General features: G+C 36.4%; 3 protein-coding genes and 1 long non-coding RNA gene across 4 annotated transcripts; 2 read left to right on the top strand and 2 right to left on the bottom strand.

Annotated features, from left to right (window-relative positions):
• The first annotated feature begins 727 nt into the window (after nt 1–727).
• LOC121740584 (cadherin-99C) lies at nt 728–191,200 on the top strand. Its single transcript, XM_042133320.1, has 31 exons — nt 728–1,004; nt 80,957–80,994; nt 110,787–110,845; nt 152,124–152,209; nt 158,757–158,822; nt 159,118–159,296; nt 160,624–160,746; nt 163,518–163,757; nt 164,485–164,634; nt 165,295–165,513; nt 166,630–166,824; nt 167,114–167,251; nt 168,548–168,697; nt 169,322–169,436; nt 170,006–170,208; nt 171,231–171,371; nt 171,762–171,885; nt 172,223–172,383; nt 172,706–172,879; nt 173,170–173,379; nt 173,721–173,969; nt 174,399–174,494; nt 174,953–175,106; nt 175,300–175,592; nt 175,942–176,166; nt 176,419–176,687; nt 185,779–185,958; nt 186,227–186,356; nt 187,454–187,556; nt 190,069–190,396; nt 191,038–191,200. The coding sequence occupies exons 4-31, from the start codon at nt 152,128–152,130 to the stop codon at nt 191,129–191,131; spliced, it is 4,791 nt and encodes a 1,596-aa protein (XP_041989254.1). The 5' UTR covers nt 728–1,004; nt 80,957–80,994; nt 110,787–110,845; nt 152,124–152,127; the 3' UTR covers nt 191,132–191,200.
• On the bottom strand, nt 147,201–150,284 carry LOC121740588. The gene is made up of 3 exons (XR_006037651.1): nt 150,272–150,284; nt 149,200–149,205; nt 147,201–147,245 (listed from the first exon to the last, which is right to left on the bottom strand). It is a non-coding gene; the product is annotated as an uncharacterized LOC121740588 (long non-coding RNA).
• A 4,754-nt stretch (nt 191,201–195,954) lies between the features above and the next one.
• On the bottom strand, nt 195,955–198,086 carry LOC121740582 (venom serine protease inhibitor-like). Its single transcript, XM_042133318.1, has 3 exons — nt 197,930–198,086; nt 196,583–196,768; nt 195,955–196,053 (listed from the first exon to the last, which is right to left on the bottom strand). Coding segments are annotated over exons 1-3 (270 nt in total). The 5' UTR covers nt 198,012–198,086; the 3' UTR covers nt 195,955–196,051.
• A 3,956-nt stretch (nt 198,087–202,042) lies between these two features.
• On the top strand, nt 202,043–203,480 carry LOC121740583 (venom peptide BmKAPI-like). The gene is made up of 3 exons (XM_042133319.1): nt 202,043–202,162; nt 202,408–202,590; nt 203,392–203,480. Coding segments are annotated over exons 1-3 (267 nt in total). The 5' UTR covers nt 202,043–202,080; the 3' UTR covers nt 203,394–203,480.
• The last annotated feature ends 38,200 nt before the right edge of the window (nt 203,481–241,680 follow it).

Below are 241,680 nucleotides of genomic sequence, written 5' to 3'. Positions count from 1 at the left end.
GATAATTGATTGATTTAATTTAATTGATTTAATAATTAAAACAATAAATCGAATATTTACAATAATTATGTACTTTCACCTTATTGCCAATATTTACCTATTTAGGTAAGTACTTGTAACTTGACAAAATTATAAAATATTAAATTTAATATTAATTAAAACAATAAATCGAATATTTACAATAATTATGTACTTTCACCTTATTGCCAATATTTACCTATTTAGGTAAGTACTTGTAACTTGACAAAATTATAAAATATTATAATCATAATATGGGCCCATTAATGTACCTACTCTTGCACCGCCACTGGCTGATAACTTTTTATTGCAAGTCAATGTTGCAACTTGCAAGATGTAAGTACTTACTGATTTTTGCATTTTTTTGAGAGAACCCTTGAACGCAGATGAGAATGCAGTACTTATATAATATTCTAATATTTACATTAAAACATAATTAAATATAAAGCTACAAATAATAAAAGAGAATTCCAAAGTTATAAAGATATTTTTTATGAATAATATTATGTCGGCCTTCCGTTTTTGATGCAACTGCACAAAAATATCGCTACCTCTTTTCCTCATACTACGAAATGCAGGTTGTACTCGCGAAGCACACACAGGATTACCGGAACAGGTGTGATAGCGTTGTAGAGCGCTGTCTCGCTCGCACACTCTCCATTTCACTCCGCCGCGAGTCTAGCGCGTGACGTCAGTCCGGTTTCGGTCGCCGTTCACTTTGGAGCGCGCGTGGATTTATTTTGTTTCGTGCCGCGAACTTTTTGATAAGTGAATTAACTTTTATTTGCTTTGTTTTGATAATAAATAGAGTGTTAGCTTAGTTGCAAGTACCGGTGGTGTGTTAGTACTGTGTTGTGATATATCAGGTGTAACATTCCAGTTTGAACACCGTTGAAGCCTCCATAAAGTGTGCCCTATCGTAGGTACTTCGCTTCGTACTTACTAGGTTCATTCATCAGGAGCTGCTTATTTTCTTCTCTGATAACGTAAGTACACTTTGAAAACTGGGAATTAAAATAATAATAAAGCTATGTACAAAGTTAGGTGTGGCCAGGTAAAAAGTTTTCTAAAGCTTGTAAGTACCTACTAGTCGTCGATAGAAGTCGCAATGCCTTGTTGCAACTTCTTATCAGAATGAAAGTGCGTTTTACTCGTTTCCTGTTACAATAATATAATCTTAGAGGTTCATTCTATTCGAAAGCATCAAAAAATTATTGTTCAAGTGCAATTCGTGAGGCTACTTTTGAATGTCACAAAAAGTTCTGGGAAGAGTGTGGAAAGATTTGAATTTAGAATAAAAATTGGCGCCATTTAACACGTTCGTTCCCACTACGACTTTCATGATGTCTTCTCGGATGCCGCCTACATTGTACGGCGGACTCACTAGGTGAGTCGCCGGCACTGCAATATAAATTGAATCGACTCACAATGTGAGTTCACTACGTAAGGGTAAATTCAATTTTTTGTTATTTCTGTGTAACTAAGGTGTTTAACGCAATTAAAAAGTGTTAGGTGTTGTTGTAGGACAATTATTCAGCTTGTAAAAATGGCAAAAAACTCTGGATAAAAAGTAAAAAGTACTTAAGTTTGTTTCGTAATTTACGCAGTGGTTGTCAATCTTTTAAAATTTGGTTATTGTTACTCTCTAAACTCTAGTTAGTTTTTATTGTGTCCGAGATGGCGTTTGAAAAGAAATCCAAGAAATAGGAAATATGACATGAGTGACAACTAAAAAATACATGAAAAATCAAAAAACTAATACTTGAAAATAATAATATCATGTTCGTTTCCTTTGATTCTATTTATTTTTATTTTTATTATCCTATGCCCGACGAAGAAAAATCGGAAAACATGCTTCAGTTATAATTAGTATAACACGACTTTCTTTTTAAATATATATAGATTCTAATGAAACTAGTATGTTGTATATAAGTTCCATATCACAAGTATCTAGGTAGTCCATGCTATTATGTTGACGTCGTTTTCTAACATGTACATATATATTTACAATTTGAGGATCTATGTCCGGGAACTCACCTGGGTAGTTCAAGGCATTGCAGAATCGTTTTTGGTAAATATTCCGTATCGCGCCACCAGCGATTTTGAGGCCGTAAGAAAGTCGACGGAGCCCCGCGCAGCGGGGCTCCTATTTCTGGGTGTTGTGGTCTACGTTCCTACCTAACCTACTTTTAGACTTTCCGGATTGTGTATGTTTGGTTTTAGCGGGGGGCTGAGCCGCCCGAGCCCCCTTTATGGGGGCCTGCGCCCCCCGTCCCACCGCTTCGGTATCCGTGACTGAATAAAAAGGGGGTTGTATTTCTGGGTGTTGTGGTCTACGTTCCTACCTAACCTACTTTTAGACTTTCCGGATTGTGTATGTTTGGTTTTAGCGGGGGGGCTGAGCCGCCCGAGCCCCCTGTATGGGGGCCTGCGCCCCCCGTCCCACCGCTTCGGTATCCGTGACTGAATAAAAAGGGGGTTGTATTTGGGACCGAGGGGGGGGGGGGGGGGGCAGCCCCCCTAAGTAAAGCCCGCCAAAACAAAAACTAACACAATCCAGAAAGTCCAAAAGTAGGTTAGGTTGGAACGTAGAACACAACACCCAGAAATAGGAGCCCCGCGTAGCGGGGCTCCGTCGACTAACTTTGAAAATTGATTTTTTTTAGCCAGAAATAGTCATGCGCCATCATAACAATACTAGTTCTGATGTTTACAGATTATAACGCGACTGTAAAAAAAAAAACGGCCTCAAAATCGCTAGTGGCGCGATACGGAATATTTACCTCGTTTTTTTTCCTTTCAAAAATAAACGGGATTTCCATGCCCGGTCCACCGCATAAATCTTTAGTTTAGCATATATTTAGTCCAAACTATAATTTTGAGCAGAAAATACATTTTGCATTTTGGAAATATTAGTGAAAAACACTGAACTCACCAGGTGAGTCATTGGCACTGGAATCAAATTTACGTGAACTATACAGGGTATTCGGTGGCACTGAACGTGTTAAATAGAGTTATGTGCTTTCTTACCTTCTGTTCTCAGCTTAAAGTATTAAATGACAAACACTAAGCAGTAACATTTTATAACGAAATCACTCCAAACATTTTCTAGAATCTGGATTCTAGCAGCAGTCAAAAGCAACCTATAAAGCCTATTTTAACGAAACTTTCTCAGTTCTTAGATCAATTTATGGCAGTGTAATTTTGTACCAAATTGAAGTAAAATCCGTAGTCGTGACCACGTTATTTTACAAAACTCGTTTTATGTGGTCAAAAATGACCCAGATTATTTTCAAAACGTGTTCGGACTCCACGGTGAAGCCTTTATCGGTTTTCACTACTGGTTTTCGGTTCCATATTGGGCTTTTTACCATATTTTTTTTTAATAACCACGGCAAAATCAGGTTTACTGTTTGTCTGTCCGTAGCATCGATAAAGTAAAGATCCATATTATTATTTATTATATTTGAAAAATGGACCTATTAGAATATCTAATCCAAAAAAATATTTTTGGGGCCATGTTTGAGCTAGTTAGCTACGTTATTAGGTATCATCATATGAAAATTAATGAATAACATAAAGGACCAAGATAATGCCAGTTTCAAAAGAACACTTGGCTTTCAGAAAAACCGGCGTGAAACAACTGGTAATAATTTGTCTTGTATTTTGTCTAACAAGTGATAATATGTTTGTTTTGCTTATTGGTTTACTTAAAAAGTCTACATTTGAGGAAAAATAATTTCGCAATTAAAAATTAATTTCCCTTTCGAAATACAATCCGATTTCCGCTATAAATCTGGTGGTAACTAAAGAAACCTGCCGCTAAAATCATAAACCACAAATATGAGGCTTCTATGCTAATTGGATGATGAGAACAGGTCACAACTCACAGCAGGTTTTATGTTCTTTATTTAAAACTATGTATGAGGTTTATTATCATGAATTAACGAGTTTTTGATACGAATATATTCTGGGGTAATAATAAACTGACGATTCGAATCTCGCAAGTTTTGTTTATTATTGTTCTTGATATTAGGCACAGATGTGACATCGCTGATGCCATGCCATGCTGATTCTGTCAAGTTCCACAGACGTAAAACTTCTTACTCCAGAATTTTTATGAAATTCCAGTTACCACTTACCTATCAGTTACCGGCAAATGATCTGTTAGGTGTAAATAACTATAATTAGACTAAAATATTATTACCAATGTTGTTGTTAAAATTATAAAAATAATGTAGACTTAGCTAAGGTCGATGCTATTGTAGCTATTCTGTAAATAAAATTTTGTTGCCAGTTGCCACTTTGCCAGCCTTAAGTCCTCTTGCGGTCAATCGAATTAAAGTTAATCCTGTGTTAAAATATCGTAGCTTTTCTTTGATATAATATATGCGGAATGGGAGATATAATATTATATTTAATCCAGCTTAGTAGTCAAATTGAATGACTATATGACTATAATATTATGTATAACATAGTATGTCCCAACTCCCAACCATCCACATTAAAATATTGCCTTGTCTTAGTTCTTAGTTTGCAACAACCAACAGCCTAAATATTTGCGTTGCTAATAATTGAACAATAACTCAGTGTTTGTTAAACTCAGGTGACTATATAATTAACAATCGAGAGCAGAGACCTGTTAGCAGTTAGCACCTACGTGTATTATTTGGAGCAAGGACGTTATCGATACGAGACTGTTGATGTGAATGTGATACGCGAAGGAGACACTAAAGGTCGTCGCGTGCCACTTGCGATATTCAAATCCTTAAATTCAGAATAAGGACTCCGACAGCCACACTCAGGCCGGTATAAAAAGTCAGTAATCAAGATGCATCTCGGTCTCAAGACACGGTTCAGGCTCTGTGATTGGTTAGCTGTTAAAATTTTGGACCTCTCACAGAGCCGAACCGCGTCTTGAGACCGGGTCGCCTCTTAAGTACTGACTATTTTAAATACCGGCCTCAGAGACAAGTATTTATTACTTAAATGCTATTAAATGTAATTAAATGAAAATTTTGACTTATGAGTTAAGCCCTACGTCCACCTCTCAAACAGCTCAAACTCTTAATTTAATTATAGTTTTACTATAATTTATTAATTATTATATTCGTCTCTGAGTGAGGCAATGCGGTTATAAAAACATAAATAACTGCCTGTTTAGTTGTTTGATTTAAACGCAGTGGTCCAGTTGTTTGGAACTTTGCTTTACGTTTAGTGATTGTAGGTTCGATTTTCGAAAAATGTTTACGCCGCTACATTTGGTTATTTATGCAACCAGCAAGAGGTACCTGACAAGAGAGATGATTTATGGGTGGAAAAGCCGGAATCATAAAGATACAGAGAATATAGAAAATTAAGACATAACATTATATGTTGTAGCTCTAAAAATGTGTGTTGAGCTGCAGAAAATGTGTGAAGCATCTGCACACATAAATTCACTTCTATGAATATGCATTATATTGACTCTACATTGTATTGAAAAGATTATCTTAGTACGGTCACAGCATTACAATATTTAGTACGGTTGTATTGACGGAACCGCCATTTAGAAGACTTCCCAGTGTACTGAAAAAATTTACAAACATGGCCGGTTTTTGTCAATATTATGGACGTGTAGGTACACGTTTTTGGAGTTTAGAAATTAGACTTAAGATTAACACCTCCATTGTGGGTATACAGACACACTACGCAGACACAATAGATTTTCAATTGTTATGTGGCAGCTGGCTGCCGATTGGGGATTGATATCTATCAATACACCTTAAAGAGTGACTACCCTACAATAACTTAAAAATGTTTTAAAGTACGACGAAGGACGACGGTGCGTTTTGAAGTGGACCGCATATTTTGAATACACTTTTCATGAGCTAAAATATCGCGTAAGTATAGAAAATACACCCTGCTCCTGGACATAATGTGCGCGTATCTCTAGGGAGCAGAATTCAGAAGGTATACCGCTAAGCCCGAGTCGGAGTGACAACGCCTTTCTTGCGTCATACCAAAGGATTAATATTGCCAAGTATGGGTGATTTAATAAAACCTTTCAGCACTAAGTGTATTTGGTAAAATCAAATTATGTTGGACCACGATTTTAGTTCGCATTGTCATAATCTGAGTCAGAAATGTGGGTTTGTACCCCTATTCTACTTTTATGCAACAGCATTCCTTGTGCGATCCAGTTCGTCTCTTACGCAACATCAAAATAGCATTTAAATGGCCATAAAGAGTTCACAAAAATTGAGAGCGCTGGTCACATTTTTGACGTAAAATACGAATGGAAGGAATGGAATGAAAAAGACGTATGGAAGTAAGCCATTTCATGTTAAAATTTCGGTGACCTGCAGGACAGGCTCAGCCTAGTGCAGGCGCCAATGCAACACAATACCTTAAAAATCTGTTACTTTTAAATGAAAATCCACACAATTTGTGCTGTACTTGTCGTATTTTGTAACATATTATGTAAAGTTGTTAATAAACTATTTTTCTTCTTTTCTTTTTTTTCTTCAATTCTGTATTGAATATTTTTAGTTCCACTTTAAATAATTTCTATTTTCTACACTTCTTGGCCATTTAGAAGTTCGATAGGAAACAAACTGAGTCGGACAATTAACGAAGCTGCATTGATATGTCATTGAAATAGTAGAATTGAGGTACTGGTATCTTATTTAATTAAATTGGGTGGGTTAGAGGTCGTTTAGCCAAAACTCAAAATGTGTTTGGTTTGATTGAAAGTTGACACGGTCGAAATTGTTGCAAATATTTGTGGTCGCGAAGGATTATTTCTTTTAATTATTGCTCGGTCTCTGAGATGTTTTTGACAAAGTAAGGTTTTGACGTAAGTTAAGACAAAAGTGCTAGTCAAAAGGTAAAATTTAATAAAAAATCGGCCAAGTGCGAGTCGGGCTTGGTTCCGTACCGTTATAGAGCAAAAATAGGCAAATAAATTGTGTTTTTTGTATGGGATTTTTATTTTAATATTGTTATTTTTAATTATTAAAGTACGGATTAATAAAAAGGCATTTTTGGAAATTTCAACTGCTTACCTGTTTCCATTAATTATTAATAATGAACAAAAAAGGCAAAAAAAACACGTTTGTTGTATGGGAGCCCCCCTTCAATATTAATTTTATTTTGTTTTTAGTATCTTATATCTTTTAACGAGCAATTCTTGTATATATATACAAGAAACAGCTAGTTTATTGTTATAGCGGCAACAGATATTATACACAACCTGTGAAAATTTCAGAAGTCTAGCTTTAGCGGTTCTTGATACGGCCTGGAGACACAGAGTGGACGGACGGACGGATGGACAGATGGACAGACAACGAAGTCTTAGTAATAGGGTCCCGTTTTTACCCTTTGGGTATGGAACCCTAAAAAACGGGGCATTAATCATGCAGTAAGTTACATATATTGCAAAACTGTGATAAGCGCCAGCCATTAAGGCAAGTTGTTCGATATTAATATTACGCTACATTAACAAAAGCCTTCATAATTTATGAGATGTTATCAAAAAGCAGCGACTCCACAAATCTCCATTTGCGTCTGTAGTCTGTACCCTAAGCTGAGATACCATCAAAATGCCTAGCTTAGCAAAAAGGCCCTTTTTACTCGAGGCTAAAAAGAGAAAGCTTTCGCTCTTCTAAAAAACATCTAACGACTCAGATAATAAGGTCCTAATCTCGCTGTGTCAGGTTTTTTTCTTTTTCTTTATGAACCGATGCATACTGTTGGATGTTTCAGCCATATCATTTTATTAAATAATGTGTTATTAGTGTCTGGCTTAATAAAATATTTTGATGTGTTGTTTAAAAGAATGCTGACTTGTTGTTGAACAATATAAATATTTTAGTCGACATGCAAACACGAAACAATCAATTGTAGCAATTGATTATTCAGTACGATTGTTTTAAATTCTACACATGTATCTATACTAATAATATTATAATTCTGCAGAGTTTGTTAGTTAGTTAGTTTGTTTGTTTGTTTGTTTGAACGCGCTAATCTCAGGAACTACTGATTTGAAAAATTCTTTCAGTGTTAGATAGCCTATTTATCGAGGAAGGCTAAAGGCTATATTTTATCACGCTAAGACTAATAGAAGCGAAGAAATAGAGGAAAATGTAGAAAAAACGGGGGGAAATTATTTGAACGCGCTAATCTCAGGAACTACTGGTCTGATTTGAAAAATTCTTTCAGTGTTAGCCCATTGATCGAGGAGGGCTATAGGCTATATTTTATCATGCTAAGACTAATAAGAGCGAAGAAATAGAGGAAAATGTGTAAAAAACGGAGGAACTTCTATAAAAGGGCTTATTTGAACGCGCTAATCTCAGGAACTACTGGTCCGATTTAAAAAAATCTTTCAGTGTTAGATAGCCCATTTTTTGAGAAAGGTTATAGGCTATATTTTATCACGCTAAAACTAATAATAGCGAAGAAATAGAGGAAAGTGTGGAAAAAAAGGGGGGGAAATTATTTTAAAGGGCTTATTTGAACGCGCTAATCTCAGGAACTACTGGTCCGATTTAAAAATTATTTCAGTGTTTGATAGCCTATTTATCGAGGAAGGCTATAAGCTATATTTTATTATTCTAAGACTTATATTTTTGTTATTTGGCAAACATGAAGAAAGACCACGTTAAGGGACATAGGCTATTTTTTTGCGAAAAAATGTATGGTCGCGTGAAATTCCTAAATTACGCAAGCGAAGCTGCGCGGAACATCTATATATTATAATAAAATCGTAGGAAAGTCAATTCTGTACATTGAATATTTTTGTACAATAAATAATACTTGGGACGTGATCTACTATACTAACGCAGACGAAGTCGCGGGCAACAGCTAGTGATACTATATGCAAGGAATACGCAAGGAATATAATAATAATAATTTAGACGTGGAAGAGCCATGCTTTGTCACGAATGGGCCGGCTTGACCGGAGAAATACCACGTTCTCACAGAAAACCGGCGTGAAACAGCGCTTGCGCTGTGTTTCGCCGAGTGAGTGAGTTTACCGGAGGTCCAATCCCCTACCCTATTCCCTTCCCTACCCTCCCCTATTCCCTTTCCTATCCTCCCCTATTCCCTTCCCTACCCTCCCATATTACCCTATTCCCTCTTAAAAGGCCGGCAACGCACCTTCAGCTCTTCTGATGCTGCGAGTGTCCACGGGCGACGGAAATTGCTTTCCATCACCCGTTTGCTCGTTTTCCCCCCTATGTCATGAAAAAAAAAGAATATGTACTTGTTAAAATATTGCAATCCATACTAATTTTGTATATTTGCGACATTATCTATCAGTTAGGTACCTTTTACACAAGCCGCTGTTTTGATGGAATTTGTTATGAAGATGCTTTGAGCTTCTGGAAAGGACATAAACGAATTTTGGCCCAACGGATTTGCGGGCGTCATCTAGTAATTTATAAATTTGTCATAAAGGAACTTGCGGATACAAAATGGTTTGTTAATAAATCCCTAGGAATTTATTAACAATAAATACTAAAAATACTGGGCCTAGGCCCAGGAAAGTCTAATAAGTACTTCATGATTAATTTACATTATAATAATGCACTGCCAGACTTGGATGAATGATGAAGACGCTAAGAACTATTTGCGTAATATGTTGTATAGGCAGTTTATTATAAACATTCATTATGTTAGCCAATGGGCTAAGCAAACACAATGGTGCTTACTCAGGTAAGTTCCTCATTATAGCCCCGTGAAAGACATTTTGGGGTTTCACATTTCAGTATGTATTGCAGAAAGTGAGGATATAGATATAGTTATAAATTTTAATTAAATGTAATGGATAGGCCTACAGGCCTATGTACAGAACAAAGGCTAGGCTTGTTTTCCGAGGGCTTTCTGTTTCATGAAAAAAGCAACTTAATAAAGAAACTCTTTATTTTCAAGTACTTTCTCTAATTTCTGGTAAATAGCATAATAGCTATTATGACAAGCGACAATGGCTTTGTATAACAAAAATATTGGACACTATTAAAAAGATATTGTAAAAGAGATAGGGGTGTCGCCATAAAAATAAATATAAAGTTATTCACAAAATTGTAAAGGAGATTGGGAGTTACTGCAAGAACATCCAAATTCAAAATATTAACATTTCAACAGGCAGGCCTCATTCAAAGGACCGTATTCCAAATTCATAATTTATCTAATCTAATTAGATTTCAACGTGTTCAAAGGACATTAAGGGCTTTATGAGAAAGGCTCTGCGGTTTGAGCACGTCAGGATGACAAATTAGGCAATTAGTCGCAATCACGACGTTGCCTAATGAACTGGTTTACGAATGACGATTCTTTGTCAGGTTTAGAATTCGAGGGAATCTCTCTGGTATTGACTCATAATGAATACATGCTATTAAAGACTAATATTGTAACATAGAGACGTAGACATCTTGAGTTAAAGTAGTTCTCAATCTTTAAGAGCACTTTCAAGTAAAGCATTTTATTGCCGTCCTATTTGTAATAAATAACAACAATCAAAGTAACTAAGATAATGTGTACACTGCACAACATTTAACACTCCTGTAAAGTCTTTTTATAAGCTCATATTATATTTGTATGCTTTGATATGTTTTGTGATTTCTCTGCACCACTCAGTGCTTCCTTCGCTGCCCTAGTTTGGGGACCTCTTAGAGTTAAATCTGACAAACTAGCAGAAAAAGCCTTAAGTGGCCGTATCGTGTAACGATAAAACGGCTTTCAGTTAAGTTGCACTGTTTTACGTGCGAATAGAGAGTTCAAGGTTCTTAAGATTTCCCTCGGTATTACCATAATCTCATATCAAGGATGGTGAATGTAGTTGATTAATAGGAGATGGACGACCTACATTTGGTCGGGTTATGTCAATTCAATGCTATATTCTACTTATACAGATATGTTACGTCCATACTATTTTCCGGATTAAATCTCTTCCGAACAATTTTCAAATTCAAAATTGCAAACATTGACAAATTTGACAGATAAGTGAAACAAAAGATACGAAAAACCATTTACATAAAAGAGACAGTTCTATTTTTTAACGTCGTATTTTATCGCTGTCTCTTTCTTCGCCTGAGCTATGACGAAAATTAATTTTTTTCCAGATTGTTCGAAAAAATTATTGAAAATATAAATAATCGAGGTATTTATTGCAATCAAGACATGTGGTAAGAGATTCCATGTGTTTTGTTTACTGTCGAGTCATAATTGGCACATTTTCGAAACACGCACGACGTCATTTTCAATTTATTTAGGTGGGACAAGACGCGGCACGTTCGTGACTGCGCTCGATGCAGACTAAATAACAGACGGCCCAATTGGGCCGTATTTGAATCTTCACAACGCGCGCGGTAGTAACATATCTTTTAGTTTTTCATCATTGATTCAATGTGTCAATTATTCAAACCGCAACGTGACGCGTAGATATATATGCATTTCTAAATTTATATGGGTTTGACAGATTTGCGAGCCGTCTCACGCAATTGAAATCTGTCAATTCGGTACTTTGGAAATTTGGGATAAAAAGTACCCCATGACCGTTCCCGGGACCCAAAGTACCTCAGTAAAATCGGTTTAGCTGTTTAGGTAGCAGAGAGACAGAAACACGCTTTTGCATTTATAATATTAGTATGAATGGCGAACCTACAATATTTGGTGCGGTTTTATCAATTCAATTTGTGTCAATAGTGATGTCGTCTGAGTTTGACATTTATAAGGCGACTAAAGGTCTGCCATCCTCCTATGAATCAACTTCTCTTTCCAATAAGCAATTATTTAATCCCAAGTCCCTTAAATTCAATACATAATACGGGCAAATTGTCTAACCTTTAATTCAGGGCGTGCAAACTGCCTCTTATTACATAGGTGAGATGGAATGCGCGGCGATAGTTGTCGGCCTTATAGAGGCATCTGATAGGACACTCACTTCATCCTTTTTGTTTCGGTTATTGACTCAGTTGATTTAATGCGGGTACCGAAAGATAAGGTTGCTTTTTTAAACCGATTTATCGTGGTTTCAATGAGGTTTCTATATTGTGTATTTTTATTTAAGTAGGTAGGTAGGTGCTGACTAAACATTAAAACGCAATTTAAGTATTGTGTTCATTTTTTTTTTAATTCAATAATGTGATTTTTTTCCTAGTTAATTTGCTTGTAGTCAAATAGCTAAAATTTCTAGAAAATTAAGGAAAGCAATTCAATTTAAAAATTAATGTCTCAAGCTTTCTTCCATTCTCTACATTTTTTTTCAATAACTGCCGCACCCAGGGACATTTAACGATGATTAAACTTCAATTTTATGAAGAGTTTGAGTTTTGACAGATAATGTATCGGGATATATTTGACAGACAATGTAGAGTTAAGTAATATTTGTCTCTGAGTGCGCCAGTGTCATAATTCAATTTAACAGTATTAATTCATCGCATTTTAACGAAACTAATGATATTCAAATACATTCACATTTTAGTTTACTAACAGACAGACAGCAATCCGCCTCAGTCGTGAGTGTCCTGTCCTTGTCCGCTGGTGATGGCTTGACAAATGAATTGACTATTTAACAGTCACTCCAACTGTTCTGCTTCCTGAAATGAAATGGAGGTAAGGAGGAACTGTACGTTTATTTCACGTACAATGTACGTGAAATAAACGTACAGTCAAATATGACTGAACGTAAAAACGTTAAGCTAAAAAATAGGTACCTAGATGCTTACTTACTAGCTGCTCAGGTTATTTTAGAGTATGTACTTTATTATTATTATTGTTATTAAATAATGTTACATGTTTGTCATCGACATTGACTTCTTCTATTACAAAATATCCTTGACGATGCCAATTTCCTGATTGTCTATCAAATATCTTAAATTTGCATCGGCCCTTCGTCTCGTTTCAGTGTAATCTGACCCTTAGTTGAAGTTTTAAATAAAATATGTATTATATTATATATATATGTCATATAACATTTATTTTCTAACCAACAATTACTTTTATTAGGTGTTGGTGAAATTGGCACTTAGATAGTTTTAAAGCCTATCTACAGTCAGGTTGAATTAAAATTATCTGTTTTCATTAGATCTTGTAGTCGTGTCTAACTCAGCCTGTGTCGTTAAACCTAAGACGCTGTTCGACCATAAAAGGTAAAAAGATGTTAAATTAAATTAAAACTTTAAACCAGACATTTTACGTATCCGGCTCAAGCGTTATTCGAGAATGTGCTTAAATCTTTACTTTTAAGTACCAAATAAAATGTAAGTTCTATGTTGGTGGTAATTTTGTATAACGCAATTACTGAAATAAAAAGCTCGTGCGCACCGTTCTCGTGCCTACCTGCCGTTGAAATTTTGATTTGGAAATAACTATACTAGTTACTTCAGAGACTTTACTTATCTACAGTGATTTTTGTAACTGTATTCCTATCGGCTTTACTTAGGTACTCCTTACATTTTGAAGTTAGGCAACTAAATCTTTACTAGTTTTATCTAGGCTAGAGCTTTCATCTGAGAACGAACTACTAAAAATTATTGTTTTATTTCTGAATTTTGAAACAAATATTTTCAGAACGTCCTACGTGTTGCCTACCACCGGTTCGGGAACTAGGTAGGAAACGTAAGAAACTCGCTTTCTTACGCCGGGTTAGTTTTTCTTTTTACCAAACGCCTTTTACCGAAAAGTGGGAAAAGTTCACATTTTTGAAAATGAAATTCAATAGGGATGTTGACAAGGTCAAAGATTAGCGAATTTTGTTAATAAAATAAAGAAATCACGGTAAAAAATAAGTGTTCCCAAAATTTCAGCTTGATAGCATTTGTATTTTTTTGTTATGCGCCTTCAAAGTTGGATATTCAAGTTGAATTTTTTTTCAATTAAATTTCTTAATATTTGTATACACTTCGATAACTTATGCAATTAAAAGCAACTATTGTTATGAAACCGCTTTCATAAACGCAATATTTAATATACCTGTCGAACAAAGTTGTCTCCCGATGCGTACAAACTACGAAAGACTGACGTCATACTTTCGTAGCACTTTGTATGGAGCTTTTCGGGAAGGTCTTTTTTATGAGATATTTGAATTGTCATATCTTGGTGAATTTTTAAGCTATCAGAGTCATTCTTTCAACGATGATTCTATTTTTTAAGTGTCTTTCAATTACCGATAAGAAAAAAAATAGTCATCATGCCTATTACTCTTTGCCACTACTACTTAGTTCCTAGTTCATAATTTCCTTAGTTAAATTATGCAATTGAAATAGCCATTATTACAGTAGTCTACAGTTTTTGCGAATGCGTGAGTCCCAAGATAAGATCACTCACAGATTCTAAGAACGGCTCGTGAATCATAAGACGTGACTATTGTATGACTTTGGTTCACCTTAACTTTTTTTTCTATTTATAGACCTCGATATCTCATACTTAAGTTTTATTGTGGTAAATTATAAAAATGCAACTAACTTTTAAGTTTTTTTCTGCTTTAAAACATATTATAAATTATAATTTATTGGTGCAGCTAAGACAGAATCGCCTTGGAACATTTTCGATTAAAAAAAGTTGACTGAGGTTACCTACTACTACTATCAACTACTTTTTAGTCTCCTGCCCTGTTGGTTTTTAATGCTATTTCCTCATATTTTTAAACAAAATGTACTTATTTAAAAAATCAAACAACAACATACTCGTAGATTGCTTGTATAAATAATTTCTAAGTAACAAATTCCCATCAAAAACACATTCCTCGTTACAATTCAAAAATCCCACCATGTCACAGGGGTGTAACTCGCTGGGAACCGACAGAAAAAAGTATGGTAACAAAAACCCTCGCTGCGAGCGTGTGTACGGGCCCTAATTATCTCTATAATGTCCTACGGCATTCTTTGTTCTGTTCTCGTCCGCAATATAATGATGTATCTCTGCTATCTGCGATGATTATTATATGATTTTGAAATACTCTTTTAACCGACTGCGATAATGTGCAGCTAAAAAGAAAGGAAATAAGTAATGCTTTATTTTTTTCGTTACATAGGTAGGTACCTACTACCTAAATACTTCAGAAATTATTTAATGAGGACGAACTAGTTACTTAATTAAGCAAATTGTAATATGTAGATGTATCATCATCAGTCAGTCAAGGTGTGAAGACGCGAGTCCTCACAAAGCTCGGCTTTTAGCTAGTAATATCGTGATGTCTTAGAAGAATATTATGAAGAGTTCATACGAGAAGAAAATAATCATGTTTTAAATGATAAAAATGCTACAATCTTGGTAAGCCGTACTCAAGGTGTTTATCAGTTAAAGTTTCATCCGAATCGGTCAAATCATTTCGTCGATTAACCGTAACAGACAGACTAAATCGTGTTAGAGATAATCGCGTAACATTGAGACTTGCGCCCGTTGATGTCTAATGTATGACCGCCCGAAACTCGTTTCTACCGTGTCATCGGATTAAAGTTCAAAAGACAGACAGTTTCATTAAAAGTTAGCTAGGTTTTTACTGTTCATAATCTTTATTTAAATATAATTTTAGTGTACGTATGTCACTGAACTCTTAAACGGCTGGACCGATTTGAATGATTTGCGTGTCGCTTCATATGGTTTAGATTCACAAATCAGCCAGATTTGGAAATATCTTGCAGGACAACATCTGCCGGATTTGCTAGTAGAATTATGAATATCGCATCCCGGACCAGTTTCGGTGATATAGAGTTAGAGAGCCGCAGCTGATAGCGTAGACCAGCGGAGCTAAAATGGTCACATTTATCAATTCCTCTCAATCAATTCAGCAAATGAATTGTCAAAACTGTCAAACCATGACGAATGTCAAATTTATATGAATTGCTAGACATGAATTGCAAGCAGAGTGACCATATTGCAATTAAAAAATGAATCATATTATGATTCATAATAATAATTATGATTCTAGAAAGCGACCATTTTAGCCCCGCAGGTACGTTAGGACATTGGCTGCTTTTTACCCCTGGATGAAAATGCACGGTTCCTGCATGATTTTATAATGAAATGCCGTCGGTGACTCATAAGTGCGCTAGTAAGTAATTAGTTTATAACCTCATATGACCAATACATGATCAAAGCTTTTGCCGTCCATCTTTTCAAACGCATTGCATAATTCGTCATCGTCGGGCATTTGTATAAGAAACGTTACGTAACGTAAACGATTTCCGCGTTACGTGTCGGGACAATTCGCTAAGTCTTGCGGTCGTCATGTCGCTTGTAACCCTAACAACTATAATAAGATCTAAAAGTTTAGGGTCACATTGCAAAATCGAGGTGTTGCATTTTGAACAGAGCTATTCCATCTTTGAAAAGGCAGCGTGTCTATTGAAAATGTCACGAATTACTACTTAACTTACCTACTTTACTTTACACAAAATAGGAACCGTACATTAAACATTTTAATATTGCCTATTTTTTTTTCCACTTGTCTCGCTCCAGCGCCACCGTTGGCCAGCCGTGGTACCAGCTGGTACGCCTCCAGCTCATCGCGCCATCTTTTCCTAATTTTTTTCATCTTGCTCTCTTTAATTGCCTATATCAATTATTATATCGATCGATGTTTTAAATTTCGTTACAATCGTTTCATTAGTTTCTGAGATTATTCAATGCGAAACCTTCCTTTCAGAAAATCTGTATAATATGTTAAGTACCTACATGTATTATGTTAAAACTAAAAAAAAAACAACAATACATAAAAGACACATCATATTCAAGAATAATTTAATGAAGTCATTGAATTCAAAATTGAGTCATCGTTAAAGACCTTTTGATGATTTATTAACGATCTCACGATTTACAAAAGTTTACGAGTAATTTACTCAAATTATGTTGGGAATCGTTAACAATAACCTCAAAGAAAAAATAACGCTCATAAATAGTATAATATTGTTGTCTGTCTGTTATTTGATGACGCTGAAATAGAAATGGTTTGGATGAAATTTGCTTTGAGTCCCCACACTTGAAGGTAGTAACTTTGTATAATAATGTATTTCTTGACTGGAAATTGTATGACAAGCCTCGACCATACTTGTAACAGGTAGAACTGATCTTCATTCTCAACACAAAGAAGACGCAATTATGTTGAACTATTGAAGCATGAAAAGTGAACGTGCATACGCAACGCCCAACTTAATTAAACGACTGATTTATATAATTAAACATTTTACAATACTTTCTATTCAATGTTCCGTCCAGAGGCGGTTCGACGGAGATGTTGCCTGAAGGCTTTTCAAAAATGTCACTAAATCTTAACATTAAAATCGGATTGCTACTGCGATGTTACAAAAGATCATACTAATAAAATATTTTATACAGCGCGTTTATATTGGTAAGAAATATAATATGGCTACCTGTACTTTAAGTAACTACTATTTAATAATTCTTTGTGTACTTTGAGTAGGTACTTTAAATTCTCTCCTCTTTTTGGAAATATAAAAAGGCCTACAGCCATTTTTATATTTCCGAAATTGGTAATAAAAATTTCCGTCTTTTAAAGCCGCCCTAGGGCCATTCAACTTGCTGCTAAATCCGCCACTGGTTGTGATCCATTGCTCAATAATATAATTAATTGTCACCGATTTAGTTCATTGAGCATTCAGCGTTCGGAAAATTGGTGGAAGTTGGAAGTGGGACAAAAATATTGTTCATAACAAGCCCTTATGTAATGTCGCGGTTTACTGCATCAGATTTATGACCAGTTTCTGATTTTTGATAAAATAAAATAAAACAAAATATTATTTTGCCTAGCATCCAAGATTATATTGAACTTACCTTCGTTTTGAAGGTAAGTCACGAGGGTGGTACTATTTTACACATGACACAAAGTTTTTATTTAACTTACTTTTTTAATAATTCACTCATAATTTTGATTTGACGAGACAGGAGTCTAATATTAATTATTATTAATCATAATTTCCAGCTATTCCACACAAGAAACTGCCAGCAAAAGGTAGCCAAGAATAAAACAAACATCGATTAAAAAGCGTTGCATGACCATCCCAGGTGTAAAAACGTGTTCCGATAATCAGGGTAGTTCCGTCGCGATGGTATCTCGGTGCCTTTGAGCGCGCCGTAACTTTGCCCCTCTTTGTCCTCCCCGTTTGTCCCCTGCCCCCACATTATAATACAGTAGATCATCTCTACTTGGTCGCCTGAATCAGGGGCGTAGGGGTACGCCCCTGATTCTGATTCTTCTAAAGAATAATACACTTTCGCGTTTAAAATTGTCTCTGTATGGATGGAGTAGAACTTGACCATCTCAATCAAGTGATTTGCGAGATTTCTAAAAAATCTCAAGTAACAAAATAATGGAGGACTAGGAACTCGTCGTAGAAAATCTGCGTTAAACAAAGATTTCTTTTACACGTCTGAGTTACTCTGCTGTGTGATATTTATATTTTGCATTCCCTCTCGCATCCCCTCTTATGGCTGGTTTACACGTATTAGGTAAGTTGATAAGTAGTTAAATAAATTTTAACTTATTTTAAGTTATTAATTGCATGTAAACACAAAATTTAGTAGCAAGTAGCAAGTTCAATATTATCTACTTAATACGTGTTAACCAGCCATAAGAGAGGATGCGAGAGGGAATGCCAAACCAGCCATTAGGGACTATCCCTAATTTTACTTAAAGCAGAACAATAACTGTATTGTTTTCTTTGAGCTATAACGCACACAAAACTTTTCTCTATATTGAGCTACTATTTTATAACACGGCTGTTACTCTACTGTATGATATTTACATTATGCTTCCCCTCTCGGAACCACAGGTCCACGGCCGATCTTTTGTTTGTAGAACGCACTAGCTCACGTTCACGGAATAAGGTTTTTTCATTACCTTTTAAAGGGATTATAGTGTAAGGTCAGCGTATGTTCGGTAGAGTTTTTTTAGCAGGTAACTTTGTACAAGGCAGACTTTGTATGTAATTGTAGGTATTTATTATACAGGGTGTAACAAAAATAAGTGATATTACTTTAGGGTGTGTACGTGTTCCTTATAGAGAGTTCACTGTGAAAGTAGCAGCGTTGAAAGACCAAATTTTTTTTTCACTTTTGTATGGGGAAACTCGTGAAGCTCGGGCCCTTGCCCATACAACAAAAAAAAATGTTGGCCTTTCAGCGCTGCTACTTTCACAGTGAACTCTTTACAAGGAACACGTACACACCCTAAAGTATTATCACTTATTTTTGTTACACACTGTATACTAAAGACGCCATCAACTCCGTTGCGCCTTTGTTTATCGCGCGGGAACGGTACATTTTTTCGGAATACAAAGTATCCTATCCTTTTCCGGGACTCAAAGGATCTCCATACCAAACATCACAATCGGTTCAGCGGTTTGGGCAAAAAGAGCTATCAGACAGACACACAATTTCGTATTTATAATATTTAAAGTAATAAGTATGAATAAAATGGTGTGGTAAAATTAAAAATAACTGCGCTGGATACTTAGCGAATGATGATTTAGTGCTTTATTGTACTTAAAGTTAGACTATAGAGGCTTAGTTGAAAAAATATTGTCATACAAGGACTCATAGGTGTATAGTGTACCTATACATTCATAATAATATATGGTCAATAGAGGTATTAAAATGTTATCTTCGCAATCATTTCTATTTAATGGATTTTTTTAGAATGACCATTAATTTTCTGCCTAAAAGTCTACTTAAGCTGTAGAATTATATATTAGCTATGTTAAATCATATTCGATTTCATTCATAATTAAGGTTGTATGAGATCATCTTCATGTTTTTATCAAAGCGAATTATAGCGGCAAACTTGAATGTTGAATAATATTAATCATTTGAATATGACGTTAGCAACAAATGAATTTAATGTTACTAGATTGTCTATAGACTAGTGACTTTTAGCGCTTAAAATAACCAGTTTAAAATAACATGTTTGTGCAAAATTTGAGACTAAGAAAATTCACAATATGCACAGTATACAGAATATAATTACTACCAGTTTAGAGTTTTAATTTAGCTAAATCTTGCTATGTATTCGAAATAACAAGCTCTGTTTTATTAGAGGTTTTTTACAGGTCAAATGGTTCAAAACATGAGGCCTATTAGTTATTAATAAAATTTTGACATTTTATTAATTACCCATATTTTAAAGTTTTTTTGGCTTGTATCTTGGGCGAGGCTATAGGAGATGCAATATTAATATGCTCCATGTATTCTTAGTACCATGAAAGAAATGAATTCATAGGCAGATTACGTAATTTGTTCGAGTCATGTCAAACCCAATCGATAGATCAACACTAACTATTTCATGCTTTTTAATCCCGTTAAACTTCTACCTTCGTTCAGGATGTGTGCCGTAGCTACCTAATAAGGTAAAGGGTACAAGATTGTGTGTTTTACTGCGTGTGTGTGTGTGTAAGACAGGTATTGTGTTGATACAGTTGTTCTCCGTTTTCGGCGTGAATAGCTTAAGAGGATAATAGATTCATGCATGCATATTTAAACATGCCTTATGCTTTAGTACCTCCATTATGGATGGCTGGAATACTTAACATTGTTAGAACTAGAATAACTTGCGGGCTAAGCGGTGTTTTCCTAGTTAAGCATTTTTGAATTGAAAATATTCATAAAACATTTAAATGTAAATCGTTATAGCGCTATACAAATGCAAGAATGTGCTTCGGAAATTAAGGTTAATTTAGGAGAATTAATATGCTAATAAGCAACTTAATCTTCCGAAAAAGATGTTTCTCAAAATAAACGTTTGACCCAAAAGCGTTCAGCCCTAAGCCTGACCAGTTTTGGGCCAAACTTCTCGAATTTCGATTTGTTTATTGCGCTAGACCTTATTCGCTTCCCTACCTTAACAAAATGTTAGTTAAAATATTTTTCATCCAACCTTACCATTGATAGATAATCGCGTAGTAGTCCTTTTGTCCAGTAAATAAAAGAACCTATAATCCTCTGGTTAAAACTATGGTCCTCTGGTCATGAAGAAGTGGGCGTTGAGATATATGGATTTGTAAATTATTGCTCCGATCCCTATCATTACCTGACGTATGGCTGCCGGCCAGTTTCTTTCAATATTTTGATTGTTTTATTACCAGTGCGTGAGAAAGTACACGCAGTAATTTTTAACTAAAAAAAAAAGGAAGGTTATATTATTCACTGTAGATTAAAAATAAAAGTAGATGGCTAAAGCTGAAAACTTTATTTGATTTGTGTTTTTAGCTTTGTAAGTTTTCCTTCTAAACGAAACTTAATGATGCGAGATTCAAAATAATTGAAGTTTTGTATTAGCCTAGTAGTTGAAAGATTTAGCATGATTATCACCTAAATCATACAGGCTACGTTATTCACATACAACGCATTGCGCAACACAATATTGCCGTGAAGGAAATAAATTAGGGGCCCATCTTTCATAAAAAAAGAATTAACTGTGCCAAAAGCTAAGTTTTAAAGGAGATGAATGATGAAAATAGTATGAAAATGGATTCTCGCTTTACCTTCATGTTCAGGGCCCGAATTACAAAACTGACTGTACCAGAAGTTTTAAAGAGACCTTTAGATGTAACGCTTCTCGATCGTCCCTGACTTTCTCGTGTAGTGAACCGCAGCTGGCATACGAGCCTCCGGATGTGGCGATGGTATCGAGTGGCGGACCTGTTCACACACCTGCCTGCGACAATTGTGAATATATTTTGTGTACTGACGTTATATCTCATCTCCTGCGGGTCAGCATTGCCAAAGAAGAAATGAGAGAGAATTGAAACGCTGACAGTTTTGCAGACGAACAGATTGCCTGTTAATCCATCACTTTGTCTACGTTACCGTAAGAATAAACCTTTCTTTTGTGGCCATGCTGAGCCTTCTGGACGTTGCTCGCAATTTTGTTTGTCGAGAGCGGTTTACCCCGCTTTTTCGTACTTAATCTAATGTCCTTTGCTGGTTTCGAAGTATCACGATACCATACTTCATCTAAAGCAAATCATAGTTGCATTCATCTATCATGTTTCAACGTGATAAGATTCCCTAAAAACGTATCTAGAAAATGTAAAGTGCCTTAAGTTTAAATTTTTTGTCGTTTGCTATAAAAACTGAACCCTCTCAAGAGTCAAGCCCTTCGCGAACCCACAAAAAATACTAAAAGTAAAAACAGATACACGTTAAAATTACGGTTTGAAGCTAACGGTAAATGTCACTACGCATTTCTTATAACTACTTTAACCACTTGATTCCGTTTAACTACAAAACAAACAGGCCCGTTTGAATTTGCAACGCAAAGTGATGGCAAAATGCTTTGTTCTGTTGAAGTGGGAGCTGTCTCGTGGGAGAGGGAATGTGGAGCATGTGAACGATATTGTTTGTAATAAAGCATCGAGCCGTGCTAATAAATGAGCTATTACGATGTGTCTGTCAGTAACTTTTGATTAAAGAGAAGAAGGGTTTACTCGAGAGACTAGAAACGGGACGTAGGCAACGAAATCTCAGTATTGTAAAATATGTGACTTTTGACTGAAATTTTGCTGCCCCCAAACGTAAAATAATGGCAACAGAAGTAATGAAACGAATAAACTAAATATATTTCAAGACATCATTACATCAAAAAGACTAAATTAACGCCTCCGTGGTCTAGTGGCATAGAGCGCGGCTCTTGACTCGGAGGTCGTGGGTTCGATTCCCGCGTTGGAAACATGTTATTTCCAAGTTTGGTTAGGACAATACAGGCTGATCACCTGATTGTCTGACAAGTAAGATGATCCATGCGTCAGATGGGCATGTAAAAAGTCGGTCCTGCGCCTGATCTCTCGCCGGTCGGTGTCGGTCTTCCGTCCCACTGGGATCATATGAGAGTAATGGAATAGAGAGTGCTCTTGTGTACTGCGCACACACTTGGGCACTATAAAATTACTCCTGCGTAACTGGCCTAGTTTCAATGAAACCGGCCACCGTCACCGAAACCGGTGTGGGAGCTATTATTATTATTATATACATAAAAAAGAAACGTTGAATGTAATTATCAATATATTATGATCATTGATTTAGACCCTGGGCCCGTACCACGAAACGGTTTTGAGACTCAAACAAACGGACGAGAATGCCACGTCCTGCTCTAACAACGTCATTTCACGTTTGTTAGAGTAGGACGCAACATTCTCGTACGATTGTTTGAGTCTCAAAACCGTTTCACGAAACGGTACGGGCCCTGTGTCGGGAATCCAAGAGATATAGTATGGCTAAAATGTCATCTTTTTAAGCTATATCAAATATGAATTCTGTGGCTATAACAGAAAATTCTCACAAGGAGCTTTCCTTCAGTAGAATCGCCTTAAGTATAGCTAAGACACCACTTACTTACCATCTTATTTAAGTCGTTTTTATAGACGCCTCAAAGGCTTCAAATAAATTACACGTCACACATGTAGGTCTGTAAAACTATCAATCTTCTATGAATAGGTAATCATATGCGTTGACCAGTCACCGCTAACGGTCCGCGTTAATGAACGTGCAAAAACGTACCTAAAATCCGCTGGGGTTATCGCGTAATTCAATCTGACATTCCTTTGAACGTTAAGAGGGTAGATTTTATATTTTTTTTTAAAAATCGTGCCTTTATAAAATGAAGATTTCATGAAAGCTTAAATTAAATTATTATTTTGTATACAAAACATACAAAGGCATTCAATACAACTATGTAGTAAGATTTATAAGGCTGCGCATCGCGTATCTCAGAATTTAATTATTGTAAGTTCTATATATTTTGGACGGCAGGCTATGCAATATGCATTTAGATACGTCCTAAATTACCCTAGTTTTCAAGTAACATGATATGTACAGCAGGGTTCTAACTTATATCCCCCGTTTTACTTGTTATATAGAATAGGCTTTCGCAATGCCTTTTGCATACCAACGAGTATTATAACGGTGCTAATGTCACGATCGTGTGAAGCCATTACGACATCGATTATCGTTTTTATCAATAACACCTTACATTCCCAGGCATTACGTTCGGCGACGGATAACACTAACCTGCTATTCCAAAGAGGTTTCGTAGAGTTTTGAATAGATGCAACTTTATTACAGTAGTTAATGGAATAAGGCGTTACTTTGCGGAAATCCATAGCTTAAAATTTAGTTTGTTATTATTTTTAGCAATATTCCGCGAAATAATAAAAAAAAGAGTGTACGCATGGGCATGCGTATCTACAGCACCTCCCATTTTTGTATATTTCGCGGAATATTGCTAACAATAATAACAAACAAATTTTTTTTATTACAGTATTGTACAATTGGAATTTAATTTACTATTTATTGCAATTCTATTTTTAGTTATTTCATTAATATTTAAAATAATCGGTTAAATTATATTTACTTTCTTTTTCTTTCTGCCTCGTGGACGTTCAACACGAACAGCGAAATATTAGAAGAGCCTACTTTACATGGCCAGTCAGCGCACGTATTATGTTTCTTGCTAGACGATACGCCTGTATTGTTTAAGCCGACTTAAAAATAGCGCTCCATCTTGCTATGGTGATATACTTTAATGTTAGACTAAAAAGAGTGATTATAGGCTTCTACGAACTAAACTATTTAAAGTCGTGTGCGGTCAAAACTACGCTCGCCGTGTGTAACTAACTATCATCACGCATACACGCATACGTAAACGAAACTACGCCTTGCTGTTGTGGTGTGTGATATTTAAATGTGGTGCGTTACACACGCTCTACATAATCATGGCCTTAGTCTTTCTTTGACAAAGCTGAATCTTCACTTTTTTGTTGGTATGAGGTTAAAAGTTGATGGTGTGTGGAGATTTGAAACTAAACAATGCCGTGTAAAATAATTAATGATTCCAACTATGACGGTTGCTATTAAAACAATGTAAGTAGTAAGAGTAAAAGCCTCCATTTTTGTTTTATTTTCACGCGGTCAAAGTTGTGATTTATCTTACTTTCACTCAAAGTACTTTCACCTTTGCCTTTTATCATTTTTAAGTAAACGCAATTTATGTCCTTTTTATCAGTTAACAAGCTATCGAAAACTTTCTACAACGGCAACATAATTTGGTACAAGCAAAGATATATCTTTCTGTTTTTCGATATCTGCTGTTTCTCAAATTAAGCAAAGTCTTAGAAAATGTGCATAATATCTTCACTAGGGTAATAGGAATGTAAGATAGTGACTATAAGTGCAATATAATTTTATTCTGTTTAAGGTTAATGACCATGGATGGATCCACGTAGTGATTATATTCTCTTTGGATGGATCTATGAATAGTTTTTATTTTTTGCGTAAGGATGAAGCCAAACGAGCATATTTTGTGAGTTGTGAGTCGCAGAATTTCGACTGGCAGAAATTTTGCTGCATTGGCTTTACCCTAAAAGCAAGCGTTAATTTAGGTACGCTATTAAAGCTTTTGAATCTTAGCTTGGCAACTTTTATCCCGAAAACAGCTTAAGTCAACAAACAGCTTACGTGGAAGAGCCATGCTTCGGCACGAATGGGCCGGCTTGACCGGAGAACTACCACGTTCTCACAGAAAACCGGTGTGAAACAGCGCTTGCGCTGTGTTTCGCCGAGTAAGTGAGTTTACCGGAGGCCCAATCCCCTACCCTATTCCCTTCCCTTCCCATCCCTACCCTCCCCTATTACCCTATTCCCTCTTAAAAGGCCGGCAACGCACCTGCAGCTCTTCTGATGCTGCGAGTGTCCATGGGCGACGGAAGTTGCTTTCCATCAGGTGACCCGTTATGCTCGTTTGCCCCCATAATTCATAAAAAAAGTCAGTATGTGAATATTGCCAACAAATACCATAAACTTAACAAGTATTAGGTATGTACTGTTAAAAATGGTTCAATCAAGATTTAAGCTAACCCTATTCTGATTTCCGCGTCGGGCGCCATTAGATCTGTTACCTCCGGCTAAACCTAGTTTACTGTTACTTGCTCCAGCTACTGGAAAATTACTTTATTTGTATATTTAATTGCATAAGTTTGTACTAAAATATACTAAGTTTTACCTTGTTAATGTGAAGTATTTAAGTTATCCTGTAAAACCTATTACATTCCATTAAACCTTAATAAATAATATATTTAAGTTAATTGATAACCTTAGATACAAAATATAAGGTCGTCGGCTCTGTTTGATCCGCTGGAAACATCACTTGCCACACAAAAATCTCAAAGTCTGCAAAAATATATCTTCTATATAAAACTTTATTAGTAAAGAAACTTGCTAGTTTAGGCCAACTCCTTTAGTTTTTACCAAAGAAGCCTATTCTAAATGTGTATAAATATACTAATGTTTTTATTTTATTTTTCAGGTATGTACTACGGAGTATTAGTGGTAACATAGACTTTACCTAATTTAAATCTTGCAAGACAAGACGAATATTTAAATATTTTGTTGCAAACACCCTATGTGAGTAAGATTATGTAATTATTATGTGACAAATCTCTGTATTTAATCAGTTATTGTAGTCGGCTCACTGACATGTTATTTCTCCCAGGGTGCAGCTATTTATTAGCTTGTCGTGTTATTAATCCAGTGCCAAGGCAAACGCCTGCTTTCTGCTAAAAGGTCATACTAATAAACCCCGATACTGGAGGTGGAATATAATTCCCTTCATCATCAGGTTATAGTTTATTTTGACTTATGCAAATAATAGGCAAAAGTTGATATCAGCTCCAAAACAGTTTTTTTTTATTTCTTATAACCTTCGAGTTAGCTCGTACTCTCTGCTGAAGATGGGAGAACTAGTTAAGACGAGCTCCAAAAAAATTAAGAAAAACAATCACTACGGTCTATTTGATATTTTAAGAACAACAATTTTTATTTGGCAATTAATTTTTACGACTTCTTTGGTTTCTTTAAGTTTTTGTTTAAAAAAAAAACATAAGTCTCAGGTCTCTGCGCAGCTTACTGCATGATGTGGGCTTAAAAAAAAACTCTGATATAATAAAGTTTACATTGGCGTACTTTCGTGGGTGTAAAATGTGCCGGTGCGACAATCAAAAGTTCACAGTCGACATGCCCACAAATTCCAACTAAATGTCTACATTTACCTGATTTCGTATTGAATTGATAACTAAATCTAGTTTATTAAGGTAATTATCGTTCGCGTTCTAGTTACCGTCAATATTTATTCAATACTCCATCGATATAAAAATAAAGATATTTAATAAAAAAATGTTATTGATTTCGGAAATAGGTACATAGCTGTCGCATTGACGTATTTATTTGCATCCGCTTTCGTTTCTTTAATTGTTTAATTAATCATATAATTGACACTATTTTATTAATTGGCACCATTAAAATTAGTTTCAATTTCTCTATTTCCATCGTCTTTCTAAAATATTTTATTTATATAATTCGACGGTCTGTATATTTTTATTGATTTTTAAACAAGCTACCAATTTGACCATTTGTAGTTGTAAAGCTTTAGGTGGGTAATTTTAAAGGCAAAATAAGTTCGTAAGTACTTACAATAATAGTACATGTTTCGATACTCCTTTATTTGTTAAGTTTTCTTCTATTTTGCATGCCGCGAAGTATCAATGTCACAATAAATAACGTTGATGCGTATCCTGCGGCTCGGGCGAGCGGACGAGTAAAAAACCCGCGCCATTCATATGTCAATGGCACGCTGTGCGAAACGCTTTATCTAGATATTATTTTACATCCATACATATTGCATATAGGGCTTATTTAAAATGAACTGAGGAATGCTCGGTTTTGTATAAAGGTATTATTCCAAACTCCTGAAGGTTCTAATAGATGAAGTAGCAAAGAATGCGTAACAAAAAAAAGTTCTAATTACAATTTTATTTTTATCACCAAAATATGCTGAGCTAGCTACTTACAGAAATTTGCTTCATTTTCATGTAAAAAATATTCCTTAATTAATACATAATATGTATTAAGGAATATTTTTTACATGAAAATGAAGCAAATTTCTGGTTATTGTTTAACACAAATTACATGAAAATCGAATCAGCAATTAAGGCATGTAATATAATTTCGCATTTATACTCAGAATTATGCGGTTTTCGATATTGTTATTAAAATAAACCGATATTGCTGTGTCGCGTTAATCAAACTGTAACTCGAGTCGATTTACATTCGATTGCGAAATCGGGAAGCCAGAATGCATTTACTGCTTTTGGAGAGCGTAGGACTCGTAATTACCCAACCTCCTTTACAAATAAAAATATTTAAACCGTTGATCATTCAGTGTCCTCATTATTTTCTGTCTATAGAATTTCATGAGCTCTCATTTCATCCAAAAAGGCAGCTACTCTTTACGTATCAAACCAATAAAACATTATTAGCTTATGTCGTTTAAATATTTTTATTTGTAAAAGGGTATTGTGTGACGTTTTTGAGTATTATTAACTCCTAAAGTCCAAATGACGAATCGAGACACAAAGTTTCATATAAAATCTTAAAATTTGCATAAACTGTGCCTTGTTATTTTGATTTACTGCAGTCTAGTCAAGCTTCAAATTCACGCAAAAGCTATCTTATGAATACTCCTGAAATATGTAACAGTGTTTCCGTAGGATGCTCTATATCACGTGGGTAAAACGGCAAGTAAAACCGTGGCACATTATTAATATTATGTCTACACTCAACTTTAAACAGAATTAGTTTCTTATGGCAATATCCAGTAATTTTCTAGAAGCTCTGCATCAATTTCTATGATTAGACACCATAATCGTTATAAGAGAATTACATAGACTTATAGGGAAGCTGCTTTAAAAAGTTCAAAGGCTTCGGGAAAATACAATTTGTAGTGTTCGACCGAGGCCGAAGCCGACACCGATTAATAGGTTACCACCATAACCGTCTCAGCGAAAAGTTTTGAATCTAAGCAATTTTAAGCCATTTGATTTGATAATATAATATTTTTTTAATAATATTTATGAACGCTTCACACCACGTCAGTCTGGCCCCGTGCTAAGTACCTAAAGGACTTGTGTAACAGGTACCAGACAACGGAAATATATTTAATACTTTTATACTATACATATATTTAAGATTTTTATTATATCATACACATATTTAATACACATCCAGACCCGGGAACAAATTTTTTATTGTTCCGTTGGCGGGATTCGAACCCGCGACCCCCGGCTTGAGCTACCAACGCGCTCACCACTGAGCCACAGAGGTCGTCGAATAATGTATCATCGTGCTCAACGGTAGGGACGGATTCCATACAAAAATTCCCCTTGTTCTTTTTCAATCGAGGTGATTCGATAAATAACAATAAATAATAAAAACCTATAACAAAAATTATTTTTTAATTTTGTTACTCTCGCTAGAACTCGAACGTCCGAACCGATTTGGTCCATTTTAGTCTTTAAATATTCCTAGAAGTACAGATAAGGTTTCCATTAGGAGGAAGTGATGGTCATCTAGTTTAAATGCTAAATATTTCTTTTATTTGATTACGATTTTGAATTTGACCAAAGATGACCGAAGCTGGCCGAAGTTAAAGCCGAAGCGTCGCGCGTCGGTCGGACACTAGGTTTATTACACCTGTAGTGCTAGCACGGCGACCAGCGGAAATGCGAAAGTATGGACAAACTGTGGAAATAAACCTAAGGTGCCGTTCCGATCTTTTTTCGTTCCGAAAAATTCAATTAAAAAGCCACTTTCTGACAGACTATAGTCACAAACTGTGGAGATGAACTTAAGGTGCCGTTCCGATCTTTTTTAGTTCCGAATAATTCAATTAAAAAGCCACTTTATGACAGACTATAGTTCCAAAAATTCAAATAATATCCTACATTATGACATATACTATAGTGTGTCATAAAGTGGCATTTTAATTGAATTTTTCGGAACGAAAAAAGATCGGAACGGCACCTTAGGTTTATTTCCACAGTTTGTCCATACTTTCGCATTTCCGCTGGTCGCCGTGCTAACGCTACAGGAAACACGTAGAATATGCACAACCAATAGGCAATTTATCGAAGACGTGTCTGAACCTTTAACGTCGGACTTGAAGCAAACAGGAGTTATAAATCTATTCCTATGATTGCCTTAGATGAGCATTATCCATACGTATTAATAATGAAGACATGAGTGGAAGAAGCAGGTAAGTAACAGTTAAAAATTGACGTTTATCCATTTAAACGTGGACTTTAGGGCCGGGAAAATTATTTGAAATAAAAAAATGTGGATTTTATGTGTAGCCAGATATATAAGTATTAGCTACATGATAAAGTAGGTAAGTTACAAGGTTTGTTTCAATTTTAAGGTAAAAAATAAGCAGGTACTTATTATCCTTATGTTATAAAATTTTAGTTATCTGGTTCTACTCACGTCTTTAATTATAAGACCTTTGTTGCTTCTTTATGCTAAAAGGCTGAACCCAGATAGGATGTCTTTAACCGTCTATTAGATGAGTGCAGACATCATAATATTTTCCTACCTACTTTGAGTCTCGGATGGGGTAGTTTTGTATGGAATATCATATATAATTTTCATTTCAAATTTCCACAGTGAAATTGATGAAGGCATCTTGTCTATGGGCCTTGTCAATATAACAGTCCAAGTTGCCTTAGAGAAGCAGCTTTAGTATTGTTCGAACAACCGACCTAGACAACATATTCAGTATTCACGTCACGTGTATTGTGAATTGTGATGCATACCGCATGCTAGTGACAGTTTTATCACTTTCGATACAGCTATTTATAGTTATGATTTATTGTAACGGACGAGTGGAGAATATTAATAAAATGTTATGTGAACTTACCGTTCTTGATAGGTGCCAATAAGTAATAGAAGTTGCACGTAACTTATGGTCCTTTCCAAAGACTCAAAAAATCCCCATACCAAATTTCAAGAAAATCGGTTCTATGTACGTTCTATGTATGTCGTTCTATTTAAGCGTGAATAAGTGACAGACAGACAAACACAAAAAATCCTAACTACATTGATTAACATTTTCTTCAGTCTATGCAAACTAAGTTTGAAGTCAATAATTGTAGAAAATCACATAATTAGTAGGCATTAACTTTCTTTGGTTTGTTTTTATATAATGTATTGTGTTTAACTAATAACTAACAGGACCGACATGTATTGCTATAAAGGTCCTATAAATAAAATAGAATAAAAAAATAATAATTGTAGAAACTTCGCTTGTTTTATCGTACTTACGATTTGACGATTTTTTTTTAAATCTTCAAGTTTTGTTAATTTCGTGTTCAAGTATGATCGTAAATCAAAATTATAGCAAGCTGGTGAAGTTTCGACTCCCTACTGCCAACGCCATGGTCTAATGCACACCCTATGCTCGTTAAAAAGAAATTAAATATAGAATGTTGTCAAGTGTTAACAATAAAACTTCGTACGGAAGTTAATTAGAGAGCATAAAGAATAAATAGTGATTTTTAGTAATTGAAGAATATCCTAGATGACGCCCGCAACTCCGTTGTGCCAATATTCGAATATCGTGCGGGAACCGTACATTTTTCTGGGATAAAAAGTATCCTAAAGTATGTCCTTTCCCGGGACTCAAAGTATCTCCATTCTCCATACCAAATTTCAGCAAAATCGGTTCAGCGGTTTGGCCGTGAAGAGGTAACAGAGAAAAATAGACTGACAGACTGACAGACTGACAGACTGACAGACTGACAGACTGACAGACTGATAGACTGATAGACTGATAGACTGACAGACAGACAGACAGACAGACACACTTTCGCATTTATAATATTAAGTACCTATATGGATTCAGTGAAATTGTTGTTAACTCTATACTCGTTGCTGTCTTTTTACCATTTTTTGTTCTCAAACTTTTTCGGAATATGTTCTTTCCTAAAGATTTTGCAAAGGACTTGGTCAAAGTATAAAAAAATATAGGAATGTAGATTAGGTTATTTTTTCTTCAATGTTTACTTAGGTAGTCATTGAGTTAGAATATGAATGGCCTGTTTCACCACTTTCTGATAAAGTGCCAAATAGGCTATTCACAACTTTTTTGACAGATTCTCCATACTTCATCTGTCAAGTTAAGTGGTGAATAGCCTATCAGGAAGTGGTGAAAAAGGCCCTTAAAATAATAAATCATCAGAATGCATTCCTAACGCTTACTTTGGTAATAATGATGAATAATGAAACTATTATGTTAATATTAATTTTACATTAGTTATTTAATCTTTATTAATGATATTGGTCTTAAGCATCTTTATTACATGATTTCTTATGTGGGATTTTCATCATATTTATTTTAAAATATGATTTATTAAAGCTTTGATGCTATTATTTAGTAATCTGTATTTATTATTTGACTATAATTGGTTATATGCAGACGTTTCGACCATCCACCTTTATTTACAAACATAAGTAAAGAACATTATGCTTGCGATTTTTACTCTCATAGCAATAAAGCCTATAAATAAAGTAATTTTGATTCTAAAGTACCTGCCACATTTAAGAAAAGCTTGCTTAATCTTATCAAAGCTTGTGCAACATAATAGTTGGGGAGGGGAAGAGGGGATTTCGGGACAAGCTCGAGCGTGTCAGATTAAGCTTGCATAGGCTTCCGACATGTGTCTAGTTATCATGGTATATACTCGTAAACAGGACCCGATCTAGCCATTTAGCCGCTCCAGGCAAAGATCATTTTCGTCGCCGCCGCCCCTTAACATATACAGGAAACATATTTGTTGGGGGAAAATGGGAGAAATATTTATGTAAAATACTCAAATATTTCCACTAGCAAACTTAAGCTAGGTTAGCTGGTAAAATTCTCAAAGTTAAGTGGTGGATGGCTAGGTTGGAAGATAGGAATAAGTCAATATCGCCGCCCCTCATTTTTACCGCTCTGGGCAAATGCCCGGCTCGCCCTCCCTTAGATCGGGCCCTCTATATAAGGGTCGATCAACTTTTATTGGTCCGACGGTACACGCATCATGTCCCTGAACGATAATTAATAAATATTAAATCATAAAGAGTTAAATTGGTTTTAATTATATTCCTTTTAATATTTTCTAGCATTATTGTGAACAATATTTTACTTGTTTTATTAATTTGTGCGTAGTTTAATGGTTGTCCGACAGACTATATGCAATTTTCCAGTACTATCACATTTGTCCCCAAGCCACAATGCATTAACAAACTTCGCATCACGAAAAACATACTATCACGACCATAAATACCAAATACATTTCTTGTTTCAGTTCATAATTGTTGACATCAAAACATACAAACATTTTTTTTTTATTGGATATAATAAAATTTTCAGGCATTTTACTTTTGTCCCCATAAATCACCAACATGGCACAGGTCTCACGGACAACCGTAATTTAGTTATGGAACCAAAACACAGGTGGCGCGGTAGACTCCTAAACAACAAGCCAAACACAATAGTTAACTGTCGGGCTCAAACGCCATTTTGATTTGTATAAAATCACGGCGACAATCGTCCGAGCGACGTGGGTGAGTGTGGGTGGCTTTTTTGTCAGTCCGTCGGACAACTGTGATTAAAACGTAAGTACTTGATGCATTGTTATCAATTATACTACACGAGATGCGCTTTCGTCTATATTTTAGTATGAGCTGAGATTAATATATAAAATAACAATAGTATTTGCTTGGCGGCTCAAAATTTTAAAAATGTCCCGCGGACAACCAGTCACTTGGACAACTAAAGTGGTTGTCCCGTGGACAATTTGGTTGTACCTAGGACAATAATTATTTAAAACTTACTTTAACAGTTAAATAGTTGATGTTTTGTTTATTACTCAGCTGTTTCGGGAATACATTTTTATTACGCGATTTTATGTCTAGTTTAATTGTGATTTTTAATTTTTTTAGATAAGACAATGGGATTGTCGGAGAAAGAAAAGTCAAGACACTACAGAGAAAGGCTTAAAGCAGACCCAGATAAATTGGCTGAACGGAAAAGAAAAAAAAGGGAAAGTTATCACATAAATAAAAAGTTAGTTGCGAATATGGAGCCGGAGGAAAAAATAACTGCAGAATAATTTGGAAATCGTTTGGACAAACAAATAATGTCCCATGGACAACCAAATATGTCTTCTGGACAACTAAGATGTCCCCATATGAAAATCACATTATACTTCATTCATTCAGTTTTATCGAGAATCAGTTCATTTCAATTTAGTAAAATCTATAATACAATACGTAACAACCTCGCCTTAATAGTTTTTTGTTAAAAAAATATCACTATTTCCGCTTTACTTATTTTTTTATATTAGAAACATAATTTGGTTGTCCAAAAGACATCATTCGTTTCAATTTTAATAAAAATATTTCGTATTTTGGGTGTACATAGAACAAATATTAAAATATTATTTATTATTTAATATTAGAAGAATTTGTTTTAATTCTTAAGGGCATTTAACATTTAAAAAAGTACTACTGTGTAAGTTGTCCAAAGGACATTATTTCCCGTGAAAAGATCGGTTAGTGAAGTTAAATCCACAAATGTGTTTAATCAACATAACTGCTGCTTATATAATCTTAATCTACGAAGAATCCTCTTCTAAATGAAATAATAAAATGCTGAAAAAGAAGCACAAAAAAAAAATAGCAGAAAATTAAGATCGGGACCTTTAAAAATTGATTGACCCACAAATCAGATTTCTCACATGGTGGGTTAATTTTTTTTTTATATTGAAATGTCATCGGATCTGTCAGATTAAAATAGGGGATGTTTAGTATAAATACCCCAAAGAAGCTTCCATATAAAGCGCTGACGATTCAAAGGTGAGGTAAGCCTGTAGAGACATTTTAAAATAAAAAAAATACAGCTTCAGATTTTCCTAATTAAGCTTCGCAGATATTTTATTTTGCACTAAATTAAATGATTTAGTCCTTGTTGTCTAAAATATATTTATAATTAAACTAAATAAGCAATTTTCTGGATATATTTTCTTTCTCAAAACTTTAAAATGGCTGCAGTTTCTGAACCCACCGCTAAAATAAAAAACGCTCTTATTATTTTTTATCAGTTTTACCTAATCTAAAAAGCCTACTAGGTCTCCATGACGCTCGAGTGACTACAAAATTAGCACCTTCCGGAGGGGAAGATAAGAGCCTACCATAAAGCTTCATGATTAAATAAGCCATTCAAAACTAGAGGTAAAGCTAATTAACTATATTATATAAAAAGATACACATTGTAAGACTTGACGCTCGACGCTCGGCATGCTTGTTCCAATTTTAAAATGCATCTCATCGACGCGTCACTTTGCGAACTGACTTTAATAACTCCGTTTGCACCTATGACCTAGCATAAACGCGAACAAACTAATAATATTTAGCACGGTCGTAACTCTCCCAGGTCAGCCAGTCGATAACAATTCGTTCCATTTCTCACGCAGAGGTCAGGATGGCGTAACGCTCTCAAAAATTACCCGTGAGTAATTGTATTTTTTTTAATGAAAAAAAGGGGCAAACGAGCAAACGGGTCACCTGATGGAACTCGCAGCATCATAAGAGCTGCATGTGCGTTGCCGGCCTTTTAAGAGGGAACAGGGTAATAGAGGAGGGTAGGGATGGGAAAGGAAGGGAAGGGAGTAGGGGAGGATAGGAAAGGGGATTGGGCCTCCGGTAAACTCACTCACTCGGCGAAACACAGCGCAAGCGCTGTTTCACGCCGGTTTTCTGTGAGAACGTGGTATTTCTCCGGTCGAGCCGGCCCATTCGTGCCGAAGCATGGCTCTCCCACGTAGAATGTGTATGTGAGTGAATAGGGCTACTTTTGAGTTTTGTGTAGGTGTTGTCCGCTACTTCGTGTGGCAGGAATCACGCGGAACCATTAAATATTATGTTGATCTTAAAAAGCCCTTTGATTTTTCCCGTGGTCTAACTATATCTGTTACTCTATCTAGACAGATATTTGCCAATTGCTTATTAAAATGGACCAACATTTTTAAAATCTATTCAAAAAAATTAATAAATTTTTTCAATATGAGTTTAAGTAGAAATATCAGACTAAAATTGAAACTAAAATTGGAGCCTATTTAAAATTAACAAAGAACAAGTCTTACTAGTCACTTCTCAATATGCTGTATAATAGAATAACAACAGCAAGAAGCAACCAGAAGGTGTGAAAATGATTTAAGGATACTAGAGATCGCCCAATGGTCGAAATTCGACCTTACTTGCAACGACTTTTATTTGTTGAAAATATATATGATAAAAGCATAATTTTAAAATAATATTAGCTCGATGTACTCCTTCACCATATGAACTATAACTGTGCGAAATTTCATGCACCTACGTTTCCCCATTTTTCGTAAAAGGGTTACAAAGTTTTTCTCTCACGTATTAATATATAGATGACTTAACTATATCTTTTTTTTATGTTATTGGGTATATATTATTATATTATGCGCTAGCTGCTGAATGCGACTTCGTTCGCGTCATAGTAGTATAATAACAAAGATGGGATAGTCCGCTAACAAATATGAAAAAAGTAAAATATAACCTCCTCTTTTTTGGAAGTCGGTTAAAAAGTAGCCTAAGTTACAACTTACTACATCAGCTATCTACCAAAAAAAAGTCCCGGCAAAATAGCTCCAGCCGTTTCAGAGATTAGCCGGAACAAACAGACAGACAGACAGATGTACAGACAAAAATTGTAAAAAAAATTGTTTTGGTGTATGTAGCGTATATAGATTCATATGCATGTAGAAAAAAACTGTTCTTTCAATATTACAAACAGACACTTCAATTTTATTTATATGTAGGTATAGATTTAAGACGAACCGTACAAGATAAAACACTGACCGAATCCAGCTATAGGTATGTACTTCCATTAACTTAATTTTTTCTCTCTCTCCAATAGATGACAACAGTAGTACAGTAATTAATACGCATACCGCGTTCGGGTCAGTGCCCGTGAACTGAACTTCCTCTACATGGTTATTATTTGGGGCGTGACAGGCCTAAATCTAACCTGCAAAGGGTCCTAAACCCTACTGGCCTTGTGGTAAATGAGGCTTAGCAGAATTCGCAAAAAGGGATGTCTTTATTAACCTTGTACAAAAGTTATTTAATGGAACGATGTAGACTCCAATTCCATGTTTAAATATCGCCACATTTCATCACAAAGGAAAAAAATCATAAAACCTTAGTATAAAATGAATAAAAAGATGTTAAACTATTTTCAGAAGTCTTGTTAGTTATACCTAAAGTAGGCACATGGTACTACAATTCACTTCTAATTTCATATTAGGAAAAACGCAACTTAAAAACTACTTATATAACGCACTTACTCTGGAAATAGAACTTGGACAAAACACGTTATTCGCTTTAAATTTTAAATTTTTTTTTTAAATATTATTAAAAAAAAAGCTAAACACATAGGTATTTATTGTATGAGCTATAAATATAAATACTGTGGTGCGAACGCTCCTAATCACCAGCTCTTTATCTTAACAATCAACGGCACTTTAAATCAAATAGAAAGTGTATTTCACAGTGAAACATATCAAGCGAAGACTTTATCTCCACCCTGTCTTGTTCATCTTAATGAGTATTTATCGCGGACTTAATATACAATTATAATTTATTGTTGCGTAGGTAATTTGAGATGTAAGATAATCCAAAAATATGAATTGCAAAAGGATAATGGCAAATAATGTATGTGTTGTGGACATCAAACAACAAACATTGAATAATTGCAGGCTATTTACCGCGGTAAATGTAAGTTCTTTAATTAATAAATTATTCCGTTAGCCTAAATAGTTATAGATTATAGGTTAAAGTAATTAAAAACAAATTATAATACTTCCTTTTCAAATTAATAACGTATACCCAAATGTGATGGAGGCCACATAAAACTGGAATATTAATAAAACCTCTCAATTAAAGGTTTTAACTTGAATTACTACAAGAGTTAATTAACTCAATCATAATCATTATTCATTAGTAACTTGTCACAAGAATCTACTACATCACTAATCATACAATGCATCTAATGAATTGACCTTTAGTAACAAATGAGGGTAATTTGTAAATTTTGAACAATACTTGGCCGCCGGAAAGTAAAAGCGTTTGACAGGTCGCCATCTTGGTCTTCCATTTTGAATGTCAGAGGTCAGTTTCACCCGATGATTCGCACGCGATCGTTAGATACCCCGTATACGTAATGAGAGATGTTCAATTGAGAAATACACTACCATACAAACGTCTACCAAATTGACATTTTCCATTTTACGCAAGTTTTCCTTTGATTTAAGCTATCATTGTGCTATGGGAGTAAGTATATTGTTTAGTATTGCAGGGATTTTTATGGGTAGAGCGTCTATCTTGGCTTTGGGACGCTCTCGGGAAGAACCAGCCATCGCTGCTAGTACTGATGGGGTAAGTGGGCATTCCTAACCTACCTTCCTACGTTTTAACTGGTACATGATTATAATATTACAATCATAATAACTTTATTTCCCGAAAGTAACAAAACTGTTAAGTAATTTATTGAAGCTTAAAAGTTAAAACATTTCAACCGTTTAAATGGAATGCTAATGTTCAAAATTAAATTAAGCATAACATTCGTTCGTTTAGGTTTACAATTCAATAAAATTAACTCCGGAAGCGAATTGTTACAAAAACATCGGAATTCGACGGAAGTATATTTGGATCATTAGTCAGCGGAAATCAGTGTAACGTGAAAAATCCGATTAATAGGAAACATTCGAAGTATGTAATAGATGACACGCATGAAAACTAAATAAATGTTAGGTGTGTAACCTAGAAACCCGTAAAATGTGTTACAGCAAAGTTGGTCACTCTTACTGTTATTCCGAGGTATGGTGGTATTCCATATATGGAGGTATTCCATAACATGGTCGGTATTTTGTTTCTAAAATTCATCAATTGAATATTTATATTGTAGCTTCATACAATGCGTACATTTTATGCATAAGTTATTTTTTGTAAAACATGATTTACACTCGCGCTCGAGCCGCGAGCCGAGCCGCGAGACGCGCCACGAGCCGAGCGCGAGCGAACGAGATGCGAGTATAAATCTATTATTATCTATACTTCTATAGTAGTTTCTATATACTAATAATATTATAATACTAATAATACTCATCTCGTATAATTGGGAAGAGTTTGTTTGTTTGTTTGAATGCGCTAATCTCAGGAACTACTGGTCCGATTTGAAAAATTATTTCAGTGTTAGATAGCCTACTTGTCGAGAAAGGCTATAGGCTATATTTTATCGCGCTAAGACTAATAGGAGCGAAGAAATGGAGGAAAGGATGGAAAAAACGGGAGAAATTATTTGAAATGGCTTATTTGAACGCGCTAATCTCAGGAACTACTGGTCCGATTTGAAAAATTCTTTCAGTGTTAGATAGCCTACTTATCGAGAAAGGCTATAGGCTATATTTTATCACGCTAAGACTAATAGGAGCGAAGAAATAGAGGAAAGTGTGGAAAAAACAAGGGAAATTATTTGAAAGGGCTTATTTGAACGTACTGGAGCAATTTTTATGTTATTTGGCACATGTGAAGAATAGACCACGGGAAAGGACATATAGGTTTCTTTTTTTACGTAAAAATGTATGGTTTCCGTGACATTCCTAAATTACGCGGGCGAAGCCGCGCGGAACATCTCTAAAGGATATAATTATAGAGACTTACTTGAGTAAGGTATGAAAAAACTGAGTTTCATCTGCTCTGGGCAGAACTTAGATTTTACAGCATCGCATCCTTACAAGAAAGTTTAAAATTATTAGTGTTTGCGTAAAGACATTGCAAATATACAAACTTGCCTTTATGATATTAGTAATCATAAGGCTTCTTTAGAAATCCACAACCAAAGTGCAAGAGACATTTTAAAATAAACAGTCTCTACTTTGACACAGCTATTTCGTGGGCTTAAGTGTAACGTCATAGACAGGCGAGATTACAACTTATGGGATGCATTTTGAATAACCGACCCATTTCAACACTCACAACGGCAGTATCTTTGTCTTTCATTCACAGATACCGTCGGAGTAGAATTACAAATGGCCCAGATTGTGGGGCAGATAGCGTAAATGAAAATATTATACCATGGTGTCGATAGCTGCCGAAATATATCAAGCCTTTGGCAGGTTTTGAAACACGATGTATTTGTACTCAGGAAATGGTATCATTTATGGTAAAATAATTCTAAGCGTTCTTGTTTGACTGCATCAAATTATGTATCAGTAAATTGTTTTGCTAATCCTTATAAGACTTAAGAGGATGCCGCGATTTTTGTATATGATGATATTCTTTAAAATCATTCATCTTAGTCATTTCCGTTTCATTATTTAGAAAAAGAAATTATTCAGAATATGACGCAGCTTTTGTATCTTTAGAATTAAAAAATCCATTTGCACCAGTGATTTGCAATATTGTATTCAAATGTGAAAAGCGTTATTACTCATCGAAAAAATCTATTCAGTCGTATAAAGGCATAAATTGAGTTAAAATGTTCATACAATATGCATGTAAGTATTGTTATTGCAACTGCGATTCATCACTCGCATTGGCTCCGATTCAAATATTTAACTTGGTTCATTGACTTTAGATCGGCAAGATATGCTTGAAATAAGACCGGTAGATAAACAATCGCAAGTCCACTTCCTATTAATAGTAGGTATATGATACACTAGCTGTTGCCCGCGACATCGTCCGCGTCAGCAAAATGTGATAACAAAGATAAAAAAAAATATAAAAAATCCCCTTTTTAAGGTTTCTTTATAAAAAAAGTAAAATATATCCTCCGCCTTTTCGGAAGTTAGCTAAAAAGTAGCCTAAGTTATTCCTTACTACATCAGCTATGTGCCTAAAAAATCCCGTCAAAATCGCTCCAGCCATTTCAAAGATAGCCGGAACAAACAGACAGTCAGACATACAGACAAAAATTGTAAGAAATGTTGTTTTTGTGTCTGTACCCTATAAACATGCATATGCATTTTGTAAAAAACGGTTCTTTCAATATTACAAACAGACACTCCAATCTTATTTATATGTAAAGATGTATATTAGTATAATGCTAAGTACTCACATACGGTTTTACTCGATAGTTTTACTCCAAATCGACTAAAAACCACAGTGTGGACCGCAAAACTCACAGCTCGAAGGCTCGCATCGAGCCGGCTCGATGGAATTAAATATATCTAATTTCCTTCGATTTGGAGTAAAACTATCGAGCAATGCTGAATGTGTGGACGAAAGCCCGAGCCGTGGTTTACTCTACGTGATTGCTCGATCGAGCAAAACCGTATGTGAGTAACCGGATGCTCTCCACTTAAGCCCGGCCGCACATTATCCGAAATTTCTGATCAGAAAAATTCGGACGCCCGCCGGAACGCACTCTGTTCATACATTTTATTGTAGACCCCGAACACTATCAGAATTTCTTACGTGTCAAAATGTATGAGCGGGGCGCGGGCGGGGCGTCCCAATATTTCTGATCAGAAATTCGGAAAATGTGCGGCCGGGCTTAGCCGAACGATCTTTAAATTTTGCGCAGCCTATGTTGTCGATGTTATAAATGGGTATTGCATCATAAAACAGCCGGGATTAGCGTGATAGATTCCCAAGTCATCCAATTCACAATACATAATTATAATACTAACTGTTGCCCGCGACTTCGTCCGCGTGGACTTCAGTTTATAGCGCGCGGTGTCGCGCAAAATTGGTGTCAAAAGCTTTTTAAAACCCTGGTACCCCTTAAATCAAAATACCCAAAACAGCCGTGTAGTGTGCACATAATATGATTTTTTTTAATTAAACTTTTTTATATCAATTTTTAAAGCTTATTTAGCGTTACACAACTTAGCTGCATAATGCATTACACAACTTTAGCTTTGCCCAATGCCTATTTAGTATTTATTATTGGGAGACTTGTTTCTGATATCTATGTTGGTAGGTGAGTTATTTAATAACATGTATAACAATCGAAAGAATCGAAAATATTAACTCAACATGGTACTACCTCTTATAGGAATACATATGAGCAAGCGATAGCGCGATCTAGGCGACTCTTGGCGCCATCTGTTCCAGTTTTTGGAACTTAATTTGAACAAATTTACGCATAAACACCCCCTTACAACCCCTTTTTCCAGTAAGAAGTAACCTATGTCCTTTCTCAGGCTTTAGACTATCTATGTACAAAATTTAATTACAATCGGTTCAGTAGTTTTGGCTTGGCGCTGTTGTTTTTGAATTTGATATCTAAGGTGGTCGGCGAGTTATTAGTTAATAACGTGTATAACAATCGAAAGAATCGAAGAACCTATTTCAACAAGGTACCACCTCTTATAGAAATACATATTATGAGCAAGCGATAGCGCGATCTAGGCGACTCTTGGCGCCATCTGTTCCAGTTTTTGGAACTTAATTTGAACAAATTTACGCATAAACACCCCCTTACAACCCCTTTTTCCAGATAAAAAGTAGCCTATGTCCTATATGGCTTTATGGCTTTAGACTATCTGTGTACAAAATTTCATTACAATCGGTTCAGTAGTTTTGGCGTGAAAGCGAGACAGACAGACAGACAGACAGATACTTTCGCATTTATAATATTAGTATAGATTAGGTACTGCCCGTACTCCTAATTTTCAAGGTTTTAGGGGTTAAATAAAATGCGATCTCAAGAATTTTTGAATCGGATATGAAATGGAGCGTTAGGAGTTGTTTCATCATTGCCGGCTTCATTATTGATTTTTCTTCCACTTTATTTTAAGTTTTAACCCCTTGACCCGTTTTTGGTAACCACGTTTTGTGACACAAGGGCAGGAAATCTTTGGGTTCAAAATCTGACTACCTAGTGCGTATAAATAATAATTTACGCCATTATGCCTTACTCATTTTTTTTTAAATGGTTTAAATAACGTTATCTTAATTAATGATTGCTTAAGTAACCTGTAGCATGATGGCTAAATATCCAAATCATTTGTCATTGAGTTCACCCACATTCCGGCTGCTGCTTGGACGTAGATGGAGAGATAAACGTTCCGCTCAGAGTTATAGAACCTTTATGTCTATGACTTAAGATTCAGTTTTATATTATTCAAAGGTAAATTAATTCTGAATGAGCACTTGAGTTGCCTAATAGGATCATGAGAACTTTTAGACCATTGTTTGTTAACGTGACGTTGATTAAGGAATTTTAGATTTGTTAAGACAATCTAATATTGTAATTCCTTTTCGAGACGTATAATGAATGCACTTCTGAATCAAAGAAACTTTCAATGGCAGCCAGCATCTTTTCTACTTGAAATAAAGATGCCACGCTGCTCCATACATCAAGTATTTGAAAAATGTGTCTTCTAATGGAGGGATGGCGGCTGCTCAAGAATGCCCAATGCTCGGTTTGTGCTATTTGGGAGAACTATCAGCATAAATTGGCTGATGATGATGGTCCCAGGTTGTGTTTAACCGTCGTGTAATTTCGATCAGGCAGAATCTATCGGCCATTATCTTGGCAACGGTGAAGATGAACGCGGCACGATGAGTTATACGAGGCCGGATGCTGGGGATAAATCATCACCATCTTAGATCTTAAATATCAAGGGGTCTGGAAAGTTTCAGAGTAGGTATCTGTTGTTATATAAGGCTCATGTACCTGCTATCGGAGGATGGTGGATCTTAGTAATTCGATCTGGTCGAGGAGATGCCTACGCCCATTTATCAATCAAAGTCGAATGATTTAAATTTTGTAAGAAAATATGTAGTTATTTTTTTTTCATTAACTGAAGTTTTCAGAAGTAAAAATGATAGCAACATTCCGGAACATAATTATTATATTTCGAGGTTTTCGAAGTAAAAATTCGCCGAGCGCTGGGTTTAAACGTGATTATTTCAGCCAAGGGTATACCAAGCAAAAACTTCGGACTCTATATATACCTATACAAGTAAAAATAGAATCATTGATTGTAATATGCAACACTATATCCCTGAATATAATATATATTCTATTCAGACTTTTTTATAACTACCTCGCAAACGCTTCATATGGCGCCGCTATCGAATATCGGTATGAAAAAACCTCACTTCCATAGTGGCGGGATTGACGCAGAATAGGCGTCATATTGACAGCGCAAAACAAGCGGATGATCAATGTTGATTATTTTTGTTCTGGCTGCGTTTTTACAGTATCCGATACGATATCGGTTTCAGTAGCCACTCACCAATATCGGGTCAAGTGATCACCAACACCGGAGTGTCTGAAAGCATAAGCTAAGGATAGATTCGTTGTAATTTATTATATCACACCGTAAAGAACATAGTTTTCAATAAGATCTACTTGTCACCATACGATTCTATATTACAGTTGCATATACGTCGGTATCAGTGGCAAAGTCTGGTTTCCATATTAGTATGCCCCAGGTCATGTTAATAGGTGGGTATTTGCCATTTGGTGAGGTGTGCCAAATGTAAAGGAATATAAAACCGATAATATGAATAAAGTTATATGAATCCCACGCCAGTGGTTGGGACAGCAATATCGTATCGGATGTTATGAAAAGTTTTAAACGCTCTTATGGTGTGGCCGGGAAATTATTCATACATTAATGCGTGCGCGCAGACATAAATATTTATTAACAGTTTAAGATAGAGCATCCCGAGTCCTTACCGTGTAGTAGAATGTTTATTAGAATACCACATTTGAATAATACATAACCTAGGTGAGCGTAAAATTTTTGATTATGCTTTCTAGATTAGTATCTGGGGGCACGGAACCGATAAGATGAGCCAATCTTTAGTTATAAGAGAAAACTAAGGTGGGAAATAAAAAAGGGAGCAGACAAAGTTCTGATCTGAACAATACATCAATACGAGCTGCCACTTTTTTCTTCTCGAAAATCTTGGCTTTTAATCACCCCAGAGCTCTAAAGCACAACAGCTAACACAAAAATGTAGGTAGGTACTGAAAATTCTTTCCCATCTGGTCCTTCGAGACTTTCGCAATTACTCAAGAGCTACAAGCTAAGACATGGTTACTCGTACCATGCGAAGTCTCCCACAAACCACGACCTTGCTATAGTGGGTTTAAGGTTTAAAATGTACTGGTATTTTCTGTATGTTAGCTGTCAGGAACAACAGTAGGTACATGCCAGTTCACGCGTAGCCTAAGAAGGCTTTGTTGTGGATATTAATGAGAAAGGCTCAAAAGGCCAACATGCATTTCCTTTATACGCAAGATAAATACTCAAGATATTGCTAATATGTCTGTGACTGTACCTAGTGATGTCATTGACCTGTTGCCACATAATTAACTTTTGAACTAATTATTATTTTAAGTAAATGATTTGCGAAATGCAAATAATAATAAAAATGCGAACGTGTCTTTCTAACCTCTTCGCTTAAACCGCTGAAGCGAAGACAGGAACGATAAAGTCCTAAGCCACATGGCGGGTAGATTCGACACAGAACGATATCTCTTTAACACCCTAAAAACTCCAGCCAGCTTGAGTGACCCTTCTCCACCAAGCCAATGTCACAACATCTAAAGGCAAAGGGTGGAGCAGCATAAAATCTAAGGAAATCGGAAAATGTCGGATCTACTTTAACTTTACCCACGTCTCTGGTGCAACCCAGTCTAATATTAATTCAATTATCCTTGGTGCGAAAAATGTAAATAATAAAATAACAAAAAAAGGATATGGACGAACAGTCCATAGCCGGCCCCAATTTTATAAAAAAAACAAAAAAAAAAAAAAAGCCGCTGAAGGAATTTTAATGAAATTTAGTATTGATATTCATATTCGAACGGTAGCCGTACATTATTCCAAGACAAAATTATCCTATATATTTCCCGGGATTCAAAGTATACATACCAAATTATAAGTAAGAGTAATTTAAAAAAAAAAAATCCCTTTGAGCCAATCAGAACTTTTCTACGAGGTGTATGGAAAGTAGCAACGAATTTTACAACCTTTTGCTATATTTTAATACCCAATGCCCACACTTACGGATTTTGTCGCGGAGCACTTTTATTAATCCCGACGTTTCGGCTACTTTACAGCGGCCGTGGTCACGGGTGGACTGAAGTCAGTCAGTCCACCCGTGACAAAATCCGTGTGTTTGAACCTTGTATAATATAATGAGTGATACTCGCGTACACCTAAGAAATCATTATGCCCATGTATTGACATCTTATAGGCCATTAGAAAGACAATTATACGTAATATGACACAAAAAGTTATAGAGGAAATAATCATTATGTCTTTAGTACTAATGACTACATTAGAAAATAGAGTATTGTGTATTTAAACAACTCTAAAGAGAACTTATGAGATTCTCACGTAAGAACATACTAAGACATGTTTTAAATGAACTCGTTTCATAATACTAGGTAAATATTTATGTTGTCTGTCCCTTTGTGTACATTATAGTTTACGCATATCATTTTGAAAGAAATTTGGAAATTGGTTTTACGTGACCAGTCATACGTTATTCAACACAATAGGCAATATTAAACTGTTCTTTACAGTCGTGACCTGTTTCGGTGTTAAGCAACGATAGCACTATGACTGCTAAGGAAAATGTTTCTGAGATTGAATTCTTAAGTTAATCCCAATCTCCATTGGATACACCTCATAAATTGTTATTTTTTTCATCACTTTCTTGGATCTTTTTGTTTAATGTATGTATTAGCGCTATTTATTCGATATCGCGCCAAAAAGAGCGTTAATGAGCGGTACTCGGTGGTACCGAATAGCGTTAAAGTTTTTTTTTTCACGGAAAGTAACATCGGCCAGGCTATGCGGATCTCCCCAGTAGGAGTGGAGCTGCATGGGGTTTCAGTGGGTATTAAAACCTAAACCTACAGCTCTAAAACCCAATGGTATTCAACTCCCCGTTTAAGGCAGAGTTGAGGCAACCCCAACTTTGCCTTAAACGGGGAGGACTGCCCAGTCTTAACTCTTAGGGCCTGTTTCACTACTTTCTGATAAAGTGCCGAATAGGCTATTCACAGCTTTTTTGACAGATTCTCTATATCTACTACTTCATCTGTCAAGTTAAGTCGTGGATAGCCTATTCGACACTTATCAGGAAGTGGTGAAACAGGCTCTTAGTCTCTAAGGGTGAAGCCAAACGAGCGTAATTTGTGAGTTGTGAGTCGCAGAATTTCGGTCGCGTAAATATCTTTTCATAATAATCATGACTCACAAAATTACGTTCGTGTGAATCAAACAGAACTTTTGTATGAAACTAAATGCAGCAGAATTTCTGCCAGCTGAAATTCTGCGACTCACAACTCACAAATTACGCTCGTTTGACTTCACCCGTAGCCTTAAAGCCAGCAACAACTGGCTAAAGGCAAAGAGTTAAGACTAATTTATTTTCCAAAACTGAAACTACGAAATAAAACATTAAAGAATAGAACAAGAACTAGGTTTCTACTTAAAACTAAACAATTATTTAAAAAATCTTACATAAGCTGCAACAATAAATGCAAAAATCTAATCTTAAAAGACCTTGTCTTGGGAAGAAATAATTTCTCACAGCAAAATTACATGTGAAAGACCTGTACCTTGATTCTACTATTGAAAGAAACATATTTTATGCAGCTTTACTTTGTTCGATCAGTTAAACAATTTAGACAAATCGAAGTTCATTTCATTCTCATGAATGGTTTGTCATTTTAGCGGGCCCTTAAACGATCAATTTTATTGTGCAATATCACGTATTGTGCAATATTATTGACCGTCTAAGGTTGATATTGAACGCGCCCGCCTTTAGTATTCAACAACTTATTGTCAAATAAATTGTTCAATACTATTGTTCAATGTTATAGAACAATAAAAATGATCATCTTGGGACCCACTAAGAGATGAACGTTTGAAACGTTTTGACGTGCAAGTCCTTTAAGTTATATCGCCAAGTTTTTATTTTAATTCGTTATGTAACGTCGATTTTTAGTAGCGCTGCTGTCGCACTACAAGCGTCTTCATGTGAAGGCACCCTATAAGAAAATTTTTTTTGCTGTTTGATAGGTAAGTATTAGTTTACGCTAACTGGATCGAATAAAATACAAAGCTGCATAAAAAAGTAGAATTGAGGTACTGATTCCAACAAAACAGGAGCCGAGATTATGGAGATAAGTTCAAGTAAGACATTACCTTAAAATGTTAGCATTAGTTTTTATATTATCCGTTGTAAAATCTTACTTTTCTTGGAATTTTATGTTAAGCTCTTAGCTTTAAAATCTGTGAATGTTTCTTAAGCGCCAATCCCATTGCAGTTTCGCGAAAAGGTTTAAAATTGTATTTATTTCAATAAACTTAAGTGAACAGTTACAATATTATAGAAGGATTTAAAAAAATCTATAGGTAACGAACATATTTTTGACACGATATTAAATTGATCTACTTTTTAAAACATACCCAGAATAAACTTTTAAGCTTATTAAAATATTTGAGAAATCTGAAATCAAATTATATTCTTTATAATTATTGTTCTTAATAAACTTCTCTTGGGCCGAATAAACTTCTATTATAAAGTTGTAAGAGTCATGTAAAATGCGCAAAATATCTGTAATTGATGGTACTAAGGCTTTAAATAAGAGTATTGATATAGGTCGAAACGTACGTGCCACAGATATTTTAAATGCTATATTTTAACTTATATTTTTTTTTATGAAATAAGGGGGCAAACGAGCAAACGGGTCACCTGATGGAAAGCAACTTCCGTCGCCCATGGACACTCGCAGCATCAGAAGAGCTGCAGGTGCGTTGCCGGCCTTTTAAGAGGGAATAAAATAGGGGAGGGTAGGGATGGGAAGGGAAGCGAATAGGGGAGGGTAGGGAAGGGAATAGGCTAGGGGATTGGGCCTCCGGTAAACTCACTCACCCGGCGAAACACAGCGCAAGCGCTGTTTCACGCCGGTTTTCTGTGAGAACGTGGTATTTCTCCGGTCGAGCCGGCCCATTCGTGCCGAAGCATGGCTCTCCCACGTATATATCACAATATTATTATAATGCTCTATTTTATAGAGCAGCAGTGTTTTTCCTATTTGTACATTTTTTAATAGCAACTTCTCAGAATCAATATCAAGCAGCAAGAACAAAATTGCAATATTGTTTCTTTTTCGCCTTCACTTTCAAGATCATTTTACTTTCGAATTTATTAAGCGGTTCTTTGTTATGGGTTTACATTAAAAGTGTATGTGTTTACAATTTTACATTATATAATATAATTACAATGAATTGCCAATCGGCCTTATTTATTTCTGAGACTTTTATGTAAGAACTTTATAAATGTGTCAAATTTTCGCCTTACAATTTGTATGTTTATAATTATATAAGTATTTTATAACCTGAAAAGCTTAATTGTTATTTAATATTTAATTTTGTTACAGGTAAGTTTTGCTCATGGCAGGATTTTCTTGAAGTCATGTTGTAAGTAAATTGTGTTCCTGTTTTTTAAAGGTAAGTTTTTACGAATATCCAAACTATAGGAAAAAGTATCTCGTAATAAAATCAATACAAAGTATAATAATTTTATGTAGTTGTTGTCCATATCCGGATTTTTGAGTATCCGTATGCCAAACAACAATCAGTACGGTTAACCGAGTTCCTACTGTGTTATGCTTCATATTATTTCAATCATATTAGCATGCACCTTTGTTTATGTACGTGACTCTACTATACCGTTCATTCAGCAATGCTCCTATTGCTATAACGTGCCAGTAATAATAAAAATATTTATGTAAATTCGCCTCTCCGTACCAGCCTGAGGCAAATTTTTCGCCATTCCCAAGCCATTTTATAACATTAAACCATTATTACAGCCGCATCAACATAAAGTACCGCGGGATATTCGACATTTTATTTAAGTAATTTATAATGACAAGTATATCTGTTTGACAAGCTACGTTCAAGCGTGGCAACTGTGTAAAAGGGTATAACTAATAATGGTGCTGTTGGAATTGAATTTTAATAAGTTAGGAATAGAGATGGGTTTGTAATCTGTGGGTGTGGAGATGGGTCGTTCTGCGGCGCCGCGCGGTCCCGTTATGCGATCACCTGCGCCCGCGCTTCTCTAGTTATGCTAATAGTTGAACCCTACAGAGATCCACATTCACTGGATGGTTATGGGATCCATTTTGATTTATTCATAGGAGTTTGTAATAAAATACAATTATTAAACTATTGCCAAAGTTTACTTCTATTTAACTCTAAGTTTAGATGTTATGTGTGAGTCTGCCTTACATCTTCGATTTAGATAACATTTGGCATGGAGATACGCTAACAGATAAAATAGGGCATATGGTATCTTTTTTATGTAATAAGGGGGCAAACGAGCAAGCGGGTCACCTGATGGAAAGCAGCTTCCGTCGCCCATGGACACTCGCAGCATCAGAAGAGCTGCAGGTGCGTTACCGGCCTTTTAAGAGGGGATAAGGTAATAGGGGAGGGGAGGGTAGGGAAGGGAAAAGAGTAGGGGTTTGGGCCTCCGGTAAACTCACTCAATCGGCGAAACAAAGCGCAAGCGCTGTTTCTCGTCGGTTTTCTGTGAGCCCGTGGTATTTCTCCGGTCGAGCCGGCTCATTCGTGCCGAAGCATGGCTCTCCCACGTTATCGAATTTAGTCACGACGCGATCGCGGGAATCATCATAAATATGCTGTCAAAGGTTTTGTACCAATTCATTTCTTCTATTGAACCTTTTTATTTACCACCTAAAAGCTTTTCTAGTAGTTTATTACTTAACTCTTAAAATGTTCCAGCGTAGAAGCCATCCTCGGCGCGATAGACCCGTGGGTGGATTTATAGGGAAATACGACGAATTCTCCGGGGTTAAGGGTTTCGAGATTAAGATGTCTGACAACCGAGACTGAATTAAACATGTTAATTACCACGTTTACCTTAAACCCAGAGTTAAATTCTCGTAATTTAAACTGTTCGATTTGCAATACTATGTAGAATGTAATGATCGGTTTCTCAGGTTATTTGAAATTAAGGTTTATTATATTTAAGTACATTAATGGCCTGTTTCATCACTTCTTTATAAGTGCCGGATAGGCTATCCACCACTTAACTTTACAGATAGAGTATGGAGAATCTATCAAAAAAGTTATGGATAGCCTATCCGGCACTTTATCAGGAAGTGGTGAAACAGGCCCTAAACATGAACCGATTAACGATAATTTTGAATAGCTAAGTCGTAAGCTCCTGTCAAAAACCACAAAAGTTGGTTGTTGGTGAAAATGTTGAAATTCTACTACTTGTACCACCGTACTTAAGTTCTGCAATAGAAGCTATTTAAAAGGTAAGAGTATAGTACAAACAGAGATCATTATAGAAACTAAGCATAGAGAAGTCATCGGTGAAGATGTTTAAATATGTCGCTTGTTACCCCTATAAATCACAAATAGAAGCCATTTTCGTATTAAAGTATTAGAAGTAGTATAAATAGAGTAGGCAACAAATCGTGCGTGTGTGAGTGCTTTAATTACGAAATGTGGCTAATAGAAAACTTGAGAAATTAATCACAATAAAGTGGACTTTCAAAGTAAAAAGTGTGGGACCTATGAAGTCCATTATCACGTCATAACTCATAGCCGACGTATGATAAGATAGTAAGTGCTTCTGTCAATCTGACAGCTCTTATCAGAAACATTAATATGAATCAATTTACGGCCCATCGCCTTCGAATGGTGCAAGTGGTTTTTGTCAAAGAATCTTTGTAGTTTTGTGTTATAGCTTTGGTGATGGTAATTCTTTTTTGGGTTTAATCTTATATTTGACACTTCGTCATTGAAAACGTAACATTAAGGACGCTATCACAAAAATTATAACAAAAATTAGCAGGCCAGTACGAATATCGACGTTAAGGACATTAAAATAACATTCAATATCAGCGCGCCTTGTACAGTGGCGGTTACGACGCCGCGCTCGCCGCGTTATTGATAGGGCGAAAATGTATGAAGAAATTTGAGAGCGTTTCTTATTTTTCTTATAAATGGAAATGTTATTTATTTTTATATAAAATGTTTAGCTATTCGTACAGGGAACTAATTAAGCAACAATTTTTTTGTATATTTATTTTCTTTAGTTCAGTGTATTTAGCTATAATGGTACCTAATCAAACCCCATTTTTTTAAATCTTTTGCGAGTATTTATGTGAAAATTTTGTATGCGGCTATAACATTTTTATAGTATAGACGTGGAGATGAATATATTTTCTTTCATTTGAAACCAAAATATCCTCGCAGTTTGACTCCTAATTCTTTAAAATGGTACCTAAAAATCGCTGACATTTGTGAAAAAATGTGATAGCGTCCTTAAGTAAATAATAAATTATTTTGGCTTTTGGCCGAACCCAAGTAACTATGCTGCGAAGCCAAGTTTGGGAATCACTGCTTTAGAGCTTAGATTTTTCGACTGGGCGTGAAAATTGATAACAATTAATAATTTATAAAGCCATTTTAAAACTTTAATACAACAAGGCAATAATTACCAGTCTCCCAGGTCTGGGAGACTGGTAATTATTGCCTTGTTTCCCTTAAATGTACGATTGTCTCCTTGTAAGTATAAATACTTACATAATTGTACTTTCAAGGAGACAGATATAATATAAATACTTATTTAGGTAATTCCATGTCCCGGTTTCCAGGTACCATCATGTCGTGAAGCGTGCTAGATTTCATTATTACGGAACCGCGTTACAAATTCGTTCCGTTCTGGTCACATATTGTCTTAAGTAACAATATTGACTTACATTCTCTTTACATTATGGGTTGCATGGTTATTTTATAAGCGTTGACAACAATTCTGACTACATGAGGTGAGAGGAACAAACGATCTCTTCTCTCGAAAAATATATATTGAAATTATAATTATCTTAAAAATAATATTATGTGTCAGTTGTTAAGACGCTCCCCCTATGGAGATGCCGTAATTTAGAGCCTTATTATCTCACAATTTGAAAGCTACAAAATTGTAATAAAAATACAGCAATAATCTTCAGTATATGAACGTTCCTTTTATAGTTATTACTTATTAATTTCCTATTTTTGTTTTCATACTCATGATATCAGCTTCCAAAGTAATACCAATTTATTTAAATCGAAGCATACATTCAGTATCTCCCTAGTATTTACAAATTACGGTTATTTGAAACACACGTCAATAGATCGACAATTTCACTACATACTGGACTTTTGATTTTTTTAGGTCAATTTTGAACTAAGATAAGTAAATAAATATAGGATTTTGGCGCGATCTCGGCAACGCGGCAAATGTATGGTCAAGGTCGTTTGCTCGGGGGATGGCCTTAAGGCTCAATTATAATTTGTAATGAAACTTGCACTTTTTTATAACATACAAAGTAAATATTAGCATTATCTAAGTAAATAATTCACGCTTGGCCGACATAGTTAACATCCATGAAATTATACATATTTTATTAAAATCTAATGTAATGCAGACAACTTATTAATTGATGCAAAATAATTCATATCTCACAGTATTACATGTTATTCATTACCATTGTTAATAAAATTCTCATAATAGTAAAATGTCGAGTATTATCTTTGCTTCGTTTTCAAAATAAATGTTTTGAAATTTTATTTGTTACATGGCCATGACCTTAATAAACACTGAATATTAAGTTTTAAATTATGTGGTAGCCCTTAAGGCGCAGTGGTTGTTGCAACTACGTAAAATGAGTTTTTTAAATCATGTTTTTCGTAAAGAAAAGTCATTAATTAAGTATAAAAAACGTACCGTTTTAAAATTGAGAAAATTTCCTATACGCAAAGGTATATCAGTACACAATTTGAAAAATTTTGCTCGATAGAAAAAAATCTCAAATATGACTGTTATAACGCTGTTTTTCATAATTAATTTTATGGCTAAATTACACACTTTCTAGTAAAAACAAAAAATGTAGTACAGTTGTTGTAACCTAACCTAAACGATTTGATATATTTGAATTGTGTAATACTAAAAACAAAAGGTTTTTTCTCCTATTTCCTATTATCAAGGCACGCGGCGAGGGCGTAACAGCCACTGTACAAGGCGCGCTGATATGAATGTTATTTTAATGTCCTTTACGTCGATATTCGTACTGACAGACATCGACCTGCTTATTTTAGGGACTACTGGGCCTTAAGTCAGGGACCAACACAGAGGCGCGGTTTACAAATACGATTGTCGACAAAAAAATAAACTACTTACTAGAAAAATTACTAATAACGAATAAGAAGCTTCACGCCAAAAAATATCATATTTAAATGGTACTTATAATAAATAGTTACATTAAAACCGTTGTCCTAATTCGATAACCTAAGTATCATAATTGGACCCCCATTCTTAAACGATACTTTCAAAGCTAAAACTGTACTTTAAAGTTTATAATTTGATTGGTGGTCGTGTCTCCTGGGTTCCGCTAGCCGATGGCTGATTGCTCGAACATGCAACTGGCCAGCCAATAAGGGTTCTAGGGTGTACTAATTTAACGGCCGTGCTTGCTCTGGATATAAACGGTTTAGTGTTCAACGGAAAAGGAAAGGATCAGAGTATAAATACTACATGTTGCCTAACCAGAAAAGTTGGATAAGTCAGTTTTATAAGAATAAGCAAAGAGACCATAGACCAGGGGTCACCAATTAGTTTCGCTCGGGGTCCGTTTTAAGACATGAAACGACCTTCGCGGTCCACACAATGTAAGTAATTACGAAAATTACAAAGGTGTTTTAAGATATCAATGAGAAAAGTTACCATTTTTTGTAGCTAATTATCACTCTGAACTCTGAAGTTTGGAGTGAAATATTGGTGCTAGAATATAGATATTGACATTAATTTCTGGAGATGTTCAAGTCCTAAGATGAACGATGATCATCTTCGAACATGCTTAGTCTGCACACAATAGGTCGGCGGTCCGGATGCGGACCGCGGTCCGCCATTTGGTGACCCCTGCCATAGACTATTTATCTACCCTAACAAGTTTCTTCCATCTTATCTTCAATCTTCATCCATCACCTTATTTGGATTTTAAATGTGTGGATCATTTTCCATTTTCCTTTTCATTCGTCTTCTTTCACTCTATGACCTATGTGACGAGTGATGACTGATGTACTATTAGAGAAGTTGATTCCTAGGCAGATGGCGGACCTAAGTAATTTGGTCGAGTTAAGTCAAAACTCCTTATCCGACCGATCACAGCTAACGTTGAATTGACATACGCCGACCAAATGACGTAGGTCCGTCAACTGCCTAGGAATCAATTTCCTCGATGGTACCTACATTAGATGTAGCATTCATTGAAAACAATCAATTGGATGAGCCATCTTCTTTACGTGGGAGAGCCATGCTTCGGCACGAATGGGCCGGCTCGACCGGAGAAATACCACGGGCACACAGAAAAGCGTCTTTAAACAACGCCTGTGTTACGCTGAGTGAAAGGACGGCAACGCGCCTGCAGCTCTTCTGATGCTGCGAGTGTCCATGGACGACGGAAGTTGATTTCCATTAGGTGACCCGTTTGCTCGTTTGCAGGGGGCAAACTTATATTTCATTAAAAAAATAGGTTTATAGATTTAACGTTGCATCCCAGTTAACGGCAATTTACGTATGTACAAATTACATTAAGTTAATGGCATGGAAAAGATAAAATTTATGATTCGCTAATTGCAATTAAAATTTTAATTTAACTGTCATAATTAAAAGCAAACACTTGTCAGTTATATCGCAATGGAGCTGTATTTCACGAGCTATTGCAGCTATAGTAATCCAATTAAGCTGTAACAAATACCGAGAACTCAATTTTTTACGATGTACGTTTATGTGTTGTCTTTCTTAACAAAAATCCTATCCTAGACTCTACAATTTTTAGGGTTCCGTAGCCAAATGGCGAAAAACGGAACCCTTATAGATTCGTTATGTCTGTCTGTCTGTCCGTCCGCATGTCATATCCACTTCTCTCCGAAACCATAAGAGCTATACTATTGAAACTTGGTAAGTAGATGTAGTCTGTGAACCGCTTTAAGATTTTGATACAAAAATGGAAAAATTATAAAAAATTTTAGGGGTCCCCATAGATACAACTGAAATAGAAAAAAAATTTTTTTCATCTAACCTATGCGTATGGGGTATCTATGGATAGGTCTTCAAAAATCATATTGAGGTTTCTAAAATCATTTTTTTAACCTGAATAGTTTCCGAGAGACACTCTTCCAAAGTGGTAAAATATACATTTTACCCTCTAACATTTAAAATAGTAACATGATAAGTCTAAAAAAATATATTATGATGTACATTACTACAAAAACTACCAACGAAAATTGGTTCGAATGACATCTAGCCTGTAGTTTTTTTTATACGTCATAAATGGTAAATCTTAATTTAACTTTTATTAAATCAACTGAAATATGGAAATAAATCAAAAATCTCTTAATTTCATAAAAAATAAACCTTATTGCTGCTGCAAAAAGGGTTCCTCATGGGCGAGTCCAACTCGCACTTGGCCGGTTTTGCAAAGTATCCACGCAACGCTACGCATATCCTGCGTTTCCGTCGGATATCCTCACAATAACAGACTTAACATGTTATAAAACCAAAAATAGCAGTTAAATGTTACCCATTATTATAATGTTACCGTTTCTGACGCATAATAACTGTCAAAAATAGTAATCGCGTTACGGTCTTTGACGTTGTGCCCGCTACGTCAAATGACGTTCGTGACTAGATGTAGATGTCGTGAGCTCGGCCCACCCATTGGATTATTGGGCCTTGAAATATCTAGATATGTCACTGCCAAGTTATTGTCATTATGACACCATTTTGATGTAATTATGACGATATCCATAATTTGCCCTGCCTCAAGTAGTAGGTACGTGGCGACTTAACTTCAAGTTTTTTTATAGAGCCTACTATAAATCATCTACTCTTGATGCACTTATGTCACATTTGGCATAAATGTCCCATCCTATATAATATGTAGACTGTAGAGAATATGTTAGTGAAATAAGCGACATATCTTGTAGTTTTTCAGTCTATGGTCATTAGGGTGTCCCAAGCTATAAGGGCGAAATTTTTTTTTGTGAATTTGGGTACGCATACCCGCTATATTTTTTCGATTTGACCCTTAAGGCTTAAATATGAAATATTATTGCAATCGGATGATGATAACCCGTGCCGACTTAGCACCAAAGTTTGAACCTGAAAGTTAGTATGGAGAAATATAGGAGAATTTAATAACTTAATTTTAATTCAGTTAATAAAACAAATTTTTATCAGTAACTTGTATTATTCTCATAATAAACATAAACAGGGCTTTATTTTTCATATTTTCTTTTCAATGTTTGCTTTTTACAGTCCGGATACATTAATTGCCTGTGTTCTTGTACGCAACGTAGTAGAAATTGCTTTTGTTCCTCTTCGACAGTGACCAAGCCATGAAAGTCTTGCATTAACTTGACTGCTCTTTCGGCGGTATCGTTTACTGCTCTTAAGGTCTGTACTTTCATTTTAGCCTGTTGAAACGAAGAGTTATTTGACCACAAAGAGGGAGACTCGTTAAGAAAGCTGTCATCAAGTTTTAGGCGAATAAACAAAGATTTGCTCTTGACAGAAATAAAGTCTTCGAGGCTTTTCTCGTAAAGTGGGCCACAGAGTTCTTGTTTTGATGGCATGTAGCGCTTACCATGAGCTGATGGAATTGTGTTGGATAAGTTAGCAACCATTTTAGTTTTAGTTTCTTGGTCTACATCATCATCAAAAAGAGACAAAATAGTCACCTCATCGGTCAAATACCACAGGTGCTGACAGAACTTCTGTAAAGCTGCCTTTGAGATGCTTTTGTCAACTGCTTCGTAGGCCTTCATGGCTTTTAAAAAGCAGAGGTCTTGGTAAGGCGCTTTCACTGCCAAAATACATTGCAACCAAGGTTTGACATAAGATGTGACGATGAATAGACAGACGTCGAGGAGGGCTTCTTTTTCCTTTTTTGCTATTCTGCATTGCGAGCTTAGAAATGATATTTTGAGAGAGTAAATAGCTCTTGCTATCCACCTAGCTTGGTGCATAGCGCCTGGAGGCCGGATTTTAAATTTATTTTCTGTATCACCGTCAAGAAATTTTATTGAAAGCTCTATTAATTCGCGATAGTCATCTCTAACAATATCTTTAGTTAATTCTCTCCGGTAAAACTCTAACAGTTCCTTAATCTTTGCATCACTCAGGCATGATAGCTTTTCTTTGTGACTCTCTATTCTCTCAGAATTTATGTTTTTCCAGTTTTCTCGGAATTTTTTGAACAATGGGATGTCAGGGCTCGTCGTAACTTGGTTGATTTTAGCTTCAAATACGCCTTTCAATACTAATTCATAAACATGATGCCGACAAGCAAATATGAGTATTTCTCTGTTTAATTTCTGTTCCAGGAGCACACAGGCGCCATTAATTCGACCTGTGTTTGAAGCAGTAGTATCACAACAGAGCATCTGCACTTTGTCCTCAAGATTCCAGTCCAACAGAGCATTCCAAACCGCTTCTGCTTGTTCACGACCTGAAGAGTTGTCCAATTTAGGCACAGCAAGAAGTTGTTCTTTATCATCATATGAAATAAGTATTGGAAGTCGTTCTTCTTTACATTTTCGTGAATCTAAAGCGGGTAAAAGCTTTCCGTCCCAATGAACAGTTACAGTATCTGGTACTTTGTTCTGGAAATCAGCTTTAATTGCTTCTGCGCGCTCCGTTCGCTTTTCCGTGCGAATTCTTTGAATGGTCGACTTACTAATTGGAAATTCGTCAATGTTATGCCCAAGAGCTTCAATAGTTGCTTCTATAATGTAAACAGAATTCCTCATACTTATCTGACACCGATCTAATGCAGCAACCAGTTTTGGAGTTATGAAACTTTTCCTTACAGAAATATTAGACTCGGATCGTGAGCTCAAGGGTGCATGAAAAATTTCTTGTGAACTGTTTTTTTCAGAATCAGATGATGAATCTTCTTGAGGAATATAAGATGAAGTTGAAGGCGCCAGAATTGAATAGTGTTTAGCACGCCGTTTTTGCTCTTCGATGCTTCTAACGCGCGCCTTTTCTTCTTTTTCAGCCAGTTTTTTGTCTACTCCAGCTAAGTGACCAGGCCGACCTGGTTCTCTCTGTCGTTGTAAGAAGATCCTATCTTCGTCAATCTTAATTAATTGCAGCGCATCGGCATGTGCAATATCAAATAAGTTGTCTAAATTTGTAACAAACTCCTGTCTACGCTGCTGAAATACATTTTGCGTCTTATTAGCATTCTTTTGCAAATCCCTCCAAACTTGGTACAAATTCACTAGTTTCTTAACGCAGTTAGGAAAAGATTTAGTTGGAATTCGTGCCTTTTCCCAATAAATAATGCACTCGCGAATAGCCAGATTCGCACTTTCACTTACACTTAAATTCACTTCACGAATATTGTAGAATAGAACTGCGAGTATTTGTCCATTTGAGGGAAGTTTTGAACCAGTAATTTGGTGTTTTACGTTCCCTATTAAAAAAATATCCTTTTTTGAACTGCGTAACTCGACCGACATCTTGATTGTACAAAAATAATGCGTTCACTGATTAAACAAACAAGTAATAACATGAATATCGGTACGATCGCTGCCGCGCGCCTAGTAAACAAGTACCCACATGTTTCGATGTAAGTCGGCACGGGTTGCCGTGTTTCAAATGACATGAAATTTTATATACGGTAGTTTTGACATTATTCGAACAAAATAAGAGGGTATGCGTTATAAAAAAACAACTTTATTTTTTTTGGGACACCCTAATGGTCATAACAGTATTAGATTCCATCCCTCGGAACAAGTACTAGACGCCGTTAGCACACGTGCCAATTATTTCTCGAAATGTTCGTAATAACATCGATCTATTGAAATATGGAATCAATATGACAGATGAGGATTTTTTTCGTTCGCGCCTGTCATGGCTCATAAATCAAGTGGCTACCTGTCATCACTATTGATGATGTGGTCAATAGGCGTACTTTAAAAATGACAAGTCATTCGCAAGCTATTTATAATGTTGGATGTTGGATGATGATGATGGCGATGATGATGATGATGGTGTTGATGGCGTTGTGACGATGATGTGTGTGATGACAAAGGCTACGATGGTGTTGTTGTTGATGATGACGATGGTGATGATTTTGGTGTTGATGAATTTAATCCTGCTGGTGATGATGATGCTGCAGTCGATGATGAAAGTAACCGTAAAGACGAAAAGGTTTGTAGGTCAGGAACTTAACAATTTGCTAAAAGTACGGCTATCGCATTATCATTTGACCTTGTGTAGAGATGCGGCCGATGACCGATGTCGATAAAATTCATTCATGATTTTTCATTTTTTGTATGAATGGAATATTCCTTTTACCTCACTGTGCCGAAAGTGGGTAATGTTTTTCGACAGTTTGTATACAGTATGAATGATTGTTTGATACGCTCTGCAGCCTAAACAGTTTGACGGATTTGAGCGGTGTCGTTAGACTCGTGTTCACTGATAGTAATTAGCAACATTGGGTATAATATGTCAATGCAGTCCGGTTTTTTAGTTTTTTTTTTTATATCTGCTCTTAGTAGAATTAGTTGTCAACAGTTATCAACGCGATAATCTTAAAAGATGGCTATCTTATTCTGAAACTTCGTTAGTTAAAACTCGGTTTATAGTGTGTGAATCATAAATTATTTATTCGATTATAAATATTAAACAGCCTAGGCCTACTAAAACGGGAGCTGGACAGGACTGAATTTGTAATAAGTCTTTAGACTGGTACAGCGTTTCCTATACCGTGTTTACAGATTACTACTTGTTCTAAGATTTCATTTGCATAAGCAAGGGCTGGCTTATTAAAAGCGACTATAAGTTTAATGATTCATCCAACGTGTGGTCCTATATTGCTTTGCATTCATTAGTAGGTAGTTACTTTCTAACAGTTATTTTATTAGTGATTTAATTACGAAGAAAATGTCTAATGGCCTATTATATTCTGCCACCTTAGTTTAATGTTGAATGCTACGAATAATAATAGTTTTTATTATTCGCAGGTTGAATGTCTTGACAATACCTTTAAAACTACTATTCGCTGCAGTACTGCTTTGAATGTAACATTAAGAAGCTCCCCCTACGAAGATGCCGTTATTTACCGTTTTTAGAGTCTTATTAACTCATAATTTGAAAGCTACAAAATTATAATAAAAATACAGCATTAATCTTCAGCATATAAATATTGAACATTCCTTTCTCTGTTATCAATTTCATATTTTTGTTTATTACACTCATGATATCAGCTTCCAAAGAAATACCAATTTATTTAAATTCAAGCAAACATTCAGTATCTCCCTAGTACTTACAAATTACGTTTATTTGAAACATACGCCAATAGATCGACAATTTAATTAACTACATATTATTAGCTGTTTGAATTTTTTAAAGTCAATTTTGAACTAAGATAAGTAAAAAAATTGGATTTTGGTGCGATCTCGGAAACGCGGCAAATCTATGGTCAAGGTTGTTTGCTCAGGGGATGGCCTTAAATAAAGGAAATAAATATGATGATTTTTAAAATGGTGACATTAAGTGAATCATGCAATATTTTGGAAGAACTTGCTCCACAATTACTTACCATTAACCTAATTTGAAATTTTAGCAGCCCATCTTATATAAAACAATAAAAATTATTGAAATAAGTGTGTTGTAACATTTGAGATAAAATAAAAGATTGAACGAAACTACTACTTGAGACCAGCTGCTCTTTAAAAAACCTATCTACAAAACCAACAATAGTGTTGTAAGTAACGTGACGAATCTCCCGGGAAATCGGTTATGGTGTTTCTGCCCCACGTCCATAGAAATGGTGCCGGCGAACCGGTCCCAACGAGAACAACAGAAGATCCGTAACTGACAGGACATTCTTCGATGCATAAAGCTAATAAGAAATAGCTCTGCGATCTGTATCACATAGTAAAAAAACACTTCCATTATTTGTAATCATCTGTCCCATTCGTTTTGGCACATTTAGAACGAAACATCATTAGTTTTATTGCTTTGGGCAAAAAACTGTGCCTGAACGGTGTCTTAAATTATAAATACTCAACTACCTTTTTGACAAACTCATCCATCAAGCAAAAACTAAATCAAAAGTAAATTTAGCTGTTATCGATATCGAATCGATGACACCGATAATAAGCTTATAATTCGCATCACTAATTCGAAATTTAAAATATTGCTAATTTTGCTATTGAGACATAACTTCGAGCAAGAACAGTAAATTCAAAACACAATTAGCTTAGGGTATAAGGGTCAATTCATACTAGGTTAGAGACGCAGCGCAGCTAAATAAATCCACTAGTATTTTAAACCCTAAACTAGTAGTATTGTAAATCCAAAACTCTCATTCGATTTTGATAAAATTTAGATATTTTATATATAAACATATTTTATATAATTTATATAAAGAACGAAACATGATAATAATATTATGTTACTTTTCATTCCGGAAAAATGTTCTTTAGCAACGCGATAAACGATTTTCGCCGTATAGGAAAACTAAATGTTGAGCACATAATATTGTAGTAGTTCAATAAAACAAATTGGCCCTTATGTTTTACAATGATGAGTAGTGCCTAGTGCCTACATTATTATTTAAGTTTGAAACTTGAGGAATAGCGAAATCGTTTACATTCACGTGTTTTTTTAAACTTACCCTTACCTTAGAATGCTCTTAAATCATGTTGTGCGTTGCCTCAAAGATGATTTTGCTTAAGAGGGCGACTAACCCCAAAAATCAAACATCGTCCTTCTCTCTTCACACTCACGCCCGTCTTTCATATGCCAGGTGAAAAAGAACGACGCGGATTCATCGTCAAATTAGTTTTTCTCAATAACTCGATAAATATACAACATTTTAAAAATCCGCTAGGTCGATCTCTCAATGATAGAATTTTATACAATGTATTAAAATATTAACTTAGTTCAATGCACGGTTATGGTAATAAATGAAAAATTCGTGAAAATTAGATTAGATGCATTAGATTAGAATTAGATGCATCTTTGTGATTTTTTTCTATCGAGAAAATTTTAAGATATCGTGTTTTTGCTCAGATCGAATTCTCGGAAATATAATGTAGTATCTAATTTTTGAAAATGAAACAATTCGGGGCTTATTTTCAAGTATGAAAATGAATTATAAAATAGACACTTTAGGGTTAGTCGCCTCCTTAAGACCATCCCCTGAGCAAACGACCTTGACCATACATTTGCCGCGTTGCCGAGATCACGCCAAAATTCTAGTTTTTTACATATTATCTTAGTTCAAAATTGACCTAAAAAATTCAAACGTTCAGTATGTAGTTAATGAAATTGTTGATCTATTGGCGTGTGTTTCAAATAAAAAATCACCGTAATTTGTAAATACTAGAGAGATGCTGAATGTATGCTCGAATTTAAATAAATTGGTTTTCCTTTGGAAGCTGATATCATGAGTAAGTATAATAAACAAAAATAGGAAATTAATAACTATAAAAGGAACGTTCAAATTATACTGAAGATTATTGCTGTATTTTTATTATAATTTTGTAGCTTTCAAATTATGAGTTAATAAGGCTCTAAAAATCGGCCAAGTGCGAGTTGGACTCGCGCATGAAGGGTTCCGTACCACAATAGAGCAAAAATAGGCTGAAAATTGTGTTTTTTGTATGGGAGCACCCCTTAATATTTTAATTTACTTAATTTTTATTATTAATTATAAAAGTACAAATACAAATGTGTATTTCGTCAATATTTCTTCCTATGTATTGCCGTTATTGATATCGAGCAAAAATAGCAAAAATTGTTAGTATTGGCTATTATAGCGGTAACAGATATACACAATCTGTGAAAATTTCAGAAGTCCAGCTAAAGCGATTCTTGAGTTACAGCCTGGAGACACACAGACATACAGACGGACAAACGGACAGGTATCTAAGTCTTAGTAATAGGGACCCGTTTTTACCCTTTGGGTACGGAACCCTAAAAACGGTAAATTACGGCATCTCCGTAGGGGGAGCGCCTTAATTACTATTTCAAAATCACGCTTCGTCGCGCTTCGCGTTAGTATGAATTGAACCTAAGCAGCTAGAATCGAGATGTGCCATTGACCCACAACAACTTTTTGTGCATATAACGGGACGGCACTGGTGATTTCTTATTGACACTGCTTAATGGTCGTCGAGTATGGTTTCCTATTGGCACATGGACATGCTAAGTTACTTTTTAAATGATTCCCGAGAGAGAGAGAGAGAAATATATTTTTTAGATCATAACGGACAAATCGATTTGAGATGAGAGATGACACATCAATTGAAATTGTATTTCGATAATTTTACTAACCGACTTCCAAAAAACGAGGAGGTTATATTATGTTCGGCTGTGGATATTATTATTTTTTATTTGTTACAATAACATACAGTACAGTACGCCCAAATTAATAATGCGCATGGAAATCTTCGTCGTAATCACGAAAACGCCCGAATCTATGAAACTTGAATTTTGCACCTTGTTCAAAGGAAATAGAAGTAAATATCATATAGCCGGTGGCTATCCGCTGTCGCTAACTCACCGCGAAGTCATCGCGGCATTACCATGGTAACGTCCAAGCAACGTCAAGCGCCTCTACGTCGCTGCAAAGCGCTGTTTTTCTTAAAGTTAAGTTTAAAACAGCGCTTGCAGCGATGTCTTCCGACGCTCGGGAAATACGATCGTTGCCGAAAAATTACGACTATGCGCATTATCACTTTGGGAGCACTGTATTTTGTACCAACATCAAGTGAGTAGTAAGGGCATGAAAACCCGGACCCAATTTTCAAAGCTAATTGAAACAAATATACGATTATCAGCTGTACGTGGTCGTAATCGTATGGTCCAACTTTGCTACGTGGAACAGCCGCAAAAAACAGATAATATATCGAGTTACCTTATGCCTTGACTACACCAACCGAGTAGAGTGGTGACACCGAGCACCGAGTGCTCTGCCGAGGGCACTGTCTCGCCAGTTGCCACTCTACTCGGTAGGTGTAATCAGGCCCTTAAGTTTTACTCGTGTTCAGTCAGAATAAGGTGTCATCTTACAGTTTTTGCAGTTCTGGTCATTACCCCTGAGCAATGTCGTTGACCTAACTATTGAATTAGCTGACTTGTCGGTTCCGTGGGATAATTACTTATCGGTTGACTGATTTTTAATTAAAGCTAAACAGACTATCAAACTGATTGGATGCTGCAAATTGGCTTACGTTTAATAATGTTGGAATTTATTAATAGTAAAACTTTATCGTTACTATTTCTGAGGCCTTTCCTCAATACAAGGAGGAAGTTATTTGTATGGACCTAGGCCTTTTCTCGGTGGGGCTGACCCCTAGATGGACAGTCAAGCCACGACGGTCTTCTTCCGATTCTGAAGCGATCTGTGCTCTTCTAGAGCCCACGGTAAATGTGCTCTATCATAGAGCATCTGTCCATGTCGCACACTTTGGCAATTCTATTACCATCTGGAAAAAGATCTTTAGTAGTAGTTATTGAATATAAAAAATCATTTTTTCTCTCCAGCCATTTCATATATTTTTATTCATGCCATTTAATGATCACAAAGTTTCCACAAAAACACATATAGGTTTAAATAAGTCTCGTTTCATTTTTAGACAAGTTTTTTGCGCAAGCGGAACACCTGGCAGATTTGATAAACGACTTCGGAGCCTCTGACGTAATCCCAAAAAGTCAACAAATCGATACTTTCTAATTGATTTTACTAAATTTATGGCCATACACACGATCTTCGACGGCCAAGCCCCATCAGTCATTTTATAAAACGGCGATATCAAACGTGTTTTAAATTTAGTTTTGTGGATTTCCCTTTTAATAAACTGTCAATTTTCGACGATTAGGATTAGTTATGCTCGTCGTATAATTAGTCTGTCAGCCGTTATGTTCAAATTATGTCTATTATCAAAATATCGGTTTCTTTGTTTTTATCACTTTCTTAATTTTCTTTTTTCTTTGGATGGGTGCTATTTGGTCTTCGTTTATTTAGCTATGGTATTTACTTAGAACATTGTATGGTTCTATCTTTTATAGTTTAGGCAGCGTACGCAAAATAAGTAAATTTTCTGGTTGTTTCCGATAAACTGAAATATCTTACGGAACCCTATATTTTCCAAAATAAAAAAAAAATGGTGAAAGATTTTTTAAAATCGGTCCAGTAGTTTTTGAGCCTATGCATTACAAACAAACAGTTTAGTTTTGGAGTAGGTACTCGCCGACAAAATGACCCTTATTAAAACTAGCTTCTATGAGCAAACATCATTCACTGATTACATATATGCAAAAGTTTGTCTGTCTGTTGGCTTTTGATATATAGATCTTAGTGTCTTAGAAAAGAATTTGGCATAGTTTTAATTAGGGAAAAATGTAGCGTTCTCGCACGATAATTTCTTTTTCTACTGCTCTTTCACGTTTTGTGTACTATATTTGTCTCTCTCTAGCCACCTAAGCATATTAAAATATGATTGTTTCACCACAGCCTCATAAACATTCCGCCCGGTATCTGATACGTCGGTATAAATTTTACTCCAAAGCCTGATCGCTGATAATTTCGCTTTTCATCGGCTGCAATTGTTATACAATTAATTTAATAGTGCCGTTTTGTTCTTATCAACTGTTTCCGTCAAATATAAATTTTTGCACTACCCAGTAAACAATTAATGGAATCAGCTATTAATTACATCACTATCAATTTGCCTTAAACTTGTTAAAGTAATTATTTGTAGATAATTTTGCGCTATATTAACTAAATCGCTATCAGCATTTAGCTTATAATATCTAGAATCATTTAATGGGAAGTCTAGACTAACTTTAAGGCCTACCTACACTATCTGTAGTTAACCTGGGTTAAATATTATAATGTTATCTGTCTCATTCTTCGTGTTTCTGAAGGCCTAATACATATATAATTTAACCCACATTTTTTGTTTCGATCAAAACTAGAACTGGGCTTTATTATTTCTTTCATTCATGACGTATAAAACCCTGGATTAAATATAAGTAGGTACTTACTACCTATAAGTTAAGCTTGGGTTAAATAAGTAACTACTTTATATAATATGTAACCTAAAGTTAATTTTAACCCAGGCCAGTGAAATAATATGCAACGATTCGCGAAATAATAAACCTGAGTTCCTTGTATATTGCACAAGGTGTCATCTTTGGTGTATGTAAGCGAAATTGTTACGATCGACTTCTCGAGAAGGCTCGGAGTTGTATTTCTTTGGACGCAAGACTGCAATAAACTTTAGACTTGGCATTCTAGAGAATTTAAGGAACGTACGGCAATAAAGTCATTATTCCAACGTCGTACAATTGGACTCCAAGTACTAACTTGACTTTGGATTTGATGGCGGCTAGAAACACCAGTCAGTCAGATTTTACACTAAAAACTGTCTGCATAATATGATACCACTATGTATAGTGGTGTCATATTATTATGTTGAAGAGCTTAAAACTTTTACAGAGAACTCCACATAAGGGACACATACATTCAAACCTAATACTTACCGTATCGAATTTAAAAAAATCGGTTCATCGGTTCGGTGGTTTGGGCGTGAAGATGTAACGGACAGACAGACACACATTCGCTTAATTATAATATTGTTAATATGGATGATCATTCCTTTGACTTGAGCTACTAAATGTATCGTTTTCACTGTTTTAGCTACAAGCGAAACCTTTACAAGCAGCCTTTCTCGCATCTGATATTTGTAAGTTCTCAGGCTTTTAGTTGTAAGTTAGTATCGTGAAACAGTAAGCTGAGATAAGCGATAGGGCGTGGATCCCGGTCACCTCAGATTCGCGCTATCTATGTACTAGTGTGTAATTAGCCTTATCTTACATGTGCCTGTAAAAATTTAAAGCTTGGAGATACGCGGTTTTGTATGTAAAGTAGAGAATCATTATTTGTCATCATTAGTGCAACGTTTTGCCATGGATTTTGTTCTAGGTAAAGAGGATTACCTCTTACATTTCTTATGTAGAATGAAACTTCCAATAGTTTTGAAAGTAGAATCTAAAGTTAAACACACCATGCCGAAGTTCCGCCGCGGAAATTTGCATGATTACGTCAGCAATGTCAAACGCATACAATATAACGCGACGGAATTTCGGCATGGTGTTATCGATAAATTAAAATACATTGCAGGCGGAATCAAGCCGAACTTCCGCCGCGGAAATTCGGCATAGTGTGTTTAGACACTTTATAATCATGTAGCTCTATAATTTATTTTCAAAAGTAATAAGTAATATCTTTATTTAAATCTTTTAGCATCTGTTACATAAGGTTATCAATATGGTATTTCAAAACTTTTTCATTTTTTTTAATTCGGTGGCTTAACATGAGCTAGTGATTACCGAAATTGTTCTTCGCTTGCAGTCTTGGTCTTGCTTGGTCTTGGAAAAAAAGCAAAGAATAGAAAAGTGATCGATTTTAGGGACGAATCGATTTCCTTTGTGAATCTGTCTCTAAGTATATTTTCGCAAAAATAAACTCTTTTTACGGTAGCCGTGCGAAGAGTTAAAAAATTGCAATTCCCAGGAAACTATATCTTTCAAACTTATCTAAAAATGTTATCTGCGTTCGTTAGTGTAATGCAAAATAGGTGCACGAAGTATGTTTGAATTTTCCAGATTCCATCTCACATTAGAGAATATACGACCAGAGATACTTTTTACAACCTCCGGCTGTATCGAAGGAAATCTACTTGCATAGCTTAATTGCTAGAAGTTAAAAAGTTACGCTATATAACTTACTATGTGCAGTGACAAGCAGGACAGACGGGGTTTATTTTTAATATATATTCTATATTCAATTTAATGAAGAATGTAGATTGTAGAGGTTTCTAAATCCTACGTATTTATAACTCGTCCTTATAGGGATCATCTAGATTCAAGATGTTGAAAGAAAGAACTTTATTTGGTAGAAATAATTGTACATTAAAAGAGGAAATAAAACATTTGAATACCGTATCTACCAAATTGGTGCTTACTCAGCATGTGTTGCGATCATAGTCGCAACGCTGATTTTCAGTAAGCGCCTTGTACTTTTAAATAAGTAATAATATAAAATAAATGTTGGGCACCATACTGAGAAATATGATTGCAAAAAAAAAGTATGTCTATCAGTCACCTTCCTCACGCTTAGCGTTATGTACCTAATATAGTAGTATTATAGTATATAGTATATACGTGGGAGAGCCATGCTTCGGCACGAATGGGCCGGCTCGACCGGATAAATACCACGTTCTCATAGAAAACCGGCGTGAAACAGCGCTTGCGCTGTGTTTCGCCGAGTGAGTGAGTTTACCGGAGGCCCAATCCCCTTACCCCTACCCTATTCCCTTCCTTACCCTCAACAATTCCCTTCCCTTCCCTTCCCTACCCTCCCCTATTACCCTATTCCCTCTTAAAAGGCCGGCAACACACTTGCAGCACTTCTGATGCTGCGAGTGTCCATGGGCGACGGAAGTTGCTTTCCATCAGGTGACCCGTTTGCTCGTTTGCCCCCTTATTTCATAAAAAAAAAGTAGGTATGGAGATATCTTGAGATTGCCAGAAAATTGGCACGAATTTCGGCGCTAATAAAATTGGGGGCAACTTAAGTTTCATAAAATATTATAATATTATCTTCTACATAATAATATCGTATCTCCACCTATAGTTGGGCCTGTTTCACCACTTCCTGATAAAGTGCCGGTTAGGCTATCCACAACTTATCTTGACAGATAGAGTATGGAGAATCTGTCAAAAAAGTTGTGGATAGCCTATCCGGCACTTATCAGGAAGTGATGAAACAGGCCCTAAGTCTCTCTTTACAGAAGCCAGATCTTATGTAAATACACCGTAACAAAGCACTACTGTGGTCCTTTATGAATTGAATCTGATAGAGCTCGCGTGTGCGCGGGCCCTAACCGAGTTCGTGCTTTACAACTATTTAGAAAAGCGATAAAATTAACGATTAACATAATAAGTCGGTTGCCTCAGCGCTTAGCTTTATCTGCGTTGCGAAAATCCTAATGGTTTATGAGATGGTAATTTTGGTGCGATTTTCGTGTTGCTCGGATACGTTTTGTGCTATTGTGGTATCTTTTGTATTCATTTCGTGACAGGCTCCTGTAATAATTGCAAGATTTCTGATACATTTAGAAGTATCTACTTGGTAAGCCGAGCATTGGCGAAGATTAAAAAATCGGCCAAGAGCTAGTTGGATTGGCGCACATTCAGAGAAATTTGGCAAAAATTATATTTTTTGTATATTTAATTTATTTTGTGTTATATATATGTATGTATATATATATATATATATATATATATATATATATATATATATATATATATATATATATATATATATATATACATATTTTGTTGTTATACCGGCAACAGAAATACAGGATATCTGTGAAAATTTCAGATGTCTAGCTATAGTGGTTCTTGAGATACAGTCTAGAGACAGACAGACAGACAGACAGACTACGAGGTCTTAGTAATAGAGTCCCGATTTTACCCTTTGGGTAGGTACGGAACCCTAAAACTGTTTTTCTTCTTAATAACGAGATCACGTGCCTTGATGTTTTTTAAATGTTTTTATCCACAAAAAAGCTCGCAAGGCTGCGCCGGTAAAGGGAAACCTTTAAATGACTTGTATAATGTATTTGGTTTCCGTTGGGAGATCTATTGAGCCTGTGTGGTCGGAAATGTATTAGCACATCGGACAGTGTTTACTTCGTGTTATTGAACCGACTTTGCTGTTTTGAATTTACATATTATACAGTGTGTATTCTAATTTTTAACTATATAATTAGGTAAATATTTATTCTAAAACATATTATATTACAAGTTTTTATTGTTCTACTTGACAAGATATAAAGTAACATATTTGCCATAAAATAACAATAATGTAGATATTTTATGTATTACTGAACATTGGTTCAAGAAAAATGAAATAATGTTAAATTATAGTATGCACCAGCTGGCAAGTTCTTTCTGCAGAGAAAAAGCCATAAGAGGTGGTTCACTCATACTAATTAACAAGAATTTAAAATATAAAGAACGTAAGGACTTAGTGAGCCTCTCTACAGAACGAACAACTGAAATAGCCTGCGTAGAGGTGGGAAACTTTATTATTATATGTGTATACAGGCCTCCACTAGGATTATATGATATATTTGAAAAGGACATGGAGATTTTATTAACAAAAATAAGTGCATCTAACAAACACATTTTACTTTGTGGTGATTTTAATATAAATATTTTAGACAATAATTCAACCACTGTTAGATTCACTTCTTTGTTAAGATCATATAATTTGACAAATTTGTTTTATGAACCCACAAGGATCAGTGGCAACTCTGCTACATGCATTGATAATATTTTTACCAATATAGACTCCTTTAAGAAGGAAGTCTTAAACATACTAAGCTCTGATCACTGTGGACAACGAGCTATTTTCCCCATGAACAAGAATTTCAAAAAAGTATGTAAAAACAAAAGTACTTGTATTCCAATTAATGATAAACGTATTGAGAAGTTTAGGGGTGAAATTATATCTAAGATTGGAAATTTAGAATATCATAGTAGTCCAGATATGACATTTGGTAATCTTTTCAAATTAATTAAAAACCATTTTGATACTACCTTCACCTCTAAGACAGTTGGAAAAAACAATAAGAGTAAATTTAGTGAATGGGCTACACCAGGTATTATGAAAAGCAGATTAAAACTGTATGACCTTTATAATGAAAGAACTATAAATCAAAGTGAACACTTTATAAACTATGTAAGATTATATTCAAAAATATTTAAACAAGTCTGCAGGGCTGCCAAATCTATTCACATTAGAAATAAAATTAAGAATTCAAAAAATAAAGTAAAGACAACGTGGCAAATAATAGCAAGTGAAACTGGAAGAGTCGCCAGTCACAACTCAGATTTTAAATTAAATATAGATAACAAAAATATAACTTCCGACAATGATGTTGCGACTGCTTTTGAGAAATTTTTCGCTGACATTCCAGTTTCAATTACAAGTAACCTAAAGGACTCTCCTGATGATGCTATATTGTTACTTAAAGAAAATGTAAATGAATGTGATATCGACTTTAGATTTAAAGAAGTAGGTCCTGAAGACATTTTAAAAACTTTCAATTTACTAAATATTAAGAACACTACTGATTTGTGGGGCCTATCAATGAAAGTTATTAAATCTATAATCGATGTTATCGCGCCCTACTTAGCGACTATATTTAATGATTGTATAAAAAGTGGCGTATTTCCTGATCTAATGAAACACAGTAAAGTTTTACCTCTTTTTAAATCTGGTAGTAAGTTGGACCCGTCTAATTTCCGACCTATATCTATTTTACCGACATTGAGTAAAATTTATGAAAAGATAATACTGAATCAATTACTAACGCACTTTAATATAAATAATATTTTACATAATAAACAATTTGGATTTACAAAGGGACGGTCTACTACAGACGCAGGCGTTGAATTGATCAGTAGTATTTTTAATGCCTGGGAGACGTCGCAGGATGCTCTAGGAGTTTTTTGCGATCTCTCAAAGGCCTTTGATTGCGTGCAACACAAAACATTGGTCAGGAAACTCTGTCACTATGGCATAAAAGGCACAGCACTCGCCCTCCTAAAATCGTACTTGTCAAATAGAACTCAGAGGGTTGAGATAAATGGTAAAAAATCTGCTGGTGCAAAAATTGAAATGGGGGTCCCACAGGGGTCTATATTAGGACCCTTCCTGTTTCTTATTTATATAAATGACCTGCCATTCTTAATTAAAGATAAACATGGGATAGTATTATTTGCTGATGATACATCTCTTACATTCAATGTCAAACGGCTTAATGCGTGTTATGACGAAGTAAATAATGCTCTCTCAAAGATTGTACATTGGTTTAGTGTTAATAATCTTTTACTTAATAGTAAAAAAACAAAATGTATTAAATTCAAATTGCCCAATGTAAGGCAAACGGAAACCAATGTGCTTTTAAATGGTGATGTTATGGAGCTAGTGGATACAGCTGTATTTTTAGGTATTACACTAGACTCCAAGCTTCAGTGGGGCCCTCATATTGCTGGGTTGGCCGACAGACTCAGTTCAGCAGCATATGCAGTAAGTAAGATTAGACAATTTTCAGATGAAACAACAGCACGTCTAGTGTATTTTAGTTACTTTCATAGTATTATGTCCTACGGCATTTTGCTGTGGGGCAATGCTGCAGATATAAATACAATTTTTGTGCTGCAGAAGCGAGCTGTGCGGGCAATCTACAAGTTGGCCCGTAATACTTCACTTAGAGAAAAATTTAAGGAAACTGGAATCTTAACTGTTGCTTCTCAATATGTCCTATCAAATGTATTATATGTTAAAAAGAATATATATCAATTCACGAAAAAATGTGATACCCATGGGAGAAATACTCGTAATAAACATAAGCTTGAAATTCCGGTGACTAGACTTACTAAAGTCAAAAATTCTTTTAAAGGTCAATGTATACGCCTTTATAATAGGATCCCAGAAAGCGTTCAAAATCTCTCAATTAATAGATTTAAAAAAGTTGTTAAAGAACGTTTGTGTACCAAAGCGTACTATAAAGTTACTGATTTCATGAATGATAGTACGCCATGGGAATAAGGTCGCCCCCTGCAGAGCTGTTTCATTATAATATGTATAATAATTGTACATTCGTTGTATTTTATTTAGTCATAATGACACTGTTATTTTATAATATATTTTTTGTAATTTTCCATCTTTTTAGAAAAAGATGGCCCCGTGCGAGTTTCTTACGCCGGTTCTTCTCGCCGGGTTAGTTCCCGAACCGGTGGTAGGCATCTGTGTAGCCCCGACGTTCAGAGAATATTTGAAAAAATTTATTCTGAATAAAAAATTTTGAGTTTGAGTTTGAGTTTGAGTTTGAATCCTTTACTATCTGTATATGATTTGACTTGGGTTTATTCTAAGAATAGTCATGATGAAGTGGCTTCAGCTTTCTTTACGCGACTATTTGTTTTAAATTCGTTCGTGAAACGTAATGTTTCTATGGATAACATAACTATTCTATATCGTACATTCGTACCCGTGCGCGTAGGCGTATATCCATACGCCTAATTTCAACAAAATTGCTACCACCGTGCACCGGTCATAAAGACATTTTTCGTAATTTATAATTTCAGGACGGGTTACAACGAATTATAACTATACTTTAATATATCTTGAACATTCTAATAACATAATCAGTCACTTATCAATACTTAATTACCGTTTCCTTATTGTTCTGGGCTATATTAATTTTGTTTTAACATAATTCATCATGCATCCCATCAGCATAATAGTACGTCTTGATTGATTTGATTTATAGTCGTGAGCTTGTATGAGAATATCGATTTTCGATACGACGGTACATCACTAAATATGAAGGCATGTGAACGAGTTTTTGCTTAGGTTATTAAAAATCTTTAAGAAGTATGCATCAAATATCTCGTTGTGTGTATAATAATCAATAAGTAAGTGTCAAGATTTCTGTATATCAGTAGTATAGGTAGAGACTAGAGATTAATTGTAAAGTGATCGAAACTAATTATTTCATTAATGCAATTAAAAATATAATTTAATAGAGTAGTAGGTACATTTTAAAATACGTAAATTAACAAAAATAACTAACATATTATACTTTTTAAAAGTTTGCGTAAGAGTCTTGTAAATATACGTCTTGTATACCTGTTTGTTATTGAATATCACTAATGGCTTAGGTTTAGTGAAAGTAAACCTAAAAACAATTATAATAGGCAGATTAAATGAGGCAAGTACCGTTGTCTATTCAATATCATTATAATTATAACGCGAAATTCAGTAGTCAACTTGTTCCCTAATGAACCGAGACACAAATAGATGTTGTAGATAAGGCTGCTTTGGAAATTCCGACTTGCTTTTTAATAAGCTAACGGCTAACCGTTTACCTGATAGTATTTACCCTATCTTAGCTTAAAATGTAGTAATGATCCTGGATAGTTTTTTTACTCATTTTAAAACAATTTTATAATTAGGTGCTTAAGCGTCTCTACTTTTTTGCTTTACTTGAGTTTTTTCGAGTCTTTCAAAGACTCCACGTAAGGCCTTAACCATGATTGCCATCAGGATTGCAAGGCAAAGAATGAACAATTATATTATTATATAATATATACGAATTAAAGTAATTATACTACTTTTTCATAGAATATATACGAATATTATACTGCTTTTTCATCCAGGTTCAACATAGAGAGCCTATAAAGTACGCATTAAAGTAGCATATTGGTCATGTCTACACAGTGACACTACCAAGAAGGACCTACATCACCTTGAAAAAAGATTTCAGAGAATGACAAAAACAATAAAATCCTACGTTAGAAAGGGACAGAAACCCGGATTTGTGTGGTCAGCTAATCATACCTGCATTTGAATTCAGCATTATAACGAGTTGCATTTTTCCTTGTATTAACAAGCGCGGGAATGTAGCAACAACTCTATTAGCATTTGTCATTCACAACCAGTCACCGCAGGTAGGTGCAGGTGGATGGTGAGACATTGAAGTTATCGCTTTTAGTAGCTTGTTATCCTTAAGGAATACAAAATCTGATTAACAGTTTATTTTTTTATTTTTTTTAGAGTGAAGAGTCTATGACTGTATGTCGTACAATACGTTTCCGTAGATATCCAAATGCTTACGATACGTAAGCATTTGGATTTCTACGGAAATGCTTTGCAGAGGAAAGTTCACTCTAAAAAACGAAAGATTAAAAAAAGGGAAAAATTTTATTTAACTGTTCGAGGACCAATTTCCACAATATGAAAAATTATTCTGAATAATGAAAGTGAAGATTTGTCTTCAAAGACTTGAGAGGATTGAGCCCACGTCTCTTTACGTTGATCGCAACCATCGATCGATAAAGAGGATCGCGACCATGAATCTGGAACGAACTGTCACCAGCAGTATTTCTGGACCAATACGACCTGCAAACCTTCAAGAATTAGGAAGAGTATTCCCTCTTAAAGGCCGGCAACGCACCTGCTGCTCTTCTAATGTTGCGAGTGTCCATGGGCGACGGTACTTGCTTTCCGTCAGTCGACCCGTTTGCTCGTTTTCCCTTATTTTATAAAAAAAATAAAAACTGTTTTACAGATGTCATCATTTTTTCTGCACTGTCGAAATCGATCATAGGCAATATTAGATGAATATTCTACACGTTCAAAATCGTCTGTGTTTGTTCATCCTGCGCCGACGTAGAGAGGCCGAGACGTGTTTGTTCAGTAAACATTTCGATCTCGAAATCCCGTTTTAATCTCGCCACACGCTTTCTCTCGACTTATGGTATAATTTTCTTAACAAATGTCGCGCACAACAGGAAGAAAATTGAGTTAGCTGACGAATGTGCCGCGTGAGGCAACTAAATGCTCGCCTGCGTGATATTGTTATTATAATAGTGGGACAGACCGCCCGTGCTTGGGTTTACACCGTTATAGCCTTTATGAGACTTTTCATACCTTCTGGTTACCGGCACCTGCTACCCGGCGGCATTATGATGGTCATGTACTATCAGATAAAATGATGAGAAGATGGCAGATGGCGTCGACCTACATTATTTGGTCGCCGCCCGCCGGTCGGGTCATGTTAAGTTCAGCCAAGAGTACAGCGGGGCTAAAATGGTCGCTTTGAAGAATCATAATAATATGATTCATTTTTCTATAATCGCAAAATGCAACTCTGCTTGCAATTCATTTCTGTATTTTTGTACTGTTTTGTCATTTGTCAGTTTGATAGTTTTGACAATTCATTTGCTGAATTGACTGAGAGGAATTGCTAAATGTGACCATTTTAGCCCCGCAGATCACAACTGGACGCTGTTGAGCATTCGTGTACTAACCCACAACAGATTTACGTATTGCTATGAATTATAGATCATTTAGAACAAGACTGCATTCAAAATTCAACAAATGTTTTTTTGTGGGTTAGAACACAAATGCAGCGACCAACTAACATTGACTTGACGTAAATTAACCAAACACCGTCGGTACGAAAACTGTCCTTAGAAGAGTAAAACAGATGTCTCTCGGGTAACAGTTTTGAATATGATGGCGCGGTAATTCTTCTAGCCATCCGCTGGCTGAGCCTTGTCACAGTATAGCAATATGACATATCCCTAGGGACTAATATTGCTATACTGTGGGCCTTGTAGAGTTATTTGACAAGAAGAACAAGAATACAGTGTGAAGACATACAAAAAATAAAGCCTCAAAATATGCTCACAAGAAGTCGTCAGAACTTATCATTAATCGTCCATCGCTTGTAAGTGTGTAAGTAAAATCCGGAATTAAACACTTTATCGCATTATGCTGCGGCCGCCGCTAATGCCTTTTTATCGATAGAGGCGTCATAACATTAGTTACTGATACCGATGACAGATGAATATTATCGTACTTTGGCTACTCAATGTTTTAACCGACGTTGCGTTGATGTTTCATGTTTTGTGCAACTTATAAGTAAAATAAATTGAGGAATTCTGATTCTTTAAGCACCATCGGTGGCTTCATCATGGCTCCGAAAACTGTTTATTAGAATTTTCCGACATTCCAGCTGCTACCATGCGGTTTTTTTCGGGTTTTTGTGTCAAGTTACTCGCATATGTCACAAACTAAAAACCTCATTGGTGGTAATTCTCCTGACATAATATCCGTCTGGCGTTCACGTACCTCACTTATACGGATATTCGCCAACAGATCCGCTGTTTTGAACCTTATGGCCTTGTAATAACGGGGTACGGAGCTCTGGACATTTGATGGGTTTCAGTGCACCATATTTCAAGGGCTACCCGCTGACGCCTTCGCCTGATGCGAAGCTCTAAGTATACACTATACACTCAACACATATGAGGGTATATTAGATATCATTTCAAATATACGTGGAAGAGCCATGCTTCGACACGAATGGGCTGGCTCGACCGGAGAAATACCACGTTCTCACAGAAAACCGGCGTGAAACAGCGCTTAGGCTGTGTTTCGCCGAGTGAGTGAGTTTACCGGAGGCCCAATCCCCTACCGTATTCCCTTCCTTACCCTCTCCTATTCCCTTCCCTTCCCATCCCTACCCTCCCCTTCCCATCCCTACCCTCCCCTATTACCCTATTCCCTCTTAAAAGGCCGGCAACGCACCTGTGGCTCTTATGATGCTGCGAGTGTCTTTCCATCAGGGGACTCGTTTGCTCGTTTGCCCTCTTATTTCATAAAAAAAATATACAGGGTGTAACAAAAACAAGTGATAATACTTTAGGGTGTGTATGTGTTCCTTATAGAGAGTTCACTGTGAAAGTAGCAGCGCTGAAAGACCAAAATTTTTTTTCACTTTTGTATAGGCAAGCGCCCGAACGTCACGAGTTTCCCCATACAAAAGTGAAAAAGAAATTTGGTCTTTCAGCGCTGCTACTTTCACAGTGAACTCTCTACAAGGAACACGTACACACCCTAAAGTATTATCACTTATTTTTATTACACCCTGTATATTACCGAATAACCAATCTAATTATAACTACCTTTTACTAATTACGATCATCTTACTTCGTATTGAACGTAATATTGAAATCGCGTTGAAATTGTATATTTTGTAGATCTTTTGTCGTGTGTCAATTATACAAGGTGTAACAAAAATAAGTGATATAGGGTGGGTATGTGTTCCTTATAGAGAGTTCACTGTGAAAGTAGCAGCGCTGAAAGACCAATTTTTTTTTTTTCACTTTTGTATGGGGAAACTCGTGACGTTCGGGAGCTTGCGCATACAAAAGTGAAAAAAAAATTTGGTCCTTCAGCGCTGCTACTTTCACAGTGAACTCTCTATAAGAAACACATACACACCCTAAAGTATTATCACTTATTTTTGTTACACCCTGTAGAGTTATATAACCTTAGTCACATATTAAAGAACTAACAAATCAGCTGATACCAACCGATATCCATCACACGTAATACCTCCCAGTTTAGCCATACGATTGTTTACATTAAGTTGCGTTAGGCACGTACGTGCGCTCACGAAGGCACGATCAAGATCTAAGTTTTGCAAATGGCCGCGCCCGGCTGATAAGTTATCTCTACCGTTTTTAGTTCTGAATAGATATCCGAACAGCTGTGTTTCATAGCTTTTGCATTAAACATTGGTGTCGTCTGTTTATTCTGCATAATTTGTAATATGAAATGCTGTTGGTGGTGAATTGCTAACAGGCCAATACGTTACCAGTCCTGTGAGTATATCCAATTTTCTCGTACGTGTATTTTCCTATTTAAATTATTTACTCTTCTTTAATTAGACATTACTAATAGTAGGTCAAAATATTCTACTAAAGTATTTCACGTCTAATGCTTTAGTTGGAAGACTCATAAATATTCTGTGTCTTTTGACATGATCGTGATGAATGATTACGTTATATTACGTGCAGTTATTGTATAAAATGTCTGTAAAAATTCTGGGTGAGGTCAATTAAAATATTCTCAACGTGACGTGCACGAGTTTACTTAACAGTCATTTAAAGTTAAATCATACGTTAAATAATAATTATTACTATACGTTACGTATTAAACTACGTCGTTAAAGTGCCATAGTAGTGTGTAGTGTCAAAATTATTGGATTGATTTTGATAAAAATTCTGTTATTGTAAGTAGCATTTTACATTTAAAATATGTACCATAACAACTTCGGTTTTCGTATAATTTAAGACCTTTTATATCTTTTCATTTTAGCACTGTCATAATTATGTATACATTGTAATTTTATTCCATGCAGTATTCTATAATGATTTCACTTTCATCTTGTAATAATTCGATGCAACCAATAAACGTATGATACGCGCCTACGCACGTATTCGATTTTGCAGTTTCATTAGAATCTCGGATTCTTATCTAAATTAGGGCTGAGATTGTATCAAGATATCGATATCCGAGATATTGATATCCGAGACATCAATGTCGATAAGTGACAGCTCTCGATGTCGATTTTTTTTGTGTTTGGCTCTAGAATAGTCGGGGAAAAGATGTAAGTTGAATTTTCATTTTTTTTTCGTTTTGTGTGGGGTATTCAGCTGTATCTCCCGTTAGCATAAGGATTCAAGTGTGAAGGGGTAACAAACAGACCAACTCATAATTTATAATATTGGTACGTAATTATTAGTATGTATGAAATACATTCATGTTATCATACGATAAAGCCTATAATAGATCTATAGTAGAGAATTCGCCATTCAATACGCATCTTATTGTATCTCTCGAAATATCGACTTTCTTTGCCCATCCCTATAAATTGCGCGATTTATCGATATCAAGCTATAAATTGAGGTGCATCAGGTACGATTTGAATAGTACAATTACTTACGTGAAGGAATTTAGCAGATTGTAGATTGCTCTTAGTAGCATGTGAATGACATTTCTGAGTGAATCATCTTGAGGTTATGGCTTGAAAACCATAAGTTGGATCAGATAAATGTGATCCTTTGGTACATCACAACTTCCTTAGATGTGGCAGTATTTAATAAATATTATATGCAGGCTAGACGATGTATTGGTGCGTGGATGATATTGTCATGGCCGTGTGAAATACAACAAAATTATTTGATGACTAACAAAATGGGTTTGAAACAGCTGTCTTTCAAGGAGAGTTAGTTTTAATTTTAGCATAAAGATCCCAGTAGATTTATTACTGGAACAAGTTGGTTGATCAAAAAATTGACAGTTTTAAGCAACACGTAGAAATGTATTTTATGCCCAAAAATATTAATTTTAAACTTATTGTATTTTCAGGAGGTTAATAATCTATTATCTATGTTTTTAGTGACTATTACGTAAGGATCTAATCTTATTGTGTTTTGTCCACAGATTTCAAAATGCGGTTATGAAGAAAAGTGAACATTTAGGTGAGTAGAAAATTAGCATAAGCTTATTAAAGCTCTATTTTATGGCTTATCTTCGATCTATACAAAGGATCGTTAGAGAAAGGTGTGGCTTGTAGGCTATGGAAGTGGCAAGATATGGCAGATCTAGATCAAGTCTGCAAGTAATTTAGGTACTAATTTTGTATATTTAGTTTCTCATTAGTCATTCTGGGAGCGTCTACTTGAGTTTGTGTACAGTCGAATGCGGTTTAACATCTCAGCCACGGGCGTAGCCAGGGGGAGGGTTTTGGGGGTTCAAACCCCACCCCAAAAAGTTAAGATATTAACATTCTTAACACGTTAACTGCGTAGACCCAAATCCTTAACCTAAATTTAAGTGCGTTACGGGGATGAGCACGCCCCTTTATGAAATTAATTATTATGCGTTACGGGTGCAAAAGTGCCCCGTACACCCGACTTCATTTAAACCCCTCTAAAATTGTCAAAAATAGTATTATCATTGTTTTTCTTATACCATTTCAAAGAGTATTAACTGAACTACACTCTCCTTACTCCGCATGTAGGTACAATAAAAACAAAAATATATATAATGAAAAATAAAGTACGGGGTGCTTCTATCCCTGTAACGCAATTAAAAACAAAAAATACGGGATTCCAAAAACCCCTTAACGCACAGAATACATTTTTATTGATAAAATGTTAGTGATGGGAGTAAAAAAATTAAAACTATCGATATTTTAAATAGATGATACTCGTATTTATTTATTCATAATAATTATAAGAATGACTTTAGGAAACATTCCAAACAAACATATTTTTATATAAAAAATAAATTGTCTTAGAATTACTTAACACTTCGTTAATGCGAATAACCGATAGTATAGAAAAAAACTTAGGTTTCGCTGAAGGACCTTGCGGAATAATGGTGATGATGGTGGTCGTCGGGATAATCGTGAAGATGTTGATACATCATGCTCATCGGCTTCTTCATTATTTTTACCATGAGATAATTCCAACATACGCCGCGAACGCTTCATTTTGAAAAATAGTCGATAAACACTTTGCTTCTTAGGACACGCCTACGCAATGAGCTCATCACCCCGTACGGGGTAAGCAATAATCTGTACGGGGTGATATAGACCCCGTAGACGCACTTAATTACAATTTTTACTCGCTGGTCGCAACGGGGCTCAAGAAACCCCGTAGATTATTATACCGATTCTTGATTCAATTTCAAGCCAGGAACATAAATATCTATTCATCTCATTCATACAACAAAAATCCTCAAAAATACAATCCCCGCAAGAACGAGTAGACACTACTTTTTCAGCACCGCACTGACTGATGTCAACGTACGGGGCGCGAAAGTACCCGTAACGCAGTGAACGTGTTAAAAGTAAAATAAGGACAGGCGTGCGGCATATCTCATTTATTACTAACTATTGCACTAAAAAAAACATTTTACATCTTTAATATTTTTCTTATGAATATAAGGGTTATTTCATGTACTTACTTTTATTCCTTATATTTTCTTGAACCCCCCCCCCCCCCCCCCCCCCCCCCCCTTTGTAAATGAAGCCTTACATCCGCGCCAAAAAATTGTAATGATTACTTTAAGCAAATAGCTATAATATTTTGTAAAAACCTTCACTAAGTAACTGCTTAAGTAATCATTATAATGTCTTTAAGAACGCATTTACTTAGTTCAATATTATGATCCGTGGCTCGTGGTACTTCTATTGGACTCCTTGGTCTGCAACTCTTTGCCGCGGCTGGTCAGCCTACGCATAGGTAATAGAATTATTATGTGAATATTTTGAATTTGATTTATGTTATCCTCTAACGTATAAGGAAATGATGGTCACACTTACCAGCTAGATTTTTACAATGGATTATCTAAATCTGTATTATGGGGAGAGAATGTATGACTTTGTAACCACTGGTCTTACTCTTAAATAAACAGATGTAATGATGTTATGGGTGTGCTTTTACTATGGAATAGTAAAAGCCTCAGAACATCATGAGATAATCGTCTACGAGAACAGAGGGGATGACCTAAGCTTCCTCAAAAAGAATCGTGATGATCAGCCAGCAACGTCCCAACCCAGCAATAAGGCGAACTCATCCTCCGCAAGTGAACGACTCCAAGCATCACGGGAGACCAAAAAAGAGGATGAGAAAGAGAGAAATAAAAATGAAATTAAGAAGTCTCTAAACTCAACGGCCAAATTAAAAGCGTTTGTGGGCTCCATCAAAAAAGTACTTCATCGTGAAAGAATGATCGAGGATAAAAACACCCTTTCTCGGATCAAGGCTTCGTCACAAACAAATCGGCAGGCTTTAGCAATGGAGGCTTTTTTGAGGGAACCATCTACACAAACACCGGCAAATAAAAACAAAAGATATAGGGCCGATCTCGGGCAAGTGCTCCCGCCAAAACTCAGACTGGCCCAGAGCCCCGAAGATCATATAATAAATGCCTTCCTCGAGTTCCAGGCGATAATAAGAGCAAATAAGACCATAAAGCTCTTGACCTGCAATAAGATCATGCAGGCCTATCAGCGGAAAAATCAAAAGCTGTTAGAAGTGAGACTCGAGGATGCAAAAGCTGCCATATACGACAATGTCACCTCCACAATAATTGCCGGGGCGATGACAGGGCAGTATATGGCGGCGTTAAGTGCCGACTGCGGATTCGTGGTTCTGGACGAGGATGAGACAAAACGCACGGGAACTCTCAAATTTATCACAAAATCTGAGGATCCAATAGTGGTAATAGCGGAATGTACCAGAATAATGCTGGAAGACAGGATACTAGAAATGGCAGAAGTCCTATCTGGGGACCCCGAATCCAGCATGGACTGGGATATATTCGCGAAACCTATCAACTACTCGTGGGTCAATGGGGTTCCTGGATGTGGGAAGACAACTTGGATCATTAATAACTTCAATGAGGAAACAGACGTTATAATAACAACGACAATCGAAGCAGCCGAGGATCTAAAGCAAAGGCTATCGCTACGAACTGGCAACAAAGTTAAAGATAAAGTTCGTACCATGGCCTCTTTGCTGGTAAATGGGACAAAAGAAACCTACAAAAGGTTGATAGTTGACGAGGCCCTCATGAACCATTTCGGCTCAATCGTCATGGCGAATCAGTTAACAGGCGCCAACGATGTTATCCTCATTGGAGATATTAACCAACTCCCGTTTATAGAGCGTGAAAACCTCTTTAAACTTAATTACACTCGTCCAAACCTGGTAACCAGCATCACCCAGGAGTTGTCTTGCACACACAGGAGCCCTATGGATGTGGCATACGCCTTAAGCATGGTCTATAATAACATCTATTCATCGAAGGAAATAGTGCGGTCCCTAAAGCTAATGAAGTATTCAGGAGCGAGAATACCTAAAACCAATCTAAATACCCTGTATCTTGTCCACACACAAGAGGAGAAAGCAGCCCTCACTAATACAGGCTATGGATCGGGAACGGACTCTCGCGTCCTCACAATCCATGAAGCTCAGGGATTAACGAGTCCCTCGGTGATCATCATACAGACCAAGTCCCGAAAGCTGGCAATCCATGACAGCGTTCCTCATGCAGTTGTAGCCATATCCCGGCACACTAACACCTGTGTCTATTACACTGACGGAGACGCTGTGGCAAGCTTCATAAAAAGAGCCACGGAGGTGTCAACCGAACACATAAGAGATTATAATATAAAAATGGCTATAAAAGACAGGAACGATAAAGTCCTAAGCCACATGGCGGGTAGATTCGACACAGAACGATGTCTTTTTAACAACCTAGAAACTCCACCCAGCTTGAGTGACCCCTCTCCACCAAGCCAATGTCACAACATCTAAAGGCAAAGGGTGGAGCAGCATAAAATCTAAGGAAATCGGAAAATGTCGGATCTACTGGCCGCCACACCGACTGGGACCTCACCGTTCAAAACATTAATATTATTATTATGCAATTTATAAAACAATAAATGTATATATTTATTTATTATATGTATAACATATTATACTCTATTCTATTAAATATACATATACACATATATATATATAAAAAAAAAAAAAAAAAAAAAAAAAAAAAAAAAAAAAAAAAAAGTGTCCATGGCGTGATGGACCACAATTAATTAAAATTCATAATATTATTTCAATTATCCTTGGTGCGAAAAATCTAAATAATAAAATAACAAAAAAAGGATATGGACGAACAGTCTATAGACGGCCCCAATTTTATAATAAAAAAAAAAAAAAAAAAAAATGATGTTATGGGACGATTGCCATCTATGGGGTAGCTTACCCTATAACGCCTTAGTTCTTTAAAATGCTGACTCAAACCTATTACAACCCTCTATCTCCATATGCAATTGCATCGAGTTTAAAAACATAACAATAAGTGGGATACGATAATGCATGCAAATGAACGTGACCGACTTGAATGCTCATGCAACAGGTAGAGTCATCTCACATGACCTTTATAACGACAGCATAAGGATCAAATTCGTGAACCCCGAGGTAAAGTAAGTTTAAACGTTGAGTTGTTTGCGTCACATAACTCACTATTCCACGCCAACAAATTTCACATCACGTATTGATCACGAAATTGTTGGGAAAATAACGTTTTCTCAATAAATCCACATAATGTGTTGTGTCGTTAACGTTTTCTAGGTGAATGTGATGTATCTTTTGTACACACTTTTTAATGAAATGGATCGAAACGAGCAGACGTATCGTAAGATAGGTAGGCAGTCGTCTAGCATCGTGCAATCCCTCTGCTGGTGGTAATCACCACCTATAGAACTGTTTGTAACTCTGAAGTCTTCTTTATAGCTAGCTGCACACAGTGAGCTTAGTTTTTCTTACTTAGCCCATCCTGTTCTTCTGATAGGTAAATGCCTCCAAAAGGTCTTCAATTTAATTAGGTCCTGTACCATTTTTACCTACCTAGTCTGTCTGTCTATCTTGGTATTTGCGCCATCTTCCTAAAGCGGCCTTTGCCCTGCAGTCGAGATGCATAGTGCATACAGCATGATAGATGCGGCTTATGCGATAACTCCAATCCCATTTCGTTGTTTTGTCATCATTTCATTCCTTTCGCATTTACGCTTAAAAAGTTTCTTAGTTTATATTGAAATCAAAATGATTCAATAAACCGTTTTATTAGTTTTATTGCTTGACCTCCGACCGTATTTCGACATACACACTTAAGCAAATAGAAAAGTGGGCTGAGATGCGCAAATAATTAGCAATGGAATGTAGGTTGCGGTGACATTTCAAAGGTTGTAGCAATGTTTGAGGATGTGCTTCTAGGTTAATTAATAAATACGCAGTTTAATCTGAGCAATTTTCATCCTACATAAACTGGTTGCTATAAAATTATCGCTTACCTAACTGCTGCACTCAAAGAAATATTTTAATGATAACTTTAGTGAACTAGATGCGTTTGATAAAGAGTGGCCAACAACTTCACAGGATCGTGAACTTTGGAAAGAGAGAGGGGAGGCCTTTGCCCAGCAGTGGGACACTGTAGGCTGATAATAATAATAATAATAATAATAACTTTAGTGAAGAGTTTAAAAAAGAAAATGTGTAGAGGTGATGTCAAAATCTTCATTAAATTAAATTAGGCATGAAATCTCTTAAAATTCAAACGTATCAGCACTAGTTTTACTTCCAGGCTTTACTTCTATCCCACTTTTAAAAAGAAAAGGATAAAGAGATTTCGTTTGGCTTTAACTTGGCCTTCTCCTTTTAGATCGATCTAAGTTTTATTCGTGACTCTATATATCTGAATCTTTATAAAAACCTTATTCACATTCAAATATACGGTATTGAAATCGGTCCATTGACTACCAAATGTCGACCACACATTGTAAATCTCACAGGACATGGGTCTCGCCGCTAATAAGGTCTTTAACACTTGGATACGCAGCTCACGTACTTTATTAAGATGGTATTTACATATTCTTTTGTGGCTTGTGTGTTGAAATGAAGATGGAATCGGGGTTGCTTTATTTTTGAGGCTTTTTATTGGCTTAGTATCCGATACTTATTGGAGCTTTCAATCAAAGTAGCGAGCCGGCGCTATTCAGTTTTTTTGCATGTTGCAGTTTTGAATTGAGTTTTTTTTATAAAATAAGGGGGCAAACGAGCAAACGGGTCACCTGATGGAAAGCAACTTCCGTCGCCCATGGACACTCGCAACACGCATCGCATGCAGGTGCGTTGCCGGCCTTTTAAGAGGGAATAGGGGAGGGTAAGGTAGGGGATTAGGCCTTCGGTAAACTCACTCAGTCGGCGAAACACAGCGCAAGCGCTGTTTCACGCCGGCTTAGTGCAGTTTTTGCTCGTCATTTCCTATAACCTAGGCTTCTGCTGTAAAGCGGTTTTGATTTCCCAATACCCATATCAAAGACTTATCACAGCCCAATATACCTCTAGGTAAGCAATAAGTTTAGACCATTGAGCAAAACCTGTACCTACGTTACGCCTGGGCGGCAGATAAAACTAACATGACGGGCCTCGACGCTATAAATAATACGCTTAATTTGATTAAAATTGGTTAAAATCACAACGTAGGTACCATCTCAAGTTATATACCAGTCATAACTTCCTGAACATAGCTCGTGCGCCGTGTACTTAACGGTACGCCGACCCAGTTCAATGTGATAATGCCTGCGCAAACGTTTGATTAGATGCTTCATTAGATGAGGTCGTATAAAATCGTACTGCCTTTTGTCAGGGTATAAATTTGGTGTGGTATACTTGGAGTTTACTGTAACTCCATAAAGGATAAGTACTACTAAAATGTTTGGAGACCTATTTTGATAGAGAAAACACACGCCTACAGCTCTTTTGCCGTGATTTCTTCACTAAGTTCCAAATACCTTTTGGCCGTGCGAGATATAATCCGACGCTTATCAGGGACGTCCATCAAACAAATGAGTGCCCTGATTATTATTTTAAAATTAAAACTTTATGCAGCCTTATGTCCCACTAGGATTGTGTTAATTATAATTCATAACTTAACTTCAATTATATTTTAAACTCCATACATTTTCTGAGAAACTCATTGTAACTCATCAACTCATACACTAAAGAAATCAAATTTAAAGTTACATAATTATTATATATCTCTGAGTGTGGCATTTCGATTCGAACTGTCCAAAACCTTAACGTTAGTACAGTGAATTGAAATTCTCGAATTAGGGTTTTATATTCGATAGAGAACACGTTTGCCAATCCTGACATAACTGTATCACCCATCTCATGTAAGGTTTACTTGTGGGCGTCCATATTACCGACAATAAATGGTTATTGGTTACGGTGTACATGTGTGGTGTGTCATAGTGTCATGTAACAGGTATGTCGTGTAATAAGAAAGTGTAGTGGATGTTTCTATTAGCTTCGCTGTATTAAATAGAGAAGTTATGACGTTGAACTTGTTTAAGGATTTGTCACTGCTTTTATATTGTGTTATAGGAGAATCATTTTACAGTAGTATAATTTATTAAATCTTCTAGTTTTGTTTGTAGAAAATTAAAAAAGTAGTTTAAAAATATAGCAAAATAATACTACGTACTTACCTTAATAATGATTATGTAGTCTTTACTTGTTAAAAATCTGATGATGAAAAAAAATAACGTTAGTGATGTACTAGCGCGTTATCGATAATCATATTATCGATATCAACACTTTTTTTATATAATTAGGTATTATCATAAAAATACATAATTATTTATTAAACACACATTTTTCCGGAGGTTTGTTTGTTACGGCTTTAACTTATTCTTGTTTTTCATTACTTTTTTTAAAAGCCAATGAAATGTCATTTGGCAGTAAACTTTAAACAATCTTCAGTGACACTAAATGCCTCAATTAGTGGTGATAGCGGTATCGCGCTGAATCGTGGTGATTTCAGATAACTTTACCGTTGGCCTAAGTTATGGCTCACGTTTCGCTACTGGCGCCATTTTTGTTACGGTACACCTTGACAACTGACGTTAATGACTTTTGCTGAAAGGTGGTAAATTGCTGTAAATGATAAACCTATTTTCTTATCTGTTATAACAATAGGGTGTCTTCTACGATCTAAACTATAGATCAAATGTATGATTTTGATCTACTTTGCCAATAAAAACTTCTAAAAGTATTATAATTAATTTTGGTAAAAATAAGGCAATAATGAAAATGATAACAATGGGTGTTTTATCGACTGAACAAAATATAATTCTAAAATCAAAAGATTTTTTTATATCAGAACAACAAGGGCTTTAATCTTACAAAGTTAACACCAAAAATAGCCGTCTTTCAAATATTCAATCGATAGGTTGAGTCCTTAGTAAAATATCGATGAAAACATAACGGCGCCAAACCAGCAACTAGGATCTGAGTCCGACCATTAGACGTTATGAAACCCATAGTGTTGTGATTATCGATATTCCAGGGGTGCTCGTTAATGTTGTGCCAACACCGTTACAGCGCCGCATTGTATTTGTCGATACTTGTAATAAATCTGAAGTAATAACACCATTATTCTATTGTTGGTCGGTGCTGGCTGACGTTAATTTCGTGCAATGAAATATCGTGTAGAACATTGCTAGTGATGGGCTATACGACAACTCCTTTATTGCTGACACTATTGACTTTAAGAGCCGAATAGACAGAAATGGTCTTGCCATAATTCACAAATTATTGTGAAGCTACAGATGACACAAAAACAAAATTGTATTCCATATTTGTTTACTTTCCTCTATTAATGTCATACTAGCTATTTTAAAGCTACTTTTTTGCTTTTAGCTACTTTAAAGATATAAGATACATTATATCTTTCTATCTTTCTCGTTCTTCGGTTATCTTGTACAATAGAAGATTTTTATGCCCTTACAAATTACGTAATCGATAGTCTATTAAAGCGATTATGAAAATTTCCTTAATTTTTTTCTACAAAATCGTCAAAGACAGCTTAAGCCATTCATCACTTTTTTTACTTTAAAATGTAATATACCTTAACAAAATTATTCCCTCATAAAACACCATTTTAAGCTAGATTCCTGTCATTGCGCAATCAAGATAGACTAGAAAATAACGAATCCAATAATGTATAGCTAAAAACCTCGTTTGCTACATTGAAATGGTAATCGCGTGGTGTCGGCGCTTTATTATTTATTTATTACGACATCCAAGCCTAGCTGAGATCTAGACGCATTGCGTAAAGCATAGTATTTAACTTGACGACGATTTTACAAGAATTTCTAATTTAGAAACACTTATTTCAGTACTATTTGCTAATCTTTCTAAAAAATGCTGTGAAGTGCAATTAAAATGTTTGATGATAAGCGCAAACTTTTTCGCTAAAAAGAATAATTCTAGCGAGACAGAAGATAGGCAGTAAAAAAAGACCTATAAAAGATCTTGAATTAAAATATGCCAGAAAAGATATTCTTTGCCATGATTGTAAAGCATTTGACTAGATCTTAAAGTGTAATTTATACTAAATATGAATATTATAATGCCTTAAGTGGGCAATTTCCATGGGACAGAATAAACAGACAGCAAAATAGACAGTTTGGGTAGACATAAATTCATTAATTAAATGATGTGGTAATTTATCGATGCTTGTTCTCATACAACTGTCATAGCTATAAACAGTGGCTAACAAGACCTACGATATATGGTTAAGATAAATAGAATTAGGCATTTGAAAGTTAAGATAAACTAAGAGTATGCAGCAGTGTATAACTTCTAAAACCAAATTTTTGGAGATTTGAAATGAAATGGAATAAATTGGTTTTGAATGGCCAATCGCCGATTCGAAGACTAATCCGGCGAGAAGAACCAGCGTGAGGAACACGCACGGGCCACCTTTTAGCAAAAAGATGGCATCTGTTAAAAATACTCAACTTGACTAAAGGGTCTGAACGATAATAATGCATCTTCGACACATCTATTCCAAAACAAAATGCATGATTTGACATGAGGCATCGCAAACTCTATGCTTCTCTTCAGACAAATGACGCTTGTCGACACATGTCGTCGACAAAAGCCTCCCTACTTTTCATTCCTCGCGCTTTAAGATCCGACGCAAATCCCATAGGTTGTTCTTACTCCTCTATTAAAATCATCACTTGCATCAAGACCCAGTCGCATGCATTCGACCCATGCAAACTGCAAGATCCAGTCCCATGCATTCGAGCCATTCAAACTGCATGACGTCATTGACCAACTAGCGTCAAAGGTGGTATACGGTTATGCGGTTTGCGTGTATATGGTAATTCCCTGATATCGTGTACCGCTTACCGTATCTCAATATCGGTTCCTGGTGGCCCTATTAGGTAATTACTATTAATGTTCTACAGATGTTTTCGATTTGATCTGGATTGATCGATTACGGTTTAGGGTCTAGAGTCAGGTTCTATTTGGGTTATTTTCTAGTATAGTTGGTATTTAAATGCTAAATGCAGTAATTCTTAAAGTTTGCTCCTGGGCTCGGAAAATGCCTTGTATGGGCTAAGCAAGTGATACACAAATTGTTTTCAGAAATGTTATCTGACACCAGCATGGAGACAATTCATTCAAAGACAAAAGCAATTTTTTGGGGTCCGTCAAAAATTTCACTTCTCAAAAGGGTTCCGCCACCAACAAAGTTTGAAGAACCGTTGATCTAGACTATTTAGAGTCAGGTTCTATTTGGTATTTTATCTACCTCTGGTAAGAATAGTTGGTATATTATAGTGATTAAAAAGGAAAAAACTAATATGGCTTATCTTATACCTTTAAGCGAGCAATTCTTGTATATATAATTTATATATATATATATTTATAATTGGAATCTCGGAATCGGCTCCAACGATTTTCATGAAATTTAGTATATAGGGGGTTTCGGGGGCGATAAATCGATCTAGCTAGGAATCATTTTTAGAAAATGCCTTTTTATTCATGTTTTATCGATAATCGATAAACTGAAAAATATGACTCTTCCTGACATCTATTGGCGAATAATAATACTATTTTGTGAGCAACTAATTGCTTTAACGACACAACAACAGCTAAAGCTATTCCAGCAGATGGCGTTGTTAAGTAACACGAAGTCAATGAGTGTTTGCTATACCATATACACGCTTTACGTCACTCCAAAGATCAGGCGTTACTCGATTTTGCGGAATAAATTTTAAATTAAGTGTCTGCCAAAAGGGATAGACTGTTATCAGTTGAGTTTAGATGAGGGCTGCTACAAAGTAAGCGACCCAAAACAGACATTTCGGCAAATATTTCCTGACTTTTTATTAGATCAGGCACATAAATATCTACTAAAATGCTGCTCTACTAAAATGGAGCTATTAAGCCTACCAGATAATTTACAAGTTAAACCCAGAACATCAATTCACTCGACGTTTGAAACACAAATAAATTTGAATTGAACAAACATGACTTTCTATGAGTTCATTTGTATAACCAGTAGTCCATTGTGTTTGGACGACACCTTCGAATTTGTACAATCGAACAGGTTCCTATAGAAACCTAAATGAGTTGAAATCAGCTTTTCATTCCAGCTAACTGTTCCATAGTCCGTGCTCGGGATGCTCATCAAATGAGCTTTTCATCCTAGTTAACTATTCCATAGTTCGAATTTTGAGCTTGTTGTAATAATGTGTTTGTTCCGTTTCATACCTAGTCATGCCTGTTAATATTAGGTATAAGAAAAATATAGATATCGTTAAGTGTTAACTGTAAAAATTGATAAGAAAATCATGGAGGAGAATCTCTTAAAAAAGAAAAAAAAGCTTGAAAAAAAAAACTTGAGAGGTGTCAACTGTCAAGGGACACCCGAATGGAACGAAGTTATTTCTTATGTTCTAAAAACCTGTATACATACATTATGCATACACTAAAAAAAATATGAAAAAAACGCCACCTAGTTGACGCACAGGAATACTATCAATGTCCTCTGCCCCTACCATGCAGGTACTAATAAAAAAGTGTCGATGTCAAATATATCGTTCTGTCTATCCGTTACGTCGAACGCGCGATAAGGAACTTCGTCCCCAAAAAAAGAAGTGTTTATAGGGCGCAATCCAATGTAAATAAATATTGAATGTTATTGTCACTGTTTAGCAGAATGACTAGAATATCAGCTAGTCGCTACTTGAGCACCACTTAATTAAATTATCGATTTAGCATAAGACCGTTTAACTATAAGAACGGTTTCAACAGTTTTAATTCCCTTAAATCTGATTACCGTCTTACATAAATGACGCCAAAACTGCGACAGCGTTATAATTATTGAACGTTCAGTGTGATATAAGTTTACAAAAAATCTACTCGACAAAAGCAGCTAGCCTATTATTATTTGATACTATAAGACATGATGCAGGCTTAAACTCAAGCTAGGAAAGTGTATTGACGCGTTCCAATGAACCGTTGTGAAGACCCGCCAGGAAGATACTTGAGCTACAAAGCACCGCCTACGTTAACTCGCCTATATAAATTGCGATTCGCTATGCAGAGCGACGGGCAGGCAGGTGGCCTGGTTAAGTGCCGTGCTCACTAAGGTCGCGGCGCAACAGGATAATATACGTTGTGTGTTGGGAAACTTAAGGTTTTTTCTCAGTTGGGAAGCAGAGGGCTGATCAATGGATTTCCCCCAATAGGAATAGGTACAAGGTTTAGGAGTAGTGTAGTAGATATAATATGGTTACCTGTAGCTGGTTTGCCACTTTTTTGCAAGATTATTTATATTAGGGACACGCCCGTTCTTGGATAAGGAAGTAGGGTGGAAGTACGTAAACTTGTACAGAATCAACACGCTTTTTGATGAAATGATGTTTCGTTTTGCACCGTAGCGCTCTCATGCAAGAACGTTAATACCGCAAGTCGCAACATACGGTAGCGTAACAAAACGCTGCGACATTCGTGCGTCGCTTCATCTAATGCACAGCCCTCTTTAAGCTCTCTGTAGTGGAATCCGCTTGTTGGTTTTTACACCATGTCTAGAGCGAAGGAATTTATTGAATGTTGGTGATAAAAAGTGAACGTGTCAATGGGCCCGTTGACATTTTTATGCAATTTTAAACGGATCCGTTAGTAGGTCGTGTGTTTTATGACCGTCTAAAGCAGAAAAAAAATCTAGTAGCAGTGATTGGGGTTCCTGCAACTCCATTCCTAACGTCTTCTCTTTGCTCTAGTGATGAGCAAAATTGGTATTGGTCTTCAAAAAAGCAAGATCAAGACTAAATTTGTCTGTCACTACTTTGTTCTTGTATGGTTAAGATCTAAATCTATATTATCTATTATACAGACTGGGCCTTCCCGCTTAAAAAAAGAACTAAAAGGATAAACATTTTTTTATAATCAGTACCCGGCCTATATTATTGAAAATGAGCAAACAGAAAAGATCCTCTAGAAACTCCAGGTCTCTTTAAAAAACAGAGTTCTGTTATTGAGTGCTCTTGAGACGTAACAATGTATCGAAGGTTCAGTAACTTTATTTGAAGTCATAATAAAAAGTGCAACGCAACAGATGAACTGCGTAGAGTTTGATGCAAGTCCAAAACCACAAAAGAACAGTTTTATGCAATTTTCAAGAAAACCACAGTGGATCCGTTTCTTCAACTTAATTTGAATTTGCTCATCGCACTTCAACCGTGTAATGAGCTGTTATAAAATGACCAGGTCGTTTTAGGTGCTAAAACCAAAATGTTTATTTTTATTTTTCTATGAAACAGCATCAGTATGACCGCCATAAAAAGGTTCAATTTTTCGGAAGAATAGACAAAGTGACACAAACAAAAATCATTATTTGTCCCTTAAACCTGTTACTCCTTCAATCTTTTACATTTCTACTATAGTCATACATAAAAAAAACAGTAGATTAAAAATGTTCAATGAAGCCAGCAGTTTCCATTAGCACAATTTTATCTCCAGGATTCCAACCAATAAATCAAGTTGAATACTCATTCATCAGGATCTGATTACTCTGTACTCTAAGGATTAATAAGCAGGTGACGAAAGATATGATCCATCTTTATTACAGCAATAAAATATGGTGGCTATCGCGGTTTCATAACATGCTGTAAGAATGTCGACCAAAAAAGCCCCAACTGACACTTCAATGCGAACTCTAGACAAAAACTGCGCGTTGTCAGATCTATACCACCATTCAGAGATATTTCACCTTACTTTAGAGTTTAGACCGTATGTCATCGGCGTAAGAGTCCGATAGAGGTAAAATAAAATTGAATGTACTCGAATGAAATAATATGACGCTGGTTTATTTATTGGACTGTTAGCGGAATGGTACCAGTCGGATTCAATGTACAATCGGATATAAATATTATATTTCTCGTGTAGGTGTATTCACACGCTGGTGTCATTTACTATCGTCAGAAGTTGATTTCTACGCCTTTCTACCTGATATGTAGTTGATGTTTGAATCGTAAATATTTATGTTTCTCGTTTATTTTGTTTACTAGATTCCAGTAGCGAAGGCACATTCCTTTGCTCCGTAGCGGCTAGCCTGGACGATTACAAAGTTCAACATAGGCATAGCATTTTTATGCGTTAATCTTATTAGATCTACAATCAAAGATTAAAACAAATCCAGCCCCGAAGAAACAGGATTATCTGGCAAAGCAAAAATGGATTTTGGATGACCATCTCCAAAATATAAGAGGTCAAAAGCTGAGTTACTCTACGCCACTACTAGCTACACTTTGCGAAACGTTTTTAACGCGAGTGTGGTTTTTGCGACATTTTTAGAGGCGTACCAATCGTGATTTTCCGCTATTTAATTACGGTCCACTTTTATGTAAAACTGACAAAACTAAGTTGAAAAGTCATGGTCACTTGAAATTATGCCTTGTATTTTTAAGACCAGCGCAGCGGCAGTCGTATAGAAAAGTTTAATGTTTTATCTTATATCTTTAAACGAGCAGTTCTTGTATATAATATATGTATATATAATCAATTGTAATCTCGGAATCGGCTCCAACGATTTTAATGAGTATATAGGAGGTTTCGGGGGCGATAAATCGATCTACCTAGCTAAGAATCAATTATAGAAAATGTCATTTTATTCGTGTTTTATCGAATATCGAGCAAAGCTCGGTCAAATAGCTGGTGTAGAGTTGGTGCGCAAATGCGTCATTATTAAAATATCTTTTTCTGATAGCGCAAAAAAGCCTTATGTTTACCGTAGGTAGGTACATTATAATTATATTCCGAAGGTTCTAATGTACGCTGTTCCGATGGTCAAACAGCTGGTCTTGGTAGTAAGAATGACCATGCAGGGCACATCGCAAACATCGCAGAGTTTATTGGTGTAAAACATGCGCTTCCGCGCGTAACAAGCCTGAAATTAAAGCGCCTTATTCACAAGACTCACAAGCTTCCATGTTACTAACATTCGAAAATGTATCCTTTATCGAATTGATTGGCTTATCGATTGTATATCGGACATGATCGTGTTCGTTCGTTAGCGAATTGCGCAATGCTCTGTTCAGGGTAATTTATATTAATTATACTTTTAACAGCTATAAACTCAATTACGACTGGTTCGGATATGTCATATAACATATTGTATAGGCTCTAGAAATCTCATAAATCGTTGTTGACATAGTGATTGAAATACATGACTATTTCCTACATAGCTATTAGTTGCAGGTAAACCATGTATCTAAACAACCTATTAAATCTTCGTCTACCCACAGGTTATGTAATAATGAAACTACAATTTACATGTTTAATAGTTTATTTCAATGAATTTCTCCTAGTTAATAAGTTTAACAGACGATTAAAATCTTCATATTTAATTTAACTCTGGAACAAACTGTCACCGGCAGTATTTCCGGACCTATACGACCTGCAAATCTTCAAGAAATGAGCGTATGCCCTCTTAAAAGGCCGGCAACGCACCAGCAGCTCTTCTGATGTTGCGAGTGTCTGTGGGCGACGGTAGTTGCTTTCCATCAGGAGACCCGTTTGCTCGTTTTTTTCATAAAAAAATATATTCCGCCATAAGTGGGAAACGAGAACACTTGCATTCGATGTTGTCGAAGTGGCATAGCTTTTTAGACAGGAAAGTACAGAAATGAAAATCGTACTTATAATGGGACATAAGGCATCGGCCTTATGTCCCATTATACGTTTTTCATTTCTGTACTTTCCTGTCGAAATGATATGATCTGAAATTGCATTCGCAAAAGGTATCGTTTTCGGTCTCGTTTCATCCAAAAAACGGGCCTAAACGGGCGAGGTCAGATGACGAAAGTCACGACCGACACACTAAAGAAAAATATTCAAATCGCCGATCAACTGTGACGAAATCATAATCGTTGCGTTAGAAATCGAGTTTTTAGTCTAGACTTGATGAAATACTTTTTGTGATTAGCACTAGCATCTAGCCCTAGAGAAAAAACTATTTGTGAAATGGATTAACGAAAAGAGTTCAGGAAAATCTTTTGCCAGGTCACTAAGTCAAAAGATTGCCTTGGCAATCACATCATAATACATACATATGACATACATTTTTGTGATGTGTTTGCTAATAATTTTTAGGGTTCCGTACCCAAAGGGTAAAAACGGGACCCTATTACTGAGACTTCGATGTCTGTCCGTCCGTCTGTCTGTCTGTCTCCAGGCTGTAACTCAAGAACGGTATTAGCTAGAGAGTTGAAATTTTCACAGATTTGCTTTAATATTTAATGATAAAATTTTAATTAAATAAATAATTAAGGGGGCTCCCATACAAAAAAACACCATTTTTTCCCTACTTTCGCTCTATTCGAACGCGAACCTTTCGTGCGCGAGTCCTACTCGCACTTGGCCGATTTTATTATTACTTATCAGTACATCCAAGTTCCAAGTCGTGTTGAAAGAAAGCACTTTAGATTAGTTTAGAGGTTTTGGTTACCTACAACAAAATATTGTAAGTGCCTACGATGTTATCTACATTTGAATAAAGAGCGCCAAAATATGCTTATTTATACAAGCCTTCACACTTCTTTAAGTATGTAGAGACTACTTTTGCTATAGCTAATATTTAAGAGAGCTTCTGTTTACTATGCCTTAATTTTAGATACAATTATTCGCAACTTAACCTTAGCGAAAGTTCGAATTTCCATTGAGATTTTAATAATTTTCACGATAACCCCAAAACATATGGCGTATTTTTAGGGTTCCTTACCCAAAGGGTAAAAACGGGACCCTATTACTGAGACTTCGATGTCTGTCCGTCTGTCCGTCTATCTGTCTGTCTCTCTGTCTATCTGTCTCTCTGTCTGTCTGTCTGTCTGTCTCCAGACTGTATCTGAAGAACCGCTATAGCTAGACTTCTGAAATAATGAAAATAGAAAGTAGGTTTGGTAATATATTTTTACCTCAGAAGAGATGAGAGTGTTTATTATCGACCAAAAATCCTGAATGAACTATATCTGTCGCAGCCGACTGGTTTAAATAGCCGTTCAATCAAACAGCTAGCCCTTTGACTGAACAACGCCATTCAATCACACGGCTATACGTCGTTTAGCCGACTTGTTGACTACAACGTTCAACACTACAGCTAGACGACGCTTAGCCTACTGGTTTAATGGCAAATTAACTAGGGCGACCTTTAGCTTAATATGTAATTTGGGAGAATAGGAAAACTTTTTGTATTTTATTGAAAGATTATTCTCGGATTAAGTTTAAGGGGTGACCAAAAGTTTAATGCAATAAGTAAAAATAAAAAAATCTGAGGCGTGTTTTGTGACACGCAATCACAGTTCTAACCGGACCTAACCTACTTTTGGACTTTCTGGATTGTTTTTGTTTTTGTTTTGGCTTTTATTGAGCCCCCCTTTTATTTGACGACGGTCGCCGGCTGCTGCCGCAGCACGCTCGCTGCGCTCGCTCGGCTCCCTATGTGTTGTGGTGTAAGTTCTAACCTAACCTAACCAACTTTTGGACTTTCTGGATTGTGTTTTTGTTTTGACGGGGGGCCGTCCATCAATTTCATAATCCCGTAATTTCTCCTCGAATATTTGTTGAAATTTTGATTCACTCGTATGTGCCTCCACAATTAGTTGTAACTTTTATTAACTACTTTCTTTCCGAAAAACAACCACAAACACCTGCTAGTTGACGCCATATTGTAAATAAAACGCACCTAGCGCCGCAGCGGTGCGCGCTGAACTACTTCAATTATACGGCGGCTTTTGAATCAGCTGTAGTGTTGAACGTTTTGAGCGACTAAAATATTCAATCTAAAAGCTAGACGTGTGATTGAATGGCGTTGTTCAGTCAAAGGGTTTTGTTTGATTGAACGGCTATTTAAACCAGTCGGCTGCGACATATCCACATCAAAACACATAGCCTGAGAGTAACCAATGTGATTTCAGATACCTTAAATAAAACTTGTCTGTCTTGATTTCACGGATACCGCTGACTCTACTTTAAGGTACACTGTGGTATGTCCGTTACAATATTTTCCGTTCGTGACGTCACGATCCGGTGACCTTGAGCTGAACCCGTGACTCGGACCTATAGATTACTTTCCCTGATGTCGAGATAGCCGCACCAAATTGCTATAAAACTATTGGTTTTGCTGTGAGGTCACAGTACTCACGATACTTAGTAAAGGAGAAACTATCTAATAAGAGTGATCGCTAGTCTTGTTGTATGGAAATGGCAGATTTGACCAGAGGCCTTCCGAAACTGGAGATCTACTCCGAAGTGCTCAATATTTCGGCCGAATGATCGGGCCCTTTCCTACTCCGAAATACTTTAGTTTGAAAGTTCGGGACTCAGGCCGACCGAAGTCTGTCACGTGCCTCCGAAGCCCACGTGACATTTTTCACGAATACGATAGACGATGTAACTTCAGAGAATAGAATAATAGAATAGAATTTTGGAGCCGTTTTGGAGTAATAGTAACACAATAAAGAACAGAAGGCCTATAACTGTATCTAGAATTTCTAGATACAATTTCGATTTACGAGCCCGAGTCCGAGTCGAGTCATAAACCTATAAACATACATAATTCTATTGTTTATCCGGAAAAAACTGAACTCAATGAAGCATGCAGTCGGTATCTTTGAGGAGTTTCCCCACTTGTTTGAGCATCATTAAGCAAAGTATGTGATAATCGCAGTAAGAACGAATTATTATACGATCTAGACTCTAGTTCCTGAAACTTACACAACAAATATCTCCTGCTTCTCATTTTTTTTATATTTTCTGTCGAACTGAAGAACAAGACAAATCTGTCTTCAAATATTTTGTCTTGTCCTTCGGTCAACTCTGAGAGCTTATCAAAATTCAAGGGGTTTTTATAGTTGGTTACCTATGTTGATCCTAGCGAGGAGTTGCAGTGGTGGCCAAATATATAAAAAGTATGGAATATGTTATGTCCAAATTGCCTGCTAAAAATCAAGTTCTTCACTTAGTTGCTGACTAGATGACGCCCGCAACTACATTGCGCCAAAATTCTTTTATCGGACGGGAACCGCCCTTTTTCCGGAATGAAAAGTATCCTATGTCCTTGCAGTATCTCCATAGCTTTTGTCAGAATCGGTTCAGCGGTTTGGGCATGAAGAGATAACAGATAGACAGACACTTTCGGATTGATAATATTAGTATGGATTTCTAGAATTATTAAAGCGATTACGAAAGTCATATTGCGGAAAATACTGAAGAAATACTGACAACTTAGCCTTTGATTCGATTGATATTTCTATTGTAAATTGAAACAGCCATTAAAATTTAATAGGACAGTTTTGAACTGTACTCGTATCGATTTGAAAAGTGGACAAGAGACAAGAGTGCGTGGCGTCACATAAGTTTAGTTCCGTATAGTTCTTCACTTGCTTAGAAGTCTTTCTTCTCAAAGGAAGAAAAGACAAAATATTTTTAGTCTGCCTCGTTAGCTTGAAGACATTTCTAAATTATATTGCATATCTAAAAATATATGTACCTAATGATATAATAATAATGATAACAGAAATAACATCATAGAAATAAAGTTTTTGATCCACTATTCAATTCAACGTTTGGCAAAGTTAATGGATTCCTACTTCACCTTAGCTAAACCTCCCACGGAACCCAAAGGCACATTGCTTGATGGAAACATTTTGTACCGGAGATTTATTGCTTGTTACATTGTTAAATGCTTTATAAATGTTTATGATATGAAAATACATCCAAGTAGGGATAGATTTATTGAACGCATTCGAAGATGGCTCGCCGAAGAAATGTCAGTGGGTCTCGACTCGACCCGGGGTTATCAGGCGACATTTACTATGGGATTGGAAAAACAATGGAAATATTGCCAACATTTTTCAGACTACGTGGGAATTTAGCGCACTCCTGTTTGCTTCTGTGTCCCTGGTATTTAATATGGACAATTATTTTGTAAGTCTCATGACTCATGTATGGGGGTAGGAAAACAATGGAAATATTGGCAACATTTTTCAGACGACCTGGGAATTTAGCGCAGGTAGCGTGTCCAGCCAAGTTCCATAATGTCTTCGTACATATTTCATTAAAGTCGTTGAAATCTTTTGTATGCCGTTTTTAGCTTGGCATATAGACGGAGCGATATCTAAATTAGACTTGGTTATGAGGTTTCTTGACAGGTTCATATTTTCACTAGCGTTGTTGATTGATTAACTTTTTGACGTTAACCAATGAAAAGCGCGCGATATTGAATAAAGTCCTGACAAAAATTACTTAGTTGGGAAAACTGGGAATTAGTCAAGTGTACAATTAAAAACCTCACTTTTATAGCCATTCAAAAATGACAAAGTGTCGACTGTAAATCACTATCCATTTAGTACTTTTATCAAACTTTTATGCCCGAGTAGACACTTAAAAGTTATCAAGTCGGTATTCGTAATTATATTTAATTGCCGTCGGTAAAGCCGCTTTAACTGACAGCAAAAACTAAAAGTGAACGTAGCCTCAAGCTCACGATTAATTACATAATTTGATTTTTAATTTAATGGTATTAACTAATTAAAAAGTTTGGTTAAATTAATAGGTGTGTTCGTATTTGGATTCAGAGAGTAAGAATTGCTTAGTCGTTTGTTCGGTCTAATGCAGTTTATTGGTTATTCTGTAATTTATTGACTTAATAGGTAGTAGGCGTAATTTTATCGAAAGCTATAATTGTTTAATTTGTAATTATTAGCTTACACTGTAATAGACTTGCTTAATCATAATTATTGTAGGATTGTAAAATTGTTACCTTTTTAGCCTCAGGTTTAATCAGCCTAGGTTGAATAAATCAGCCTATATTCGTTCAGCAGTGGACGAATATAGGCTGATTGAACCCCTTTTACCACTGAGCCGTCCGTTGAAACTAAATATTATGTACTGTACATAATATAACTTCACATGTAAAAAGGTCCAAGTTATTTTCAACGCCATACAAAATAGACGTTTTAGCCGTGTTTTATACGCTTTTGGACTACGAACACGCCATATTTCCTAAATACGATGAATCAGAGAGGTTACATGACATTTTATTCGCCACTCACTATAACCTATTCTTTATAGAGTCTTAACTATGGAAAGGGGATTATAAGTCCTTATAAAAACCGATGATGTTCAATAACGCGAGAACGCGTGAACCGCGATCATCCGTGAAGTCGCCGTCGACACCTTGCACGATCGGTGTCACCTCCTGACATTAATCCTATGTTCTAAATTGTTCTATGTCGGTTATGCATTTATGATATTATCTAAAGAGGGTTTTACACGGGTGACTAAAGCCGCCCAACTTTGGCCGCACGGCGCAAATCGACGGTCTAGATGGCAAAAGATTGCTTTCTGTTCGTTGAAGTTTGTATTGGTCAAGTAAAAACGAAACTCAATTTCTGTACTTAAGAGCCTATCCCTATCCCAGTGATCCCACTGCTGGGCAAAGGCCTTCTATCTTTTCTTCTCAAGGTCTACTATCTCCTTTTGTAGTTATTTACTATACATATTTTTCCTCGTAAGGTGGATATTGTATAGATTTCCCTTAGCACCTTGCTAAGTAATAAAGCCAATGTCCTAATGAATCTAACACAACTATCGCTTGTGTTTATGACCCGCTAACTCCGCATCCGGGATCGAACGCTATCGTAAAATTAAACTACTCGGGACCCACTGGGGTGAAGATTGAAAACTAATTTTCTTACCTTTTTCAAGATATCACAGTATTGTTTATGGAGTTATAATGACATCGATGTTTAATTTATCACTCAGCTTGTCTTTAGCAATTGAGTAGATACTACAAATAAGTGTAAGTATAGATCGCGCAATACGTTAAGACTTTAGATTGCTCGATGGAGCCTGAGGATAGCAATCTGCGCACGTATGCGTCTATCGTCATAATGTCACTCTTTCTGATCGTATTCTGCCGTTAACGACCCATCCAATCACCGATCTACCTACCAAAAGCTTTCTAAAAAGGAAGAGACTAAAATCTATCTCCCTTTCTGTCGAACGATTTTCGAGATGTGGTGCCTTAAAACCGAAAGACACAGTCTCGCTTTTGGCACCGCCCGCGCCGTCACCAATATAAAATTTATTGCATACATACATTAAAACTAAATGTCACAATAAAGACCCTTTAGGATTACCTCACAGGTTTCCAGCGCGCCATATTGTCTGCTTGCACAAGCCATTCTGCCAACCTGTTCTTTTGGGTGTCGCCCACCGCCCACGCGGCGAAAGTGGACTAATGTGTCATGTTTATTTAGAATTAGCATTACAATATTAATCAATAGTCCCGTTAACTGGGTCTTAGAAGAAGTTACTAAATATAGCTAAGCCTTAAAGAACCTTAAGTAGTCAGAAGTCTTAAGAGGATACAACAGCGGCTAGAGAAATGAAAAAAAAGTACGTGTAATATCTATAGTTGTCTCCCTTACCTCAAGCCTATACCGCAGAACGCGATAGAGACAACTGCAGAAAATCCAGAAAATCAACGATTCGTTGTCCCCTGATTCCTTCTCCAAAACTTAACCGATTTAAGTACTTTTTTCATTAAAGATTAAAAAAAGGCTTGAGCTGTGTTCCTATGTTTTGCTTTTTTTGTATAATCTAGCCAAATCTGTTTTCTGGACGTTTGAACACAGTGGAAAATCTGGCCATTTTTTTGGGTTTTTGAACGTTCATATCTTATTTAATAATTAAATTATGAAAAAAAAAGAAAACATAGGGACATTGTATTAGTGGCCGTAGATATTCAGGAAAAAAATTATAAATCTACTAGCATTATCCAGGGAGGAAACAGGGGACAACGTTTGTATGGAAAAAAGGGCGGTGTGGAATCCTCTTAAGCTAGGAAATATTGTAAGGTTTCCTAGCGCAGAAAAGAGCAGTTGTTATATCTATATATTAATACGTGAGAGAAAAACTTTGTAACCCTTTTTACGAAAAATGGGGAAACGTAGGTGCATGAAATTTCGCACAGTTATAGTTTATATGGTAAAGGAGTGCATCGAGCTAATATTATTCTAAAATTATGCTTTTATCATATATATTTTTAACAAATAAAACGTTACACACACTACGACGCTACTACTAGGAAAAATGACAGATTTTTGAGTGACAAGCCTATACATACGAATTATACTCTTTTATTTATGGTTGAAGTCTGTTGACAACAAGGTGACAAATTGAAAATGGATTATAGTTTTTTTTATTGAATCTCAGATACTATTAGACAATGCTTACACGGCCAGTCTGAGATCAGCGGAGTCCCAGAGACAAGTGTTGAAAAAAATATGAGAAAGCCAATATATTTTTTTACAAAATATAGGTACTTAGTAGTCCTAATGTCGTTGAAACTAAGGTCGAATTTCGACCATTGGGCGATCTCTAGTATACTGAATTCTAAATGGGTCAACTCAGGTCGAGAGACTGAGACTGCATCCGAAATCGAGATCCCACTCTTACAGGAGGTTCCGAGGACGACTTCCGAACACGTCGCGCCCCACGTCGCAGACGATACGTGTTTAGTGTTAGTTTAAGTATAAATGTATGTATGTTAGTCTATAAGGTATTTATAATATAGGCCAAGATGCCTGATATAATAAATAAATAAATTACCCCTATTAGTATCAATATTTATTAGACGCGAACGTTAATCTTAGGCACTACTATTACGGTCACATAAATAAGCATAAGACATGACATGAAGTAATTAATGTTAACAATATGCTCCGTAAGGCATTACCTATTTCCTGCAAGTTATTTCTAATAATGTTAGAAAACTTTAGCCCATCCTAATGTGGCTTTAATTCATCGCAAATTTCACCATGCATATGGTTCCGTATATGCATGATGAAATTCTATATATAATCACATAAAAATTGTATCGTCTAGAAGCATGTCCATGTGCATTATTATTCTACTAACCTCCTTACTATATGCTACGCGAAATTGGTCCTGCAAAACTATGTTGCAGGCGGGCGCCTCAAGTCATTGATCGAACATTACTCAATTCATTCATGTTCCGATAAGTACCGCTTGCTCTAGTATTGTTCTACGTTAATGTCACTTGTAAGATAAAACGCTTCCTTGTTAATCCATAAAAGTGTAGTTTATGACCTGCCAGACTCGACGATTACGGATATTTGTCAATTTGTTACATTACTTCAGAGATATTTAGAAGGGGACTGAGTTATCTATCTTATTACCCAAGGAGGGTAAAATTTTCGAATATTTCCTTATGGTTGGTTGATTGATTTCAGCTTGAGACTCTAAAGTTCAGAGAAATCATAATATTCCTCTTGGTTATCAGAGTGACTCGTATTAAAATTGTAGGCAATCGGGCTTTCCAACAAATATATTAACTTACCATCATTAAAGTGTAACTTGCTGATATTCAGTCTATTCTCTATTATTATATTCGCCCTTGTTACCCTTGTATTACCTTGTATAGTAATAATAATAATAATAATAAAAATTTTATTCAAACATAAATACAATACACTGCACACACTAAAGCAAAAAAAAAAAAAGCAAAAAATAAACCAAAAGAAAAAATAAAACAAACAACAAACTACAAAAAAAAAATATGGCATCATTAGGCAGTGCATTGTATAATGCCGAAAAGGATACCCACTAAGGCCATTTAGCCGAAACTTTTTCGTTTTCGCTTCGTAATAGAATCGCCGATCAAAATGTATGGAATTGACATAAGACGCGTCGAACGTCAACGTCATATTAACGAACGCTTATGTCAATTCCATACATTTTCATCGGCGATTCTATAACGAAGCGAAAACGAAAAGATTTTGGCACACCCCCCAGGTGTATTACCACGGCGCAGAACACTGCACCGCGGTACCTGATCTTCCGTGGTTCCTATACATATTACGCCTGACGCACGACAGATTCAACATAAATAATAATAATAATATATAATAATACTGTACATAATATAATAATACAATAAAATAATAAAACATCATTTAGCATACTTAAATAAGAGTACGGTAGCTGCTATTTACGATACGGCACGGCATAACACCCGCACCTGTGACGCAACGACATTCCAGAATCCAGCTTCAGGAGATAAGTGCCTATTTCCCGCGCTTCAGTGCCTGAAACGAAGTTGTACGGGGAGCACGCGCAGGTGTGCGCTCGCGCCGACCTCCTGTGACCTACATAATTATAGCTCGAAGGACCATAGATGTAAACGTATAAAGGACATAATATTTTCTACAATAACTATTCAGACACCAGTTAATATAATCTGTCGGTAACTCGGTACCATTACCTGATCTGCGATAAATTAAACCAGAACTAATAAATACTCCTACATTGACTTTACTGGAGGTATTTATTGCTCTAGTTTGTATGTTGATTTTTATCTTGGTGATTAGCAAATGCGAATATTGCTGAATTTGGTAAACCGTCCCATTCATATTAATGATGTGGTGTTTTATGAGTTGTTGGCATGTAAAATCGATCTTCATCATCATCATTATTGGCTTCACACGATAGCCTAGCAAATTGTCAAGCGCGGGTACTGTTGCACAATGGCATTAAGCAGAAAAGAGATAGTATCATGGTGTGCTAAGCGAAAGATTGTTCTACCGAATATCCTCAAGTTTCTTCTTAATTCTCCAAAGTATCAAATAGGTTGAGCATCTTAAGGCCATCCCCCGAGCAAACGACCTTGACCATACATTTGACGCGTTACCGAGATCGCACCAAAATCCTATTTTTTTTACTTATCTTAGTACAAAATTGATTAAAAAAAAATTCTAACGGGGAATATGTAGTTAATGAAATTGTCTATTGTCCTGTGTTTCAAATAAACGTAATTTGTAAGTACTAGTGAAATACTGAAAGTATGCTTCAATTTTAATAAATTGGTATTACTTTGGAAGCTAATATCATGAGTATAATAAACAAAAATAGGAAATTAATAAGGGGAAAGGAATGTTGATATACTAAAAATTATTGCCGTATTTTTATTATAACTTTGTAGCTTTCAAATTATGAGTTTATAAGGCTCTAAATACGGTAAATTACGGCATCTCCGTAGGGGGAGCGCCTTAAGCGTGACGACGAAACAGTTAACGAACACACACCTACGCATTTACTATAACATATCAAGAAATTATTTTATTTGTTAATTGTTGAGGTCAGCTCCACAAATACACCTCTACTGACCTTTTGTAAGAAAAAAAGTCACGTTATGTAAATAATTTAATTAAGTAACCGGAACTGTGCTGACCAGCATGGGTGTGACTCACAGAACCAGTCGCTTCACCCACACACTTTCATAAGTTATCGGCTATTCTGTTTGGATGCTGCTTAATTGATAGTGAATAGATTATTTGAAACTGCTGGAAAATCTTGGTATTGTGTGAGATTTTGTTAAATATATGTTAGTTCTATTAAAATAATCTTTATGTTTAAACATCTATAATGTTATAAACATTTCTCCGACTTAAAAATTAAGAGGTTCAACACTTGGATTTTTTTGAATGTTCATTGATTTTTCCATCGTCTGTAAACTGATTGTTTAAATTCTGTTGTTCTCGTATAAGACTAATTTCAAAGTTTCTTTTGATATTTTGGTGTAGAGTAGGTATAGACCTAAGGATGAAGAGGGATGTTGCCTGATACAGGCTAAACCTACTAGGTAGCTTCCATCACTGTACTTTTACTGTAACTTTTGTACTTAAATGAAATAAAAATTATTTATTTATTATTTATTTATTTAATGATGATCTTTGCGGAATCGAGAGAACTTCTCTTAAATAATGGTCATAGTAAACCATCAATTCTTCTTGTTTCTAGATTTCAAGATGCTCAAATAAAAACCTACGTAAATAATACATAACACGTAGAAAGTAACAATATAATATTATGTTATATATCACATGGGTTTTTATGCTCGGCTAATCCGATACTAATGACACCTCATGCATCAAAATCTGTCAAGTCGTTTAGTGAGTGCGCCTTTCACGTAATTAAAAGTATCAACATACTGACAATTAAGAAATACTAACCAAATTTTGTAACGTTGTTTGCTATAATAAATTACTATTCGTTATAATTGAACATAACTTGTTTGGTTAATGTTAATTATATTGTTGTCGGTAATAATATGTCTTGATATGTTAACAATTGATTTTAATGATTTCATGTCCGAACCGGAAACGTAATGATTGAGATATGAAATATAACTTATTTATTTTCATAAAAATTGATGGCCAAGAAATTGTATTTCTTATACTTTAATTTCTCTCACAAAGTTTATCTTTTGTTGATTTGTTTACTGTTTGCCGTTGGTCAATGAAGTACCCTGGTAGCAAGACAAGCTCATGTTCAAAAACCCAGAAATCGGGCATGAAGATGAACTACGAGTAATTTTAGGTACCGACTTTTTTTTAATCTAACCGCCGTACTCAGAGACATTAACGGCCATTCCCAATATTTGATCTATCTCTGGTTTTGCCCTACTAGAGATAGGAATAGCTCACAATTGACATAAAATATATGTCTCTAATGTCAGCTATTCCTATCTCTAGTAGGGCAAAACCAGAGATAGATCAAATATTGGGAACGGCCGTTAGTTATGATTAACCTTCAATTAAATGAAGAGTTTGACAGATAATGTATGGAGCTTATGTCAAAATTTTGAATGGGAAATAATAAAACGAGCGAATAAAAAATTACTTTGCGACTGATGTAATTGTAACTAAAAAAAAGTGATGATGATTTTAATAACATGAGCGGTATTAATTGGACTAAGCGAAAAATAAACTAAAGTAACGACTAATATTGATTTATAATAAAATCTAGAACGAGCTTACAAAACGTGGATTGCAATTAATCTATTTCAGATATTAAAATTCTATCCGAGCGACTATATTACTAAGTGAGCGACTGGAAATACATAGCGGGCAACCATGTCACCATGGCAACGTCCATCCGTCCCGTCGCACAAACAATGGTCGCCGTCAGTCTCGAGTTGTAATAATTTACTATTATTTATTCAAAAAATGCACTTATCAATATAAAAAGTACCCAGTAGCCGATTCTCAGACCCACTGAATATGCATATAAAATTTGGTTAAAATCAGTAAAGCCGTTTCGGAGGAGTACGCGGCCTAACATTGTGATACGAGAATTTTATATATAAGAAGATGATCACACCTTCCGAGCAGAGTGCTCGGCCAAGAGCACTGTCTCGCCACTATTATTACTCGGTAGGTGCAATCAGGCCCTTGTTAAATCCCTTATATTAATACCCTAGTGGGATTTGATACCATAACATAGGCTTCCAGGCATGTAAAAACTGGTTGTACCCTCCATCATCATATGCTTTCTCCAGTGTTTATCGTGCAAGATTCTAGCACACCACAAAACATAATTACTACAATAATTACAAGACGCACTTAATTGCTATTCCCGGAGGTTCACGGACAATGCACAAAGATAGCATTCCGATGTTTAGAATTTCATACGTTTATTTGTTAGCTAATCAATAGGAAACAATAAGAGGGGTGAATATGTGCTAATTGTGCATTGTTCGCCATTGTGGGAGACAATGTTGGGAGCTGTGCTGACCTCAGATAAGATGCAATGCTTTTTGTACCGCAACTTTTGTTGGCTAACTTGTTGCCACGATATAAACATACGGTAGAGTAAATCTGTTTTAACGTTAAAATCGGATTATTGACGTTACTGAAGAACTATCCTATATTTTGGTCACATAATTTGCTGATAACAAGACAGAAAAGTTGGTTGTGATGTGAAATTTTTTAAGGGAAATCACAGTTCAATCACCTACTACTACTAAGCTCCTGTTATGACTTAATTACGACTTTCACTAGACTAACAATAACAGCTGCCCTTTAAGACGCAGAAGAACAAGGCGTCTAGTTACCATAATAATTATTATTATGATGGGAGTATGGGACTACAAGCATAGTACAGCGTGACTGGTGAGGCATGATCAATACTTAGGGAGAGTACTCGGTACTCGATTCTCATTATAATTATGTAATAAAATTAGGTACTTAATTTCTGACCAAATTCCCTTTAAATAAATGAACCATGGACACTTAGTAAATTACTATGCGGCTGGCGCCCCGCGCCGCGCGCTACCCCTACGTCCTCGAGTATTGAACATGTCTCACTCATGCTGTATAAGTCTTATTTTGAAGTCCTTTTTGTTTCATTAAAATACTTCCAGACACAAACAAAACATGGAATTTTATTAGCATATCTTACATTATATTGTAATTTGAATTATCATGTTTTTATGTCAAGGTCTACATAATCTTATGTAATTGTTACAGATGGAGTCTAGAGACAGGTGATATGAGGAATGCGAAAACATCGGAGTAAGAACTGCTGCGTGAGTACTTTTATTTATATTACCTTTACTGGATGTACTCGGCCAAGGGCACTGTACAAAACATACAGAGTGCTCGGCCGAGAGCACTGTCTCGCCACTCTACTCTGAGGCTGGTATAAATAGTCAGCACTCAAGATGCGTCTCGGTCTCAAGACACGGTTCAGGCTCTGTGATTGGTTGGCTGCCAACATTTGGACCAATCATAGAGCCGAACCGCGTCTTGAGACCGAGATGCATCTTGAGTACTGACTATTTATACCGGCCTAAAGGTGTAATCAATGCATAATTCTAACACCTCTGCAGCCATTTTATTTACTACCTTGCCTCTATGTGACTATTTAGATTGTAGAACAATTAAATTATATCAAATAATGACACTTAAAATTCTATTCTGCTATTTAATTTCCATTTAAGGTTAAAGTATTCAGTTATTCACAAACCAAAATATGCATTTATTCAAAAAACGTGTCAACTAGTTAACAAGATTATTTATAGTTATTAAAATAAAATTAAGATAATTTAAATTAAGCGGTTTTGATATCTAAGGGAGTCTAGTAAGATGTCTCCTGTTTGTGTATATGTTTTAATCATTAAAAATAACATAAATTAAATTTAATGTCTTCATTGCTTGTAATTGATAAGAATTTATTACTTACATCTTCTACATGGGTTATTTATTACTGTGGTCTCTTGTGTAATCAATTTCCTGTAACACAAGTATAAAGCTAGAGATAAACAGTTATAGTAATGGAAAAGCTGAAAACTAGAAAATTCATTCGTGGGAGAGCCATGCTTCGGCACGAATGGGCCGGCTCGACCGAATAAATACCACGTTCTCACAGAAAACCGGCGTGAAACAGCGCTTGCACTGTGTTTCGCCGAGTGAGTGAGTTTACCGGAAGCCCAATCCCCTAACCCCTACCCTATTCCCTTCCCTACCCTCAACTTTTCCCTTCCCTTCCCTACCCTCCCCTATTACCCTATTCCCTCTTAAAAGGCCGGCAACGCACTTGCAGCTCTTCTGATGCTGCGAGTGTCCATGGGCGACGGAAGTTGCTTTCCATCAGGTGACCCGTTTGCTCGTTTGCCCCCTTATTTCATAAAAAAAAGACTCAAGTTGCGAATTTAAATGTTACCCAAGAGGCCAATTATATTGATGACTTAAAATTTAGACTCTCATTAAAATCGGATTTGCCGCTGTTGTTGAAACAAACTAACATACCCCTGTCTTAAAGGCTTTTCCTCGTATATAAAATATAGAAATATTAATTTTACTTCAAAGTGTATATTATACATGTAATGAAGCCGGTGGAAATAACGCTGTGTTAATGTCGCAGCCAACTGGTTTAAATAGCCGTTCAATCAAATAGCTAGCCCTTTGACTGAACAACACCATTTAATCACACGTCTAGCTTTTTAATTGAATATTTTAGTCGCTCAAAACGTTCAACACTACAGCTGATTCAAAAGCCGTTTGATTGAATTAGTTTAGCGCTCACCACTGCAGCGCTAGGTGCGTTTTGTTTACAATATGGCGTCAGCTAACCGGTGTTTTGTGGTTGTATTAAGATATTTTTCGTAAATATAGTGTTCAAAATGAGTTAGAATACAATGAATCTGCTTGTTATCATTACGCTTGTGTAATAATAGAACTAAACGAATGGTCACCTTAGTTAATTTACCATTTAACCAGTTGGCTAAGCGTCATCTTGCTGTAGTGTTGAACGTTGCAGTCAACATGTCGGCTAAACGACGTATAGCCGTGTGATTGAATGACGTTGTTCAGTTAAAGGGCTAGCTGTTTGATGGAATGGCTTTTTTAACCAGTCGACTGCGACATAAACACCACTGACGGGCGCACTCAAACACATAAATTAAAGATTTCCTACTTAACTTTAATTTACTGAAGATTTTTAGATGATAAGTATTATATAGCTTATTAATTTAAAATCTTCATTAAATTAAAGCTAAGTATTCTAAGTAATCATTAAAGGTGTGAAAGGGTGGCAATGATTTTCATATTTAAAAAAAATATACTTCCTTTTTGCATCAAGTCAGATAAAAATCTGTCCACATCTTGTTTCACAACATTTCCCACAGTCTCCCATTCCAGTAATTCCATACTGTGTGACTGTTATGTAAAAGACCGCAGACCATGAGAATCCTCCATTGTTCCAAGCCGCAGCTTTACAAACCGCACTTGAAGCTGTTTGGTTAGCATTTATCATCATGAACTTAGTTATAATTACTTTTGAAGCTTAAGCATGATGACCATAGAAATGCGAAAGATTAAAAAAAACTATTAGAAGGTTTTATTTTTTATTTTGTCAATCTGGGACTATTTCTATTCTTAAAAAATCTTTCTGTAGTAACCATGCTAGTAGTATTGAACCTTGGAGGAAAAGAGAGTCTAGTAAAGGGTAAAGCTTTTCTTAAAGCACTGAACCCAAGTTACGAAGGCTCAAGGATAGTTTCCTAAACTATCCTTGAGCCTTCGTAACTTGGGTTCGGTTGCTAGGATCATTTTTTCATACATTATTTACAATAAGCTAAAAACTCATTTTTTTATTGAGATGTTAAACTAAAAACGATTATCAGAATATAGTGTTCTTACCATTTTTGACTCTTTTAAAACGTTTCCACCTCTGTATGAATTCTATAAAAGGGATGCATAAACTGTATACAATATTATGTTAACAATAAAATACACAAACGAGATTATTAAACAGAACTGCGTACAGAGAAAAAATATCAACACGGCAAATGGTTTGTGAGTTCTGGATGTGGTTTTAAAAGGCTTTAAGAGTGTTTCACACTATCTGCTAACTTTCAGCCCATTCTTTTACTTTAATATATTAAAAAAATTGAAATGCCCAAACTTTAAACCCGACATTTATCACAAAAGTCGTACGAAAAAGTGTTGAAATATTATTTTTTGTAGAGTACAACTTTGTCTAACTTACTTTTACGATAAAGGGGTATAAAGATTTTTCTATGGAGCTTGTCCGCCATTGTGGTTTTCCACGTTCGCGAATATTTTTTTCAAAAATGTTCAGCTAACATCAATACAAACAAAAAATAATCTTGGACGAAACCGCGTAAAGTAAACAACTTTGGCAGCTCAAATCTTTGAAATGTGACACTTTACGCGGATTCGTCCAAGATTATTTTTTGTTCGTATTGATGTTAGCTATCCATTTTTGAAAAAAATATTCGTGAACGTGAAAAAATACAATTCCGGACGGTAGGTTGGCCAAAATTTTCATACCCCTTTGTCGTCTTCGAGGAAAACGGGAAAAGCATCAATTTCGTACATTTGACCTTAAATAAATTTTTTTGCTCGAGGATTTTTAAGGATTAACGTCTCTGGCCTCTGCCAATATTCAGCTCTATGCGATTTTTTCCTAGGCTACGACTTATTTGTGGCTAATAAGTCTGGGCTCATTGCTTACTAATGTATAAGCAACCTTAACAATGTAAACCTCATGCGGCCTACAAATCGCTTATTCAACAAAATGGCGAACTTATGTTCATCGAAACAAAGTCTTATCGACCGGTTACAAAATGACACCACTCCACTAAGTGGGCTTATAACCAGTTTATTGTTGAGTATTACTTATTTAATAGGGAAAGGCTTTCAATCGAAAGTTTACGGATTATCGAAGTAATGATCGTATTATTGGCTATTGACCATTGTATATTATAAGATTAAACCAACGGCAGTACGGGCAGTTATCGTCGCATAATAATAGTAATAGATTTAGATGTGAATTGATAGAATAGAAGAGCTGCTGAGTCTTATTAGAGAGCCAATGATTACTATAAGTAACGTTAGTTTTCATAGTTGAGTTCTCTACCCTTTTTCTTACATCCGTGGGTAGATCTTTGACTTTAATCATTCGGGACTCGTGTTTCTGGACTATGCATAAAAGTTACACCCATAGAAATATAAAAATTACTTTAATATTTTTGTGAAAATGTTCATTACAGTTAAGTCATAATTAAATGTCTCTGAGCGGGATCGTTAGATTTTTATTGTCTTCAAAGTACTATGGCATTGTATGCTATTCCCATAGTCTTCTAGTCAGTTGCGACTTGCGATATATGCGTTAATGATAGCAAACATAACTGCCCTCCTTCGTTTTATGTAAAATCGATTATAAATCCCAATGTGACCAGTAAAACGGAATGTCATAATATTACATAATCGATAATCTATTTTATCGTTACTAACTAGTAACACAAGTAGAAATACTTGAGTTATCAAATTACCCACCAAAACCCGGGTTAAAATATTCATATTGCGTTACGCATATCTTAATATCCAATAACCGTATTTTATATTGTTTAGTACTACCTACATTCGATATATCAAACAGCGAGAGTCGAGACCACAGACTTATAAAGGGTTGACATGCCTCTTAGGGCAGGAGTTCCCAATCTTTTTCAGCCTACGGCACAATCACATCACACGTCACAATATTTTGTCACGGCGCCCTACTCTGCCTAGCTATTACAAAAATATACACAAAAAAAAAATACGCCTGCCAAGTCCGGCGGCGCAAGCCCGAAATTCTAGAGTCTAGTGGCTTGAGAATTTAATTCGATTTTTTTTTCGGACATTTCATTATTATTAAAAAAGACGTTTCATTATTACAATGAGTGCTATTTCATATTGTAACATATTTTTGTCAATACCATGTACCGGTGGTAGGCAACGTAGTTTCTTCGTTCGACTTTCAAAAAGTGTATCATGATACCCATTTTGAATAAAAAGATATTTTATTTTATTTATCATGTTTTTGCAAATAAACGTTCTTCTTATGACCTTCACTTCAAATTCAAATTGGTAGCATTTTTGCTTTGATGCATTCATTGTATACTAGTTTTTCCATATCGAAAATAATTTACTTAACTATAATATCAGAAAGATCTATCGTCATTTTGTGCCACGAACACACATACCGAAGAGCATTCTTATAAATAATATAATCTAACGGTATGTCTTCTCTTTACTACCCTATTGGTTGCACTCAAAGGTTGCACCTTACTTTCGGCCATTGATGTGCAATAAAATAGAGCATCATAAATTGGAGTGTTTTTGTAAATCATTGTAACTTTTAGGTAACTCATAACAGTAACAGCAGTTCGAAGCGTTTAAGGTTCTGTTAATGTAACGAAAAATGTTATGAATATGTATTGATGTTTTAAAATTCTTCGTCTACATCTCACTGATAACTTTTTTTATAGAGTAATTACAACAAAACATGTCGATTCTACGTATATTCTTAAACCATGTTCAAACGCAGACTATAATTATTTAAGCAGACAATCTGACAAGCTATGCCAAGAAATACGCGAAATCCAATCTGCCATAATATTTAGCTATTTGGAATTCCCCTCTTCTCTGTCTTTAGACAAATAATAACTGCTATCCGTCTTTGTATCCGTTTCTGGGCAGAGCATAACTCATAAAGTTATGCAACTAAAGTAAAAAGTAAACACCTGTTCGGTAGGTGGGCTCGACGGGTGGCGCAGTGGAAATAGTTTTATTATATTACTGCTTATTATACAGTTAATATCCAGATATTATTTATCGATGGTCATTTAGAAATTAATTGTATTGAATTAAGTTTGTATTAGGTATGCAATTATTCATCATTTTAGATCTAGTTACTGACACTTTTAGACTGGACTCTACTGTAGAGTTTTGTGCTATGTAATATAATTTATTTAAATTCGAAGTTGGATGTCTAGACAGTACATGTACTATCAGAAAAGTTGATTCCTAGGCAGATGGGGCCTGGGGGCCTACCTAGTTTGGTCGCTTTACGTCAAACCCAGGCGACAGATCACAATTAACATTGAATTGACATGATCCGACCAAATGACGTTGGTCTGTTAACTGCCTAGGAATCTATTTACTCGATGGTACATTGTACACCTTATACAGTTGCTTAGTGGTTACCTAAACAAAAAAGCTAAAATAAAAATAAAATTGAAACTAAAGCTAAAATAAAAAATAAAAAAAATTAAGATTTCAGCGTAAACTTAAAGTTATGTGTCTCGATCGTGCTAGTTTAATCCGACATCAATACAGCTTTGATCCACTCCGGACTTCATCGAAAAGCAAAAGCGTATTCAGAAACGTCAAATAAAAGAGACAGCATAGATTTATGGAGTTTCGACAAAAGAACGTTTTATATTAATAGTATCTATACTGCCTCTAAAGTCTAAACAGTGTTAAAATTAATGTGACTTTAAATTATCTAAATCAGGGAATAGTTCTCAGAAGAATTCGAACCAATACAACCTAACCTGATACATTCGTCTTGTAACTGACAAAATTTCTTGCGAGGTATTTAAATGTAATTCCTGTGTCGTTCACACCCACCAAAATGTATTGTTTCTATGGTCAATATTACCTAAACAATATAACAGAAACAGAGGTCATTTGTCACAGTGTAACATTTGATTACTAGTGAAAATACATGTATCAGTTAGTATAATTTGACCAAACAACATGCTACATAGGACATTCCAGAAAGGGCCGTTTCGACATAGCCACATTCCAGCTCAAGGTAGTTTAGATTACCTTTAGTGTTTAAAGTGAACTCTATGTTTAAAGCATAAAGGTCTAGTCCTGGGTAAAATATTTATGAACTGACCGAGGTGCCGGAAGAGTGAATTACACGCTGCGAAATTGTGAAGAGGTAACGTCTTCCTTAAACTGACCAGAGCCGTCCGTTAAGTTAACGGAGTTCCTATATTAAATTGACGATATTATAAATTAAAAATAATGTTTTTACATTGCAAAGACGTCATTTGGTATGATGAACTGTTTCTTTTTTTCTTGGCTAGCCTTCTATATACAGCTATTGATAATTTTGTGTTTGTTATTTTGTGTAACCTTCGCACCCATTTCATAATAATTCATAAAAGTATCAAAACGTTAACAGCGGATTTTTTTATTGCAACTTTGAATAAGATAAAGTGCATTTACAAGCCATTCCAATAAATTAAACTAAAAGACTTTAGAGTAACAGTAATAATTATTGCAGTCAAGACAAGCACGCTATGTAACCGGTAGTTATTATTAAATTCAATCTACTATCATGTAAAGAAATTAATTTAACTTTTCATTTAAAATCTACCGTGTACCGCCTACAGGTGTGTTTTAATCGCGCTATCTTTAGAACGAAGCCAACAGTGGGAACTTGTGTTTAAAACATAAGAAAGGACTTATATACGTGGAAGAGCCATGCTTCGGCACGAATGGGCCGGCTCGACCGGAGAAATACCACGTTCTCACAGAAAACCGGCGTGAAACAGCGCTTGCGCTGTTTCGCCGAGTGAGTGAGTTTACCGGAGGCCCAATCCCCTACCCTATTCCCTTCCCTTCCCTTCCTTACCCTCCCCTATTACCCTATTCCCTCTTAAAAGGCCGGCAACGCATCTGCAGCTCTTCTGATGCTGCGCGTGTCCATGGGCGACGGAAGTTGCTTTCCATCAAGTGACCCGTTTGCTGGTTTGCCCCCTTATTTCATAAAAAAAAAAATTGCTCATGTAAATTCGCTGCGCCGAAATCCGCACGGGAACCGTACATTTTCAGGAATAAGAGCTTACCTGTGTCCTTTTCCTGGACTTAAAGTATCTTAATATCAAAATTTCACCAAAATTGACTGTACGTACGGCTTAACCGTGAAGAGGTAACAAATATACTTTTTCGAATTCATACTTCCATTATTGTAAATGCGAAAGTGTGTCTGTCTATCTGTCTGTCTGTTTCCTCTTAACGCCCAAACCGCTAAACAGATTTTTCTGAAATTTAGTATGGAGATACTTTGAGTCCCGGGAAAGAACATAGGATACTTTTTATCCCGGAAAAGTTTACGGTTTTCGCGTGAAAAACGAAATGGCGCAACGAAGTTGCGGTCGTTATATAGTTAAAAATATTTATATTTGTATTTTTATCCAATTACTAAAGTAGTAAATTAAATACTAATAGGTAACGAACGGCCTCCGCAATTCAAATCACATTTATAATGACTGCAATAACTATTACTGAAAACAAAAGTATAATGGAGTCCATTATACGGAGTGGCCCAGTCATCTGGGCCACTCGATCTAGTTGGTCAGATTACGGGCACGGGTAGCACGTTTGACCCAGACGAGACCTTGATGGGTTTTAATCAAACCCTTATTACCATCTTGATTGGTTATCCAAATTGGACTCATGACATAGCGAACCAGACTTTACAACCTTTCATCAAGTTAATACAAAAATATGAAGACATTCGTATTAATAAGGCCTATTCTTTGCTAACCCACCCTTTCAATGTTTTTTTTTTAATGGAAAAGTTTCCGGTTAAAAAAATATAAAATTCGCGCCTGGACACTCGTCATACTAGGTCTTTTTAGTCGTGTAACTAACACGACTAGCTAAGACTCTACTCATTTATTTCACAAAGTCTTTTGTCTCATTTTATAATGTGTTTTGAGTATATTATTATGGCGGAATATACCGAAATTTTCATTAAAACTGTCACTCATAACGTTCTTTTTCCATTATTCAATCCAGATCTTTCTCAATCTTTTCAGCGATTCTAGACGTTAACATATACAAATTACAGGCTGTTCGGGTGATCACCGTTATCCTTAAAACCATTAATGAGCCCGTCAAAATGAACAACTTTTTCTATGAGAAACCAACCCATACAAATTGCTGATCCGGGCAATTTGTATGGGTATGAAGGCATTTTTTTTGAGTTCCCAGCATTGTTCATAGAATATTTGTCATAGAAAAAGTTGTTCATTTTGACGGGCTCATTTGATGGTTTTAAGGATAACGGTGTTCACCCGAACAACCTGTATACGTACTAGTTACTACACATTTATAACATTTCTATAGTATAGCAAATAAGTTTCTGTATAAACTTTATTAAAATTATCTTCTGAGTTCTAACCCCACGGTACTCGCAGGGTATACTTATCCCGATTAGATAACGGGATAGGAACAAAGTTGCAGGGTATCGCTGCAGATAAAATTACACACTCGGTTTCCTTTACGTTTTCATTATGTCTTTTAACTTATATTTAAATTATTTACAATTTTCTAGCAGGAACCCCTTACTGTAGTTTTCAATTATTATTTAATTTATGTGGAGAAAAGGATTGGTTAATAACTAGCACTGAATAGTGAATAATTTCGTATGCCACGCGTACATTTACAGTTATCAATTTTCTTGTTTAATACAAAAAAATATTGTTTGCACATAATAAATATCTTCATCTTATAAACTAAACACTAATGGTCTTACTACAAAATATTTAAACAACTGTTGAACAGTTGATTAGAAAAAAATCAGTGCAAAATAAATCAGTACAAAATGGTCCCAAACAACTGTTCAATAGATTAAACACCTTTTGTGGTAAGACCGTATATTATTTTACTGTTAAGTGTGAAAGTCAAGACTGGAGAAGGTGTCAAAATAACAATCAATGCACACATTAGTTATGATAATCCGTGTTGATGATAATAATTAAGCTGTTCGCTTGTTTTTCTTTCAGTAATAGTTACTGAAAGAACTATTACTGAAAGAAAAACTAAAATTTTACAGGAATTGGGCGCACGCATCAGCGTGATTTGAGAAAACTTAAGAAAGCAGAACAACGCAGTTTAACGCTTTTAAAACTTGTGTCGCGCAAACCTCTTTGAGTTGCAATTAAAATTGTTACGCTACTATATTTATTTGTATTGTGGCAACTGCTATCACGCATCAGTTAATTATTTTAAACGGTGCAGTTAAACATTTCTCAAGTCCCACGTTATGCTACTGGCATATTTTGCTTTTCTCACGGAAGGAGGACTTTTTGTTTAAATTATAAGTTTTTTAGTTTAAATTGACAAGGCTGTGTAGAGCTTGTCCGGATTAAAATAAAGCGCCCCTCTTTTGTATTTATATTATAAAAATATCCAAAGACGAACTCTCCTTTTAAAAAATTACATTCATGCCAGCTATTCAAGTACCTAATGGCTGCCATACACGCTACGGTTTACCGGAGAGGTCCACCTGTGCAGGTATGCCTGCGCAGGCAGACCGGATTTTGTGTGGGAATAGACCTACAGTGCAGTTTTTAGGCCTGCGCAGTCGACCGGCGCAAAATCGAAAATCAATTCTTTCGAGTGACTCTTGCTCAGGCACCTGCACAGGTGGACCTCTCCGGTAGACCGTAGCGTGGATGGCAGCCATTACTTGAATAGCTGGCATAAATGTAATTTTTTAAAAAAAGAGTTCATCTTTGGATATTTTTATAATATAAATACAAGAGAGGGGCGCTTTATTTTAATCTGGACAAGCTCTACACAGCCTTGTCAATTAAAACTAAAAAACTTATAATTTAAACAAAAAGTCCTCCTTCCGTGAGAAAAGCAAAATATGCCAGTAGCATAACGTGGGACTTGAGAAATGTTTAACTGCACTTTTCTACTACTCTACTACTGATATGTTGATTTTGTGATCAAACTAAGTTCGGTGAAAATGTTTTCTTAGATTTACGCGAATATTTTGAGCGAAGTAGTGCTCAAACTATAAACAAAATTCGTATAAACTACCTAAATTCTAAGTATACTACAAGCAACTGATAGTTATAGTCACTGACAATTTAAGCTATGCTATGCAGTGAGAGTTATAGTCTTCGTTAGGTATAGTAGGTAAGGATGGCGCCAGCAACTTTCGCATTTTTAATATAAGTTTGGACGCCTCCGTGGTCTAGTGGTATAGAGCGCGGCTCTTGACTCGGATGTCGTGGGTTCGATTCATGTTATTCATTTTCACATTCATGAAACATGTTATTTCCAAGTTTGGTTAGGACAATGCAGGCTGATCACCTGATTGTCTGACAAGTAAGATGATCCATGCGTCGGATGGGCATGTAAAAAGTCGGTCCTGCGCCTGATCTCTCGCCAGTCGTGTCGGTCGTCCGTCCCATTGGGTTATGAGAGTAGAGGAATATACACACACACTTGGGCACTATAAAATTACTTCTGCGTAGCTGGCCTGGTTTCAATGAAACCGGCCACCGTCACCGAAACCGGTGTGGGAGCTATTATTATTATTATTATAAGTTTGGATATAACTTTATTATAAACAGTATAAAGTAGAACTCATTCTACAAAATATGCAATAATTCTTAATAATCTGCATATTGATATGTAATTAAAATATTAGTGGGTGGCTTATCTCCAAATCTGCATACTTTATGGTTGAGATGAATCTTCCTAGAAGAATCGCGTATATCGAGGTTATCACCACGCCTATAGAAAGTTCAAACATCCGCGTGTTTTGTTTGCTGTTTCAATTGTTACTAGACAGTAGACTCCTAGTGGCTAGTCATAAGGTATGTGTCATAAAGTTATTTATTGGATAAACCTTGCTTTAGATCTCATATTGAAAGTAGTTTCAGACTGAAATTATATTCATTGAAAAAAAAAGAGCCTTCCAATTATTTACAGCAGTTAAAATTTTTAACTTCACTAAATAAGGGCAACATTGTATTTCTTTTATATCGTGGTAATTACATCGGTAGCGTTATATCCATCTGTATATAGCAGGGGCTTCCAAACTGTGCGCCGCGGCGCCCTGGTGCGCCGTGGAAAGGCAAAAGGCCGTGAGTCGATCCTCCATCATTATCCGAAACCACAAATATTATAAAATAAAATTATAAAATGAATTAGACAAAGCAGGCAGATGATTAAATATTTGTTTATTATTATTTACCTGCTTTACCTTACTAATTACTACAATCATTAAATGTGTTTATTTATGTATCTTTTTCTAATAGATACCTAGCTAGTAGGGCGCCGTAACAAAATATTGAGACGTGTAACTGCGCCGCCGGCTGAAAAAGATTGGGAATCCCTGGTATATAGCTTTAATTATAATATAGACTATAGATAGAGTATACAACTATACAGGCTGATACGGAAAGGCCGATCGTGCAAGTCGGACTGCTCGCGGCTTGTTTTGTGCACGGCACATATAACGTACAATTCCGGCCAGGTTGGCCTGTCTGCGTATGAAGCCTTTACAGAATCATGAGAAAAGAAACAGTGACATAAGAATCCCTAAATTTGAGTATGCTTCTATGCCATATCTCATCAACAATACAAATCATTATGTAAGACTGTTTATAGGAAGCCACATCATTACTTTATATGTTCACAATAAATCTGAACCGGCAGTATGTTGTAATATTTTCCTTTATAACTCCATACAAATGTCTCGTATTACATAAATAAATACCTTTTAACATATAAATCAAATGCCTTTCACTTGGAAATGTAGCTAGCTCATCTTTTGTTTTACTACCTATTAAATCTAACTGTAGTATCGGTTACTGTTTTAGCTCTCGGTGATTTAGTATTATGGATTTGGTCCCAATTTTGTATTATTGTTCGTTACGTCTATAATATTTTTATATATCACTTAAAGGTTAATGTAAAAATTTGATATCCGTGAGAGTAGCTACTATATCTGATTTTATTTAACAGTACCAGCTTTAAAGAAAGTTTGTAGCCTATCCAGGCATCATGTTACCTTACGTTATCTTTGCTTTTGGCTCTTATAACCCAAGTGGTGTATTATATTCTTACCTTCCGTATTAATTAATATTAATTTAAGTTATTATCCCACATACCATTATTTACAATTAGAATACAAATAAAATATAGCCTCATCTTTAATTATCCCAGCATAATGTGTAAGTTGCGCAATCGTGTAGGTCTCGTTCTTTTTAATGACACTATTAATATACGTTCATATCCTAATAGTGTTGTTACAATGCGATCTCAGATGTATCGATAAATCTGTTAGTGATGTAACGCTATAATTGATAGTTTTCACTTGTATTTGGGTCCGTTTGTGGGCGACAAACTCATTAGTTTGTGCCCCGAGGCGACAGTCAGGGCACCAGTTAGAGAACGTTAAAATTTCAAGTCTAATTCAATATTATAGCGTTGTCTTTGATTTGGGAATTAGTTAAGTAATTATATCTACCATAGTAGAAAGGCTGTATCTAAAAACTCATAAATATTAAAATTACAATTTGATAATACATATTATATTTGCCTATGTCTAGGCTTTTTGAATGTCTTTTTTTATCATATTATCTTTAATATATATTATACTACACTTACTGAAGACTGAATTTACTTATACTGAAGAATGAATTTGCAGTAGGTACAATTCATTTTCTTCGATACTATTCAATCTCAGTGATCGCCAATCGGAGTATATATCGCGATAAATCTACCTTTATTTCTTTTGTCATTAACGGTGCCATTAGCTATAGAAAATTTAATGCCATTTTAATGACAATTAGGTTACATCCGCGAGATAAAATAAACATTCGAATGCATTAAAGTAATGGAATAAACCACGCATCGTAAACGTATGATATAATTTACTTTCACATAAAAATGTTTCGATGTCGATGGCACTATTAGTTTATTGCTTGTCGTGGTTTAATTTTATTCAACTGTTATGTTTTATAGATCAATGGCGATGGAGATGGTATGGTATTATACCATAAATTGTATTCATGTTTATTAACTTAAACTGTTGTTTAACTCGATAAAGGAGACGATTGTAAAAAAAAAACAAATCATTTATTGCATTACTGATTAAAAGTAATTATCGTTTTTCGATAAATAAATATTATAGACTCGGACATCAGTAATTTCAGATTTATAAAAAAAAAATAAACTTCTTGGGCTGATCTTTAAAAACCTAGTGTGACTTTCATTGCGTATGATCTGACTTTTTAAATCGACATTTTAATGTTAAAGCCTTTTCCTGCTTTTATTTAATATTCATTACAACTAGACCCTGCTGAGCTTTCAATACGGAAATCATGAGTAATCACATACGCAGCAAGAAACTGTTTTATTATGAAACATTAAACGAATTAGTGCAAATAGCTAGATGCTTTTTGTTTATGGTGTTAGTACAGTCAGCATGAACATAATATAGACATATAAGGTTTAAATAAACGTGGCGAAAAAAGGAACTAAAGTCGCCACTCGCCATCATACAAAAACCCCATTTTTAACATGTTTTTGACAGTTCTCCTTTACCGGCAGTGCCCCCGCCTACGTTCATTTAAAACCTTGTCGGTCTGTATCCGTGGCCTTGTGGTATAGAGTGTGGCTCTTGACTCGGAGCTCGTGGCTTCGATTCCCGCGTTGGAAAAATGTGGTTTACAATTTTCAATTTTGACTAGGACAATGCAGGGTGAACAGCTGTTTTTCTGTCAAGAAAGATGATCTATGCTTCGGATGGGCATGTAAAAAGTCGGTTCTGCGCCTGATCATGTGCCATCCGTCCTACTAGATTAATATTATGAGAGTAGAGGAAGAAAGTACGCTCTTGTGTACTGCGCACACTTTGGCTCTATAAAATCACTTCTGCGCAACTGATTTCTATGAAACTGGCTACAGTCACCGAAACCGTTGTAGGATGAACCTGTCTCATACAATTTCATATGTTTGGCTGTAACGTGTAACGTTGCTACATTTTGGCTCTATAAAATTACTTCTGCGCAACTGACTTCTTTGGAACCGGATACAGTTACTGAAACCGTTATTTGATGAATGTGTCCTGCCATGAAACCTATGCCTTATGGCTTATACAATTTCATACAAACAATATTTGACTGCATATCGTGTAAGGGTTGATTCAGACCGCAACGCGACGCGTAGATACATTTCTATATGGATTTGACAGACTTGCAAGACGTCTCACGCAATTGAAATCTGTCAAATCCATACAAATTTATGCCACGCCGCGCCTCGCCTCGCCTCGTCACGTTGCGGTCTGAATTGACCCTAACGTTGTTCCGTTGTAGTGTTGACACGCTATAAGTGCGGTTTCGCCTTTTTACTTACATCATATATCAAACTATATCCCCAGTATCTTACCAGCTTCAAACCTGCGACATATTCCGACCGTACCTGCATAAGTCCATAATTACCCCGCTGAGCGGATAACTGATGAACCATTTGTCAGTGATTTAACTTGTTTGTCACTATGTGGTAGCTGTTGCGTAACCACTAACCAGTCATTAACCAGTACAGTAATATGTCCATGTATATTCAACTAGGTGACCACAGCGCAATAAGAAATTAACATCCGTAGAAATGCGTTTGTTTTATAAATATAATCTGTTATTACTTCTTCGGTTTACTAGACCATCTTTACTAATATTATAAATGCGAAAGTGTGTCTGTCTGTCTTGAGTCTTGACGCCCAAACCGCTGAACCGATTTTGCTGAAATTGGAGATACTTTGAGTCCCGGGAAAGGACATAGGATACTTTTCATATTTACGGTTCTCGTTCGATTAACGAATTTTGGCGCAACAGAGTTGCGGGCGTCATTGCGATACGCAAAGAGTCACTATTACATTTTTTTAATCCTATATCCTTTCCCAGTCCAAAAAGTATCTACATTCTACATAGCGTAGCGAATTTCATGCAAATAAGTTCAGAGGTTTAAGCGTGAACAGGTAACAGACAAACAGACATACTTTCGAACAAAACTTTAGCAAATTGTCGTTTACCCGTTTACGTGTAAACCCCGAAGCGAACGCACATTATTCCAGTCACTCGTAAACTAAATTGCTTTACTTTAACCACTATAAACGTTGCCATAAAAGAACGCCACAAGAAACGGTTTACAAGATACTAGACTAATAAATTCGCGATTTACTTTAAGGTGTAAAGTGCGGCGAACATACAGAATTACCATCGAATACGCCGTAGAAAGTATAATTGTGCACAAACAGGTGATAAAAATTCATTTCTTTACTGTACACTGTACAGTCTAGTGTCACCGCGTTTCCGCATGTAAAGAGTAGTAAGGGTTTATAATATACACTATGTATTAAACCCTGCTCTCTTTTTTTTCTTTTTTTTATGTAATACGGGGGCAAACGAGCAAACGGGTCACCTGATGGAAAGCAACTTCCGTCGCCCATGGACACTCGCAGCATCAGAAGAGCTGCAGGTGCGTTGCCGGCTTTTTAAGAGGGAATAGGGTAATAGCGGAGGGTAGGGATGGGAAGGGAAAGGAAGGGAATAGGGGAGGGTAGGGAAGGGAATAGGGTAGGAGATTGGGCCTCCGGTAAACTCACTCACTCGGCGAAACACAGCGCAAGCGCTGTTTTATTACACAGGCAACTTGTAAGGAGAGCAATGTTAATCTTAACATGTCCCTTGGTTTGAAAAATCACAAGGTTTATTATGTTATAAAATAGAGGGTTATAAAATATGTCCACAGGATGATCCACGCGACATTTAACGTAACGTAACGCTAAGACACTTTAGTTAAATGAGGATAAATGTCTTGTGATTTTTAAACCACGGGACGTATTATTATAAAGGTTGCATTACCAGAGAGATACTTACCCCTGAAATATTACCTCACTTCCGAGTTTTAATATAGTCTCTCTAATGATTTTGCTTGAATTAAAATATTTAATTTGAGAAACGGTAAGTCATGAATTGAGTACTTGTTTTATACATTCATTTTATCTATGATAAAATATATAGATAAAATTGACGAAAAAATAACAGAATCTGACATTTTGTAATAGGATAAGGATGCGGTCGTAGGTCGAGAAATGTCAAAATACTCGTAAACATATCTCGTAAAAAACTAATATTTGTTTTTTTATTTGTAGAGTTATAGAATAAAGCTTCGATTAGGGGCGTAAATCAGAACACTTCCTACTCACATTTCTGATTAATTTCGTTTCTAGTCCCGAGATTTGATTAATTGTCCTTCGGACTCTTTGAAATACTACCAAATTGTAGTACTAAGTACAAAGAGTCCGTGGGTTTACAATGAATTACAGGAGTTGCAGTCATGGGATATATGGTGCCTCAAAGTTCGGTAAAAATTAAAGAGATGCTTAAACATCCCAAAAAAAATAAATAAAAAAAAAGTTCCACATTATGAATACCAGACTTATTGTTACAGAGTTATGGTTTTACTACGTTTTGTCAATGTCTGATACGTTAGAAAAGCCTCTTGTCAGACAGTTTAACGGTAACGTCCATAAGTCTTCAACGATGTGTGCTTCACTTTATAGTAGTCCTTTCGCGGATGGTGCGATTACCGAGACGCGTAGGAGAATATATTGCTACATAGTACATGCTGACGTTAATGTCCGTATAAATGCCGTATAAGATCGCATCGTTTGTATCGGTATTGTTATCATCATCAGCGTTTGTGAAGCTGAATTCGGTTGATAATAAACAGACGAACATATTATCACCTCCTCCTTTTTGGCAGTCGGTTAAAAAATATTTAAGCTTTTGATATTTACTTTATAGATATCAAAACCTAGATTGTCCCACTTTATAGATTGATATCTACTATCTACCAATCTATGCTAATATTTTAAATTCGAAAGTGTATCTGTCTGTTTGACTGTCTGTCAGTTACGGCGGTAAACGGCTGACTGTTTAGACGTGACCGATTTATCTGAAATTTAGTGTAGAGATACTTTGAGTCCCAGGAAAGGACATAGGATACTTTTTATCCGCGAAAAATGTACGGTTCGACGTGATTAACGAACTTTAGCGCAGCGCCGCTTAAACGTTTTCACTTCAAGAATACCATCAGCCTTAAGATATTGCAGACTGTGATAAAGAAAATAGACGTGTAATAAAAATCGTCCTAGTTAAACCAGAAACGAGGTAATACCAGGTTTGCAAGATGTATGATGTCTCTGAACCCTGAGCTATGTGAATGGATATTTATGGGAACAGGATCAGCTACTTGTATGCTAAATTGGTATCAAACTTGTCATGTTATCAATGGGATTCGCTTGTTACGTATAGGGAGTGTTCCGAAATTATAACAGTACACTGTGTAGTCCGATTTGGCGACATTTGATTGGCTACCGAAACATCAGATGACACTGTAAAAATAGATTTTGTACACGCTTGGTTGTATCTAGCTCAAAATTGGAGAACAGTGTACCATAAGCTATCATGACCTTTCTAATGAAGTATACTTTACTTTACTTTTAATAGCCATTGGCTAGATTTCGATACAGTTGACGTGCAAGGGCGCGGGATTTTCTGATTTAAGTTCTGAATTTCTTTCAGACTTGTCTTCTTTCTCTTCTTAAGAAGCCATATTCATAAGCATATTTTATCCAAATAAACATAATTTCATTTCAAGAGAAAGATCATGCTAGCTAATCCACGATTAACATTAGCCTGAACAAGCGAAAGTGGCCTGCCAAGTATAGGAGTCCATCTAATATTTTGCGAAAATTGATTGCCTCTATCTCCAATTTCGGGTCATTTATATCTTTATCGTTATAAAGTATCGTTTTCACTATTATCATGTAAATTTTTAAAACCAGTCCATATTAATAAAGTAATATATATTTCGCACTGTATTGACCAGATGCGTTATATATTTGGACATAATCGTGTCATTATGTAAATCGAGTAACTGGGTATGGCGGAGACAAATTTGTTATAGCTGGTTTTATATTTTTTGTAAAATAAAGCCTATTGTTAGAAAAAGAAAGTAGTAAACTATTTTTCTCCTATTATTAATAACTGCCTCATTTTTATTTATTCATATTTTTATATCACATTTATAATATGCTGTTCTAGATACTACTGACTTTATTATTATAACTTACTGTTATAAATTACTAGCTGTCCCGGCAAACATTGCTTTGCCATAATAATATAGTATTTCGAGAGATTTCGAGCATATTATTATTTTATTAAAGTGACTAAATAAGTATGTTACCATGGCAACGTCCCGTCCCGTCCCGTCGCACAAACAATGGTCGCCGTCAGTCTCGAGTTGTAATAATTTACTATTATTTAATCAACAAATGCACTTATCAATATAAAAAGTACCCAGTAGCCGATTCTCAGACCCACTGAATATGCATATAAAATTTGGTTAAAATCAGTAAAGCCGTTTCGGAGGAGTACGCGGACTAACATTGTGACACGAGAATGTTATATATAAGATAATAATAAAGTCAGTTTATTGCCCACTTCTACGTTTGGTTTACGGATATTTTTTCGTGACGTTCGTTGTTTCTTATCAAAAGTGATTTGGCGGCTTATTCGTAAAGTAACAAATAGACACTTTTTCGCATTAATAATATAATCGTATGTGTCTAGTAATGAATAGGTAGACGGATCCGTTACTAATCTCATAAAATGTTACAATGTTATATCGAAGCCTCACTGGAACTCAATTAGGTAAAGTCAATTTAAATAACCTTTGGATTACCTAATAGTAATGGAATGTGATCTAGATTTTATGGCTATCTTGGACGCTCCTTGATATTTCGAAATTAATTTTTACATAACGAAATAACGGATACATTAAGATTTTTGCAATTTTGCCACTTAACGTAACACCTCCATAATGGATGTAGAGATTTCGGAAGTCCTGCTTCACTCACTCAAGCTAATTTAATTTTATAGAACTGTCTACTGTATTAGAATTAAGATTACTGTGTCATGCAAGCTGTACCATACAAATCAACGAAATGCTGACAATTTCGATGCAGTGGGACGTGCATAATTTCGTTTAAAATACATAATATATATTCTGTCTTCTTTTGGCCCCTTTGTCAAAATTTTTATATTCTACCTTCCAGTTCCAACCAGTTTCTATTAGTTTAAAAAATCAAATTCCAATTTAAAACTTAGCGAAAATCGCTCAATTATAAAAACACGAAAAACGATATTTAGGGCAGGTTTCATCACGTCCTGATAAAGTGCCGAATCAGGAATCAGGTGTATGCACAACTTATTTGACAGATTCTTCATAATCTATCTGTCAAGTTCAATGCCTGTCTCACCACTTCCTAATAAGGTGCCGGATAGGCTATACACAACTTATTTGACAGATGTTTGTGTGCTCAGTATCTGTCAAGTTGTGGATAGCCTATCCGGAACTCATCAGGGAGTGGTGAAACAGCCCCATAGTATTGCAATTTAAATATTGCATACCAAGTAGCACCTGTAGCGACGGATTACTGAGACCAGGCGGGGTCACCGACCGAAGGGGACTACATTGTCTGTTATTTATGTACAATTGTTATGTGACGGAAACAAATATTAGCTTATAGTCCCGTGTGGGGTGGCCACAATATCCATAAACTTTGATTGATGTTTGAGTTTGAGGTGTTGCTATTAGTTTTGAACGGTAACTGGAGTCACAAAACGTATTAACACGACAGAAAGACAGTATTTCTAGACTATAAGGTTTTCATGCCTTGTACAACGCTCTAATCTATATTTGAGGTCCTTGAATCGGGTTTCGGGTCGCGGCCATTAAAAATTATAATTTAACCCGTAAAGGTTTTTATCATAATTTTAAAGTCAAGTCAAAAGACATAATTTTTATTAAGTTTGTGCCACATCTCACAGTTTTGATTATACAGACACATAAATATATTAGGTAACTCCAATAACAATTACATGTTATTTTACATAATATTTTAACCGCCAGTTCTTACCCAATACCCTACTCAGTACACAGTGTTCCCTTAAGCTATCTTCTGTTATGAATTAAGATTATATCATAATACACACAATTCAAGAATCTTATACCGTTATAAATTTAAGCATCGCTATTTGCTACTACAGGTTAAATGTTAAGCTACGTCCAGAGATGCGTTTATGGGAACTCTTTAAACAAATTAATACCTTACATAACTATATTTTAAAATATGTTGTAAAATAAGGCGTATTATTATATTGTCAACACGTTTTTTACACATAAAAAGTTAAAAAAATCAGCTTGTCTAAAGTATAGTACTTACTAAGGATTCTCTGAACCAACGACTACGATATTTTGTTTAATGACTTATAATTTGTAAGCTTAATTATAATAATAATAGCTCCCACACCGGTTTCTGTGACGGTGGCCGGTTTCATTGAAAACAGGCCAGCTACGCAGGAGTAATTTTATAGTGCCCAAGTGTGTGCGCAGTACACAAGAGCACTCTCTATTCCTTTACTCTCATAACCCAGTGGGACGGAAGACCGACACGACCGGTGAGAGATCAGGCGCAGGACCGACTTTTTACATGCCCATCCGACGCATGGATCATATTACTTGTCAGGTGATCAGCCTGCATTGTCCTAACCAAACTTGGAAATAACATGTTTCCAACGCGGGAATCGAACCCACGACCTCCGAGTCAAGCCGCGCTCTATACCACTAGACCACGGAGGCGTTAAGCTAAATTACTAGGTATACAAAAGACGCATTTTTATATTATGTGAACTCAAATAAGTGCTAAAAAGAGACGCGTATTACGCGCGTGCGACTTTATACTCTATAGCAGGAGTTCCCAAACTTATTTTGTCTACTGTCCACTTTGAGAACAAATTATGTTTTAGCGCCCCTTTTGTTTCAATTTATAGTAAATCCAGATTAATTAAATCACCCCCAAGCCTCTACATAACGCCCCCATTTTTTTAGGGTCCCACTGGGTCACAAGGGCCCTTCAGCGGCCACAAGGGCGTTATTGCCCACTTTAGAAAGGCTGCTCTATAGAATCTATATTATTATATCTTTAGGCAGCAGACTCTCTTAAAGTTATCTGATTTATGTGTGCGTGTGCTTGTTTTGGACGATCTACTTCTGTATTCGTTGATCGCGCGGGTACATTTTTTCGGGATGAAAGGTATACAACGTCCTTTCCCGGAACTCCAAGTATCTCCATACCAAATTCCAGAAAAAATGGTTCAGCGGTTTGGGCGTGAAGAGGTAACCGACAGACAGGCAATCAAACTTCGCATTTATAATATTAGTATGGAAGTATGGATACACTTGTTTAAACTATTTCTGTGTGATGCCGGCCTATTGCTATTATAAGCGTACACACGAGGCATTTGTTCGTAGATCGGGATCAGAAACAGGTCCTAACAAATTATACAGCCTTAGACCTAGACGTCTGCCAATAAATTATAGGCTTTCGAAAACTTAGATTCAATATGTAGACAACATGACATGGTTTTTAGCGGATAATTGGAGACTAACTTTTTGTTAGCTTAGATCTAGAATATTCTATGAGGAAATTAAATAATGTAAAAAAAAATAGATACAAATATTGCCCGGTGTCGCAGGTTTTTAACAGGTTGTTGATGTTTGTTTTTGAAGAAGAGTTGAGAGTTGTAAGGAACAAAATGTTCATGTAAAAGAGTTCAACGATCGACGCAGTTCGACTAATATTTGATCCAACTTAAAATTTTTGACAAGACTTTAACTTTCAAAAGAATTGTCAATAAGTTCAATTTGTTTAATTGATAAGAATAAGAGTTTTAATGATTATTTAACTTTAATTTAATAAATATTTTGACATAAACTACACAACTACAATTTTACATTAAATAAAAGTAAAGTAATAATAATAAAAGGTATCTGAGTAGTGAGTATCGCCGTTAGTGCGGCTGTTAATTATTATTTATCTACTCTAACAAAGTTGTGCAAACTAAAACATCAATAATTTTAGTCTAGTGAGAAACATCCTGCTCTAGCGTAAAATACAACGCATTATATGGATATGGAGAAGGCTTTATGTAAGAATGTAGGCCATAAATTCGCTATAGTAGCGTAATTACAGCGTAAGACCTGTTTCCATTAGATAATCTGTATAAGGTGCATCTCCATAAATTTTATAGGCGCATACGTCATGAAGGGTTCGTGTCGGAAATCGGAATGAAATTACTACCTGCTTAGGGCTGCCTAGCATAAGCCTGTGTTTCAGTGCTAAGGATATATTTTATTCTATCTGCAAACCTAGCACACATGTAACCATAGAAGCATTATTTCTTCCCAAGAAAAGGTAAGGTATATTTACAAAGGAATCTGTTATGTTGTCTCTTATCTGTCAATGCTTCTATTCTTTTGTTCTTTTGCATAATTCAACTGTTGCCATGCTAATTGCTAAGCCACTGTCACATCACACTTACTAGATCTTGTGGCACTTAGATTATACAAGGACGTGGATGCAAGAAATGTGTCATAAATAGTAAAATAAGTAAAAGTGATCCAAATAGCTACTTTTTCGCAGTCCATAATTAATTAATATGGACCTTAAAAATGATAAGTATAAAATATAACATCCTTATGATAGTGTTGCATATTATGAATGGAACTGGTATTGCGAAAGCGGTCATTCTATACCCACTGCACCTGCCAGGCTTTACGTCGACAAGTGGCAACCCTAGTCCATGGGATAATGAGCGAGCTAACTGGAGCTTTGTGTGGAATGTTCTTGTGAAGACAAAATCTATTGGCTATTAAATTGAATGCAACGCTATCGGGTAAGAAATCTTTGCGGTGCACAATTAATTCAATGAATGAATATTTCAAATGTTCTGATGGTAATTGAACGGGAGAGTGAACGAGGAATGTAAATACTTATAAAGTTGCAATGAGTCATTAGTGCAAATGTAATGACTCAAGTTGGGGTCACAGCATTTCAAATAGTAATTATGACATTTTTACGCTGAGAATACCCAGTATTTAAAATATTGGGTTGATAGTTCTACAAGGCCCACCTGCAGCTCTTCTAATGTTACGAGTATCCATACTCCATAGGCGACGGTATTTGCTTTCCATCAGGTGACCCGTTTGCTCGTTTGCCCCATTATTTTTTCCACCGCATTATTAATTCCACCGCATTTTATAATGTATCACATCAAGGATGCTTTTTCATATAACTCATCCTGTCAAAGTCATTCAAGTGCTACATGATCCTTTTAGGTCTGCAGGTATTGTAGTTAAACTTGTTAGTGAAAATAATGCAGAGCAGATACTAATAGGAGTAAATTTAAAACCTACAACAGTCAAAATCAACTAGGCACCTGCTTCCATAGAGTCTCCTTATGACTCGCTTAGTTATGCGTGTTATACCAGATCTACCAAAGAGAATAGCTTACAATATTTAATCCATATCAGTCGTTCGACGCCTGCAAACGTAAAATCTAGCATCTAAAGTCTTGTAATATCCATTCACCTATCAAAGCTTGAGATGCATCTCATAAATATTTACGTAATCTATAATCTGCAAAATGAAATGACGCTTAGTACTATTACTTTAAATGGCAAATTACCGTCCAGTTATAAGATTAGAACTTAGTTATAAGGCGACAACGTGCGTAATCCCATAACAACCATAGGTACTATCAGAGAAGTTGATTCCTATGCAAATCGGGGACCTAAGTAGTTTGGTCGCGTTACTTCAAATCCAGCTGACAAATCACAATTAACATTGAATTGACATATTCGACCAAATATAGTTGGTCTGTCAATTGCATAGGAATCAACTTCCTCGATGGTACATTTTCCCGCGAATAAAAAAGCCTTCATCGATCTCGGTAGTCTATTCTATAGAAAATTCATTAAGATCGGTCCAGTATATTTGGAGCCTTTTCGATGCAAATATTTCCTCTTTATAATATTAGCAAGATTATACATCTCGACCTAACCTTAAGCGTAAGATTAGTTCTTGCAACACAATCGTAAATATTCCGATTCGTCAATTACTCGATTTTCAATCGATCGAAATTTAATTCGTATGCATAATACATCTGTTCCTGTTGGATTGTTTGCAAATTTCATATCGGTTCGGACATTTTCACTTGCGGCATGGTAATGTGGTTTCATAATGTCGACATAATGTGAATTAGCAAGCTCGTCGTTCGTATACTTGAAACATTACGTGGCGACCTAAGTGATTGATACTGTAGTTGATGACGATCACTTTCAGATGCATGTATTATGTTATATCAGAATAGATGATCACTTTCAAAAGCATGATGTTTTTGTAAACATTCAAATATTCTTTAAATTCAACAGCGAAAAAAAAATCATTAAAAGGGCGACTAACGCAAAAAATCAAACATAGTTCTTCTCTCTTCCCACTCGCCCGTCTTTCATATGCCAGGTGAAAAAGGATGACGCGGAATCATCGCCAAGTTAGTGTTTAACTCGATAAATATACAATATTTTAAAAATCCGCCAGGTCAGTGTCTCTATGATAGAATTTTATACATTATGAAAAATTCGTGAAAATTAGATGCATCTTTGTGATTTTTTTCTATCGAGAAAATTTTAAGATACTTATCGTATTTTCGCTCAGATCAAATTATTGGAAATTTATTGTAGTATCTATGTTTAGAAAATAAAACAATTCGGTGCTCATTTTCAAGTATAAAATCGATAATTTTGGGTTTGTCGCCCCCTTAAGCATCAATTGCAGTATATCGCATATTGCCGCACTTAGAGATATTTAATAATAATCTAACTTCAATTTAATAATGAGTTTTACATGTAATTTATGGGGCTTATGTCAAAATCTTCATTTAATTACAGTTAAGTAATTAATGTTATCTCTTAATCTCATACATTTTTGCCTTTTGACTTCACTTTGTCGTAACTTGATATAACTTCTCTAACTTATGAAGGCATAAAGGAAGTATTTCTTTAGAACATCCAATCACTTTTTTAAAGCTTCTATCCTCAGAAATACACAGTGCAGAAACCGATTAACTGCACAATTAAATTAGTTTTATTGGTTAAATCTCGTTACTTACACAATAAACTGTAATAATGTCAGTAGCCTAATAAAAGGCATAAAACGGTATTACTTTCGCCGCCTATGAAGTTATGAAAAAATTACGCCTGTTACGTGGCAAACATAACCAATGACGACTCACGAGCCATCACGCCGTGAAATTGTAGAGAACGTAACAAGCGACGGTCGATTTGCCAGGACATTAACTTGTTACGAGCTGACAATTTCGTTTGTTCTTTTGGAAAACTAACCCTTTGATGATTATGTAGGCTTGATTGCTTTAATGTAAAGGCTCATTTACGTTGGACTATCATTGATAATCATGGTCCAACATTTTTTTTCATTTGTATTCTACAAACCATCCTATCACCACCAAACCATCCGTACCATCGAGGAAATTTATTCATAAGACAGACCTACGTCATTTGGTCGCATTATGTCAATTCAATAGTCATGATTTGTCGACTGATTTTGACATAAAGCGATCAATTTTGAACTTCCGTAGGTCCGCAATCTGCCTATGAATCAACTTCTCTTATAGTACATTGTACGTGGTCAATCATAGGCGTATATTATACGCTCTACATGTTTATTTCCGCATGTATCGTTCATCATGTGCATGGCACGATGGCCAACGCACAAAAGCAACTTAAACTTTCGAAGTTAGTAAAGTCAGTGAGACAATATCATAAGATCTGAAATGGCTGAAGTGTCGACCTGACCAAGCATACCATCACGCTCACTTAGAAAATCTTTCATTTAGGGTTTCTATACTCATATTCCCACAAGTTCAATGCAAACAAATGCAAATTATACGTGGGAGAGCCATGCTTCGGCACGAATGGGCCGGCTCGACCGGAGAAATACCACGTTCTCACAGAAAACCGGCGTGAAACAGCGCTTGCGCTGTGTTTCGCCGAGTGAGTGAGTTTACCGGAGGCCCAATCCCCTACCCTAATCCCTTCCCTACCCTCCCCTTTTCCCTTCCTTTCCCATCCCTACCCACCCCTATTACCCTATTCCCTCTTAAAAGGCCGGCAACGCACCTGCAGCTCTTCTGATGCTGCGAGTGTCCATGGGCGACGGAAGTTGCTTTCCATCAGGTGACCCGTTTGCTCGTTTGCCCCCCTTATTTCATAAAATAAAAACAACACGGCAGTCTTTTTATATTAGACTTAATGTTAAGATGGAGTTCATTTCCAAATTCCAGGGCCCTGAATTTGATGCTTCCAAGAAGCTTACTGGATTACCCAGTATAATTTGAATCATATTACTTGCACAAGAATACGCCCAAGACTACGACTAGAACCAAGAAACTAGCGAGTCTTAGGTCTAATGATTAATGTTTTATCCCCGGCCAGTTATCAGCGGCTAACGTTTATTACAGTTTATCTGTAGCTAACTACGTCCAGACTTATTCTTCCCGTAGAGTTGGTTATAATACTCCTTATGTCATCGATATAAGAGTTATCTCAGAAGCAAATTAACTTTGAATACCGTATTGAAACCCCGTAATTGAATGTCAGGTAGAAGTTGGGACGTAAATACTGGATATAATTCTAGTATCGTCGCTGTACTGTATATTTATACTCGCTCTATGGAAATATATTTAGTTTAATTAGAGGTGGAGGTAGCCAATGGCCGTAACTAACAATGTTGCCTCCCACATCTGGTGACTGTGGCTACAACGTTGGTTTCATTGAAACCGACCACAAATTATTCCTGCACAGCGTTCGTCGCTATTTGTAGTGCCAGAGTGTGTGCGCTGTACACACGAGCACTCTCTCTTCCTTACCCTCGCAATCTAGTGATACAAATTATCGACTGCAAGTGGTCAGACGCACTTACAAGACCAAATTTTTACTCGTCCATCTAACGTAAACTGTAACATACTATATTATGCAGATATATTCAGACACTCGCTCATTCGTAATATTATTGATATGAGAGTGGTTTTAAGCCTTCCCCAAATACACTATACAGTCTATCTTTCTATCTATCTTTGATTTTTGATGCAACTATGTGAAGACCTTGTTGCATTGAAGGCGAAGATTTCACTAACGGATAGGCAGGGATCCTATTCTTATACTTTGAAGTTCGAATAACTCACCCGCGCGCACACATGCTTTCCTTACGCTACAGCCTGCGATCACACCTTTGAGGCATAAGAATGCCCTACACTATCTCACGCGATAGTGACGGTATTCTGAGTCCCGTGAATGATATAGCCTGCGACTCGAGGCATTCGAGGTGTAAGAATCAAGCCCCAGATTCTCAACTTGAACTTGATCGTTCCGGTGGCGATGTCCGATAGCATCGCGTGCCGATCGCATCGCCGTAATGAGCACTTCGAATACTTTGGTAGTCACTGATCCTTATGCTATTGACGTAAAGGTCCTGTGAGAGGGAAAATAAATGTGTACGAGTGCCAACACTTGGAGGCACGTACACCTCAAGTTCTTTGGAAGTCAGTGATCCTTATGCCAACAGCATAAAGGTCCTGATAGGGGAAGAATAACTCTGAACGAGTGCCAACACTTGAAGCGTCGTAGTTTTAAGCCGGCTCAGAGTCTGCGAAATGTAGTGTTTAGCTAGATTAACAGAATAAAGTCGGTTCAGCCCTAGCAGATAAGTGGCAAGCGATTTTCGTAAACGCTAACAAAATGTATGCGATTTGACATATTAAGTCATCGCTTCGCTAGCGAATACTAATGTCAAATCCCATATATTTTGTGGCGTTGGCGTTTACGATGATCGCTTGCCGCTTGTCTAGTTCCACTGTTCTCCAAGTTAAGTATCCTTCCTGTGTACTTTACGAACCGTAACAGGGGGATTTCGTAACGAAGTATGAAAAAACTAGATCTCCATAATATTGATATGGCTCAGACAAAAACTTCATTTAAAAATATTTATTTATGTGTAACCTCGTAGTTTGGACTTTACCGACCATTTCAAATATCGCCATCATCATGCCATAAAGAAACTCTAAAGCTGTTAATTAATTGATCGAAAACCATAATGTTTTCACATTAATTGGACGTCAAATAAATCGAATTGGACGTTAAAAATCATTCGCAACTGATCAATTATGATACCAACCAGATCTTTATAATGAGCGCTGGGAAGGATTCTTTATTCTCCGGACATTTTTATTGCGGTTATCTAAGGAGGAAGGGCTTGTTTATAGCTGGCAAGTGTAGAGTTATGACATAAGTCATAACTCCACATAAAAGTACCTGATGATACTCTTATGAGTATCATCAGGTACTTTTATGTGGAGCTATTATGTATGTAACGCCTCCGTGGTCTAGTGGTATAGAGCGCGGCTCTTGACTCGGAGGTCGTGGGTTCGATTCCCGCGTTGGAAACATGTTATTTCCAAGTTTGGTTAAGGCAATGCAGGCTGATCACCTGATTGTCTGACAAGTAAGATGATCCATGCGTCGGATGGGCATGTAAAAAGTCGGTCCTGCGCCTGACCTCTCGCCAGTCGTGTCGGTCTTCCGTCCCACTGGGTTATGAGAGTAAAGGAATAGAGAGTGCTCTTGTGTACTGCGCACACACTTGGGCACTATAAAATTACTTCTGCGTAGCTGGCCTGGTTTCAATGAAACCGACCACCGTCACCGAAACCGGTGTGGGAGTTATTATTATTATTTTAATCAAGTAAGTAAAGCATTTTAATGAGTTCAATTGGCGAAGCTGTCATTGCTAAGAGGGTGAATTCAGACCGCAACGCGACGCGTAGATGTATTTCTAAATTTGTATGGCTTCGACAGATTTGCTAGACGTCTAACGCATTTGAAATATCAACTCATTACTCTATAAATGCATCTCAGCGTCGCGTTGCGGTCTCATTTGACCCTAAATGGACTTGACGAAATTGCTAAATCATAAATGTCATACGTATCGCTATGATTATAGCCACTTAGCGATCCGTAGACAGTTTGTTTCGGAACTCTGTCGTCATGATGATGGTATAATTTGGCTCAAGACACTTCTAGAAGCAGCTTTTATCTATTCGTCTCAAAGGTACTAAGCCAGTGTTTCCCAAACTTGTCGGTCCACCTTGTGTCATGAAGACAAAAAGCGGTATGTTACTGCCGCTGACCATATCATCATCGTCAGCCTACTGCCGTTCACTGCTGGACTTGGGCCTTTTCTAAAGCTCCTCACCACACCAATTTCAATTAAAAAACGTACCCTACGTAAGTACCTACGACAATCGTCCTATAGTTTGAGGGCCCACCCAAAATCTACCCGCGACCCAGCAGTGGGTCGCGACCCACACTTTAGGAAATGCGGTACTAAGCGGTTTTGGAAGTGGTGTAACTTTCTTTTCTTCTTAACAAATCAATAAGCATCTTGTGACTTGTTTAATTTTGATATTCACAATTCTAAAAGGATGCTTTTACGCGTGGCTGAAAATGCTGAATTAGAACTAAATCTGCCAATTTCTAAAGTGCAACTGCAAATGCCAACAATCTGTAGTGTGCATAATATGCAATCGTGCAGGTAGTTGAGCTGCTGTCATTTTAACTGACAGCTGTTTCGCATCCACGCCTTCCTGACATAAACATCCTTGGAGGCCTGTTATTTCGCACATGTCATTGGCCCGTCATATCGCATCAAGTATGATGCTGAAACAACCTGCTGGTTTCGAGACAAGTGTTCGACCTTTGCGACCAGCTGCGCGTCTGACCTGTTGATCTCTTACGTCAGAGAGGATTCACCCGTACTTTCTACTGTATTTTATTACCGAAGGAAGGTATTTAAGGCTCCTTTACCTTATACCGTTTTTGCTTCAACAATATTAAAATGTTAAGTTTTTTTTCTGTTTAAGCTACCTTATTAGAATTCTAGCTGACTTTAATTGATGAGATAAATATCACAGACAAAGAATTCATAGGAATGAAGATTTTCTTACCTTTTACGCATGTGAACGAACGTTTATTTTACACTTGCGGTTTTTTAAAGCTTACAATCATAAGCATATTTCCTAAAGCCTTTAGGACAGTTTATTAGTTCTAGTGACTATCATGTTAAATAAATCAAGGTAAAATTCTTTTGTGCGTGATTTATTGATATTTTGTTATGTTTGTTACTCTTTGCTACCAACTTTATATTTCTTGTTAGATTTTCTGTCTATATGTGAAAACTTTTAATTGGTCTGCATGTGTGTGTTCATCTGTTTATATATTTGTATGTAACCGTAAGTTTTCCGAATTTAATAAAAAAATAATAATAATAATATGTTCTTTATTCTTGTATGTAGAATATGCTCTAGTCTACGAGTATACCGTCACACTTTTTCATATCCTGTCATGCGGCATTCGTAAACCATTTCTACGAAAACTATTCCAGTTTTTACTATGCATTACTTGCGTTGCGCGCTGTGACGAAACCGCGTAATAAGGCGGCCCTACTCTATCATTAAGTGCAATTCAATATCACCTTTACCCCACCAAGATAGAACGCAATTTGGTGTGTAGCAACAATCCACCTGTTACAAAGGATCAAAAACCGAACTATTTAGCTTTGACTGGAACTTTATGCGGACGGAATAATGGCCAATTTCATTTAATAAAAAGGCTATTTAACGCAAAGGATTTGCCACAGTATTGGTAGGATTAAGGCGTTGTCGTGATAATTTAATGAGATCTGAGATAAATCTAAATGCCACAGAAATCGATCGACATTTCCACCGAAATCACGACTTACGGCTTCGTTTAGCGAACGTTTTCATTTTGTAAATTACTATAATGTTTGGGGTAATTGAAATTTTACTATGGCCTGAACTTTGCACTATAAATCTAGTCTAGTAAAATAAATAAAATAAAATAAAAATTGTTTTATTTCTGAATAAATTTGAATCAAATATTTTCAGAATGTTGAACTACATGTTGCCTACCAATACTGCCTACCTAGTACAGATATCACTTTATTGGTGCGTGATCGAAATCCATACTAATATTATAAATGCGAAAGTGTGTCTGTTTGTATGTCTGTCTGTCTGTCTGTTACCTCTTCATGGCGAAACCGCTGAACCTTTACTGAAATTTGGTATGGAGATACTTTGAGTGCTGGGAAGGAGATATGACACTCATTATCCCAGAAAAATGAAGGGTTCCCGCGTGATAAACGAAACTTGGTTTAATCGAATCTTTATTTCTAGTCGTTTAGTATATATAAAGAAAATAGCATTAAAATCCATTCCGAAAGATCACAGAGAATGGAACATAGCACTAAATCTTTATTAATCTCGACAGACGCTGTACATGATAGCTAAGGCTTTCAAACGAACATCTAATGTGTTACGAAAGTGAATGTAGGTTAGTGTATAACATCGAGGCGATAACAAAAATCGTTATCGCATAAAATATGTTTCCTGCTTAATGTTTAGGCCTTTAGCCTTTTAAAGCACGTATTCTACGAGTAACAAATACTTAAAGCAGGTTTACTTAACTCATTCCAGAAATCCAAACCAGCGCTGGATTACTGGAATAATGTACTGCACTGGAGTGACATTAAAGTTTGATCACTGAATTTAATTTATATTAAGTAGGTACTAGCTGTCCCGGTGAACTTCGTGTCACTTGAAAACCTTTCCTGGACTTCTACGAATATTTTTATATTTATATTAAATCAGCCCAATCCGTCCAGCCGTTTTCGAGTTTAAGCGCGACTTACATATTTGAAAATCCATTTTTATATATATAGATTTGATAAGAAATTACGTCAAAATGTTTTCTGTAGTGTTCTCTTCTTGGGCAGTGGCTGTTTCTTATTCTGTGACAGATCTATGGGATAAACTTCTTTCGTCAAGAGACTACACCAGGAGCTAGAGAAATGAAAAAAAAGTACGTATAATATCTATAGCTGTCTTCCTTACCTCAAGCCTATACCGCAGAACGCGATAGAGACAACTGCAGAAAATCAACGATTCGTTATCCCCTGGTTCCTTCTCCAAAACTTAACCGATTTAAGTACTTTTTTCATTAAAGATTAAAGAAAGGCTTAAGCTGTGTTCCTATGTTTTTTTATTTTGTAAAATCTAGCCAAATCTGTTTTCTGGATGTTTGAACACAGCGGAAAATCTGGCCATTTTTTTTGGGTTTTTGAACGTCCATATCTTATTTAATAATTAAATTACGAAAAAAATAAAACATAGGGACATTGTATTAGTGGCCGTAGATATTCAGGAAAAAATAAATAACTCTACTAGCATTATCCAGGGAGGAAACAGGGGACGACGTTTGTATGGAAAAAAGGGCGGTGTGGACTCCTCTTAATTTGTCTATTCTACCGTAAAAACCCTTTCTATAACTATGGTTAAGCAAGTTTTACACAAAAAAGGCAACATGCAAATTACATATGAAATTAAAATCTCATATCGTTTTAATGGAAGATTGCCACAATACTATCATTTGCTACACAGACGGCTCGGCAGATTGAAAGCGATCAATGCTACATTCACCAGAGTAAGGTCGTACCGTGAACTCTGAACATTTGAGCAAGACAAATAGTTTAGACCGCGTTTAAGCTATTAGTGAGGGAGCCATGCTTCGGCACGAATGGGCCGGCTCGACCGGATAAATACCACGCTCTCACAGAAAGCCGGCGTGAACCAGCGCTTGCGCTGTGTTTCGCCGAGTGAGTGAGTTTACCGGAGGCCCAATCCCCTAACCCCTACCATATTCCCTTCCATACCCTCAACTATTCCCTTCCCTTCCCTTCCCTTCCCTACCCTCCTCTATTACCCTATTCCCTCTTAAAAGGCCGGCAACGCACTTGCAGCTCTTCTGATGCTGCGAGTGTCCATGGGCGACGGAAGTTGCTTTCCATCAGGTGACCCGTTTGCTCGTTTGCCCCCTTATTTCATAAAAAAAAAAGCCCTAGAACAATTTTTTTGTGATTACTAACAAGCAAATTTTTGTGAGTAGCTACACTTTGATAAGACGAACAACATTTTGTTTTCGAAAAATCTCGAAAGTGGTAGCTAACAGAAAGGATTTCATACTTTGACTTGATGGTCCTAAAATATGGATTGTTTTATTTGTAGGATAAGGTTACTCTTAAATTATATTATAACTATTAACCTACCAATATACAAAAAACCTGCTGGTTAGGGTTCTGTAATCAACAAAACCTGGTTGACTACTATTTTCGCAAATAAAAATGTTGTTCGTCTTATCAAAATGTAGCTACTCACAAAAAATTTGCTTGTTAGTAATCACAAAAAAAAAATATTTTAGGGCTCCCGTACTACATATGATTTGATGTTTATTAATATACTAGATAACGCCCGCAGCTTCATCAAAAATCGTTTATTGCACGGAAACGGTACTTTTATCTGGGGTAAAAAGTACCTATCCTTTGACCTTTTCCGGGACCTAAAGTATCTCCATACTAAATTTCAGCAAAATCGATTTGGCGGTTTGGTCATGAAACAGACAGACCCATTCGCATTTATACTAAGGAATATTAGTATAAAAGTAGAAGTCCTTAGTAATTAACCTGCTTACCCGCAAAGACAATTCACGGAAATAACACGGTTTTCGGTTAGGTTCGTTATTTCAAATTAGAAAAATTGATGTTGATAAATGAATTGATAAATTCTCAGACGGAATAAACACACTAAATGACTTAACGGACGTTGTTCGTAGAGTCCACATCCTGAGGATGCTCCGGTGTAGGGGCGAAACGCGCGTCGAGGTTTTCAACCTGCATGGTGGTGAGGGGCCTTGCACGGATTTGCCAACATTATTGCTTGTGTGGTGGTGGTGTTTGCAAGTTCTTGCATGCGAGTGTACGCATAGGCAGTGTGGGAGGAGGGAGGTGCTGTACGCCTATGCGTACACTCACTCATTTACTTAAAGGTGGAAGTTGTTTTCGCGGAATATTGCTAAAAATAATAACAAACTAAATTTAAACTATGAATTTCCGCAAAGTAACGCCTGATTCCATTAACTACACAAAATGTTATCAGAATCGGTTCAGACGTTTCGGAGAAGTCCGACAACGGGAAGTAGTACAGTTATAGAATGTAAACAGAAATCTCGCACCAACTATACAATTTTTGCTATAAATTGAATTTTATCAAAATCGATCCTATGATGAAACACATTGACGGCTGATACTGATAGACTGTGAGGCTGGGATCCTTTCTTCACTCTATTATCTAATGCTAAACATAAATATTTTATAACCAACATCAAACCCAGCCATTTGAACATAGCAATTGCAATTAACAACTTATTTGCAGTTTTATTAGTAAAGGTGCCTCACACGTAGATATTTTTCATAAGCAATTAAATGTAATAAGCGTAAAATAACGATAATTCTCTTCCGTCGCGCTTGTGGACCCACGTGACAAATGGACGGCCCCTAATCCTTAGAAACTCATGGCCGCACCCAAAGAGTTTTAATGATGACTTAACTTTTATTAAATGAAACTTCGTACATTTTATGTCAAACTCGTAATCTTTGAATCTAGCTAATGCAAAGAGTCAGTCTTGTTATATTTTAGGGAAATATTTAGTTTTGTTAGGTCCTTACGTCTACATAACCGGTAAAATTATGTCTAACAGCCGTAGTTAGAGGTACATAAACCATTGCTTAACTTTAATTGAATGAATATTTTGACATAATCTCCGTATATTTTGTGTCAACTCTTTATTTCTTTATGTTTGTACTAGCTGTTGCCCGCGACTTCGTCCGCGTGGACTTCAGTTTATAGCGCGCGATGTCAACAAAATTGGTGTCAAAAGCTTTTATAAAAAAAACCCTGGTACCCCTTAAATCAAAACAGCTGTACAGTGTGCACATAATATTTCATTTTTTAAAATTAAACTTTATATTTTATGCCAAATTTTAAAGCTTATTTATCCCCCCAATTACACAACTTCACCCATAAACTATTTATCATTGATAGGTTGATAGGACGTCACTGTATATATTATATAATATAAAGTTCTTACTTATTAAATAACGTAAAAAAGAAATAACAATCGAAAAGAAAATTGAAATATGATGATACCACCTCTTATATAAAGATGTTGGGCAAGCGTTAGCGCGATGTAAGAGACGCACGGCGCCATCTAGTATGAATGTTTGGAACTTACTTAATTTGAACAAATTTTTGTATTTTCACCCCCTTATAACCCTTTTTTCCAGTAAAAAAAGTAGCCTATGTCCTTTCTCAGGCTTTAGACTATCAGTATACAACATTTCATTACAATCGGTTCGGTAGTCTTGGCGTGAAAGCGAGACAGACAGACAGACAGACAGACAGACAGACAGACAGAGATACTTTCGCATTTATAATATTAGTATAGATTTATTGTAGTAGGTAATCACAATAAAGACGGATACAGTAATTTAAAATGTAAAAGTTGTAAAGTAGTACAAGTAGCTTTTTTATTCGAAATAGTCATTACTTTGCCATTTCGAACATGATTTAAAGTACCTTGACATTTTGCAAGACACTTTTTATTGTGGAATTAAAAATATCACTTCTTTAAATTACATACAAGATTTGTGTTACTGTTTCCAATTTTCATTTGTTATGAACCTATTGCTATTTAATGCGATTTATCTGTCTGCGAGATTCTTACCGTATCAAGAGTAAGTTCTACTTTTTCTTCTTTTTTTTTGTAAATGGCTCCTTGATTTTCGTATAAGTTCTACTTCTTCTTCTTTTTTTAAATGGCTCCTTGGTGAGTTGCCTATGTCAGAGTGAGTGGCGAAGACTTTTAACTTTTTATAGTGTACGAGCTTTTGCCCGCGGCTTCGCTCGCGTTACGAAGTATTATTATAACAAACTTTCCACGCCTATTTTAACCCCTTGGAGGTGGAATTGATCAAAATCCTTTCTTAGCGGATGCCTACGTCATAATATCTACCTGCATGCCAAATTTCAGCCCGATCGGTCCAGTGGTTTGGGCTGTGCGTTGATATAGATCACTATGTCAATCAGTCAGTCACCTTTGAGTTTTATATATATAGATTTGGCATAAGGTGTCGCAGGTGGTATAGGACATAGGTCTACCAGAATCTGATGGCAAAAAGTGACAAGATAAATTGATTCTAGCAATACCGGGGGTAATTGGAATAAAATATTTTGATCCTTTTCTTATAGCGGCTGATTCTGTGTGTTAAACATGCAAATATAAAAAATTTATATTATCCAATGATCAAGGATATTTTTTGAAAATCTGTCAAAAATTGCCATCAGATTTTGGTAGTTTCTAGTAAATATGTCAAATTCTAACTTCATAACAATACCTAATAAGAACCGTATTTACCAGAAATCCAGAATATTATGTACATGGGAAAGAAAATCAAATAATAGCAATTATTATCAAAGAATAGCAATTATCAAATTAATAAACATGTACATGGGAAAGAAAATCAAAGTTTCTTTTTCCCATGTTTAAGTATTAATCGTTAGCAATCTTTCAATCTCGTTAACCTGGAGATTATAAAGATACTTATTATTTCCTGAGTCTTTACCTCATATTTATTACTTACTATCCAGCATCCTGCGCCACTTTTGGATCTTATTATCAAGGACATAAAGTCCAAAATCACATTTGTAAAGTTTCTGACAGTTATATAGTGCCAGGAATAATTCTAACAAATTGCAATGAATGTGCCCTTATTAGGTACAGTATAAGTATTATGACAGTAGAATAATAATTTAGCCGTGTCCTTGAAATCTAACTTAAAAATCGGCCAAGTGCGAGTTGGATTTTTTTTTATAAGTATGGGAATTTATTTTATTTAAATTTTATTATTAATTATTAAAGTATAAATACAATTAAATATTTTGTAAACATTTCAGTTGCCTACTTGTTGTCATCATTAATAGAGAGCAAAAATGGCAAAAAAATCACGTGTATCCTATGGCGGGTTACAATTTGTAGTTTTTGCCTCTGCGCATAATGTGATCATACCAACTAAAGCGTGTCTCGGTCAGTTTTTCGGACACTGGAGTTATCTTGAAGCTTCCCCGGATATATTCATTTCTAATTTTGTCAAGTTAAGTACCCCTCCAGACCATCGTGACATTTTCATTTCTGTGGTGTGGAGCTTTTGTATGTGTTTCCTTGACCGTCCAACATTCTAAAGCATACATTGCAGGTGTTATCGCCATTTTATATATATATATATATATATATATATATATATATATATATATATAATTGGTATTTATTGGCATATTTGAGTTCAAGATGGTCTACTGCTACGAGAATATATTATTTATATTCTCGTAGCATCTTATTTTATAGTATGAGGTGGTGGAAAAGCTCGTTCACTTTTATGACACTAGCGCCGGGGGGCCGTTGGTCCTTCGAGGCCCAGTATGCAAATGGCACAAATTAATGTTATGGCCACCTAGCCTATGTTCCCAGAGAACATTGTGATGACTATCGAATAAACTTACAGGCCCTAAGCGCCTGGGATAGACAGGAATTGCTTGTACCTTGGACCTAATGGAGGAAAGCTTAGATATATTTAGGGTATATTTTATTTAAATATATCAATTTTAAAGTATAAGCTAATCTATTAATGTAAAATGATACTCGAATGACATCTACAGAAACGATCCTGGCCCCTTAGACAAAGTATCTTTCGTTAAAAACGATGACGAAATTCGTTACCAAAATGTATACGGTTTGACATAAGTCATCGCTAAATGACATTTTGCTTGAGAAGACTAATGTCAAATCCCATACATTTTGATAACGAATTTCGTCATCGTTTTTAACGAAAGGGTCTTTGGCTACGGCCTCTATAGCTACTAATTAAATAACATTAAAAGTTTGTAAAAATTGAGTTGCTGGCTCAAAAATATAAGCATGGTTGTTCTAAAAATCTCGGAAACAGTGTAGAGTCCGAACATTGTATTATAGAGGTAGACATACAATTATGTATATATTTAGTTAAATTGGCTTTCGACTGAACCCTCGTCCTCTCCAATTGGAGTAATAAGTGGACTTCCATTTACTTAAATGAAGGATAATAATTATTTCATTCCATAAAGATGACGCGAGGAACACGGTTAAAATAAAAAAGTGCAGTGGGACATTAACAAATTGATATCATACGTAACGAAGAGAATTTATAAAACGAAAACGATTTAATTAAAAATACAATATAACACCTATACTTTACTCGGGTTATAAATTACAAAGGTGTTGTAAAAATTGAAATCATGCATCGGTAAAAGCTATTTGTAATGTGCTCTCATATAATTGTGTATTTATCAGTAACTCCGCCCCTTTAGTAAAGGTCTATATACGGGGAGGCCGATTTATCCTATTGGACTGATCGGGGGCTGACCCTTCGACCGGATTCGTATCCAAGAATACACAATACATGTCCCCAGGTTGGGTTTGCCTGTGATCAGTCCGAACGGCAGGGTAATTACGTACGTGTCAGCTATACAGCAGGCGTTTGTCAGCAGATGTTTCACAATAATATTTTTGCTGTCTGATAAAAATTTCGTAAACAAAGTTTTTGACATCATAGACAAAATGATGATTTTCTCTTCAGCTGGAAGAAGCGTCAATTGTACCAACCTAAAAAAAATACATTATAATATTATGTGTTGTGAGATGTGACAAAGTAAAATTTTATGTTTCAAATCAAACTAAGGTGCTGAGGAATGCGAGTAATTTTCCGACTCTACCTAGCGTTAAACCTTTCCTATGATTTACTAGTCTAGGTAATATAGGTGATCCAGCGACTTTTTGCGCCGCTTTCAACGTACGCAGAGATTATCGACAGTCGATATAAGTTGAAATACGAGATTGTTTTTAGAGTTGCTACGTTTTATCGACATCGATATTTTCTACGATAAATGGCGTTAGATTATTCAGGAAAATAATTAACAGGATGTTGTAAGATGTTACATCCTTCTGATAAATCTAAGTATGGTCCGCATACAAAGCAGGGATCTGTCACAGATCCCACTATATTTTCTCCAAGGACTTAATTAAATAGCTGCAAGTTATGTGCCAGGAAAATAATACGTTACAAAGGTGTAAACTGTCTTCAAAGATAGAAATCTAGCAGACACAGCTCTAAATTACATACCAAGAAATTCTTCGCTCGTTTTACTTAATGAAAATAAATTAAGAATTCAATTAAAATTAATGACATTAGTTTTTGGTGAAAATCTATTGAATAGTGAATACTAGATGCTGCCCGCTAATTCTTTTGCCCAAGATTATCCTGGAGCTACACATTTTCATCGGTAAAAAATACGTAAATTTTTTTTTATGAAATAAGGAAGCAACGGGCAAACGGGTAACCTGATGGAAAGCAACTTCCGTCGCCCATGGACACTCGCAGCATCACAAGAGCTGCAAGTACGTTGCCGGCCTTTTAAGAGGGAATAGGGTAATAGGGGAGGGTAGGGATGGCAAGGGAATAGGGGAGGGTAGGGAAGGGAATAGGGTAGGGGATTGGGCCTCCGGTAAACTCACTCACTCGGCGAAACACAGCGCAAGCGCTGTTTCACGCCGGTTTTCTGTGAGAACGTGGTATTTCTCCGGTCTTTATAAAAGTTAATGTTACATGTAAACGTCAATTATAACAAAATATTTTGAACAGCCAATATGCATAATATTGCGACAGTTTTATGTCCGTTTCAACGCAATAATGCTATAACACCAAGTAAACCAAGTTGGATGAAGCGGAATTGATGTTATTTATTTGTGTACTGAGCACTGCGGGATTTCAATGGCTGTAAATTGCATTACAGAATAAATGGATTACTGATAGAAATATGTTTCGTTAGCATATTATTCACATTCAATTTGACCTACATTAACACTGAATTAGAGGAAGTGATCTTTAGAGAAAATATAGATATTTAAGAGCTCACCTGACTTTAAAAATCAAACATCGTTCTTCTCTCTTCACACTCACGCCCGTCTTTCATATGCCAGGTGAAAAAGGACGGCGCGGAATCATCGCCGAGTTAGTTTTACTTGAATAAAAGACGAACTATAATGATTATGAAAAAAGTGTTTTAAGCAAATTTAGGTTTTATCAATACCTTTTTAGATATTAAAAAATATTAAAGAAAAGACAGCAAACTTCGAAGATGAACAAGCAAAAGGTGTCTAAAACAAGGTTTTTTGTAAAAAAGAAACTATCGAGCATTTTTAGAGTAATCGTGTTTTCGTCTTGAGCATTTAATCTTTATGAACTGAAGTTACTTGTGTAAAAATATCAGTTTTCTAGACCTTACAGATTTTGAGATCTAGGTTAATGTATGTAGTCAAGTTAGGGTCATATGGGCTCTTAATGTTCTTATGTTTTTGTTAGCATGCGATAATCCCTCTGGTTTTGGTCAGATTAAAAAAAATTAAAGCCTATATTTAAAGATAAAGTGTAGATAAAACGATTAAACGATATCTACCGGCCAAGCCCACTGTATTTTAACATACACTGTAATATTAACATTTTTAACAGGGGCTTTTGGCCACTACATGGGTAACTAGCCACAAAAACCCTATAACATAATTTAATATTAATATAATTTAATAAAACAATAAGAAGATAGGATGGGTAAGAAGTGCTTAATATTAAACTGTTGTATGTTGTTGTTTCAGTGAGATGGCGCGGTGGTGCGCGCTGATCCAGTACACGACTATCTGGTTCCTTGTCGGTCTTCTCACTACAGTATGGGCTACACCAGGTCAGTATTACTCGATACATATTATTTTGTTATAAGGAATGTTGTTAAAGACGTCTATCGGGTGTACGAGCGAGGTAAGCGGTCTAGTGCAGGGGTTCACAAACTTATTTTGTCTACTGCCCACTTTGAGAACAAATTATGTTTAAATGCAGATTTTAAATGCATCCAGATGAAATAAATCACCTCCCAAGCCTCTACACAACACCCCCATTTTTTTTCTGGATCCCGCACCCCTTCTTTAGACCTTCAGCGTCCAAAAGGGGTCTAGTGCGGCCCTGTACATCAACAATACAACCTGCAGGCTTACCACGATAATAGTAGAAATGCGAGAGAGAAAAAACCAACATATTCAGGGACAAAATGACAGGCTTCTTTGTCTATTTATGCGGCTATAACTTGTCTATTTTTCTTAGACCACGTGACCACGCTAAGCGTGCTGTCCATTGTATTTCTGACAGAGATTTGTCAATTATAAAGCTCTTAATTTTAAGCGTTAATGAGGTTATCAAAACTCTACAAATTACGATTTAGCAATCTTAAAAATGTAGAGCCACGTGACCCTAAAAGTCGCATTATATCAATATTCAATGCCATTATAGCTAAAATTATAGCACTACAAAATTATTAGCCAAGAATGTACATAATATAATATTGCGATGGAAAGGTAATCTCTTTGATCAAGGTCAAATATTTCACTAACAGATTTTATGGTAGGAACAATACAATAGTGTTGTTTATTCAATTCGATTCAATAATATAACGGTGAAATCTGTTATCAGCGTAGCTAGCACGGGGTTTCCCAGTCGATTCTTCGGAAGAAAGTAATGGCAGTTTCTTTCCCATGTCGACATATCTTATTCCCGAGCATGGCACCACCCATCGACTTGAGTTTCAGTGGACAAAGACAAGAAACTCTTTCCATAGCAACCATCAAAGCAACGGCAATATTTTTTTTGACATTTAGTGTCTTGGTTCTTTTTTTTTTAATTATGGCACCTCGGCTATAAAACCATGGCCAGTGTCGAGTAAATGGCGGCAAATTCAAAAAATCGACGTGCAGCAACCCTGTCTATAGCCGGAATTATAGTTTTGATCTACGAAATACGAAAAATAAAAACTAAGTAACTTTATTATTCGTAGTTTGTAGATCAAAACTATAATTCCGGCTATAGACAGGGTTGCTATACATCGATTTTTTTTAATTTGCTGCCATTTACTCGACACTACCCATGGTTTTATAGCCAAGTGCCATCAGGCGCGGTCCGAAAGTGGGGGTCACAGGGGACATGACCACCCCCAAAATCTAAGATAAAATTGAAAAATCTCAAAATCTTGCTAAATAATAAAAGGAAATATCTAGCTATCCCCTAGCCACCACTTCCTCCGACCTTAGACAGCTGCTGTGAACCCAGAAACGTCCGAGAGCGCAGATAAAAAACCCCCCCAAAATTTCAGGCTGCGACCGCGCCTGAGTGCCATAATAAAAATAAAAAAAGAATCAAGAAACTAAATGTCATAAGCGGTTCTTTATGCTTGACTTATAGATTTTCAAAAGCGGAAGATATCGAGATACGAAAGAAACTTTTTCTCCAGTGTTTTTCCGGTAAAACTGTCAAAATTTAGTTTCTTTCGTTTGTCTACGTGCTTGTGCTAGCTATGCAGATTAGTACGCTTGTGAAAGTTTAGATAAACTGTGACCAAGGATAAAAATATACAACAATAGGTATTGTCGGCTGTATATAATTTTAGGCTATTGCATCAAGTCGTATCCGACTTATTATCGTGGGCTTTGATAATCTAGAAATTCCGTAACGAAAAACCTAACACCCTTAATCCGACCGGCACAAGGGTGCGGCGTTGCCAGACTTCGGCACGGTGTTTGTGTGTCTGCAAATTATAATTGCATAAACAATAGCTTTACCGCTCCAGTCCCCGAGTACCACACGTATTTTTTATGATATGAACTGGGAAACGAGCAGATAGATCAGCTGATGGTAAGCGATAGAAACTGGCAACATTAGACAAACAGGTTGCGTTTCTGATCCTTATCTTCCTTATCTTTATTTTCTTGATAAAATAATCTGGTCTAAATAAAGTCTACCTCATAATATTATGGTAGCTAAGAAATTAAAAAGTATAAAGGGGCTGACAAATAATGCGATAAGTACCTTTTTTTTATGAGATAAGCGGGCAAACGAGCCAACGGGTCACCTGATGGGAAGCAATTTCCGTCGCCTATGGACACTCGCAGCATCAGAAGAGCTGCAGGTGCGTTGCCGGCCTTTTAAGAGGAAATAGGGTAATAAGGGAGGGTAGGGATGGCAAGGGAATAGGGGAGGGTAGGGAAGGGAATAGGGAAGGGGATTGGGCCTCCGGTAAACTCACTCACTCGGCGAAACGCAGCGCAAACGCTGTTTCACGCCGGTTTTCTGTGAGAACGTGATATTTCTCCGGTCGAGCCGGCCCATTCGTTCCGAAGCATGGCTCTCCCACGTCCTAGTAATTATGTATATTCCTTCTTTCTGCTCCAAAAAGTACCTTCCCTATATAAACACAATAATGTCTATGGTCATCTTCTTCATCGACTTTCAAAAAGAAATGACCACATAGCTACTAGATGATAAAACAAATAACCGAGAAATTAATTTACATACAGTAAATTGAGGAAGTGTATGACATTCGGCTTGCGGTTGCAGATTGCACGTCAAGCTCAGTTATTTAATATACGAGTTTCTTAAACTGAACCTTATGACGTTAAAATAAGGGTCCCTGTAGATGCAAATTAACTATGAACGAAACATTTCCGCAAACTTCTGCTCCTGTCGGCATTTTCAATTATAAACGCGGATGAAAATAGATTTAACATTCATCCGTATTGATACTATTTAGCGTAAATATTTCTGTCTAGGAATATCTATACATAAGACGGTATTTTAAAAGTAAATAAGGTTTTAATGTGTTGAATAAACCTACTGTTTATAGTCGGGTATAGACCTACAAAGAATCTTGGTATTGCATGATTTTTATTGGGACGTAGATGCGAAATGGCTCTCAGTGAAAATAACACCAGAGTTAATTCATAAAATGATCATTGATCATACTATATTATAAATGCAATACAGTCTATTCCTTACCTCTTTACGAGGCCTAAACCCACGTGCGGATGTATAGAATACAAACACCAATCCCTGAAATGAATTAGGAGTTTTTTGCACCAAAACGTACGGTTTTCGCATGATGTATACTTCTTCCGACGCAACCAAGTTGCGGGCAACATGTACCTAATATGGTCAATACTCTTGAGACACCAAACTATAATGAAAGCCCATTTTGCAGACGGAAAAGATAAATTTATCAATTAGGAGGTAATAGATACAGATTGCGCGTACAACCTGTTCATGAGAAAGTGCCGCATGTTGTATCCGACTAATTAATTACATCGCTAACGACTGCCTACAAATTGTACACGCTTACGGAAACATGTCCTGGCCATAAAGAATAACCTTAAAAATGGTCTTAGAATTTCTTTATCCATAAAGTCTGTAGGTTGTATTGCTAATTGCCCTAAAATACATTAACCCAAAATACAGAAACAAAATAAAATAGTTACCACACACACACACACAATTGATAGGGAAAAGATGTTTTAAAGCCAGGTTTCTTGGGGCACATATTATTAGGGGTTTTTAAGAGTAGTTTATACAGGGTGTAACAAAACTATGTGATAATACTTTAGGGTGTGTATGTGTTCCTTGTAGAGAGTTCACTGTGAAAGTAGCAGCGCTGAAAAACCAAAACTTTTTTTTGTGATTTGTATGGGCTAGCGCCCCAGCGTCACGGGTTTTCCTATACAAAAGTGAAATGAATTTGCTCTTCCAGCGCTGCTACTTTTACGGTGAACTCTATACATGGGACTCATACAAACCCTTAAGTATTATTACTATGTTTTGTTACACCTGTATGTAACTTATATTCATTAGCGTGAAGCGTCGTAGTTAGTTAACTGCAACGAAAGCTAAGGTTGGGTTGCACCAACTAACTTTAACTATAACTGTAACTTTAACTACAATGCAAAATGTCAAATCTTTAGTGAAAGTCAAAAATGGACGCCATATTTAATCATAACCTTGAGCTCGACAAGGCTTTAGATGCACGTGGCGAAAAAAGGAACTAACGCTGTCATCATACATAAACGCCATTTTTGACAGTTCTCCTTTACCAGCAGCGCCCCCGCCCATGTTTCATTTCAAGCCTTGTCGGACCAGCTGTCATCTGTCAAATTCTGTGGTCAAAGTTAAGGTTAAAGTTAAAGTTAGCCTTAACTATAACCATAACTTTAACTACGCCTCTGGTGCAACCCAACCTAATAGTTAGTAAATAAGCGCTAGTGAATATCCTACTATATTTTTATAGTCCTGTAAAAATTAATTTTACTCTCACATAATTGGATATCCCGCTAAGACTTCGTTAATTACCTACTGAAAGTAAAAAAACCTAAAAATATTTCTACAGAACTACAAGAACACATTACGTATCTTAACTCATTTTTTTAAACTTAAAAGGCAAATGATAATAATAAACGTCCAATTAGGAGTAAGATATGTGGAAATTAATATTGAGAACTATTTGGCATTTACTTATATGGATATTATACTCTCGAATGTGCAAGGCGTTATGTGAGCGTAACATGTAGTTAAGTTTAATCACCAATTAGTTCAAAAATAGACAAAATATGATTTTAATTAAGAAATTTATTTGACCAAGCATCATGGAATCTCTATTATAAAGATAAATTACAAATAATGTGAAGGTCAATACGATTATTCAGAATGCAGAAAATAGGTTTTGACAAAAAATAAGTTTTCTATCACATAGTACAAGAGCCCATGTTTCTTATAAACACTAGATGTTTTTGGGAATTTCTTTGTGCCGAAATATCGGGAATTGGCCTACTTTTCACCGCAAAAAACATCCTAATATGTCCTTTCCCAGGAGTCCAAGCATCTTCGCCCATACCCGTCCAAATCGGTTCACCAGTTTAAGCGCGAAGATGTATCACACTTCTGAACTCATAAAATAAGTTTGTAGTACACATAATTGGCCATAAAAACACGCATATCTGCACTTATAAATGAAAAAGCCACTCCCTAAGTTGCATTCTGTCGGGTATATTTATGATATCACTTTCAACGATTTATTCCGACCGTCGTTACTATGGTAACTAATAGGTGCAAGTTGTCGACGGGTATATACTCTCATAATAACCATTTATTTGCACGGTTCCTGGACTATAAATCATGCGAATGTTGTATGATTTTAAGGTATAACGCGACGGCGATTAAATGATGTAGTGAACATTTTTACCTCCAATTAATTATTGTATTATGTACGTAAAATTATATTTGATACCATGGAGTTACCATACTTAACCCAATATAAGTACATACTAAGTTAACCAAAACTGCATAAAATTTTACTAAGGTCTGTGTAATTTCAAAGGTCATTTTGCTGAACCACCAGAAATAATCTTACTGGATTCTGAAGAATATCACTATACCTACTAGATTCTGAAGGTATCACCTTCTGCAGTTCCTTCTGGCACATTACAAACTTTAACACCATATGTTATATCGTAATCGTCAAAATATCGACATGATCTCGACAAAACTCTATAAAAGATTGTTATTTCGATGATAGATCTACGCGAGAAAAAATGTTTGTCATGCAAGGGTCAATAGAGATGAGGAGACAAACTATCAAACATCGAGAAAACATGTAGAGTGCGATATCTCGTTGGCGTATGCTAGGCAGGGTGATCTACGAATAATAATCGTAGATCGTGACAGGCTTTATAATCTAACAACATATTACGAAGAAGGGAAACACAGAATGCAACAATTTCATAGCAAATATTTATGGAACAAGGAATCAATTTGGATCGTAGAGCTGGTCCGGTGCGTAATTAAAATAAATTGGAACTATTCAGGTTGGCTATAAAAGTTCTCGCCAGCCTCAATTAGTGGCGCTCATAAATGTTTGTTATACAATTACTGTATCCGCGTTACGTCTTTCTTGGTAGAACACTTTTTTGTTGAGTTCGTTGTAAAAAAGTTTATTATTTAATTTTGAAGAAATAAAGTTTTCAACACTTCTAGAGTTTCTTTTATATTTTACTATAAGGGAAATGCACGATCTCCTACTACCTTCTTCTCATTAATTTCGTTGTGGGTCCCAAGACAGATTAGCTTGTCCCTCGGGCATCCCTGAGATCATATCAAAGGGTTTTCGTGGTTGGTTACCACTGTTGATCCTGGCGACACAGGAGTTGCAGTGGTGGGAATGTGTGGTGGGCCTTTTTCCCCGGTTATAAGGGAAATGCTCACTGTGAACCCGTATACGCGGTGTGTATAGAGTCCTTAAATATGAGTTTTGTCCTTGTCTGATAGGTATTAGTCGTTAGCAAGTCGCTTGACAGTCAAAGATAAAACATTGTGTAATTGTGTCTTTTTTAAAGATGGCGCATTTTATGGTGTATTTTTATGTCCAGGGCCGTGCGAAGTCGAGACAGGCCAGTCGAGTATAATAGTTGATATTGAAGAAAGCAGAGGAGAACGTAAGTCTATTTAAAGTGTTAATAAAATATTAATAATTTTAAGACTTTGACATTTTTAGAAGAATTTTTACTGGGAGATGTAGAACTTTTTAAACTTAAGTATGAGCTGTTATCGCGCTTCTGTCGTGAAGTAATATGCGATTGATAGAGACAAAAAACGGTAGGACAGTTTACGAATAACTGCTCCCTTACCGAAATTGAGTATGCACAGCCAATTTCTTTACATAAATTAACAACCTAGCCTCATTTAGCAAAGACCTCCGAAAAGAAAAACTAAACTAAAACTTTTTTTCAGAAACAAATCAAACCACAACGCCATTAATACTACCTATAGTCGGGGAGCCAGATGTAGATATTGTGTTGTCGACGGTCTTCCCCAAAGGCCCCACGTTGTTCGAGCTCGATGGAAAACGATTGCAGCTGCTGCAGCCTCTCGACAGAGATGCCGATAACTTGTCGCATATGGTGTTTCAGGTAAGATAAAATATAAATAATAATAATTAATGTATTGCATTAGAAGGCAAATTAGAGAGGTATAAGTGTCAGAGGAATGGATAGACAGATATTTACAATTTGGTAAGGTATGTCAAAAACGGCTAACAGATCACGATTTAACGTTGTCTTTACATAGCTCGACCAAATAGCACTGCTAACAGGTTCTCTAGCTGCCAGTCAATGTCTCCGATGGTACATTTTTAAATTATGTAAGATAACTTTTAAATTATAATAAGTTACTTTCTTGTCTACATAACAAAAATTCCACAAATTGTGGTACATTTAGGCTTTTAAAAAATTAACATTAAAAAAGTAATTTGATTAAATAAATGTGTTTTAATCCGTTATAACCGACAAAAAACACCAATTTTAAGATAAAACCAACATAAATTGCGCTCAGCATTCAATTTAACAGCAGTAACCGTTAATTGATAGGAAGTATTTGCTCGATACCAAAACGCGATTCAAATATAAATTATCATATCGCCTACACGTTATTGTGACCTGTGACCTTTCCCAGAAGAGAATGTACGCCGGGCTCTTGTACTATAATCGATTAAACTTAGAATTATGCCTTGTTACTTGATTATAATGCATCTTGGGTGCCTTTTGCGCTCCTCGTTCATGTATGGTTTAATATATTCATAGAGTAATCTTAATAGTTCATGTTGTCTTTACAAAGACTAGAAAACAATAGATATGCCATACTTTCTCTTATTAAAGTTATTGACGTTTTATGTAAAATCATGTTACTGTTACGATCAGACATAAAGATTGATTGAAATATTGAAACCTAGACAATAACGTTACTAAATAATAATTTTTAACATGATTTTTTTAACTTTTCGTAGTCTCAGGCAATTTAATATTTCTTAGGTTTTATAAAAATGATTTGAGACACTAGACATAAGCCTACTTGCTCCTGTTGCCCCAAATTGGATTTTTTCTAATCGTTTGTCAAAATATAATTACAGAAATAACATCATTATTAACTTTAACCCAGAGTGCCTTAATAATATGTTGGACTTTATTAATAACTTTACTTATAATACAATATAATAATAATAATAATTATTATTATAGTAGAGTAACTTCCAATACAGCTCTCTCAACACGGAGACGAGTTTTACCCTTATATTTTATTTTTCAATTGTAACCAGTAGTATCTAACAAACAGACAGATAGAGTATGGAGTATCTGTCAGATAAGTTGTGGATAGCCTATCCGGCACTTATCAGGAAGTGGTGAAACAGCCCCTAAGCATTTTTATTGTACATATTAATAATATGCCTATTGCCTATTACAGCTGGTGTGCCAGGTGAAAGCGACGAAGAAGCGTCGCACCATCCCCGTGATAGTGAGAGTGTCCGACATCAACGACAACGCGCCAGTGTTCCAGGGGGTCCCGTATGAAACTAACGTATCTGAGGTAAGGGAAAATAACATATTAAATACATAATACAGTACACCCTCGCCAATCCGGCTCCTGGCTAATCTGGCGCTCCTTGTTATCCGACAGCATGGTTAATTTAGGCACATAAACATTATTTTGGCCAATTTTTATTTAGGTCCACTTGCACAGATCCAGGTTAAAGTTAATACCGGGGTTAATAATGTGTTATCTCTTACATTCTTCATATATTTTACGAAAGAGATAACGTTTAATCCGGGGTTAACTTTAACCCAGATCTGCGCAAGTGGGCCTTAGGCACGTAATTTTTTTGTTACAATGCATGCAACGGTTATGGTCACATCTCGCTGATTGGAAGTTCGAGCTTTAGAAAAATTATTTGTAGTAAAGATAAAATCTTAACATTATAAGGTATTGTAATGTGTAAAAATATAGGCAGTAGCTAGGCAGTAGTCTATAATCCGACGAATTCACTAATCCGACACGGCCTTGCAATACGTTTGTCGGATTGACGCGGGTCTACTTAAGAGCTACATAATCAAAAATTATGTGGAACTCTACACTTTAGGGCCAACCCACACGTACCACAACCACACGACATCGCAACGACAAAATGTCGTCGAGCTGTGGTTACGTGTGAATGGTGTCGCTGCAGCATTTTGTGGTTGCTTTGTGATACCGACAAAATGACGACGTGGTTGCGTTATCGCCAGTGGTTGCGATGTGGTTGCGTCATGTGCAAGTCGAACTATTGTAGTTCGACTCCGGCTTTTATAGCGGAAACACGTCTTGCCCAAAGTCATGGATTTCGAAGAGGACACTTTATTGTTGCTATCCTTGCTATATTATATATTATTGATAAGAAGAAGACGACCGCGATTCCACGCCTCGTTTGGAGTCGAGGCGTGGAATTTTTTCTTTCTTTTTCGTTAAAGTTTCGCCCCCCTGAAGAAATGAATGGGGGGGGGGGGGAAGAGCGCGGGTGGCCTGTCGTTGCATCAACGCAACGTTGTGGTTGTGATGTGGTTGCGATGTGGTCGGTATTTTACAAGTGGTCGACAACTTAAGAGTAACGACTGCAAAATGTGGTACGTGTGAATGTTCCAGTTCATTTACAATACGAAATATACGCCCGACCACGTCGTGTGGTTGTCGTGTGGTTGCGGTTGTCGTGTGGTTGTGGTACGTGTGGGTTGGCCCTTAGCCGTGCAATTTAGGTAATTTATTGCAAAGGCTGTTGTTTACGTGCGAATAATTTGTGTCGTGAAAGACAAAGATTAGAATTTATCGACGAATATTTTTTTTAACTTTTGTATGGGGAAACTCGTGACGCTCCCGGGACTCTTGCCCATACAAAAGTGAAAAAAAAAATTCGTCTTTCAGCGCTTCCACTTTCACAGTGAACTCTCTACAAGGAACACGTACACACCCTAAAGTATTATCACTTATTTTTGTTACAACAATAAAAATTATTTTATTGCCTGGAATCCTCATTGCCAGGATCGTGGGCATTTTGGTATATTGCTCAACAGAGATAAAATATATACCATTAGATAGCTCTTAGTGAGTAGGTAAAAAAGTTATATGGCACCCAGCTCCTAGCAACTGTACTTTTTGAAATAATGTAGAGTCAACGTACAAGGCCGGCGTTACCGGCGTAGTTTTTGTCGTCTATGTGGTAAGATTTATTTGCTCTTAGAAAGGTTACGGATGTCTTGTCTTAGACAGTACACCTTAGATTTACGCTCACAGTAGTAGTTTAACCCCTCCCTCATACTGCTCACCCTTGGACGGCGGAGCAGGTAACGATGACAGAACAGAAAATATAAATAGAAGATAAGTGTAGACATAAGACTGTATATGTGTTACATAAATAATTGTATGAGGAACATAAATCCCTCAACTTAAAATCAGGGACAAGAGCATTATTAAAAACAAAACCATTTGATGTGTAGGGGAGAGGGATAGGGGAGTATCATATAAGAGTTCCTTGTTGACTACGGAACCCTAAAAATAATCATGCTATAATGTAACGTGATGTTATCAGCATGAAATGTAATATGAGCGCCGATGTCACTTTTAACATGGCTTTACTCAAAAAGTACAACGAATCTTGACAAGCGCCCTATTGGTCATTAATGTACATGGGTATACCTTCCTAAAAATATACAATCCATTCCTGTTGAGCAATATACCAGAGCCCATACATTTTTGCCCATTATAATTTTATGTAAATCGTTTTTAAGCATATCGACTTACAGACAGACTGGCAAACATCTGCGTTTTTAATATGAGTACGGATGCTTGAGGTATATCTTATTCACTTCCGATAAATGCTTGTCAATTGCCGATGTCGCAGCGTAGGACGGCCTCCCACCAGGTGGTCAGAAAACCTGAAAGACAAACCGATCACAAATAGATACGATGGATCTATGGGAACCAAAACGAATAAATCCATACGAGGTCTATAAGCGGACGCATGAATCGAATATTTCTTTCACTGAATATTGCAAATCATAAACGCAATTGCAAGCAATGATGCTTGTTATTTGCTAAAATGTTCAAGTCATGTGCCGATTGTCGTTTGAATCTAGGGTGGTCCCCGCGGATTAAGCTGTCAGGATTTTAATAACATCACAATTTGCCGAGATATATAGTCCGTCAAGAAAGTGAAGAAATTAAAAAGTTGCAACATTGTAGACATTATTTAATTTCGAAGTCTATTGTAATTTATCTGACTTCTATTTTAAGTGCCTATCAGCATTCGTAATCCTTATTACCCTTTTCAGCTGGTACCAATAGGTTCGACGATCTTCGATGGAGTACGCGCCAAAGACATAGACACAGGAGTCAACGGTCTCGCTGAGTACTTCGTGGTACCGGGGGACAATGGTACCCTGGAGGCTGCTCATGCGGCAGACGGTTATGAATACTTCACCATACCCCTGCCTCATCAAGGCCAGGTCGCGGTGAACAGGAGTCTGGACTACGAGAGGAACCAGAAGTATCTAGTCACTATTGTTGCTTCTGTAAGTATTAATAAAACATTGTATCCTTTTAGGGTGAAGCGACAAAACAAACGTCTCACAAAATTATTTGTTTGAAGTATAATTTTGTGAGTCTACTCGTTTGAAGTATAATTTTGTGAGTCGTGAGTCGCAGAATTTCTATTCGCAGAAATTCTGCTGCATTCAGTTTCATAGCAAATTCCTACTTCATTCACAGGAGCGTAATTTTGTGAGTTATGATAGGTATGAAAAATAATTTACGTGACCGAAATTCCGCGACTCACGACTCACAAAATTACGCTCGTTTGGCTTCACCTTTAATATTGATCTAGTTTATTAACACTCAATCAAAGAGAAATTCATCGGAGTTAATAGTTTCCTACTCCTCGTACATTCTTCTTATTCATTTCGTTGCGGGTTCAGAGATAGATTTATAAACTAGAACCCTCCTGAGAAGTTAAAAAGTTTTGTGGCTACCTAGTCTGTCCTCTGTATCTATATCCTGGTTAACAGAAGCTCAGCATTTGTGGTTTCTGGGTATGCCACCTATTTGTGGTCATGTTAAAATCTAGTACAGAATAACAATGGCAACATGCATATTTAATATACAGACCGTTATACTTTTGAAATTATTGACGTGTTGTTTATTAAGGACTTTTTTTTTTAATATGGTTCGCAATTTCTTTTTTCAAAGCTAAATTCTTTTTCATCCTTGATCTTAGACTAACACAATATCTTTCTATTTCAGGACCGAGCTCGTGACACCAAGAACCGTCTGTCCAGCACCACGACGCTGACCGTCAACGTGTTGGATGATGATGATCAGGATCCGTCCTTCATCTACCAGGGCTGCACCATGCATGAAGGAGCCTGCATCAACCCTGAGTATACTAGCTATGTAAGTTACGCCAAGTATACTGTTCCCACTTCCCTCTAGACTCTAGAGAGTTATTTAAATTTTATGGGAGTCTGTATATCATTGGCATAAATGTGCTCTCAAAAGTAAAATAACTCTGAACGGTAGTCGGTGCAAACTACAAAATTTGACGACACCAATTTTAAAAGCTACCAATCACGCGTCTGTACCATAAAGTTAATATGCCTAGCAGAATAGAGAAACAAAAGCCTGAGCAATAGAGATGTCACTATCAGTAACAGTGCGTGGTAAAAAGAGACGTGTGATACATGACAGCGGCACTCTTTTTTTGACGTCCAGTCGGCACGTGCCGCACGTTGACAATTTAATCTCATAGAAATCATATTCAATCATGCTTGTGTAAGTGTATACGTAGGTACACATATTTTTACACACAGATGAAACCAATTTCGGTTTCGTTTGACAGGTCGAGATTTGAGAGAGAGAGAGAGATTGCTCTATTCCGCTAGGTATATTAACTTTATGGTCTGTACCGATTAAAAGTTCTAATAAGACGTCCGACGCATCATTAATTGTTGCTTTGATGATTATCGCCTCTTCCCATTTGATTATAATATACCAATGCCATCTCTTGTCAGAATGTAGAATATAGCTGATATTGTCCATTTTTTTTATTTCAAGGTCAACGGCGGAGTCCTAGCGGGCATACTAACAATCGAACCGGAGAAGATCCAAGCGGTTGACATGGATACATTAAACGCCCGGATTAAATACAGCATAGAGAGTGGGGAGCCGGACAGCTGGGCGACGTACTTCGACATAGACGCCAACACCGGCGCCGTGAGACAGCTGCTGCCCGTCGACACCAGCATCGCCAAGAAGTTCAACTTGATTATCAAGGTGAGTGGGGACTGGGGAGCCGGACTACTGTACAGAAAGTGGGGAGCCGGACAAGTGGGTGACGTACTTCGACATAGACGCCAACACCGGCGCCGTGAGACAGCTGCTACCCGTCGACACCAGCATCGCCAAGAAGTTCAACTTGATCATCAAGGTGAGTGGGGACTGGGGAGCCGGACTACTGTACAGAAAGTGGGGAGCCGGACAGGTGGGTGACGTACTTCGACATATACGTCAATACCGGCGCCTTCAGACAGCTGCTGCCCGTTGAAACCAGCATTGCCAAGAAGTTCAACCTGATCATCAAGGTGAGTGAGGACTGGGGAGCCGGACTACTGTACAGAAAGTGGGGAGCCGGACAGGTGGGTGACGTACTTCGACATATACGTCAATACCGGCGCCGTCAGACAGCTGCTGCCCGTCGAAACCAGTATTGCCAAGAAGTTCAACCTGATCATCAAGGTGAGTGGGGACTGGGGAGCTGGACTACTGTACAGAAAGTGGGGAGCCGGACTACTGTACAGAAAGTGGGGAGCCGGACAGCTGGGTGACGTACTTCGACATAGACGCCAACACCGGCGCCGTGAGACAGCTGTTGCCCGTTGACACCAGCATCGCCAAGAAGTTCAACCTGATCATCAAGGTGAGTTGGGACTGGGGAGCCGGACTACTGTACGAGAGTGGGGAGCCGGACTACTGTACATAGAGAGGGGACTCTGACAACTATAGAGTGGGAAACCAGGCAACAAGTGAATATAGCAAGCTGGTCAGCAGACTACAAACTACAGTGTCCTGTGTACACTGTGTGTACTTTCTCTGTGTGACGCTACATAAACGATAGCAAATAATTATTATTATTACCACTGATCGAAATATTTCTCATCTTTCAATGCAATTTATAAAATCTCACAATAAGTGTCTAAACACACTAGGCCGAAGTTACGCGGCGTAAACTGCGCATGATTCCGCCTGCAATGTTTTTTAAATTACCTATGACCGTTCCGTCCGTATTTTGTATGCGTTTGACATTGCGGACGTAATCAAGCCGCGTAACTTCGGCCTAGTGTGTTTAGACACTCACACAAGTTCATTACTAAATAAACTTAACTTTTCCAGGCGGAAGAAATCTCCGAAGGGAAGCGTTTTACCACTGCCAAGTTAACCATAACCGTGAGACCAGTCGACGCGAACCCGCCGGTAGTCTCCGCTACAGCTGACGAGGGGAGAGTCGAGGAGAACTCTCCTAAAGGCACCAAAGTACTGGATAATGCTGGACAACCTATACGACTGAGCGTTAGTGATAGTGATCTGGTAAGTTGAAAACAAGATGGTTTAGGTTCAACTATAGTTTTTTTTGTCGATAAAAATTATTCCGATGCTTCGGTGATGTTTTTTATATTCCTGTTTCAATTCTCAATCGTACGTTTGGGTAGTTTAAGTTGATCTGGCTGAGACTACAACATCTAGAATCTGCAATCTGGTTCATAAAACTTGGAGCTGTTATTATAGTGTTGTGACCGCGTTGAGTTAAATTTTAATATTAAGTCAACCGATTCGATACTATTTAAACTAGAGTTCTATTTTTATTTTTATTTTTCAGGGACCGGGCGATCCGATACCGAAATATACATTCGAACTGACGAACAGCTTCTTCGATATCGACAAAGATGGCTTTTTGGTGGTCAGCAACGAAAATCTCGACCGCGAAGCGCCCAATAGTGGAAAATTTAGAATACAGGTACGTATACAACAAAAGCCAATAGATGTTTGAGGTCCTTTAATTTGTTTTAAGGTCACAGCACACATATCAACTCGGAAAGGGATCGGCACCGTATCGCCTCGGGCCGTTCAATATTGTTTGTATGAAACTGCCTAGTGCCTACTGCAACGCACACAAAGCCCGGGCGCGCACCAGCGGCCAAGCCGCAGCGGCCAGGTCGCGGTGGCCATCGAGATAGATACCTTAGTATGACACCGCCATAGACGACGCGCACCTGGCCGCAACGCGACCTGCGGCCACACCATACTTTTGATGGCCGCCGCGACCTGGCCGCTAGTGCGCGCCCGGGCTAAGTGGAACCATAACGTAATCGCCTCGCCTCGGAACAGGTTCCGAACCGGGATGCGACGCGTGGACGGCTCGTCATCCACCCGCTTACGGCTCGTCGTCCACCCGCTTACGACTCGTCGTCCTCCCGCTTACGGCTCGTCGTCCCCGTGCTTACGTCTCTCCGTACTCAAGCTTACGTTTCTTCGTCCACCCTTGCCCCTTTCCCCTTCCCCGAGCCGTAAGCGAGGCGTCGCCTAGCCGTAGCCGAGTTGACGTACAGGCGCTACTAGGTGACGATCCCTTTCCGAGTTGATATGTGTGCTGTGACCATTAATCACTCAACAAATCACCCAGTATTTATACAAAACTTTGAATATATTATTTTTAAGATTTCACCATTTCCAAGCTTTCAATAAATCGCAAAGCTATCGCTTTGCTGGGATCTACAAAATTTAGTCACAGACTACAGACATTGAATATTATGTCTCTATAACTTATATCTCAGGAAAACTGTACATTATTAAAACTATCCAATAATATGCCTTGATGAAAACTATCCAATGTAAAGGACATTGGATAACTGAAGTCTGGTATATACGTGGGAGAGCCATGCTTCGGCACGAATGGGCCGGCACGACCGGAGAAATACCACGTTCTCACAAAAAACCGGCGTGAAACAGCGCTTGCGCTGTGTTTCGCCGAGTGAGTGAGTTTACCGGAGGCCCAATCCCCTATTCCCTACCCTACCCTACCCTACCCTTCCCTATTCCCTCTTAAAAGGCCGGCAACGCACCTGCAGCTCTTCTGATGCTGCGAGTGTCCATGGGCGACGGAAGTTACTTTCTATCAGGTGACGCGTTTGCTCGTTTGCCCCCTTATCTCATAAAAAAAAAGTCATGAAAATCGGTTAGCAGCTTACACGTCATGAGGTCATAATTATGATGATATATTTGATTTTAATACTATTTTCTTATAATATTTCAGCTCGTAGCCCGGGAAGCGAACGGCGGTGCTGCATCCGCACCGTACTCTCTCACAGTAAATCTACTGGACGTGAACGACAACGCGCCCGTCATACCCAAAACACAACCCATCACGGTACCGGCCAGCTTAGAACCTATTGCTGTTTATAAGGTGAGAAAGAACCAATTTTCTACCCCCGGCCTAAAGAAAGGATGTTATAAGGTTGACGTGTCTGAAAGTGGGAACGTAACTTTAAAACAAAAAAATATATGCTATATTGTTTATATTGAAAGTAATAGATACATCGAAACGTGACCGAGTTAGCTATATTGAGGGTTAGTTAAAATGTTTAATCATGTTTTAGTGATCTGCTAATAAGCTGCCTGATATAGATTACCGGTAGCTATAATATTTAATGTCTAGGCACCAAAACGATGGCATTTTCATGTCCTACGAACACTACGCTTTGTAAACAAATATGCCTAGAAACGACATCATCGGCAGATGCTTTGAAACTTACAAAAGTGTAACATACGATTTTTTTAAAGGTCGCGAATTTTAAGAGGCTACATAAATGATCCACGTAGTAATTTGGCCTGAATTTAAGAAAGTTCAGGTATATTTTAAGGAAGTCATGTCCCACGAAACCTTTTGACCCCTCTTAACACCTCCATCATGCTAATCGCAGACACAATAGATTTTCAATTGTTATGCGGCAGCCGGATGCCGCTTGGGGCTTGATGGGTTAAAACCACTCATCATTCATTTATTCATTCATTCATTCCCAATTTTCAGGTGGAAGCAACAGACGCGGACGAGGGCGAGAACGCGCGGATATTATACAGTCTATACCACGTGTCCAACAACGGCGGTAACAAGTTCACTATTGACCCCCTCACAGGAGTCATATGTAAGCACTAGCACATGCACGTTGTATTAACTTATTTAAGTTGTTAAGAGTTGGAGATTAGAAAATTTCGATAGCGAAGTTAGAAATCATAAACAGTATACTTAATATCGCAAGTGTCATGGCTTGACTAATTAGTACCCTGCCGTTAAAGTGTAGAAGAAAACAAGTCGCTCGTATTAAATTCTCAACGAAGTTTGACTTCGCACATCCAGGAAGATTTCGAATTCGTCATAGTTTACCATCCTAATTATAAAATGTCACAAATGCTGTTCTGTTGGTGAGTCTATAAAATAAATAAATAAATAAAATACTTTTAGTTTCATCCGCATTGGTTAACTAATAATTAATAACTATATCTTGTTACACAAGTGTTTGTTTTTTTTGTCACTATAAATTATAAAATGATTACATAAACACAGTTTTACAGTCAACGCAACTATGTTTTTTACAGTCAACGCACGGTTTTTTACACATAAATAATACCACGAGTGTTACACAAAACACACTATTTTCTGCATTTCAATACCTTTTCCATTTAACGACCTATATAATAAATATCAACATTACAGCGAGCACGGGTCGTCTAGTAGCGGGCGAGCAGTACAGCGTTACCGTCCGAGCCACAGACGCGGCAGGGCTCAGCTCGCAGGGCATAGTCGAGTTGGCGGTCGCCCCGGGGCCCAACACGCGCCCCCCGCAGTTCTCCGCCAGGGACTACTTCGCCCCCGTCTCCGAGGGCGCCGCCATCAACTCCACCGTCACTACTGTCACCGTAAGTTACTGCGCGGTTAAATTGAGTATAAATAGTATTTGCTAGCGAAGAGATGACTTGTGTCAAATCGCATACATTTTGTTAGCGTTTACGATAATCACTTGTCACTTGTCTACTAAGGCTGTCGATGTTTAAATACAATATATTATGGCCAAAAAAACCGTACCAGCGTCACACTACAGAAATAGATTTATAGGCAGATCTCAAATATATTTGTGTATAATCTATGGGTCAACCTACGTTTTTAGGGTTCCGTAGCCAAATGGCAAAAAACGGAACCCATATAGATTCGTCATGTCTGTCTGTCTGTCTGTCTGTCTGTCCGTCCGTATGTCACATCCACTTTTCTCCGAAACTATAAGAGCTATACAATTGAAACTTGGTAAGTAAATATAGTCTGTGAACCGCATTAAGATTTTGATACAAAAATGGAAAAATTATTAAAAATTTTAGGGCTCATAGGTACAACTGAAACAAAAAAATTTTTTTTCATCTAAACTATGCGTGTGGGGTATCTATGGATAGGTCTTCAAAAATCATATTGAAGTTTCAAACATATTTTTTTCTAACCTGAATAGTTTGCAAGAGAGACTCTTCCAAAGTGGTAAAATTTGTGTCTAAAAAAAATATATGATATACATTACTATAAAAACTACCAACGAAAATGGGTTTGAATGAGATCTACCTAGTAGTTTTTTTATACGCCATAAATGGTAAACCTTAAATTAACTTCCATAAAATCAACTGAAATGTAAAAATAAATCAAAACCTCTAAATTTCATAAAAATAAACCTTATTGCTGCTGCGGAACTCTTCATGGGCGCGACCAACTGGCACTTGGCCGGTTTTTTTTTATTTTGGTCAGCTTATATGAATCCCGGCTGGGAACACTAACATTGACTTGATATTACCCAACTAAATAAGGAAGATCCACCATTTGCCTCTTATGCAGTTTCTCTTATCGTAACATTTTACTTACACAATAGTATTGTTAATGTGATATTTTTAAATAATTTTTTCAGGCCAAAGATCCAGAGAACGAGCCAGTGACGTACTCGATAGTATCCGGGAACGATCTACGTCAGTTCGCGATAGGATCCAACACTGGAATCATCACTGTCATTCGAGGACTGGACAGAGAAGTCCTGACTAGATATCAGTTGGTAAGCAGGAAATTCTTTTTTTTTTACAAATATTAATCCCCTATTAAACTATCTTACAAATATTATCCTCTGGTGAAAACCATCCTGCCGTATTTTTATCTTTGTAGTAATGATTTATTAAAGTATTCCGTATATCTGCAGCGAAAACACATGCAGGAATGGTTTATGTTTTCCAGAACAAAATTGACCTTTAGCAGAGAGAGATATTTATTACTCTATAACTTTAGTAAAAAACAACTACCATTTCAAGTATAAGTAAATAATAATCATTTTATGTTTAATAACTTGTTTAGAACAGAAAAATTGTCCATCCATCTATCCATCAGTCATCACAAACTTTTACATACTTCGCACGCTTTCTTAATTTAATTGTATTTTAACTTTTTACAGATGGTGAAAGCTGAAGATCCAGGCAAGCTGTCCACCACGGCGACAGTCAACATCAAAGTAACAGACATAAACGACAACAATCCCAAATTCGACGAGGAATCCTACAATTTTAGCGTGAAAGAAGGTCTGTAATATTTGCTAGGTTAAGAAAGGCAAAGCTTTTCAAACTTAATCGATTCGCGTTAGGAAAGCGAAGAATTATACACACACACGCGAAGATTATTATCAATTACCAAAACGTAATCTGTTTTAAAATTAACTATTTACGCATCACTCATCGACTGATACTTCTATTTACTCATGTAAATGTTTATGATCTACTTCATATTCATGGATCCTCATAATTTTTTTGATTTCCATTAACTTTTGTGCAATATAGAAAAGAAAAAAAAACTAATATAAGATTGTTACTTCGCGAATTTCAGCAATCTCTACTTAAAATGTGTCTATTTGTTACTCAGGTCTATCAGGCGAGTCTGTAGGCTACGTTCACGCCACAGACCTAGACGAAGGAGTGAACGCGATAGTCAGCTACACCATCCCACAACACCTGCCGTTTAATATTGACAATGCGACTGGACACATCACTACTAATACCAAATTAGATTATGAGGATACTAAGGTAAAATACTTACTTAAATTTACATCATTAAAACTTGATTTCGATTCGCTCATAAGTAGATTCCATTCCGTTAAATATTTCGTATTTTTAGCTAAATTATGCTGAAAAAGAGTGCTAGATTTTTAAATTCTTACCATAAAAAGTAAATAACTAATTTTATTGTATCAAACAGTGCCTCTAGTGGCCACGGGCCAGACCATATTAACTGTCTTATTGCCATGTAAGCTATGATAGTTCAAGTATAATAGTCGTCATCTCGGTAGTGACAAAATTTTTGATCACACTATAATATTATAGTAAATATTCGTGTCTACCATTTCAGGAGTACGCGTTCGTCGTAACCGCAACAGATGGCGCCATAGACAAGCGGCTGGGCACCGCATCCGTAACCGTGTCCGTACTCGACGTACCCGACGAGCCGCCGACGTTCCCGCAGGCTGTTTACTCCGTGCACGTACCTGAAAACGCAGCCAACTACCCCGTCGTGAAAGTCCATGTGAGTGGGATAGCTATATTTTTTAGTAGTGAGTGAGGGAGATAGATGTTGACTTTTGTTTCGTAAACTAACTGGCAAAGGATCTGAAATGTTAGTTTTTGTAGTAAAACTAATCCATTAATAAATAATGAAATTTAAAATTGCATGTAAACACGATTTATTGAATTTATTGCTATAAAATAAAGGTCCTTAAGTGACCATTGAAACTTGCATCATTTTAAAAAAATACCATAATATCTATTCACATGATATGTTATGTCCAAGGCTATTTACTAATTTGAAATTTTCAGGCTGAAGACCGAGACACGATGCCTGAGATAACGTACACCATACTCAAGGGCGACACAGATCTCTTCTCTATAGATCGCAAGTCAGGGCTCATTAGGACACTACAGGCATTGGACAGAGAAACCAGTGCGAGGCACGAATTGATAGTTGGTACAGAGGAAAATGCTGAAGAGACTAAGGGTTCTACTACTACTGTGGAGATTCTTGTTGATGTGAGTATACTTTACTGATGTCCATCCGCAGAACTAGTCTCTGGTAATATCTAAATATTAAACTCTATTACTCGCGTGTTAACGTAGGTATTGCTGTTGTAATGATACGAGTAAGCAATATGAGCATAATAGTAATACATTGGTGCGGGAGGGCAACACACTAGATGGGATGCGTTGATCACGGGAATAGAAACAAATTATATTCCCGTGAGATATTAACATTTGGGACAAACTTTTGTATAAGATTGCCCAGCATGCTAACCTAACAGCAACAGATTTTACTAAGTTCTATTTTGCATTTACATTCCTATCTCTTTCTAATCATACAACAAAATTTTCAGGATAAAAACGACAACGCGCCAGTATTTACATCCCCAATTCGGCCTGTAACTATAGAGGACACTGCGCCTATCGGCTCGCTAGTACAAACTGTCACTGCGGTGGATGCAGACGCATTGCCCCCGCATAACCGCGTACGATACGCTCTAGCGGGCAGGGGAAAGGCGTCTATATACTTCCATGTGGAACCTGATACTGGGGATATCAGAGTACGGGATGACCTGAGGAAGGAAACGGATAGTGAATACACGGTTTGTATGATTTTTTAAAGTTAGTAAGTTTTATAATAATGTGAACGCACTTGCGTACGCAAATAAGGCTATACGCACTAGCAAACAGAGAAAACCGTTCGTTAATAAAAATGCCTGATAGCTAACGCATCGAATAATTTGTTGTTCGTTTGACTTAGGCCGCGCGCCCATTGCGACATTTTGTAGCGATGCAGTCGCTCGCTGTGTGTCCTGTATGGCGTTGTAAATACGACTATCGCGCGTTAGTGATGCGCGAGTAGTGATGCAGTCGTGCGCTTCATAAACGCGCGACTGCATCACTACTAAAAGTCTCAGTGGGCGAGAGCCCTAATACCTACTATAATTGACCAAGAAACTGATCTTGAAAACATCTGATAATGCGGTAACTAATCGTTACAGTTGTAAACACTTTTTAAATATCCTTTTCAGGTGGACGTGCAAGCGTACGACCAGGGTGAGCCGGTTATGTCGTCGGTCATCAGTCTCACCATATACGTCAGCCACTCCGCTACTGTACCCGCTGATGTATGTATTAGCTGCTACTATTATAGGGTCATCCCTTTACTAATTGTAAAAAAATCGGCCAAGTGCGAGTCGCAATCGCGCACGAATGGTTCCGTACTCTTATAGAGTAAAGAAATAGTATTTTTTGTATGGGAGCCCCCCTTAAATATTAGCTTTGTTTTGTTTTTAGTATTTGTTGTTATAGCGGAAACAGATATACATAATCTGTGAAAATTTCAGAAGTCTAGTTACAGTGGTTCTTGAGATACAGCCTGGAGACAGACAGACGGACAGACATCGAAGTCTCAGTAATAGGGTCCCGTTTTTACCCTTTGGGTACGGAACCCTAAAAACAGATTGTAAACTTGTTCGATTGATTAGTAACATTAAAACTGGTATAACTGGCAATTAACGTTTGTTTACATATTTTAGTTCGCTACCTATCCGAAAACGGTTATACTTAAATTCAATACTTTCAGGTCAGACTTGGTTTCCCTGATACGTCGTACACAGAACATATTGCAGAAAATTCTCCGAACGGCACTCTCATAAGGACGTTGCCGATTTGGAACAAGAACAAGCATTCTAAGGACACGCCGCTAAAGTGTTTACTTACTGAAACGTCTCAAAAAGGTATACAGTTCAGTTATTTTACTTCACGTCGACATAATATTAATGTCTTGACGACCTTTATGTCTCTGTTGGCTGCGTGTGGGTGCAGCGAAAGTCACGGGTTCATTATCTTGTAGCAACATGAGATGTTCTATGTTCGATTTGAGATATTATCCTTTACATACAAGCTATAATAACTAACATCATCTTTCAGGTGTTTTCTACGTGAAACTAACCGAAGAAAGGGACTGCGCTATCTACCTCAACGGGTCATTAGACTATGAAACTCTAACAGAATACACCTTAGAAGTCCAGCTGGAGTCAATTCAGGGTCTTATCAATCTAGACCAGCATAAAGCCAAGATCAGAGTCCATGTGACAGATGTGAATGATAATGCGCCAGTGTTTGTGTTCCCCGACCAGTCGACTATAATGGCGGCCAAGGGGAAATACTTTGCGATCGCCACCAAAGACATGCCTTTGGGCACAAACCTGTTGCAAGTCAAGGTAAGCGTTTTTGAAATTATAGAGCTTTATAAACTAGAAAGTGTTTCCGCCTATCAATTACAATTTGATGTGATTTTAATGAATTTGGTATGAAGATACTTTGAGCAGGAATTGACATTAGAAACTGTGATACAGTTTTGTGTCGGAAAAATGCATGGTTCAACGCTATAAAGCATATCTTAACGAATAAAATTGCGGGGAAAATCTCTTGATTTAGGTAATTTAAAAGTTATAACACTAGTATGATAAGGCCCATCTGCAACTGTTTGGGTAATCGCCAATTTTTGGCAAAGTATAAAACGTTCTCCTTCATATTTGGTTAGTCCTTGAATATATATTTTAATTTCAGGCCAAGGATAAAGATAGCGGTGACTACGGTAAAATAGAATACAAGAAGAACTCCTGGACAAAAGCAGCTGAAGAATATTTTAGTTTGGACTCCGATACTGGAGTTATAACGAATATCAAGACATTTGAGAGTGTCCCACACGATTACTTGCCGTTCAAATTCAATGTGATGGCCAGAGACAATCCTAAGGAAGAGTTCTATAAGACTGCCAGAGCTTCCGTTGTTGTAAGTAAAAATTACTTTATAAACTTACATTTACATTCATTCTTATATTATGAATGACTATTCATCTGTCCGTCTGTTATATCTTCACGCCTAGACAACTAGGCCGAATTTAATAAAAATTGGAAAGAGAAAATTACTACACGTCTTACACATTTCTTGTTTCTTTTTAATATGTTAAATGAAACAGCGAATTCATGCCTCTTGAATCTCACTTGTTGTATCATTCATTTACAATCTGATCTTTATTTTCAGATAAATCTTCTACAAAAAGAAAACCAATTTATCATCGAGATTGGAGACATTGGTTCCGATGCTATGACAACGCTTCAAGCTAGAAACTTACTAAATGTCGTTGAAGAGAAGAGCGGCCTAGTGGCCGGCCTAGAGAAAGTCACTCCAAGGTTCTATTTGGGAGAAAATGGGACTTTAGAGAGTGATCCCAAAGGAACCGATGTTTGGCTGTACCTCCTAGATCCTAATACGGGTGACATACTGATAAGAGAATCTGAGACTGTTAAAAAGTAAGTTTCTACTGAATATAGTAATTGAAAAGTTACGCTGAATGATGGTGAACGATTACCGCTGCCTATGCTAACTAAAACATACACCAAAGTAATTTATTTATGAATATAAAATACATGTTGCGCGTAACATCGTCCTTGCAACATCGAATCGCATAACAAAGTATCACGCAAAAGCCATAAAATTTTCCAGATAATTATGTAAAAGTAGCATATTATAAGATTAGGACTGTTTTAAGTATAATGCCTTTCTTCAAAGTTGGCTCAGTAGTTTTCTCATGATGCAACAATCAAACATAAATATTACTTAAATACCAGTCTGGACCATAATATACATCTGCCTATCACACAATAGCGAGCAGCTGCTTTTTACCTTTGCTTTTATATTATGTGCTACAAACTTTTACGGTTTTTTTTTTTATTATTATAAAATTGTGGCCGTCCATGGACTGTTCGTCCATATCCTTTTTTTGTTATTTTATTATTTAGATTTTTCGCACCAAGGATAATTGAAATAATATTATGAATTTTAATTAATTGTGGTCCATCACGCCATGGACACTTTTTTTTTTAAATATAAGTAATATATATATATATATATATATATATATATATATATATATATATATATATATATATATATATATATATATATATATATATATTTAAATCGCCGAAGACTTGTTGCGTCTTTCGTCAAAGTCCAACCCTATGGCGTCTACCATTCCCAATGACTTTTTAATTGTTATTCGTGCGAATATAGTTACATTGCTGTCATGTGAATTCTATTGTCGACGAGAAATTTTGTTTACGTACGAAAATAAGATATTCAATTTGAAATAATTCTCGCTGGTTTATTGCTTCCGTTCTCGATGGAAATCATGTGACACATTGTATATTTTTGTATTCGTTCCATGCATTTAATCGTTTTTCCTACATCCATTTAAATGTATGGTTATATTGATACCGTATATTGTACTATATTAATTCCATGCATTCTACTAATTAAATGACTCCTTACTATATTTGAGATTATATCGGTACCGTATATTATTTTTTTATGTACGCCATAAACTGTTGAGTTTGTTGCTTCCTCCTAACCTTATATGTTATATCGATACATACATAGGTACCTATATAATAGATCCCAATAAATTCATTGCGTGATGTGGTCTCTGTCTACCCCAATGAGGGACAGGAGTGACGATATGTATGTATAAATAGAGAATCATCCCTCTTTATGAAGTCGATTAAAATGAAATACTTATTTCTATAACTTGGAGTACATAACAGACATTAAAAACAAGTTATCCCTATATTACATAGATTAATTAAATTTTAAATTATAATTAGGTAAGTCCGCTAGGCTAACTAAAAATATTAAGAATAATTGTGATAGATATGATCATTTTATTTATGTGAGCGTGTTTCTTCTGAACTTAAGTATGAACACAAAATAAAACAATTGTTTCGGTAGTAGGTATTTTAAAGTTTTATTGTTTAAAATCAAGTAGGTACAATAATAAACCCATAGTCATAATAATCAAAGTGTCGGACAAATCAAATACACCGAAATAGGAACATAAAAGTAATTTAAGAAATTAACAATTTTAAGAACGACCAGTTGAGAGGCTAATTTACTGTGACATTGACTATAGTTAACTTGTGTATGTAAGCAATACTAGTTTTCAATCGTGGCTCTGCCCACGTGACAAGTTGATAAAATTTAACAAATTGAAATTCGTTATTAGCCGTTTAGGCGTTAAAAAAATAAAACAAAAATGCTTAGAAAAATATTAACCTGAAGAATCACATATCAGATATACCTATCAGTACAAAGTCTCAAAAAAAGGCCCTTTAGGCGTCGAAAAGAAAAATAAAAACGTTTAAAAAATTATTAACGTACCTATCAAAAATAAGATAAAACAGTCCAAAATCTCAAAAAATTACACAACTACACAAAAATTACACAACAATATATATACTTTGTTTGTAAATTTAAATTATGGTTATTATCTATAATAGTACCTATTATTTCTGTTTATTTGTTTTGTACAAAAAGAGGACGGTATTTGATTATAATACAAGTTCACAATAATAATAAATTTTTTCGTAAGTAGTTGGTTAACGCGCGCGCGTAAGCAAACACGACGCGACGTTGCGTTCTGTGCTGTGATAGTCATAGTCAATCATGGTTGTCGTGATTGATGTAGATCGTTTCGATCGTTTTTTGTATTGTTTATTGTATCTTCTTCTTCCTAGTCGTATCCTCATGGCTGAGGGACGTGACCACCAAAATTTGCTTTTTGGGATAGGGCTCTCCACTTGTCTCTATTTTTGGCCTGATGAAATGCCTCCTGGAACGTGCAGTCAGCAGCCTTGACAATCGCGTCTGTCCATCGTGTAGCCACTCTGCCTCTGCCTCTTTTCCCCTCTAATTGCCCAGCTAGTATGAGACTCTCAAGATTATTAGGCTCCCGGCGGGCTATGTGGCCAAAAAAGGCAAGTGATCGTTGTAGACAAAGCGTGGACAGGCGGGTGGTAATTTTGAGTTGCTGAAGTATAGACGTGTTGGTCCGGTGTGCGGTCCAAGGGATGCCGAGCATTTTACGCCAGCACCACATTTCAAAAGCGTCAATCTTAGCTCGAGTACGTGCTTTTAGTGTCCATGTCTCGGAGGCATATAAAAATATTGAAAAGATTAGGGAACGCATTAGTGTTATTTTTGTGCTACGATAGATGTTCTTATTCTTCCATATCTTTTCTAAGCGCCCAACCGCAGATTTAGCCATCTGAGCCCGTCGGACAACCTCCCTCTCGCAGTTACCATTGTTGCTAATCAACGATCCCAGGTAGACAAACTCCTCTACGGGTTGGAGATCTTGTAGTAAGGATGTCTTTTGTATTTGGTTCAGCTTATCGACGTACATCAGTTTGGTTTTATTGCGATTGATTTGGAGGCCAAAGTCTCGACTAATCTTTTCGAGCCGCGCTAGAAGTTCAGCAAGTTTCACTTCGCAAGTACTTATAAGCGTGGTGTCGTCAGCGAACCTTAGGTTGTTGAGAAGGTATCCGTTAATTTTAATACCATCCTCCCAATCTTCCAACACTCGACGCATTATATATTCGCCTACGAGGTTGAACAGCTGTGGAGAGAGGATGCAACCCTGTCTGTCACCACGCTCTGTAGCAAACGGCTCTGACAGATCATTGTCTAATCGCACCCTTGATCGACCTTCCAGATAGAGGTTTTGTACCAAAAATATGAGATGATCGGGGACGCCCAACTCTCTCATCACCTCCAGCATTTTGGACCAGACGATGCAGTCAAAGGCCTTAGCGTAATTCACAAAACAGAGTACTATTGGGACATTGAATTCTCTGCTCTTTTCTATCAGCTGACAGATGTTTAGGATTTGTTCTCGGGTACCCCTGCCCTTTACGAATCCCGCCTGCTCTTTGGATATCTGTCTAGTTATATAGTGTGCCAATCTGTTGTTTATAACACGGAGAAGAATCTTACTGGCGTGTGAAATTAGTGAGATGGTCCGATAATTTCCACACTTTTTAGTCGACCCTTTCTTATGTAGTGTGCCAATCTGTTGTTTATAACATGGAGAAGAATCTTACTGGCGTGTGAAATTAGTGAGATGGTCCGATAATTTCCACACTTTTTAGTCGACCCTTTCTTATGTAGTGGTATCACGAGAGATTCTGTCCAATCGTCTGGCCACTGTCCTGTTCTCCATACTTTAAGACATATTGAATGCATTACTCTGATTCCACACTTACCCAAGCTCTTAAGCACTTGTGCCTGTATACCATCTCCACCGCAAGCTTTTGTTTTTAGCTTATTTATAGCTGCTTCTACTTCATGGAGAACGATGTCGGGTTCTTTATCTGTAAAATCTAATCTAGTGTCAGGTTCATCAGCGTCATATTTGTACAGGTCTTGGCAGTAGTTCCTCCATCTTGTCATCACTTGGTTCTTGTCTAAAATCAGGTTACCCTTTTCATCTTCTATGTTCCAAGATTTTGATTTTCGTTCCCGTGTGAGAATTTTTACCTTTTGGAACATGTATCTTGGATGTAGGGTATCAGAGTGTGTTTGTATATCTCTACATATAGAATTGATATATGCATTCTTGTCATGTCTACAGAGACGCTGTACTAGTGAGTCAAGTTCAGAGTATCGCTGTTGTTCTTCCTTTGAACGAATTCCTCCAGTCTTTAGAGCCTTTCTTTGTGCGATTGCCTCCCAAGTGGTCATCCACTCAGATCTAGGGTGTTTTACTTTCCGTCCATTTGTGATTGTTCTAGTTGTCTCTTCTAATGCGGCCTTAAGCTGATTCCATGATGTATTGGCTGAGTCAAATGGGCAATACGTTTCACTGTCCAGTCGAGTTTGTAGTGTGTCCTCAAAAGCTTTCGCTTCTTGTGTTAGAAGAATATTTTTGGATGGTGGAGGCTTTGAAACTACTTTGAGGCGGACTCTGTATTGAGCTATTAACAGCTGATGGTCGCTGCCACAATCTGCACCCGGAAAAGTCTTTGAGAGAGTTATGCACGACTTCCATCTGCTGCTGATTAATATGAAGTCAATCTGATTTTTATGACCTGTTGGCGATCGCCATCTCCATAAGCGTCTTGGATGTTGTTTATATGCCGTGTTAGTTACGAATAGTCCTTTTTCAATGCAAAACTCTAACAACATCTCACCTCGACTGTTGCGGGCTCCTAAGCCGTATTCCCCAATAACATTCCTTAGGTGTTGATCATTATCAGTGTGCCCTATCTTAGCATTAAAGTCTCCCAGGATGATAGTACATTCCTTCTTTGGTAACGCTTTGCAGGTTAATTCTAGCTCGTGGTAAAATTCCTCCATCTCTTCTTCGGTGGCTGCAGTGGTCGGCGCATAGACCTGTACAAAGTTAATTGGGTGTGGATGGGCTGAAATTTTTAAGGATATAATTCTATTGTTGATGGTATTATACCCCAATACCTTGTCTCGTAGCCAGCTAGCAACTATGAAGCCCACACCACTAAAACTATTGTCTTGCCTGTCAGAGTAGATTACCATATTTCCTTCAGGTGTGATGTGGTATCCGTTATCTTTGACATGGGTCTCACTCAATCCTAGTATAGCCAGATTATAGCGCTCCATCTCCGCTTCAACAACTTCGATTTTTCCTGGCCTTAAAAGTCCACGGACATTCCAGGTTCCTATTGTTATTGCCCTTCCCTTGGGTGTTAGTTTGCTAGAGTAAGATGTTATGTTTCCAACTGCAGCCGGTAGCCAATTTCACACCAGTCGGCCCGGAACCAAGCTGGCGCCGAGCGTTAGTCGGGTCGCATGACATCATATTATCTCTGGTGGCGTTCTTAATCATGGTGGTTTTCCTGGGATTATAGTCGCGGTAGTTTCCCGTTGCTTTCCGCGCTAGACTTTTTGAGGGTATTTAGTCCTCAAGGCCACTACTGCCTAGGAGTCAGGTTATCATATCCGCCGCCTGAGACTCGGCGTTGTTACTCGTTTAGCACCACCCGGGGGACACGTGTAGGGTAGTAAAAGGTAATTCCTACGGACGCGAGTAACCACCGCCCCCGTTTAGTGTATCAAGTTTGATTAATTTTAAACATTGATTTGATTTGTAATCTAATTTTAATTGCCTGAAATGTAAAATCAGCGATATGCGATCAGTAGTTGGGAAAGGGTCCGGTGGCTTTAACACAGGTTATACTGTAACCTAGCTAAGCTGCCGGTTGCGATCTTAACATTCTAATATCGGTTCGAATCCCGCCGACGGAACAAAAAAGTTTTCAATGTTCCCGGGTCTGGATGTGTATTAAATATGTGTATTATATAATAAAAATCTTAAATATATGTATAGTATAAAAGTATTAAATATATTTCCGTTGTCTGGTACCTGTAACACAAGTCCTTTAGGTACTTAGCACGGGGCCAGACTGACGTGGTGTGAAGCGTCTATAGATATTATTATTAAAAAAAAAAAAAAAAAAAAAACCATTGAAAATAAAATAATTTGCATGTTGTAATTGTCTAGATTAAGGTTTTTATGTTATCGAGCTGAATAAAAGTACATTATTATTATTATAAGTATGCCATCACAGTTACTATAAATCTTGTCAAGGGTGTCGATTTATGAATGAACAAAGTCAAGATTTAAAAAAAATCTCAGAACACTGTACAGTGTACAGCCTAGCCCATGACCCGGTAACCACTTGACGTTGAGTTTCGATGCACTTTGGGCTATTTTCTCATTACCGTGGCTTTCTAATAGCGAAAGAATTATTTAAATTGGTTCAGTAGTCTCGTAACTCGTAAGTTAAATAGTAATAAGCAAACGATTAAATATTTCGTCTCTACAATATTAGTAAGTATAGATATTTAAAAATACATTAGTCCCAACCCAATTCGCAGTCTAAACTCACTCACTGATGGGCTTTTGTTTAAAATATACAATAGGTAAGTACTTATCAAAGAAAATCATATACGTAGGTATGTAGGTAGGGACATAGTAGTTAATACAATCGATCCAAAATACTTTTAGACAGGTAAGTATATAAATAGTTCAACAACAAACAGGACACTGGACGTCAGGATAATGATCGTAAATTGCATATTTATTTGTAAATAAATATGCTGCACCAGAAAAATGAAGATTTATAAAGCGATTTTATGTTCTTTCGTTTCATAGGTAGAACAAAATTATTTGTAATAACATTGATATTATTCTTGGTCGTTGCACCACAATTAAAACATTTTTTTTGTATTACAAAATGGGTCGACGGCCAAGGCCATTTTATTTTGTCTTTAAAATAGTTTTTAAAATCACTTCTTTTAAAAAAAACTATCTACATCAATCACGACAACCATTGACACGACAATCTAACACTGAAAGAATTTTTCAAATCGGACCAGTAGTTCCTGAGATAAGCGCGTTCAAATAAGCCCTTTCAAATAATTTCCCTCCGTTTTTTCCACATTTTCCTCTATTTCTTCGCTCCTATTATTCTTAGCGTGATAAAATATTGCTTATAGCCTTCCTCGATAAATGGGCTATCTAACACTGATAGAATTTTTCAAATCGGACTAGTAGTTCCTGAGATTAACGCGTTTAAACAAACAAACAACCTCTCCTGCTTTATAATATTGAAGTGTAGATAACATTTTTACTACTTTTCTTACTATTCTACTACTATTTTTCGAAAATGTGTCAAATAACTACCTAATTGTAATATCGACATTGCATCGATTCGATATATTTGTTCCTGTTTTCCTGAAATACAGTTACAGATTTAATCATTATTCTGAATGATCGTCATTATGTTGTTAGGGCTATTCAGGAAAAAGACGTTCAGGAAAATGAGGAATTCACTAAATTCGTTTATAATTAAGTATTGATATAAAGAAAATTATTAAGAACTTAGAAATGTTGCGGGCCTTTATAACTTGGTATAAAAAAAGTAGTGAAAAACAGACAAATGTTGGCACAGTCGAGAAATGTAAATGACGTCTTATTTGGAAATTTTTGTAGAACGTATTTCAAAGAGAGAGAGAGAGCATAAAACGAAGACCTCTATCCACACCAAAGCACTGCGATCAAATAAAGTGAGCCAGCAGATTTTATCGCAAGATAGGTTTCAACCCGTCACGTTGAGTATATCGGCAAGGCATTCAAAACAAACAATGCGCAGGACAATGACGCGAATTTTATGAACATTTTAAAAATATAATTTTTAGTTATTTAATGTAAGTTGATGTGTTATTTGTTGGTATCGGATTCTTCTCTTCTTTATCTTCAAATTAACATTAAATTTTTAATCCTTTCTAGCTCATTTTTTTTATAAATAATATATTGTAAGCGGCAGTATCGAAACGACACGCAAAAATTTCATAATTTGGTACTTTTTTTTATAATAACTTTTGAAATATTAACTCTACTTTCAAATAGTTTTAGCAGCATTTTTGTAAGTTAATTAGACATTGAAATGTGTAATGTTACATCAAATTTACGAAGGCGTTGTGAACCCAACTTTGAAGACATGAATTTAGTCTCTCTCAAATATTCGCCCCACTACACAATATTTATACCACAAGCGTCATTACGTCCGCGCTGGCAGGCAAAAAATATAAACAAAAACATGCCCTTGCATGTCGCGTGCGAACTCCGCCCCCTCGCCTCTGTCACCCCCGCGTCTCCTCTGGGACGATGTCGTTTTGTGGGACGTAATTAAATCACACATTAGAATTGATAAAAACTTTATTATATACAGGAATCCACATTATCGGCGTGTTATACGTAAACAAAGTATCGAATATACGCCACCGATATACGGCGCACAGTAGCGACCTCCAAAATTCGCGCGCCAAATAGCGGAACTAATAAATACGCCGAAAAGCACTCCGGTGACAAAACAACGTCCATGCCAATATTTCACCCAGCCATTGTACTAACCTTAACACTACTTCTGGCTGAATTTGAGAGATGGTCAATCTTGCGTCCGTATACAGGATGCAACAAGTCAGTCGGACGCAATATCATCGGTAAAAACCGCCATGTAGGACGCAATATCAACTCCGGGGTGGAATATATATATATATATATATATATATATATATATATATATATATATATATATATATATATATATATATATACTTAGTAGAATAGACTATAATATATTACACATATAATAAATAAATATATATTTATTGTTTTATAAATTACATAATAATAATATTAATGTTTTGAACGGTGAGGTCCTAGTCGGTGTGGCGGCCGGTAGGTCCGACATTTTCCGATTTCCTTAGATTTTATGCTGCTCCACCCTTTGCCTTTAGATGTTGTGACATTGGCTTGGTGGAGAGGGGTCACTCAAGCTGGGTGGAGTTTCTAGGGTGTTAAAGAGATATCGTTCTGTGTCGAACTACCCGCCATGTGGCTTAGGACTTTATCGTTCCTGTCTTTTATAGCCATTTTTATGTTATAATCTTTTATGTGTTCGGTTGACACCTACCCTCCACCTACAACTTTTACGGTTTACGGAATGCATTATAAAATTTCAGAGCCGTATCAGCGGGCCTGGGCGTCCGAGCGCCGCCGGTAGCGGGTACGGGCGTGCGACGCGTCGCCACGGCGTCCGCACCGCTAGCGAGTGCGTTACCCGCTGCGTTACTGGCGCTAGCAGCATTAGTGCTGGTAGCTGCAGCCAGTGCGACTGTGTATATCTGCGCTTCGTGGAATAGGTAAGTCTAAGAAATGATATGGGTCTGCCACTGTCCACGCTGCCGACTAATGTGAGCATACAATATGTGCCTGCCTCCGTGGCCAAACTTAGAACTAAAACCGCCGTCTTCATGAACTACACGAAATTTCAAAGCTCTTTTAATGCATAGCTAAAATCAGAATTAACGACGCGACACCATTTGACATTAATTTGTTACGTGTGTTTCGCACTATCCTGTCAATAATCTAGTGCCACAAGATCTATACTATATTAGATTTTTTTTTCAGATACAAGAAACACAAGGAACAAGCGCTGCAGCAGCAGTATGGGACGCTCAGTATGAGTATGCCGCCGCCGCGCCCGCCCTCCGGCTACGAGTCCAGCGAGGATGAGCCCGCGCCGAGATACGAGACGCAGGTATAGTGCTGTCCCGATCGCATTCTATTTAGATACTAGACATAGGTATAGTGCTGTCCCGCTCGCACGCTACCGAGATACGAGAAGCAGGTATAGTGCTGTCCTGCTCGCACGCTACCGAGATACGAAACGCAGGTATAGTGCTGTCCCGATCGCATACTATCGAGATACTAGACATAGGTCTATACCTGCTATACAGCACTATTGCTGTCCCGCTCGCACGCTACCGAGATACGAGACGTAGGTATAGTGCTGTCCCGCTCGCACGCTATCGAGATACGAGACACAGTATAGTGCTGTCCCGCTCGCACGCTATCGAGATACGAGACGCAGGTATAGTGCTGTCCCGATCGCATACTATCGAGATACTAGACGTAGGTATAGTGCTGTCCCGCTCGCACGCTACCGAGATACGAGACGCAGGTATAGTTCTGTCCCGATCGCATATTATCTAGATACTAGACGTAGGTATAGTGCTGTCCCGCTCGCACGCTATCGAGATACGAGACGCAGTATAGTGCTGTCCCGCTCGCACACTATCGAGATACGAGACGCAGGTATAGTGCTGTCCCGATCGCATACTATCGAGATACTAGACATAGGTATAGTGCTGTCCCGCTCGCACGCTACCGAGATACGAGACGCAGTATAGTGCTGTCCCGCTCGCACACTATCGAGATACGAGACGGAGGTATAGTGCTGTCCCGATCGCACACTATCGAGATACGAGACGCAGATTTAGTGCTGTCCCGATGGCATACTATGGAGATACTAGATGTAGGTATAGTGCTAGATACAAGACGCAGGTATAATGCTGTCCCGCTCGCACTATTATAGAGAACCTGCGCAACGATGGAGTTGGGAACTGTTGTCGCAAAATGCGAAGCTTAAAATTGATTACTTTCTTGGCAAGTGCTATCTAAGAACGAAAACAGAATAGTATGGGATAGCCAAAGCCAAAAACGCGTCCTCTCGCTGCCTCAATGTTCATAAAAGACTAAAATTTAATAAACTATGTACTAGAATAAGTCTACCCATGGCTACTTATGATTTAGTAGGTGTACTTGTAAATTTTAGTTAATAATGTTTGTTTGTAGGTTCTCAACATGGCTGTCGATGATGCAGACTTACAGTTGGACTTTAGCCCAAACAACCACGCATTCAACATACACAACGTGCAATATCTATCCAAAGACAACGGTAAGATCTTGAAGTATTTCTTGACATAATTTATAAAGTAAAATGTCGGAAAAAGAAAGACTTACCTGGACCAAATATGCCTTTTTCACAGCAAGCAACAACGATTAATTTTAATAATTTCGATTCAAAATTATACTTAGACCCAGTTTCATCAAGCAATGTTAAATAAATAATGGCGTGTTAAATCAGTTAATGGCCTGTTAGAGCTATCGCGCGTTCCACCATGCCCTAATGTCATGTTAAATCACCTAACACGGTGTTAAATTTAATTCCTGCTATGGAGGTCCGTTAAATATGTAATAGGCTGTTATATGAGTCAAAATAACAACTTTCAAAGACAATAATATGCAATATCAATAAAAGAATCTGTTTTGACTTTTGAGTCTTTCCGCCATGTTTCCGCTACGTCCTTATTATTAATTATTTTCATAGTTATGAATAATTATTTATTTTCACTTTGCCAAAAATTCAGCCTTCGGATTTTCCTTGACATTGCAAATATACTAACTTGTATAAAAATTACCAAACCGAAATATGTAAATAAAAGTTTGTATTATGATTCATGTTTTCAGCTTTGACAGATAATAATTATTAACCTGGTAAATTAAGAAGAAATATTATAGCGTAACAAATGTATGCGATCAGTGATATTTTAATTTGGTCGCATTATCTACTATTATACTACTATGGAAGAAAGTGACACATTGCAGCAAACATGTCGTATTAATCTTGTACATTGCAATTTCGTCGCCTTATAACAAGAATGAACGAATTGATAGTTGTTCACTCGTTGTTCACTTAGACCCAGTTTCATCAAGCAATGTTAAATAAATAATGGCTTGTTAAATCACTTAACGGCCTGTTAGAGCTATCGAGCGTTCCACCATACGCTAATGTCATGTCAAATCGCCTAACACGGTGTTAAATTTTAATTCCTGCTGGGGAGGTCCGTTAAATATATTATAACAGGCCGTTATAATAGTCAAAACAACAACTTTCAAAGACAATATCCAATATCAATAAAAGAATCTGTTTTGACTTTTGAGTGTTTCCGCCATGTTTCGCCACATCCTTACATATTATTTATTATTTTTCATGTTATGCATAATTATTTATTTTCATTTTGTCAAAAATTCAGCCCTCGGATTTTCCTTGACATTGCAAATACACTGACTTGTATCAAAATTACCAAACCGAAATAAGTAAATAAAAGTTTGTATCATGATTCAGGTTTTCAGCTTTGACAGATCATAATTATTAACCTGGTAAATTAAAAAGATCTATTGTAGTGTAACAAATGTATGCGATCAATGATATTCGCATTATCTACCAGTTGACGTATTATACGAATAAGGTGAAAATGACACATTGCAGCCAACATGTCGTATTAAACTTGTACATTGCAATTTCGTCGCCTTATAACAAGAACGAACGAATTGAATGTTATTCACTCGTTGTTCACATAACATTGTATTTACTAATCCGCTGTTAAATTTTTACTGTGGGACATAAGTATTTTAACAGTCTGTTTAATTTTCCAAGGTCCGTTAAGTAATGCCTTGTTAGGATTTAACAAACAGAGGTTGGTGAAATTGGGTCTTAACATTGCATTTACTAATCCGCTGTTAAATTTTTACTGTGGGACATAAGTATTTTAACAGTCTGTTTAATTTTCCAAGGTCCGTTAAGTAATGCCTTGTTAGGATTTAACAAACAGAGGTTGGTGAAATTGGGTCTTAATTTAGTAAATAAAAAAATCACAGATTGTAATTGAAACAAAACATTAATTGTTCGCTAAATTTCTCTATTCAGATTATTGCAGACTATTTAAATATCTCGAAATCATCACACTATAGTCCGTCAAGAAAGTGAAGAAATTAAAAAGTAGCAACATCGTGGTGTCATCCTTTTTTTCTTAGATTGATTTGAAAGGGGTGACACTACGATTTTGCCACTTTATAATTTCTTCACTTTCTTGAGATACTATAAACATCAATGATGAAAAACTCAAAGCAGATATGTTATTACCGCGCGCGTTGTGAAGATTCAAATACGGCCCAATTGGGTCGTCTATTATTTAGTCTGCATCGAGCGCAGTCACGAACGTGCCGCGTCTTGTCTTACCTAAATAAATTGAAAATGACGTCGTGAGTGTTTCGAAAATGTACCAATTATGACTTGAAAGTAAACAAAACACATGGAATCTCTTACCACATGTCTTGATTGCAATAAATACCTAGGTTATTTACATTTTGGAAAAAATCGAATTTTTGTCATAGCTCAGGCGAAGAAAGAGACAGCGATACGATTCGACGTTTAAAAATAGAACTGTCTCTTTTATGTAAAAGATTTTTCGTATCTTTTGTTTCACTTATCTGTCAAATTTGTCAATGTTTGCAATTTTGAATTTGGAAATTGTTTGGAAGAGATTTAAGCCGGAAAATAGTATGGACGTAACATATCTGTATAAGTAGAATATCATTGATAAACATGAATTCTTTTTAATTTTCAGGAGAGCGAAGTCCAACGATATCAGAATCCGCTACCACTGCCCGAGCGTCGAGCGTCAACGAAAACGGCGGAACACTAAACAAAATACAGAACCAGAATTTTGACACTATTGCTAACAACGCTACCATTGCTCGTAACACACAGACGCTCAACCGACGAGTGCCTAATAATCACGCGTTGAACAACGCTTTAGGAACTTTACCGCGAGTGAATAATAATGTAGGCGGAGGTCTAGCCACGACGTTAGGGAGGAAAATAAATGGGAACAACCACAAGAAGAAAGCGACGCAGCCGATTATGGCGTATGACGAAATACCTGGGTTACAAAGGTACTAATCATTTTATTGTTTTTATTTTGTTGAATGCGCTAAGATTGTCCTGAGTCATCAGTGCAAACGTCGTTACCCAATGTTAACGAATTTCTTCTGATTAAAACAGCCGATTTCACATAATAATATTAGTCACTGCACTCACTGCAAAATTAACGCGTAATATTTATTATAATTTTAATTTATTTCTGTTCTTCATGCTAACATGAGGCCAAATCTAAATTTAGTCTCATTAGTGCCATCTGTTTTTAATGTCAAAACTAAAGATACAACAGTAGCGCCTCTAAGGGCCGCGCTACACCGGAATGGTAGGGCGCGGCGAGCACTTTCAGTGTCATATTATGATTTTAAACTTTATCTCCATTATTGTAATTTGTAACACATAGTATCGCTTGAGAAGTCTACGGCCGCTGGCGGTGGCGGCGCCGGCGGCCGCAATTACTCAAGAGATACTTATTACAACAATGAAGATAAAGTTTAAAATCATATGACACTGAAAGTTCTCGCCGCGCCGCTGCCATTCCGGTGTGGGCGGCCCTAAATATGGCATGCTTACACTTTTTAACTAACGGTTATAGATGGCGCTACTAGACTTTTTTTTTCGAAATCTTTTTTTTTAATTAGAATATTTTCTTTTTCAGAGCAACAGACAACGACAACGTAACATTCGGCAAGAGGAATTTCAGTGGGTTTTCCTACGACCAATCACCAGTAGAAACCACTACTGAACTATAGTTACAATAAAACCAGACAATAATGTTGGGACAAGATATTTTTGTATGACAAAAGTGAAATTGAAAGCAATCTTTGAATATCCCAATTCCCAACTAATAGATGGACGCTGTTAAGCTTTTGTGTATCGTCTCACAAAAATTGAGTTATAAATGCAGTCATGTTCTGTAGGTCATTTAGAACCAGACTACAGTCATAACTCAACAATTTTTTGTGGGTTAGTACACAAATTCTTTACAGCAACCAAATATAATATAGTCTGTAAAAAAAAAGTGAAGAAATTAAAAAGTGGCAACATCGTAATGTCATCTTTTTTTTCTTAGATTGATTTGAAAGGGATAACACTATGATGTTGCCACTTTTTAATTTCTTCACTTTTTTTGACAGAGTATAAGTCCGTCCAATTCTGAAGGAAACATCTTTCTGTGATTAAGAGAAATGTGGCCATATTTGGAGGCGAAATGGCCTTGTGTGTTCATATCAACGATAAGCGACTGACAATCTCGTAGTTAGATGAACGAATTATTAGATAAAATTGTTTTCTATGAGTTTTAAAAAGTGTGTGTGAAATTTGAACACAAATAACGTTTGAAAGTTTATTTAACTTTATAATATGAGCTGTAAGGGTCAGTTCACATTAAAGTTAAACAATTACGGACCCATAGACAACGCCCGTGAATGACCAATTTTGTGTTTGTTCGCATATGTATGATTTTGCATACTGTAGAGAGTAGACAGCTTTACAACCATGGTGGTAAATATATTATATAGTTATTCTTTATAATTTATAACCCAACGTAAAGAAATTTATTTTTGTAAAATTATAAAAAACTTGGTAACTCATAGAAATGTTACTTAGCGACGGCTAGTCCTATTGAAGAGATGTAAATAGTGGCATTACGATATGGTCCAAAACACGAGACGAGTTAGAAGCCTCATAGTAAATATTTTTCTATGAAATTTTGTGCCTCTTCTCGTGGTTTGGACTATGGTACATTTATTACGTAAGTAATATATAAAATATGGTACTTAAGTTTTGTATAGTAGTTATAGATAGCCATTTAACAATTTTAGGAGTCGACAATATAGAGTAAAGAAAGTGTGTTTGGACAAAATATGTTTTGTTTTTATAACACTTTGTTCTCAAGTTTTATTATTTTGTTTAATTTTTTGTTGTTTTCCAAACAAATAATGGTGTTTTAGGAAATTGAGAATTACTATTATAGCCTGAAAACTTGCCATATTATTTTTTAGCTAACGTCTGAATAGCTAAAATTATATTCAAAGTCAAAAAGGCAAAGCACATTTTTTTTAAATATCTCTTGCTCTTCAGTATTTTTCGAACAATAAAAATATAGAGAAACAAAAGCCTTAGATTGTGTATAAATAAAGTGCCAGTTATAATAATTCAGGAAACACTTACCCGACTGCAGAAGAAAGGGTAATGCTCACACTAAGGTGTAGTGCCAAACTTATTTATTGGTTCCACGTACCATGTATATTCGTTTGTAATATAATGTATAAAATGAAAGTGTACTTAATGTATGGTCAATAATGTTTAAATTTTGTAATTAATAAAATATTTTTAATAGATTTTTAAATAAGGTATTTTATTTATACCAAGGTTTCGTTCACACTGGGACACGAAGGCATGCAGTGCTATTTTTAGTAGTTAGCTTTCCAAAATGTGTTAGGTACCTGTATCAAGACTTCCTTGCTTGTCCTACTGTCTGTCTGTCACCAGCAGCCCTAGCACGGCCACCAGTAGAAATGCGAAAGCATAGACAAACTGTGGATATAAATTAAAGGTGCCGTTCCAATCTTTACTGCGGCCAATCGCGACCGACAAACATTAAATTAAAATGCCACTTTATGACAGGCTATAGTATATGTCATAACGTAGGATATTATTTGAATTTTTAGGACTATAGTCTGTCATAAAGTGGCATTTTAATTGAATTTTTGGGAACGAAAAAAGATCGGAACGCTACCTTAAGTTTATCTCCACAGTTTGTCCATACTTTCGCATTTCTACTGGTGGCCGTGCTAGGGCTACAGGCTGTAGGTATCTAAGAGACGCCGAACTGTGGCAATTTTGAAATTTTCACAATTTACACATTTCTGTTGCCACTATAACAATTCAAATAAGTGGGAAACACATTACCTACCTTCTATTGGTTAAACTAGTCAATGGTACGGAACTCTACATTACCGCCAGTCCGACTCGCACTTGGCTTTAGTTAATTCAAATTAACGAATCGTAATTCAATTTCATTACAAGAAAATAACATTGAAACATGATTATAGTAAAGACTTCTTAACGTGTAGTACTTTATGTACCCTTTTTCTAAATACCCAAAACCGTTTCTATTAAGAACAAATTCTAATAGAGATTAGACCAAGCAGAGTGTAACAAATCCGTCTGAACGCAGCGCGATATTGGACTATTTCAAATTCAATGTTTTTTCAAACAAACCGCCACGCCAATTTCGCCCGCGTACATTTTTAAATTTAATATCTTTGTACTGCGGCTTCTGAGGTTAGCACTAATAGTAATAAAAAATTCTATTCTCTCTCCTCTTTATTTCGGCTGTTAATGGGAATTTAAAATTAATGGGACGCGGAAATATAAAGCGGTTTCAACTTGACCGCGATTTTTTAAAGGAAATAGGTACGTAGACTTTTGCTGACGTAGACTTCTTCCCGCGGCTCTGTTTTATTTTCTTTATTAGCGTGAAGTATTGTGAAATTGCAGCGTAGTCACGTGGTCAGATAAAAGATACAACCTGCTATATTGTCGTAAAATCGATTCCACTGCAGGAACCGTACACTTTGATCCGATCAGTCACCTCTTTGTTAAAGTATCTAAATAATTTTGTAACGTTTTCGACAGCGTAATTTAATATGTTTAGAGAAAATTTGCGACACGGCTGTTGGTTCTCACTTAAATATTTCACCTCCGTTATACGATGCCCGTTACATTAATTAAAAGAAAGGGTCGATCGGACCTCCAAAGGGTCTCTTAAAGGTTTAAATGTAACATTTGATAGCCGACTCGAGCGAAAACCTCACTATAAATAATTCCGACAAACTAGAGCAAATTACGATACACTATTTTGTTTGTAAGCATCTGTCTCGCACTTTGAAAAATAATATTATTATGACTATGTCTGTCACACACCTCTGGACCTAGGTATGCTACATAGGCCATGGCATGGCCCATGGGCCATGGGCGGCAGCGTCCTAGGATGGCGGCAGAATTCGTACATAAGGGCGGCAAAATTAAAGTGGCCTATACTTATAAAAATAAATCCGACCCTGCTGTCACACCAATCGAGTAAGCTACGCGATGACTTCCCGGGTGGCTTACGTTCTGTTTCGGAGATTTTTTGACAGATGTTTATCAATTCAACTGCGTTGTTTATTGGTTAACGTTTTGCAGTAAGCCAATCAAAAGCGGCAACGCCTAAATAGATAAACTGTAGTAAAAAAAAACACTGTTGACGAAGTGTCCCCATTCACTGATCAAGATTTCTGTTCTGTTCTATTTGCGAGCTACATGGGCATTATCGGCGATGGCAACTTGGCTAAACTTTCTGTTTACTAAAAAGTAGCGGCAGTCTGGATGACTATACTAAAAAAATATATAAATACGTATGGCACTCGGGGACTGCCGCGGTAAAGCGATTGCATAGCATTTTTATCAACTTATGTTATGCATTAATTATAATTCGCATACGTCTAGTACTCTAGTCGCACGCACACAAGCACCGCGCCGAAGTCTGCCGAACTGAAACGATGTTATAAGTACGGCACACCGACAGGTGAATGAGGTGTGTTAGGTTTTTTCGTTACGGACTTTCTTGATTCAATCGCCGCGCTCAAAGCCCGCGCTAAAGCTATGCAATATCTTATTATTGTTTTTTATAATATGAGATTTCTATACAACATGATATTCACGACTGGCTTGGCAATGGCGAATCAGATCCCGGATTTTATCCGGCATATCCCGGGGTAACCAGGAAACCGGATAGATCCCGGGCATTTACTTTAAAAATCCCGGATTTATTTCCACTTTTCAGTGTCATGTTAGGTCTCAAGTATTCGATACTTTCTTGCGGATTTAATTTTGCGAACGCTTTGTTATCGAGAGAAAATAGGATTTTCTTTATAAGTGGAAATATTTGTTCGGGAAGAAAATATAACTTGATACTGTACCAGATAGTGATAATGTTGAGATCATGTTAAATGCATTTTATTAAAATGTCGTTTGACGTACCATAAAAATATTATTTAGGTAGATGTTAAAGAACCAAATAATTACAACGTCTGTTATTATTAATTATTATATATTATATTAAACTTTTTAAACTAAAGTTGTTTGTAGCTGAAAACAATTTCATTTTTTTTTCAGCTACAAACATTTCATTTCATCATTTCAAATATTATTTCTGTTAATAGTTGATTCGAAGATCTGTCACAAAGTTACACCAGTACCTACTTAATATTATACTTGTTGAAGAGAGAAATACAACTATAGACTACCTCTCCGCGCCTCAATTTGACAGGTTCCTTTCAAATTAATCCAAGCCTCAGTTAAGCTGTTTTCCGATAGAGAAAACATGAAAAGAAAGTAATGGTGACTTAGATTCCAAATCTCGAAGCTTCCGACGAGATAAGAAATTCACAGAGATAAGTAACAAAACGATTTCGTCTTTGATTAGTCAAGGAAAAGGAAACACTTCACAATGAACCAAATAATTAATCAAACTGTGAAAAGAATCGGACTGCAAATATTTTTAAGTTTTCAAATAAAATATTCTGAATACATTTTGACAGCTTTATTCCTTATTGTTCCCATTTTAAAATTTTAATAAATGCCGGTATTGTCGATTCGATAGGCAAGGGATGGTGTGCGGGAAGTTCTGCAAAAAAAAAAAACAATAATATTAACACAATATACAAAACCGTCGTAGTATTATTGTTAGGGCTCTATATATTGATCTTTCTTCGTTTACACAGCAGCTCTACCCGGGATGAAACCTGCACCCTCTCGAGTTCGAACCAAAGGTGTATCCACTGCCTACAGGACAACGTCTTTTAAATTAACCCGTTTACTTATTTATTTAGTCGCCGCGTTCCGCTAGTTATATAATATCTATGGACGCTTCACACCACGTCAGTCTGGCCCCGTGCTAAGTACCTGAAGGACTTGTGTTACGGGTACCACACAACGGAAATATATTTAATACTTTTATATTAAACTTACATATATTTAAGATTATTATATGATACACATATTTAATACACATCCATGACCCAGGAACTTTGAAAACTTTTTGTTCCGTCGGCGGGATTTGAACCCGCGACCCCGGCTTGAACTACCAACAGCCCACCAACTGAGCCACAGAGGTTGTCTTAGTTATTTATAGAAGGGAATATTCTGCTACTCACAGCTGCATTCATCCGTGGGTACACACACGCCAGCGCTGTTCCGGAGATATCCAGCCACGCACTCGCAGCCGGGGTGGTAGCAGCCAGCCGCGATGGCTGGACAAGGTGGCGGCATCTTCAGGTCACGGCAGTTCTTGTAGCATACTTCTAGATTGCACTTGTAGTACTGCTCGTTGGCGGGACAATCTGGAAGCAAAAAAAATATACAAGGTTTAACATAACTAAGTGATATACTTTAGTGTGTGTATGTGTTCAACTGATAGAGAGTATAAAGTTCACTGTGGAAGTAGCAGCGCTGAAAGACCATTTTTTTGTGATTTGTATAGGCAAGCGTCCCCGCGTCATGAATTTTCCTTACATGCATGGGTGATGAAATTAAGTACTCTTTCAGCACTGCTACTTTCACAGCGAACTCTAGGTAAATATACAGTGTGTAACAAAAATAAGTGATAATATTTTAGGGTGTGTACGTGTTTCTTGTCGAGAGTTCACCGTGAAAGTAGCAGCGCTGAAAGACCAAAATTTTTTTTCACATTTGTATGGGCAAGGGCCCGAGCGTCACGAGTTTCCCCATACAAAAGTGAAAAAAAATTTTGGTCTTTCAGCGTGCTACTTTCACAGTGAACTCTCTACAAGGAACACGTACACACCCTAAAGTATTATCACTTATATTTTTTGTTACACCCTGTATACCGTACCGTAAGTACCGTAAATACCGTAAATTCGTCATCATCATTACTTCCCGCCCCTCCGCACCGCGCCAGCCTTTGTGGCGGCCACGCATATCCCACAACCGTAAATACCGTAAATTGTTGTTTTATGTATAATTTTTTTTACTTTGTATTTTTTTGGTGTGCAATAAAGTGTTTTTGTATTGTATTGTATTGTATTGTACCGTAAATATATACCCTCACACTCCCTAAAGAATTGTCACTTAGTTTTGTTACAACCTGTAAAACATCTATAGTAAAAAGAAAAGCTTTGACTAAAGCATCAACGGTCTAAGAGCATGAAACTTATTAGATAATATTGTGAAGTATCAAGTATGTACCTAAACATCATAACTAAGCATAAGGATTTAATTTCTTTGGGAGACGAGATTGGACTACAGTTATTTTGAAGAAAATAAGATAAAAAATGAGGTTTATACTTTATCAATGGTTTGGCAGACCTTTAGCACTGGATACCTCCTAAAGTACCGCGACCGAAACTCCATAGTTGCTGGTCATTCATACCTCTATAGGGGTCATTTACAGGGAAACTTCCAGCTTTTATCTCGTGGCTCTAGGCCACAATAGGTACAAATTTTTATGCCTACTTTGATAATAATTTTTAACAAATACTTACCAAACGGCTCCTCTTCGACCGGCGATGCGGCCACTAAAGCAACCGCCAAGACAACAAAAACAAAGACCAGTTTAGTATCCATGTTTACTGCTGGATCGACTATGACTAAACAACTGCCTTTTCCTTATTTATGTTATTGAATGTACAAATAGTTTATATTTATATGTTGCACTCGCCGCCTGCTCATAGTTACTAATTGCGTTTTTTATTGCATGGATGTTAAAGCCTAGGTACAAATCACAATATCTAAAACTATGTTTTTGCGGAGAGAAGGAAAAACTTAGTAAGGAAATATTGCTCCAGTACATAACTTCAATTATTATAGTCAATGAGACTATAATAATTGAAGTTATGTTCTACAGGGCCACAAGTATCCGTTGTATATTCTCTTTATACAAAATGTTACTGTAAATACCGTTATCCTTGAAACCATCAAACGAGCCCGTCAAAATGAACAAGTTTTTTTATGAGAACAATGCTGAGAACTTAAAAAATCCATCTTCATACCCATACAAATTGCAGATCCGGGCATCCGTATGGGTATGAAGACGGCATTTTTTTTGAGTTCCCAGCATTGTTCTCATAGAAAAAGTTGGTAATTTTGACGGGCTCATTTGATGGTTTCAAGGATAACGGTTTTTACACTAACAACTGTATATCTCAAATGTGAGCAAAAATTTAAACACCAGCATAAATTTCACGACTGACGATCAAAAAGAAAAGTAAATAAAATTGCGTATCATTATCGTGACATTAAAATTCGTAGCATTATACTAAGGTTTGTGTAGATTTAAAGGAAAAATAAAACGAAAAAGCGGTAGTTGATTTTAACATGACAGAATCCGAAAGGTTCACTAGAAAATGCCCAACGACGAAATTCGTTGGCTCAACTTTCCGGAAAATAGTGAAAAACTTCAGAGTACACTCCCCTGTGGCTTTTTACATTCTTCGGCTCCCGAAAGGCCCAGTGATTTCGGAATTTCTTTTTAGTGTTTATTTTTTTTTTTCGATATTTAACTTATATCAACGCTTTGCCGTAAGTTGAGATTTGAGTTATTTATCATTCTATGACGATTTATTATTGTCTTTTAATTAAATTACTATTAACTACCCGTCGAATGACTATCAGTAATTCGACGGGTCGTTAATAATAATTCATAGATTTCGATCATGGTACTACGTGTTATTGGTATTTATACGTGGGAGAGCCATGCTTCGGCACGAATGGGCCGGCTCGACCGGATAAATACCACGTTCTCACAGAAAACCGGCGTGAAACAGCGCTTGCGCTGTGTTTCGCCGAGTGAGTGAGTTTACCGGAGGCCCAATCCCCTACCCTATTCCCTTTCCTACCCTCCCCTATTCCCTTCCCTTCCCTACCCTCCCCTATTACCCTATTCCCTCTTAAAAGGCCGGCAACGCACATGCAGCTCTTCTGATGCTGCGAGTGTCCATGGGCGACGGAAGTTGCTTTCCATCAGGTGACCCGTTTGCTCGTTTGCCCCCTTATTTTATAAAAAAAAAAAAAAAAAAAAACCGCTACACTTTACATAATATTTTATATTTTTTTGAGATTAAAGGTACAAGTTAGAAGCCGGCCACTATGAAAAGTGTCGCTAGCTTCGTGTCGCTAGGCGGAGGGTATTTCATAGAAATACATAGAAACCAGTAGTGTCGCGAAGACACGTCGTCTGCGCTTGCTTCATGTCGCCCGCTGCCAACCAGCACCTTAAGGCCCAGTAGTCCCTAAAATAAGCAGGTTGATGTCTGTCACTACGAATATCGACGTAAAGGACATTAAAATAACATTCATATCAGCGCGCCTTGTACAGCGGCTGTTACGCCCTCGCCGCGTGCCTTGATAATAGAAAATAGGAGTAAAAACTTTTTGTTTTTAGTATTACACAAAATCAAATATATCAAATCGTTTAGGTACGTTAGGTTACGACACATATACTACATTTTTTGTTTTTTCTAGAAAGTGTGTAATTTAGCCATAAAATGATTTAATTATGAAAAACAGCGTTATAACAGTCATCTTTGAGATTTTTTCTATCAAGCAGAATTTTTCAAATTGTGTACTGATATACCTTTGCGTATAGGAAATTTTCTCAATTTTAAAACGGTACTTATTTCATACTTAAATAATGACATTTCCTTTACTAAAAACGTGTTTTAAAAAACCCATTTTACGTAGTTGCAACAACCAAAGCACCTTAAGAGGATACCACAGCGGCTAGAGAAATGAAAAAAAAGTACGTGTAATATCTATAGCTGTCTCCCTTACCTCAAGCCTATACCGCAGAACGCGATAGAGACAACTGCAGAAAATCCAGAAAATCAACGATTCGTTGTCCCCTGATTCCTTCTCCAAAACTTAACCGATTTAAGTACTTTTTTCATTAAAGATTAAAAAAAGGCTTGAGCTGTGTTCCTATGTTTTGCTTTTTTTGTATAATGTATCCAAATCTGTTTTCTGGACGTTTGAACACAGTGGAAAATCTGGCCATTTTTTTGGGTTTTTGAACGTTCATATCTTATTTAATAATTAAATTATGAAAAAAAAAGAAAACATAGGGACATTGTATTAGTGGCCGTAGATATTCAGGAAAAAAATTATAACTCTACTAGCATTATCCAGGGAGGAAACAGGGGACAACGTTTGTATGGAAAAAATGGCGGTGTGGAATCCTCTTAACCGATTTCAGTACTTTTTTAAAGATTAAAGAAAGGCTTGAGCTGTGTTCCTATGTTTTTTTTTTGTATAATCTAGCCAAATCTGTTTTCTGGATGTTTCAACATAGCGGAAAATCTGGCCATTTTTTTGGGTTTTTGAACGTTCATATCTTATTTAATAATTACATTATGAAAAAAAAGAAAACATAGGGACATTGTATTAGTGGCCGTAGATATACAGGAAAAAAATTATAACTCTACTAGCATTATCCAGGGAGGAAACAGGGAACAACGTTTGTATGGAAAAAAGGGCGGTGTGGACTCCTCTTAAGCCAGTAGTGTCGCGACGACACGTCGTCTGCGCTTGCTTCATGTCGCCCGCCGCCCGGCACCTTAAGCCACTTTAATTTGTCGCCCGTATGTACGAACTGTGCCGCAATCCTAGGACACCATAGGACGCTGCCGCCCATGTTAGGCCATAGACTTTACTGCCTATACAAAAATCCAGAGCTGGTTATTGATATAAAGCGTCGATTCTCTCGTTCAGTTTCGCTGAGGGATCTTATAGTTACGCGCACCCAAACTTAGATCAGTACTTTAACTTGGCAATATGAAAGTACATAATATCATATTTATTAATATATCAGGGCTACACCATTGACCATAGTCATAGTTATTGGGAAAAGGCTGCGCCTGTAAAATCCAAAGTTATTAAATTCTAACAATAGGTATAGAAATTAGTGGTCTCTCTGGTCTTCCCCATAATAATAATAATTAGCATACCGCACAACATGACATCAACACACTGATCCAATCAATATTATGCCCTTGAAGTCTGTGCACAGATAATAATTATACCTAATAATAATAATTAATAATGACCCATACTGACGATATTTTATAATAATATCTCTAATGCTTATCAACATGTTTATTTTATACGGTAACTCAGCTCGGTTTGATAAACTGTTTAATTATATTTTTTCTTATTGGTAGTCAGGGTTCCCTAGATTTTTTTTTTATTACTATCAAGCAAAATTTTTGTGAGTTGCTTCATTTTGATAAGACGAACAACATGTTTATCTGCGAAAAATCTTGAAAGTGGTAGCTAACAGAGATAGAAAGGACCATGAAACCAAAGTATGAAATCCTTTCTATCTCTGTTAGCTACCACTTTCAAGATTTTTCGCAAATAAAAATGTTGTTCGTCTTATCAAAATAAAGCTACTCACAAAAAATTAGCTTGATAGCAATAAAAAAAAAAATCTAGGGAACCCTGACTATGGTGCTTTTCATCAGTATAAGATTCAAAATAATATTTGAATTTGACGAGATTTAATGGGTATTACTAGATGTCCGATCACACTAAATAGTGCACTGTTTAGAGTTTCAGAACACACATAACATAAACAGGCATGGGATATAAATAAGGATAACTGGTCTGTTGTTCAGTCATAGTCGATCCAGCAGTGAACATGGATACTAAACTGGTTTTCGTTTTTGTGGTCTTGGCGGTTGCTTTTGTGGTCACATCACCGGTTGAGCAGAAGCCGTTTGGTGAGTCTTAAAAACATGATAACCTTTTTACATGACCCTTCGCAGTCATGTAAAAAGGTTATGTTTTCTCTCTACTGCAACCTCTCTACGTCGGTGTCTGATGGAATAGATACTATCAGAGAAGTTGATTCATAGGCAGATGGCGGACCTACTCTAGTTAGTGGCGTCTAAACCAGCCGACTGCTAGCGGCTAACATGAAATGACATAACCCAACCAAATGACGTAGGGCAACTTTATTCCTCAGATTGTTCCGCCAACGAGAAGTATTTCAAGTGCAACCTGGAGGTCTGCCAGAAGACCTGCGCGGACCTGGTGAACCCCCCTCCGTGCCCCAACATCTCTCCCGACTGCTATAAGCCCAGCTGCGAGTGTGTAGATGGATATCTCCGGAACGGCGACGGTGTGTGTGTGCTGGAAGATAAGTGCTGTAAGTATTTTTGTACCGATATTACAATAACTAGCTGATCTGGCAAAGGTTGTTTTGCTACATTAATTATTTCTAGTATCAATATAAAAAGTAAATAAAAACCTATTCTCAGGCCTAACGAATGTACATACCAAATTTCATTAAAATCGGTTGAGTCGTTTTGGAGGAGTTCACGCACAAATACTATAGATTTACTACGGTACTACCATAGATTAGATATCTATGGACGCTTCACGCCACGTCAGTCTGGCTCCGTGCTAAGTCTAGATGAAGGACTTGTGTTACGGGCACCACTCACCAGACAACGGAAATATAATATTTAAGATTTTTATTATACGATACAATATATAATAATAATACTAATAATAATAATACTCCCCACACCGGTTTCGGTGACGGTGGCCGGTTTCATTGAAGCCAGGCCAGCGCAGGAGTAATTTTATAGTGCCCAAGTGTGTGCGCAGTACACAAGAGCACTCTCTATCCCTTTACTCTCATAACCCAGTGGGACGGAAACAATATATTTAATACATAGCCATGACCCAGGAACATTGCAAACTTTTTGTTCCGTCGGCGGGATTCGAAGCCGCGGCTCCCGGCTTGAACGCTATGGGCTCAACCACTGAGCCACAGAGGTCGTCAAAAAAGGAGGGGCTAAAATATTGGAAGTGGATTTTTTTCCTAGGTTCCGTTTGAAGACGTAAAAATACTTTTTTGGGTAGAATGTAAATTCCTTGACTTAAATATAAAAGTAAGTTTAGTTAATTTTTAGAAAATTAATATAGAAGTTGTTTTTTACAGAACTTGTGCTGAGTTTCCGTTCACCGAATCGACAATATCGACACAAAATGATTGTTAATGGTATCAATTGTAAATAAATATAAACTTCTAACGTTGTTTATTTATTTTCTATGAAAATTCCTTAATATACAGTAGGGCGTGTCACGTTGTATGGGCGATTTTTTTTTTAATTTCTTTACGTATTAGGAATCAAAAGTTGCCTTGGACTTATATGATTATGTATATGTTATAAAAGTTATATATTTCTTTTACTTTTGGCTCGCTCAAGTGTCTTGAAATATCAAAAAAATAATTTTTGCCCTATTTTTTTTAAGTCGGTTAAGGTGATAAATATTATTTTTTATCAGTTACAAATATATGTTAATACATTAAAGAAAGCAAAAAAAATAATTTTAATCCATTAAATTATAGAGAAGTATTTTAAACATAAGGCAAAATTACAGCCGGCTGCGTTCAACAAATCCAATTTAGTCGATTTTCGCCAAATATAAAATAATAGCTTCCGAAACTACCTTCGGAGATTCTGATGAATAAGTTGCATGCCCCAGAAAAATTAAACCTAGTTTTTGTACCATTATTACATGCTCTTCTACTTGTATGCGACGGTATATCTTTTCATAACTCTATAGTAATTTAGTTTGCCCTCTCGTTTCTATCTTAGGTTTTGAAGTGATTTTAATCGTTTTATCAAATTAAACGAAACGAATTACTAATTCCTATCTATTCTTTAGCTCACAAATCACAATTGAACCACTCAGATAACTGAAAAATACCACTTAGTCGAAACTGTAGCAGTCGAATGAGGTCAAATAAAAACAGGGCGCGGGTATGTAAGTATAAAATATAAAGAAACAGTTGTATAACGTCTAAAATATTTTTTAGACATTCTTTACATTGTTAATAATATTAAAACAGTCCGTTGTTTTTATTTTTCTAATTGCAAATAGTAAAAAAAGCCAAAAACGTAAATTTAAGTAAAAAAAATAAATGCAGTTATTATTTTTATGGACAAATACAACTTTTGAAAACTATTACATGTAAAAAATCAAAAGTTGGAAAAAATGACACACCCTAATATACAGTGTGTTTGTGTAAACACCGTTATCCTTGAAACCATCAAATGAGACCGTCAAAATGAACAACTTTATCTATGAGAACAATGCTGGGAACTCAAAAAAATTCATACCCATACAAATTGCCAAACCGGGCATCCGTATAGGTATGAAGACGGCATTTTTTTTTTGAGTTCCCAGTATAATTGGTCTCATAGAAAAAGTTGTTCATTTTGACGGTCTCATTTGATGGTTTCAAGGATAACGGTGTTTACACAAACACACGTATAGTGTAAAATTGTTCAAATATTATTACTAGTCGAGACTCGAGAGCAATCCGTGAACGCAAAGTGGCTATCATTGATTTGATATCGTTGTCACTGATAGGCTAGCAACAACACGTAATTAAGTTTTTTACGTTTGTGTGTGAAAGTCCATGACACACGGGCGCTTGCCCATACAAATCACAAAAAATTGCTCTTTCAGCACTGCTACTTTCACACTGAACTCTATTTATGGGACACATACACACCCTAAAGTTTTATTACTATGTTTTGTTTTACCCTGTATAATCATAAAGACGAGACGAGGCACAGAATTTCATACGACATTTTTTCTGAAGTTCTGTGTCACGATACGCCGTTTAGACTATAATTCAGCCACGTCCCACGTGCCAAAACATTATGGTATAAGCTTTATAAGGACAAAAGCGTCAAAATCTAAATTTAAATGTGTGAGAGGTATCAAAAATAATTGTTCATTATGCTGATGTGTCATACGCGTAATACAAGTCAATTATATAAAGCATCCCATTTCGCATTATATTATCACGCCGTCGACGCCATGATTTAAATACAGAATAAGGGAAGTTGCTCACTGACTGACTTTACGACGCAGAAGTTTTGTAGCCTGTGTAAAATTTTGTGTACTGTAATGGCGACACCAGCTAGACATTAACCCAATTCTACTAATAAAATGTGTAAAAAAATTGCTGTTTAGTTTAGAGTTACTTTCTTAACATAAGTCTCAGAAAAAAAGTTTTTTTTTAGGTAGACCCAAAAAAAATGACGATTCACAAGCAACATATAGTTGTCATTGTCAGCAACAGTATTTATTATAGAGCGTATTGTAACATATTCTATATTTTAAAGGTTTGCTTATTTGTAAGAGTGCTTTCAGACGTACGCGTTTTCTGCGTGTGTGGATTCAGCTCGCAGAAAACGCGTCGTAATACTTAAAACTAAGTGTCTAAACACACCATGCCGAAGTTCCGTGGCAGAAGTTCGGCATGATTCCGCCTGCAATGTATTTTAAATTACCGATGACACACCATGCCAAAATTCTGTCGCGTTATATTGTATGCGTTTGACATTGCTGGCCTAATCATACCGAAATTCCGCCGTAGAACTTCGACATGGTGTGACACTTACACGTCCGATTTGCCACCAATTTGATCCCAACCAGAAACTCGCAGCGCTATCGTATGTTCCAGTGAACAAGGGCTCTTAAGGGAGTCCATTATCAAAATTGTTTCATCTTATATCTTACATTTTGGGCCTATTGCATTGTTTTGGCTCTGCATTGTATTTTGACGTTCACAATGTGATGTATATTAATTGTTACAAAAATTATGTACTTAACTAGCTGTGCCCCGCGGTGTTACCCGCGATTTATTAGGTAAACTAAATTGTGTATTAATAAGTAAATCGTTATTGGTAATTAGAGACAAAATGAATTGAGTTTGATCATCGGAAACATCAATTTTTGATGACTGAGGGATGGAAGTTGATTAACTTGTCATATGCTATTGTTTTTAACCGACTTCCAAAACGAAGGAGATAAAAATATATGTTTAATGTTCAGATGTGATTTTTTATGATTTATGATTAACTTCGCTGTCTGTGAAACGATTTCCAACATTTCGCAGTGTAAACTGTAAAGGACTGTGAAACGAAGGACGGGACGGACGGGCGGCACATCTATACTAATATTATAAACCTGAAGAGTTTGTTTGTTTGAACGTGCTAATCTCATTAACTACTGATCCAATAAAAAAAAATCTTAACCCAGGAAAGCTATATTAGAGTGTATCAGGAGTTTCCAATCTTTTTGAGGCTGCAGCGCAGTTATACGTAGGAGACAGGACGAAAGCCTATTATTCAAATGACACTCGAAATCCGTATGTAGAGATTAGGTTAGAATAAATTCACTTTTATAATCAATTACTCAGTTTGTTTCTAAAAAGGATAATTAAAACTCAGCACTAACGAAGCGATACCATTTCCAGGTTAAAAGCACCAGTTCCAGGAGGAGAGGGGGGGGGGGTTTGGGGGGGCTCAGCCCAATGAAAACAATCATAACATCTCCTCCATTATGAAAGTCGGTTAAAAATGTAGCCTATGTGTTAATCCAGGATGTCAGCTACCTCCTTGTAAAATTTTGTCGAAATCGGTCCAGCCGTTTAAGCGTGAAGAAGTAACAAACATACAAACTCACAAACTCACATACTTTCGGCTTTATAATATTAGTAGGATTAAAAGAAAAATAATCGGTTACTAAAAATAAAGAACAAAAATTACATTTTATAAGCAGTAATTATAATTTAGCTTACATCTTTATGTTATAACGCGGTCAATATTTTAAAATTAAATTAAGGCGATCCCCAATAATGAAATCAAACTTAATACATTCGAAACTACATTAATGTAATATAACAGCCAAAAAAGTGATTTTTATACACTTTTTACTCGAATACTTTGTTGTCAATCGTGCTTGGGCCTTTTCATAAAAGAACGCGAAACAAAACGCCCTCCCTGGTGACACTTAAATCATACATGAAACATGGTCGTATTACAACGACAAAGGATCCGGGTTTTTGTCGACATGTGTAAATGCTCCATTAGTGAAATTATGTTCCCTTAATGTGTCCACCGAATGGAGGTCACTGGATGCCTTAGAATTTATTTGACACCACAAGATTTGGGTTTTCTTAAGTCGGTATGTAAAGTAGTTATAGTGGCGTTGGACACAAGCAAGTTACTGTAGACACTATTCTTTTTTAGGGTAAAAAGTAGCCTAAGGGTCAATTCAAACCGCCACGCGACGCGTAGATGCATTCCTTTTGTACTGAACTGAGATGTCTTGTAAATCTGTCAAAACAAATTTAGTAATTGCATCTACGCGTCATGTTGCGGTCTAAATTGACCCAAATCCAGAGCTTTAGCTAGTATCATACCTTTGGTCGATATCTGTTCAGCAGCTATTCAAGATGAATTAGAAACATTCAGTGCGATGATATTACTAGACATGCCCTAAATTAAACAGGAAGTGTTATTTATTATACAGCTGCTATAAATGATTAGCTTAATCGTGTCACTTTCACTCTAGTAAGGTTCTAAAAGTGGTATCAGAGACTAAGCCCATCCCTTTGGAAATATGAGCCCTCTGTGGTTTAAATACTGAGACTATGAAAGATAGGGAGCTTAGGTATTGTTAATATTTTTTAAACAAAAAAGGGGGGTGTTATAAGTTTGACGTGTTTGTCTGTCTGTCTGTCTGTCAATAGTACCGTAGCGTCCAAACGAGTGGACCGATTTTAATTTAGTTTTTTTTTTGTTTAACCTATCAAGCCCCAAGCGGCAGCCGGCTGCCAACATAACAATTGAAAATCTGTTGTATCTGCGATACCTACGATGGACGAATTGAAATGAAAAAAAAAAACTGAAATTATCGAAAGTGTTCGTAGCTATGGTTCATCATCGTCAGCCCGCTCAGTACTGAAAAATTTGGGTTTGATCTACTTATTTTTGAATCAGGGATTGATTTTAAATTTCTTAAATTAACGTTAGATATTTTCTCAGATCATCAAGATACTTAACTCGGTAGTACCTACTCACAATTAAAACTTTGTTGCAACTTTAATGTTCACATTCACAAAACTTCCCTGTTTAAATTATTCAACAAGGCGAGAAACATTTTGACAATGTTAATAGACGTATTGTTTCGTACATTTCGGAGTTTTAAAGTATAATTATTTTAATTGTGATTGACTTTAAATTCACGGCATATTCGGGACTGAAAGGATTCTTTGTGGCTTTTGTCTATTGATTGTTTAATAATAAGGTTCACTGTAAAAATAAATAATGATATAAGAAGAGGAAAATCGAAAAGCACTAATTGAAGAGAAGTGGGTAAGTGGGTGGAAAGCTTTGGACCCGGGAAAATTATTTTTTGTAATCAATAAATGTGGATTTTATGTATGAAGAGAGAGACTATGAAAACCGCTAAAAGACGTATAACTAAGTTATATAAGTACTTAAGTTAGTATTAGCACGAATTTGACTGGATAATCAGATTTTTTATTAAAGTTTACATATTTTTAATTTTTATGTAAATTAAATATTCAAATATAAACATTGTTATCCAAGGGCCCAGATGTCCCTACAGCTATCTATTACTTTATACCTGTCATAACAGTAATGGATTTGAAACAGGAAACTGGTGATGCAATTATTGTTATTACGAGATTTCCACTTCTCTTTATTACATCGAGCCTCGTGAAGAAATTGTATTAAGTTCGGACGCCTTAAAGACGCATTTAGATGAAATGTTCGTCAGGAGTTGTACGAAGAATTATATTCGGTACTGTATCTAACTATTGCAGTATCGAACCCACAACTTCATAGCGCCTTTTGAAGAATATAATATTGTTACGTGCTAGGGTTCGAGGATTTGGAGAGAAAGACTGCTGACTCTCTTGAAGACTTTATTAACACTAACACTAGGTCACACAAATCACTATGTCCAAACACTAAGCACTATCACTGTCCTAGGTTGTAGCCGAGTCGTAGGTTCGCTATCACTCACTATTGATCACTTGTTTTTACTTCGAAGTCGCCTCGAAGATCGCTCCGATTAAACTGAACTAGCGGCCTGTCTGCCTGCGACTATTTATATGGGCCGGATCGAATCTCAGAATATTCCGGAAGATTCCTTTCCAAACCCGATTTGCATAAACAAGTGTGGAATATTTCTAGAAAATACTCGTAGGTACACCTAACGCCATCTAGTATCGAGTAGGGGATTTATGCTGTCTGTGTTTCGCTGGTTTGACGCTAGATGGCACTATATGTCCGTAACACTATGATATTTTTTGTAACATACTTTTTGTCGAGACTAAAAGAACACATAATATCAAATTTCAACAAAATCGGCTTAGGGGTTAAGTGTGAAGTTAAAAGACAAACAAACACGCTTTCGCGTAAAATGGGTCAATTTTATTAACAGGTACTATTTTCCAAGAGCTTTCGGGCTGAAAAATGACCACTTGATTTCTAAAACTCTATATGATTCCCTTATTCTCTCACCGCTTTTACCTTTTATGTGTGATGAATTTTCTTTTAAAGCGTCACAGGACTGGCTCCGAAGATAACCGACCAATTCATACACTGGCATTTGTCTGTATTTCACTGGGAATTTATGGTCCCCATATAATAAAGCACCTACTACCGTAGGGTTGGCAAATGGATAAAAACTCAACACAGGATTTGCAAACAAAAGTCTTTTCAATGTCAATGCTGCTTTTTATGTAGGTTTTCTGTTCTCTCTGGTCTGCTTCTATGTTGGAATATTCGCAAAATTTTCTTAATTTTTTTCTTTCTGTGGCAACCCTAAGCGAGAGAAAGAGATTTGTCTCCGGTCATAACTCATAGCGAATCCAAACTGCACAAATAGCGGGGATTAGACGAACAAATGAACTCGACTTTTTCATAAAAACTGCCTCACGTCGTAATTCACTTCGTTTTAAAGGATTTAAATGATAAAGTTACAGAGACTGCCACCCGCAGGATTATACACATTAGTAAGAAGAATAGCAATGAATCCATTAGCAAGGACCTAGCTAAAGCTCTATGCTATCGTTTGTAGATAGAGTCCAAACGGCGAATTGAAGCACAAAATTTTAGGTGAAATGTCATTTGTTTAAAATTGTGTGCATTATTTTGATTACCGTATAGTTATTAAATAATTATTCATTCAACTGTTGATGTAATTCAGTATTCACGTCAATTTTATAGCAGTAAAAATAAAGCATGTAGATTGTATAGGCAATAATTGGTTTTTTGCGTCTCTTGTGGACCTCAAATCACACCAATTTTTTTTGTAATTAATGACATTGTTACGTCGATTAGTGTAATGCAACATTAAGAGAAGAAAATTTTATTTGTTCGAAAGCTAACTGATCGAACACTCAACGCAGCTCTGCATTGCATAAAATAGTAGACTGAGAGTAAAGTTTTTTTTTTATGAAAAAAGGGGGCAAACGAGCAAACGGGTCACCTGATGGAAAGCAACTTCCGTCGCCCATGGACACTCGCAGTATCAGAAGAGCTGCAGGTGCGTTGCCGGCCTTTTAAGAGGGAATAGGGTAATAGGGGAGGGTAGCGATGGGAAGGGAAGGGAATAGGGGAGGATAGGGAAGGGAATAGGGTAGGGGATTGGGCCTCCGGTAAACTCACTCACTCGGCGAAACACAGCGCAAGCGCTGTTTCACGCCGGTTTTCTGTGAGAACGTGGTATTTCTCCGGTCGAGCCGGCCCATTCATGCCGAAGCATGGCTCTGCCACGTATAAAAAGTTGATGTAATTTAAATAATTATTATCTTAGTACTGATAATAATTATTATTTAAATTACATAAACTTTGCTGCTTACAAAATACTTTTTTTACTGTTAATAGACTTCTTTAATCTTCTTTGTAATATCGTGAACGGAAAGCAGTTAATTATACGGGAGTAAGGCATTTTTTGTCGCCTTTATATTAAACCTGTTAGTGCGAACTCGGCTTCCGCAGAATTATGAAAAGTCGGTAGTAACAAAATGTTGTATATCTATGGAAACTGTAATTCATAATAATGGAAGGTATTTAAAAATTAACTACGGATATTTCCGATTCTACTACTCATTTATACTCATAAATAAAGTAAAATAATCATCTTGGACGACTCTACGCTCAACGGAAACTTACATATTGATTTTTTTTTTCAAGTAGGTAAGAGTGTCTAAACACCGAAAATACGCGGCCGAAGTTCGGCATGATTACGCCTGCAATGCTCTACGCATACGATTTAACGCGACGTAATTTCGGCATGGTATGTCATCAGTAGTTTAAGTGTCTAAACACACTAGGCCGAAGTTACGCGGCGTAAATTCTGCATGATTACGTCCGCAATGTCAAACGCATACAAAATACGGACGGAACGTGACGGAATAGTATGTCAACGGTAATTTAAAATACATTGCGGCCGTAATCATAACGCCGCGTAACTTCGGCCTAGTGTGTTTAGACACTAAAATACATTGCAAGCGTAATCATGCCGAAATTCGGCAGCGTTTTTTCGGCCTAGTGTGTTTAGACACTGAGAATAATTATTTTTCGGTGTAATTCGCCCACCCGAATGCGCAGTTTGATCGCTCGCGCTACATCGCGATATTACAATCGAGCCAAAACGTCTTTTTTTATGAAATAAGGGGGCAAACGAGCAAACGGGTCACCTGATGGAAAGCAACTTCCGTCGCCCATGGACACTCGCAGCATCAGAAGAGCTGCAAGTGCGTTGCCGACCTTTTAAGAGGGAATAGGGTAATAGGGGAGAGTAGGGAAGGGAAGGGAATAGGGGAAGGTAGGGAAGGGAATAAGGTAGGGGATGGGCCTCCGGTAAACTCACTCACTCGCAAGCGCTGTTTCACGCCGGTTTTCTATGAGAACGTGGTATTTCTCCGGTCGAGCCGGCCCATTCGTGCCGAAGTATGGCTCTCCCAGGTATAAAATCATGTCTTTATCCAAAACAGTAGTAAATGTACAGAGAATGTCTTTAGTTGATTTACGAATTTATTATCAAGCTAGTATACCCAAGTAAATAATTTCTGACACTGTAAACAAAACTGTTTGTAAGGGTAGGATCTTATTGCCCATCCGCAGAGCTGAAATTATAACTATTGTAATAACATTATTTATTGCCCGAAAATGGTGAACCCAAAGTAGGATTTTGTTATAGATCTAGTGCCTGCATAAATTACAAACAACTCTTGTATGTCCGTATATTATATCATGTCCTAGCAACACAATGCATATAGAGGTGGATTTTATAGCAGAGGAAATAAGAACAATAAGAGTACATAACGAACAAATGGAACATATTATTCCACTGGAAATCGTAGAACGAATTATTTACAACGAAGTTCAAAGCTCAAGTAAATAACATAAAGCTAAAGACATACTACACTAAACGTGACTTTCCGATCTTTGCCGGAAGCGACCGCGACAGACAAAAATTCAAATAAATTATAAAATTACACTTTTTGATATAGGTTTCTTTTCCTACCAACACAACATTGGTATAACGACCCATGCCGCCGCGCGCTGCTGTCTAAACACACTATGCCGAATTTCCACGGCGGAAGTTCGGCTTAATTCCGCCTGCAATGTATTTTAAATTACCGATGACACACCATGCCGAAATTCCGTCGCTTTATATTGTACATTCGTTTGACATTGCTGACGTAATCATGCGGAATTTCTGCCGCGGAAATTCGGCATACTGTGTTTAGACACTGGCGTAGAGCAAAATAAAGTGGCATTTTATTTTATTTTTTTTTTCGCGTCGCGGTCGCTTATTGCAGCATTGATCAGAAAGTACCTTAGTAAATAGTAACTGTAAAAACAAAATTGTTGTTAGAATTAAAAAAATACACACTAAAATTCAGAGATAGCCTTAAAAAAAACAAATTCAGCGCGTAAGTTCCTTATTTACATATCTTTTGCCGTGGTTAAAATGCAAAAGTTTAGCAAGCTTTGTGGATCCCGTATTGACATAATACAGTACATCCTAAATACACAGCCTAATTCTACCAAGTATGGAATTAATTCGCATGGAAAAGACCAAGTGCAAACAGAAGGGTAAATATGACCTTATAAGGGACAAGGGTCCATTGTGATATTTTACATGTGGGGTCAAGATTTATTTCTTTAGTTCTGTAGTGTTCCAAGCTTATGGATATTACTGTGCTCTGATTTTTTTTACTTTTTCATTTAATCAGGCCGTGCAACAGAATATATTATTTGTAAAGCTTGGACACTAGGCAATATGAAATTTCAATTGCTTTGACATTTTGCATTGGCATAACCCGACCAAATAACGTAGGCCCGAGATAGGGCGTTTGTGCACTACACGGAATTTTACCATCCGGCCATTCTTTATAGTTAATTGATAAATAAAAATAAATAAAAAAATAATTTCTCTCATATAATGTAACAAGAACAACAAAACAGACGTAAAAACAACGCCGCCAAACAACAAATTCCAATTATTTTATTCCTAATTAATTTTATTTGGTCGAAACAAACTGGAACCCTTTAACAATCGTTATCAATACGGTATTTAGTGAAGGTACCAGTCGAGAGCGATATTAGATTCCGTAATTTATTTTACGTCCGTTTTATTGGAATAATAAATTCCGCCGGGTCCCACTTTGAACAATATATGGGGTGAATTCTAGTTTAATTTACATGGAAACTGGACTTTGTAGTGTAAGGCGTGAGATGAGGCACAAAATGTCCTATATCCCACTGCGCCAGGAGCATTATATTTTTCGAGAGTATGTATGTAATAAGTTTGTATGGCAAATTCTTTAGCCTGGAAGGCTTGATGGGTTTTAGCTTAAAAGATGTCGATAGATTCGTGTTTATTGTGTGATTCTTACTTTTGGTATTGACAAAAGAGGGGTAAGTTGGATGTGCTGTCTGTTTGTATGTGTGTCAGTGTACAGTACTCTCAAATTAAAAATGCGCATGCAAATCTTCGCTAACTGTCGTAATCACGAAAACACCCGATCTATGAAACGTAGGAGCCCCAAACAATGCACTTGCATTTTGCATCTTGTTCAAAGGAAATAGAAGTAAATATATAGGCTGTCCGCTGTCGCTGGGCCGTCAATAAGTACTATAACTCACCGGGAAGCCATCACTGGGAGGCTGACATTAACACTGAGTGTTAAAAGCCTCTGTAAAATAAAAATATGAAAAAAAAATCGTACCATTTACGTATTGTTTTTTTATCTGTTTGACATAAGCGAGAATGTCCTTAGCAAATATTTCATTTTTATGAAAGGTTGAGTACAGGAAATTTAACAGTTCAATATTGTGGTACCCAACACTTATAAGAGTCTTGAATCGGAGACTATTTTAAGATTACTTAAGTTAATATTTTAATAATTATTATAGAGAACATTTTACCACGCTATTTTAATTCAGGTAATTTCTGCTTATAAAAACTTAGCATTTACTGGTGTAATAAAGATTCATCCTATGCATTATTCCTGGATCGGGCGTCTGTCACGTCCTGGTGTAAGCTCGAGTTAACTCCAACGCTCAACCCCAAAGCCTTTTTATAACAATATTGTGTTTCAAATTGTTGTGTTTATTGTCGTGTTTCGTCCCCAGAAATGTAAATGAAAATCACTTTGGGAACTGCAATGATTGGAAAAAGTTTTCATTTTGACAGTGTGTAGGTACCTACTATAACTTTATTAATATTTCGTAATATTACGTTATTAAAAAGTATCTGAACTCAGGAACGCTTAAAAATAAAACAATCCAAAATATTTATTTGTATAAATTTAAACGAACAATATAAAACTGAACTACACATTGAATTGGCAGACTCGCTGCCTGCCTATTCAATAGCTCATTTAAAATTGCATTGCATCATCATTCATCACGCTACATTGTGAACCTACCCTTACATCCCATTCTCAAGATCGCCATTCAACGCTAATCCCATTTCGCTTTAATTGTCTAGAGTCCAAAATGAAAGAAGTACTCTGAGCTCTTAAACAAATTCCTTTAGAAAAATTTCCGTTGTACATTTTTGTAGATCATCTTTCATTGTCGTAGTTAGTCGAGCACTTACCCTAAGAGACAATTTAATTTCGTAAACACGCGACCCGCTGTAACAAGAGATATTTAAAGACGAATCTTCAACGAAATGAGGAAAGGACCTTTTCTGTCATCTTTTTGAGTTTTACGGCCGAGAAAATTTTCAATATTGCCTTTGTGGAAATTGGAAAGTCTTTAAAAATAATGGCTATTTCATTTAAAAGAGTTATCCGTAAGGGCGAGGTCACACCGAGACGTATCGTGCAGCTGTTGTCAACTGTAGCTCTACGCTGCGTAGTGTATTTTTTTTGCTATCGCTACCAACATAAAATGTTATTTTACTCCAACTTTATAAGTTTATCGTATTTCAATATTATATATTTTGATAAGCTAACTTTTAGGTATTTAATATTATATTTCTCTTAGAATGTTCAAACATTTAACGTACGTATTTAGTTTTTACACAATAATTTTTAATATTAGTAAATAAAAATTTATTTTAACTGTGAAACCGTAAAAAAAAGTGAATGAAAAGTAATTCAAATACAATTCAATGCAAAAATTCAAAACTCGTACACAAGGAGAGAGGTGTTAAAATTAGTCTTAAGGTGATTGACCCTAATTGCAATCAAAGATTCTTTCAACAACGACCGGAAAACCCATTGATTGCTTTTATGAGGTGATAACAAAACCCGCCGTTTGATGTGCGACAAACAAACGAAGACATGAGCGCTTGAAGTGGGTAACTAACAATTTGAAAATTATTTTTTTCATAAATAAAGGCTTTAGTACCGGGAAAATTATTAGAAATAAAAAAATAATTCTATATATAGCTAGATAATAGGTTTGTTTAAATTATAATGGAATAAATAAGTAAAAGCTCTTTAAGGGGTGACAGACATACGAGTAAGTACGCGGACTTATGGCTCGACGATCTTTGGCTGCGGCGATATCGATTTTTCTCAACAATGACTAAAGTTAATAAATTAAAGTTCATTGTCAGTATTCATCATGTCTTTATCTTTAAATTACCCTAAGCATAACACGATTGCTCAACTTTTATAACCGGCCCGGCCTCTCATAGAGAACAAGTGATCTAAAACATATCCAAAACAATTTTTTACTTTAACGCGGCCGTGGCGCCACCTTAAAACCCGTGTGCTTAAAGTTCGTACGTCTATCACCGACCGCGTGCTTTAAGGCCCTGTATTCCATAATAATTATATTATATGCATACACAATGCACTTTAGGAAATCTAATTAATAATTTATGAAAAATGTTAAATTGTTTTGCCTCATGTTATTTTAATTTATTCTGTATACAGTAATGATATTCACACACCATTGTTATGGTAGGATATGTTAGAACTTAGAACTATTATAACCATGTTACACTTTTGACTACATATCTGTGAATAAAATATGATCTTGATTCTTGATTCTAGATTCCCAGAAACGGACGATTTTCAAGATTTAAAAGTGACAGGAGACATAAAAATATGGTAATCTAAATTCTGAAAAAATATATGTGTTAGTTAAGGATCTAACACAGTGGAATTTATATTCCATTACACAATATCATGAACTTCACTCGATAGAAAAAAATCCCAAAGTTACCTCTTATTTTAACGAAATTGCCATACTATGTCCAAATTATTTGGAATTTTCAGATAATTTTTGTACTGAATTAAAGACCAAGAATATATCTAGGGCGTTTCATTTCTTTGACTCGATTTAATTGATGTATAAAAAAACTACGATCAAAAAACTATAAAATTGCAGGCGCAAAGGTTCGGCTGGTACGCTTTCAGTCACACACTTTGCGCCTGCAATTTTATAGTTTTTTGATCGTCTTTATTTTATACACCAATTGAATGGAGTCAAAGAAACGAAACGCCCTAGATATAATATTCTTTGTCTTTAATTCACTACAAAAATTAAATAGCATGGCAATTTCGTTAAAAGAAGAGGTAACTTTGGGATTTTTTTCTATCGAGTGAAGTTGAATGAATGAATGAATGAAAAATACTTTATTGCACCAAAACAAATATGACATACAAAACATAGTAACTATAAGAGTAAGAAGTAAAAAAGGCGGCCTTATCGCTATAAGCGATTTCTTCCAGACAACCTTTATTGTAAAACTATGACGTAACAGTAGTAATAGATGGTAGGTGACTACATAGACAGCTAGGAGTATACTTTTTTTTAAATATATAAGTATATTACAAATATATACATACAATATACATACATAATTATAAATATACATACAAACATAAATAAATAGGAATAATACAATACAGGTAATTATCAGTTATTATGGACTAACTGTGACAAAAAATGTTCCTTGACGCCATTTTTAAAAACGTACGAGGACTGAGCACGTCTCAAAGATATGGATAATTTGTTCTACAGACTGACAGCACGAGCTGTGAATGAAGAGTCATAAAATTCTGTATTACGAGTGGGTGGTATTAGTGACATACTCGTATTAGTGTTTCAAAATGTTTTAACACTGTCATCTAAAAATGTAAACCTTTCTTTTAAGTAGGGTGGTGTCTTAGGGTCATACAAAATATGATATAGACACGACAGTATGTGAGCATTCCGCCGAAGTCGGATTGGCACTCCACTTGAGTTTGACACAAAATTGGGAAATGTGATCATATTTTCGCAAATCGAAAATAAATCGTATGCAAAGGTTTTGGAGGCGCTCAAGTTTATTTCGCTGCTCCTCTGTAATATTTTTGAAACATATGTCAGCGTAATCGAGTATGGGCAATAAGAGCGATTCTGCATGCAGGATTTTAGTCGGAATCGGCAAAAATTTTTGGAAGCGCCTCAACGCACTCCATGCACCAAATACTCTTCTACTGGTCTCACTAATGGGCTTGTTCCAAGACGACGTTGAGTCGAGATGAATCCTGAGGTTTTTGACAGTTTGCGAGAAAGGAATCATTTTACCATCAACCAATACAGGACAAAGGTTATGAACTTGAGCTCTCATCAGAAGATTTGGACTGCCAATTATAATTGTTTGGGATTTGACAGGATTTATAACCAACCCACGAGACTTACACCAAGTACAAATACTTTTAAGGTCTTCATTGGTTCTTGCAATAGCTGATGGCAGGTCATTAAGAGGTGTGTGAAGGTAAATTTGCAGGTCGTCGGCATACATGTGAGAGCACGAGAAGTTAATTATTTTGATTATGCTGTTAATAAAGATGCTAAACAATAAAGGTGATAAAACGCCGCCCTGAGGGACTCCATCCATGACTGTTGACCATTTTGAGGCGTCATCCTCGACCACAACACGTAGTTTGCGGTTACACAAATAACTACGGAACCATGCCACTACGGTAGGGGAAAAATTCATGGAGATCAGGAGTTGTAGGAGAATATCATGATCAACGGTGTTAAAAGCATTAGTAAAATCCAAAAGTGTTAAAATTGTTAATTCGTCGTTGGCCATGGCCCGTCGGATATCGTCGGTTACCTTTATTAATGCTGTTGAGGTGCTATGGCCAGGACGGAATCCAGATCCAGAATGCTGGGGGTTAAAAAATTCTAACCTGTTTAAAAAGTTTACAACCTGGTGATGGACTAGACGCTCCAGTACTTTTGACAAAAATGGTAAAATAGAAATTGGTCGATAGTCTTTACAGGATTGTGGGTTAGAATTTTTGGGTAATGGGATAATTTCCGTTCTTTTCCATGGTTCTGGAAAGGTACCTGTTAATAATGAATAATTGAGTATGTCTGTTAAAATAGGACAAATTATGTCTATTATTGGTGCAGTCATGTTTCGACCAAGTTCACCGCTGCAACCAACCGCACTGTATGAAATCGACAGTATATTTTTCTTAACCTCACTCAGAGTAACTGGACTGAAACAAAAAGGAGAATAACTTTCAGGGGGCTGCAAAGATAGATGGCGTAGGGTTTCGGTTTTGTCAGTCGCACTCAATGCTGCTGATGACGATGAGAAAAATTTATTGAGTTCCTCAAGTCCTGTATTGACGAACCTGTCCACTTCGATTAGCTATACCCAGCGACTTTAAAAATTTCCAGGTTTTAGCTGTCCCACCACTTTCTACCGACGAATGTATGTATCGCCTCTGTGCATCTCGACACAAAGTATTACAGCAGTTGCGAATTTTTATGTATTTTTTGTGATATTCATCAGTGTTATGTCGTCTGTAAGCAGCCTTGGCACGGTGTTTGCTAACAATTAATTCCTTAATTTCATTGGATAACCAAGGTGCAGGTAAATGTTTTAGTCTAACTGGCTTAAGGGGTGATGGGTGTCATAAAGTTTTGTAATAATGGATGTAAAAGTTTCTATTTTATCATCGATGTTATCTGCTTCAGTAACCGGAGACCAATCCAGACTACGAGCATCAGCACACAACTTGTCCAGGTCCATTCCAATAAAACTACGAACCATACGTGTCTTATGTTTAAGTTTGGGCGGTTTAATCTTACATGATGCAAAAATCAGATCATGACACGAGAACATGTCAGCATTGTACTGACCATGTTTTGATATCATTGTCGAGGATGCTACAATTATTACATCTAGAAGAGATGGTTTACTATTGGGAGCACAATGAATTGCATTTAAGGGTAGTAAGTTCATGATATTGTGTAATGGAATATAAATTCCACTGTATTAGATCCTTAACTAACACATATATTTTTTTCAGAATTGAAATTACTATATTTTTATGTCTCCTGTCACATTTAAATCTTGATACCGGTGGTAGGCACCGTAGTATATCAACGTTTTTATTTATTTATTTATCTCTTTATTGTACACAAGAAAACATAAACATACAATTAACATGGAAAGACGACACAAAGGAACTGCTTATTTCTAAAGGAAATCTCTTAATAGGAAGAGATACAGTGTAAAAGATAGCAGATAGGACGTGCAGAATCAATAGTTATTAACTAATTATACTAAATAAATTATAAATACTTACTTACAACAAAATCAAACTAATTATTTATACTAAAACTCTATAAAACCTATATGAAATCAATAAATAATAATATGTTTCTAATATATAAATACTTTATGTACACATAATAACACAGATTACAGTGATTGAGAATGCAGGTAATGTTCTTTCAATCGTTTTTTAAACACAGCGATAGTCGGACTGTCACGAAGAGTGTGGGGAAGTGAGTTCCATAATCTGACTGCGTGCACGGTAAAGGAGTAGGAGTAGAAATTGAATCGATGGGATGGGAGAGAGAGGAATTGAATCTATGGAGCAGATAGGATGGAGAGAGGGGATTATACAAGATATTATAAAGAAAACAAACAACGTTCTGAAAGTATTTTCTTAAAATCTATTCAGAAATAAAACAATTTTTATTTTATTTTATTCGTCGTATCGTCGTTCGAAAATCGTCCGTTTCTGGGAATACAGGGCCTTGAGTTCGTACGTCTGTCAGGCCTTTTATATTTTAAAATGTTACTTATCCACTTCTTACACTCAAGTCTTCAAACGCGCTTATTAAAATTTGTCGCATCGTTTGCGCGACAAATTCTTCTTTGATTATTGAAATTGTTTGATCAAATCAAACGCGAATCGAACAAATTCGAATCATTGAATTAATTTTTCGATTTGTATCAATCAGTTTTATTAATGAGAAAAATCTGCTAAGTATTGATTTTGGTAATAAAGATGAACCGACAATAACATTAATTCTCTTTACACTAGGACGACATTGCAAAAATCAAAAAAGGAGAACATCGGAAAAAGAATGGAAAGAAGTCGATGAAGATAATTTAAGCCTGTCCTAACAACTACGTTTTCCGTGTACATACCTACTGTATGCTTAGAGCGACCGCAGACTTACAATTTAAAGTTGGCCAACTAAATCGCATAGTATACCAATAGCTATAGCGACTTATGAGAGCCCGCACATTGCATCCAACTATTACGATTGGTGTACAATTAAATAATTGGACACCAATCGTATAAGAATCGCGATTCCTTTCCGATTACCTACAAATTAAAAAGTTGTCCAATTAATATGTGAAACTACGCAATTTAGTTGTACGATAGTCGGCCAACTTGAAATTGTATATCTGCGGTGATCCTTAAACGGATGTACAGTATGTACACTGTATAGCTTATACATTTAGTAGTGCTACTGGTATTTTAACTGCATATTTTGTGTTTTTTATTTTCTTGTAGTCTATTAAAATAAGATATTTCTTACTTGATCATCTATATATTAATACGTAAGCCAAAAAACTTTGTATCCCTTTTGACAAAAAATGGGGAAACGTAGGTGAATTAAATTTTGCACAGTTATAGTTTATATGGTGAAGGAGTGCATCGAGCTAATAATATTTTGAAATTATGCTTTTATCATACATTTGTTTAACAAATAAATCATTACACACACTACAACACACACACTAGGAAAATGACAGATTTTTGAGTGACAAGCCTATACATACGAATTATACTCTTTTATTTATGGTTGAAGTCTGTTGACAACAAGGTGACAAATTAAAAATGGATTATAGTTTTTTTTTAGATACTATTAGACAATGCTTACACGGCCAGTCTGAGATCAGCTGAGTCCCAGAGACAAGAGTTGAAAAAAATATGATAAAGTCAATATTTTTGTACAAAATATAGTAGTCCTAATGTCAGAGTAGACAGAATTATAGAGTATACCGACTTAGAACTGATGTTGAAATTTTTTAAATTTGACGTATTATGACGAAAATCGTCGCTAGGGTTGTTAAATTGTTACCTAAGAATTTAAAACTATGACATATTCGCTGGACGTGTTCCTCTTTGGTCGTATTGTGAAACCCGACGAATTTGATAGTATAACAACAAATACAAAATAAATTAAATATTTAAGTGGGGCTCCCATACAACAAACGTGATTTTTTGGCCTTTTTTGCTCGTAATCAATAATGGTAACAGTTACGCACTTAAAATTTTCACAAAATCCTTAAAAAAAACATATTGGGGGGGCCACCTATACAAAAAACAAAATTTGTTGTCTACTTTCACTCAATACCGGTACGGAACCCTTCGTGCGCGAGTCCGACTCGCACTTGACCGATTTTTTAAACTTGCCCTTTGACGAAATAGGAAAATTTTATATTTTGTACAAAATTATATTTTCCTAGAATAAAGTGTGAACATCCATAGCTCCAACAAGCATAAAATTGCAGATAAAAGATTATACGACCGAACTAGACGGTTCGAACTTAGTAGGTAGCTCTTAGCCTCTCATGGGTTAAATGGAGCAAATATTATTGCAAGTTGTAACCCACTTTTGTAACGAGTAGTAAACAGGTATCTTTATGGAGTATACTCAATTTGTAAGCTGATTTAGAGTTGAAGAAAAACTTTGGAATAATTTGTCTGAAATTATACATTTTTTATATGACAACACTTGCAGTGATAATTTTTAGTTTCTTTTAAAATATTTATTAAAATGTGATATATTTATTAAAATAGGACTGGTGACTTTTGTGGTCTGTCATTCACCTGACAGTCTGGATCCACTGAAAATCAGGGACTGCGAACCGCGGTCACTACCTGCAGGGCTAAAATGGTCGCTTTGAAGAATCATGATATGAATCATAATATGATTCATTTTTCTTAAATCGCAAAATGCAACTCTGCTTGCAATTCATTTCTGTATTTTTGTACTGATTTGACATTTGTCAGTTTGACAGTTTTGACAATTCATTTGCTGAATTGATTGAGAGGAATTGCTAAATGTGACCATTTTAGCCCCGCTGAGTGGATGCCAATTCAGTTTTTGATCATTACACTCCTTGCCTTGCTTCGTTAGACTTTGAAATCTTATTATGCCATTAAAAATATACATAATATTTTTGTATTGTCGTATACTTTGTAACATTTACTTATTGTGGAATGTGGATTGTTTTGTACCATTTGTCAAAAATATTTGTAAAGGTAATTTTGTACTGTACGTTCAATTTTTTTTGTCTTTTACTTGTATTATTCTTGTGGTGTAATGGTTAAAAAAGGATACCCCTTTTATTTAATTTAATTTACGTTTATTTATTTTAATTTATTTTTAATTTAAAATGAAAGAGAAAAACCTTAGCTTACCTTTTAGACCTCGATTTAGTTGAAATGAATTTCTACTCAATCAAGTTGCATCCAATGTGAAGTAATAATGCTGAATGTAAAACGATTACAACGAACGAGTATAATTTATTTGCACACAAACACATAACAAACACAATTTTCACAATTTTCTTTCACATACCTGTTGTTTAGATTCCCAGCGTGTACATTTTTCGTTTTTCAAATGAAAAATTTTAAATAAAATCCGTTTATTTTCCTAGTGGTCGAATACTCGGGATTCGGAAAGTTTTTTCGTTTTTATACGTTTTTGTGGAACGCGGTTCCTAATTTAATTACTTTTTGCCGAATTGATTCTAAAAACCTAGGTATTGCTGCACGTTTAAATCATTTTTTAAACGGAATAAGGATTATTTGCCCCTACGATTTTGAACCAGAATAAAATAAAATAAAAATTCTTTATTTCAGCAAAAACATACAATGATTCCAGAAAATATTACATTGGCAATTATAGCTAATTTACTAAAATGATTAGCTATAGCTCGCACACTAGAATAACCTATGTCGTGAGAGCTGAGAGAGAATGAGCATAAGGGCCAACCCACACGTACCACAACCACAAGACAACCATAACCTCACCACGTGGTCGGGCGTATATTTCGTATTGTAAATGAACTGGATCATTCACAAGTACATACCTCATTTTGCAGTCGTTGTCGACCACTTGTGTGATACCGACCACATAGCAACCACAACGTTGCGTCGATGCAATGACAGTGCGCGCACACCGTCCGCGCTCTTCGCCCCCTCCGTTTCTTTTTTTCTGACTTTCGAACGTAACCACATCGCAACCACTGGCGACAACGCAACCACGTCAGTATTTTGTCGGTACCACAACGCAACTACGAAAAGCTGCAGCGACACCATTCACACGTAACCACTGCTCGACGACATTTTGTCGTTGCGGTGTGGTGTGGTTGTGGTACGTGTGGGTTGGCCATAAGTGGTCGCTGTTAAGCATTTGTGTTTGTTGAGTTATAAATGCAGTCTTGCTTAAAATTATCTCAAGAACATGACTGCATTCATAACTCAATACGTATTTTTTTTGTGGGATGATCGTTGGCCAGTTCCTTTGGTGTTTTATGTGGGTATCTTTGTTTGTGCAGTATACAAGGGAACGCTCTCTTACTCCCGTAACCTAGTAGGATGGATGACCGAACGTTCAGCGAGAGATCAGGCGCAGATATAACTTTTTATATCTCAAACTGTTATATTATGCGTTTTCTGGAAGAAACCGCTGAGAGCGGTAAGACCGCCAATTAAAATCGCATGAATATTTACGTTTACATCTCAATATGTCTATATAGTTGTAAGGATTAACATTCCACAGGGACAGACATCGAAAAGCGACTTTGTTTCGCAAAACGCGCGCAAATCAAATCATCTCGATTCTCGACCACTTGGTAATTTGTAAGTCATAAAAGTGTTAGAATGACATAGCGTTATTAAGCTGGCGTAATTGTAGCAATTTATTTCATGGCTATATGCCAGGCGTCAGAACTTTTTTAATAAAATCTCCCTTTTCACCCCGGTTCCAAGTATAAATTAGGATACAAAATGCTCAGCAAAAAAACAGCTGTTTGCAAATTTTCGCTCCTACAAATTTTTAATAAAATTGCAATTTTAACTGCTGACTGCTGACCACTTAGTTTATTTTCGTGTACACGGGAGCCCGCTGTTTTTGGGTTAAAAAGAGTTATTTTATTTGCTTTAACTGACTCGTATTTTCAAAACACCAATTTCGTATCGTCATAAAGGAGTATGGCTAAAATGTATAAATTTTCATTCTGTTTTCTATGTTATGATTTTTTGTTTATAGTCTCATCTTAGATGCATAACATTTTAATCGTAGATTTATTATTCTTCAGTAAATTTTCATATCTCTACCCACATCTCTAATATTATAAAATTATCTCATACTACGTGTTCCCATAACATAATAAAAACTGTAATAATAAAGTCTGTGTATTTTCATCGGCAATAATTAAATATGTATAAAAAGTGATAACGCTCTGGCTGTCTGTCGGTTGTTATTCATCGCAAAAATGCAATAATATACTTGAAAAATAGAGTTATGCTTCGAAGTAAAATATACATACAGTGCGACCGAAAAAAATCGATTTACATAATATGCGCACTACAGGTGCGCTTTTTTGCGGCTACACCGCGAGATCACAAACAATTGTACCGTCGAGGAAAATGATTCCTAGGCAGTTGACAGACCAACGTCATTTGGTCGGATCATGTCAATTTAATATTAAGGGAGATCGCAGACGGCACACTTTTTGTGTGATCGAGTCTGCGGCGCACATACAGTCGGCATGGCGCGGCCATGCAGACTGTATGTGCGCCGCAGACTCCGTTACACAAAAAAAATATCCACAGCCGAACATATAACCTCCTCGTTTTTTGGAAGTCGGTTAAAAAGTGTACCGTCTGCGATCTCCCTAATTATTGTGATCTGTTCGTTACAACTGCTGATCTCGCGGTGAAGCGTCCATACCGCCGCGCTTGCATTAAAATCCACGGTCTATCCGAAAACAGACCTAAATGAAAAGATGATAGGTTTTTGCTTACAGCAAAATTAAAAGTATCATAATATCAGCACAAGCACCCAACACAAATATTATTATTAGCGCCTTTATTTGGCCGAGTTTCAGTATATTCATATTAAAAACATTTCGATTGTAGTATAACGGAATTATATAATATTTTGTGACACCATTGTCACAAAATAAAGTGATCATACGTGTATGTGTCCCATTATTTTGAGTTCACTGTGAGAGTAGCAGCGCTAAAAGAGCATATTTTTGGTGATTTGTGGCAATTTGTTTCCCAAACAAAAGTAAGAATAGGTTCAGTACTGCTATTTTCACAGTGAACTCTATAATTATAATATGGAATCCACACACAGCCTAAAGTATTATCACTTAGTTTTGTAATTTGTTACACCCTGTATATTATAGAATTTAGTAAACGTCGGCAAACGTTCCTAGAGCATTTAATAAAACAAAGGAATGAAAAATATATGAAGACGATATTAAGTTATATTTCAGAGCGTTCCTCGGTTGTCATATTTAAAATTTTCAGAGCATTATTTGAAAGAGAATTTAATGGAATTCATCACTACGCGATAGTGGGGAAAGTTTCAACAATATTTTACTTACACAGTTTCGTTGTTCTATTTCGAAACCCTAAGGATACAAAAGTTTGTATGAAAATATACAACATTTTCGTAATAACTCACTCGACTAATAGCAACTAAATTATGCCCCGACGGAATTCAGTGTTGCCAGCACTTAAATTGTTGGGAAAAACGGGGAGCTATAACGCAATCTTCGATCCCGATTGGTTTGAGTGTTGCTGACGGAAAATTTAAGATTATTTGTCGAACTACTTTTATATTTTCCGAGCTAAGTTTCGTCGGAGTTTCGGAATATTTTTTAAAGTTTACATAATATTATGTGTATATTATTAGTTATCTTTAGTTAAAGATACTTATTAGTAGATCAAGTATAATGTTTTTATAGCCGAGAAATCGATGTTGCTAATGCTATAACTGTAATACTTATTTTCTCCTTGAAATTTAAAGGTCAGCTCACATAGCAACATCTTAATTCTGACGAGTCGATTGTGCGATTTTAATTAAGCTTTTTTAAAAATTAGAATAGACAGCTCAACATAGCGAGCGAGTCAATTATAGTTTGTGCGTTTTATGATGATATGCGTAACACATTATAATTGACAATAGTAGGGAAGTTACCTAACAAAAATTAATCGATAGTATAAAAATATCGAATCACTTCGTAAAGGAATTGCAATCGAAATTATCGATTTCGTACTGACATTTCAGTGGTGCCGGCGATTTAAGATGGCCGCCTTTTTTTATCGATTTGATTTCGATTCAACAGAGTCAATCTCTATTGACATAAGTTGCGTTTCATGCATATGACATTTTTCAAATGTTTTCGTAACAATAATTTTATACTCCTATTTCACAGTTAATATTTATAATTTTTATTAATAAGTTAGCATTTGGCATCTTTTTATTTTTATTCATTTACAATTATAGGAAACATTTGTTTTTGAAGATGGAATATAATTTATTACATTTTGATTTTTTTGTTTTCTTGTAAAAAAAACCCGTAGCAAGGAACATGAAAACTGTCACCCATATCATCTTAAAACGCACAAACTATAAATGTCTATTTTCTTATCTAGTAAATAGAGTTAAATTTTGAACGGTTAAATTTAAAACGCGTCGTATCGTCACGTTGTAATGTATAACAATCCTTACAACATTTTCGTGCAGGAATTTGTTCCTGCTTACATGGTAACACATTACAAAATATTTTCATTCAATAATTAACCTTAAATTCCCTTAACCGGAATTCTATTAATCAACAATGAATTAAACTTTGCAAATAGTTGAGACGAGTAGTTTTGTTGCACACGGCTAGTTTTTGAATTAATTTTCTCGCTGAAGGCAAATTCTGGATGAGTTTCCATTTGCATTTATTTGCAACTTAGAACAGAAAATATTAAATGAGCACTTTTTATGCTCGGTTTTGTAATGCTAATCGCGGGTCATGATGAAAATGTTTTTGCATATTTACATTGTTAACGAGTGGACGAGTGTTATCAAGTTAACTAATGGGTTCAAACTATTTAGGGGTCTCTGGTATGTAAACAGCAAAAAAAGAAAAGTTACAAGCCCTTAAAATGCGGGTTATTTAGAATAATCTATACTAATATTATAAATGCGAAAGTATCTCTGTCTGTCTGTATGTCTGTCTGTCTCGCTTTCACGCCAAAACTACTGAACCGATTGTAATGAAATTTTGTACACAGATAGCCTAAAGCCTGAGAAAGGACATAGGTTACTTTTTAACTGGAAAAGGGGGTTGTAAGGGGGTGAAAATGCGTAAATTTGGTCAAATTAAGTTAGTTCCAAAAACTCAAAATAGATGGCGCCAAGAGTCCCCTAGATCGCGCTATTGCTTGCTCATGCGTATTTCTATAAGAGGTGGTACCATGTAAAGCTCAGTTTTTTGATTCTTTTGATTGTTATACACGTTATTAACTAAGAACTCACCTACCAACTTAGATAAGATATCAAATTCAAAAACAACAGCGCCAAAACTACTGAACCGATTGTAATGAAATTTTGTACACAGATAGTCTAAAGTCTGAGAAAGGACATAGGCTACTTCTTACTGGAAAAAGGGGTTGTAAGGGGGTGTTTATGCGTAAATTTGTTCAAATTAAGTTAGTTCCAAAAACTGGAACAGATGGCGCCAAGAATCGCCTAGATCGCGCTATCGCTTGCTCATATGTATTTCTATAAGAGGAAGTACCATGTTAAGAAAAGATTTCGATTCTTTTGATTGTTATACATGTTATTAAATAACTCACGTACCAACATAGAAATCAGAAACAACATTCTACCAATAATAAATGCTAAATAGTTTATGGCCTATGGGTGTTGGCTATTGGGCAAAGCTAAAGTTGTGTAATGCATTATGCAGCTAAGTTGTGTAAAGCTGAATAAGCTTTAAAAGGTATAAAAAAGTTTAATTAAAAAAAAACATATTATGTGCACACTACACGGCTGTTTGGGTATTTTGATTTAAGGGGTACCAGGGTTTTAAAAAGCTTTTGAGACCAATTTTATTGACACCGCGCGCTATAAACTGAAGTCCACGCGAACGAAGTCGCGGGCAACAGCTAGTTGTCCTATAAAGCGGGGGTACACCAGACGGTCATGCCCGCAGGCAAGCCTACAGACAATAATAATAATATTATGTCCGACAGGCTCTACTACTATTTAAGCCGGACTGCCACCGATCGTAAATATATCGTCATACATCTATAATAGAACAATATATCTATACTAATATTATAAAGCGGAAGAGTTTGTTTGTTTGTTTGGACGCGCTAATCTCAGGAACTACTATCGATTGATCTTTGATTGATCGGAACGGTCCGATTTGAAAAATTCTTTCAGTGTCAGATAGCCCATTTATCGAGGAAGGCTATAATATAATATTATCACGCTATGACTAATAGGAGCAAAGAAACAGAGGAAAATGTGAAAAAAGCCGGTACAATTATTATTTAAAAGGGCTTACCTCACTAACTACTGGAGAAACTTTTATGTTATTTGGCACAGATAATTAATAATAATCAAATCATCAGAAACATCATATCATTAATAGTCTCGACGATCAGATTTTTTTACAAATTTTACTCTGAATAAAACAAATAATAATAAACATACACTACACAGACGTCTTTTTTTTTCTTTTTATATGAAATAAGGGGGCAAACGAGCAAACGGGTCACCTGATGGAAAGCAACTTCCGTTGCCCATGGACACTCGCAGCATCAGAAGAGCTGCAAGTGCGTTGCCGGCCTTTTAAGAGGGAATAGGTTAATATAGTAAGGAAGGGAAGGGAATAGGGGAGGGAAGAGAGGGGAATAGGGTAGGGGATTGGGCCTCCGGTAAACTCACTCACTCGACGAAACACAGCGCAAGTGCTGTTTCACGCCGGTTTTCTGTGAGAACGTGGTATTTCTCCGGTCGAGCCGGCCCATTCGTGCCGAAGCATGGCTCTCCCACGTAGTAGTTTTAATAGTAGTCCACTATTATGACGTCTGTGTAGTGTATGTTTATTATTATTTGTTAGTATGTTGAACAGGCCTGCAGGCTTGCGGGCCTGTTCAACATATTTGGTTGCGATTATAATATGTTTTATCTTTTAAGCTGATCGCACATTGGTCAGCACCGTACGTGCCGAACGCAGCGCATAGTTCACGAAATGCGACGCGCACGTTTGGCTTAATGTGCCTGAGTATTTTATAGGCATTAAGAGTATTTAATGTTCCAACTATAAAATATACTTAGATCATTAAAAACTTACCACATCCGAACAATTCCTCGGACAAACTTAATTAACTGAAATATTTCGTCCAAGTCCGACAGCTTCGCACTTATAAATAATTCCGTTTTAATAATTTACGGACGGGAGATCATTATTTTCCAAATCGTGAAGTCTTGTCGTGGAAGAATTCCAATATTTTTGAAATGCGAATTTTGATGAAAAGAAGGGGCAGAATTTAAAGGTCTTATTAATGAAGGCTATTGATGGCATCAATTAGAAAGCTCGCGAAGCTTTTATTAAATAGTATGAATAATTGGGAGCTAATTAGTTATGTATTATTAATGAGTTTAACGGTAGACGGCTAATCTGGAGAGTCTCTTAATAATATTATTATAAACTAGCTGACCCGGTGAACTTCGTGTCACTTTCAAACCTTCCCTGGACTTCTACGAATATTTTAAGACTAAAATCAGCCCAATCCGTTCAGCGGTTTTCGAATTTTAGCGCGACTAACACATTTGAAAATCAAATTTTATATATAAGATAGCTGGTATGGACTACTTTATATAAAAGCAAATTTAAGAAATCTCTATTAGAAATTATTGTAATATAATAAAAATCGGCCAAGTGCGTGTGGGACTCGCGCACAAAGGGCTCCATAGTCCATACCGTTATAGAGGAAAAATACGTCAAAGTTGTGTTTTACAAACCCCCCTCTCCCGAAGACTGGAGTTCGAATCTTGAAGTCTTGTCGTTTGAGTCGCCAGTGCCAGAGAGTTCCAGTGAGTTGGAACTGTTGCAGTGAGTCCCAGTGAGTCGGAACTTTGAAGCTGCAGCTGTACGGGATCCAGTGAGTCAGATAGCTGCCGTGCGGGGCCGATGCTACGTGCTGACCAGGAGAGATGTGCTCTGCTTGCTGACTCGAGTGTAGTGAGAAGGTCCGATGATGCCAATGCGGAGTCGCCCAGGCCGCAGTACATTGCGGCTAGTGGACGAGATTAACAGTATAACATACAAATTAAATACGAGTCAAAAAATTGGACGAGTGCTTCAGCAGAATTCTCGAGAATTCACACCGGTGAATTCTCGAGAATTTTGTCCACTGTCTGTGGAATCTAAAGGAAGTGACGCGAACTAGTCAAGTAAAAGATACAGACTAAACAATGAGATGTCAATTTCGGCTCATGACGCGGGAATTCGCTGGAAAATTCCTGCGTCATGAGGCGAAATTGATGCTTCCATTCCGCACCCGTGTAAATTGAGCCTTTAATAACTGCTTAGGTAAAAATAAAACATGAACGGGTGTTTACGAAAACTGAAAAGTTGTCTACATAAGTTGTACAATGTACAGGTGTCTACAAAAACTATTCGAGGGTCTACAATAAAAGGGTTCCGTAGCACTATAGAGCAAAAATAGGCTAAAAATTGTGGTTTTTGTATGGGAGCCTAATTATTTCCTTTATTTTGTTTTTAGTATTTGTTGTTATAGCGGCAACAGATATACACAATCTGTGAAAATTTTAGAAATCAAGCTACAGCGGTTCCTGAGTTACAGTCTGGAGACAGACAGACGGACATACGGACATACATCGAAGTCTTAGTAATAGGGTCCCGTTCTTACCCTTTGGGTACGGAACCCTAAAACTGTAAAGGTATCGACAAAAACTGTACTACAACTTTGATAAAGTCGTGTGCAACAGCTAACTGTTCTATACAGAAAGGGAAATGCCCGGATTTAATAAATCAGGGTGAGCGAAGCGAGCCCTAGTATATCCCACAATCTTTACATTTTGTGGTACACTTTACGGAAAAACTATCACGCCTATTGATTCGTGCTTTAACATAGTAATTTTTAATTTATATGTAGACATGTTATCATGAGTCAGTTAAGTTTTTTTTTATATGTAGATGTGTCATCATCAGTCAGTCAAGGTGTGACGATGCGAGCCCTCACAAAGCTCGGCTTTTAGCTACTATTAAACAATTTGCCCATCTCTTTTTCCATCGCCGTGATGTGTTTTTACTTTTTCAGTACGGAAACCTAAAACTTCCTTAAATTCATAGCATTTTTAATATAATTAATTCCAGGAAAACCTCAAATAGCTGAGTAATTCAAAATTGTTTGGTATACAAGATTATTTTTCACAGCAATGTTTATTCTTTTGTAAAAGGTTATTGGAGTGTGATTCCACGTATGAATTTGATTTATTAAAAATATATTCACGTTACGCATTCACTTTTTGATATCATATACAGAGTATTCTCTATTGAAATCTATTTTAGATGCTTAAAACGATTTTAACGTGAAATTTAACGAACTCGTTATATAATTCGTACGATTTGTAAATATTGAACAGCCATGCATCCTTTCAGAGATAATTAGTAATTTCACTGTGATAATTAAAAGTAAAACGTTATAACATAATATGTATGGTACCTAACATTCTAGAAAAAGTTGCTCTTTCAGCGCTGCCACTTTGACAGTGAAACCTGTAATATAAGGCACACATACACACCCTAATATCACTTAGTTTTGTTACACCCTGTAAAGTTCACTGTTACTTTAACAGTGAATGCTACAGGTTGTAAGCATCCATTACACGGTAGATTTTGCTGTCAGTTTTACCACGGTCATGGCTGTAACTGATGGATAACCTACCGTGTAAGAGCGTGACAGACGGTTGCATGAAGTTGATTGACAAAAATCTGGATATCTTGATTTTTGCTCCATGCAACCATCAGTCACGAATTTTGAGTGAGCGTCACATCTGACAAAATAGAAAAAAAATTAGAAACGTATACGTTTGAAAATTTTGGCTTTGACTGACATAAAACTGAAGAAAATTGAGTGACCGTCTTATACTATTCGTCAGTCCATCAGTCACCATCAGTCAAACATAATTCATGATTGACGGAATTGACTGTCGCTTGCATGAGCGTGTAATGTATGCCTAACATTTTTTTTTTAAATTATGTCTGGGCAGGCTCATGAGTTGACATACAAATCACAAAAAATACTTTTGTTACAACCTGTATCTAAGACAAAGATAATTCGAAACCAATCTATTTAAATGTCCTGAAGGTAATGAAATCGTCGTCGGCACTACCACCAGAATGAATAATAAGATGAATTCTTTTAAATATTTAGTTTTTTAACTCTAACCCTTAAAGTGTATTACTGAAGGTCCTTTTTTCGTTGTACTTGCAATAGCTATTACTATTAGTAATCTTTTGGGAACAAAAAAGGAGTAACTCTGTTCAAATTCAGTTTTATCTTAATGTAAACAATAAATTGAAAGTCCGCAAAAAGTGTGGCATTGTATCTACGAATTTATGATTGGTTAAAGGGTGTCATTTAAATTGGTAGGATTATAGCCATACTATACTACCGGCCCTTTAGCCAAGATCTTTTCTTTATAGCTTTATATATTTTAGAATTATTGACGTAAGCGTTCGTCAATATTATGACGTTGGCGTTCGACTCGCCTAATGTCAATTCCATACATTTTGACCGGCGATTCTATAAAGAAGCGATAAAGAAAAGATCCTGGCTTATCCTCCAGTGTGTTTTTTAAAACGCTGCGATGCGTTATGTCAAATGTTAAATAATTTTAATTTCTTACTTCGGTATCGAATCTGTAGACTACCATTTGACTAAGAACATGCATGAAAGAAATGCACGAAAAAAGCGTGTTTAATGCATAATATAATATGCATGCATCATATAACATGCATCGAACATGCTTTTTTTTTCGTGTACAATACAATATAACATAGTGTGGGTATTAAATATAACGTAATTGTGTGGGTGTGGGTATTAAATTAATGTGGGTATTAAATGGAATATCAATGTTTATTCAAAAAAATTCAGATATATTTTTTCTCATGTTAGTCTGGATAATCGCAAACCGTGAAGCTGAGGGCCGGATAATTGGGTTTCTTTATACCCTGATTTGAGAAACGGAGTCAACCACATTTTTATCTTATAATAATATCTATGGACGCTTCACACCACGTTAGTCTGGCCCCGTGCTAAGTAGGTACATGTAGCTCTACCATGAGTTTAAAGCTATAGTTTTTACGTAGTCGGTATCGAGTATCAACAAAAACTATAGCTTTAAACTATGGTAGAGCTACTGAAGGACTTGTGTTACGGGTACGGAAATATTTAATACTTTTATACTGTACTTACATATATTTAAGATTTTTATTATATTATAATACACATAATATTTAAATCTAACGATATAAACATAATTTTATAATATGTATTGTTGAAAATAAAGTGGTTTCCGTTTTAACTCACCAGATGGTGGTGAATGCACCACGTGTATTTTATATGTGCGGTTTAAATATCCATCCGTCCATCCGCGGTTAACCTGGCCCGAACGGTTTAGATTTATTGAGTGTTCATACCCGATTTATGACTATTTATTATTCACTAGCCACGGCTAAAATACGTTGTATTAAACTTTATTGTGCAGGTAGTAAAGGTTAATTTATCTCAACGGGTTGACGTGGGAGAGCCATGCTTCGGCACGACAGCGCTTTCGCCGAGTGAGTGAGTTTACCGGAGGCCCAATCCCCTATCCTTTGCCCTTCCCTACCCTCCCCTATTTCCTTCCCTACCCTCCCCTATTACCCTATTCCCTCTTAAAAGGCCGGCAACGCACCTGCAGCTCTTTCTGATGCTGCGAGTGTCCATGGGCGACGGAAGTTGCTTTCCATCAGGTGATCCGTTTGCTCGTTTGCCCCCTTATTTCATTTAAAAAAACGAAAACTTTGGCTGTTCTGCAAAACATCATTAAGTTTCATCAATATATAGTACTCAGTACTCACTATATATTGTAAGTATAGTAATAATAATAATAATAATAATATCTATGGATGCTTCACATCACGTCAGTCTGGCCCAGTGCTAAGAACCTGAAGGACTTGTGTTACAGGTATCAGACAACGGAAATATATTTGATACTTTATACTATACATATATTTAAGATTTTTATTATATGGTACACATATTTAATACACATCCATGACCCAGGAACTTTGAAAACTTTTTGTTCCGTCTGCGGGATTCGAACCCGCGACCCCCGGCTTGCGCTACCAACGCGCCACTAACTGAGCCACAGAGGTCGTCAAGTCAAGTCTAAGAAAATCAATAATTTTACGTTAAAATACCTTACTTTAAAGCTCGATTTATAAAAAGTATGGTTTGGAGGCAACGCCGTGAGATCATTAGCTATTTAAATAAATCGGTATGTACTTGCAATTCCTTGCAAAAGAGGCCAAACTACGCGTTCTCGTCGCCGCGCACAAACTTTAGGCTGGATTTACTAGTCTTAAGCTTAGAAAGAATGAACAATTTCATGTAAAAAGAACTTTACTGACTTAATTTTTATCACAAAATTGTCCAATTAAAAATCAAACTTAAGTTATGAGAATTTTTACACAATATAATTGCTCAGTCCAGCTTAGCAGAAAATCGTGTAAAGGTACCGTTCCGATCAATGCAGCTAGCGACCACGATTGATAAAATGCAAATAAATCAAATCAAATCATTTATTTCGGGCATCAGAGGCCCATATAACAAATAACTTAAATCTAACATACATATTAATTAAATAACAAATACCTTAAAACTAACGTGACTCGCTTCGTTCCGGAGTCTCCCCCGGAACCTCCGGTAGACCATAATATCGATCGGCCAGAACTCCGGCGCCTCGAAAGTCGACAGAAGACTTGTCGGTACTCTCACTACAAAGGAGCTAAAGTTAACCTTGTGGCGAGACTGCAGAAGCTCGACCCTCAGGCGCAGTGTCGTCTACTTCTGGATGTAGTCCACGATATCCTTGACCTTCATGGACCAGTGCAGGCGGTATATGTACAGAGGCGTCGCGGGGACCTCGCTCCGCAGACGCAGCTCAGGTACATATGGTGCGGTGCTGCGATGGTTGCGGGCGGCGGGCTTCTTCTTCCTCCTCTCCACCAGAATGAAGCCCTCCTCATCGCACCTGCTCTCGTCCTTGCCAGGCCGAGAAGACTCCACCTTGCGGCTCTTCGTAGCCTTGCGGCTCTCCTTAGTCTTGTGACTCTCCGGAGCCTTGCGGCTCTCATTCTCCCCATTAGTTTTCGCCCGCGGGGGAGGTGCGGGGTGACCAACAACAGTCGCAAAGTTTTGCTGGATCGCCTGTGGACTCGGCGTCGCGTCGGCGCAACCGGGAGGGGAAGGTGGGCGGGGGCAGCACTTAATGCCTAGGTCATAGGTTCCATTTTGCTCTGCGCCACTACTAAGCAGTGGCGACATGGGTCTAGTACCAATGTCGGTAGAGAATGAAACTTACAACCTTTATCATAAAGTTTTATTTCAATTCTTGTCGGTCGTGGTCCCTTCCGACAAAGATCGGAAAGTCACCTTTATAGTCAAATCCATATTTTCTTGAAAACACGAGTATATTTAATCACTACTCTATTTTTATCCGGCGTCGAGTCAGAAATTACAAGACCCCTTAAAAGCTCTAAGATTATTTAGTGGACACTGGGTACTAAAAATAATATTTCGGTGATGAAAATAATTGAAATAGAACGCCAATGTTATTAATTGAAATAAATTAAGCAATTTTTTTCTTGTGATTGATTGAAGATCATTTACTAACTAATAAGATCTAGTATCTATGCACAGGCTTACAGTGCTTAGAAAACCACATAGGTTCATGCGTTTTTTGATGTCTCAAAATAGTGGTGAATTGAAAACACATAAACAAAACATTTGAATCAAATTTAATCAGAAACAAATCAACTTATAATAATATAAACATAAAATTGTTATATTTACGATTTTTTTATAAAATTTTGGGGCAAACGTACAAAAGGCTCACCTGATGAAAAACAACTAATGGACACTCGCAACATCAGAAGAGTTGCAGGCTGGCCTTTCAAGAAGAATAAGCTCTCTTCTTAAAGGTTTGCAGGTCTTGAAATACTGCTGGTAACAGTTATTCCAGAACATTTGACTAAGTAGTGTGTGACCTAACCTCTAGGACTAGGCTTTAATTTCCATATTAATTAATATTTAAGTGTTATTGTCTAAACACACTAAGCCGAAAATACGCGGCCAAAGTTTATCATGATTACGCCTGCAATGTATTTTAAATTACTGATGACACACCATGCCGAAATCACGTCGCGTTATATTATATGCGTAGCGCATTTCTGACGTAATCGTGCCGAACTTCGGCAGCGTATTTTCGGTCTAGTGTGTTTAGACACTTAATATAATATTCTATTGCTCATATTCGAAACTAGAATCGAGCTCGTAATAATTGATGACAATATAGAATAGAGAGTGTGTTTGAAACACAATTAATCATTCAGTAATCTGTATAGAAATGTATTAATTCACACCAATGATATAATGATAAAAAACTCAAAGCAGATATGTAACTACCGCGCGCGCTGTGAAGCTTCAAATACGACCCAATTGGGTCGTCTTTTATTTAGTCTGTCTCTTTTATGTAAATGGCATTTCGTATCTTTTGTTTCACTTATCTGTCAAATTTGTCAATGCTGTTCGGAAGAGATTTAAGCCGGAAAATAGTATGAACGTAACAGATCTGTATAAGTAGAATATCATTGATTCACACACGTTACAATTATTTAATCAATGTAGAGAATGCGGTGATACATTTTCATGTTACAAAGCGATTTTGAAATATGAAACAACTATTTATAATTCAATGTACCTACAGTAAAATAGTGTGATCGGGCACGTATTTTTTTTGTTTGGGTTTAAATGCCCAATCCCCTACCCTATTCCCATCCCTACCCTCCCCTATTCCCTTCCCTTCCCATCCCTACCCTCCCCTATTACCCTATTCCCTATTAAAAGGCCGGCAACGCACCTGCAGCTCTTCTGATGCTGCGAGTGTCCATGGGCGACGGAAATTGCTTTCCATCAGGTGACCCGTTTGCTCGTTTGCCCCCTTATTTCATAAAAAAGAAGTCTTGTGGATAGTTTCAAGCTTGTAGGTAATGGGATCCATCGCTAGCAATAACTTTACGTGGCAGTCTCCGAGTACCGCACGTAGTTTTTTGTTACAATTTATTAATATACAAAGTCTTCATTGTCCTGTACAGCGTTGTTGATTAACATAATAGATTTAAACTGCAACTATTGATTGGAATTGAATGAATTAAACATTTTCATTCAATATTTATATTCACTCATACACTCTTTGTTTCATGCATTTACATAATATGTAAATTTCCAACAATGTATTTGATTTTGATGTAATGAAATTTTTCACAAAGTCCAAAACAGCAGGGCTAAAAATATGGTCGCATTGGAAAATCATATTATGAATCATAATATTATGATTCATATTTTTAATACGCAAAATGGTCACTCTGCTTGCGATTCATGTCTCGTCAGTTTGACAGTTTTGACAATTCATTTGCTGAATTGATTGAGATGAATTGCTAAATGTGACCATTTTAGCCCCGCAGGCTTCGTTCGTATTTAAATTTGATAAACGTAGACCAAATTGCGATTATAATAATTGAGGTTATATAAGTAATAGTTGTCATGGTGGAAAAAATGTACGGTTTCTATGTAATAAACTTTTCGCTGCTTTGCAATATTGCTAAACGCATGTTACGTGTAAAAATATTACTTTTACGAAAAGGACACAATTAATATAATGCGAGCAGAGTATTTGCTACTCTCTTTTTAAAGTTGATTAACATTATTGTACACAAAATGAGTTGACCCTATGCAGATAATATTATTCACAAGCTATTCCTTTCTTTCCAAAATTGTACAGACATCTTGACATCAGTATATCAAATATGATGTATCTCATAACAATTTCACGAACAAAGTTTTCGCATACATTTGCGACTAAATAAATTTCTCTAATGTTACCTCGCGGGGTTCGCATCCGAAACACAAATTTCGGATACGACAGCCAAATGAAAACGTATGGCCCATCCGGGAGTTAGGGCGGCTACACACTAGCGTTAATTGAATTTGTAGCGGAAGTGGAAGCGATATGTTATGGCAGTGTTTCCCAACCTTGTTTAGCCACAGAACCCTAGGAAGTAGGAATTCAAGCACATGGCTTAAAAGGCTTAATAAAATAAAAACAAAAATAACTGATAATGTATGGTTCAAGATGACAACGCCCATATAATATATTATGCTCGCGGACTCCCAGGAGCACGCGGACCCCAGGATGGGAAACACTGTGATATGGACTTCGTGAATGTAGGCTTTTTTTTGTATATCTTACACTTATAATGTTTGAGCACCAGTTATCTCTCTTATCTCACTCATGGTGCAAGATCAGGCGCAAGCAGACTAACGACATGCTCATCCGATACTGTTTCTTATTACACAACCACGTGGTCACCCTGCATTGTCTTAACCAAACTTGGTAACAACTTGAAAACGTTATACTAATCATCTTACAGTAATATAAAGTTTGTTTTAGTTTAAAAAGATAAGAGACAAGGCAGAAACGCGACACTTAATTTTTATTAGAAAATAATAAAATTGAACTTTATTCACTGCAAAATAAAAGTAAAAAAAATGGTTGTATAAAGTTAAATGTAGGGGACATTTAAATTTATATTATCCTCGTTATCCAATTACCAAAAGTAAGACAAACTTCCTAAAATACTCTCCCTTATCTAATATCTTTACTGATTACAACCTAGCTTGCACATCTGTAAGGGACCTAGATATTTTTAATTATTCCTGTAAGAGTTTAAAACGCAAATTAACCAAATATATAACTCAAATTTCTGTTTTCGAAAATTAAAACTACATTGTAATTTTTATTAGATTTAAAAAATAATATTATCTACTGTTCTTAATGAATGCTGTACACGTCTATAATTGGCTTACACATAAGTGCATGTTTTAGTTAAAGTATATTTAAATGTCTCTTTCTTTATTAGACTCGCCAACAGCAAAACATGCTGTTGGCGAGTCTAATAAAGAAAGAAAAAGAAAGCATTTCTATCAAACAACCTGCGACCTCTTAGAAGGGATTCAAATTATGTCTTTCGTCTTGTAAGTCGGGTAATTGGCAATTATTTAAATGTAAAAATACGTTTCTAAATTTAATTCTGTTATTAATTACCAGAATAAAGTAGACAAGGAAACCTCTTGATACTGGCTCAGGCATTGCTTAAGACATTTTTATTTGTAAAGTATCCTTATAAATATTAAAACGAGTGCACTCGACGTGTTTTGATAAAGCCTTCGCGATCTGTCAGTTTGTGCAGGAAATATTAGTAACATAATTTTTTGTTAGATATTAGTAGTATATATTATGTAAAAAGTTAATAATTATACTAATAGACATTACTAGATGAGGCCCTCAACTCCGTTGCGCCAAAATTCATTTATCGCGCGGGAACCGCACATTTTTCCGGAATGAAAATTTCCTATGTCCTTTCGTGGGATTCAAAGTATAATCATAGTCCATCGACGACGATGATCTCTGTGGCTTAGTGGTTGAGCGTGTTGTTAGTGCTCAAGCCGGAGGTCACGGGTTCGAGTCCCGCCCACTGAACAAAAAGTTTTTAAAAGTTCTCGGGTCATGGATGTGTATTAAATATGTGTATCATATAATAAAAATCTTAAATATATTTCCGTTGTCTGGTAGCCGTAACACAAGTCCTTCAGGTACTTACCACGGGGCCAGACTGACGTGGTATGAAGCGTCGATAGATATCGTTATTATTATTTTTATTATTATACCGAATTTCAGCAAAATCCGTTCAGCAGTTTCGGCGTGAAGAGGTAACAGCCAGACACACTTTCACATTTATAATATTAGTATGGAGAAGGTTGTTGTAGCGCGATGACATTGTAATACCACTGGATTGATTTTAATTTAATTTGACATAGACACATAATAGATATGTCCACACTGTGCAATTTCATCTTCAATTTTCGTCATCAACTTTCATATTGGCGCATTCAATAATTGAATGCGTCAAGGAACGCAACACCAATATTGTCATTTTTGAAGTTTTGGATACGGTCAGACGGCATGCGTCGCGGGTATGCCTCACGTTCGCTGTTGACTGCTCTATAACGCATGCTCTTGACGAACAGAAAAAGGCACAGTGTGGACAAAGCTAATAGAGCACAGGAAAGGATAGAAAATACTTTTTGCTGTGGGAATATGTACGATTATCGCAAAATAATGTTTTTAAATAGGCAGAGCCGCGCGTAACT

This window comes from Aricia agestis, chromosome 3, assembly GCF_905147365.1.
Source record: "Aricia agestis chromosome 3, ilAriAges1.1, whole genome shotgun sequence".
Classification (NCBI taxonomy): Eukaryota; Metazoa; Arthropoda; class Insecta; order Lepidoptera; family Lycaenidae; genus Aricia; species Aricia agestis.
This window is presented reverse-complemented; position numbering and strand designations above follow the sequence as displayed.

Coding starts and splice junctions, on each gene's coding strand:
- LOC121740584 (XM_042133320.1), top strand. CDS start 152,128: ATGGCGCGGTGGTGCGCGCTGATCCAGTACACGACTATCTGGTTCCTT. Junction 163,758..164,484: donor TAGTCACTATTGTTGCTTCT/GTAAGTATTAAT, acceptor TTTCTATTTCAG/GACCGAGCTCGTGACACCAA. Junction 171,372..171,761: donor TCCTGACTAGATATCAGTTG/GTAAGCAGGAAA, acceptor AACTTTTTACAG/ATGGTGAAAGCTGAAGATCC.
- LOC121740582 (XM_042133318.1), bottom strand. CDS start 198,011: ATGGATACTAAACTGGTCTTTGTTTTTGTTGTCTTGGCGGTTGCTTTA. Junction 196,769..197,929: donor GGTCGAAGAGGAGCCGTTTG/GTAAGTATTTGT, acceptor TTTTGCTTCCAG/ATTGTCCCGCCAACGAGCAG.
- LOC121740583 (XM_042133319.1), top strand. CDS start 202,081: ATGGATACTAAACTGGTTTTCGTTTTTGTGGTCTTGGCGGTTGCTTTT. Junction 202,163..202,407: donor GGTTGAGCAGAAGCCGTTTG/GTGAGTCTTAAA, acceptor TTTATTCCTCAG/ATTGTTCCGCCAACGAGAAG.